Raw genomic sequence first — 243,817 nt, forward strand, 5'->3', positions numbered from 1 at the left:
CAAATTTTTGGGCTTGCAAAATCCCTCTTTGGCAATAGTTTTTCTTGTGGCATATTCTACTTGGTAATCTTCCATTTGTATAGATCTTAGCTTGTCAACATATTGCTCCTACCATTTGTCATTGACATCTGTCCTTGTGGGAGCCTATGCCTCATCTATTTGGCTTTCCCTAAATCCTATGATCTTTTGCGCAACGTCTTCAGGCTCATTTCATTGTGCTCACTTTGGCAAGCACTTATATGTGTTTGGTTTTCATCCTATCAAACAAGGGTATGATCTCTTCTTTACTTGGTTTCCTTATTGGGAATTCTTGACTTTATGGAAGGACCACAACCATTGGGTCTTTGGTAATCCATCCTTGGCTAAGTATCATTTCGTCCCAGCATCCCTACGGCAATCATTCTTTGACTGCCTACATGCACAATATTTCACCCAAAAAAAGACTCTCTCTCTATCTGTGTGTGTTTGTCCTATCAAACATCTATCCTACTATACTACTCAATGTCATAGTAAACAAATTGCAAACATCCACTATTGCCCTTTTCAAACACCTAGTGAGAGTAGTCCATTAATAACCAACGATCTCCGTCCATATAGTTTGCCTTGTTCCATGGGCAGATGGTTCCTTGGGAATGTAATGCTAGAGCTGTGAAAGGGAAGAAGATGCATCAGTGGGTATTGTAGAGGAGACCAGCTTCCATCTCACAAGAGGGTGAGTAGCTCTCGGTATAACTTTGGGAGGAGGGCAAAGCTCTTTTGGGTCTCACGAGTCACACTAGTAGAAGCCTGTGTGGTTCTAAACTTGAGCTTCATAGCGCCAAGCTTGATGCTTCCTATCCACTATCAATCAAGTGGCAGTTGCCTTGTGGTCCAATGTTAAGAATCTAGGAATTGGTGCCATTTCTCTAGTTGAGTGGTACTATTAGTCAATCCCCATTAAATCCATTGCTAGGATGTGGTTATTGGGCTGTGGTGCATCTTAGCTGTCCAACTATATCACGTGTCCAAGTACTATATGTCCTTGTAGAGTGCTTAAATATTACAATCGTACGTTCCTTACACATAGGATCCCCTCCAAAATATCATGATTTTAATATGAGGGACACTTTATACATACAAATTGAGTGGGTCTTAAGAAGAAATCCAATACCATTTGTCTCATTAAAATCACCAATCAATTAGTACCTCAAGTCATCGAGCCTCGCATCTCTTTTTCTTGCATTCTCCTTGCAATTCCTTATGTCGTAACTTTTGAGTAATGCATGAGGCAATTATCTCCACTAGATTGCACAATCTCCTAGAGTTGTGGTAACGTTTCAACCCAAACTTGGTAAAAAAAGGTGGGAAGATGTACTTCCCCATGTGTTCTAACTCAGCACTTAATTCAAAATCAAGTTCTATGGGGTACTTGGATTTGCTCCATTTTCTCGTGATCACAATTAACTGGATGGACTTGGTGGTTCAAGGTCCCACACGTATCCTCTTCCTAGTAGATAATTGTAATAGATGCAGATTCAATCCATTCTATGATAAATTCAATCACGTCCATGATAATAAACTCTGAGGACTGCAATGGCAAATCATATTTGCATGGGTAAAATGCTTTTGTTAGTTACATCCAATAAAGTGTGTCAAACTGTATGGACACCCATTGATCACCACAAGGATCCCCAAGGTTGTGTGTGTGTGTATGTGTGTGTGTGTGTGTGTGTGTGTGTGTTTCCCACTGACCGCATCCCCGCATGTCTGACACACAATCCAAGTGAGGGCAGCAGTCCACCATCAGAATGGATTGGGTCAGACTACTTCCCTAGATTAAGTCATAAACTAAAACATAAACTTAAATGGATATACCAGTGTTTCATTAATCCTTTCTAACTAGTAAGTGAAAAGCAAGTAAAAGTATCAATCCTCTCTAACCAATCAGTGGAGGGTGGTCGAAGTTCCATAGTCATGGAAGAGTTCTTAGACTAGGAGGTCGGGCACAATCATAGAGTTTATCAAGTGCAAGACGCTCGACCATTTGGTCGAGGCTATCAATCCCAAGTATCAAAATAACATGCTTCTAATGATAATTAACATTTCGAGCTTCTAGATAGATTACCTCTACCATACGGAGACTTCATATGAATATCAAATATGTGAAGAGGAATTGCATCTCTTTGTCAATCTTCCATACCATGGGCAATGGATGTGTCCAATAACTCAATGTTGGTCCAAGCATCACGGCATAGCAACTAAGGAAAGGGGTTGGTCCCATAATCCTCGTGCCACAATTAGGCCTAAAACTTCAATCAGCCAAAATAAGTAAATCCAAGTATAGCCATTAGTCGTAAGATTTTTCTTATCTTACAATGGATATACTAGTGTGTGTTTGTCCTATCAAACATCTATCCTAATGTCAATTATTATACTCACATTTATATCAGTATATTACAAAAAGTACAATGATACTAATGATTAGTCTCCAATAGAGAGTTCAATCTTATTTAGCAGTACTTGGAGAAAATCCGTTGTAGAGTGCTCCTCAAAGTTTCCAACACCGTATCTTCATGCCTTAGATTAAATCAAACCTAATGGAGAGGTATGCCGACTCACCTGCATCCGTCCACAAACATAGCACATTAGAACATGCACACTATGAATTGTGGGATTGCAGGCTTCAATGCCGGCACACAGTTCCATGTCACTCGATCTAGATTAGCATAATCAAATCTTGGCATTTTACTATTCAATTGTAATCAGAGGTGGGCAATTAAAGATATGAAGAAATGTATATAAAATGCTAGTGAAATCCAAGTAATAAATGGGAATCTCAAGTAAACCATAAATTTGGGTACTCCAACCAAGTCCAAGGGAATTCTGAAGGTTAAAAAATTCCAAATATAACCTCAATATACTTATACCTTTCTTCGATCTCCTATTGGCACTTTCCAATTATTAGTATCACAATTAAATTTATGCACACATCAAAGTGCGATGAGGTCCTTGAGAGTGTCAAAATTGAAGGACTGACTCCATGCTACATGGCCTTTTCACCTTTTCACAATTAAAATCATGCTAAATTCTTGACTTCTATTGGTCATTACACTAAGAATGTTTCTTAATTCAGTAGATAGGAAATCACTCCATAATATAACTAATAAGATAAAAGGAGACTCCAATGGTAATTCTCTCCCCAGTCACCTTAAGAGAAGTTCTCAAGAAATGCAACACAATGTAAAAAACACTGTTGGCAAGTTACCGACTCATGATGGCCTTTTCCATCTATTAAAGTCTAAAGTGTAAAGTGTAAAATATCAAAGTATAAAGTGTAAAGTGTAATGCAATACCATCCTAAGGGTAAAATCTTATCCATGGAACTTTACTTCGTATTTCAAGTTACCAACTCATGACAAATAAATGAGAAATGATGGCTTTTTCCATTTAACAATGCTAAGCTAAGGTTCCTAGCTCTCTCTAAGAAATGCATATAAAATGTTAGTGAAATTCAAGTAATAAGTGGGAATCTCAAATAAACCATAAATATGGGTCTTCCAATCAGGTTCAAGGGAATACCCAAGGTCAAAAAGTCTAGATCTAACCTCAGTATACATAACCTTTCCTTGATTTCCTATTTGCCTTTTCCAATTACCAGTATCCCAATTAAATTTATGCACACACCAAAGTGCCAATGGGAACCTCAACATTATATGACTTAAAAATAAAGGAAATAATCGAGACAAGGGTTAGACAATTTGTTTAACATTGGCCCAAGCAATAGCCCAACAAGCAACCTCAGTATACTTATACCTTTCCTCGATCTCTTTTTTGCATTTTCTAATTATTAGTATCACAATAGATTTATGCATATATCATAGTGTGATAAGTTCCTTGAGAAGGTCAAAATTGAAGGACAACCTCCATGTTATATGGCCTTTTCATCATTTCCCATTTAAAATCATGCTATATACTTGACTTCTCTAGATAAAACCCCAATGGAGATCTCATAATGTAAAACATTCCAATAGAAGCACATAAAATCCCAAATTAAAGGCTAATCAAGCCTTGGCCCTTATCTCTATCAAAGGGAATCTATTGTTAGCATTCTCTATTAGAATTCCGATCTCCAGGGCCTATTTGATGCGCCATATGAATGACCATTAGGACATAACGATCAGGTCTTATAGTAAGCTTTCGAGCTTATGCTACATCTGGCAAATAAGCAAGTCTAAATGTAATTGGTGGCTCCAACATTGAATGTAAAAGGACAGAGGACCTCCCACGGGTGAGTTGGATAATCGTTTATAAATGCATGGCTAGCGTTGTGATCAAAGCTCTTGAGCAGAGCTTGAAACATGGCTAACTGTTTCTAAATGCATGGTTAACATAGGCTTACAAAGAATACCAAGTTTATTCCAGGAAGTTCCACAGCATCCTGGTTTAACAATAGCTTTCTGCCCAGTGCTCATAGACCTCGTAGTCAACACCACTACACCACAAAATCTTGAGCTCAACTGAGTGCATGCACTAGTATACAAGGTCTTTCCATAGACATATGAGGCACGGCATCCTCATAACACTGAGAAGAAATGACCAAGTCGAGTTCATAAACATAGCAAAAGGGCACGACTCCCTCTAGAAATGACTAAGTGAACCTCTTCATTTCGGCATGCAAACTCATGCTCATATGCCAATGGCAAAGATAGAAGGATTACCGTGTTGCCAAACAGTGGTGGCTAAGGATGGCTATGACATTTTGACGGGAGGTGATAAAAAAGGTTGCAGAGCTACGTAGAGTAGCTAAAAGACACCACCAACTCTACACATCATGAATCATCGCTAGCTCTACAGGCATCCTTAGTTCCAAAGCTTATAAAACGAGCATGAAAGCAAGAACTATATCTTGAGCGTAATGCTTCTAAGCAAGCCAGCACCAATCTCGAGCAAGTGAAGACACTGGAAAAATACTAAACCGTATTTGCTCCAATTCTACATAACCACTCCAATCAATGAGAAGAAATATTATGTTGCCAGCCTCAATAGTGGTGGTTGAGGATGGCTTTGACAGGAGGTGATAAAGTTGCAGAGCTATGCAAAGTGATTGAAAGACATGTAGTGAGTGGGAAAGTTGCCAAAGCTACTCAGAATATTGGGAAAATAGTTATTGAGGGGGAAAACATGCAGTGAGCAATGGGAAAGCCCTTCATGTGAGCGGCTATCCATCTCGTGATATGCAAACGATCATCTTCAATAAAAAGATAGGAAGATTTTGAGGCACCTGGTTAAAGGCTCGCTATATTACACCAATGAGGACTCTTCTGAGTGCTACAATGGACTTCCGAGAGCATCATTCATATGTTCTTTGAATACAAGAACTTTAGACTCCACGTTCTATCATCAACTCCCTGGCATAGATCTACGTCCATATAGTCTGCCTTGTAGCATGGGCAGATGGTTCCTTGGGAATGTAATGCTAAAGTTGTGAAGGGGAAGAAAACGCATCAGTGGGTATTGTAGAGGAGACTAGCTTCCATCTCACAAGAGGGTGAGCAGCTCTCGGTATAACTTTGGGAGGAGGGCAAAGCTCCTTTGGGTCTCACGAGTGACACTAGTAGAAGCCTATGTGGTTCTAAACTCGAGCTTCGTAGCGCCAAGCTTGATGCTTCCAATTACTATACAATCAAGTGGCAATTGCCTTGTGGTCCAATGTCAAGAATCTAGGAATTGGTGCCATTTGTCCATTTGGGTGGTACTATTAGTCAGTCCCCATTAAACCCATTACTAGGATGTGGTTACTGGGCTGTGGGCATCTTAGATGTCCAACTATATCACGTGTCCAAGTACTATATGTCCTTGATGAGTGCTTAAATATTATAATCATATGTTCCTTACGCGTAGGATCCCCTCACAAATATCATGATTTTAGAATGAGTGACACTATATACATACAAATTGAGTGGGTCTTAAGAAGAAATCCAATACCATTTGTCTCATTAAAATCACTAATCAATTAGTGCCTCAAGTCATTGAGCCTCGCATCTCTTTTTCTTGCATTCTCCTTGCAATTCCTTACGTCGCAGCTTTTGAGTAATGCATGAGGCAGTTATCTCCACCAAATTGCACAATCTCCTAGAGTTGTGGTAACGTTTCAACCCAAACTTGGGAAAAAAAGATGAGAAGATGTACTTCCCCATGTGTTCTAACTCAGCTCTTAATTCAAAATCAAGTTCTATGGGGTACTTGGATTTGCTCCATTTACTCCTGATCACAATTAACTGGATGGACCTAGTGGGTCAAGGTCGCACACATATCCTCTTCCTAATAGATAATTGTAAGTCCATTCTATGATAAATTCAATCACACCCATGATAATAAACTCTAAGGACTGCAATGGCAAATCTTATTTGCATGGGTAAAAAACTTATGTTAGTTACATCCAATAAAGTGTGTCCCCATTGATCACAAGGATCCCCAAGGTTGTGTGTGTGTGTGTGTTACCTAAATCATATCATATCAAGGGATCTACTTCTCCATCAGTCCACAAATTGAAAAGCCCTGGCCAATGCTTTTACAAGACAATGTTTATACTACAATTAATGTTTAAGGATGCAGCAAAGAGAGACACCAAGCAATCAGAACCTCAGATGATTACTCCAGGTGCATTAAAAGTTGAGAATCCGAAAGAGCAGTTTTCTATCAGTTACTCTAATGGTAAAAACCATATGATTGTCTTGATACATTTTTGTAAGTGTGCATAACAGGGTGGGGAACACTATATCTCATCATGAGTTCCCCAAGTGTATTCCTCAAGGTTGCCAACATCCTTTCTCACAATATCATGCTCAAGACTTTATTTGCAAATCCGACGGAGAATAGAACCTCAAATTTGTATGACTTTAAAATACAATCAAATCATGTCACCCTATCTAGATCTAAATCAATCAAATCTTGGCATTCTTGTAATCCAAAGATAATTACAGGTTGGCATAAATAATCAATGTTAGTGTCACTCAAGAAAGGCAAAGAAGTAGTAAATGAAAGTAGATTATCCTTGCCATCTTTCCAAATTAGAGAGTCCAAGATCATCCTAAGTGTAAAGTCATGTTACCAAGTTTGTAAAAGCAACTTTACCAAGTTTTAAAGACAAGCAAGCATATGAATTTTCCATATATTTTGGAAAACACAAGCCTTTAACATGAATTATAAAATCCATACCAATCCCAGATAACTTCATGAATAGAGACAACATATCATCCCCCTATATCAAGGGACAAACATATCATGCCCCCATATCAAGGGACAAACATATCATGCCCCATTAAAAGTGTCCCTCAAAATGAGTGCCCCTTAAGAATCGTGATTGCTCAAAGTTCTAGGTCCAGCTCTCTGGTTAGGAAAATATTTTTAGAAATATTCAATCTTTTAGATGACCAAAAAACCTTAAACTTAAAAGAATATTCAATCTTTGAGAAGGTGCTTCCCATATCCTTAAAGAATCCTCCATATGAAAAGACTTATGACTGAATTCCTATGCTAGCAAACCATATATAACCACAGTGCACTTTGGTTTCCATACCATGCTTGTAGACTATATAACCATGGAGCATAATCCCCTTAATTTCAATAGACCATGGGAAACCATAGGGTATAAAATGGCCATTATCCTAAAAGTACTAATTGTGTAAAAGAAGTACTATTTGCTCGATACCAACATAGTGCCAAGCCGGGGCCTTACTCTCGCTTCAAATTTAGAAGGAAGCTATTGGTAAGTGCATGAGTCATTCAAAGGACAGTCAACAATTTCCACAAGGAGTAGGGAAGGAAACATAAAGAGAAATATATTGCCGCTTCTGGTTAATGTGCTCACGACTGCTATCACCATTGACCTCAGCAATGATAGCCAATCCGTAATGAACATAATGAGTTAGACTACTTGCCATGTTTTATATATAATGCAATGGTTGTTTCCTATCTGTAGGTGGCCGCACAACTAGATGTGGTTCATAGCACCCAATCACGGGTCCAATGGTAACGTCGGTCATGTATAGCAGTCCCACACTAATGAGGTCAAGCTGTAGAAAAGTCTCGACCCTTATAGGTCATGATCGAAATTTCCTCCTGGGCGCAGGCATCCCTATGTCAGGGACACTCAGCCATACTTTCCTAGCTCCCTCAAGCTCTTACAAGTGCAAAACAGAGTTGGCAAGCCTCCCTCAGCCACGAGTGTTCTACTGTGTTCTCGGTGATTGTCGTCCCCGTGAGGTCTCAGTCCCAATGCCTTCTTGGTAGATAGACATGAAAAGAACCTGTTTCGTGAGTAGTGATCTCACAGCTAGGGTGATTAAACTAGATACGACCGTGCATCAGATGGAAAAAGGTGGTTGGGATGAGGGATCGCGTGAAGCTCTATTATCCTCACTTATTAGGCGAGCACCCAAAGCCATCTTCATACAGAAAACTCGATAAGTGCTTGAATCGCTTTCTGCATACATAAAACTCGCTAAGTTCATGAATACAAATCATCTCAGTACATCTATATTTCTCTATGTATTACTTCATTTGAGAGGAGAGAGAGAGAGAGAGAGAGAGAGAGAGAGAGAGAGAGAGAGAGAGAGAGAGAGAGAGAGAGATGGTAATCACAGTGTACTTGAGCTAGTTAACATAACACTAGACGTTGGTGTAGCCTGTGCGATCTTTTGAAGGCCTAAGCTTCACATGCAACCTAATAGAGAGGCTCATAGAGAATTTAGCCCCTCTCTATAGTATGTGGACATCTTTTTCAAGAATAAAAAATATAACAATTCCAATGGAGAGAGGTCCATGGCCTCATATTCCACTTCATATCTGCATATATCCATGGTGGTCCAGTTTCAATATGCATCCTTTTGTATAACATGCCCCCACAACATTGTGTGAACCTATTGGTCCATGTATAGTCCCTAGACTCCTTGTAGCCCACTAGGTAAACCTAGTGGTCCTTGCATGCCCTAGGATCACAACGGTCCCCAAGGGGAGGAGTGGTGTGTGTCCTTTCTAAGACATATGGTGGTCCTTTAGATATGTGGCCACCAATCACAAGGCACACCCTAGGATCACAAGGGTCCTCGAGGGGAGGAGTGTGTGTGTGTGTGTGTGTGTGTGTGTGTGTGTATGTGTTGTGGGGGTTAAAGGTCACTGTGCCTTTACCCCGGTTATGTACAATACTCAAACACATATATAAATGAATGAAAAAGAAGATTAGGGTGGTTCTACACCCACCAAAACTTGTGGCTCTCTCTCTCTCTCTCTCTCTCTCTCTCTCTCTCTCTCTCTCTCTCTCTCTCCTTCTTCCGTTCTTGCTTCCGTTGAGAGCACTCTCAACTGGTATCAGAGCCTGGGTGATCTAGCTGAGCGTGCGTGAATGCTTGGGAGCTCAGCAGCTCTGTGGGAGGAAGGAGAAGCTCTGTGGGAAGCTTTATGGGTGACTTTACTTGCATTCGAGTGTGCAGAGTCCTTGGAGGAACCTTTGGAAAAGTCACTTTGGTTTTGCGAAGTGGTTTTGAGAGCCTGTTAAGAGTTTTCAAAGAAAAAGTCGTTTTTTGAGCTTTTCCCTGTTCCGTTCGATGACAGAGACTCCGTATTGACTTGTAGAGGCAACTATTGCTTGCTTTTGGTGTCCACTTCACTTCAGGAGCTTGGAAACACCTTCATTCTTGAATCTGGGATCATTTCATTGGATTTGTGACTCACTGTGTCAGTTTCTGCGTTTTTTGCCCGGGTGTTGGAACTCAAGTTTGGAGCAACCATTTCCAGATCTGTCAGTTCCGGTGGACTCAGGAGGTCCTAAAACTTCTATGTTGCTCATCATTTCTAGGATATGAATCCACCTGCATATGTTGATGAGGAGACTAGTATACAAGATGTGAATCCACCTGCATATGTTGATAGACAGCAAGCTGTCCATGCACCAAATGTGCAAGAAATGGTACCACCAACTACTCCCATAGGTATCCAATCAAGGGTAGATGATGGATCATCTATTGGTGGAAATGATGAGCCAAATGTGGCTGATATGCAGGTGGGACATCAAGCTGAAATGCCCTTGAGAAGATCATCTAGAGTGTCTAGACCACCTGATAGGTTTGTTCCAGGGGTAGACTATGTGATGCTTACTGATTGCACGGAGCCTTCTTGCTATAGAGAGGCTATGATGCGTGAGGATCAATGCAAGTGGGAGTATGCTATGCAATCAGAGATGAGTTCACTTATGAAGAATAAGACTTGGGACTTGGTTTCTTTGCCACATGGAAAGAAAGCATTGCCATGTAAATGGGTCTACAAAATGAAGGTCACAGGTGATGATGTGCCTAGGTACAAGGCCCGTTTGGTTGCTAAAGGGTTCAAGCAAGAGAAGGGTGTGGACTTTGATGAGATATTCTCTCCGGTTGTGAAGATGACATGCTCTCACACATACAAATCCACACACCCACACATACTTGAGCATCCATTTATACAAAGTCTTCATACTGAGTTTCTGTCGGCACTCCGAAGGTGAAGGGCAAACTCAGCCATGACGAAGGCTGGCACTAAAGCAGAAGTCTAATCATAAAGTAGTCCAAATCTCTTCATTCAAGCTACAACTTCTTGTGAAGTCTAAATGATTTCATTTTAGTCTCTCCCAAATGAGCATCTAACTCTAAATCTAGCTGATAGGGCAACGCACCATTTAAGATAGAAAGAATTATCGCAATACCAATAAACCGCAACTTAAATCAAATTCTTAGTTTTTCATATAGAGAAGATGGGCATCTTTCTAGACAACGTACGCTTTAACTTAGATGCGTGCTTGGACTAGTGGCATCAGAGGATATGGAGCTTATGCAGATGGATGTCAAGACAGCTTTCTTGCATGGGGATTTGCATGAGGAAATTTACATGGTGCAGCCGGAAGGCTTTGAAGAAAAGGGCAAAGAGCATTTAGTTTGCAAGCTGAAGAAGAGTCTCTATGGTCTTAAGCAAGCACCTAGAGAATGGTATCAGAAGTTTGATGCTTTCATTCGGTCCCAAGGTTTTAGAAGGAGTGAAATTGATCACTGCCTCTACACTAAAAGGGATAAGGATAATAGCCTGATAATCTTGGCACTATATGTGGATGATATGCTATTGGCTAGAAATAATACTTATGAGCTAGATGCATTAAAGGCCAAGTTGCATGAGGCCTTTGATATGAAGGATTTAGGACTTGCAGGTCATATTCTTGGTATGCGCATCATGCATGATCGGAGTAGGAAACTCCTTTGGCTTTCACAAAAAGAGTATGTTACAAAAGTATTGCAGCGTTTCAATATGGAGGGGGGGAAGGCAGTGAGTACTCCATTGCCTCCATATGTGAAACTGAGTCATATAGATAGTCCCAAATTAGAACAGGAGAGGGCCATGATGGCCAAGGTCCCTTATGCATCAGCGGTTGGGAGTCTTATATATGCTATGATAGCTACTAGACCAGACATTGCATTTGCAGTGGGAGTTGTTAGCCGGTATATGGCTAATCCAGGAAAGAAGCATTGGGAGGCAATTAACTGTATCATGAGGTACATGAAGGGTACCAAGGAGATGTTCATCTGCTTTGGTAAAGGAGACATGCGTGTACTTGGGTGCACAGATTCAGACTATGCAGGGCATGTGGATAGTAGGAGATCCACTCCTAGTTATGTGTTCACCTTTGCAGGTGGTGCAGTGTCGTGGATGTCTCGCGCACAGAAGTGCATTGCTTTGTCTACCACAAAGGCTGAGTATGTTGCAGCCACAGAGGGTTGCAAGGAGGCTATATGGCTTGATCGGCTAGTGGGAGATTTGGGGATTCATACAGGTGTACCGACATTGCATAGTGATTCCATGAGTGCTATTCAGCTAGCACAAAATCCGGTCTTTCATGCAAAGACCAAACACATTGAGGTCAGGTACCATTTCATCAGGGAGGTACTTGAGGACAAGCGCATAGAGCTTCTCAAGGTTCATACAGATGAAGAAGGGGAAGGGGAAGAGAAGAGGAAAGGGAAGAGAAAGCGGAAACTAAGAAAAGCGTCGACAAATGCACCCATAACCCTGCAGATATGTTGATGAAGAGTCTACCTAGTCAGCGGTTTGAGTATTGTCGTGTATTGATGGGCATTGGATAGTATGCTCACTGGTTGTTCTCCCTTAAAGGCACATTGTCCTTAAAGTGGGAGGTTGTGGGGGTCAAAGGTCACTGTGCCTTTACCCCGGTTATGTACAATACTCAAACACATATATAAATGAATGAAAAAGAAGATTAGGGTGGTTCTGCACCCACCAAAACTTGTGGCAAATCACTCTTCCTATTTTCTAAAAACCCCATAATATCCCATACACAAATAATTCTCACCCCATACCAAGGTATTTATAATTCATACCTATGGTATTTACAATGATCCATTCCACTCATCCTCTCAATCCCATAGAATATCTTAGAAAATAGAAATAAGTGAGAGCTGCTAGGCTATCACTTGATACTCAAACTCTTATCAAACATAGAGAAAAACAATACCAATGCCAAATTAAAAATATCAATTTTTGGCGTCACATCTTTCCCCCCCCAGTAGATCCTCTCTAGTGACAAAGAGAGTCTGCTGGCCCTCAAGGTGGTCAAGCATAGAAGAATTTAAGGTGATGCTCATTGGTGCATCCGGGTATCACCATGCCATCAACATCCTCCCCTCAATATCCTCAAGCTGATAGGTTCCATTGGTGACATTCATGTACATCTTTATGGAGGCATGGCCAAAAGTAACTCATCTCTCTGCTTCTGTTGTGGAGTTAACGCTCAAGGAAACATGCCTTCTTTCATATATTGTTGAACATCTTGTAGTTCTAGCCATCCAGTGTCTACCAAAGAAACCACCCCCGGGTCTTGTACTACAATGGCTTGAGTAGCTAACTCATTTGCCCTTTAATTTTCTTTTCTATTTATATGCATAAACTTGCAAAAATCAAACTGACTACATAGTGCCATAGCCTTTTGATTAAGCTCCTTCAAATGAGGACTTTTTGTCTTGTAATGCCTTTGCATTTGCTTTATAATAAGCTGAGAATCTCCTCTTACTTCCAATTCTTTAACTTGACTTTGAAGACAACCCTCCAAACCAAGAATCAAAGCATTATACTCAGCTGCATTGTTAGTTGTGATACCTGGAAGCTCTTGTCCTCTTGCCCACACCTCTTGACCTTCAGAATTCATCAAGACTATCCCCCTAGCTCCTTGTTGGCGTGAAGGACTAAAAGCCCCATCAAAATACAAAACAAGAGCTATTGGTGGTGTATCCCTTTCATCTTTAATGTTCTCCTTACATTTCTTTTCTTCTTCTAGATCCTCCCGTCCTGTGAGCAAATTTGCCATAGTGGTCCTAGTGGTATGTTCAGTGACAAAAGAGAAAGAGAACTCTTGAAGCTCTGACAACCATTTTGCAACTCTCCCCCCAAGATTAGGCTCGCAAACTAGATATGCTAATATAGAATGAGAGGTAAGCAAGAAAAATGGTCGAGGTAATGAATAGGAGCGAAACTTTCTGACTAAAAGCACCAAAGAGAGAGCTGGCTGCTCCATTTCTTCATACCTTGTTTCCACCTCTGTAAGCTGTCGACTAGCATAATAGATAGGTTGCATTCTACCTGCCTTTACTTTTTGTAGCAATACAGCACCAATTGAATGTAGAGATACACTTGGATTTACATAAAAGTCTTGAGACCAATCAAGGGGCTTCAATATTGGGCCCTTACTCATGGCCTCGTTAAGTTGCTAAAAAGACTCTTATTGCTCCACACCCCATTGGAAAGAAACTCCTTTTCTTGTCAAGAAGTTCATGGGATGCACTATCTTTGTGAAATCATCACAAAAGCGTTGATAATACTTGCTTTTTCCTAGAATTCTGTGAACACCAGTGACACTCTCAGGACTTGGCAATGCCATGATTGCTTGAACCTTGTTAGGATCCATTTGCAGGCCTTCTTTAGACACAATATGCCCCAACAAGACTACTTTTGTTTGAGCCGAATGACACTTGCTAGGATTTAAACACCCTTTTGCTTCATCAATCCTAGCTAAGGCCATCTTTATCTTTTCCATGTGATCTATGCGCCGAGAATATATGCAAAAATCATCCAAAAACACCCTTATGAACTTTCCCAAGTAAGGCTCAAGCACTTGACTCATGAACCTTTGAAATGTAGTTGGTGCATTGGTCAACCCAAAAGGCATCACTCTATAAGCAGAAACTCCCCAAGGTGTGACAAATGATGTTTTCTTTTGATCTTCCTCCCGAATACAAATTTGAAAGTACCCAGAATACGCATCACATACCGAATACATCTCATGCCCTGTTACTTAGTCTAGTATTTCATCTTGGAATGGCAAAGGAAAATGATCCCTCTTAGTGCATGCATTCAAAGGACAAAAGTCCACAAAAACCCGCCACTTATTTCCTTTCTTTGGTGTGACGACTACAGGAGATATCCATTCTGAATCATCAATGGGAAAGATAAATCCTGCCTCAAGTAGTTGTGTTACCTCTTTCTTTAGTGCCTCAGCTTGGATCACCCCCAATCGCTTTAAGCGTTGCACAACTAGCTTGCTTTCTAGCTTCAACTCAATCTTGTGCTCCACAAGAGAAACTGGTCGAACTTGTGAATAGCTTGTTGCAAAGAGACATGGAAAATCATCTAACATATCCAAGTATTGGAGCTTCTCACTCCCTGATAGAGAATCACTAAGAAGCTCTTTATTGCATTGGCGTCGTTTAGTGTGCTCCACATCCTCCACATGAAGTGTCTCTACAGGATCTTCTTGCACCACCATCTTGTTCCTTCCTGACTCATCCCGATCAGAGCACCAAGACAAAGACCAAAGGCCACTCCTTCCACCTCACCCTCTAAGCTGTGTACTCCTCGGAGCAACTGCCCAAAGACTCAACTCTTCTTCACACCAAGCTGCTAGTGCATGAAACAATCCCCAATCTATCATTGTGCTTGCTACCGGCATTGTCAATTCACCAACATATTCAAGAGTGCAAACATAAAGGATATGATCATAATGACCATGCAAATAGCTTAAGCATCACCTTCACAATCTTCTAGTTCTCTTAAATGGGCTGCAATCTCTTCTAACGGAGTTCTTCTAAGCATCTTCTTTATCACATCAGAAAACACATACCTATACTAGGCATAACATGTAATCAAGTACACCCGAGACTTTTTAGTAAGGTGGAATGAATCCAATACCAAACGTACCTAGTGTCTCCACCAAAAGATGTGACATGAAGTTAGGGGTAATAAACTTCACGCACCCCTTCACTTCCTGCTACTTTCGAACTAAGTGATAGAGATATTTATCACTCAGAAAGGGACATTAAAAGGAAGCTTTTATACCAAGAGACCACACCATACTATCCTCCCTTAGATGAGAATGAAGATGGTAACATCCCAAGTGATGTTGTACTCAAGCATAGGGAGAAGGAAAGGATCAGTGGAGGCCATAATCTCAGCAAGCCAGTCTGCGCCAAAGAGAAGAGTGATACGTTGTTGAGAGAAGATCTTGCGGCTGAACATGACATGGACTGATATATATCAAGGAGTTTGAAGGGGATGATTGGGTCAGATGAGTAGGTTCCGGGGAAACATTGCACCTCCTTCATAGATACCTTTATAATTAGCTCAAAACACTCTGCAAACTATCATTAGACACAAAGGCCTATAACTTTCAGTAGAGACATAATCTCAAATATTCAAACCCATATCAAGATGCACCTTGAAATGGGCTTCGCTTTGATATAAGTTTCGTAAGAAACAGAGAAGCGGTCGGAAAGATGTGGGCAGTTTACTAGACGGGGGTGCGGTCGAAAAGATATGGGCAGTTTACTAGATGGGGGTAAAAACTGTCTGAAAAAGAAATAGTCACATAGAGAGTCATATATTTTTGGTTTGACATCTAATACAACAATTGAATACATACAATGATGCTCCTTGAAGAGAGCTTCGCGCTGATATAACTTTCGTCCAAATCAGACCACCAAGCGAGAAGTTATGAGCAAAATACTGACAGGGGACAAACTGTCTTGAAAAACACCTACTCCTTCTACTGGTGCCGACTTGGGACAATACTACCTCCATGCTTAGACTTCATCAATGATCCAAGTCCCATAGAGGTTGCCTACAAGGGAAGGAAGAGCCCCCTTTGTGGCTTGGGAAATAGATAAACCATGTATGTGCAATGAGCAGCCGAATAGACAACACTTCTAAGCACTTTGGAAGACAAAGCAATGGAAAAAGGGAAGAGACTCAAGAGAGAGAAGCTGAAGTGACCTTTAGTACCAATAGAGTGAGAATCCACTCTAATGCAAATCAAAATACTACAAACACAAGGGAGAAGAAGAGGTTTTATACGTACAAGAGGGAGCACAAGCTCCAAGACTACTCATAGAGAGAGAATGAACTAGAGAGAGATGGACTCAAGAGTCTATAGAGAATATCTACACGAGGGAGAGAAGGCTCATGGAAGAGGCTTGAGGAAACTAGAGCTACAGTAACATGAGACCTAATGGTGGAAGAGATGATGAACAAGGGAGAGGAGGGCTCCTTTTATAGAGATTTTGTTACCCTCCTTCACCCATTTACAATTGCTGCCTGTAGATTCCTTTCCCCATCAATCACATAAGCCCGTATGTCACATGTCCTTTTTGGCTACTCTTGCCATGTGTCCCATCAAAAGATGCTCAAGACTCTTAAAATATTAAGAAAGTCAAGAGTCTCCCCACATGGAGCCCATAGGGACCCTCTCTTTTCCATATGTCCACATCCTCCTTATTCCACATAGGAATTCTAGAAGGATTCCTCTTGACTCCACACTCCTCCACATGCCTTCCACACGCTTGGCATGTGATCTCTCTTATATTATTGGAACACATGGACATGAGCCCACCTGTTTATATGGCTCACTCTTCCTATTTTCTAAAAACCCCATAATATCCCATACACAAATAACTCTCACCCCATACCAAGGTATTTATAATTCATACCTATGGTATTTACAATGATCCATTCCACTCATCCTCTCATCTCGTAGAATATCTTAGAAAATAGAAATAAGTGAGGGCCGCTAGGCTATCACTTGATACTCAAACTGTTATCAAACATAGAGAAAAACAATACCAATGCCAAATTAAAAATATCAATTTTTGGCATCACAGTGGTCCAAATAATGTTATGGAAAGTAAGGAAAGGTCTTGCTTGTGGGAATGGGAGAATAATCTAGAGACGCATCCTAGGAAGTGTGTCCCATCTGATGATCAATAAGAATTCAAGATGAGATGCCAACAGTGGAAAAACGCTCCTTTAAAATCGGCCGCTTGGGTGGAATTTAAGTCTTTTTATTCATGGTTCGATGAGGGTCATGTACTTTGAGGATGATAGGAACATGGTTAGCTTGGTGACACTAGCATGCAAGGGTTTTGCATTGGTGTGAATATATGCTTAAGGTAAGTATTGCATGTCTCTTTGCATTGAATGTTTGTGTATAAAGTATGTTTAAAAGCATAAAACCAACAAAGCCAATGTTGTCAGAACAAGAGATCAAGTGGAGTTTGCTATTTCCACAAGAGGGTCATAATCAAGATGCCAAGAATACATTGTCATTGTTTAAGTCTTTCCTTCATGTACATATGAAGATTTGGTCTAGGAGGGCATGTTGATTGTCACATTGCATACAAGCGACTTTATTACATATTCTTACAACATTTGGGGCTAGATTTGGATAAACCTCCATTTTCACACTTGACTACATTGAAAAGTAGGAGCTCTTAGAGTCACTATCACATGTGGACTTAGAATGAGTGTTGGCTTTATTGACTATATGTGTTTTACTCTCTTTTTTGGCAATTTTATTGCAGTTTGCAAGGTAAACTAGTAGCCATGTGGGCTATACAGGTTATGGGTCAATCATTAGCTATCATTTTGAAAATTTATTCTGGTGGAGTTTTAGGAGATGTGTCCAAACTGCATTAACAAAGAAAGAGATCTTGGAGGCACTATCACATGCAGGCTTACAATGAGTGTTGGCATGTTTTATTCTTCTTTTTTTAGGCAATTTTATTTCAGTTTGCAATGTATCAAGTAGCCATGCGGGTTATGGGAGTTAGGGGACCTTCATTTTGACTATATATTTTGGATGGAGTTTTAGGAGATGTGTCCAACTTATAAGAACTAGTTGATGTGCTACAGGATTACTTTGCAATTGCGTATTTTTTAGATTGTGTGTTGTGCAAAATTGTGAGTATATTTGTTTTGAGATACTTCAGCATGTCATTCCTAGTTTCATGGTTCCCATTGTCTTACTTTGTGCTTGATGTTTGGTATTGGGTGTTGGGCCAAATATATTTAACCCTTTCTTTGAGAAAGGGTGGTATGGGTGGATGCCTGCATGATCCAAGACATGGGCAATGGAGGGATTTCTATTGTGAATATATGGTGCAAGTGCTTGTTTATGTACATGTCAAGCTCATAGCTCGAGGCTTTAAGCTCGGAGCTTGAGTGTTTAGGCTCGAAAACGAAAAATGGCAATCCCCATTTCTAGCTACCAATCATTTATCCCCCTCTTGCTTTGCATAAATGTCATATTGCAATCATATTCTTTTTCTTCCTTTCTTGTTCATTTCTCTTCATGTTTCTCCAAATTTCAGTCAAAACAATTCACTAGATTAAGGACATGAAATGTTCTAGTAAAGACATCAAATGTTCTAGTAAAGACAATAATTCATTTGAAATATCATAGGATTACCATGTTGGTAAATAGATTATAAGTGCATACACACTTGTAAGTAGGTACCTCTTTGTACTTAGAACTTATGGAAATATGAATAATAAATTATAAGAGATGATCACAATAGACATAAAAGATGATCACAATAGACTTTTAATTGTTACCCAAAAATGAATTATTATTTGTACATAAGTTTCTAAATTCATGAATCTATAATTTAGGTTAATTTGCTCTAGCTCAATCATGGTGAAATATTTGTAATCATCTTATAATCTCTATCTTACTCCATACATAATCACGAGGTATATTTGTTTGTGTACCAATATCCTCTATATCCCATCATCTATATGTTATAGTTTCAACACTTATTCTATGCAACTTAATGAAAGCAGTTAAATAAATAGAAAGAACAAGGATAGAATATGTATCTAGGAATTCATCCTTCATTGATTGGTCACCATGCTTGTATGCTTCATTGTGTTTACTAAGTTGACAAGAGGAATTGCCCATCATTATCAAAACAATAACATGCATAAGCTGATTTGGGCAGGGAGATTGAGTGTTACATAATGTATATGAGAAGCTCCAAATGAGAATGCAAGAGATATGGGTCTCATGTACACTCCACCTCGTCAACCAATGAATTCAAATATTGAATCTCCCTGTCGTCACTCTTAAGAAACCCAATCAATGTTGCCAGCCTAGCAATTGCTTACAAGAGGAGATCGAGAAATGGCTTTGGCAGCTAGGGCTACAAGACACTCAAGCATATTTTGGAGGCTATGCACCTCAAAGATATCTTGTTTTTCTCTTCCTTGAATAAAATATTAAAAACATTTCATTCCATTGAGTCTCATGAAGATTCAAAACACTTCCATTATTCACCATGAAGCAACGTAGTGATTGCTATCACAGTTCAAGATGCTACATGCTATTCGTCAAAAGATCCTAGAAGTCTAAACTTACACATTTATTGCAAAAAATCCTAGAGAGTGAGCCACATGTGCCAAATGGATGGACTTCTTATACACTCTTATAAATGGAAAAGGACTCGAGGCTGAAGCTTGACATAGAATGTTAAAAGAGCCGAGCTAATGCAATCATGAACACACTTGAGATGCAATATCCATTTCATAAATTAATACATAGGCACCAAAACATAGATCGTGCTTTCTTGTTCTTAGACACGAATCTTAATCACATAGAAGCAAAATTCTTTCAACTTCTATTTACCCAGAGAGAGAAGAAGAGTTGGAAACAAGTGAAGGATAAAGACAGTAGGGGACGTGCTCAACCAATTACTTTGTATATGCATGCACATATACAAATTCATCGATGATGTGCATGCTGTAGATGTTTGCTATACAAATAAGCCATCGTGACTTAAAAGGGCGGTATCACATACCTTTTTCATCCCCTTTTCTTCAAAACATGATATCTTGGTTCTCGGGCCAAAAATGCCCATGACAATTGATCTTTAATTGTACATAAAAGTTGGAAGCTTTGTGATTAAACAATAATGCAAAATGGATTGATGGTATCGTTTCAATTCAAGATGTATACTTATAATAGCATCCAATCTCCATCCAATGGACTTTAAGAAAGCCTTGTACTATATAAATGTGGTATTATGGATAAAATCCTTGTAAGAAGTGAGAGGGACTTAGGTTGCCATTGTTTTGTGAATCACATGGCTTGTAAGAAAAGCGATAAAGTTGTCGACGTTCACTCAAAGTATCGATGCTTATAGAATATACATTCGTTGATAAACAATTGACATTGATGATACTTACAATCACTTGCAAGCGGAAAGGATGAGGGAAAGGTGGGAGCGAAACGACACTTGGAACTACCATGTGAGAGAGCTAAGTAGAATGTACTCATTGGGATGCAATGGAGAATCTAAATGCATACAAACAAGAAGCACTTGGGAACCTAATAAAAACATGAAAGTGAGATTTAAATTACGTAAGACACTATGTCATGTAATGAACAACAAGGAATTGAGGCACATGCTTGAGATACTAGGGTGGCAATAATATATCTTTGTTGTTGGAGGGAAGTTGCTAAAAGTCTTGTCTAATTATTCACTTTGTAAGAACTATATTCACACACACAAAAACTCGCATACCCCTGCCCAAACTTTATTCATTTATTCCATTGGATTGTTGAACTTTTGCATATTCATTTATTCCATTGAATTGTTGAACTTTTGCATGAAAATGACCAGCTACCAGAACTAGGTCTACTCTTCCAAGCTAGTGTTTTCTTATCTTCTCTTTTAGAAATTGCTTAATACACATGGGAAATTTTTAAACGAGTTGACTACTTAAAACTTAGGATCTTCTACAGTAAGCTTGTTTATTTAATGGGTTCAAAGTTTTGAGGCTTCAACCTTAAGGCTTTCATCTTACTCGGGATCCCCTGTCATGCTCTCAAGAGACTTTTGAGGGGTCTAGATCCATGGAATGTGGTTGATCAAGCCCATTGGGTGAGGTTTTTGTCTTGCCCTCACCGAGGAGGGGAAGGGCTTAGTGATGATTTTCTCCTCAAAGGGATTAATGCATTTCGCATGACTTTAGCGTATCTCTCTCTCTCTCCCTCTCCCCCCCCCCCCCCCCCCCTTTCCCCCCTTCCCCTTGTCCCCCTAGTCCCTACCTCCACGCCTACATCTTTTGTGATGTATCTTCAAAAATTTCTCCACCAACCTTTTGGGTAGGCCTTATGAATGACCAAAGTCACTCATTTCTTTCCCTTGTTAATGAATATATATATATATATATATATATAACACGCACACATCCCTTTTTTTCATACCCCTCACACACAGGGACCAATTGCATGTGGCCTACACTGAGAGGGACTCGAGAGTAGGTGATTTTCCCGAGGAGGGAATCGAATGTGGACAGCCAGCTTAGGTGAGCTAGTGCCCGAACTGAGGGAGGTAGTGTGCTCCTATATATATGTCAACGGTCGCGGTCGATGGAAGAGAGATCTCCATCGTCTAATCATAGACCCCTCTCAATCAACATAAGGGTAAAAACGCAATCAGAGCATGGTAAAATCAACTTAAACACAATTATAAAAGGACACATCATCCATTCCCAAAGCAGATAACGACTCGGGACTAAATTACACTTCAACAAGTGGCAAGCATGACACAAGCATCACAATCACGCCAAGTTCACGAGCCTTGGGCCACCATCCCTCGCCACGTGTCCACATCTGCTTGCTCAGCCTCTGCCCGTCTAGTTGTCCCGCTCACTGTCTGGCTACTCCTGCTCTGCTCCGATTTGACCATCGCCTCTACGTGATTGACATGTCGTGCCGCCCGTTAGGTAATCACCTTTAATCACTCTGCTGCCATCATAAAAACTCCTCCCACCGGTACTCGACAGCTGGGAAAAGGCCTTAGTCGCCCTTTCTTGGTCGGGAAGCTGCCAGGAAAGGTGACTCGCGGCCTACCGGCGGCTCATGGCCTTCTCGGGAAAGGGCTCCTAGGGGCCATTCCCTCCAACCATTACTATTAGAACGCAAGGAAGTTGCAATGTTTTTTTTCATAGTGAAGTGTGCATGGAAGCTTTGGAAAGGTAAAGCGTATGCAGAATTCTCGAGGAATCGTTGCCTGCCTGACAAACTCTCGGGAACACCTGTGCAAAGTGCTCACAATAACAACGAGAATCACAACTCTGTGCTTTGTTTTCTCGGCTTTCTCTCGATCAACGCGAGAGAACCCAACTCAGAGAGGTGCTCGCAAATAGCGACATAGAAAGGCAGAGAGAGAGAGAGAGAGAGAGAGAGAGAGAGAGAGAGAGAGGGGGGGGGGGGGGGCAGGGCTGCTTGCTAGCCAAAACCCCAGAGAGCGAGAGAGAGGGTTGCTCGCTGGCAAAAGCTCTCGAGCTCTCGAGCTTGAGCTCGAGAGAGAGAGAGAGAGGAGGGGCTGCTTCCTATTGAAGGGGAGTGTGTGAGAGAGAGGAACTGGAGTGTGTGAGAGAGAGGTACTGCCTTCTGCAAAGATTAGCTCGCCATCACCTTGCAGTCTGTCATCCAGCCTTTCGCCATGGCTGACGCTGAAGATGTTGTGCCCATCTACTCATCGTTGGAGCCCGTGTATGGAGAAGGTCCGCAATTGGAAGAGGCACAGTTCAGATATGATCAATTGAAGTCCAAATTCGTTGAGCTTTATGGGGAACAGCCTCAGCTGTACGCCCGTGCTCCAGGTCCCAACCCGTTTCTACCTTACTTCCCTCTCCTCTCCCTTCTCGATTGAAATCAATCTTGCAGTGTTAAGCTTCCCGAGCATAAAAGGTTAAGCATTTTACAATCCCCTCTTTTACGTAATCGAAATGAGGGCAATGCAGCATGTCAACTACTCGTTACTGTTTTTTCGGCACATTCCCGTTGATTCTGAGAGGTGAGTGAGGGAAACATGGCGTAGATGCCGTCTGTGGGTGGGGGTAATGGCGACAGGAAGCGCGGCGGGAATTTTTTATTTTGAAGCATTAGCAATCATCTTACTTTAACCCTGAAAACAGACAAAATCTTTGCTGATTCTTGGCGTGAATGAGCAGGTCGGGTGAATCTCATCGGTGAGCACATTGATTATGAGGGCTATTCTGTTTTGCCCATGGCTATCCGGCAAGATACTATCGTGGCAATTCGTAAAAGAGAACCCTCGGAAGGACCTCCAGAATTACACATTGCAAACACCCTACCAGAAAAATACGAATCCCTATCCTTCTTAGCAGATCCTTCTCAGGTCATTACAATTGATTCTTTTCTCGTGGGCAAATTTGAAAGTTTGTTCTCTTTAACTCTTGTTGGATATTTTCAATCCTAGTCTGTGAATCCTACATGGAGCCTTCTCATGTCTATGATTGCGATTCGATTTTGTAATTGCACAAACTTTTTGTGATTCTTTTCCATCATTATGCAGTACATTATGGTCTTTCCTAATTTTTGTAGTGCGTCACAAAGCATCGCTGCTTCACCATAAAATATGAGCCATGCTCTCCTAGATTCAGTGGCGCAGCTTCAGGACCACCTTCACATAGGGTCTTGGATACAGAAGAACTATATAAGGATCTATTTATCTGCCCTGATGAATCTGACATGTATCACCTAGGTTCATGTTGCTTGGATCCTCTAATCTGCAGGGATTTCTTTCTGTTCAATCCTGTATGCATACAGTGAAGCTGCTCCTTCCCTTCCTATTTTATTCATGCAACCTAATATTTTGGGTGTGATGCATGTAGTCCATGCCACGAATGGCGGACTGAGTCGAGTTGAATGTATGGATGACCCAGGCGTTTTCTCAGCATTCGTTACTCTTAAACTTAGAAAATCCACCCCACGTTGCTCTTTTAGTTGCTGCTCTTCCAACACATTTTATCAGCTTCAGCTTGTAATAAATAGCCTTTTCTTTATTTATAATTCTCAACTGCCAACATGTACTTCTAGCACCTGTATATTTATCTTGAAAATGCTGATGCCAAATAGTAAATCTATCTTTCCAAAAGACTAGACTCGATTGAAATGACTGCTCAACACAAAACTGATAAATTTTCTGAGGTCTTTTTGTGAGATGAATGTAATCTATACGCCAAATTCATTTATGGAGCTGTTCGCCCTCCCCAATGACATTTTATAGTCAGAAGATTATGCCTCTCAGTCTTAACTTGTCTTTTTGATTTTCTGTGCTCTAAAGGTTTTGCGTACAAGTCAGTGCATAGTTTCATTATGAGATCTCTCTTAGAATAAGGTATATGTTTTCCCACCATTGGGGCTGATGACATCGCTGGGGATGTCATAGTAGCTAGTCCCTGCTATGCGTGATAGAGTTTACAAGTTTCAGTCTTCTGATTATCACAAAATTGAAACTTCGCTATTTGTTGTGTCTTCAAAGGATGAGTCCGGGCATATGCCTGGATTCATCTAGATATATATAAGGCATATGCAAAGGTATCTTTGCTTAACTCATACTCATAATATTTCCAAGATCCCAAACTTTGAGAGTTGATTCAAGCATCTTATCCCAGCTACTTTATCTTATTTTCAGCAAACATGATCATTTTCTCAGGAGAAGTCACAAATCCATTTGAAGCTTGTTTGATAGCTGATTTGTTTTTTATTGCAGGACATCAATGTGAAGCAAATTGTTTGGGCACATTACTTTCTTTGTGGGTATGTGTCAAGGCCATTGTACAAGTATAATCAGATTACTTGCAATTTTGTGGCAAGGAAAATGGTTTTAAAATGATTTACAGCTTAATCAGCGCTTTTGTTATGAAGACGTGCCGGAAAGGTAACATGGAATAAAAGCACATCAGATTTATTAAACGTTTGCTTGCTGGATGACATCAAAAGTAATGGGGTTTTAGCTTCTTCAGTGAGCACAACTCAAAAAGCTCTTGTTTACTACAGTGAGTGAAGGAGAGAGACATAGGAGAAGCATGGTTAGCCTTGCCAATAGTAGTAAGACGGGGATGGAATATCCTCCATCCAACCCTAATAGTGACTGTACATAGAGAGGTGAATTTTGTATGGATGTGGCTGAAATGCTCTCCGGCTTAGGTATGCTTGCATCAGCTGCTGAGGTTGTCTAAATAGCGGCTATTTTGTACAGATACAAAGGGCTTCATGAGTACATGTTACAAAAAGGATTGGAAGCTGGACCTCCTATTGGGTTTGATGTACTAATTGATGGCACTGTTCCCACAGGTCTCTCTCTCTCTCTCTCTCTGTGTCCCACTCTCCTCTCCTCCCCCTCTTATTTCTCTCCTTTCTTCTGTGTGTTTTTTTAACAAAAATAAATTTCAAAATTTGGAGGGCAAATGGTACTTCTTTGATTTTTCATTTTGCTGGCTGCCTACTTCCAAAGAATCTCTCTCTCTCTCTCTCTGATGCATGTATGTACACATGCTTCTTGGAGAAGGTGGGAGAGAATGAGAGGAGAGGAATGCACACACATGCTAACTGTACACTAGATTAACATGAAGAAGGAGATAAATATATACAACTTTACCCTCTTAGGATGAAGGTAGGGTTTTTCCCTACGCTCTTGACAGTACTCTCACGAACAGTGCAATGTAGATCTCTCTTAAATTGCAATGGATAAGCAGAGGGTGTATGTACAAAATACATTTTTTGGATTTTCTGGTGCATGTGAGAAGTTGGGAGAGAGGCGTCCACACACATAGCAACTGTACATATAATATCTGATAGGGCTGCAACTATATCTGACGGGGGTTCCACATAAAATCTGTCAATTCGTGCGTGGATAGGCATCTGCAACCTCCTGTTCGACCATGAAAACAAGAGTGACTGTGGCTGAGTGTGGAAAGCATCATCATGCCATGCATCTCTGCCACTGTACTGAAAAGGGATGGCATCCCAGGCTGCTCTCTCTAGGGAATGGATGCCACCTTCCCTACCTCTTGTTTTGTGTGTGAGCATTTCAACCATGTTGAAATCACCCCTAATGATCCAAGACTCTGCAATGCATGACCAAGAAAGCAGCTCCTTCCATAGAAGGACACGGTCCCCTCTTGAATTAGGGGCATAGAGATTTAAGAAACCAACCTTATGCCCACCAATCAAAAGAATAATCCACTGAGCTCTAGAGGGAACTATAATCCCATGTCCAATCACCAAGGGTAGCACTGAAGGAGAAACAAAAACGCAAGTACCTCCCCTGGTGCCCAAGGCGGGTGACCAAAAAGTATGCCCTGAGAGAAGCTTACCCGACTTGGCACAATCCGTGACATCGAGTTTGTGTTCTTGAATCATGAGAATATTAATGGGGCCTCCAGTAACACCTGGATGAAGTTAGTTACGAATCAGTTGCCTACGGCGGCGGTGAGGTAGACCTCCAAGGCCATGAACGTTCGAACTGACAATCCTCATCAGCGAGTGGTGGCGGCCGGATGAAAACCCCTACCCGACCTAGTAGTGGAGATATCCCTCTCCTGGGAAAAATTCCTCCTATCAAGAGCAGGGAAGTCAACTGGGGAAAGCACTCTCACAGCTACAAAAGGGAAAGCTTTATCCACGGTGATTTGAACAAGGTGCTCCCCAAGGGTAGAGGGTACAAACTCCTCCTCTAACTTAAACTCTGCCATGTCTGCCAGAACTGCAAAATAATTCATGAATGATGCTCTTGGTGCAGGTGTGCAGAGGATCCCCTTACCTCTGTCAAGATAATAACCTTGCCTTTGTTAAGAGGTAGGAGCAAGAGAGAAAGGGGGCTGCTGCTGCTGATGGAGCTTGGCCAAAAAAGTAGCATTAGCCTGGAGTAAGGCACGGGTTTCAGCAACGGCTTGCTCCATAGGAGAAAGTTCCTTCACATGAACATCTGAAGGGACTGGAGCAACCTCATCAGTACAAGGAACTTGGACAAGAATATCTCCTTCTTGTAAGGGAGGGTCTGTGGCACCATCAGTAGCCTCTTGAGGTGGTACTGGCTCAACAACTTTGATTGGCACCCAACGGAGGACGATTGGAACAGGACGTGCTGAAGGTCCTGTTCGCACTGTAAACGAAGGTCCAGGACGAGAGGCTGTAGCCGACGGTCTTGGGCGAGAGGTGAAAGGTCCAGCAGCGCGAGAAGTGGTAGGATGTGCGGTAGATCGTGAAGTAGGTCCAGTCGAGGTGGTGCTACGAGGTGCTACACCTGTGGACCTTTTAGGCCTTTTCTTTTTTCTCTTCCTTGGGCAATCTCTGGCAAAGTGCCTAGGGGTCCTGCAGATCCTACACTGATCCTGTCTCCCAGCGATCTCGACTCTTTGCATGAAGAATGAGCCATTTGGAAACTGGAGCATGAGGTGGTCATCCGTAATGTTAGGGTCAAAGACAATGACCCTAAGACGTGATACCCCTTCCGACCTGACTGCCTCTACTGCCGAAGAAGGCATCACAGGAAGGGGGGGATCTCGGTGACCATCCCGAAAGCGGCTCCAATGGAAGATAAGAGTCGATGTACACCTGAGGGAGGCCAGGGAATCCGAGGAAGAGTAAAAACATCCAGCCATCCTTTTCCACAAGGTCAAAACCCAACGAGAAAGGTGTCAAGAAAATCCTCCTGGAGCTCAATACTAAAGGATTGTCCCTGCTGCATCCGGGGAATAAAAAACAACCTAAAAGAAACCTTGACTAAGCAGACGAACATCTCTGAGGTGCCATGCGAGGTCTCCAGGTAAAGCGGCGAGCATCCAGTCCCTGGCTTGTAATTGGACGGGTAGGACCCATGGATGCGAGCAAAGAGCGATGTCGAGCTCTCCTGCTCTGTATCTTTTCTGAGCTGCTGTAACTCGTCTTTTGAGAATGTGATGGTTTTTGCGGCCGGTGGAAGCGAGCGAGGATTGGTTGAAGGCAGAGCCATCGTCAATCGGGGTGGGAAGGCCGACTTGAACACTGTTGAGCTCCGTCCGACTAAAGAAGCTGTTAGGATAGAGAAGAGGGTGAGGCTGAGAGAGAGGCTAGGAAACAAAGGGGGGGGGGAGCTGAAAGGAGAGGGGGTGAGGGAGGGCGGACTCACATTGGTTGGGCACAGTTGGACAGTGGACCAGCTAGCTTCTTCGGTAGGATCCCTGTGGAAGCAGAGGCGCGGTTGGGAGATATTTCTCTTATTCGTGGGCTGGCTCGCAGATGAGGGAGATAGATAGAGCCATTCTTGAGTCTTGGCAGGTAGGACTTTAGATTTGGTCAACCAGCTAGTGGGCTGGGCAGCTCTCTAGGACCAGGGGACCCTTGCGGATCATTTCTATTGCAGATTCCGTGTCTATTTCTTCAGAGTGGGGCTAGGCGGGCTCCTTCGGTCATTTGATGCAAGCGACCTAGGGATGGATGGGAGCTTGGACTCATTTCACTGGTAGATTGGGCAAGGAGCAGTCCATTGACCCCTCTTAATTTCGGATTAGGATGTACATCGTTAGTGCCTTTGACTTTGGAAGGGCTGTCCTTCATGAGGTTCAGTGGAATCCGGGTGAGTGGTTTTGGCCGTCTAGAGTAGGCCACTTAGAGCGCGTGAGGGAGGTGGCTGTCTTCTCTTATACGACACGTATAGGGCGATGCCTGCTGGCGGAGGTGTTGGCTTGGACTCCTTCGAGAGAGACCATTAGGCGGCATAGGTGGCTTAAGAGTTTAGAGTCAAATATTTTGGGCATGGTTGTGGTCCAATAAGAGACCACAGAATCTGACGGAGGTCTTCCTATCGGCCCATGGATGGAGTAGATGCGCATGGCCGGTGTCTTGGCTGTGTGAGCAAAGTTCTTGAGTCGGTTCCTTACTGCTTTTGGAGATGTCCCAGTGCTACAGAGGGTTTGGTTGGGATCTCTGCGATTGTGGCTTGGCTACAGGATACCATAGGGATTTTACATGGGCCATGGAAGCCTGGTTGACAGAGGGAGGGCATGCTTTCTTCATCGAGAGCACATCCAATTGATCTACATGAGGTGATCCCTCCGACTCAGCATCACGGCGACAGTGGCCAGCATCACTATGCATTGCAGCCTGGTGAGCATCGTGCTCCACCCTTGGCCACTCTGGTCACCATCTAGCAGGATATCATCTACACCCTGCGGTCCACTTGGGAGCCTGGGACGGTTGTCTCTAGAGCAAAGGCCGAACATTTCTAGGCTTGGCTTTCGGGCATATTCTTAACTTTCATGCGGCGAGGAATTTGTTGGTTGTACAGCCTTTCCCCTTGGTTGTCCCCTAGGCAGTGAGCTGGATTCTTTGAAACAGGCTCTTTTCCCTTTCAGCCAGATTTTGGTCTTGTTTCCCATAATCAGTGCTTGAGGGGTAGCTGAGTTGTATGGTGGTTTTTTCACCCATTAATAGAAGTTCTTTTCTTTGGGAAAAAAAAGTGTGTGTATTTAAATCTTTCGCATTGTAATTTATTGTGCACATCAGGAGCATAACATGTTTGTTTTTGGCTATGCTAAATATGTGACATGCATGTCACATGCATATGTGTCATAGATCTCTAGATTTCAAATTCATGCCCTTGAAGGTAACTCAATTTGATAGGCTATTCAGGTTCTGGATTGTCTAGCTCAGCAGCGCTTGTGTGCTCATCAACGATAGCAATAATGGCTACATTGGGCCTGAATTTCCCAAAGGTACATACTTTAGTAAAATCGTTTTTGTAAATGCATTCGAAATCTTAGGATTTGTGTTATGAGTATATAAAATGGATATTGACTCTTCCAGTTTGATGGTTCCTGACGACAGAAAGAAGTAGCTGAATTTACTTGTTCGTGTGAGCGCCACATAGGCACTCAATCAGGTGGCATGGACCAGGTGCCACTTTGCTAATGTGCATACAATCTTGGTTTATGCCTGTGAATCATGTGCGCTATATTGCTAATTGAAAAGAAGTTCAACCTTAAGTTACTCTATTCTGACTTTGTTATACCGATGTAAGGCAACTAAGACATGCTTGTTCACCCATGTTAGGGCTGTTTTTAGCTAGCCTGTCTGTCCATCTTCTTTGGGATCGCAACAGTCACCTTCATCTGCTCTTCTTTCCCCTCCTTCTTTCCTTCTCTCCTGCTGTTTCCGTCTTCCAAGAGGGGGAACCCAGGGGGCAGATTTCTCTTTCACTGGTCTTTTGAGAGGAGCAGCAATGGCAATGGACTTTACCTTGTTGGTAGGAGACAGAGCCAGCCATCATGATAATGCGGGCTCTGACTAGCTCCTTGACATTGGCTGGTGCACAGGAAGCTTCTGTTGTGAGGAAACCTCTCTGTTATTCCTGGGCATTGGCATGGACATGCATATGTCCAGCAACCAAGCTAAGTTGAAGGCTGTCTAGTCTTATGTGTGGGGGGTCACTTGTTTGGTTAAGCACCAGTACATGGCAGTGTTGCTGTCCAGGAGTGTGGTGGCTCATTGAAGACAACGTCAATTTTTGAGTTGGTGTGTGCTTGGCCTATGGCTCCACCGGTTTTTGGGAAAGAGAGTCATTGTTTACAATTTCAAAATCCAGTGGCCCTCCTCTCCTTCGAGCTACGTGCTCGTCTTTTCTCTGGTTTCCCTCTCCTCTCCCTTCTCGCAAGTTTTTGTAGTCTCAGCTTTACTAAGAGTGAATTTTAGTTTAGCCAGTTTCAATGGCACGGTTTTGCCTCCAAGCCTGAGTCGATTGTCCACTTCAGCTGCACCTGGCTGGGAGCTCCCTATCAGCCTCTTGCTGTTCCTTGGGTGCCTTTCTTCTTGAATGGTCCTGTGGGGTTACTTTCATGGGAGGGCCCACTTGGAGACTGATAGTGATGCGTGCCCATGAGTTGGAGGTGCAGTTGTTGGCCGAAGGGATTTTGTTCTGTTATATATTGACACAAGTACACCATTGAAAAAAAAGAAGCATTGATAGGTTAGTGTGGTGGAATCAATCATTGAAGGGACCCTTGAATTTGGAACTTCTTCTGGTTCAATGCTTTTCCTTTTGCTAGGATATAGGTTGTATTCAGTCCTTGTTATGAGCTCTCCCTTTGGTTTGCAAATGAAGATTTCAGCATGCTCTTGGGTCCTTCTTTTCAACATGTTCTCTGGTCCTTTTATTTAAGAAAGTTAAGCCCAGTTTTCGTAATAGGAACTGTTCAACTACAATGGCTCAACATACCTCTCACTGACTGTCTTCCTCACGAAAGAGGATCCTGACTGCTGATCATCATCGTCTTCTAGTGAAGCGCACTGACAGGCACAAAGTGACCAACGCTCTAAGGAATTCCCCATCAAGGTACCTAGCCATGCTAGGCAGACTTAGGCATCGCAACCTAGTGCTACTTGCAACATTGTTTAAATCGACTCACACTTTGCTCGTGTCTCAACATTGCTTGATGATCTACTTGATTATTAGAGTACTTGTTTCTACAACAGCATTTGATGTCGCATCTTGATGATAATCGGAGACATGAACAGACATGACAAAAGTAGCAAGACAAAAGCATAATACGACATGATTCACCACAAGTAGAAAATTGAGCCCATGTGGATTGTAAACTATATCTGGCCTAGAGGCCCTCCTTGACCTTGCTCGTCAATTTAGCACCCTTAGCAACGTAATGAACTATGGGTGTGTGAGCCAGTCAGCTTCATCCAAGAACATTGGTGGACGATTTGTCATCCCGCAAGAAGCAACAAGCCAACCTTTTGCGCCAATGAGGCTAGGGGTGTGTAGAGGGGAAAGGTGGACCATAGTCATTTCTGTGGAGGAGTTGTGAGGGGGGGCACATGGAGAGCAAAGCGATAAGGTAATGGTGAAGGTAAGGTTTGTCGCCATACCTATATGATACAAGGGCTTCCTTTGCAGAGGAGCCATAGCTCCGTGCAACGCGTGTAACTTTCCACCTAAATCTTCTTAAATAAGCAAAAACATATCGAGCGTCACTGAGGTTAGAACTGAGCATGGGCATGGGATGGGTACGGGCAGCACTCTATCTTCACGTTTGCCAAAAAGTGTCCCACCATCCCACTGTGGACTACACCCACTCATTGATGCATATGCTTTATCAGTTCCTTTGGAGGATCTCTTCGGACCTATTAGAATGCATCCTTGATCTTTGGTCCTCGACCATGTAGCTCCTACTCCTCCAAGTCCATGCAGCACTAACCGCCCTATGGCACTATAAGCCCCAATCACGGACATTTGAGCACTAACCATGCAGCATGAACTGCCTATGGCACTCTAAATCCTAATTACAAACGTGTGAGCTTCGTGGTGCAGTTCAGGTACCATCAATAGGTTCACCCATGAAGTCACCGTCTTGTTGACTCCGCAAATGTCATGGTATGATCTATTTGATAGATGATGATTCAACTATCCCCTTAAGAATTTGAGAATAGCTTGGATCTTGCAAAGCCCTTGCCTGAGAGGTCTGTTCCAAGTTGATCTCATACCGGCACCATCGTGTAGCCTGGTCCATGAAACCTTACGCAGTAGATCCCTGTGGCTGGCCCACATATCCCGATTGGAATCAACCTTCAAGGTAATCTTGCAATGGGTGCTGAAAGCATCTACAATGAGGAAACCCGCTCTATATGGAAGGTTTTCATCCTCCATTCTCAATCAACTAAGATATCTTGTACAAACGGCCACCCCAAAGCAATCTATTGAAGGCTCCAATAAAAAAAATCGAGAAAACCTACCTTGGAAACTCAGTTTGATGTTGCTTGCCATTGTTGGCAGCAAGCCTTCCAAAGTACTATCCTCTTCAGTGCCTCTATGTATCTATGTAGCCATGCTCTCGCTGGTGAACTCTAGGTGATCAAGCTTTATCTTTGAATGAGCACCTCCATCTTTGCTGATGGTACTGGCCTTGTACTCATATTTCAAGACTTAGCAACATCTGCGATCCTTCACCACAAAGTCAAGATCTATGCACTGCTCGTCCATGTTTGCCATCGGTCTGCAAACTTTATCTTGGTGAGACTTGGAATCACCACTAAGAAAGTTCCTCTGCTACCGCATTGGCAAGATTTTGTCGTCTTTGATTGGTCCTTCTTGGCTTGGTTAGCCTTCTTCTTCTCGCAATCTTGAGTAAAATTTCCAAGCTTGTCTTTTCTTCTTGCTTTCCTTGTTTGAAGAATTCCCATCATCTTTTGACGAATCCTTGGCATCCTTCTTTTTCAGGGGCTTAATTTTGCCAAGCTTACCTTCTATCACCAACGTTTCGGACTGTTGAGTTTAATGGCATGGCAGGGTGTAGATGACTAGAAAATTATGATCCGTTGTTGCACTGACTACTAGCCAATCAAACACACATGGACGTGGAAGCTCCTTGCCTCTCGGCAAGGACTGGATTGCAGTTTGGAGAAGGTCTTGGTCATAAATCTGTTGGGCTTTGACTAACAAGCTTGGCTCTGAAAGTTACTGGTATCCCTGTTCGATGAACGGGCTCTTATACCATGTCAGAGAATATAAGATCATGCGATCCTGTGCCACACAAGGTCAAAATAATAAAGAGAGCTTGCTTTCTTACAGCAGAAAACTTCCCCGAGATTGAACAACTTAACTTGAAACACAATTTATTCCATGCATCTACATCGACACAAGCTGATGAAGTGCACAGCATGTGGTAAAGCCAAAAGACAATGTATATAGGATGGTCCAAAAAAAGGAGAAGCTTTGTACAAAGATAGGACAAACCCTCTACACCACCATCAAGTAGTGTCGTGCTGTCTTGATGTGGGGATGCTGGATACACGTGTATGCTGTCCTTCTACACCTCCTGGCACCTTCAAAATTGTAGGCTAGGGCAAGCAATGGAAACTCAAGAAATGAGGGAATGAAGACAAAAACGAGCTGCTGTATGAATTGCTGCAAAGCTGAGTGAAAGTACAAGAGAGCCAATAAAACAAAACCCTAGGTCAAAGTGCCCTAACTGGACTAAGAGTCCTAAGTGGTACATGTACTAACCGTAACTAGGCCTACAAGGCACATACCAAGGAATGAGTGGCACCTATGGATAGCTCATAGAATGGCGTACAAAGCTCCCTTCATGGTGTGGGCTGAAGTATCCTGGACACATCTCAGAATACTTGAATATCTAATGTCATGGTTGCACATGTTCATCTTGTAGGGTTATAGCAACCTATGACTGTACAGAGTACAACAGATCAGGTCACAAAAGGTACTAAGTTTGAAGCTTGCCGAAAAGCTTCAAACTTAGGTCGAGGAAGAGCCTTCGTAAAAAGACCTACCAAGTTGTCTTCAGTGGGAACATAAGACAACTGAATATCACCCGCTGATAATCTCTCTCTGACATAGTGATAGTGAACCTCAATATGCTTTGTGCAGGCATGGAGTCTGCTTCTTGCCGAGCCAAGAGATACATGAAGTACCAAGCATGAAACAGTTGCCACTATGTGACATACGGGTTTCCGAACAGCCAGCCCAATCACTATCAGTGAATCTATGCATAACAAGTGAAGAATCAGCATCATAAAGGAGGCCCAAATGTTGAGTGCCTTTGAGATACCTGAAGACACACTTCACGGCCTACCAATGGTGCATAGAGGGGCTGTGCATATATTTGCTCAATTGTGAGACAACATACTGAAGATCGGGTCTAGTATGGCATAAATAAATCAAACAACCAACTGCTTGCTGATAGAGGGTGACATCACATGCACCACTGCCATCCGCATATGAAAGTGAAAATGAGGCTCTAATGGTGTGGATACTAGCTTGCAATCCTCAAACTGAAAATGCTGCAAAAGCTGTCAATATACTTGGATTGTGACATCAAAATACCCCCTTCAGTGCTAGCAAATTGAATGCCCATGTAATAATGCAAAAGACCAAGATCAGACATAGCAAAAGTCTTCTACAAGTCAAGCTTAAAAGCTGCAATTTGCTCAGCGTGTGTCCCAATCACAAGCATGTCATCCACATAGAGGACTAAATCAGCAAATCTGTCTCTCTTACGGATGTAAAGGGTAGCCTCAATAGGGCTGTTCTGAAAGCCAAGTGTAAGCAAATGAGCATGTATCCTGGAATACCAAGCCCGGGGTGCCTGCTTCAATCCATATAGGGCTTTCTTTAAGCGGTATACCTTACTTTCAGAACCTTCAACCTCAAAGCCAAGAGGTTGGGTAACATAGACCTCTTCCTGCAAATGCCCATGAAAAAAATCTGTCTTCATATCAAGCTGATGTACCTCCCAATGAAAATGGGCAGCAAAGGCAATAACAATCCTGATAGTAGTGATGCGGGAAGTGGGGGCAACAGTCTCCTCAAAGTCAATGCCTTGCTGCTGAGTATAGCCCTTAGCAACAAGACGGTCCACTGAACCATCAGCTTTGTATCGGTCCACTGAATTTTCAGCTTTCTGTTCATTCATATAAACCCATTTAGTTCCAATGGCATTCTTGCTAGGAGGCAAGTCACATAACTCCCAAGTGTTATTCTGATCGATAGAATCCAATTCAGCTTGCATAGCCTTCAACCAACATTCATTCCTGAAAGGCATCATCCTTATGGCATAATGGTTCTTCATTGCATGCTGTATCAACCAATGCACAAGCAACATGCTCTTTCCGGACAGCTGCTCTAGTGCTGATAGAGGAGTATCTTGTTTGCTGTCTTTTAATGTGTCAAGGAGCCAACGGGGGACCCTTTTGGCTCTTGCATTTCAGCTCTCTCCTGGTCAAGAGCCGTGTGCACAATATTCTGATCAAGCTGAGGCATATCAGGCTGTAAACGAGACATATCATGCTGCACATGTGGCTGCAAATGACCAATAGATGGAGGAGGAGCAACCTCAGATGTGACATCATCATGGGAGTCTGATGGAAATAAAGGCATCAAGCTGTCAAAGAGATCTGGAGCATCAACAATGGGCTGTTCTTGACAGTCCAGCAAAGGCATAGAGGAAGATTCATCAAACACAACATCCCTACTGACAAAAACCCGCCCGGGCCGGGTAGAGCTTGTAGCCCTTGCTCTGATGGTCTTCAAAATGCCTTTGTGGGACATCTGTTCAAATGTAATTTGCACACATAACGGCATCCAACAATAACCTGTTAGGCAAGTGCTTGCCTTTCAACATACATCTAGCCATCTCCATGACTAATCTATCCTCTCTCTCAGCCACAGGATTCTGCTAAGGGGTGTAAGGCACAAATGATGTATGCCACATGAGGCCAAAAAATTAGCAAATTCCTTTGATATATATTCAACCCCCCTGCCTGTATTAATGCGGGCAATTTTCAGCCCGCTTTCATTCTCTACCAAGGCAATAAAATGCCTGAAGCTTGCAAAAATGTCAATGGGACGTGGTGGTGATGGTGAAGTGTCTAAACTAACTACCACTGAATTTAGCCTAGGGTACCAAGCTAGGGGCCTTAGTTAATGCCCAAAACGTATCTATGATTTCATGTGCAATAAGTGCAACTCCTAGTGCTATTAGAGTGGTTTCAATTTCTAAGGTCATTGGTTTGGTTCAGTGGTCATTCTTTAAAAATTGACCCCCTAGAGATCCTAAAAACTAGGTTCATTGGTTCCCAAGCATTAGGGTCATGGTGTGCCATCTGACTCCCCTAGGGGCATTAAAATCCCACGCCTCATTTTGTACATGTGTCTGTGTGTGGCCTCTTTGCTTGCCCTATGGCACCTAATCTTTCCTTGCCCTGTGGCACCTAGGTGTCACTCGTGGAAGCCCTTGGAAGGCCTTGGTCCTTCCTTTCCCTTGCTGTTTTGAGTCTTCTTATGACACATCCCAGCACTCCTGAAACCTCTGACCTGCAAACAAACACACACAACGTGAGAAACTGAGCAGGCTGCTCACCACCCAACCATGACATCTACGGGATGTGATCCCGAATCAGGAGATGTCCCCTCCGAGCCACGAGCTGAGCTACTGGCATGAACTCCCAATCAGATCCAAACCAACCTGGTGTCCCATACCACCAGGTGGCGCTGTGAAGCCTGGGATCTGCTATTGGGCCTTGGGCTACGCTAAGATGCAGGCACGCGTCCGTGACTCAATTCAGGATCAGACCTAGCACTTGGGAACGAAACTTGCTCCCATCGGCTCCCGGAGAATTGAACCCCTGGGCCCCTTTTATAGACTCGGGCCCCAAGCGCCAAAAATAGCGAAGATCTCTAACTGGTTTGTACCCTTGCCACTCAACCCGAGAATCAAGCTTGCCTAGCTCTAAGCCTCCCCAGGCTACCTGAGCTAGTCTTGTGTACCCAGTACACGTTAGATACCAATCCGTGCACATGACATACTTCCCCTCCTCTAAGAACTCACTCCTGAGTTCGCTAAAAAACCCGGAAATGTTCTTTGGAGGTTTTGTAATGTCTCCCATGTTGCATCCTCCTCAACACGATCCTTCCACTTGATCTTGTATTCCGTGATAGATCGATTACGAATCTTTTTGTCACGAAATTCAAGAATACATTCAGGTTCGTGTGGAATAAAAGTCAAATTGGTAACTTCTATTATCTCGAGGAGAAACAAGTTGATCATCCGCACCCAAGACTTCTTTCAGTCTACTGACATGAAAGACTGGATGTACTTTAACATCAGGAGGCAATTCTAGTCGATATGCAACTGGTCCAATTCTTTTAATGACCTTGAACGGACCACAGTATCTGGGGGATAATTTCGGAACCAAACCAGTACTTAGGCTCTTGGATTCCTTAGGAATTCGTAAATATACCATCGTTCCTTCAGAGAACTCTCTAGGTGAACGATGTCTATTAGCATAAAATCTGTCCCGATCTTTGGCACTTCTAATAGACTCCTTGGCAAACTGCAACATTTCCTGCATGTCTTGCAGGAAGTTCTTAGCAGCATCATTTTGAATCCCTTTTAACCCAACCATAAGTGGTGACTTAGGTTGAAACCCGTACATAAGCATAAAGGGACTGTAACCAGTACTAGAATGCTTTGCACTGTTGTAAGCAAATTCTATCATAGGGAGATAATCCTCCCATGAAGAATGTCTCTTAGATACATATGCCCGAAGCATGTCTTCAACCAACTGGTTAATCTTCTCTGTACTGCCATCGGATTGTGCATGATCTGAGGAACTCATACTTAGAGTAGTTTCTAACTTCTAAAAAACAAGTGTCCAAAAGTTACTTGTAAACTTTGAGTCCCTGTCACTGACTATGTCAGAGGGTAAACCATACAGCTTAAACAAGTGGTCCACAAACTCGTGAGCCAGCTGAACAGCTGAAATAGTTGTTCTAGTAGGTAAGAATCTAGCCATTTTTGTCAAACGGTCGACTATGACCCAAATGGAGTCATGACCCTTGCGCGTTCGAGGCAAACCAGTAATAAAATCCATGGAAATACTTTCCCATTTATTTCCTGGAATCTGTAATGGCTGTAATAGACCCGCGCTTCTAAGGCGTTCTGCCTTAGTAACCTGACAAACCCGGCAACCTACTACATAGTTTTCAATGAATGCACGCATCTTAGGCCAATAAAAGGTATGCTTCACAAGAGACAGAGTCCGATGTATACCCGGATGTCCAGCACTATGAGCATCATGACACTCCCAGAGAATCTTGGATCTAAGGTCGAGAACATCTGGCACACAAATCTTTTCATTCCGGAACAGCAAGCCGTTCCTAATCATCCACTGACCTCCCGCTGCCTGTACCGTAGGTGGCACAATCCCTGAGTCATGGTCAACCATGGAGCTCCCATCCTGGACTCTCTGCCAATAAGAACTGAAATGACTCAGTTGCGTAAAGCCCTCTCAAGGATTGAAATAGGTCTGAGGATATTTCCGTAAATGACATAGCATTTACAAACTTGACTCGACTTGAGGCATCCGCCACACTATTCAACGAACCCTTACGATAACGTATTTCAAAATCAAAGTCTTGCATTAATTTTGCCCATCTAGCTTTCCGTCCCCTCAATTCAGATTCATCACACACATACTTAATTGACTGATGATCAGTCAATACAAGGAACTTTGAACCATACAAGTAGTGTCTCCAAACCTTAAGGGCATACACTACAGCATAAAGTTCCTTTTCTAGTGTGGGCCAACGATATCGGGTGTCGTCTAGCTTCTTACTCTCGAAAGCTACAGGTCTGCCCTCTTGGAATAGAGCTGCCCCAATCGCAAAATCACTCGCATCGGCCTCTAAAACATAAGGCCGGGTAGGATCGGGTAATGCAAGAACGGGTGCTTCCTTGATAGAAAACTTCAAGGTTTCAAAAGCCTTGTTCATTGCATCTTTCCAAGAGATCGGCTGGGTAGACCTGCGTCCACGACCTTTCAATATGTTAGTCAGGGGTGCCGTGATATGTGAATAATCACGCATAGACTTCCGTAGAAATACCGTAAATCCTAGGAAAGAACGAAGTTGTTTCACAGTCTAAGGGATAGGCCATTCTAAAACCTTCTGGATACGATCCAAATCAATGCTAATACCTTCAAAAGAAATCTTGTGTCCTAAGTAAATGATCTCCTTCATAAAGAAGTCACATTTACTCATCTTGGCATAGAGCTTATGCTGTCTTAGAATAACTAAGACAATCCGGAGGTGTCCTATGTGATCCTTAAGCGTTCGGCTATATACCAAGATGTCATCTAAGAACACTACAACAAATTTGCCCAGAAAATCTCGGAACAAATCGTTCATCATTTGCTGGAAGGTGGCAGGAGCATTGGTCAAACCAAAAGGTAATACAAGAAATTCGTAGTGGCCATACCTAGTTCGGAATGCGGTTCTATCTATGTGTTTAGCATAGATACGGATTTGGTGATAACCCGTACGCAAATCAATCTTAGTGAAATACTTCGCTCTGGCCAAACGGTCTATCAGATCATCGGAACGAGGCAGAGGGTATCGATTCTTAATTGTCACTTTATTTAATCGTTTATAATCTATACACATTCTCCATGTAGAATCTTTCTTCTTCCTTAAGAGGACAGGTGCACCCCAAGGTGATTTACTTGGGCGAATATAGCCCATATTCAGGTAATCCTGTAGCTGTGTAGCTAACTCATCCTCCTCAAGCTGGCTCATCCTATAAGGTGGTACACTAATAGGTTGAGCCCCTGGGACTAAGTCTATGCGATGATCTACTGCCCGTTCTGGAGGTAAACCTTCCGGCAGTTGAGCAGGGAATACATCCTTAAAACTATCTAACAACATTCTCAATTCACGGTGTTCAAACACACTTAAATCATTCTTGTTATTTATAGAGACAACAAATGAAGAAAGCGGAATCACACTGATAGACATCATAATGAGAAGTGTTTAATATATTCCGAAGCTGCATTGCAGATACAATAGGTCCCTGAGAAGAGGGAATTTTATCACACTGAATACAAAATTGGGTGTCCTTATCCACAAAAGAAAGGGTATGCTCCGTGCATCCAATCCGAATATTGTGGGTTTTAAACCACTCTATTCCGATTAACAAGTCCACATGCTCCAAGTGCATAACATAGCACGTAAGAGCCCCTGTGTATTCTTGAATCCGGATAGGAAGCGCTTCAATCTTGCGATCCCAAAACTGCTTCACAGCTGGAAGCTGCACCTCATAGGTGTGATCGCTATGTATCGTGGACAGCTCCATCTTCTGCGCAAATTTGTAATTAACAAAGTTGTGAGTGCTGCCCGGGTCAAAGAGAATGTGAACCCTTTGGTCCCTAACTTCTCCATAAACTCGGAAGAGATCATGGGAACCAAACAACGAAGTATTGAAAGTGCAATTACAAGAAAGTGGGCAGGTAATGACATTTACAGAAATACCTGTCATCGAAACTTGGTTCGCTCCCTTGGCTTTGGTACCTGGACCCGCCTGGAGCTTCAGTCCGAGCGCTAACTTTTGATTCTTGCGCTTTGGACATTCATTCTTGGTGTGGCCCCGCTCCTCGCAGTAGAAGCAACGTCCTTCCTTCTTAAGCTTCAAGGTACGAAGGAAACGGGCTCGACCATTCTTTGCCTGAGTCAAGTGTTTCTTGGAGGCGTTGTCTATAGACTTCGTCTCCCCGGTACCAGTCGTAGACTGGAAGAACTTTCGTTTGTTCTTCCCACTCGTGTCGGAAACTGTAGTTGCCTTTGCACCGGCCATGGTATCATCATAAATACGCACGTAATTCATGGCCTCTTGCAACGTTGTACATTTGTTGTTCTTAATCTGCAACTTGTACGAATCTGGCAAACCATCCACAAAGAAACCTAACAAGGTCACTGGATCCATCTTTGTGGCCCTGGTGTGCAGATCTCGAAACCTTTGAAGATAAACTTCAAACGACAAGTTCAGCTTAGACATATCGAGGGCTTTAAGCTTGCCAACGATATCATAGTCGTCCTCCTTCTTCAGGAACTCCTTCCTGAAGACCCCTTCGAAATCTATCCATGTAACCGGCTTAGGTTGGAGTTCCTTCCACCATAACAAAGCCTTCCCTGACATGAAGCCGGCTGCAAGCTGTATTTTCTTCTCATCTGGGTACGGGTGGAACTGGAAGTGTACCTGCCACTTGTGTAACCAAGTGTCAACAACCTCCTTGGTTCGAGACTTCTGATCTTCGGGAAAAGGGTCTGGAGTTAGGCTGTACGGTAGCCTGTCGCAGGTTGTACCAAATCTAGATGGCGCAATCCAATAGATGTGCAAGGAGGTCTTCTTGCGCACACTAGCTGAGGCTATGGCTGAGCTTGGGTCCCTGCCAGACTATATAGGGGATGGTGCAGCTAATCTAGGAAGCCAGGCTTCCCAGAAAAGCTCACCCTCCCAAACTTGGAGGGTGGTGCTTTTTTGAAAAAAGCAACACCTCTAACAGAGTGGCCGCACCCTGCTCCAGCCTCTGGCGCACCTCCCTGCCTGGCCGAAATCCCTTCCAGCCATGGTGCACCTCTCAGCCACTCGCACCAGCGTCACCTACCTCTACGCAGCCCTGACCAGCAAACGAAAACTCCTCGCCTGCCACTCAGCTCTTCTCACGCCTCTCCTACCTTCATCTCCACTCTCTCCTAGCTACGCCTCAACCCTCTCTCACTTATCCCTTCAACAATTCTGAAATCAAGACTCTCCTTCTCCTACCTTTTCCCTACATCCTGACCACATCCGATAACCCATGAACCAACAAGATCTTGTAGCAGCAAATTTCGAAATTAGGGCATACCTGGAGGAAGAAATCGTCCAAAGTTTTCGCATCAGAAGTTCCTACCTCAGGAGTTGGCTCTGATACCAACTGACACATCCCAGCACTCCTAAAACCTCTGACCTGCAAACAAACACACACAACGTGAGAAACTGAGCAGGCTGCTCACCACCCAACCATGACATCTACAGGATGTGATCCCGATTCAGGAGATGTCCCCTCCGAGCCACGAGCTGAGCTACTGGCCCGAACTCCCAATCAGATCCAAACCAGCCTGGTGTCCCATACCACCAGGTGGTGCTGTGAAGCCTGGGATCTGCTACTGGGCCTTGGGCTACGCTAAGATGCAGGCGCGCGTCCGCGACTCAATCCAGGATCAGACCTAGCACCTGGGAACGAAACTTGCTCCCATCGGCTCCCTGAGAACTGAACCCCTGGGCCCCTTTTATAGACTCGGGCCCCAAGCGCCAAAAATAGCGAAGACCTCTAACTGGTTCGTACCCTTGCCACTCAACCCGAGAATCAAGCCTGCCTAGCTCTAAGCCTCCCCAGGCTACCTGAGCTAGTCTTGTGTACCCAGTACACGTCAGATACCAATCCGTGCACATGACATCTTACCTACCAGAGCAGCCTCATTTTGAAGATGGCGGATTTTTGCAGCCTCCCTCTTGTTGGCTGAAGTCAATTTTCGAGCTTTCTTCGCGACAATTCTCCTCCCCTTGATGCTCTTTGTTGCTGGCATGCTTCCTGGACCTGGATGCCTCCATTCTGGGCCACTTTTGGAGCTTTTCTCGTTCTTCACGACAAAAGTCTTCCTTTCTTGATTTTGAAGCCATGTTCTTGGACGCCTCTCTTCCTGCTCCTGCTTGGTGCAAGGCACACTGAAAACGGAGTTGTTGGTGGGCTGGAATCACCATTCTAGTGGTCGCAATTATGGCGGATCTGTTTCAGCTTGCTGAACCCTCTCTTTCTTGATCTTTTCTGGTGCTGGAAGTCACTCATAGGCAGCTCCCTCCTACCAGAGTTTGGTGTTTGCTATTCAACCTACTTCTGGAGCTGTTCTGGGCTGAAACAGGCTCTTTCTGTTGGCTGGATTCTCATCTTCTCTTTCTACTCTATGCTACTGCCATTCTTACTGAGTTTCTGCAAGGTCGGATGCCCTGCCGTTGGCCTGGGAGAGGATTGGGGCACTGGTTGTGATACTCTCTTCCTGGGAGTGCAGTGGCTAGCCTTGGGCTCAGTAATGAATGCATTTCTTGGCATGCTGTCAAGTTGTTCTACTTGTGCTATGTATGACTACTGAAAGGAACCAAGAGAATAGCATTGGGAGTTGGACACTAGCACAGCCACGGGTTGCCATTGTACTGGGTTGCACTTGCGGGTGAGCTCTTGAAGGGAGCCCCTTTGTATTTGAGCGAACCAATAATTAAATAAATACCGCAAGGGGCGCGAAGTGTTGCGGCCAACATGTTGTTGGAGATATCATAGTCAAAGAGTGTGTTAGTGTGTAGTACTAGGTGATCTAGTACTAGTTTATGCGTGTGAGTCTTGTGTGAGTGCCATGTGTCATCATGGGACTTATCCCATATGCACTAGGTGCTAGAGTGTGTGTGAGTAGCCTACATAAGGCTTGTACTTCACTTGTCTTGTCATACTTGATGAATGAATGAGAGCCTTTCATTATGTCTTCATTGGAGCATCATTTCCTCACACCCTAACTCTCTCTCTCTCTCTCTCTCTCTCTCTCTTCACCATGTTTCTAACATGGTATCAGAGCCACTTAGCCCTGCCATAGCTAAATCTGCTCAGCTGTCCTATTTTCACCTCTGCTGCCTTCTCTTTTCTGCTGGCTCATGCCGCATTTGAAGGTCAACCTGGGTAAAACCAAGCTCATGATCTTCAATACATCTCGAGCCATCATGCGTCAGGAGTAGTTCACATTTGATGGGTCACCTTTGGAGATTGTTTCATCATACACTTATCTTGGGGTTATCTTTTCCAGACCCAGCTTCACTATGAGACCCGCGATGCAAGCACGCTTGAGCAAAGGGTATGCTTCATTGGCCAGACTAGAGAGGCAGTGCTTCCGCTCGCACTTTCAGGATCCACGCACCAAGGGGTTGCTTTTTGACTCCTTGGTTCGTCCAGTGGGGATGTACGGCAGTCCTTGTTGGGGACCAGACTTGTCGGATACAGAGTGGGCCCGTGTGGAGCGGCTATAGGTTCTCATGTTGTCACGGATGATTCGTGGTAAGCCATCCGTTCCTCACCAAATCATTCAGGCTGAGTTTGGGTCACCCCCTTTACAGTTAGATGCTACATTTCAGGTCATCACGTATTTGTACCGAGTTAGGGAATATGGGGATTACACCTCGAGGCGTAGCAGGCTACCATGGATAGCTCTATCCTCTTCTATGGTACTTGTAGTAGGAGGGGACTAGAGGTGCTAGTATGCACGTACAGAGAGATGGTTTGAGTAACTGGGGCTCCACATGGATAGACTACCTCCCTTCCAATATAGCATGGATGCTCCGTTTTCTCCCCTTCTATCACACGAGGTCAACCAGGTTATCCGTGAGGATCTACTATAGCTACACACATTTCGGACCTGGTTGGGACCGAGTGAACTCCCAGTGAAGCTTAGCTTCTATCTGTACCAAGTTAGGGAATATGGGGATTACACCTCGGGGTGTAGCAAGCTACCATGGATAGCTCTATCCTCTTCTATGGCACTTGCAGTAGGAGGGGACCAGAGGTGCTGGTATGCACGTACAGAGAGATGGTTTTAGCGATTGGAGCTTCACATGGATAGACTACCTCCCTTCCAGTACAGCATGGATGCTCCGTTTTCTCCCCTCCTATCACACGAGGTCAACCAGGTTATCCGTGAGGATCTACTATAGCTACATACATTTCGGACTTGGTTGGGACCGAGTGAACTCCCAGTGAAGCTTAGCTTCTACAGAGATTACTTCTTACATATCACAGTGGAGGGTTTCATTGACCCACCAAGATACACGCAGATTCACCTACCCCACTCGTTGAGGATCTCTCTTGGGCAGTTTCGGGTCTCTTCACACAGACTTCGCATCGAGAGCGGCAAAGCAGAGCAACTACCCAGGGAGAGGTGCATACGCACATTGTGTGACATGCAAGAGGTTGAGACAGAGGAGGATTTCATCTTCAGGTGTCCTGTTTACTATGAGATCCGAGGGCATTTCCATTGCCTCTTCAGGGATAGTTATGGGATTTTGGCCCGTTTTCTCTCCTACCCAGACCAGTGGTGTTTGGCAGGTTTCATTCATGAGGCACTTAGACACCGCGAGAGGATACTCCGAGCACGGAGACATGAGCATACTTCTTCTCTTCTGATCCCTCTCAGAGCTCTATCACGGAGTTCTTTCAGCTAGATCACATGGACCCCCACGAGACGAGGCCTCGACATGGCCGTGACTCGGAGTCTGTGACTCGATAGCTCAGATAGAGGGTCGACACACAGATCACACTTGGAGACATCCCCTCCTTGTTTAGAGTCGGAGCTCGATCGACGGGGGTCACAGTAGCCCTGGTCAGACACAGAGCTACGACCAAGAGACGTGGCAAGATCGCACCTCTGAGTGGCCGACAACATCCTATTACCGACTTCATGCCTCCACTGCCTCATCCATCCTGATATCTTGCTACTGTCAATGATGATGATGATATTGATGATGATGCTGAGATGGATATATAGTCGACCATCGACATGACTATGTTGTACTTAGGACTTAATACTCCCATTCTGCATTTTTGCATTTTGCATTGGTATGGATGCTCGTTTAGTAGCTCCACTACCACAGCTTGTTGTATCAGGATTTTGAGAGTCTCATAGACCCATCGGTCTTCCGAAGACTTTAATAAACTTTCTTTCTTTCTTTCTTTCACACCCTAACTCTCTGTCTCTCTCCCTTCACCATGTTTCTAACACAGGTGTCACTCTTCATGTTTTTTAGTAGGGGCATTCTAGCCTCCCTTGTCTTAAATGGTTCAATGATGCTATTTAGTGAAGCTATATGCTCTGAGTTTTTCTTGTGGACAATGGCAATGTTTCAAGTTGGCTGTATTTCAGATTTGTGAGATAGTAGAGTCAGTTACACTGCCCTTTGTCGATCAAAGACCGGTTACAAAAAACTTCAGATTTGGATTTCAAGCCAAAAATCCAAGTATATTTGGGGAAGTCATTAATGAAGGTGACAAAATAGTAAAATCCCCCAAGAGCTGCAACCCGCATGGGTTCACAAACATCACTATGAATCAATACAGCTTACGAGAGGCACCAACTCTCCCATCCTCAGGAAATGCAGAGCGGTGCATTTTTCCAAGCAAGCATGCTTCACAGACATGCTTTGAAGGCATATACATTTTAGGAAGATCAACAACCATACCATCCTTATGTAACTTCACTAGAGCCGGACAACCAGAAACTGCAAGGACATACTCCTCCTTTTTCTTTTCAGATGGAATTCTCTTCCTGCACTCAGAAATATCATGCTCAGGTTTCTTGCAATAGTTGCATCTCTTTTTCTTTTTCTTCTCCCTAGGAAGAAGAGGCATCATGGGAGTGACCAGCATGTGTATGAGGGAACTTACCAACTGAAACCTTGCCTTTGTCCTTGTTTTTATGCTGTGTAGCAAAGGCTTGATCACTAACCACAGACGCATTTCCATTTGCACGGCTTTGTTCCTCTTGTAGTAAGAGGGCAACCAGCTGGTCAAAGGAATAATGATTGGCATTGCCACCTGCAACCAATCTCAAAGTAGTAGCATAGCCCTGGTAGTGGTCAGGCAACCCATCAAGGGTATTAGAAACAAGATGAGAATCAGGAACCACCTCATCAGTGTTGGCCAAGTGCTCTTTCAAATCCTTCACATTGGTAAGATAGGCATCCATATTACCCACCCATCAAGCTTTAAATCCTTCAATTGCTTGCAGAGATAGGCAACGCTCGCCTCATTCCGCACCTAATATAAGGATGCAAGCTAACCCCATGCTTGCTTAGCTGTCTTGCATGACCGGATATGAGGGATATTGACCCTTTTCACTATAATAGCAATCGGCATCACGTCCATCCCACTGAATATGCTCCTGAGTAGGAGGCAAAGTACCTGTAGTGGAAGATGCAGCTGCACCAGAAGTAGCATTACCAAAAGCAGCAGGTTGAGTAGGCCTGATTGCCTGAAACAATATTTGACAGATTCTGGCAACCAAAACATGCCCCATCATATAGGCCCACATGGGGTAGTTTGTGCCATAAAGCTTGTCCTCAGCCTCAAGCATCCTAAACAAATCATCCTTACTGCTAGCCGTAGTGCTGAAATGCAAGGCAAAAGCACCAACTGACAATGCAAAAGAGAGGAGGGCAACTTCTTGAAACCAAAAGGCAAATTTCTGCTCAAGCTTCAAAGCTTTCCACTATAAATGCTTCGCTGTCTCAAGGTGTACTTGCTACAAAAAGATTCCCAAAAGCCTACACGAGGCCTTCCAAGGCAACACGGGGCCTTTCCACAATGCCAATGAAGCAAAGAAAGGACTGTTTTGCAGAAAATGAAAGGAATCAATGTAGTGGAGGCTTACCCAACAATGTAGCCTAAAAATGCAGCAAGGAAAATGCTCCAAATGCGAGCACAAGTAATTACCGTTGGAGGAGAGGTGAAATAGACAGCAAATGGCAATGAAGGGTGCCAAGAGAAAGCTGGACATGAGAAATACAGCAAGAGAATGTGCTCCCACAAGGAGGAGAGCTCCTCAAAATGAGTGGAGAAGGATCCAGTGGAGATAATCTCGCAGCCCGAAGCAAGGAATGGAAAATGGGCTAAAGGAGAGGTCTTCGGATGGCAGTAGCAAGCTCCAAAACCCTGGCACGAGCCTCCAAATGAACAAATCAGTTGAGGAGAGGCTTCAAATGCTGGCACAAAGTCCGATGCAGGTCTGTATAGCAGGCGGTTGCCTTATGTACTTCGTACGGCTGCAATAAATGCTCCGTACACCTTTCAAATGCTCTGTACAGGTCCGAAACTGCAATAAGTGCTGGCGCCTGCAGTCCGTACAGCCCGTACAGATGTCCGTACAGTAGCAGCAGACAATAAATGAGTCTATATAGCCACACATGTGAGGCGGCTAAGCTTCAGCAGGGTGAAAATGCTGCAAAAGTAGGTTTTCATGCGATGGAATTGCTTGGAGAGGGCCTCGGGTGTTCACATGTGTGAAGACAGCTTGGGAATGCTGCTAATGGCTGAGGTTAGGGATCCCCAACCTGCTCTGATACCACTGTAGGCTAGGGCAAGGAATGGAAGCTCAAGAAATGAGGTAATGAAAACTAGGCCTACAAGGCACATACCAAGGAATGAGTGGCACCTATGGTTAGCCCATAGAATGGCCTACAAAAATGTTCTCAGCCTGCATGCCTTCAACTATGCTTGGCTGCTGTTCTACTTTTCACCCCTGTTGGTGATCAACAGGCTGTTGCTAGCTGCCTAGAGCCCTCACAATGGCCTCTGAAACCCCCCTCCAAACTGGGCTGACTGGCGCATTAGGGTTGCCAGCCAAAACAGGGCCAACTAAGGCTGACCCCTCCAGACCTTCGAGGCTAGCTGACCAGCTACTTTTCCTGTCCTATGTAAGGGCCTTGTTTGCTGCTCATTTGTGCTGGTCTTTCCCCAGCCCATCGACCAATTGAATTCATGACAAGGGAGTATTCGAATATTAAATGCATGTGCAGCGTCACCACCAGGGAGCAATTGGATAGTAGTGTATGCGAGATTTGAATTATGACACTGAATCTCATGCTACTACAGTCCCAACGACATGATTGTACTAATTCAACAAACAACATTATACTCAATCTGTTAACCTCAATTCTTTCACAATAGAATTGAAAAACACTTGTGATAAGTGCCATTTCGGATGCAAAACTATTATATGCCCAAATGTGCTTCAAAAATGCTAATTCAATTCGCCTACGTACATTTTTTTAAACAGGTGTGCATTCATGAAAAGAATTACAACATCTACCCAAAAGAGAGGGGGGTGTGGGCTTGAGTGCATTGATTTGGGCTGAAAGCTCAACATGCTGCCAGATCATTCTTTGCCAAGATGTTATTGTGTAGAGATGATAATATGGAAACTGAGGTAGACCCTATTGATATAAATTGTTTATCTATTGGAATCAAAGGGTCACCTCCCCACTTGTCAGCACCCATATGAAGAGGACATGGGGGACCATGACAAGAAGCATGGGTTGGGAAAGAATGGAGCTGCCATGTGGGCAGCATAGATCTGTCCCCTTGAATTAATTTTCAGGACATCCACTTGGGCCACCCAGTCTAGCACATATAGCTGTCTTTGGCAAGGGACAGTTGCGAGTCATGCTCGTGGGTCATTTCCAGTTTTATAATCTTTATCATGGTTCAGTGTCTTATGAATTTAATTCCTTTGCAGTGCTTATAGGCTATTTTCATGCCCTCAGATGCTTATGGTTGTAACTCGCCCAACACTGCAATGTCAATAATTATCAATTCCTGTTACCTGGTTATAGTACATGGGAGACTATTACTTCAATCTAAATATTGGCCAGCCTCAAGCGTAATTTCTGCAATTTCTGGATTATTTCAGCATTATGTGTGTATGCCATACAGGTCTCTTTTTTTTTGAGGGGGGAAGGGGGGAATCGGGAAAACATGGTTGGGATATTAAATGTGTCTTATTTTTTGTAACACAAAGAATTGTTTGGTTGTCAGAATGTTTCTGGTGTCTATGATGTTGACGTATTTGGATTGCTTGTAAATCTGTATTTCTTTGCAGGCAATATCTATCATGGCCAAGATTGGTTTTGCAAATTTGATCGATTTCAATCCCATCCGTGCAAGTGATGTTTTACTGCCTAGTGGTGGTACATTTGTTATTGCCCACTCTTTAGCAGAGTCCAAAAAAGCAGTAACAGCGGCAACTAATTACAATAACCGGGTGGTTGAATGCCGATTGGCAGCTGTAAGAGTTCTATATTTCAGCCTTTATTTCTATTTGAAATATGGCTTTATTTCTTGGCTTTCTTGTCTGAAATAGGATATCTTCTTCACTGTGGTGAATTATTTATGAGCATTTATGCTGCCATTAGTGCTATGATGTCAGGATGCCATTAGTACCGCAGTGCAGTAGTTGCACGGAATTCCTACATCATTCAGCCTATGATTCCAAGAAAATGTGTCCCTGTCAATTTTTCAACATGATAGTGCAGTTTGCCTAAAGCTGGTGCAGATAAGAGGTTAAAATAGTTTTAAGCAGTTTGCAAAAGAAGAAAATTTGGTAACTTAAATGCAAGTTTATTGAATACCTCTGAAATAGTTGCAACGCCATGATATGACTTTCTGTACATGGTAATTTATGGCTGCAATGAAATGCGCATATGATCTACATTTTAGCTTGTTGGACTTGTTTTCATGAACAAATCTCATCTAATCATAAGATTGGTGGTGCAATTTGGAAGTGCCACAAAAAAAATAATGTAGAAGCAGCAAATTTTTTAGCAACCTAGTCTAATCATTGTAAGTTTGGGAAACCCTTTATAGGTGCATTCATAAAAGTGCTCACTCTTACGTATGGACATTAGGGTAATTGTTGTCTATTTGAGTCATACGTTCAAATTAAGATCCCAAATCCTTTTTTGTGCAAGGCAAATATTAGAATGAACTTGATAGTAAGTTCTTCCTTCAGGCTGTTAGCAACTTCTTTTAGGTGTTAGTCATTTTCCCTTTAAATTGGCTGGACAAATTTCATACAGATGCTGCGTGTTATGAGTGCTCATTATGGATGGAATGAGTCCCATTTAGGAATGTTACTGAGTCCGTTATAATACAAATGATCTGGTGAGGACATATGAGGGGCTTTGAATGTTTTCCATGTAATCCAGTGTAACTTTAACGGAAATTCTTTTTTAAAACAAAATTGCAGATTGTGCTTGCTGTAAAGCTGGGAATGCCAGAAAGAGAGGCTATTTCAAAAGTGAATACTTTATCTGATGTAGAAGTACTTTGTGTCTCATTTGCTGCAACTCTGGGCTCTTCTGATCCTGTAGTTGCTCTCGAGGTAAACCATATCACACAGGTGTATTCAAGTTCCTCTCTCTGAGAGACCAAGTCACTGATTGCTAAAGCATTACTGGCTTCATGTGGTTGCAGCATTATTTACATGAAGATCCTTACACTGCAGCAGAAATCGAAGGAATATTGTCCAGTTCTCTTTCCTCAATCATGGCGAATTCAGCATCATCTTTGGCAGTCCTTGCTGCTGCAGAGCAGTTTAAGCTCTATCAGGTCAATTGATTTGCAGCGTAAAGTCTTCTATGGTAGGTGTCCTGTTAAGATGCAATTACGGGGCAGCATCCTAATCCTCGGTTCGGATAACCTGCCATCTTCCTGAAAAACTCTGCAGAGGGCTAAGCATGTGTACTCAGAAGCAAGACGTGTGCATCTGTTCCGGGAAGCTGTTCAGATTGGTGGAAGGTTAGATTGGTTTACATGTTTGTTTTGGCAATTTTCTTGTTGCCATGCTACCGAGGGCTTCTCTCGGAAACCTTAGGCCAAGAATTTCCCACACAGAAACTTACTGTTTTTAAATGGCAAACCAGTGAGAACGAAATTCTTGAGAGACTTGGTAACTTAATGAATGACAGCCATACCAGTTGCAATTTGCTTTATGAATGCAGGTAAGGCATCTGTTTATTTTACGTAAAGCTTTTTCTTCTCCTTTTCTATACACAATGTGGCACAATTTGTATAATTTCTTTGACCACCCTGAGTCTGGTTTACATGTTTTAAACAATATTTCAGCTGCCCTGAACTCGAGGAACTGGTTGGAGTTTGCCGGGCCAGTGGAGCTTTTGGAGCACGGTTGACTGGAGCAGGATGGGGAGGTTGTGTGGTCTCTCTAGTCAAAGAAAATGCTGTGCCATCTTTCATCTTGTCGTTGAAGGTCTGCAACTAATTACAGTGTACACACATGCATATACTATAACATAGTTTTCTAACAGATGGTTTATCAATCAGCTAAATGTCTTGATTACAAAAGCAGAATTGACTAGGAGTTGAAGGGTGAGTCGTCTGACACAACTTACTCTCTTGCCTTTGATCAGGAAGCATTTTATAAATCCCGTATTGAGAAAGGAGTGATAAATCGAAACAATCTGGGCCTATATGTATTTGCTTCAAAGCCTTCAAGTGGTGCAGCCATCCTCAAAATGTAATTCCTGGAGGATAGAAAACTAGTAAGACTGGCATATTATCACCTTATAAGCAGCCAGTTACTGGGTCCATTTTACAAAGGATAATGTGAAACTTGGTGTTAGATTACAGCTGTTTATGTATGCAATTCCTTGAGGCTAAATAGATCAGTCTGTTACAGGTCCATTTTGCAAGGAATAATTGGGAAGGTGGTGTAGGAAGTTTTCAAACTTTGCGTTGCAGCCATGTATATATACAAGTCCTGGGATACAAAAGCCCGAATAGAAAAGTTACTTAAATGATGTTTATGAAAAGGGTGATGTACTTTGTGAATTGAATTTATTTTAATATATCAACACCAGATGCTAGCTTTCGCATAATGAAAATAAAAGCCTAAAGTTATCCATCCAATGCAACGAATTTTTGGTTCCTATGTTGCTGCTGTTTCAAGTAACAGTTTTGCTGCATTGCCCTGTCAGCTACCTTTTCTAAGAATTTTTTGCTTGGAAATGCTCGTTTGGGAGAGACTAAAATGAAATGCTATAGTATTCACAAGCAGCTACAGCATCAATAAAGAGAATGTCGGCTACTTTTTGATTGGCCTTGTGGAGTCTCTTTTGCTTTGTTTTAACGTCTTCAATGATGTTTGCTCTTTGTTATGCTCTTACCCTCCTTTCTTGTTTAGTTAGTTGATGCTCTCTGTATTTCGGCTGAGTTTTTTATTTGGACGCGTGTTATTTTTATTGGGTTGCCAAGCTTCTGTTGTTTATTTCCTCCTCATTTCCTTCCCTTTAGTTCCCTGTTGATCTTGTTGTTCTTTGTTGTGGTTTTTTGGGTCCTCCTTGGACCAAGGGCTGCTTATGCAGTTTCTTGCAAGGTTAGTGTGAGGGGGAACTAAGTAGGGATCTCATGGGCACTTGACTGCACGCGTTATTGATGATCTCTCAATTGTGTAGAGCAGCCTCTTTAGGGACCCACTATGCAGTAGCCCCGCTAAGAAAGAGGTGGTTGTGATCAGCACCACCATTTTTGACCTCGGATCATTTGCCCTCAGGCGGGCCTGGTCTTAAACACCACCTCGACTACTGTACTGAAAATTTAGATGCGGCTGCTACAAATTTCGACTCTCATGAGGTATGTTCTTTGACTCTTCCACCAATTTTTTTACTCCTACACATGGAAGAACATATAGAGGTAGATTTGATTTCTTAGCTAGATTGAATTTGAGTAAAATTCATGATGTTGGGAAAGGTCCTAAAAGCTCTCTTCCACCAATTATTTTACTTCTAGACATGTAAGAAAGCCATATAGAGATAGATTTGATTTCTTAGCTAGATTGAATTTGAATGAACTTCATAATGTTGGGGAAGGTCCTATTAGATGGTCTAGTTTTAAACTAAAGTTGATATTGGTTGTTATTACACATTATATAAATAAATACACTACGAGGATTTTCAATAAACTAAGACATCTCCGTTTTGTCATATTGATTCTTGTTAGGTTGAGGTAATGTTTCTAATTTGCATCTACTTGAGGACATCTAGGTATATGCTTCTGCCGTATTAGCGAACATGCAAATTTCACCTTGTGAAGTTTTCGTTCATGTTGCGGCTTTGCGACAATTCTTTCTATCTTAAATGGTGTGTTGCCCTATCAGCTAGATTTAGATGCTCGTTTGGGAGAGACTAAAATGAAATCATTTAGACTTCACAAGCAGTTGTAGCTTGAATGAAGAGATCTTGGACTACTTTTTGATTAGCCTTCTCCTTTAGTGTTAGCCTTCGTCATGGTTGAGTCTGCCCTTCACCTCCGGAGTGTCAACAGAAACTCAGTACGAAGACTTTGTATAAATGGATGCTCAAGTATGTGTGGGTGTGTGTATTTGCATGTGTGCAAGCATATTTTTATACCATGTCTACACCCACTGTTGGGCACTCATGACGTCAGTGGTTGGGAATGTCATAGTAACTAGTGCTTGTTGCGTGATGGAGTTTATGGTTTTTAATCTTATAAGTGACTATCATGAGATTGAAACTGCACTGTGTTGTGTTTTTAGAGGATGAGTTTGGGAATGTTCCTCGATTCATCTAGGTATATACTTGAGGACATGTTTCTACGTTTCTACTTCTAGACTAATGCATACTTCTAGACCAACAAATCATGTTTCTACGTTGCGTCTACTTGTGGACTGATCGATTAACTCTGTAGCAAAGACGTATGCTAGTTGTTTTATGCCTCAAAAGTTTTTGATTTTGAAACATACATTTTTTTTGCAAGTCTTTTGGGTTTATTTGCAACCGAAGTCTTCCTTATCTTTATGCAGCTTGGTAGTTTCATGAAAATCTTAAGGAACCTAGATTAATTGCAGCGGTTTGTAAGACGTCTCTGACTGATGTCTCAAAGTGGTTGAATTATTTCTTCAAGGCCATATTACCAATTGTCCATGAACTTTGGAGAAACTTATTGAGAGAGGTTGATGTTCCAATAGATTTTAAGTTGGATACGGAATGATTTCAGTGGGAGTTATACAAGTCGTAAAGTTTTTCAACTCCTCTCGGAGTGTAGTGTCCAAGTGTACTCCAATCTCTCTTGAAACATTTGATTTTATTGCACTCTTATACTAAGATATATTTGGAAGATTCGAAGTCACGAATAGGAAAGCTTGTTTCACAAGTTTTCAATTATCGATATGAAAGAAATAGATGCAAGTTTTACGAGTTGAAAAAACAGTCTTGCATTTTGATTTTTGTTGGATGAAATCTAGAAAACAAGACCTTGATTTGAAAAAGGAAAGGTGCACAAAAGTTGTAGAGGCTGTTGAAGATGTCCTTTGTTGGTGAACTCGCTTTCTAGACAATTTGTTCGCAACTCTAGGAGACTCCCTATTTGAACATAGCATTGGTATTCCAATGGGCAAGAATTTTGTTGTTTTCTAGCAAACCTCCACCTGTTTACTTAACGAATTTGAGTTTATGTAGCGATTGACATATGTCCAATCGTTCTTCATAAACTTATTTAGGTTAGGAGATTGGTAGATGACTTATTTGTCCTAGGGATTCCAAACTTTAAAGATTCTCTATACAAAGATTCAAACTCTTTTGATGGAGGAATTTATCCTCTAGAGTTTTGTGAACTTCTTTGTATAACTAGTGGAAGCTATTGTAGTTTCTTGGATATTAGCATTACTCAATCTTCTTTAGATTTAGAAGTTGATGTCTATGATAAACGACAACCACCTGAGTATCATATGAATGTCTCAATTGACTCTTTGATATGCTAAGCATGGAGTGATTACTTCCCAATTGTATAGGTTCTCTCATCTTTGCACAAGTAAGTGTGCATTTGTCTCTCAATTTAGTACTTTAATCTTGTTATTTCTCAGAAACGGCTATAATAGAAGAAAAGTAATGAAGAAATTTTGCTTTATAGTTGTTATACCTTTGGAATTTTGGATTTGGGTATGTTTAGGATCCTTGAATATAGAATCAAAATCTAAGTGGGGAGCTTCATAGGTTTTGTTTCTTAGGTTTGTTCTAGTTTTGGACTTCATCTACTCTTAGTTTAGTTTAGTTTAAATATATAAATATGTAAACATAAAAATAAAAATAAATATAATTATATATAATATAATATTTTTCTTATGTCATCTTATTTTATGATTTCTTATTTTTTTATATTTAAAATAAATGAATCGATTTAAAAACAATGATAATGTTTTGTTTGTGCTTGTGTTGGTGTTTCATTTGTTTTCTGATGCATATCTTGGTTAATCTTTGTTTCCATGTGTTAGCATTACTTGTTTCGTGTTTCTTCTTCTTTTTTGGGTTAGGTGGTTGTGGTGGAAATTTAGCCTAATTTGAGTCTCTCTCTCTCTCTCTCTCTCTCTCTCTCTTTCTTCCACCCTCTCTTTGTTTGCTCTCCCCCCTTTCTCTCACCACATTCCTCCCCCCCCCCCAAATCTCTCTCTCTCTCTCTCTCTCTCTCTCTCTCTCTCTCTCAGCCTCGTAGCCCAACCCTCAACCTGCCCACCTCGCCTCTCAGCATCCGTCACATCTGCCTCTCTCTAGGCTCACAATACCAGCCATCCAAACACAACTCCACAGCCACAACTCCATAGTTCCAAAGTTCACAATCAAAGCCTCATCAGGTCAATAGGTTCTAATTTGTAGGTTTGTAGGTCTAATTCGCAAGGTTTGGAGTGCTCAATTCAGTTGGCAATTCTTAGTTGAGTTCAATTTACTCTAGGCTAGACATAGTTACATCACCCTAAGCAAGCCCAAATTGAAACATGCCTCCCAAATTGAAGTCGCTCTCTCGAGCAAGCCCTCATATGCAGCCATGGCAATGTTATCGACATCGACACCCACCCCCTATGCGAAGACGACTTCTTTGAGACAAAGGATCATCTTAGACCCATAGGAGCAAATTCATTATCTGCATCAAGACATCAGAGAGCTCAAGCTTCAGCTTGCAACCCTTGGCAGAAAAGTGCAGTATATGGAGAGGAGTAATGGAAAGTAGGAAATTATTGCAGAGGTCATACACAAATGTAATGCATTCCCACTGGCACTGATACTTGTCTCCACGGTTCACATTTTTATTTTTCTCAATCACTGGCACCGATACTTGTCTCCACGGTTCACATTTTTATTTTTCTCAATTACTCTTAATTTTATCTAAAGTTTCTTACAAACTCCCTTCTTTCCTTTGGTCTTTTACTCGTTCTATAAAAACTTTTAATTGATTAGATTGGATATATTCTCGTCTTATGAAGATATATATTCTCCTTTAATGCTAGCCGTTGTCTCACAAGCTAAGCCTTCCTTTGATCTCTAGAGAAGTGAATATGAAGGTCTTTGTATAAAGGGATTCTCAAGTGTGTGGATTTGTATGTGTGGTCATACTATGGTCCATGCACATTGCTTGGCACTCGATGATGTGAATGGGGATGTCATAGTAGCTAGTCCCTACTATACATGATGCAACTTATGGTCTTAACCTTGTGAGTGATTGCCATGAGATCGAAACTGCACTATTTATTGTGTTTTTAGAGGATTAGCTTGGGCATGTTCTTGGATTCATCTAGGTATATTTTTATGGTCCTTGGGTAGTGTTCAATGGAGCTACTACAAATTTATTGAGCCTCTTAAGGTCTTGCCATTGTAGTGATGTTAGGTAAGGGTTTATAGGGAGTCAATGAAAGAATTTATTGAAAAAATATTTGCATAGACTTGGAAGAGGAATGTCTCAAGGGATCTAGGGAGAGAGTTTTCAAGATTGCTTATGATTTTTCATAATAAAAGAATAGAGAGCCTTGTAGGAAAAAGAAAGACAAAGGACCAAGACAGATATTACATATGCCTCCCAAGCCTAATTAGCATGGATGTTGCACACAAATTTAAGCAAGTCATAGGCCATTTGTACTTCATGAAATTTAGTCCAAGTTGCAATGTTTTTATGAGACTGGTTCTTGTCATTAAAATGGTTGAATTGAAAGAATTGTGGGTCACCCTAGCAGTAAGCAAGTCCAAGGTCCAAGAGGAACAATAATCTGGGGTGATATGATGCACCACCAACTAAGGTTATTGGAATAGTACTAGCAACATATGATACTGTGACATCAATAACATATGATTTGCCATGCTAGATGGTTTGTTATGTTTGATTCCATGTTAATACTAATGTTGCTAGTGTTATTGGTGTTATATTTAATTATTGTACTTTGAGCACAATTATATTGTGATTGATTGATTCGATGATTCATTTAATTGATTTGTTAACAACTAATATAATTGACTGCTTGAGTACATGTGATGGAACTAATGACAACTAATTGAGGTCTCGCACGATGCATAGCATATGGCCATGGGCCATATGCTATGGGCCAGTTTTGCATTTCATTGATATTGTAAACTTTGGGCAATATTTATGATAGAAGACATAAAACACCACCTTGCTTGTTACCCCTTATTCCCGGAGAATCCTTAGGCAGTGAGCTGGTTCTCTAATATAGGCCGGTTCTTCTCTGACAGCCAGGTTTTTCCTCTTTGTGCTTACCATGCTTAGCTCTCTTTGGAAGCTGATTTGTTTAGTGTTTTTCAAGCATTAATAGAAGTTTCCTTTTTCTGGGAAAAGAAGAAGACATAAACTTTTTTTGGATAAAGGAAGCCCAAAGTGGCTTAAGCGACATAGATCCTTTGGATGAAGTGAGCCCAAAGTGGATTTGTAAAAGGTAATCCCTTACTTTGGGAGCTTTTGGATGTCCTATTATTGGCTCTTTGCCTTTAGAATATGCAATTATAGATACTCTAGATGGCAAACAAGAGCCACCATATAGAGGGGGAAGTTTGGACTCCATGCTAAGTCGTTCTCTCTCCCTTGATCTCTTTGTTTATGTTTTCCTTTGTTCTTTGAATTATGATTTTAGTGGCTCATAAATTTGTGGTATGGTTAATCTCTAATTTCCATGATAGAAGTTGCAAACAAGTGAACTCTTGACAATTGATATGTAAACAGAGCCTCATGCAACACACATCATGTTAACATGATCCCAGGGTGCCTATAAAATTTCTTTTAGAATAAATGAAGTTTCTTAAGGCAATGTACTAAGAATTTCAATAACATACCTTAAGACGCTTGTAACAATAATTGAATTTGGAGTTCAATGCTTCATTTAAAATACAAATGAATTTTTAATCATAGCCTCATACTGCACCCATCATGTTGACGTCCCAATGATATGTGGGAGGAGGGTGCCTATGAATTTTCTTTTGGAATAAATGAATTTTCTTAAGGCACTGAACAAAAAAATGCAATAACATATCTTAAGCTGCTTGTAACAATAATTGAATTTTGAATTTCAATGCTTCATTTAAACATTGTAATTTATCTATACATCGGTTATAATATATATATATATATATATTTATAATTATACTTATCCATGAATGCATTATGGTTTAACACACTTAAAACACCAATTATATAACAAAAGAAGTATAGAAAGCATAAAAAATTACAAGCAATGTAATAGCAATGTTTCCATGTCAAGATATGAATTGTGCATAGTTGGTTAGTAGGCCTGTGGTGCTTGCATGGAACAAACAAGCATGAGCAACCTATATTGAAATAGAGGTGGAAAATCAAGCTATTGAACACAACCAACAATGATTACAAGTATGTGGGAGCAACAAAACTGAGCAGGGGTCTTACAACAACTATCTACTAACTTTAAAAAATTTGTTAGCTAGAGTCACTATGCGCATCAATCCTTTATGTTGCTATTGCAATGCTTCTCGCAACTACATTGTGTCTATCATCAGTGACTAAAAATGCATTGTAGTTGCTTCTAGGAACTACATTGTCTCCTGGTGACTTGAAATGAATTTACATTTTTTCCCAAGATGTGTGATTTAGTATTTAAAAAATCATTGCAATGTGATTTAAACTAGTAGAGTCACTTACCAACATAGTTATAATGAGGTTTCTTTAAAACAGATAACAAATCTAGCTATTGGTATTATAGCTTGGACATCTTCTTCTCATCCTTGTCTTCCTCATACATAATACTAGAATAACAAATTCCAAGCTCAATCTAATTGGTAGGACTGCTCTTGAAATATTATAGTCTCATGATCTTGCCCAAGCTTGCATCCTATTTGTATGTTATTCTTTAACAAGTGTCATCAATAAATGTTAATAAACCAATGTTTGACACACAATAACACTTGATGCAACATGAAGCTAGTATTTGGGGAATTGAGAGAGAGAGAGAGAGAGAGAGAGAGAGAGAGAGAGAGCCCAATACACTTAGAGAAAGATAGATGTATCACTTTTATACCTCTTTATATGAAAATCTATCGACACACGTCATTCCATATGCCCTTGAGAGAGAGAGAGAGAGAGAGAGAGCCCAATACACTTAGAGAAAGATAGATGTATCACTTTTATACCTCTTTATATGAAAATCTATCAACATGCGTTATTCCTTATGCCCTTGAAATAAGGCTAGTCTTGTGTTCCGACATTATTCATTAGGAAGTATGAACATGTACATAATACTAAAACAGCAAATTAGGGGATCAATTAAATTATTAGGGTTTCTCTTGAAAGATTACACTCTCATGTTCTTGCCATGTTCAAGCTTGCTTCCTATTTGTGTGTCATTCTTTCTTTTATGGTATGATGAAAGAGGAAGCACAAATATCCATCAATAAATGCCAATCAATCTATATTGTCACACAGTAAGACTTCAAGCCACATAGAACTAATATTTAGGGAAATTGACACACAGAGAGAGAGAGAGAGAACCCAATACACTTAGAGAAAGATACATGTATCACTTTTATACCTCTTTGTATGAAAAACTATCTTTAAAGAATACAAACATAAATTTCGAACAAAAGCAAAAGAAAAGCATGGAATTTACTTTATTCCAGCTATAAGTCCCCCATTAATGAAATAAAGGATTCTTATTTTTTTTAGTGTAGAGTGTTTTTGAAAGAGGGATGGAGGAGGGTGATGCTGATGGTAGCAGGTGGCCGATTGTTAGGGGATCATCTTTGCTACACCCAAGCTCTCAAAGCCTAGTATGGATTCGAGGCAACTAAGGACAAAAATGAGCTCATCGCTGCTCAGCACGAGCACGTCACATCATATAGATTTTTGCACCTAGGAGAGGGTGCTGAGAGGAAAGGGGTATTGCATTTCTCCTTTTTGACAAGGATGTGACACTAGGAGATGATTTTGCTTTCCCTGTTCTTGCAAAGACAAAGCTCAATGTTCTTTCTCCTCTGTCGCTTTTGAAGAAGACACTTTTCCTCCACAATGAAATGGAAGTCCTTAGGGGCACGAGGTAAACAAGGGGGGCATGCTTGCCCTACGTACTCATTATGGCTTAGAAGCAATGGATAACTTCTTCTCCATTCCGTGGGGATTGTATCCTTCTCCTCACCCTACCTATTCAAATGGGCCCATGGCCGAGCAGGCACCGTCATCTCTCGGCATCATAACGGAGGGGATGACTGTTCCATGCATCAACATGCAGACGATAATCCCCTAATAGACGTCACTGATCCAGGCCATTTATGCAAGTGAAAGAAGAACCCCAAGAACTGGCTCAGGACGAAGGGGTTTGAAACAATGATGGAAGAGGTGCAACAGACGAGATCGTAGAAATCCTTGGCAAACTAAGGTCAACAAAGATGTACCCAGAGTACTTTTCAAACTTTTCAAAAAAACACTATAGGTAAGAAGCACTTTGCATGTCTACAGACGCGGGAAGAGTGGGTCACAAGGAAAGAAAAAGAAAGGATGGTCCATATTGATGATGGAAAAGAACCAGTCCACAACTGGACTTTTGCATGAAAGCAAGGGACGAGAAGTGATGGAAGTGAAGATCAGACTGTCAGTGGGGCAAATGATCATGTTTTCATGAGCTTTTCAATTGCGGTGGGAGTTGACCATCTTGTCTCGGCAGTATTAAGCTTCCTTAAAGCTCGTTGATACAGAATAGGAAAAGCTACTAATTTAGTACACGGCCTTTGGCTTGTTCTAAGTTATCGTAAGGCCATGGGAGTTGGTCATACCGCACATATAGATGCAATTTAAGACTGGATCGAGCAAGTCTCGTCGATTCCAGTTGATGGTACAAATAAACAACCTGGTGTTTGTGGTGATATTGAATCCATGGCCTTTGTAGAGGCTTTGTAGCAATTTCAGGTTCGTGTCTGTAGGTCAAGTTGGTAGATGCTTCTCCCATTCAAGACCATCAAATGGTCCAGAAAATTTTCATCTAGAGCATAAGAACCTAGTTCTTGTTCTCGGTATTGTAAGCGAGCAGGTTCCCAGAGGATGCTGCAAGCTCGTAGTTAGAAATTTAGAGGAATTTCGAAGAGGCTGAAGGCACGGTTGCCAAAGATATGAATACCATGCTTTAGCATAACGTGAAAAGTAACAAACTGTCGCTACAGGAGCTCGTGGCTGCAGAACAGGAGCGAGACTTGGTTTTCCACAAGAAGCTGGAGAAGCTGGAGGAGTTTTTGGCTTCTGAAGTAGTGCCAAATGCACCATTATTGAGAATGAGGGAGTCGTCCCCATTTGTTGTTTAACCAGCGCGTTGGTACATGAACCTTCCTATGAGGTTCTATATTTTAAAGCCTAAGGATAGATCTCGGGGTCCAAGCTTTGACTTATGCACTAATGTGTTGGGCCCCTTACCTCGAGAAAGCCACAGTGTTGGGACCCTCACGTCTTCCAAGATCTGGAATGTACATTTTCGGCGATTGCCAACGATCATCCATGCGCATCATTGCCAATGATTCTCCAATTGTTGACAACTCCACGTCAGAGGCATGACAGCGTGAGCTGTACGACCACCGCTCAGACTCAAACCGTGCCAGCAAAGAAGCGTACACGCTCGCTCAGAGACTCAGGGGACCCATTTGGAAGCTCCACCCCTAGAACGTGGCTCCAGGCGCTAAGAAACGCACGGTATGTGTTTTTGCACATAGCCATATATTTTGTTGTGCAATGAACATGTACAACGTATTGACACTTAAGGATAGATTGACGAAGGCCGAACAGCAGGGGATACCGATAGTTTGATGAGGCAACGTTGTAGCAAACCGAATGCCGTTGCTTGTTAATCCCATGCATATATGCGACTTCATCCAAGCTGCTATGGAAGTCTTCCTCGCCCAGTTTGTCAAGTTCAAATCTCTTTCTCTAGAGAATGGTATCCTTGAGCATGGTGAATGCGTCGTTCACCTTGAAGTCTCTGGCGCGGAGGAACTTCAGTAGTATCGCATCGGTCCTTTCATCGCCTTTGGTGTGAAGAATCGGCATACCCTACAAGCTAAGATCTTCGAGTGGGAATGCGTCTTCTTGCACTAAGACCTCCTTTGTGGCCTCCTCCGGCAGGGCGGTAGCTGCAGGAGCTTGAGGAACTATTTCGATGCAGCAGAGCAAAAGCCGTTCTAAACATGTCGGTGTGTTTTACAGAGAGTAGGGGGTGCAAGCTAGTGAGATTAGCATCGAGGAAGCCGTTCTAAACAATTCCCTACGAGCGCGTGTGCTGCTTCTTTCCTCTGGCTCATGCCATGAATGTGTTGGGCTCACCCTTTCAATATAGTGTGTGTTATTTTGTGAGTCTAGCATGCAGCTACAGAGGCGATCCTTTCGATGCTAGGCACCTACCGGTAAACATTGCTTAAACACCAGATGGAACCACTAGAGCAACGATGCACGCATCAACTTAGCAATGCAGCGCAAAGAAAGATAGCCCATAAGGCAAGTTGATGGATTACATCCAAACAACAGCGGCCCATTTTATTACGTTTGCCCGAGAATGTGATTACATTGACCGTTGGCTCGATTACGGTTGCTTTCTCTGATTTTTTTGGTAATACGGTTGCCCGAGAGCGCGATTACTGTAGAAAGCCCAGGTATCTCTACCTCTATATACATATATATCCTTGGCCTTATGTGTATATATTTATCCTTAGATATTATATAGTTACCTAGATATATACTTACATGTATACAGACCTATACATGTATCCTTAGACACCTTTGGCATATGTAGATATATGCCTATATATATAGGTATCCTTAATCATATTTGAGATGCATGTATATATACCAATCATAAATATGTACTCATATGCATGTATTTATATATCTGTAGGTGGATCTATCAAACCGTAGGGATGTAGCACTATATTTCGTGTATACTATTGTCCGTGTTTGTCTTTATGCAAGAGATTATGTCTCTATAATTTACTATAGTACACATGTTTTTCCATTAATGTGGGCCTACTTCTACACAAGTCCTTTTTTGCAAAGTGCATTTGCTTTGTTGTGATGGCTTCCTCCACAATAGTACATGCTACCTTGACCTTGCATGCACCTATGAAGGGACAAGCAAAGGGCAAGTGACGAGTAGATTAGGAGAACCTAGGAGATGATGATAGCTGCTCTCCATGCTGATAGCACAAGCTAAGCGTAGGCGGCAAAGTGCGTCCAAGGTAGAGACTTAATGTACTTGTATGTAGGCAAATAACAATTCAAATTGTTTTTGTGGCCCCATTGAGTCCTTCATGTGCTTGATAGGTCCTTCTAAAAAGGACAGAATTCCAAGTGCGTCACGATGATTTATCGTCAAAAAATTGGTACATGTGTTTATATAGGAGGTGTGGGAAAGAGGTTTGCGGCAAGCAGCCCTTCACTACGCATAGGAAGAAGGCTCATGGTTTGCCTCCCATGCTACCACTTCCTAGCAGTCCCATCCCTAAGGGTGGACATCGTGAAGGGCATGTTATTGATCATCGTCATCAGGATGGCTCCATCTAACATTTGCTAAACGTGGGCAAGAGGTATGATAATGCTCGTAATGCACCACGAGCTAGGGCTAGGGCGTCAGCTAGAGTAGCATGGGAGGGTTTAGTTCATAAAAAGGGCTTGGACAGGGATGGTTGGATAGAGGCAATGGTTGCCAAGAACATGGAGAAATGGGAAGCGGGCAAAGATGATAGATTGAGGGGGCAAGAGGAGCATGTGGAGAGGAGGAAGGATGACATATTTATTGGTCTGGCAAGGGTGGGAAATACCTCCATCTACAATGAGGACACCTCAAAGGAGGAGTGAATAATATGTATTCTGATTGCTTTGTATGGAAATACTTATTTCATGGTTCGAGATTCTCCTTCCATTTTGCCTTCTTTAATGTAGGTATTCAATTCCTAATGTTTGACATACTCATGCATTACTAGTTTCTTTTATTTAAAAACAATTCGTTCATTTATATTTTGCATACTGCTTTTGAAATGCTGAATTGTTCTCAACATAAATAATTGAGTTAAAAGAAGACAGGTTTGTTTGTTTTCATTCAAACTTGCTTGTTTACATTCTTCATATCGATGGAATGCCCCAACCCCTGCCTCTCTTCAATCAACCCATCCCCTACCGTACATGAGTCACACATGTGCCCACAATACGCGATGTGGACACCCTACAGGTCCATATCGTGGAAAACTCATGCATGACTCAAAGTGGATCAATTCCAACACTCGGGTGCATGCACGTGTTTGGGATTGAGCCATAGAACGCTTTGAGAAGAATGCTTTGAAGTATGCACGGGTAAACTTGAGAGACTTAAAGAAGCTCTAGGGAAATGAGACATGCCTGACATATGTAAAGAGTATCATGTTAAAGACATCAAGGCTTGTGTGGATGTCTTCTTGTGCCGTGGCTACATCAATCATGTAGAGTAAAATTGCATAGAAGAGGACGTGGAAGAGGAGGTTCAAAGTGACCCTCCTACTAATGATGATAATGACAGCACAAGTGATAGCAATGCACAGGAGTAAATTTTCTACAAAGCAGTACATTGCGATAATATTTATACTGCATACAGATTTTTGCAAGTTAAAAGCATATCTTCATGGCAATAATGTTAATATGCATGATGGGTAAAATGTCTTCATCGTCTATCTTCATGCCTGTAATGATGATGCATATGATGGGCAAAATGCTGTACTTACAATGTCATAAAGTAAAATGTTGAAATGGTTGCACTAAATGGTGAAATTTTAATGTTACAAGGTCATGTGGAAATGGAGGAAGTGGCAACCTAAGATGCGTGTACAAAGATTAATGAAAGGCTGAAAGCTTATATCATGCTCGATTATTACACGCTTATCGAGTCTCAATACTTTTACATCTATGAGGCTTTATTGGCTTGAGCTTAAGCTTAATTGTCATTATGGCAGGTTACAATGTTTATACATCGTTAAGTTAATGTTTAAGATCTTATAGATTCTCGATACATTATGGAAAGCGTAATGTAAATTTACATGTTTAACATTAAAGGTCACTCCCAATGGGTTTAATGCCGTTCTCGGTCCATTATTATTTTTAGTCATGGTCACTCTTACTTCTTGGAGGTTAAATGCTCTGCTTGGATTGTGTCTATATGACAATACTCCATCAAAGGACTTCATGGTTCCAATGTTGTGTGCATAACCTTGATATATCCGTATGTGTATTTCATCTTTTTCGAGACCGGATTATGGTGTTTGTTCTCACATGTTATTATGGTTGTTGTGCTCTTACAGGCTAGACAACCCCTTATTCGGTGGACCTCCAAGTATGCACCTTCGTTGTCTCAAGCAAAGAGGAAACTGATCTTTACATACTATAGAGGTATCAGCCAAACGGATTCTTCATGCATAGTATCCTCCATGGTGCCGGATGGACTCCCCTACACCACCACGCCTACCCAATAATGGACCTTTTAACAAGGTATAGCAAGGCAAAGGCAAGCAGCGTATTCTAGATGTCCTTGGAGATGAGAAAACCTCTCCCCTCATATTACCATGGGAAGATGAGCCTTGTCGTGGGCCCCCCCTCCAACATGTTGTTCGTCGTGGATGTCTTTTTGTGCAACAACCTCTCGATGGCCCCTTTAATTGGGATAGCTTGCAATGGTTGCCTTTGCTGGACCCACGTGCACAAGGCATGTGAAGATGGGCTCATGCTCTGCTCATGCTCTATATGTGAGGGTCCAAGACTTTATTGTGGGAGAAGGAAACTGGATCGACTATCCCATGATGTTCAAGAGGGCATCTCATCATCTGTTGCCTGACATATCCCAATGAACAGAGCTGAATAGAAGAGACAATGTAAGGCTTTCTATACTAGTACCACTCCATACATGTGTACTTGGTTAATTGTCTATTGTGACTTTGTCTCAGAACTGTGGTTCTATTCTGCAGCTACTGGTGTAGCTTTGGTCCTGATGACTTTCACGATTGTCCGGCTCAAAATATTATGGTTTCTGTAGACCCACCTAAGACTATAGGAAGGGAATAGGCCACGAAAACAAAATGGAACTCACTCCATTGGCTACACTTGCCATTTCTCCATTTGCCAACTTATTCGTTTCAAGACATCGCATCAATCACATACTTCCAGATGGAGCACGTGGACAAAACTTGACACATAGCCCATGGGTTGGGATATGATGGCGTACCTAGGATAAATATGTCATTTGCGCCATGGCTCTCATGGAAAATGAAGGGTTGGGTGCTCACAATGCTTGCCAGGGGTTTCACTCCATAGTAAGTGTGGGACCACCAACACATCAAATATTTCCAAAAGTGTGTGCAAGGAAACCCAAGTGCCCCAGACCAACGAAATGACTTCCTGATGATCCGTGAATACTCAACATTGTGAAGCAGGTGGACTTGACTACTTTCCAACATCACACCAATGAGATTAATGTCAAGATTTGGGCTACAATGAATGCGGAGAACGTGTTCATCTATAGCAAACAAGATGTACATATATGAAGGTTGTTCATATTGGGCATTCAAACAAAATGGAAAATGGACATGTTGAACACATACGGCAATGGGGGCCTCATTGCAATGGATGCAACATTTGGCACAAATCAAGACAAGGTACTTGTCTGCACCACATCTATAGTTTATATGTATGTACATCTTCGATGATTTCTCACTAAGCTATAGGAAATGGCTCATTTTACCTCGCTATTTCGTGTCGTGTAGTTCCATTTATACACATTGATAGTGTTTGACAAGCATCGAAACGGGGTTCCCATTGCATAGGTTATAACTTCCTCAGCTATGAAGGTGGACATTCAAAGTTGGCCTATGGCATTCTGTAATCGCGTCCTTGATCACAATAAGTCATGGGAGCCTAATGCATTCATCGTAGATGATGCCCTCGTCGAGATAGATGCTCTAATGTATGTATGGGTTCATTTGCATGATAGGATCCAAATGCCTCTTTCAATGTCATAACACATACGTCATTATAGGCATATTTTTGGACTGGACATATATCTATGCTTGTGGCACGTCTGGCGTCTGTGGCTAAAGAATTTAGTGAAGATGGTGCATGATTGGCCCACTAGAGTTGACATGTTTAGGAGCCTTGGAGCCATCATGAACTTGCGGGGTTGCTAGGGCAATCAGTGAAGACTCAAGTGGACCATGCGAAGGATTTGGTGGTCGGCTTCATGGTGGAGTTCAAGCACCAGCAGATAGAGTTCATGGCGTATTTTCAAAAGACTTGGTCAAATTTATCCACATAATAGTTTCCCCCCCAGGCAAGGAATGCATAGCATTTCCATGCCTGGGACCCAGGTGGCAAGGGTGGACACTCCTCGCTCCCATACTGGCCCCACTATGTTTTTCATTGGATGTTTAGTTTCTTGAGCTGTCCGTATGGGAACCCATGGTGGGGGGACATGTGCCATCACAAGGTCCCACCTAACCTATGCAGCACGGAGGTAGGGTGGAGGGGGCAAGTTACCGAAGATGGAGGAACTGTCGGTGGGGGAACCCATGGTGGGGGGACATCTGCCACCACAGGTCCCGTCTAACCTATGCAACACACAGGTAGGGTGCAGGGGGCAAGTTGTGGTCTCAAACAAGGTGACCATCAAACCTAAACTTAGAACAAAAGCTCCTTGGAATGTCAGGGGATTTGCAACAATCTAGCCTCTTGCAAATCCACACCGTGCCCCCACAAAGGAGCTTCCGCTCCTCAAACTAAAAGAAACATATGCAAGAGTGGATTTAGATGACCTCAATGCAACTAGCCATATGAAAATCATTATACAAGTTTTTTAATTAAATACCAAGATCACTAAGGGATGTAATTTGACCTAATAAGCCCCAGTAGCTTGTATTAAGGCACGTAAAATCATGGTACGTATGTTGTTTGTGTGCCTGCGAATGTTGTAGCCCTCCCTTGCCTCCGCTGCCATGGTCCAACCTATAAAGAAAATATGGGGAATGACCACATCCAATCTTGGTTAAGGTCCTCTCTCTCTCTCTCTCTCTCTCACTCACTTAAAGACCCTTTAAGCAAAAAAAAAAAGATGACTATGTACATAAGAAAAGAAACTACATGAGTGGTGAAAGACATGATCTATTTACATTTATTGTAGCCTGTAGGTATCAAAAGATATGGAAAGTACTTGGTTGTTTGACTCCAACTTCTGCTATTTTCACATCAGTATTGGCTAATGAGAGGAGACTAGCAACTGGATCAATTCACTATAGCTATACAATTATAGGAAAAGATGAAGCAATTGCATAGATTCTTTGCGAACAATCAGAAGAGCATTGTAGGAATGCAATGCTATAGTTTATTATTCATGGCTTCCCATGTGAAGGTAGCCTCTAGGACCAAAATAAATTATTGGATTATGCATGGTGGTAAGAAGCCATCCACCACAAAGTGTGCGGAATGTGTCAATAGGGTACTTTCTACATTTACATTCAAGGTGATGAGGATGTAGAAGAGCTAGCTGTTACCTACGAAATACAAGTTTTAGTTAGAATACAAGTTTTAGCAACCATTGAGCCTCATAATAACGAACTACTTTGAATTTTAATTGATCTCTAGCTCAAGCCCTCTACAACATTCATTCATTTCATGATTCATTAATAATCAACACTATCAACAATTCACACCAATTCATGCAAGTTCGTTGATCACATAAGTAAGATTTAAGATTACAAAATTTTTCAAGGCTTTAGCACTTATGTAGGACGCTTGTCGGTATCTCCATAAACCCTTTGGCTGGTTGCTTACTCTGTTCTACATTGGTAGGGATAATCTCTTCCAAATTGTAGCTCAAGCATAATCCCCATGCAAATGGATTATTCCATTTTCCCATGCTCCAATCCGCCGAAAACCAAATCTAGACAACTAACCACCTGATTGCAAAGTTGCAAACTCTATTTTTGTGGGAGGAATGAGTTAACTCCAATGGAAAATGCGTTACATACTTCAAACGCCCTCGCTGGAAGGATGGGGCGATCCCACTATAGCAAATAAAAACTGTACAATTGAATTTCAAGTCATTAGTCTAGGTATCCCACTCCTGGATGTGGCTATTTGATATGCTTTTTATGCAGCAGCAGGTGTAGAGCACCCCACTCCATGGGTGCGAATTGCCATGATGCATTGAAAGGATGGGAGTGGGAAATTGTTCTTTTGTACCTGTTTGAAAGTGAGATGGAAGAATGAGAGATGATCCAGAATGCATACCTAAGAGCCTTTTTGAGGGACCGTTCTAGATAGAAATCAAAAGAGAGGTGCAAAGGTAATTGCTACTCTTGGGTGATGTAGTGTTGCTATTGTCTTGCAAACCGTTCAAGGAAGCTTGGAAACAATATACGCAAGAAATCACATATTTGGTTGCATAGCAGTAGCATGTTGCTTGTGCTTGAGCTTTCACAAAGGTTGCTGATAATGCAGACTTAGGCATGATAAGGGATCTGACTCGAGTGGCCTGCACCATGATCGCCATCACTTTCTTGCCCATCTGGGGGTGGAGATGTGGCAGTCTATGTACCTAGGGTTGGATAACTTGACCATCCACTCCACCAAGGTCAACTCGACCTAACCCAGATATCTTATCTACCATGTGTAGAGAGGAGAGCTAACCCTGGTCAAGATGACGGGGAATCTTTGAGCAATCGCATTCATCTTCTTCTTGTCAACTACGTTGTTAAAGGTGTTGCATGTAGCTGGAGCATAGATCTATGCATGGAGGAGGCCGTCGATGCCGTTTGGCATTGGAGCTAGAGTCTCGGTGGTGCTTGTTGGAGGTTCACCTAGTTGCAGGTCGATGGTGCTCATTGGAGGTCCACCTAGTTGCACTGTAGGGAGCCTTTTGATCATTATGATCTTTTCTAAACAATCTATCAAATTCAATCAATGAATCACTTTAATAATTAATTAGTTAATCAATTGTGGGTGGTCTGTGGTCGCAGGTCTTCATCTCTTCTGCCAAGACTCTCTATAAAGATTATTTAGGGTCATTGAACCCTCTTTGCTAAAGACCCAAAGCAAATAGCTTGGACTAGGCAATTGGAGAGGGTTGCTTAGCCTTGCTTGTCTTCATAATCTTGATTAGTATATTTTAAGGGAAAACACCATGCGATAACTCTTTGAAACACTCCCCTTAATGATTACAAAATTCATCTTCAATGGTCCACACAAGAGAAGGAAACAATTTGGCAATTGAAGTAAAATTATTGTAAAAATTATAGACAAGTACAAATACAATTAAAAATAGACTTTCTCAAGGGAAAGAAACTGATTTTTGGTACAAAGACTTTGCGAATACGGAAAAGAATGCTAAGGGTTCTAGTGACAACAATGAGAAAAATGAAGTTAAAAATGCCCTAAAACACATGAAACAAATCCCATAGAACAAACCAGTATGAGTTGTCATAAAAAATCAACCCATGAGATTAACTTAGCATAAGATGGACAACAATTTCAATCCAAGGAACAACAAGGTGTGATTGACAATTAGATCTCAAAATTTGCATGTGATTCCAATCCCCAAGATTACGTTTGAGTGGAGCTTCATAAAATTCGTTAGGAAGCAACCTAATCCAAACCTCTTCAAAGCCCCCTCCAAATTTGGTAGCATCAGTGCTAGCAAACGATGGGGTCCCACCCTTGAGAGGGTACACTTTAGAGAAGTGGAGATTTCCAATTTACCAAGCCACTATCTTTGTTGTAGACAAATGGGCCATTTAGCCCAAAATCACCCTCGTGGTCAGGGTCGGTGGGCTCCTCCCTCCCACCCCCATAGGGCAGGTAGAGTCTGTAGGCCAGGGCCCAACACCCCCTTAGACAGCAGGAGTCTTAGACGCCTTAGGTGACACCTTCAGAGGGAGAGTAGAACTAGGTGGGTAGAAAGAAAAAGAAACAAAGAAAATTGTCTCTAAAGCATTGCAGGCAATGGGCTAAATGCAAGGAGAGAGAGCTGGCCCAGAGGGACCCATGGAGAAGCAGCTATTGTAGAAGCCCTTGGTTAAAGACCCCTCCCCCAGTTATAGGGGCCACTGTTTAACCAGGTGATCGTCCCTTAGTGGAGGTCTAGTGATCGATGCATCAGCAGGCAAGCCTTGGGAGCTCCTAACGTTGCGATGGTAAAAGCTATGAAGCGTAGCCTGACAATAATTGAGGACGAGGGGATCCAAAGCCCCGGCATGCTTGATCAATAAAAGGCCTTTGATCACCCCTATTCCTCCCCATCCCCCCTCGCCCAGACCCCTCTCCCTCTCCACTCCTACCCCCTCCTCCCGAGTTACCCCCACTCCCTCTTCCACCCCTCGCCCCTCCTGCTATGGTCATCCTCACTACCTGCCCCCCTCCCTCCGCCTCCCCCCTACCTCTGCCTCCCCCCCACCTCTGCCTCCCCTCCCCCTCCGTAGCAGCCTCCTCCCCCTCCCACCCCCCCATCGGATCTACCTCGAGTCCCTTGCCAGTAGGCAAGGGCACAACTACGTCCCCTTCCGTTTCCTCATTTCAACATCCTGTCCCCCCCTCTCAGGACCTCCATTTTGGGTGCGATACAGAGGGAAGGGGCTTGTCCTCCCGGTCAACACCTCTCAAACTCCAACCTGGGTCACCCCTTCTGAGGGACATTTGGATATTTTGGCCCATGAATTACCTAGAGATCCTAGACTCTTACCCTCTACCACTAGAGGTGACACCTATGATCTTGCATCCTCGAAAAGGGGGTTTGATCAACGTAGTGGCTCCCGACTGCATCCAATGAACAAAGGTAATTCCAATTTGCCTCCACAAGGCTAGAGAAGTGGACCCCATTGATATTTGATGCTATGATGGGTGATGAGATCTCACGCATGCTGGATGAATGGATGGGTTCACAGGGACTAGATCTTTGGCATGCCACAGTGCTAAAGTGAATTTTCAATTGAGCTTCACATAGAGGAAACCAATTTATGGATTGATAGTAGGGGTTATCAAATTGCCACCTGAGGCAACAATTGATTAAGCACATTGCTTGCCACTCTAGAAGTGTGCTGAGTTGTTCAAAGTGAACGTCTCCTTCATGTTGTAGTGGGCACGGAAGATCGGCATAAAGCCAGTGTCCACCCTAGTACAACATATGGACATGGACTACTCGCCCTCCAAACTCCCTTCAAAGTCACAAAAGGCAACTTTTTAGGAATAGGCACCCACTCCAGGAGAGCCTTGTTTTCTTGCTTCCTTGTCCTCATGAGTTGGGGACCATAGCACGAGTTGGGAACATGCAAGGCTCCACGACCAGCCACAGTACCTGATCCTTCAACAGGAGTTGCAGAGGGTAGTGGTAGGGTGAGCAATGGAGTTCCTTTAAATACAGGAGCACATGTTCTCAGCATCAAACATCAGACGATGCCACCACCTTCTTCTGGTCCTAGAGGTGTGGTCTCTTGGGGTAGGATGGAGGGGAGGGGTCTGCATCTCGCGGTCTCCCAAGCAATGGCCCTAGAGTTCTATGATCAAGGTGAGCTTCTCCCTAAGTGAATAGTTTGGATGGGAGTCAGAATGGGAGAGTCTAGGATTGGGATCTTGAATGTGTATGCCCCAACTTGCAGACAATACCATCCGGCCTTTTGGAGGAGGCTGATAGAGTGTATTCTAAATGTTGACTCTTAGATGGTTGGAGGAAACTTCAATAACCTGGAGTTTGGGGAGGACAAGCAGGGTGGTGCCTCCTTCTCTAAGATACCAGCAACAAAGCAGAGCACATGGGAACAGTTCATCTTCACGATCAGTGGTGGCAGAGACCTGTGGAGAAATCCAAAGTTCCAACAAGATCTCTCCTCTTCTCATTCAGCCAGAGGAGACATGATGGATTGCTTGAGAGGCTATATCACTTCTACGTTGGGGATTGGGCACTTCACAGAGGCAGCCCTACAAGGATTCTAGTAGGCACCACGATGTCAGACCACTCTCCAGTAGTATTATACCTAGAGTAGCCCCGTCATGATCTTCCCCAAAAGTGGGTCCACATTCCAAAGGACCTACTGCATGATGAGGAGATTTGGCAGGTTATTGCAGAGATTTGGCAACATCCAGAGGTAGTACCCTACAAGGGCTCAGCTTCTTGGGTGGTCGATGCGATTCAGAGGAGAAGTGAGGAGTTGCAGCCTCATGCTCCTTACATGGAGGAGGGCTCTTCAGGAATGCAAGTGTGCACTATGATGGAGCTATGATGAGACCTCACCTCCATAGAGAGGCTCATGGAACAAGACCCAAGATCTCAGTGGCTTAGTGATAGATATGAGACTGCTCGCCTTGACCTCTAGGACACGGAGGCTCGGCAGGCTAAGTTTTCCTACCACTCCAACCGATCCCATTGGGTAGAGCAAGGGGATAGGATGATGAAGCAATTTTTTCAAGCCATTGGATGTTGATTGGTCGGCATGTAGTTACAGTGATTATGAGATCTGCAAGGCATTTTGCACACTAATCCACTGGAGGTTCTGGAGTTGACCACTGATTTCTATATCCAAGTCTTTTAGGCAAAGGGGGTGACTTCAACTGCCTTGTGGCCCGTGAGTTAGTTTGGGACCCTGTTCCAACAGTAGTCTCATGGGACTTGTGCAGGAGATTAGAGGAGCCTTTCATGTATGAGGATCTTTAGGAATCCCTTAAGGCCCTTCCAATCTAGAAGTGTCCTATCTTGACTCTAACCTTCTTCTGTAACTTCTGGAAGATCATTTCCACACTTTTCGCTCAACCTGCCAGGAGATCTTTGACACAGGCTCCCTTTCTCAGTGCCTAAGCAAGGGGTGGATTTGTTTGACCCAAAAGGGGGAGATAGGTCAGACATCCAATAGTGCATACCAATCACCCTGCTTGACACTGCATACAAGATCCTTGCTAAGGTCTTGAGCTTGCAGTTGCAGCCTCATCTCACTGGCATCATTCATAATACACACACTAGCTTTTTAATGGATCATAACATCCTGGATAAAATTTTCACATTCTGAGGGGAAGTGGATTGGGCCAAGGAGGAGTCAAAACTTTGGCCATCCTTCTCTTGGACTTTGAGAAGACTTACAATAGGGTGGAGTGGTTTTTCTTAGAGGGCACTATGTAGAGGTTGGGTTTCTTAGACAAATGGGTTAGAGGAATCTCTACGCTTTATGCAGGGAGCTCTAATCAGATGCTTATCGGTGGGCACAAGGGCGAAGCCTTTTTTCTCTCTCTCTCGATTCACCAAGGCTATCCCCTAGCTCCCTTTCTTTTCCTTTTTGTGGTGGAGGCATTGGGCTACTACTTGAGATCACAGGTGGCGGGCCTCATAGGGTTGAGGCTCCCAATCAAACAGGAGGAGGAGCTATTAAATTCATAGTTTGTAGATGACACAACCTTGTATGTAGAGGGCACCACAGTGAGTTATGAGAGTTCGGGGAGCCTCGGGTACATGGATCAATTGGACAAAATCCATCAATTTCTTTACACACTCTAAGGAGACACAAGAGATTCAAGAGTGGGGGAGTGCCTTTGGCTTTCTTGGATATTGCAAGGCTAGATGGCAAGATACCTTGAATGCCAAGTGGGTTTTGATATTATAGTAGAGCAACAGATCTCCCTGGTCCTTGAGAGTGTTTGGAGCAAGCTTCTCTACGGCTAAACTCTCCCTAGTGGGTTGTGCCTTAGTGGAAAACCAAGTCCTTCTGGCCATGGCTTGGTACATTGCCTCCTGCTGGTGCTTTCAGAGAGGGTGCATTGGACAACTCCAATGTTTGGTTTAGAATTTCCTATGGGTAGGATCAGATGGTATGAGGAATACCAAAACTCAGGTTGCTTGGTAGATGGTGATCATGCCATAGGCATTGGGAGGCTTGGGTATCATTGAAATGAAGATGAAAACCATATCTCTCTTGGGCAACTTGGTTGTGTGTGCCCTCACCCCTAGTGCAGAGTCCTGGAAGCTCCTCTTACAGTGAGGGCTTCTCAAGAACACCCTACGCACTTAGGGGTAATGGCAACAATCACACAGATGGATCTTCTCATAGGTCCCCCTTATAGGGAATGGTTCCCCCATGACAAGGATCCTACATAGGGTATGGCAGAGATTAGCAGGTGGACTCATCCGTGCTTAGCCCCATTGTAGAGAGGAGTGCGAGTGTCAACCCCTCATTTGGCACTCAGAGATGAGGGATCAGGATGGATGTATGCTGGGACAACTGACTTACATTGGATGGGCACAGTGGGACAACGGCCAGCTTTCTCCTTTGGTATATGGAGGGGATTACCCATGGAGGCAAAGGCGAGGCTTGGAGCCATAGCGCATATGCAACGAGCAGTGTAGCGAGCGGATGAGGGAGATTGACCTCGCCATCCTTGAGTCTTGGTGGGAGAGTCTCCACATGTGGATGAACAGCATATGTTTGGATCAATTTTCTTGGACTGGGGTCCCCTTGAGGATGATGATCTAGCAAGGCAACAATCAGAATGGTTTCTTTTGTGTAGGGCCTAAAGGCTTACTTTAGGCACTCACTGAGAGAGACCCAGAGATGGACGGGAGTATGGATGGGATTCATTAGCAGATGATCATAGTTGTTGGCCGATTGGGAAAGGAATGGCACATTGATCCTCCCAGCATTCTAGAGCAGGATCCCCCAAGATGGTGCCTTTGGGTTTGGGAAGGTAGGTCTAGTAGGATCCAGGAGAGTGGTTATGGCCTTCCAAGGTTGGCCTCACAGAGCAAGTGGACGAGGTACCCTTCTTTTCCTATACCACACTAATTGACAAGAGGCTTCACATGGACTCTTTTCAACATGGACCCCTTTGATGGAGAGGCATTGGTTGACCCATAGGGTGCCCTGGGAGGTTCATTCCAAGTCTTGGACATGCCTATGGTCCTGTTTGCGGCCGAGGAATATCTCCTACTTCTTATGGCTAGCCTCCCATGGAGGCTTGGCCATAGGCCCATGGTTGGAGAAGACGCGGGTGGAGGGGCAATGTCATAGTTGCTTTGCTAGAATACTAGAGATGATCCCTCACTACCTTTGGAGCTATTACAGGATAGTATGAAAAAAGTGAAAAAAAGGCTCTAACAAAAGTGATACATTCAAACTCATATTATATGTAGTAGGGTAGCATGTAGGCTAGATATATAAATGGCACTACTATGATAGGAGAACATGGAGCACTAAACAGTATACAACACTTTTAAGGATTGAGACCGAGTTGACCGACCACCACCTTAAATCTGTGGCTTCTCAGTGCTAATTGCTTTTGTTGATCCCTATTGAGATAGTCCGGCATTTGTCCAGACTATTGAAGAAAGGAATAAATGATGAAGTTAGGGTAGCATCTATATAAGCAACACATACCCTTGCAATCCCATTGCAAGGTGAGAAAGTCCTTACGTGACTGACGAGTTTTCTTGGCTTGAGAAAGCGAAGGTTTTAGGGAATGAGGACCTTGTATTAGACCCTTAATTGGGGGTTAAGCAATCATGACCATGTGTAACAAGAACATCCATAAAACCATACTTACCCTAGAATGATTAAGGAACACCTGGAATACAAATAGATGGATGTTGATACAATTGGAACACCTTGAATCAAATAGAAGATGATGATACAATTGTCTTTGAATGTTATTGTAGGTTTTGGATGAGCTAAATGGCTTGAACATTGGATTATGGATCCTCTACAATCTTACACTTTTACTCTCACACTCTTACTTGTGGATCCTCAATGGACTTGAGTTCATGCACGATAAAGGCCATCCATTTCACACTTTATTACTATAGGATAGTAATGCCCACCCATACAAGAGAGGGGACTATTGCCCTCCTTGTGTGATGGTGGCCTTGCTAGGGGTTGCATTTTTGTAGGCTACACACACACACACACATGCGTATGCATGCACATACGCACGCACGTATGCACACATGAGCACATGCATGCACATGTGCATGTGTGCATGCACACACGTGTACATGCATGCATGTGCACACGTGCATGCACACTTTTTTTTGGGTGAAACATGCATGCGCGCATGCACATGGCTCGCACGCACGCACACACAAGCTTTGAACACATTTGTGCTAAAAGGGGTACAAAGAGTAAGGTCTTTTAGAGAGAAGGGTGTGTATATATATGCATATATTTTTGGAGTTAGAACTACAAAGAGGGTCGAATCCCTTTGATAAAAGACCTTTGTGCGTGTCCTAATGTGGGGGTTTCTATGGGTTTGCTACTCTTGAATTATGAGAGCTTCAGTATGCCAAACTTGTTGAACACAAAGGAGACTGACTAGAATTTTGTTTTAAAAGTGGTGGCGGTTAACATTTCAAGGGCTCAGGCTTGATGCATGCTTTGTGGTACAACCTCTTTACCTTTTGCTCCTATATGTGTGTTCTATTCCTTTGCCTCATTCTAACTCTTCAAGTGGTTGGGGAGGATAGCATTCATGAATAAGGCTTTTGTATTTTTCTTCGATGATCTTGGTTGTGAAAGTTAATGACAAGATCTATACATCATTATGTATGACAAAGGCAAATTTGGCAAGGAGTTTGTATGGTTTGTTCCACTAATGATTATGTATGGGATAGTTCTTCTTTATCACAGTTTTACTTGCAAGTAGATTGCATACCACTTAACCCATAAAAGGTGCCTCCAAAGTTGTGATTATGGTTTTTCTCAATGTGTATTTTTCAATTGCATACCACTTAACCCATAAAAGGTGCCTCTAAAGTTGATTATGGTTTTTCTCTCACTGTGTATTTTTCACCTATGGTGCTCTTCTTTGTATGCGTAAAGCTTCACTTAGATGGCAACGGCTGGTGGATGGCTTTGTGGACAAGACTAAAATAGTTTCTTGTGTTGTATAGGTGCTTCTTGTGAGTTTAGGCTCTTTATTTACGGTCTAGGCATTGCTTCTATGTTTTGGGCTATCCTTAGGTTTGTGCTTTTGTGTGTAGGTTGTGCTACGTCCATGTTTGGGTTGTCCTTTAGTTTTATGATTTTGTATGTCTAGATTGTGGCCTTTTTTTTCTTTTAATGTTATGATTTATTGCGCATAGGTTGTGTTTACTTGGTGTTCCTTTGTTGATTCCATTGCATCTGTATTTTTTTGGCTTTATGTTAGATGGTGTTGTGATTTATGGGCTGGCTATGCACTTTGTGTGTTTTTTGTGGGGCACTAATCTATATGTTTAGAGTATTAAGATTTTGGTTTGCATTTACAATCATGGATGCAAGAAAGATGATTTGAGTTTCCATCTTTGAAGAAAAGGCATGAATTGCACACCTTCAAAAATAAATGACTATGGGGTATCTATGGATACTTACCAAAAAATTGTTCTAATACAATTCCATCTTTTTTTAGAGAATATACATCCACTATTGTAGTCACACCTCAAACAAATTTGTACTTTGGATCCTAGCAACACCCTTCTAGATCATCCTTGTCTATCTGCACTCCCAAAGGCAATGCTAAACTGACTCAACTGCTGCATGACATCGAGGACAAGTAGGATCAACCCCGAACCTAGATCTCCACAGGTTCATTGCAATCCCTCCATGAATAGAAAGCCAAAAGAAGAGAGTGATATTTCTATTTCTGAGGGATTTCCAGAGCCTTCTCCAAAAAAAATTATGCACCTCTGCATAAATATGAAAACTTGAGCCTCTTAGTAATTTCTTTAGATATAATGTTAACATACATTTTGGGTCCACTGGTCATTGATCTACCACACGTACTCAGAAAGGTGATGGTTTGTAGGAATTAAACTTCAACCTCTTAGCAATTTGTTTAGAAATAATGTTAACCCTAGAATCACCATCTTCTGTTACTCCTAGTATAGTTTATTTCTTAACTTTGATGGTGATCACTGGAACTTCTTCATCAACTATTGGAGCCTCAACAATAGGTATAATAGCTAAATAATCTACATGACAAGAAAAACAAGTATTTTTTTGCAATGGAAAGGTGACCAATGAGGAGCTCTAGAGGGCCTCCAACCGCTACTACTAAGCTGAAATCTCCTGGCATTTTTGACTGTGTAACGAAAGAAGGGGATGCTCTTCTCTCAATGCCCTTGATAAATCCAACCCCACTCCCCTGGGTCCCACTGCAAGAACCTAATGGGAGAACCACCATATAACCAGAGTCTCCAAGACCCAAGTGCCAGGAGAACAGGGTCAGGACTGTGAGTTTGTGCCCCACTCCATGTAACCTACACTCCTTACAGGCTGGAAGGCAACCTCCAAAAGAATATAATCTACAGATATGAGAAGTCTGCCTCCTGACTAAACATCAAAGAAAAGGGTCTTCTCATGTGTATCCCACAAAGCAATAACCTATAAGGGAACACCCATCCCCGTGAAAGCTCCCAACCAAGTGGTCTTTGTGATTGGCATGTCATCTGTATCTATCCACTATGCTGGTATGGCTACCTCTATCTGCTGCATCCTAACTGCACTCCCTTTGAGGTACGCAACTGAAAAGAGTCTTTGATCCTCTGGAAGCTATCTAAAAGCCTTCTAGGCACCTACTGTGGAAGCAGGTCCCCTCTCCCATCTAGACCACTGCATATAATGTGACACTCCTAGTGATCTACCATGCTCATTCAATATAGATTCATTCTACATGACTGGCTTCCTATCTATTTCTTTGCGAGAGGAGGGTGTAACTCTCCGAAGAGTGTCTCTGAAGCTGCCCCCAAGCTTTCAGAATGTAAACCATGAGAGGGAGATCTAAGATGGGCTAAAGTAAAAATTCATATGAAGCTGTCCATTCAATCTTCCTTGTGAGAAGCTGTACAAGACTGAATGCTGCATAGGAAAAAATATTTCCAAGGCTTCTTCATGACCTGGGGATGAGTGGCATGGTTATCTCTTACTGGCCCTCAGGTGTTTTTTGAGGTGCATGACTCAGACTCATCCTTCATTATACAACGACACTCTATGGAGTCATGCTCTCTCCAAGATGTTCCTTTCCTCCTTTCAGAGCTGGTCATGCCTTGATAGACACATCTTGGGAGATTCTAGCTAGCATTGTAGCTTAGCATTTTTGGAGGGCTAGATGTACGGAGGAACTGGAGGGTTCACAGGTTCATTCTTCCCAGTTTATTGCCAATATATGGACTGATACTATCAACACACTGATGGCCATCTGGGTGAGCATGCATGGATCCTCCAGAGTAGATACAACCAGGAGGATTTTTTTTCTAGAGTTTAGAGAGGATCTTCGTTCTTCTCTAAGTCTCCTTCAGGGTTGAGGTAGCATTTTTAGCCTCCACCTTGGAATTTTTGTTAGCTCCTTTTGAGCTGTTTTTCCTCTCATGCATGACATGATGTACTCCCATATTTGAGCTTGCTCTTGCGGCTTTCATTCATACTTAATGAAGTAATATTTTTGGGGAAAAAAAAGTACTTTGGAATGATTTAATTGCTGCTTGGGTTTTATAGCATGGCTTGATCTCGAGCATTGCAACATGTTTCCTTGATCTAAATGCTTCAATTGATGATCTTCTCAAGAATAGGCTAGCCCATATTGTTAGATCGTATTCAGATGAGTAGACTAGTATTTGGAGTTGTTTAGGTCATATTGCATAAGCAACCTGCTCTATCCTTCAAGATAAACTTGCAACATGGACTAGCAAAGCCTCTAAAGATTTGGCATACATATTCTGTAGTTATATTTCTAGTACGGTTTTGATTTCTTGTTTCTTTACCATGAGGAACTTTGGCAAGTCCATAGTAAGAGTAAAAGTTTGATCGATATCTAAAGTTGCATTCATGGATGACTCATATACTTTTCTCCAAAATGCGTGTATTGAAGAACAATACATTTTTTGGAATTCTTATGGTAGGTCATGGTCCTATTTTTTTTTCATATATGTATTTGATTTCACTGCTTAAGATCTTGCAACAAGTAGCCTGATATCTATGCATTTATGCATGTTTGCCTTGAGTTGTGGACTGTGCGGTGTTGTTCTCTTTTACTTTAGCTCCCAATTGTGGGATGTTTTCCTTGAGTTGCCAACTGTGGGGTGTTTTCTTTTGTTACTTTAGCTCCCAACATGGGCCTTTACTAGTAATTGATGTCTCTTTACACAAGAAGTACTTGGCTAATAGCTCTTAGAATGAAGCACTTGGGGGGCATGTTGGTTGCTCACAGCATATAATCCATAGAGACAGTTTATGTACAAGGCTATTGCTAGCTCCTTTAGGCATGGTTCCATTTTTTGCTATTTTTTATGGCACGTATGACATTCTCAGGGATGCATATTTGCAATCACCAAAGGCACAAAAAGAATTACAAGGGTAGATTGTAGCTGAGAAAGAGAAGAAAAAGGTAGGTAATTATGATTTAGTTGCCAATGAGACTTGAAAGAAAAATGATATATAGGGGGGAATTAGGTTCAATGTGCATACTAATCTATGTGCAATAGATAGAGCATGTGCAAAAATTCTCACATACCCACTAGAGGTAGTAAGAAAGCACCTCCAATACAACAAAAAGCTTCAAAGATAAGTCTGATGTATACATTTCAAGCAATACAACAAAAAACTGCAAAAAGATAAGTCTAATGTATACATTTCAAGAAATTTCATATCATGAGTGGTACGGGTGCTCTATTTTTGCAAGACTTATGTATAGTGCTATCCAGATTCTATTAGAGTAAGCAAAGAAGTGACCAAATGTAGTAAGGATAGGAGATTTTTAAGCAATAGGACATGAGATGGAGTATAAAACGTGGCACATGCATCTGGCATATTGGTTGACTAACTAGTCTTTAAGCTAATCAACAAACTAGTTAGTAGTCATTTAGAGAGAGAGAGAGAGAGAGAGAGAGAGAGAGAGAGAGAGAGAGAGAGAGATGGTAATCACAGTGTACTTGAGCTAGTTAACATAACATTAGATGGGAAGTGGCCTTTAGCTAAGTTTAGCTAGTTTAAAGTCAACCTTATTTGCACGTTGGCACCCATTAGAGTATGCACCACGTGGTCTCAACAAGAACATTGATATGTTTTGACTCAAAATGGTTTTTAAAAATAGTATGAAGTCCATTCTTTGAGCTTAAGATCTTAATGGATTCTATTTATCAAGGGCTTTGAAATGAGTACCCATATGGTATAGTTTCAAATTGATCTAGACCCTCCAAAATTCTAAAGGACACTCTTGTTTAAATTTGACCTTCACATTGACGTTAATAAAACAAATGCAATTCTCCTTGATACTTCATCACATTTAAGTATGAAATGATCTTAACAACAAACAAAGTGAGCAACAACAGCTTAGGTGGTTTGGGAATTTGCGCACCTGATCTAGTTGCGTGCATTTGATTCCCTCAGGAAGCCCCCTTGTTGCTTGTCAATGTAGGGCACAGGTAGTTGGGCCCCTTGTAGATGGCCGTGTGTGTGTGGGTGTATGAGTGGGGGAAAAAAATGCTCCTTGATGGCCAATGATTTAAGTACATCGAAAAGTTATTGTAACAAGTAGTAAGAACCCCATGTCATTCATGTTAAATACCACAATGTTTGGTGGAAATGTGGATTTTAGTGCAGAGAGTTTACATTGGTCAAAGGTGTTTGCACATCTATTGGGCCTAGACGTTCTTATTTTATTTGGTCAAAAGTGATTTACATTGTGGGAGTTGTGCTAATGAAACAGGTATGTGCTGTCTTTTCCTATAGTAGTCAGACAATTGGGCATATATTGTCATACATGGTCCATGAATTTCACTTAGTAGTGTGTCTTGAGCTCACACATCATCTCAAACATTGGACTCTTCACGCATATGATTCCAGATGTCATCCGTTATCATTAACTGACATAATGGTTGCTAAGTCGTACAAGGTTTTGCTGCCCCCCCCCCCGCCCTTGGATTGGAGCTTATGTAAATCACATTCGGTCTATGATATGTAATGCATTGTGGTAGTCTAAAAGATTGTAACATCGACTTTGGGTTTGCGAACTAGTTATGCTTAGTATTCTTCCATATGGCAAGATCTTGGCACGTCGACATATTGCTCTTGCTACTTGTCACAGAGAGAGAGAGAGAGAGAGAGAGAGAGAGAGAGAGAGAGTCCATCTTGGGTTGCTAAAGATAGAAACCATAGAGTGTTTAGTCATCCCTGCTAGCCAAGTTTCATTTCTTTCGAGCGTCAATGCGATGATCGTTGTTCGACTACGTAGGAGGCTGCATTATCTTGCATACTTGTACTGTAATGCCATCTTTTGATGTTGTAGTTCATTTTCCCTTTTTGATCACAAAAAAAGAAAAGAAAAGGAAAATGTGGATGTTATGAACCCTCCTCTAAGCCTTTCACAAAATGTTATTAGAATGCCAACGTGGCATTAATTAAGTTTTAACAAAATAACAATAGACAAGCACACTTAGCAGGAAGCTTTGGCGCCAACTGTTTGTGCACTGGAGGGAGGTGGTCGAAAGCCATGGAGAGCGTCCTCAAGGTCTGTTCCCTTCTTCTTTGCAGTGATTGACATGTTACAATCCTCCATGCAGTTCTCGAAACTTCGCGTCTGTGTCCATGCAGCGATTATCTGTCGATCTGGATAAGCCATTGATCGATACACGGGAGACATTCTTTCTATTGATACGTTTTTTGTACGTTGAACTACTCAGTTGCAAGACGTGCGCAGTTTACGTTAGATGATTGTTCAGTTTGCGCACAACCTCTAAGAAGAAGCAATTTACAAGCTGAAAATCCAATGGGATCAACTAAGCGCATGTTTAAAAGCCTAGGCCTCAAGGAACACGCAGCAATGTGATGAATGCAATCCGCTTATAAGTTCCGTTCGATATATTGAAAATCTCTAAATAAACAGAATAAAGTAAACTGACAGTTCTTAACTGGATTTTCCTTGAAGCTCGGGACTATGACATGCTCAGCCTTCAACCAATTCTTCAGATAAGCGGTCTTCATTGCTGGATGTTATACACAACATTCCTTTCAAAAATAGATTAAAGATTTTCTTTTGGAAGTAAACCTGGATGGTGACATAATTGGACCATTAATTGGGCGCTTGGTTCCTAATGTACTCTTCGAGCAAATATTCACGATGTGTATATAGATATTGGAACTGATTGACCTCCAAGCTTTTGGTGCAAAAATTTATGACAAGAGGAGTTTGGAGCTTGTCTTATAGCTTTTTGTTAAGTCACATCTGCTTTGGCTGCCAAGATTCTCTGACAGCACTCTATGCCTGCAATCTTGATTCGACTTATTTTTGTCTAGAAAGGAGACTTCTATCAAGTATGACCAAGTACATCATGAACACGAAGAAACTCATGTGATGAATAAAGCACGCAGAGGGTAATTACACATGATCTTGCTGAAAATGAAAGCGACAAAGTTGCTCAGGTGCATCAAAATTCCAAGAGGGTCCTTTGGATGTGTATGCAAAGAAAAGTTCTCCATGATCCCACTTCGTTTGAAAAGAAATTGTCCTAGGAGTAGCTGTTTAGGAGGAACCCTGAATCCTGCTCCTGGTGGCCGTAAGGGTGTGTGCAATGTCATGCCAAATGATACAAATAGATTGAGCTGAATGAGTATGAGAGCCATCAGGTGCCTCTCTATATTTGGATCTCCAATTTTGTAGGTTGCCAGACTAACGATGATCTCCCATATTGAGTCAATGGAAGAGGAACGACGCTTGAATGGAGTAGGAGGCACCACATCTAGGTGAATAGCCTGTGGGTGAATGCTGAGGGAAATAGGTGTATCCGCTCCCTTACAGGGCACTTGTGGACCTGTACTAGCCATGGAATTGATCCCCAAGTGATAAAGGTATCACCTCCCATGAACCTGCCAAGCAAAAGAGTAGTACCCTGCCATCTCTCTATAACTCGAAATGGAGTGTTGAATGGACTCAATATCTGTGAGGCATCGTTGACATTAGGGGTCCTCCAAATGCTTTTAGGTTCACGGCAATGGCAATACGTTTAGGTTGAAAAGCCAAAAGGACATTGAAACCTATCTATTCTTGTGGATCTCCATAGATGTCTCTAGAAATAAGTTTAGGGGGGGGGGGGGGGGTGATATGAAATATCTTCTAGAGTGCTCTCCTTGCAGGGGACCATTGCATATTCCGAATCGGTGATCTCTTGGCATTCTAGAGTGTGTAATCAAAGATCGGTACTGTCCTCCAAGGGCCGCTGCATTAATTCATCTCTACTCACTTGGTCCCAAGATAAATGCTGAAGGGGACAGCCACCATACAACCGAAGTTGCCGTGATCTACCTTCTACAAGAGAAGGATGGATGAGAGGGGCCATTATCATCAGTGCATCAAAGAACTCAGATAGTGTGGAGAATGGCGTCCTGGATGGGTTTCTGAACAGGTAACATGTCGAACTTTTAACCTTTTGGAACTGTATAAAGAAGTGTGTCCCTTTCCCATATGTGACAAAACTATAGGGGAACACGTATGGTAGAGAAGACAGTAATCAATGAGTACATCTCCCTGTCCTCGTCTATGGAGAACCATCTAACCGGTCAGAGGAATAACTTTGTCAATCTGCATAGTTCGCTTTTGAGCATCTTTAAGCTCACTTGTGATAATCTTCCTCTCAAGTGAGGGCAAGAGTCTGAATGCCCTTGGTACCTATTGCCGATGCTGGTCCTCTATCCCACTAGAACATTGCATGTATCTTGAAAAGCCCAAGGGTGGGCCCAGATTGCATCATTCCACATGGTAGGTTGTTTGTCAACCTCATCTTGAGTCTGGACTTGAGTCGATTTGAACTCTGTCAAAGTGCAGCAAAATATACGAATAGAGACAGAGAGCAGATCTACGAATAGAGAGAGGAGACTAGACATGAGTATACAGGAAAAAATCTGCATGTAGTGTTAAGAACCTCCAAAGGATGTTCACAATTCCCAAGGCAGAACAGTACCTCTGGCGGACTTGTAACTGAGGTTGAACTGCACCTCAAATGACACCAACAGTAGGCTAATACTGCACTTAAATGTCCAAGGCCAGGGCCAAATGGCCCTATACGTAAGAGCGCAAGGGCTGCTGATGTGACTGACCAGGATTGCTGACCTGGCTGACCCAACCGACTTGGTCTGGTCCGTTAACCCAACCTTGGTCAGGTTGTTTGACTTGTCCCTTGTAGAGTCCCAAACCAGTCCGTAATAGGCATCAAGCGAAGCCTCAACTATGGTTTAAACCAGGCCCTAACCAGCCTCAACCACCTGCTAACTGAGTCTCTAACCTTGCATAAACCCCCTCCTAACCTGGAGAAATATAATGAGAAGGATCAAACTACTACACCTCTCTCTGAGCGGGAACACCCACATAGAAGCCCTCTCTCCTTAACTGACAGCCAGGAGATGACAACTCCATACCCAGGGAGTTAGAGTATTTGTAGAGCAATTGAGGAAGCATTGTGTCCTTTGTTGGACCCACCTCCTTGTCAAGTAGCTGTCGTAGCCACACTTCACCAGGATATCCTTCTTCCAAGCTGTCTATGCCTGTAGCACACCTTCTACAGCAAGTCGACTTCTTCCCGAATTGCCCACTCCTTCATAACACCTTTGGCAATGGTTCACCTTCTTCCCGTGCTGTCCACGCCTTAAGAAATCAGCAGTAACTTCCATCTTCCCCTCATGCTCTCCCGGATCAGAATTTACATTAACTCGGGCTCTGATGTTAAATGCACAGTCACCACATGATCAAGACACAGGCGATGGTTTCACCCATGTGCGATGTGGTAAAGGGTGGGTGGGACATGATGGTTCGAATATGGTTGATGACAATATCCCGTCCAAGTTTTGATACCAGCAAACTCCAAACTGTCCACACTTGCAAACGCTTGCCAGCAGCAAACTCTTAACTGTGCACGCCTCAAATGCTCTCCAGGTCTAGGCTTTCAGATGACCTGTTGCTCTAATACCATGTCAAAGTGCAACGTATTATACAAACAGAGATAGAGAGCAGATCTGCAAATAGAGAGAGACAACAAACTGTGACTAGAGAGAGAGTAGACTGCATGTACTATTGATGAGGCTGAACTGCATCTCAAATGACAGGCTGGAACTGCACCTACAATGTTCAAGACCAGGTCCAAATGGCCGCCAAATGGCCGTATATATAGGGGCAGGAGGGCTGCTGACATGGTCGACCCAACCAAATTGGTCTGATCGGTTAACCAGACCTGGTCTGGTCAGTTGACCCGACCCTGGTCAGGTCGATAAATCAGGCCTGGTCGGTTTACTGACCTGGTCTGGTCGGCTAACCCGACCCTGGTCATGGTTCCAAACCAGCCCATAACAGGCATCAAACCAAGCTTCAACTGTGGTCCAAATCAGGCCCTGCTACTGAGTCTCCAACCCTGGCATAAACCCCCTCGTAACCTGCAGAAATACACTGAGAAAGGATCACCACATAGAAGCCCTCTCTTCCTAACTGAAAGAAACGAGATGACTAACTTTTAACAACCTCATGTACAAAGAGTGTAGTGCATCTCTGTCCAAGCAGTTGATGACTCTGCACATGGCTGTGTACTTGTGGGTGAAAAGGCAATGGTACCTCATAGTACCTGGGGCATCTCATCAAAATATGCTCCTTGGTCTCCACCTCGTGTCTCGTAGAGTCCACAAGTGAAAGTACAACACTCATACAGAGTGGACACACACACTTAAGTACAATATGTATATGGGATAACTCCCAAGATGCCACATGGCACTCTCTCACACAAAGACTCATGAACTCGTTCCTAATACACACTAGAACACACTCTTTGACTATGATTTCTCCAATATATATTCGACTTTCGAGTGAACAAAGAGAGATACAAGTCAAGGCAACCTTAAAAGGAATTTCAAAACAAAAAAACATTCTTCAAATTTATTTAAATTCAGTTTCATTGAGAGCATTTTGTGCCGTTTCGTTTATTTCGTTGTTCCAAGGCTTCGATAGGACAAAAAGGGCTTTCATGTGACCATGGTCCCATCTTCATTTCTTCTAGCCATTCGATGCTAGGGGTGGCTGCTTTGATGTGTGATAGAGTCTCTTTGTACATATCCTCCTTGTTGAACCAGCCTTTAGCAAGGCCTTCTATTCTTATCTTCAGTACATTGCTGCGCTTGGCTCCATGGTCCTTAATCTCAACCTGAATGTCAGTTTGTATCCACCTCAGTCAATTCCTTCTTGATTGTTTGCTCTTTGAGGTCTTGGATTGGGCTATCAGAGCTAGTGTCTGTAACCTTAGCTCTTGTACTCTTGCTGTAGATATAACATCTGTTCTTGAGGGCCAATGATTGGCTGGTTAAGGCCCCTTGTTTGGTATGCCTTTGCATATGGAGAGGGTATTGAGGCAGCCATTGTAGAGTATAGGACTTTCTTTGTTGGAGTCGAGGTTACAGGAGATTTTGAGGAGTATGTTTGCTCCATATTGGCATGGTTTTGATTGCACCCCCTAGCTGAAGCTTACCCCGGGGGCTGGGCTGAGGGTTCAGCCCAGCTCAAGGTAGGGGAGATCAAGTGAGGGGAGGGGCTGATGCAAGGCATTGCTGCAAGGGGATGAGGCTGTTGCGAGGGGTTTGTGTTGCTGCTGGGCTGAGTGACGGGGCAGGGGCATACGAGTTGAGCATGGGGGTGAGTGATAGGCTAGGGGGGAGAAGGGATGAAGGGTTGAGCAGGCGGGTGGAGTGACGGGGTAAGCGAGGAGGTGAGCAACGGATTGAGAGACAGGAAGGGGAGCCTTATAGCCTTTAGTCATGAATCTTTTGGTTTGATGGTGTATTGGTGTATTAGAGTGTTGGAAATCGGCTAAACGTTGCCAAATGTTGCCAAGTGGCAGCCAAGGGAGTGCCTAGTATTGGGGGTCCCACATCCCCATCTATCTCCTAGCCATGCTGCCTCCTCAATCACCCAAAAGAGCTGATTGGGATGATTGTGGAGGGTCTCAAATATTGTATATATCCAAGGAATATTCCACCACATATGCTTATAATGTCATGTGTCAACCTCATGCCAAGGTAGCCAATAGCCCGTCTTATTTTTCCATTAAGCACATTGATGCACGAGGGAGTTTGGGCCATGCCATGAGACACCCCGCCCCCCCCCCCTCCAATGTTCCAAACACCGAAATATAGCCTGCTCAACACAAGTTAAATCGATTCCCCACAAAGGTCAACCCACAGTGGTTGTTCAAAGCCGTCGTAAATGCGACCAACCACACAGAGGGCCTGGGCCACCAAAGAATCACATCACAGAAGGCATCGCTTGTCAAAGTTTGGATAGGTAACTGCAATCAAAGCACCCGCGGGCTGCCACTTTCTGCGAGTGTGCAGATTTCGTTGTTCGGTGCACAAAGCAGCTGGCTATTGCCACCTCAGCATACACCCATAGACAGACCGTGCACGTGAATGTGATGGCTGTACATCACTGGAATTAGACTGTGCTGATGTCAATGGGAGTGCACTCGTGCTAAGCTTATCGTCAAATGTGCCTCATGATGAGGGCTTAGCGAGAAATGTGAATGATCAGAAAGTGTGGGCTGATCCATGCTATCATGTGGAACATTTGTGTCCAATGTCTCAAGACCAATGAGGCTCATGTGTGCATCATTAATTGGTACATACCCTGTGGCAATGAATGGTCAAAGTAGGTTCTCGTTCCACTCACGGATCTCATCTGCATCATGATTTGGAGCCACCTCGCACGTGCAGGCGTAGGACTTTCTTTGAATAGGTCCAGCTGCCATCACGAATAGACAGAAGCTCATCAAACAATGTGCTCACAAAGTCTGCAGGGACCACCCGTGCTCTGATACCATGTTGGAAAATCTGCCAAACACTTCCAGATGCTACCAAGTGGCAGCTGAAGGAGCGCCGAGTATGGGGGGTGCCAAACCCCCATCTCCTAGCTGGCTGGGATGGCAGCCAAAGGAGCGCCAAGTATGGGGGGTGCCATACTCCCATCTCCTGGCTGGCTGGGATGATTGAGGAGGCTCTCAAATCCAGTATATATCAAAGGGATATTCCACCACATATTTGCTTATGGGACTAAGTCCCCAATATCAATGCCATGTGTCAACTTGTGTGCCAAGGGAGCCACTAGCCCCTTTTATTTTTCCATTAAGCACGTTGATGCCACTAGGGACTCTGGGCCACACCAAGGCCCCAAAGGCCTATATTTCCAACATAGAGTAGCCTATCTCTACAGTCCTAAAGTATGAATGATTCTCTTTTCCAAGTTTGCACAATATGTTTTTCAATTTAGTGTCTCATTATGGCCTTTGGGGATCGATGATTGCAGTGAAACATGGTTAGACGTGGCATTTTCTTTTAAGTTATCCCAATTTTTAAGGCAAGACAAGGCGTCTGAAGCTTACGCGTGCTCAACTCTAATGCAGCACAAGACACATTAAAGCTACAACTAACATCAGGCACAATTATTTATGCTCGCATGGGGAGCTCTGTTTCTCTCTAGACCAAGCTTGAGGTGACCATTTCAACGAACATGGCTTGATGTGATTGGTGCAGTAAAAAGTCCTTATTTACTTTGAGAAAATATATTAGGCCTTAATTCGCATCCTCTGCTTTAACACAGCTGGCTAAGTGAAATACAGGTTTTCTGAAGCTGCTAAGATGTTGTTTGCACATAAACGCTTGCATCTTGTTGCTGAGCTCTCATTAGCAGACCCATTAAGTGGTCATTAGCCTCATGGCGTGACATATTTTGGTTTTCTTGTAATGGTAGGGATTGATGTTTTTTTTCTTTTTGAATACAGGAATACTTTGGATTTGCAAGCTTCCGACCATTCCAAAAAGAGATCATAAACAAGATCCTGCAAGGGCAAGATTGTCTGGTGGTCATGGCTACAGGAAGTGGGAAATCATTATGGTATGGTTTTGAGATTTGCAAGTGTTTTTTAAATTGAAGCAATGAGGACTAATTCTGATCAGCCTTCTTTCTGAAATGATTGAATATGCTCTTCATTTCTGGATCTCTGACAAAATACTCCATACGAAGTCATTGGTTAAATTGCATGCCTGTGTATATCCTAGTGATTGTTGGCGCATATGTATACAAGGATCACACCTACGATTGACAGCTGATGAAGTTGGTAGGAATGTCATTGTTCCTTGTCTCTACTATGCATGATAGAGTTGATGGTTTCCAACCTTGTTGGTGACTTTCACAAGGTTGAAAGTGCAGTTTTCTTTCTACTTGATAACTGGAATGTTCTGGTATTCATTTAAATACTTATGGTAAAAGTTATTGGCTGCCAAAGTAAACCAATTGCTGACCATTTTGGATCTGTAATATAAACGTGACTTTCCATTGACTTTTTGTGATGTCAAAGTTATGCTTTCCACATCCTTTTTATCACGGGTTTTGTTGGGAATCTTTCGCATGATTTTGAGCCGATTTTGTGGCTTTGAGGAATGCCTGGCTTTTGCACAATCGAAGTTCGGTGTCTTCATGTGTCTGTGAGTGGACATACTGCTTTTCTTCATGATTGGAAGAGAATTCTTTCATATGCAAAATGGACAGGTGCTTCCTCTCATCATGGCAATTCTTTTCGATTGGAAAGCATCCATTGGAGCAAGGTGTTTGCATCGCCTCTCGCTTTACAGGCACCTATCAAAGCATATAATCTCATGAAATTGGGCATAAGATTTGTTGGTGATGTTGTGGATCAACAAGGCTATACACTTTCATTTCCACAAGCTTGCAGGACATTCTCCTTGGGCCTGCATCATAGATCCATTTGGAGAACACTTTCAACTATGTTGCAGCCATTTGTTCCGGTTCCTCCACTGTTTGCACATGACAGATTAATGGACTGGAATTTGACTTCCATACCTCCTGCTACACATACACTCTCGATACACAATCTGACTTCCTCGAAGGTTTACAGATTTCTTCTTCCACAGCCATGGATTGACAAGCATGCCAACACTCTTTGGAATTTGGATAGGCCTTTATCTTGGTGGCAATCCCGTCTCATGAAAATCTGGAAAACCAAATTGCCATTGAAACAGAGGCTTTTCTTTTGGAGATGTATAGTGGGAGCCTTTTCCATTGGGGTGAAATTGGCAGCTCGCCGCATTGCTTCTCCTTTCTGCCCCCGTTGCTCTCATCCCCGCGAGACAGTTCCTCACTTATTATGGTTTTGCCCGCACTCTCGCACATTGATCACTCATGTTTCTCATTTACTGCGGCTTCGGTTCCCTTCTATCAGATTTGGGAAACTTTTCTGGATGTTTGGATGCTGCTCATCTCAGATGTCTCCATTACTCCTTTTCTTTCATTGGACTCGCTTTTGGGTATTATGGACCATCTGGACACAGAGACTACATTCTAGGATGGGTCAACAGTTTCCTCAGGCATATATTTTCTTCAGAATGTCCCTTAAGCAGTCTTTACATGACAGTCTTGCTGCAAGGGATTTGGATGCTACTTGCCTTGAAGTGTTCTCTACTTGTTTTTGAGTTCTTCTATCGGGCTCTCTTTCGGAGTTCTATGCTAGTGTGTGGGAGACTTCCCATATTGTAAATTCATGAGCTTATAAATACAATGGATTTTACCAAAAAAAAGAGTGTCCTGCTCATTATAAATGGGAATTATAGTAATCCATTTCTTTTCAAAAAGTGCATTTGCTTGCAAATATGTTTCTGGGAATTGTTGGAGTTTGAATATCTGCTTGTTTAATGTTTGTAGTTATCAATTGCCACCTTTGATATCAAAAAAAGTTGCAGTGGTGATTAGTCCCCTCATCAGTCTGATGCAGGACCAGGTATGAAAGGCTGTGCTTAGCATGGCCAAATTATTTTTGCTTCAAAAGGTACATAATATGTTCAATAGTTTGCTTTGCTCCTCCCACTTATATTTTATTCCTTTGGGGGGGTTTTAAACTAAGCCTCAGCATGCACATCACAGCTAAGGTGGAAGACGATGCAAACAGAATTTATTTGTATTTTCCCTTCCTCACTGGGTTTTGGATATTTATGTTTTTTTGCAGGTACTGGGATTGAAGGAACGTGGCATCAAAGCTGAATATTTGAGCAGTGCCCAAACTGACAGCTCTGTGGTCTCCAAGGCTATGGCAGGAGAATATAGCCTATTATTTGTGACACCTGAAAAAGCTCTTTTATTGCCTAATAGGTGATTTCGGTTGCATTCGACTTTGTCTAAAGTGCAAACATGAAGCATTGAAGAAATTAAATGATTAAACCCGCAGTCTGGAGTGAGATGATTTTATTCCTAAGGCCTGTATGTTCATGAGGTTGGGTCCCTGATTGTTTCTGGCTCCTTTGTTGTCTCTGCATAATTAGACAGACATCAGCAGCTAAAGCAAAGTGGACAGGAAGAAGTCTTTCTTGTGGTTGTAAATTGAAGTCACATCTGATGCAAACTCCAGCGAAATGGGGGGTGATGGTTTAAAACGTCTGCTTTTCAGCTTTAGTAGGCCAAGGATAGCTCACAGGTCTGTCAAGTCTAGGCAGACAGGCCTAGCTGAAGCAAAGTGGTTCCTAAGCAACTCTCAAACTCTTGCTCCACTCAACAATTTCGCTGAGGCCAAGCAGCTGCTAAGGCCTTGATATCTGACAATGTGGCAATGTCTCAGTGATCAAGCCTCTGCCACCAACCGAAGTCAGAGTCAAAGAGCTCCAAAGAGCTCCATAGCTGACCTGAAGTGGAGAAATAAACTCAGGGTCCCATGACTCCAAACTAAGTCAATGTGACTGCACAAAGTGGCAAAGAGAGGGGCAAAGGGGCATCCCTGATTCGTGAATTTAGAAAGTTGAAGTGCTAACCTTGTGATCCATACTTGACCACTCTCTTACTGTATATAAAGCCTAAATACTGATCATATTGACTGCTGGCTGGATCCAAATCTGCTCACTGTGCTCTTTAGATAGTACCAACTGACTCGATCATTAGCCCTTTTTAGGGTAAGAGAATAGCAATCTGCCTATGATGCTCTTGGGTCCAATGGATGGACTGTTGAATAAGTCAATATAAGACACTCTTGGCGACCGATGATATCTGTCATGAAAGGTTCAGGGGCAAGGATATTTGGATTAGCATGATTGGTCTTCAGTTAGTCAATATGATTTGTTAAGAAATGGATTAATTGTTATGGTCTCAATCTCCCAATCATATTAATTTGGCAGAGTGGTACGTTGTACAAATGTAGGTCTGGTGAACAACCCGTAAGTTATTAAAGTTGTGTTCCCTTGTATTTGGGATAGATTGTGCATGTAGATTATCTTATGTGTGTTGTTTCTCACCTCCTCTTCCTCTCTTATAATTTACCATGTGGAGTTACGAGTACAAGAGAGCGTGATACTGTACCAGTGTTGAGCTCCATAGTGCTGCTTGTTGACTGCTAAGTCTATGAGTTGTATAGTGAGGAAGAACTTGGCAAAGCTCAAGAGACAGGCCTTGAGATCTGGCTGAGTCAAAAGTAGAGAGTGAAGAGAGGAACTCAAAAAGATTTCTTGCAGCTTTTGTGGGTGGAGTAGACCCATTGCAGGGAGAGTAGTTAACAAGCTGGTGTAATATCTCTATGAGTTGTTAGACAAGAACTTGGAGAAAGAACATATTCATAGTGCAAATGAGAGGATAATACTGCTGCAGCCTGCTCCCCATCATGCTCTTCTCCCTTTTTCTTCCTAGCCTAGTCGCCTTCACCTTCAGCCCTGCCCTTAGCCTCTCAGCCTTCTTGCTTCCCTCCCTCCCTCACCTGCTCCAGGACCTGCCAAAGAAGCTGCTTCATTCATGGGTTTGTTCCAGACACAAGCTTTCTCAGTTTGTGACTGGCTGTGCTCCAGGTTTTGTGTTGCTCCATAGTGCGATTCTGTTCCAGCACCTGCTGCTCCAAAACGCGATTGCCTCCCAAGGCTCTGCGCCAGGAAAGCTACATTTCAAGGTCATACAGCTCTGCTGTACTTCCACCTAGGAAGGCTGAGGAGTCATGTCGCTCATAAAAGACCTGAGGCCGCAAAGAGAGAGCCAAGCAACTGAGCCCCAAGTCATGAAGAAGGGGGAATGGACAAAAATAATGAGCATCCTTGCTATCCCCCTCCAAATAATCCTCCTATAAGCAATGCTGAACTGACTCTGCAGCAGAAGAGCAGCGAGCACAAGTAGGGTCGGCCCCGAACTTGGATCTCCACAGGTTCATTGCAATCCCACCATGAATAGAAAGCCAAAAGAAAAGAGTGATTTTTCTATTCCTGAGGGATTTCAAAGTCTCTTTCAAAAGCTTCTGTATGTCAACAGAAATCTCAAACCCCTCCCAATGGGGAGCTCTGGATGGCCTCCAACCTCTACAACTCAGCTGAAATCTTCTGGTATTACTAACAGTGTAACGAACGAAGGCAGCTCCTCTCTCGGTGTCCTTCGTCGATCCGGCTCCCACTGCAAGAACTCTATGGGAACACCCCCATAAAACCATAATCCAAGCACCCAAGCTAATAAGATGCGGGTGAGGATCTATGTGCCACTCTGAGTCTAAACCATGATCCACAAGACCAACAATCTTGACAGGCTGAAAAGCAGCCTCTAATAAAACATCATGTGAGGATCTAGACAACCTGCCTCTTGCAAGAACATAAAAAACCAAGGCATCCTCGTCTACACCAAGAAAGCAATAACCTGTAAAGGAATGCCTGCTCTCGTGAAAGTGCCCTATCATCTTTGTCCATCCAATCCAATTGAATGGATGCATTAGTCTGTCGAATTCCACCTGCACTCTTTCTGACATTGCTTACTAACTGACCTTTACGGTCCTCTGGAAGATTTTAAAAAGCTTTTCAAGGTCCCACAGTAGAGGCAGGGCTTCTCTCCCACCTAGACCACTGCACATAGTGAGAGATACCAAGTGGTCTGCCATGCTCATCAAGTATGCTATTGTTCCACATGACAGGATGCCTATCGATCTCTTCACGAGTGGAAGGGAGAGCTCTCTGAAGAGCACTCCTGAAGTTGACCCAAGCCTTTAGGATAGCAACCATAAGAGGGGAGGAAGGGGACATGAGGTGGGCTGAAGTAAAAAACTCTCCATCCAGTTTCCTTCCGAAGTTAGGGGACAAGATCATGTGCTACGAATGAAGAAGTCTTTCCACGGCTCTTACCTAGGCATAAGTCCCCTCACCACCATCTTGTAGAGCAAAGCCCTGCACTCTAAATCTGGATCAATGATGTTGAGATCCCCTTTCCGTCTGGGGAGAATCAAGGTCCCCCAAGCCACCCTGGCTATAATATCTATTGTGCCATCAAGTCCACTCCATAGAAAGTTCGTTACAGGTCTCTGGAGCTGAGTGATACAATCCCTACAACCCGTACTAGCAAGAGCATACAAACCAAGCCGTGGCCAATAAATCCTGGTTAACCCATGAAATAAAGACTAGCAGAGGTGATGAGGCCTCTTCCTCTCAATTGCCTCCACTGAAAATGAAGTAGCCCCGGACGAAAGAAAGGAATTAAAGCCACAACTCTAGAGGCAAGGTCAAGCTTGGCCGAACTCCAAAAGAGGAGCTTTTTCCTTATGCTCTCCAACGCAGGAGCAAATTGTTGTGATGGAGAGATGGGTGATACCCATACCGACTTGGCATCCCAGATACCTGATTGGAATACCCTGTGACTCCGTGTGAAGGCAATGTCATTTCCCTAATCTGGGGTGTCCTCGTCTCACTGATCCAAAAGCCAATGCCAATTGAAATGTGCTCCTACAATAGTACATAATACATCCAAGGCTGTCCTGAAAGAGTTGAGCGTTTGTGGCGTGGCATCCAAAAAAACTGCCAGCCCATTGTCTTGAAGCTCTTCATCTCTTCAGAGGGGAAGTCTCTGCTAAAAAAAATCAGTTTGAGATCTACTGTAGATACTCATAGCTTCCACCACAAAAAAAGAGAAAAAAGAGCTAGAGGGCATCCCTGGTGGGCTGATCTAGAAACCTCAAACCTCTCTCCCTGGACTCCACCAATAAGCCCCTGGTTGTGGGCTGATCTGTATATAGAGGAAAGCCCTCTAACCCAAGCATCTGTGAATCCAAAGCAAAGAAGGGTGCCCTCCAAAAAGCCCCAGTCTACCCTGTCATAAGCTTTCTCAAAGTCCAAGTGTAGAATGGCGGCCTCTAGCCGCTCCACATAGCCCACTCAGAAGCTTCTCAAATGAGAGGATATTGTCAAAGATGCTTCTGCCATGCTCTAAGCCCGTTTGCATATCGTGGATAAGATCTAGAAGTAAGGGTTGCAACTGCAAACTGATTGCTTTAGCCAGTATTTTGTAAAAATTGCCCAAAAGAGTAATAGGTCTCCATTGAGTCCCTAAATTTCTGCTTACCCCCTTTGAAATACGATAAATGAGACCATCTGTAAGTGAGTCTGGCATCTCACCAGAGTCCCAAATGCCCTGCAGGGCAGAGGCAATGTGATCCCCAATCATATCCCAAAGAGTGGAATATATCTTCGTATGTGATGAGTTTCGAGTATGTTCCTAGATGCATTTATGAAGAATTGGCTCTGCAATTTGAAAGATTGCAGAAACAGTACAGATGTGTGTGAGAAAGCTAGGCTGCAAATAGAAACATGAATGCCATGGACAAGGGGGCATCCTAATGTATTGAGTTGCTGCTTGCTTTGTAGCTTTGTGAGAGTAAGATAAACATGTCACCGCTAGGGTTTCGATAAGCCAATATTCTCTGTACTACTTTATCGTGAAATAACATAAACATCCTTTCTGTCTTATAGAGACCCATAGCACCACATGAACTTATCCCTGCTGTTGTCATCTTATTGAACAGCTCGCAGATTCTGGCATTTGCACTCCATATTAATATCTTATGATTAAGTTTGGCTAGCACACAATTGCATTTCCATTTTGTAGGCAATGAGATTCAAAATTTTCCCACCTATAATTCAAGAGTAGGTGACCTTGCACTCTGCCTCTTGCCTTTTATTATTTTGACATGGTTTCTTTATTGTAATTGCAGTTTTTGGTCAGCCTTGGCACAGAGAGGTATCTCATTATGTGCTGTGGATGAAGCGCACTGCATTTCTGAATGGGGACATGATTTTAGGTTAGTTTGTGTATGTGGCTCAGAATAAGATGTCTCATTTTTTTCAGCTAGTTGATTTGGGTTTTGATTTGAAGGGTTGCAATGGTTTAAAAAAAGGGGATTGATTTTGTCTACAGTATAGATTGGCATTGTTTTGTCCTCTATTTCTCTCTTTTAAGTGGGCGAAAAAACATGTTGCAGCTCTGTTAAGTTTGACTCATTATCCCTATGCCAACCTCTTTTTTCTTTTCGAAATGGCGCATTAAAGGCCTAGCTGTTTCAGATCTCTTACTCGGATGCATTGTGTTTTTCATGTGCAACTCAGAATCAAGTACCAAGAGCTTCATTCATTACGTCATGTTCTTCCAAATGTGGCTTTTGTTGCTTTGACTGCTACAGCTACACAGAGGTGAGCTTTTTTGCATGTTTCTAGGGAAACGGGCCTTGCATATAGAGTGTAAAAAGCTTTGTGCATAGTATAGGCATTGACAGCAGATAATTAGGAGCTTGGACTTGAATACATGATACTAGGTTTTTCATTTTGCCAAAAGCATTCTAAAGAACCAGCTATTCCTGTTTATATCTATTGACACTATTGTTTTCTTCAAGTTCAATGTTGATTGCTTGTCTCTCTCTCGCAGGTTTTCTGAAGGTTGATACAAAACTGTGCGTAAAACTTACTCATATTTATTCATATCTGCTGAAAAACATAGGGTAGTTGCTTGCTATAGGCCAACTCCCTTGCACAGCAGAAGATTTACCCTGAGGTAACAAGACACTAGTAGAAAGACACAATTCAACTGCGTGTGCTTCCTGAACAACAAAGAAAGCAACACATCTGAAAGAGACCTCAGATGTACAGCCAAAATGGAAATATACATAAAGGTAGATACCAAATACAAAACTGCCAACAGATGCGGTAACAGGTTCAGTAAACAATCTCTGAGGTAAGGTACCAAATCTGGCTCCTATTGCTGCACCCTATAAAGTGGAGAATTCCTCTTCTGCCATATGCCTCTGTGTAGGCTTCACTAGCTGCTCGGGGTAGAGCATTCCTGCAAAGCTCTGCTCTAGGGTTCATCATAGACAAAGCTCCCTTCCCAATGGACTTCATTATGCTCTCATACAGGGTATAGGTTTGCAACGAGGTATGCTCCGGAATGCTAGGACTTTTGCTCCTGCAAGAACTCGTCCCCCCCCCCCCCCCCCCCCCGCCCCCCCCGCCCCTCTTTTCCAAATCTGGCCAATGGGCCACTCTGTAGGCCTAACAGACCAGGGTCAGGCCGACCTATCTATAGGAAGCTGACACAGAACGGTCAGCCGTCCTGCTGCTCCAGCTTCCTGGCCTATATAAGCCCTTCATGCCGGCTTTAAATCATGAGCAAGGCTATCCTTGGATGGCAACGGGCTTTGATGCCATGTTAGAAAACATATGGTAGTTTAAGAGAGAAACAGAGATCTGAAAGAGAACTCGGATGTACAGCCAAAATGGAATATATATAAAGGTAGATAGATACCAAGTACAAAAACGGCCAACAGATGTACCAACACCTTCAGTAAATTGACTCTGACAAAAGGTACTAAATCTAGTTCCAATTGCTGCACCCTCTGAATTGGACGACTCCTGTTCTGCCACTCGTCTCCGTGTAGACTTCAGTAGCTGCTCGAAGGTAGATCACTCTTGTAAAGTTCTGCTCTAGTGTTCACTGCAGACGAAGCTCCCTCCAACGCACATTTCTATACTCTCCTACAGGGTGTAGGTGTTAGAGATCACCTCTCAGTAACCCCACCTGTGAGCCCCCAAATGAGGAGGACAAATGGGAAGTAGATCTGAAAGTTAGGCAGGTTGGGCAGGGGTGGTGGGCAACTGCTCCAGTCCTCAAACAGAGGTGACTGCCAGCAAATTAGGGTTGCAGATTCCAACCAGTAGGAGCTGGAGATCCGGAGCAGTCATAGAGATGAGTGGAGTATACTGAGGAAGGTAAGATTCTTAAACATACTAAATGTTTTAGATATGTATTTTTAGTCAGCCTAAGTGCTTAGGCTTTTCTGTTTATAAGGAGATATGTGGCTATTTGAGTAAGATTGCAGAAAAGAAGGTCACCTCCTAGGCTTTTGGATCACATATTCACCTTGTAAGGTTTCCTTTTCAAACATCTGGTGGTAAGTTTCATTTATGCATAATTTCACCTCAAACTAGGTGTCTTGTTACAAGCTGGCAGCCAAGATCTTAATGCTATACATTGGGATTGGCATCAAAGTATCAAACACATTTGTTTTCAAAACCCAGCAATACATGCTTTCTCATTGCATCTGTTCTCAAAGGCATGGTGAAAGTGTGGCGCCATCTGCTAACTGGATGTGTTCTCAAAGGCATGGTGATGACATCAACCTGCCTCTATTCGTTTATCTGTAAGTCTATGCCATCGGTGATTGGAAGTAGCCTCAAGGAACACTTCAAGACCTAAGTTTTCAGATGTATCAGTTCCTTAACCTGATTACCCCCATGAAAGAGTGTTGATTGAGTGTCCTGAATATCAACCAATTTCACCTCTAAGCTACTTTGCTGACAAAAATTATTCCAGGAGATGCATTGATTTCTGTCTTTTCAAAGCATGAGAATATAGCGCATTATCTGCATATAGCTCATCTATCCATTGTCCAAATAAAGGGGGAGAGAGTGGGCTGCCTTAACTTTAATCTCGCTGGTGGACCCTTTTTCCATCTAATACGGCGACACATTTCCTTCTGTCGTGGCCACCCCTGGTGTGCTCCTGACTTTTCCATTTTCATCATAGATAGAGTTTGAGGAGGACACATTTGAAAGCCTTCATGAAGTCACCAAGCAACAATAGAGGTTATCTCCCACAGTTGGGTTCCTCCCATCAGGAAACATAGTTACCAGCTGATGCAAAAATCAGCTTGCTGATTGAACTTGGTCATTATCGAACAATTATAATTGTGATGGATTTGCTGAAGTGGTGTTTGTTTCCTTCTTTATGGAGTGTGGCTTGATGTAGTTTTTAGTGCATCTACCTCTTCTCTCATGCATGAATGGGTTGAACATAAGTCTCCCTGAATCTCAAAGAACAGAAACAGAAAGGCCCTGCCACCGAAGCCAGGTCGAAGAGTCCTAGGGCAAGAATGAATCTGCGAGCCGACAATACGGTGAACCGATGAAAACTGAGTCATGCTCATAAGCTGTCTAGCAATCTCGTTGTCAAGTAACTCAGCTGACCAGCTTTCGCTCCCCCGAGATCGAAAGCTACCTGCGGAGAAACGAAGAACGTGCCCCTCTCTGGAGAGAGTAACAGATCCCAAGTACTCCTCTACCTCCTCTGACCGTCGGCAAAACACAAGTAGAAGTTCCAATCAAGTGAGGGAGTCTGTGATAACCCCTCGAGCCAAAAAGGGCCAAAACTCAACTGGCAGATCTCTGTCAACCATCCTGGGGTCAGGTCTAGGAGTCAGAAGAGCTGAAAAGGGCTGAGCCGTACTTACTCTGCTCCTGGAATAGGTGAGAGGGAGAGGAAGAAACTGTGACGAGGTGCCTGTCCGCGTGGGTGACTGATACTCTCGCTCGATCTCATCTACTAGGATCTCCCAATCCTCACGCCTGTCTGGGTACTGAGCAAAATCTGTGACCGCACTTGCAAAAGATCTGGATAAACCAGGAGTGAAAAGCTGCGAGGGCGAGGCTGTACTGGGAGGGGTGTCTAAAAGGACGGTTCACATAGCAACAAAGGAAGGTACTGTGCGACGGGGCTGTGAAAGGGGTCTCGAGGGAACCTCGTACAGGCGCATGAGATCCTGGGACGGGCTTTGACTCTGACCTGTGTCGTAAAAAACTACTCTCTCAATGGACTGCTGGGGAGAGGCATCCATCACAGTGACTGCAGCCTGAGCAGTTTCCTGCTGAATAACTGTCTCCATAACCAATATTTGAACCTCCGGGGTAGTAGTGTCTAGAGTCATGAAATCCTGAGCTACTGTCTCCTGCACAGTGTGAAGACCTGCTTGTGGATGATCCTCCGCATCTCCCCTTTCCGGGGTCTCCTGCACATGTGTCTCGACTCCTTGAGCTACCGTCTCCTGCACAGTGTCAAGACCTGCCTGCGGATGATCCTCTGCATCTCCCCTTTTCGGGGTCTCCTGCACACGTGTCTTGACTCCCTCAGCTATCGTCTCCTGCACAGTGTCAAGACTTGCCTGTGGATGGTCCTCTACATCTCCCCTTTCTGGGGTCTCCTGCACATGTGTCTCAACTCTCTGCCATCTGTGAGCTCGTACTTGGGGCTGCTCGTACTGCTGGCTCTCTCTCTGTCTCCGTCTCCTCCGAGCTCTCCGTGAAAGCTGTTCCACTGGAGGCACCTCCAGGTCCTCTGAGTTCAGTGGAGGCTCCCCCAGAGGAGGTTCCTCTCGTTCTGTTGAATGAGTCGAAGCAGGCTCAGAGACCCCTGGAGGTTGAACTGAAGGCTCTGGGTCACTCAAAGGATGAGAAGGATCCGGAGTCTCTGATCGAGGCCGACGACTAGGGCAATCCCTAATAAAGTGACCTCTCTTCCGACAGAAAAGACACTGATCAGGAAGCCCCTCGTACAAAACCCTCTACTGCATTTGTACCCCATCTCTCGTGGAGTACGAAATCAAAGTAGGCAAAGGTCGAGGAGGGGGGAACTCTGAAGTGAGTCTGACCCTTGTAACACCTGTACCAGCAAGTGACTGAGCATAGGAAAGTCTAGCACCTGATGGGATGACTGTACCTGCCACGCTAGCCATATGCTCCACAGCTCTGCGACAAGAGCTGACCTCATCAGGAAGTCCAGGGAAAAGCATCCAAAAAGAGACCTGGCGCGGTCCCAGGGAAGTAGTACTGAAGTGCTTCCACCAAGGCCACAAATGGATGACTCTGCGCTGAAACTGAATCGGTGAGCTCATAAGTACTCTTTGAGCCTGCTCTGCAGACTGAAGGCCAAAAGAAAAGTACCCTCTGCCAAGCAATCGGAAAACCATAACTGAGACACCCAATGAGGCCATGCTGGTGTACACCCAATCACGTAACTGTTGGCCTCTACCGGGTAGAAAGCCAATGATGTGCGTCAAACGAAAACCCTCCTCTGCTACCTCAATCATCTGCACAATGTCAGGAGGAAAAGAAACTGTGACTTCAATCTCCTCAGGTTCGGCGACGGGAGTGGCATTAGTGTCCTCCATTGTCTCAGCTTGCGCTGTCCTGAGGAGAGGAGCTACCTCTGCTGAAAATACCCACCAAGAACTCGCAACCAACCTCTAGAATCCCAAAAAACCCCTGGTTAAAGAAAGCCCCAAACTTCAGCCTGCGTGGAATGAAAACAGGCCGCTCAATGCTGAAGCAGAAAGCTCCGCCAATGTCTGGGAGCAGCCCAGGAACTCAGCTCCCCGGAACACGAGCAGAACAGCCCCGGAGAGGGCCCTGAAGCAGCCCAGCCTGAAGCGCAAGGGAGGGGCAGACAACAGCTACTGTTGGCCTAAAGGGTGGCCTAGATGGTAGCCTGAAGGGGCGCGACCAGCAGCAGCCAGCAGGACCAGCAGGGTGCGACCAGCAGGACCAGTAGGGGGGGGGGCCACAACGTGAGCGGGCTGAAGGGGGGGCACGACCACCAGGAACGACCTGCAGCAACCAGGCGCAGCAGCAGGCTGAAGGGGGGCGCAACACGAGCTGAAGGGGTGGGCGACCTGAGGGCGCTGCCAAGGGACCCTGCGCGGCCAAGGCAGCAGGGGCGAAGCCAAGGGAGAAGGGCGCGGGGGGCAGGGCGCTGCCAAGGGACCCTGCGCGGCCAAGTCAGCAAGGCGCTGCCAAGGGAGCAGGGCGCGGCCAAGGTGCAGGGTGCTGCCAAGGGCTGAGTGATGGTGACGGGCGATGGTGGGCAGCAGTAGGCGGGAGCTCCTCCAATCGACGAAGAAAGGCGTTGGCTCACCCTTTTCTGTTCATAGCATCCTGCAGTTGGGCCTTGAAGAAGCCTCTGAAACACCTATCCAGGCCAGCAACCCATGCTCCTTGAAACAATCATCACCAACCTTGATAGGATTCATGCAGCAAGCATTGATGGCCTCTGCAAAATGAGACTTTTTGAAACCGGTGATAAGCAAAAAGAAGGGGAAATACCTGGAAAATATTCAAAACTCACTTCATAGTAGAAGGTATAGCCAGGAATACCAATGGGATCAGTCAACCGGCGTGGAAGCTCAATGTGAAAGAGCTAGATGCACTGCCTCCATAGCAGGTATCCAAGACATAAGATTCGTGACATACTCCCACAAGAAGTGACAAAGAAAAAACAGAGTATCACACAGACTCACAGGAAAACTTCCCCCAAATCCCAAAACCTTCATGCCAAGCCTCTACTGAAGGGCAAGTATCAGGTGGTTCAGTACTAGACAATACTTTGCCAGCTTCCCTCTTAGCCATCTTCTTGTTGGGATTCACTACATGCCGCCATTCCTTCTTCAACCTGAGACACAAACTGATAATCTGTCCAAAGGTAATATCTGGCTTCCTCTTAGAAAGGTCCTCAACCAAGTCATATTCTCTCTGCTCCTTATCAATTGGATAATCCATTCTCTCTGCTCCTTACCAATTGGATAATCCCAAGTCTTATATTTTCTTCTTGGCTTCGTGGTCCTTTTAGGCTTCTTCCTTTGGTAAATTGTTACATCCTCAGTGTCCTTATCTTTCATTACACTCGACCTTGCTTCTTGATCTCAACTCCTCTTCCCCAAAGGCATGACTGTCACTTCCTCTTCATTATCTACTTCCAACCCAAGCATACTCACAACTTTCCCCTTACCCTTCTCTTCAGCAATAAACTTCACAGGTAACCGGCCTTCAGTTTCCTAAAGGGCAGTAGACCATAACTATCATTGCATATTCATTATTCACAGCCACATTGCATCATTTCCAGCCACTTAACTTCAAACAATTCCACTTAGCAACAATTTGACAAATAACCGGATGGAGGCTAGAGTGCCCCTGCTCAATGAAACCAAGTACAAGACACCACACTGGCCCAAACACTTGGCGCCCCTTCCGGTATTTATTTATTGCTTTAAGAAAGAGATTTGTACATACAACAAGGGATCACCCTTGAGCTCTGCCCCATGACCAACTGTAAGGTGTCCAAGCATTCCACAAAGCATCCAACTTGCTCAACAAGTCTAGCAAACCCACAACCCATTGACCGGCCTCTCAGGGTGACCAAGCATCAACTCAAATCTCAGACTGAACAAGTGACCACAATACAGGAAAAAAATCCACACACTGCCCCCTTTGACTCCAATCTGGTTACACCCTTTGTGATTGGGTGCCTATTCACTGCTTGAATGGCTAAGAGGGGCTTCCAACAACAAATGGAGCAACAACAAGCTTCCAAAATGACTAAATGCAATCAACATGAAAGGGATAGCGACAAGAGAACTCAAACCAGCTTCAACTGACTTCAATCCAGCTCCGAATGGTTCCCAATCAGCTCCAAGGTGCTCCAATCCAATCCAGAACATCTCCAGGGGCAGCTGATCCAACAAGCAAGACGTAGCAAGAGGAGTTGGCAGCTAGGAAAGAGAAAGAAAGAGAGAGAAGGGTTGGAAAGAGAGAGAGAGTGCAGGAGGGTCACGGGCAAGAGAGGAAGAGCATACAGCCAGCCATGGAAAGGCCTCGTAGTGCATGCATTCACTGAAACCAGTAACGAAAACACCTTGAAATGGATGTAGATCAGTGTACAGCAACAAGAATGCCTCAAAATCAGTGTCCACCGGTCCGTATGGTAGTAGTTTCACCTCGAGATGCATGCAGGAGAAAAACAGCCATACATCAGCGTGGAAGAACTGTACACCAGCATTGGGAAAGCGTGCAATCAATGGAGCAACTGCTTGGGATGCGTGAGCAACAGCAAGGAGAGAGCAAGGATGCACCTCGAAATGCGTGAGTGAGAGCATTTTTCCATGTCCCAAAAATCACGTACCTTTTTCCTTGGAAGGAGAGGAAGAGGGTAGGTGTGCATGAGGGGCTGCCACGTGGCCCCCTCATTAATTCTCTAACCCCACAAAACCAATGGAACATTGGTTTGACCCTCACACTTAAATCCTAACCCTTCTAACCAAATGAACATTGGTTTCCTTAGGCCTAACTTTAGGATCCCTCTAAACCTTGCCTTGCCTCTAGCAAGTAGGCCTAGTTTGTGCACCTAGGCACTTCTGGGAAGAGTCGCTTCCCTTGAGCTAGTCGCCTAAGCCAAAGTTAGTCACGGTTCATAAATTCACGTCCCCGTGACATCGCAACTCCACTTAACTGGCCTAGATCCTTTACTTCCACACTTTGATCATTAACTCGATTATTCAAACCCGGTGGCAGTGGATAAATGTCCCCACCCATATGAGGTGGTTTATTACAATGCGAACTATAATGCTCCCATTCACTACAATTGAAACATTGCACATTAGGAGCATAAACCCCTCGTCCACGGCCTACCAGCAAAGAAGCCGAAGCACTAGATGAAGGCAAACCACTTGCTCCTCTTCCACCAAGAGTCCTACCCTACCTGCCATCAAATTGAGGCTGAGATTTTTCATGAGTTCGGACATCTCATGAATCTCCTCTTTTATGGATTCCTCATTTTTAGGCTCTATCTTAGATGGTTCATCCATCACGGGGAGGGTGACTTACGATCTAGCCTGTATCACATGCATTTCGTAGTTCAACTGAGCCAACCTCTTTTGTTTTATCTCCTTTTTCCTGGCTTCTCTCAAAATATCTTCATAGGTGGGCAACTCCTTGCACTCCACCTTTATCCAGATTTTAGGCTTCAATCTTGCAACGAAACGATCCTTCTTGATCACTCGAAGTGGGGCCTCCAGCAACAAGCCTGATTGCCACTTATTCCACATCACCATTGGGAAAGCGTGCAATCAATGGAAGAGCTGCTTGGGATGCGTGAGCAGCCGCAAGGAGAGAGCAAGGATGCACCTCGAAATGCGTGAGTGAGAGCATTTTTCCAAGTCCCAAAAATCATGTACCTTTTTTCTTGAAAGGAGAGGAAGAGGGTAGGTGTGCATGAGGGGCTGCTGGTGTGTGTGTATGTAGTTGTTGAAAAATTGTGTGTGTGTGTGTGTGTGTCTCCATGCGGATAGGCGAAAGGAGGATATTTGCAGGATCAAGAAAGATGATGGCACCTGGACCACTTCCAAATCAGACTTGGAATTGCAATGTTCTAGTCATTTCCAGCATCTCCTTTCTTCTCAGCCTGATCATTTGACGCAAGTAAATGCAGCCAGGTCTCAATTCCTTATGCATGTTCAGCCCATATTATCTCGGGAACAGGCCCATGCATTGGAGTAGCCTTTTATGCTTAGTGAACTGGAAGATGCTTTGAGTCATCTACGCAAAAGCAGCTCCCCTGGTTGGGATGGACTGACTGTTGAATTCTTCCGTGCATTTTGGGGTGATCTCAAGAACACTCTCCTTCTAATGATCAATCATGCTTGGGCAGAACAATCTCTTCCTCCATCCTGGAAACATGGCCTAGTAAAATTGATTCCCAAAAAAAGGTTGTGTGAGACGATGGCTGATTGGCGGCCTATATCTCTCATGCCTGTCATTTACAAACTCATTGCTAAAATGATTGTCCTCAGGGTTCGCTTTCTCTTGCAAGCAGGACTTCATCCTAGGCAGTATGGGTTTGTCCCCAGAAGGCAGATCACTGACAATATCTCCAATGCCTTGCTTGCGATTGAGTATGCCAAATATTCTAAACAAGATGTTCTCATTCTGCAAGTAGACATTGCGAAAGCTTTTGATACTGTCCATTGGGATTTCATCTCTCAAACTATGCAAAAATTGGGATTTGGCCCTCGGCTCGTCCACATCATTTACTGGCTTTATTCTCACGCCACGACACAGTGCTTGCTTGGTGGTGGGTTGTCAAGAACCTGGACTATGACTCGCTCAGTGAGACAGGGTTGCCCTCTTAGTTCCTTACTGTATGCCATTGCTACCCATCCGTTACTCTTGCATATGGACTATCTGGCAGATACAGGACAGCTTCATGGCTTGCAAATTCCAGGGGCACAGTCATTTCTTGCACAGGCCTATGCTGATGATTCATACTTCATGCCAAGGAATTCTCAAAGTGATCTTTCTCGTTTGATGCATACACTGAATGATTTTGGCATAGCTGCTGGACTGCATATCAATTTTCACAAATCAAAACTTCTAGCTTTGAAAGAAGCTGATTGGCATGCACTTTTTTGGCCAGGTCACATTATCTCTTCCCTTACTATTGTCAGACATCTAGGATACCCCATTGGCTGGAATATTACTCCGCAACAACAGCTCAAATGGGTGCTCAAAAGATCAACAAGAAGCTGGAATACTGGCATTTGTCCACTTGGCCTCTACATGTTCGACTCCGGATAGTACAGTCCATCATTATGGCATATGTGCAATTTTATTTGCCTCTTCTTCCTTGGTCTTTCAAGCATTTGGCTTCCTATATGTCCCAAGCTATGGAGATATTTTGGAAAAGCAAATCTCATAAAAAAGCTTTGCGACTACTACCTATGCAGTCTATTTGTTCACCCAAGACTCATGGGGGGCTGAATATTCTCAATCTCCAGGTTCATATGTTGGCAAGAAAGAGCACTATGATTGCTGATTTTTTTCAGCAAAAACAACCATGGGCTATTATGTTAGCAGCTATGTGTGGAAACATGGCTTCCCATGCATATGGGCATTGGATTACAGATCACTGGGAAGCAGTTTTGTCTTCCTTTCAGGGGAAAATTCCTGGTTGCCCTGTTTCTACTGCTTTTATTCATGATTGGAAGAGAATTCTTTCATATGCAAAATGGACAGGTGCTTCCTCTCATCATGGTAATTCTTTTCGATTGGAAAGCATCCATTGGAGCAAGGTGTTTGCATCGCCTCTCGCTTTACAGGCACCTATCAAAGCATACAATCTCATGAAATTGGGCATAAGATTTGTTGGTGATGTTGTGGATCAACAAGGCTATATACTTTCATTTCCACAAGCTTGCAGGACATTCTCCTTGGGTCTGCATCATAGATCCATTTGGAGAACACTTTCAACTATGTTGCAGCCATTTGTTCCGGTTCCTCCACTGTTTGCACAGGACAGATTAATGGACTGGAATTTGACTTCCATACCTCCTGTTACCCATACGCTCTCAATACACAATCTGACCTCCTCGAAGGTTTACAGATTTCTTCTTCCACAGCCATGGATTGACAAGCATGCCAACACTCTTTGGAATTTGGATAGGCCTTTATCTTGGTGGCAATCCCGACTCATGAAAATCTGGAAAGCCAAATTGCCATTGAAACAGAGGCTTTTCTTTTGGAGATGTATAGTGGGAGCCTTTTCCATTGGGGTGAAATTGGCAGCACGCCGCATTGCTTCTCCTTTCTGCCCCCGTTGCTTTCATCCCCGCGAGACAGTTCCTCACCTATTATGGTTTTGCCCGCACTCTCGCACATTGATCACTCATGTCTCTCATTTACTGCGGCTTCGGTTCCCTTCTATCAGATTTGGGAAACTTTTCTGGATGTTTGGATGCCTCTCATCTCAGATGTCTCCATTACTCCTTTTCTTTCACTGGACTCGCTTTTGGGTATTATGGACCATTTGGACACAGAGACTGCATTCTAGGATGGGTCAACAGTTTCCTCAGGCATATATTTTCTTCAGAATGTCCCTCAAGCAATCCTTACATGACAGTCTTGCTGCAAGGGATTTGGATGCTACTAGCCTTGACGTGTTCTCTACTTGTTTTTGAGTTCTTCTATTGGGCTCTCTTTCGGAGTTCATTGCTAGTGTGTGGGAGACTTCCCATATTGTAAATTTATGAGGATATAAATACAATGGATTTTACCAAAAAAAAGTGTGTGTGTGTGTGTGAGAGAGAGAGAGAGAGAGAGAGAGAGAGAGAGGACATCTGCTTATGGCCATTGGACTACTGATCATTGGGAGGTTGTCATTGGGAGATTTGTAGGGAAGATACGCGGCTGTCCTTTCTCTACTGCTCTGATACTTGACTGTACTTTCTAAGGTCAAATGGGCTCCCGATAATTGCTCGGGTACAAACTCAATAAGGAAAGAAAGTATCCATTGGAGTGCCATCTTTGACATTCCACTTGCTTTACAGGAACCTGTTCGGGCATATAATCTCATGAAATTGGGAATTAGATACATCAATGATGTGGTAGATGATCAGGGCTATGTCTTATCTTTTCCTCAGGCCAGTGCTTCCTATGCATTGGGAATGCATCATAGGTCGATATGGAAGAAAATTGCTGATTTGTTACATTCTCTTCTACCTGTTCCTCCTGTGGCTGGCACAGACAGGCTTATGGATTGGCAATTGCAACCCTCTGCTACATGCTCTCATCCTGTTCCTCTGCCTGCCTCGACCTCCATCAAAGTCTACAGGCTTCTTCAGCCTGCTCCATGGATTCAGCAATACGCTAATACTCTGTGGCATATCAGGAAGCCCCTCTCTTGGTGGAGGAAGAATCTTTGGATATTATGGAAGTGTAAAATGCCTTTGAAACAAAGACTTTTTATTTGGAGATGTATGACCGGCACATTGTCAGTGGGACTCACACTTGCCAAACGTCACATTGCACCATCCACATGTTTACGACGTCAGGCTCCTTCAGAGACTGTCCCTCATTTGCTTTGGCACTGCCCGTGTTCTAGGAATCTCCTTGGGAGAATTTCAGATCATCTTTGGCTCCATTTCCCGAGCCACAGATTTGGGAAACAATTTTGGATATTTGGCAGACTTATGAGGTCTCTGTCTCAATACTCACTATTTCTCTCATGGGTGAGATATTGGGCTCTTTGGACAATTTGGAGTGAGCATAATTTGGCATACTTGGGTCGGCAGATTCACGCGTCATATGAATCTTTCCGAGCCTCATTGCGGCAATCCTTATATGATGCCTGCCATGAGGGTGATATACATGCTTCTTGCATAGAGCTTTTCTTTTTATGTTTCTGATCTTTGGGATACTCTCCATTTTGAAAACTTCTCATCTTGTGAATTTATGAGAATATAAATACACTGCACTGGATTTTACTAAAAAAAAAGTGTGTTTAGTTGCAGTGTGTGTGTGTGTGTGTGTGTGTGAGAGGTGTGTGTGTGTGTGTGAGAGAGAGGTGTGTGTGTGTGTGAAGGAGCGATGGAGACCTCCTCCTCTGCCCTGCCAGCCTCGTCTTCCTCCCCGTTTTCGTCCGTCCAGTCACCCTCGCCATCCCTGCTGTCTACCTTGCCTTCTGTACAGCTGCTGTCAGCTGTACGGCCTTCCGTATAATTTTTGTGCAGCCTGCTGTCCCCCGTACAGCTCCCGTGCTCCCTGCACCTCCCCGTACAGCCTTTCGTGCTTGTTGTACGACCATCCGTACATGCTGTATGATCGACCGTACAGCCTGTACGATCAACTGCGTAGTCTCCTTCCTCCTCTTTTGTTTTCTCTGCCTCAGCGCCTCCTTTTGCCTCTGCTCCTCCTACTCATGTTTTTCTTCGACGGAAGCATGGTGGTTTATCTGCCTCACCTTTGATCAAATCGGCAAAGCTGGATGTTTCCGATGGCCCTTCTTCTTCCCTCCAGCTGGATCTTCTTCGTCAATTGTGCTCTGCCTCTGTCACAGAAGTTCCTTCATCGAGTTTCCCGCTTGTTTGTTCCTTGGATTCTGCCCTTTTGGTTTCTGGTCTTCGAAAGGCTCAACAATTTGGAGTCTGCCTCTGTTTCATGGGTAGGGTTTTACTTCAGCTCAACTTCGTCATTGGGCTGATGTTGCAGTGGGTCTGGATTGTATTTCTTCCTTTGTCTTCCTGGACAAAGGATTTTACTATGCCCATTGCTCTTCGACTGAGGTGGTAGAGCGCCTTGTCAGTCATGCTGGTGTTCTTGGGGCTGGTTTCTTCGCTTATGTCATGCCCTGGGATCCACTTTTCGATCCTTCTGCAACACTCACTGTCCGGTTTGGATTACTCTCAAAGCGCTACCTGTGCCTCTTCTTCAGCATCTTCTAACTCTTGCAGCTTTTTTGGGAAGGCCTCTTCATGTTCCGAGACAGGAGTTCTTGCAAGCCTCCCGTGATGTTCGTCTTTGCATTTTGTGGGATATGACGCAGCTCGTGCCATCTACTCTGGATCTTGATTTGGGATTTGCCCATCCGAAATCAGGCTCCATTTTGCATCTTTTTCCACTGCATATTATCGGTGCCGACAGGTTGGTAATTTTGCACGTGCTTCCGCTTCTACATCCAGGCCCATTCCTCCTGCTCCTTCTTCAGCTGTCAAGGTTACTCTCCCTTCTCCTCCGGTTTTTGCTATGGCTTCTTTGGCGAAGCCCTCTACTGCTTCGAAGCACTATTGGAGGAAGGTTGATAAATCACAGGCAAATCTTCCTCTCGCTGAAGAAGCTTAGGATTGCACCCTTGTTGAGCACCATCAGTTTCCTTCTACTCAGGATATGGATGTACCCCTTGCCGAGGGCATTTTACAGGATGATATGCATGCTCTCTCTCAGGATGCTGCCCCTGCTCTTACTCAGATTGATCCTCAGAATGAAGCTCAAATGCTAAAACCCTGCTTTATCAGATGGAGCTTTTTTGTCGGAAGATACGGATGTTGATTTAGCTTCTCCACCTTTGCTGCCTGTGCCAGAGTTTTCTTCTGTCCGGGATGCAGAATTACCTTTTTTACTGGAATCTTTTCATCCCATGTTACAACAGGTTTTTGACCCTCCGATTCAAAAATTTCGGGTACCAGCCTATATCAAGAAGAATCACAAGGGCAAAAAACAGCTTGTTTTCATTGATGGTGTGGTTTCTTCACTGCATCAGTTTTTACAGAGCAAGAATTTGAAGCTGGAGGATGCCGTGTTTGATCCTCCTCCAGCTTGATATGTCACTTTTTACTTGGCTACCTCATGACTTTTGCTATGCGGTTTTACTTGTTAAACTTTTTCCTTGTACTTATTGGTGGGTTTTAACCTCTTTTGAGGTTTCCCACACAGAAATATAAAGATTTCACTAAAAAAAAAGTGTGTGTGTAGTTGCTTCAAATGGGAATGCTTCTTCCCCTTCACTTCATGCTATTCAACTTTCAACAAAAGGACCAAAAACTCCAATTGATGGATGGCAAAGTCCAAGAAAAGTTAATTCTGTTCGACGACCTCCACCCCCTCGCATTTGGAATGGTGCATCTTCTAGTGGAAATTCTCCAGAGGTCAACTTAGGAATTGGAATCACATGGGCTGCAGTGACAGCTAGTAGAACCCTCTTCCCTGAAGAAGAGGTTGCTGCATTGCTGTCCAATCCGCAAGTGGATGTTTCTTCTCAGGGAAGAGGCCCTGACCTTGAGGTAGAAATGTAGGGTTGACATCCTGAAGGTTGCTGCTGTACATAACTGTTTTTTCCTATAAATATTTGTAAATATGCTTGCTCATATCAAATGCCTTACCTTAAATGTTCAGGGGATGTGCGACAGTAGGAAATGGAAATATGTGTGGTTGTATATCAATCGATTTCAGCCTGATATATTGGCATTACAAGAACACAATCACCATGTCTACGCAGGAAAGACAGGACATTACTGCGGCTATGATATCTTTTATGTTGGGGAGCACTCTTTCTCAGGTGTAGTCATTCTGATTAAGCATGAGCTTCAGCCAGTTATTGCTTTAAATGACAATTAAGGTAGATGGATTATTCTTCAATGCATCATTCAAGGCGAGGTGTTTGAATTTGCTTTCGTATATGCACCTCAATCTTCTCGGGATAGAAGTGCAATTTGGGATGCCATGCATCGATATCCATGGAGATATCATGCCTTTATATGTAGGGATTTCAATAATGCTCCGCAACAGGGTGACAATACATTAGGAAATACATATGATCATATGTTAACCTCTGAAAGGCATGCATGGTCTCAATTACTGATTCATCTTGATTTGGTTGATCTTTGGAAGGAATTGCAGCCTTTGTCACTTGGATACACTTTTCATCATAATGCCCTTTCTTCTTACCAGGCACGTCTGGATCGCTGGTATAGCGTAGCCCCGCAACAAAATGATGATTTTACATGCAAAATGTGGGTTGACTATGCCTTTGTGCATTCAGATCATGCACCATTATGGTTGAAGCTATCTTTTCATGATATCCCAGATGATAGACTACCTCAAAGGCGACATCTGATTGTGAACAATAGCTATTTGTAGCATGTTACTTTCAAGGCAATGGTTACTAATGCCTATCAATCTCTGTCTTCTCAGAGCCACTTTGATATTGATAATGCATGGGATTCTTTTGTTTCCAAAATGCAAGTTGTAATTAGAGGTTATGGCAAGTCTTACATGAAGACTATGAGGGAAACTGTTGCTCAGGCTAAATTGACTTGCCAAGACCTCACTAAACTCAGTCACTTTCATCCTTTGTTCTTGCATGAGCAAACAACACTATGCCAAGCTAAACATTGTCTCCAAATCAATGATCACAGGAAACTTGCCAAATGGGAGACCAGAGCAAGACAAAGAGCTTTCACAGATAAAGGTTGTTCTTCCAAACAATTTTTTAAAAGCTTGCATCAGAAGAGATTAAAAACAAACATTTGCAGGGTGCTTATGCCTGATGGTTCATGGACTACATCATGGTCATAGCTTGCTTCTGTTTGTGTACATCATTTCTCTCAGCAGTTTGGTTATGCAGATCCTCCTTCACAGTAGGTTTTGTCTGCAAGAAATTTGCTTTTACAGCAGGGCACTCAGTGGACGTTTTGATGCTTAATGGACACATGCTTTGAGCTCTTGACATCAAGAGGCATGGCCGGCCACCTACTTCCAAGACGCTGTCTTGAGCTTTGGTTGGGACGAATGGGGGTTTGCATATCTATTGGACATGCGCTCGCTTTGGAGGTCTATAAGAGAAGCTTATTGGAGGCTGGGCAGTTTGGACGGGTATCTGGTTAACGATGTCTAGCCTGGGATCCTCAATGCTTATGTATCAACATGCCGCTTGCAGGGCACCCTTGTGGTACCAGCTTACTGATTGTTCGCCAGATGTGAACTCTCAAGTCCTACCAAGAGCCATGTAGGAGTAGCTCATGTTTTACATCAGAGGGTGTGATGCTTGGCGGGAGGCTGACTTTGCTGGAGCCTATGGTAGTCCTTCGGTTGATTGGACAGATTTTATATTGAGATTGGGCCTTACATAGGGGAAAGTCCACAGGGATTTTGGTAGATACGGCGATGTTAGATCATTCCCCCAATTGTCTTGCATTTGGAGCAGCCATGCCAAGGACTCTTGTAGAGGAGAGTGAGGATCCCAGATGCCTTCTATCTGGAGGAGGAGGTGTATCAAGCCATATCACAGGTTTGGATAGTGGAGGATACTGACCCACATGATAGTTTGGCCACGTGGACAATGGATGCCATTGAATGGAGCAGTGTAGATTTGCAGGTCCGATATCTAAGGCATAAACATGCTCTTCATGAGAGGGAGAGCGTTCCTTAGGACAGATTTGGCCTCCACCATCAAGAGGTTCAGGAAGAAGGAGCTCAATCATTAGTGACTCTCAGATAGATATGAGTGTGTCCGATTGGCCTTGCAGGAGATGGAGGCCAGATGGGCTGAGTACCTGTATCATTCTTATCGTGCCCATTGGGTCTAGCAGGGAGATAAGATGACACGATAGTTCTTCTAGACCAGAGGCTTGCGCTCACAGCAGGGACAGAGCTCCAAAGATTGTGACATGAGATGGGACAACTCCATTCCTATCCCTAGGAGCTCTTAGAGATGACCACCTCCTTCTATCACCATCTCTTCCAGGTAGAGGAGGAGACTGTCATAGGTATCTGCCAGCCCATGGGCATGACTATCTACATGGCATTCACGCAGCCCACAACAGGGAGTGCCCACAACAGGCTCTAGGGGCAGGGAAGAACCAGCAGCAAAGGACATTGCAAAAGACCAGGCAGAAGGGGGTTATTTTAAGCGTCCCGAGCCAATCTGTGGGCTTATAGACTGAGCCAGTCTGTGGTTTTACAGATTCAGTCTGTGGAAGGAGCTTTCCCTAAAACCTATGTAAGGAGCCCTTCCCTGCTTATTTCCTCAAAATGTTGAGGCAGTCTCAGCAGCCCTCAGCCTCAGCCTCAGCCCTCAAGCTTTCAGCAGATCTAGGAGGCCCAGGTCCAGCAGGGCTTTGAGCATCAGTTAGGATAGGAAGAAGAGGAGCAGTGTGCCTCTCTCCATCTCCATTCTACAAAAAGTGACTGCCTCTTCATCTACTGTTGTATTCTCAGCATTTTAGCAACAGTTGTATCTCACCCCATTGACAAACAGTAATGAACAGTAGATACTCTTTACGGAGGGGGGAACCGTTGCAACCCAAGCCTGCACAGATGCAAGCACATTAGTTTGTGTGCCTTTCATTTCAGTACATGCTTTCACACTGCCCTTGTATGTCCTTGTCACTCTTTCAGACTGTGCCAAGGTCATGTATCCTGCCCTTGTCCAAGAAAGTGTGCCAATAAGAGGTGACCGGGGTTCGTGTCGTGTTTGCAGATACTCGGGATATCCCTACCTCACGTGGATCAATACCTGGGAATAAAAATAGAATCATCTCAATAATCAAGGAGTAGACCTGATGCGTACCTGTCCTCGAGTATACCTGATGCGTACCTGTCCTCGCATTGAAGTCCTCAACAAGGAGGACTTCTCCTTGGGTCGAGAAATCTATGATGTATTGATGTAGGGCTGCGTATGGTGAAGTCTTAGCCTCCTCACAAAGATCTCCAGCAAAGTGAGTCTTGTGGGGGAAATTGCATATTATGATGAAGAGGTCTAGGTGAGACGTGCATCAGATTTGAATCCAAAGAAACCTAGAATGTGTATCATGCCTCTCGATAGAGATCATTTGAGTGAGATGGTCTGCATAGTACCGCCAATCCTCCCAATCCATGTACTCCACTTGCTTGCTAAGGGGGGGAGAGAGAGAGAGAGAGAGAGAGAGAAAGAATGTAAGTCATATCAATGTCTCCAGGAGGCCTTGTGGGCCTATGAGACAAAAATACAATCAGCAAAAGAGCTTGTACAAGCCACTGTGGGCTGAAGCGAAGGGCTTGCTACGGCCCTTGCTCGGTGCTAAGCGAAGCTAATAACCTCAAAACAATCTCAAAATCTAAATAGACTCAAGTAGGTAGTGCTAATGCTCCAAACACATATCCGAGGGACATGGTAGCTCTTTGATGAGACATGACGATGTCGCATATCTGCAACTGTCGTGCTATCTCGTGATGTGGCAGGGGGCGTGGTCTCCTCGATCTCTGTATCTGATGGACCATATCGAGGGTGACACCTCGGGTCGGGTAGTCTCGTCTGAGTGGAGTGACCTCTATCGTGCACACTCTAGTCATCCTTTGTGTCGCAAGCTCTGTTGCTCTGCACGTCTCTTCTTGCTGATCCATGCTGCCCTCATGTTGGCTATCTCCTATGTTGTTTCAATGTGTCGTGAAGTTGACTCGAATGCATAGAAGTCGGTGACGTGTCTCTGTGCTCGATCAGTCCCCTGTGGTGCCATTGCCTCCTGCTGTCTAATTTGTCTATCATCTCCATCAAAAAGAGTCCAATGCAGCTGGTCATGGAAATGGATCAGCCGGGAGAGTGGTCTGAAACCATTCCCTTCTTGAAAGAAGCAATGGTATCGTCCTCGGATCTCCATATAGGTAGGGCAAATGCACGGGAAGTGTTCCTCTATCTCCACCGCTGCTAATGTGCATAGTCTGCAAATCCACTACTCTCGAGGTGTGCCTGCAGCCGTCCTTGCCTCAATCCTCAGCAGTCAGCTGATGAGACGAGACCCGCATCTGTCACACACACAGAGAGAGAGAGAGAGAGAGAGAGAGAGAGAGAGAGAGAGAGAGAGATGATATGGTTGTATTAAAGTCCTCTTGAGACCCTTCAGGATCTATGGGACTGGTGATCACTATTAACAAATAGTGATCTTTTACATCCGGTGAAAGAAAATACTTTAGACTTGCTATGCAGTTAGTACTTGTTCAGCTTGTGTGCTAGTCCAAGTGCCTTGTTCAAGTGTTCCAAAACTTCTTTTAGATAACTTCCTAGCGTTGTAGCTGGCTGCTTCATAGTTTTTTCAGGTTTCCTTTGTTGGCATGATATCTTTCTTTGATGTGTGCATATCCATCAGAAGCATGCCTTTCTTCCCAACGTTGGGTTCTTTGTTTATCAGTCATAGACAGTCTTCTGCCTTCAGGGATTAGATGATGCTCATTTTCCACCTCCCTTGTGGGGCAGATTTCGCATATTCTTTCACCCTAGGTTTTGCGCACCTTCCCTTCTCCAACTCTATATCATTTGAGCTGGTTCTCATTAGATGCCTTTAAAACATTGGGATGTGTTCTCCACGGTTATTTTTCATCCCATAGCTTTCCATTGGAATAATATCTTGTTTGTAGAACTGCATTTTTGACCTTGGGGCTTGCCATAATTTTTGTAGCATCTTGTGTGCCACTAACTCCTTGATTTTATTTTATTTTGGCAAAAAAGTATTTCCATATTAAGTATGAAAGAAAACTGCAGGAGCAAGCTCAATGCGGGAGTACATCATGCCATGCATGAGAAAAACCAAAACTCAAAAAGAGCTAGGAAGTAACTACTAACTAGGGTTGAGGCTGAAAATGCCACCTCAACCCCAAAGCAGAATCAGAGAAGAAAGCCGATCCCCTCCATACGCTGAAAAATATGTCCCTCCTAGCAGAGACTGCTCTCGATGACCCTTGTATGCTCTCCTAGATGGCCATCCCTGATCTTACATGCATCATCTGGTATATCAGCAGCTGTTAAACCCCATAATTCCATCCATTTCATTCCATTTCGGTGCCATGTAGTGGTTTGTGAGCTTCCAATGTCTTGTGAGGTATCCTGCTGGCATCCATCTTTTGATCTTTGTTGCGGTAAGCCATGAATTGGCATAATGTCTTTTCTTTAAGAGGTGTCATACATGTCTTAGCCAATAGGACGAGGTAGGGTGTGTGAGCCTTAAGACCCAATTCCCCCATGAAAAGGAAAGAAAGAAAGTCATATTAATGTCCGCAGGAGACCTCCCGGGTCTATGGGACAAAGTACAAAATGTAAAAAAGACTTATAACATCTGGATATGCCAGAGGGTTGAGGAGTGCACATGGCATCCCAGCTCGATTATTATATCACACCGATACATACTTGGACTATAAAACTAATAGAAGTGGCCTTCATAACATCAGTTTAAGATTGAGAGTCTTCAGGTTTAGACTTGAAATCCCTAATTAACGTTGTTCATCTCGATATACAGCCCATTTTTCAGCTTTACGTGCATCCTTCATTTTGGTGAGCTCGACACCCCTCTGTTTGAGCTGGGTTAAGGTGAGTTCCTTAGAGATCCAAATCCTTATGCCCTTCAACTTGTTTGTTTGTCGAAGAATCTTAATTCTCCCCACTCTCTCCTTGAAAAACACTTGTACTTGCATTCCTATTTGGGAGACACAGCTAATATCATTATGATCCCACTCTACTTGTGGTATTTCCTTCTTGAGACATGCAATCCTCTCGTCTGCTGTGTAATCCTGTTCTTCATTAAAAAGGCCAAGGCAATCCTTGGGCAGCCCTCCAATGCGTAGTATCTTCTTATTATGTGCTATAGCCTGCTGCTCTTTTACTTCTGTGTATAGACCTGCTTTGTTAAGTTTGATGTCCACAACAATGGCCATCTCTTCCTTGGCTGAACTCACTTGAGTGTTGATCATTTACTTGACCTTGGAGACAAGAGTTGGTGCTGGTGGAAATGTGCTGAACTTCTCCATAGCTTCTGCAATAATTTCCTGCTTGCCTTTGTTCTCCATCTCGTTCACCTTTCTGGTAAGAGCTGGATCTAACAGCCTGAGCTCTTTGATTTCATGCAACTAACAGCCTGAGAGAAAGAGAGGGAGAGAGAGAGATTAACGTTTGCACAAAGTGCAGAACACACCAAAAGGGAGAAGAACTCATCCAAGCCACAAAGGGCTGGAGCAAAGGGCGCGCTAAGGCCCTTGCTGAGTACTATGCTGAAATGAAAATAAAAACTCAGTAGCTCAAGCAAAATCAAGTTCAAAATATATCATGTGCCATCTGAAGTAGTGGAGCTGGAACTTGTTAGAACATGAAGTCAAAGTGAGTGTTTCTAGTGTGTTTTATTGAGTTCTAGAGTAGTACTAGACTACTTTATATCCTAGTGTGCCACATGTCACCATGGGACTTATCCCATATACCTATGACACCTAGAGTGTGTGTGCCTATTCTATAAAGGCATTGTACTTGTCTAGTCTTAATATATCAGTCAACATCAAGCTATCTATTCATGTGAGTACTTTGGTTATCATTGCTTTGCACTTGTCTCTTCATTTTCAGCTTTTCCATTTCATTTCCATAGGCTTCATTCTAGTAGTCCCTCACATTTCCTTCATGGGGGGATGTTAGAACATGAAGTCAAAGTTAGTGTTTCTAGTGTGTTTTATTGAGTTCTAGAGTAGTATTAGACTACTTTATATCCTAGTGTGCCACATGTCACTATGGGACTTGTCCCATATACATATGACACCTAGAGTGTGTGCCTATTCTATAAAGGCATTGTACTTGTCTAGTCTTAATATATCAGTCAACATCAAGCTATCTATTTAGGTTAGTACTTTGGTTATCATTGCTTTACACTTGTCTCTTCATTTCCAGCTTTTCCATTTCCTTTCCGTTCCGTTCCTGTGCCTTCAGAATTTAGAATCCGAAACCCGGCACCGTGGTGGCCCGTCTATGAGCGGTGAAGATGTCTTGGATCTGCGTCTGCCGGGATGTCTCATGCTGTGGTAGGGGAGGGGAATGTGGTCTCCTTGATCTCTGAACCCGTTGAGCTATGTTCAGAGTGACCCCTCATCTTGGGCAGTCTCCTTTGAGGAAAGATGTACTAGGCCTGATCTCAATCGAGGGTGCTCTTGTTGCTCTCCGTGTTGCAGGTGGTCTCTGTACCCCTCTTAGAAATCCAAACTGTCCGCATATCGGCAAGCTCCTCCTCCTCCATCCCACCGTGTCTTGGAGTTGACTCAAAAACATAGAAATCTATGACTCGTCGCTATGTCTGGTCAAACTCTGCATCTTGTAGTCTGATCAACTCCTGTTGCTCTCTCATGGTCACTCTGAAATAGAGAGATTGCTGTCATGGGAAGCTCCAAGGATGCCAAAGACTTTATCAAGTTGTTGGAAGAATAACAGATACAAACTAGGCAACCTTGGAACGTGCAGCTTGACATGATATGCAAGTACACTTTTAACATGCACTGAAAAATCCTGCCATAGTGTGGCCAATGCTGAAGGCTAGGATGGCTTGAAGCCACTTCTAATCTGTTCTTGCAAGGGACATAGGCTTAGGATCCATCCGCCAGTTTACTCTTGAGAATGTATGGGAGATGCTTGCTGTATGGACTGTAAATTCTCACTTTGATAGGCAGGATTGAAGCTGCTTCCATGGAGCCTCTTCGTCCTGAACCCAGGGACAAGGCAGAAGCACAACCAGGTGCAAAAGGACTGCAGGCAGGAAGAGAGAGGAGAAAGTCCACAACAGAGAATGAGGAAAGACGGCAGTGGGGGAGGGGGCAAGCAGGAGGAGGGAGCTTGAGGATGAATAAAGGGCATGTGCAATAGCCAGCGAGCACTTTAATGGGAGGAAGGGGGTTTGGGTAAGGGAATATGAACATCAGCAGGCTTGGGAAGGGAGCTGTGCAGGTGAGATGCTAGCAAGTGTGGAGATAAAGAAGCTTGGGGAACAAGGACCTGATTGTGGCCATTCTCACTAGGCTTTGACTAACTTTTATGTACTTGCATGACAATTGGAAGAGACTTCATTGTTGAGCGAAGGTAGCATGGCCCACTAGGGTTGGCTACGACTGATCTGGCTGTAGCTGACATGATACGTACCTTCTAAGGAGAGAGAGAGGCATGTGCGGTTCGTGAGCAAATTACTACTAAACAATGTTGACGTTGCAGACTCATACCTTGCTTGGCATTGTGCAAACCTTGCATGGTATCTGGGGCGACGCATGCAAGGTCTTGGTTTTTGTGGACATTGGATCATATATGCTTTTTGGGCCTTGGTCTTGGAGAATTTATTTGGAACTATTAATAACACTCTGCATTGTGAGGACCAGCTCGCATATCTTCTCTTTTTGGTTGGATTTAGCCATGGTTCTGTGGATCCTTGTACCTTTGTTTTGGGTGGATATATCCTTTTGTTGCAAAAGAAAAGGCCTTATAAGGGCTCTATATAATCAGCTTGCAGTCCAACATTCAAGGTCATACAGCAAAATAATGTAGGAATATTTGTAGATCAACAGAAATTTCACCTGTACTTTGCTCCTCACATGTAAATAATTGAGGTGCAAACGTTATGGAAAAATAAATAAAATATCATGATGTAGTCCTTTCTGGTACAGAAAGATGCTTTGGATCTCATCCCTGCTACATCTTTGAGAGATTTATCTATAAAAAATATCATGTGCTCTTTTTATTGAGCAAATAAGTTGTATATGAACCATGTCCTGTACTACAGAGGGTATTCCATTGAGAAGTTTTTTTGCAGGGTGCGAGATGACATACGAAAGTCATTACAGCTGAGAAATGCTTTTGAGGTGGTGTCAACTTTTGATCGTCCAAACATCTTTTATGGTGTGAAAAACATCAATCGAACCCATGCTTTTAGGGAGGAGCTTGCTCATGATGTCATGAAAGACTGTAAATCAGGAGGCTCTACCATCATTTACTGCACTACTATTAAAGACGTAGAAGAGGTAATCTCTTGACTCGTGGTTTTTCTGGTTCATATTTACAAAAATTTTTCTGATCATAAAAAATGAAGTGTCACCTGGATGGTAGTATGGAGGATGCACAAGCACAAATGCATTTTGAGTCTCTCTTTAATTGTGTTGGAAATCAGAGTCCTAGTGTGAGTGTCCTAGAGTCCTAGGGTGAGATTGTCTTAAAGTTGTGCGGGTATGAAGAGTCCTTGGGCTACTTGTGCAAGTTGACCAAGTCCAGTGCAGATTAGATTCTATTCTGTGTGAATCACATGTAAGATAAGGAAATATTCCTCCAGTGACCTCACCTATGATGTAAAGTGTGAGGCTGCCCAGCCTATAAATGAGGCTCATTGTAGTTGTTTTACATCTAAATCTATCACACCTACTTGTGCCTCATTCTCCGTGTCCCACCATGTGATTGCTGGCTCTCTCTTCCACACCATGTAGGAATCAGAGCATGGTGCTTTCGAACCTCAAGCCCCCGAAGGAGTTTCTCATTTGTGCCTGTTGCCTTCAGTGTGCATTACCGCCCTTCTTTCAAGATCAGAGTAGGTTCGGATCCTCCATGCAACTCCTTCAACATGGTTCATCACTGCTGCGATAGTTCCCTGAAGCTGTAGAAAAGTTTTTCTCAGCAAGCTTCAAACGTTATCAGCAGCTCTACTGCAACTGTCTATTAGTTGCCAGAAGTCTGTTTGTGGATTTGTCGTTGCACATCTCAAAACAAATCTCAAAACAATGCGGCTTTTGAAGGCTTGGTTTGCCAGGTGCCTCTTTTCAGCTATTTTGTTGCCCGTGTTTCCCAGGAGATGCTCTGTTGCCCCTTTTTTCCAGTCTTTTGCCAGCAAGGACTTTATACATTCTTCGTCATTTACCAGTACGATTGTTTATGAGGATGCTGTCTAGTCGAACGGTTTCTAGAGGGGTGATGGTCTGAAGGACTTTTGGTGCCAAATATTCACAGTTCATTGCCTATTGTTTACTCCAATGACTGAAGGCTGTATTTGCTGTTGCTGAAGGCTCTGTTAGTCACTGCTTCTATATGCTGCTGTTCAACTATTACAGTGGCCGATTATCGGTCGACTGAGGAGTATTTGTTTGTGAGCTAGAAGGCTGCTGCTTTGCTGGGGATCTGGTTGAAGGAGGAGTTCTATTATTTGCTAGGAGAACTGGTTATTTTTTGCAGCTGTTAATCGATGCAATCCTTTGTGTCTCCTCTATTCCACCGTGACAAAGACGATGGGTTATTTTTCTTGCTTGTTGTTTCAAATATTTTTTGTTAAGGTTTCTAAGAACCCCTCGTTGGCTGACATGTGGCATTTCTGGGATAAGGCTTTATCACAACGTGTTTGCTGCTCCAGTTTGACATGTAGTTCTTCACTTTCACTTTGTTATGACAAACTGAGATCTCTCTATTGTAATCAGTTTATTATTCTTCTTTTGTAACTCAATATGGGTGCACTTGCTCCATTGATTGAGAAATTTTCGAGAACCAACTTTTCGACTTGGCAAACAAAAATCAGGTTGCTTCTTATGCGAGTAGGAACCTGGAATGTGGCAAATGGCAAGGAAAAGAAGCCGAAGTTGGATGACAAAAAGATCCTTTATTAGAAGAACCAGAATAATAAGGTTTTGGCAATCATTGGCCTAGGGCTTGCCGACAACCTAATCCACCATGTGGATCTCGACAAGACAATAAGTGAAGTTTGGACTAAGCTGGAAAATTTATTTGGAAATAGGATCAATTCAAACGATTTCCTAAAGAGAAACTTTTTGATTTGAAGATGAAGGAAGGAGAAATCACTGACTGAACACCTGAGGAATCTAGGAATATTCTTCAACAACTGGCTGCCCAAAAAGCCACAATTGGAGAAGATGACGAGGTGGCAGTTTTGCTCTCTAGTATTGAAGGTATCTCCAAATACCATGAGGTATTGGTAGTACTCAGGGTTGGCTTCAATATGGGATACGGTGATATGGTGGCTATCGAGGACCACCGTGTTACAAAGAAGTCAGAGTTTCACTGGAAAAACATTCTTCTCAAAGAATAAATCAAGGAAGAATGGAAAGACACAAAGTGTACTTATTGCAAGAAGCTCAAACATATAGAGGATTGATGCTTCAAAAAAATGGCAAAAGAACAGTCAAAGGAGCATGCTAACTTGGTCACACAAGAGACTAATGTGAAGACGAAGAAGAAGCTGGACCCTCTACTATACCTGAGGAGAAAGCTCTCACTGCAGCCATCTCGGGTTTATCTCTTTCAGAAGAAAGAAAGAAAGAAAGAAAGAAAGTGTATTATTGTCCACTAAAGGCCAAAATGGGCCCATGGGACATCAAGAACTCTGCATACAAGATAGCACAAAATCAACGTGCCACAAAGAAGAGGCATCGTCGAATATCATCTAAGTGCTACGCAATACAATGCAAGTGAAAGTACATAATGTCAAATCTGAGCCTAAATACAAAGTAAACTAGATGCAAGGAAACCGCCCCTGGGTGCAAAATGGGGGGATGAGTACAATATGCCAATGCAAAGATACAAGTCCAGGTGTCACGGAGTCTGAGAACCAAAATAATACTGGAAATCCTGTCCATCGACTCTGCCTTCTGCTATGAGAGTACAAATCTGAGCAAAGGTGAGGTGAGCGGCTGGTGGGGCGAGATCTCCATGAGTAAGTCTCCTCCGAAAAGCTGCCATCATCCTGGATCGTCTGGAGATGAAGCGACGAGTACGTCCCCTATGTAACAAGATCCTGCGGCGTCTACAAACCATCTCATATGTACATCCACAGGGTGGAGGCATGTGTCTTGTGTGAGCTCTGACCTCCTCGTGCTCCTCCTGGTCTCTGTCCTCTGGTATAGCGTGTGCCTGAGCTCTATCAGGCTGGGCTCTATCACGCTTCGGTCTGTGCTGATGGTCTCTGAGGTAGTCTCGTCGAAGCATAGTGGCCTCCCTGACATAAAGAGCTAGGCAATGCTGATCCTCGTAGTCCATCACTCGTGAGAGAGGTCCAAAGCCATCCGTGAAGAGACAGTGGAATCTACCTCTGAGCTCATAATATAGCGGGCATCTGCAAATGAAGTGCTCCTCTGACTCCACCTCTCCCATGGTGCAACAAGGGCAGATCCTGGTCTCTCGGCCTGGTCGCCGTCCATCCTCCATGCGTCGCATCCTACCAGCCTCTATCTCGAGCTGATGCGAAGAGACTCTAAGCTGGCCAAGGGCAATCCTCAGTGAGTGGGAGAGAGAAAGCATAGGCTTTCTAGAGTTGCAGAGGTGCTGGGCAGGCATCTGCACGCTCGTGGGAGGTGGCAACCTACGGGTGCTCTGACTGCAGTTCCTGTTTGGACTTCAGTGACCGTTTTTTTGAGTTTGTAGCTGCCCTTGAGATTGTTGGCAGCCCTTGAACCCTCTTACGGGTTACTCTGTGTGGTGGGGTCGATTCAATGTGCTGACTCTTGAAACCAGTGGTTGGGTTACCTTTGTGGGGAGTCAATCTAATGTGTCTTCTGGTGTCTGGACCATGGGGGGGTGTTGGAAGTATATGTGTCATCCAAAACCCCCACGTGGTGCCTTGGTTGATGGAATAAAAAAGGGAGCTAAAAGACCCTTGGTACACAAGTAGGGTACGTGGCATTGGTGAATATATATATCCCATATACAAATGTGTATTCAAGTGGGTCTTGTATAAATGAAAGGTGAAGACCCTCCTCAGTCATCCCAGCCGGCTCTTTTGGATGACCGAGGAGGCAGCGTGGCTAGGAGGCGGGGTGTGGGACCCCCATACTCCGCGCTTCTTTGGCTGCCATGTGGCAGCATCTAGCAGTGGTGGGCAGATTTTCTAACAAGTTTTGTTTGGATGGTTGTCCTATATCAAGCCTGGCCAACTCCAGGATGTTTGCGTCTCTCTCCGTAGACGTATGAGCTGGCCATGCATCTATGCTTAGGCTTGAGCATTTGGTCATATGTTTGAACTTTCAGCCATGAGGGTCCTTAGTTTAACCTCTGAACCATGCTCAGACTTTAGCCTCTGAGATTTTATGGGATGAACAGTCTGGATGTTGCCATCATTGTCACTCACCCTAGCTTCGAAGGGGGTTTTGTTGGAAACCGGAGTTCTAGTGTGAGTTTCCTAGAGTTCTAGAGTGAGATTCTCCTAAAGTTGTGTGGTTGTGAAGAGTCCTTGGGCCACTTGTGCAAGTGGACCAAGTCTTGTCTAGATTAAATTCTAGTGTGTGACATCACATGTGAGGTCAGGAGATATTCCTCTAGTTACCTCACTTGTGATGTAGAGTGTGAGGCTGCCCAGCCTATAAAGGAGGCTCATTGTACTGGTTTTACATTTGAGTCTATCACATCTACTTGTGCCTCATTCTCTGTGTTGCATCATGTGATTGCTGGCACTCTCTCCCACTCCATGTATTCCTACAAAACGTGTGTTGATGTCACATTTATTAGAACATATGCCCATGAAATGGTCTACACCCATCAATGGGCACTGATAGGATGCTGTGCATGGTATAGTGGTGGTCCTATGCATGCTATAGTGCTGGTGTTGACGTGAAGGAACGGTATTTTTTCCACTCAGCTTTTTGCTCAGATAGATAGCATTTCAAGAGATCTAGCTCTGACTAGGGGTGAAAAGAAGAAGAAAAATCCAACTTTGTCCCCACGTTGTCAAATAATGCTCTCGAAAACAAGGTGGTCATCCAGGCGTCTTGATCAATTACTATTGATTTGGGAGGCCCATGGTGCTTGAAGATCTTTGCCATCAATAGCTTTGCCGTGTGGTCCACTTTGAGGGCCTTCTTGATAGGAATGAAGTGAGCTTGCTTGCTGAACATGTCAATAATAGTCCAAATCCCATCATTTCTGTTCTTCGATCTAGTAGATATAAGATGAAATCCGGGCATGCAACGAAGCTGCGTGAGTGAGAGAGATGAAGGGAAGATAGAAATCTGAGATATGGAGCTTGAGAGATCTATATGGAAGCTGAGAGAGATGGAGCTAACAAGAGCTGTGAAAAGAGTTGAAAATTGTAAAAGAAAGCTGCTGAAACAGCAACCCCAAACCTCTACTGTGAGCTGGGCTATGGTGCTGCGTGGACACCTTCCGGGATCACCCTTAGGGACTGCTGAACTTATGGCTGTCTTGCAGGTGGATTTTGGAAGGGATGAGGCTGCACCAGGATGGAAACTGAGGGGAGCTGGATGAGAAGTGAGGGCAGCAAGCCCCCCTTTAAATAGGGGGCTGTGGGGCTTGTAGGGCTGAGCCAACCAGCCAGAAATTGGCCGACCAGGCAGTCGGCTGGTTGGGCTCACATCCCCACCCCTTTGATGCCTAGGGAGGGGTGTAGGGCAGTCCTTCCCCAGCCCATTTTCCCTTGCTGGGGAACTCCTTGGTCCAGCTCTTTGGGGGCCCTTTTGGGCTCCTAACCTAGGATGAGACCTAGACCTAGCTAAAATTCTAAGACGGAAACACTAACGTACTGTTCTCCATTGGGTACTACTAAACGATGACTTGATTTCTGACATGACCTAAGGTTGAGACACTAAACTACGTAGCTCTTGTCTGACTGTCCCTGGACAAGGGCTTACAATGGGGTCATGGCATACGACAAAATATCCTATCATAGGAACTATGTGCACTTTGTCGATGAAGCTAGTTGTCACCTTGCACCCAAGTGCAGGGGTGCATGTGACATTCCCTCCTTAACTTGGCCGCAACTGCATGGCCTCCAAATAGTTCGCCAATATTTGTGGAACTCCTAGAAGAAACCTTCGTCTAGTCTCACAGCTTCATGGGTTCCTCGATCTTGAAACTTCATGTAGAGTTCTTGGATCCGGTGTCCTAACCTATGCTTCCATTTGTGGAGGAGAATCTGCTCTGGCTCAATGACTTCTTCCTCATCGATCACCTTGGGCTGCTGCTCATCGTTGATTTCGCTGAGTGCTGGGCCATATATATGACTTCAACCACGCCACATGAAAGATATTATGCATCGTCCAACTGTCTGGTAACTGCAGCCTCCTAGAGACATCGTTGATCTTCTTAATGATGGGGAATGGCTCGAAACTAATGAAGGATAAGCTAGGGCATTGCTTGCTCACATGTTTTAGTCTTTGCTTTATAATCCTTAGATAAACCCAATACCCTCTTTATAATTGACATCTTGGCGGGACTTATTGGCTTGGCGTGTGTACATTGCTTTGTGCTTTGGCGAGGCGATCTCGGTGATCTCGGCCATGGATTGTGTAGTTTTATTGGCTTCGAGAGATGGGGATATCATCTTGGTGAGTAGTAAAGAGAATCTCTTGTCAAAAGTGGCTTCATAAGGGGTACTCCTAATACTTGAAGAATAGGTATCATTCAATGTGGCCTATACTCATGGAAGGTATTGCTCCCACTTGGACTGCGCATCATGATAATACAATTTTAGTACATCAAAAGACAATTGATTATATCTCTCGGATTGCCCGTCGGTTTGCGGATGAAAAGCACTGGACATCTGGAGCTTGGTGCCAAAGTTTTCGAACAGAGCCCTACATAGATGTGATGTCATGTGGTAATGGTCCATGGCAATCCTCCAATCCGGTACCAATACTTAATAAATAAGCGGGCTACGTCTTCTGTGCTGACCGTCTGCTTGCACTGAATGAGCATACAAAATTTTCTAAAATGATAAACAATGGTTAGACATTGAGTGTTTCACGTACCTACAGGTGCGGGTACGGGTCCCATAAAATCCATCCTGATGTCTTGGAAAGGACCTTCGAGGATCGGTAAGGGCTGAAGCAATCTTGCTGCCTTCTGGTGGGACACTTCTACCTTTTAGCAGATTTGGCATCTCTACACATAACTATATACATCTTCCGCATTTTGGGCCAATACAAATATCTCTCTAGTTTCCCCAATGTACTACTAATGCCTCTATGGCCGCTTGTGAGGGCATCATGACACCAGACTCTGCGGAGTCTACGTACTATGTTTTCATAGAGTCAAGGTCTTTCCCTTGAATCTCGAGTACTGTGGCCTTTTCTATTGTCTGAATGGAGGCTTAGAGCGTTGGCGATGGGGTTATTCTTTCCAGGACATATTCAATCATTGCCCCGCATTGTTGAAAGATCTGACTCCATCGGGATTGCCGATCGCTCCGCTAGGAGCTGGGCATTGTTTGCAACTACTTTAAGACTTGGTGGTCTGTCTTGACTGTGAAGGTCCGTCCATACATGAACGGGTTTCAGTGTTTTAATGCTTGGATGACGTTGATAAAACAAAAGATAATCTTCAGACTGGAAGATATTGAGGCCGGGGCAATCATGGAAGCAGAATTGCAGTGTGTTATGGCTCCAAGTGACATTAGCTTAGCACACCATCCAGAGCATGGATCCAAAATTACAAGAAACATGCCAGGCACAAACTCATTGAAATCTTTCCCAGACACAAAGTAGAATGCCCACGAACCACCAATCCCAAAAACAAAAAGCAATCTCAAGATAACGAACACCCACAAGCACCTTCTGACAGCACAAGAAACATCAAAATATAGGAAATGAACCCACAGCTCATTGGGAAAAGTCTCTCTATATCTGCATCAGGAACCAACCACGTACAGCTTCACAGATGTCTTCTTTTCTCAGACCAAATTGCACATGGAGCCAGCAAGAAAACTCTTCTAATGACCTACACAAGTCACCAATCAAGCTTTCTCGTCAACTCAGCAACCCACCAATCACGTGGTCGTAGGTAGATCCATAGACAAATCAGCCCCTGTATTAAACTGCCTCTGCCTTATCGCCATCCAGTCACTTCAGAAGAGCAACCAAGGAGAATCTCAAACCAACTCTCAAATCTAGTAATTTAGCCAGCAACTTGACAATCTCTTGACTCAACACAATTCAATCAATCATTTGGCATACTGATCATTCTCATGCCACACCAACGGATGAAATACACCAGCAGCAAGTCGTTCTTCTCTCTTACTATCATGAAAACATAGTCAATTAGAGAATGACGTAGGAGCACCTTTCAATTCAACAGCAAGAACATTTTACCTTCGATCGTGAAACCATTGTTGTGAACTAGCCCATCACTCAAGCCTTCTTCTCAGGAAATATCCCACGATCAAATCAGCAAATGATCACAACAACAAGAACGTATCGCAAAGAAGTCGTTCAGTTCCCTTAGAACGAATCACAATCAGCAACTGGCCTTTCATTACCCTCACGATGAGTCTAGCTCCCTTAGAACACCATTGTTGAAGAAGACTAGGACGTCATGCTGAACTGCGTTTCTTTGCAACCATACTTCTTCCTTCTCCCATCGCACGTCTCGATTTCTACGATGTTAGCCTCTCTCTCATTTGCATGCCAACCCCCTTCTTTAGACAACCATAGATCCATCACCCTTTTGGAAACTCTAGCAATCTTCCACCACGTAACATGGCAGCTCCCCACTTCCTTTGAGCGTTGCACGTGATCACGTAGCCAGCTTGCACATCCATGTAAAACTCCGACATTTGCTGGCCACCTCATCTCATGAATTAAACCACTCTCTTTCCCTTTCCCAAAAAACATACACCAAGGCAAAAAATGCCCCACATTCACATTCCCTTCAAGCCAGCACTTACCCACAATCTATCACATATAATGAACCCATCCTTGACACACGGGATACGCATATGAGCCCCAACAAATGGAAACCACTCAAAACAAAGGAAACCCAAGACACAAGGTAATAAAAGAACATATATCAAGTCACACACAAAAAACTCCGTCACACATTGGATACCACAAATGCTCTGGATATGGATGTACCCACACCCACACTGCTTCTCATCATTTTCCATGTGCCCTTGCAAAAAAACATTTTGAAATTTATCTTGAAATATATACAGCCATTCATCATAGTTCCAGAGGTAGTCTCTGGTATCCCATAACCCAGACCAAAACATAAAAGTGCATATCTATGTGTCTAGCCTTTATTATGTACAGTGCACAAGAGCTTACTACATTTTCGACCTATCATATTTTAGAATCCCATAGGATAGAATAGATGCATCTTGCAAGAGGTGTGAGAGCACAATGAAAGAAAGATGATAGTTCTCTATTATGATTGTGAGAGAGAGGTCTCTCTCTTATAGAAAGGGGGAGAAGGTAATACCTTCCCTACATAGTGGCAATCAGCTCCTACATCAGTGGGAATCAATCCCTACATTAGTGGGATTGCCTTTGTCTTACATCATCACTTAGGTCACACACTAGACACATCATAGCACTTGATGTGCCTTTACAACACACACAAACACACATGTGACTCCCCTAGATGCACACATGCACCATAGAGCAAGCCCTTGATCATACTTACCCCAACAAACCCCCCCTCAAGGGGTTGCCTCTTGAAGTATCAAGGATACATCTAGTCTCATAGTTTCTCAAGCCATCTCATGGTGGTCAAGGATTAATCTATGGCTAGGATCTCATGCTAGCAAGGGTTCCGAAGGGTGTGAAATTCACAGAAATGGGATAGTCAAAACACATATCACATGGCCTACATCATATGGTGACCAGAGGTGATTTACATAACATTTTTTTTTTGGAGTACTACTCCAGGCAGAGAACCTCAAAATTTGACCAAGTGATGATAAACAAAAAAGACAAAGTGCCTAAAAAGCATAGTCTTCATCATGTGGAGACTCATCAAATGAAAGTAGATTGGCAGTTTTTGACTTTGTAGTTTCTTCCTTTTTGGCATTACAATACTTTTCATGGTGATTGTTTTTGCCACAATGTTTGCAAGGATTGATCTTGAAGCAATCTTTTGAGAGGTGATTAGTCTTCCCACAATGTCTGCAAGGTGAAAGCTTGCCCTTTTGAGTTTTTATGGCATAGGCTGTGTCATTGCCTCTCTGGTAGGCTGTGTCATTGCCTCTCCGGAGTTCCATGTGCCTTTCTTCTTCTTGAAGAGCAGTAATAAGACCTTCAAGAGTAGGATTAGGAAGATTTTTCAGAGTGGTAACAACATGATCATAATCTTCAAGCATACTTTTGAGCAATATTGCCATTGCATCATCTGTAGTGATTGGAGAGTTGATAGAAGCAAGTTGAGTCATGAGACTCCCCATGTAATTGACATGGGCAGCCAAGGGAGTGCCACAAGCCATCTTCAATTCAAAGAAAGCAAATTTAAGTGACAATTTTGAGATGTGAGAGCTAGCACCAAAAATAATGTCAAGCTTCTGCCAAGCTTCAGAAGGAGATTCTAAATCAGAGATATGATGGATATAGTATCTCCTAAGCCAAGAGCAATGATGCCATAGGCTTTCTCCTCTCTAGCAGGATCTCTTGCCGGGGCGTGTCGGAGCTGAGGATTCTTCAGCATTAGAGGCTGTTGAAGAAGAAGTTGAAGCAGGTTTGACAAGCCCCCAGAGGTTTTCCCTCATCAATGCAAACTTAATCTTCATCTGCCATGTGTGAAAGCCTTTACCATTGAACTTATCCATATTCAAGATGGTAGCCATGAGAGGGTCTAACCCAAAATGGGCAATGTCTACTCTCTTACAAGGCTAGAAAGAGTTGACGAGCTTCAAAATACAAGCATTTAGAGTAGCAAAGACTTGTAACCAAATTCCATACTACAAATCAATGATGCTTTCACTTACGTGCTTCATAGAGGTGGCTAAATGAAAGTATTCCAAGCAAATCCAGGTGTAGCAACTTAAAGCAAAGCTGTAGCCATAGTCGTACTGAAGCTATTCAACACTTTAAAACATCAGAAATGCTAAAGTAGCATCTAATGTAGCATCAAACTCACAACCTTGTCAAAACTGTTCAAAACAGAGGCCTGAACTTGGAGGGTGCAATTCTCACAGCTCATAGCTCTATTCAAGGGGATTTTTATGCAGGAAGAAAGGCCTTATACCTGAGAAGAGCTACTAGCAAGGAGGGGCGCAATGTTGCGCCAGGTCGCCATAGCCAGCAACTTGAAAGTTGACTGGTTTTTTTGCTGTTTTTCCCTCCCTGGTGGACCATTTCCCTTCAAATCTGGACAGGAGCTAGCTCATACTGTTGTGCAAGCTTGGCTCAAAGGAATTTTGGAATGGCTGCTCCAGCAAGTCGCATTGCAAGAAAAGGTGTTAGGATGAAAACGACTGTTGCGCAGTTTTGTGGGCAGCATTCTCTAATTCCTCTGAAGTGGAAGTTCGCCATATGAAGGGTCTCTCCAGCAAGAAGGACCCTGGGAATGGTTGCTTGTAGGTGGTGAACTCAGCTCTCAAAGATTTGGGGAAGAAGGAGGAAAATGGAGAAGATGAGAAACTAGTAGTTTATGCTAAAGATAGCATCTAACGCTAGGCTAGGCTAGATCTAGAACCTAAAGCTCTGATACCATTTGTAGAATCCCGTAGGATAGAATAGATGCATCTTGCAAGAGGTGTGAGAGCACAATGAAAGAAAGATGATAGTTCTCTATTATGATTGTGAGAGAGAGGACTCTCTTTTATAGAAAGGGGGAGAAGGTAATACCTTCCCTACATAGTGGCAATCAGCCCCTACATAGTGGGAATCAATCCCTACATCAGTGGGATTGCCTTTGTCTTACATCATCACTTAGGTCACACACTAGACACATCATAGCACTTGGTGTGCCTTTACAACACACACAAACACACATGTGACTCCCCTAGATGCACACATGCACCATAGAGCAAGCCCTTGATCATACTTACCCCAACACATATTTACCCACACCCAAGACTGCAGACATTCATGTCTTTCAGCTCTGAGCCGAACATGTGCTTCAATTCAAATGAAACATTTTCATCCATAAGACTTTTTGTTTTGTCTGCTACCATCACCATTGGTCCACACGAGCTTACTTGCTTGATCTTGACAACATATTTCTCCAATCTTAAACCATTAACCGGATTCTTATGCATCTTGCCATCCAAGTCTTCAAGCTGATATGAGCCATTGGAGTACCTCTTTAACACACGGTACGGTCCTTTCCACTTGGTCACAAACCTTGTCTTGAAACCAGCTTACTACAATAACGGAGAACTAAATCCCCTTCCTTGATCTTTTTATCCTTGTATTTCAGATTTACCTTTTGCTGCTTTTTCTCCTCAGGCACTGCATGGTGTTCTACAGCTTTCTGCCTATCCAACTGAGCTTCATGCATGTCAAGCAATCGATTCTGATAAGCTGTACTTGGCTTTTCTTCCATCTTCATCAGCAGCTGGAGAGCTGGAATCTCTACCTCTAGTGGCAATAGTGTTTCCTTCCCATAAATTAAAGGAAAAGGTGAAAACTGAGTTCCCTCTTTTACTGCAATCCTGTATGCCCACAAAGCTGAAGGTAAAGCCAGATCCCAACTCTTCTCATTAGTCCTCATCATCTTAGCCATGATATTTGAAACTTCACCATTAAAATGCTCATTCATAGCATTACATTGGGGGTAATAAGGAGTAGCATATCTGTGCTTGATTTTCAGTTTATCACAGAGCAAATCCATCAACACTCCTAAAGCCAGGTCCCTTGTCAGACACCAATTCTAAGGGCACGCCATAATGACAACAGATATCCTCATACACAAACTTGCAAACTGATTTTGCATTTACTGCTCGTACCGCTTTAGCTTCAGCCCATCTAGACAAATAATCAACAGCTGTGAGTAGGTAACAGTTCCCTCTCGCAGTCATTGGTAGTGGACCAACAGCATCGATCAAAAATATTAAAAGCAATCACTACATTTCTTCGTTTTGGATGCAAGATCCTTTTTCCCATGTGTTGATACTGAAAACAAGACATACACCAATGTCTTATATCTGTCTGTAAGGAAGGCCAAACATAGCCTTCTGTCAAAATCTTCCTTAACATGATCTTAAATGCAAAATGACCACCACAGATGCCTTCATGATTTGCTTCTAGTATATGCTGGATCTCCTCACGCCAAGGTACTCTTCTGAGTATCATGTCAGCTCCTTTCATGAATAAAACATCACCAATCAAACAATAAGGTTGACTTGTCTTCACGAACCTATATCTCTTTTTTTGGGAACTTCTTCAGGAACTTTTCCAGACAACAAAAACTTTTCCACCAAAGCCAAGAATTCTCTACCCCTATAAAGAGGTTCCTGTACTTTCACTGCTTGTATATGTGGCTCAGCCAACCCTTGGGCAGCATTATGAGCCTCCAAGTTTAGACTCCTCTCTACATGATGCAAGCTCCAGGCCTCAAGCTGTCTCAACTGCTTCCTAATGACATTCAGCCAACTCCTTAAATGCAAATGCTTTGTCTCCCAGACTCCCAAGATTTGCTTGACAACTATTAAGGCATCACCCTTGATCATTAATCTCTTGATTCCCATACTGATACATACCTTCAAGCCTTCATATAATGCTGCATATTCAGCTTCATTATTACTGCATGCTTTAAGCTGAATACCCAATTTTTGAATCTGGATCATGCACAACAACAACTCTTGAGGCTTTATTCAAGCTCTTCTTAAAAGACCCATCAAAAAACAGGGTATATGCATTATCTAATGGCTGCTCTTCCTGTGAGAGATTGGAGAGAGAGAGAGAGCAAGAGAGTGAGAGCTTGAGAGCTGAGTTGCAATAGAAGAGTGTAAAGAGTACAACTCAAAGAGTGAGAGATAAGGTTTTGTCCTAGTGACAAACCTTAGTAGTCACTAACCATAGTTAGTGAACTAACTGCGGTTAGGGGGGAAAACCTCTTAAAGAGGGAAAAGTGTCCCTAACTAGCTTATTAAATTACATTGGTCACTACTGAATTATATCTATAATTCTAACACCCCTTTGTAGTGCCAATGTCATGTACAAGGCTGATCAATCACCAAACGGATATAATTTCAGGGCACTGCGAAATGCCTTAAACTTTTCACGTGGTAGTGCTTTGGTGAAAATATCTGCAACGTTGTCATGTGTGGACACAAAGATCATATTGATCTCTCCTGCATGCAACTTCTCTCTGACGTAGTGATAGTGAACCTCAATGTCCTTCTGCGAGCATGAAACACTGGATTCTTTGCCACTGCAATGGCACTCTGACTATCAGTGAGAATTGGAGAAGGACCCTCCAAAGACAGATGAAGATCAGCAAATAGACGTCGCAGCCAAACACATTCAACTGTTGCTGTGAAAGCTGCCCTGTACTCAGCTTCACATGATAGGTAGCCACTGTAGATTGTTTCTTGCTCAGCCAGGAAATGCAAGATTTACCCAAAAAGAAACAATTGCCACTAGTGGACTGCCTAGTGTCATAATCACCAGCCCAATCTGAATCACTGTAGGCATGCATCTGCAAGTCACCCCCCTGGGAAATAGCAAGCCAAAAGACTTCGTGCCCTGCAAATAACGGAAGATGCGCTTAACTGCCTACCAATGCATAGTTTTTGGGCTGTGCATGTACCTGCTCACCTGAGATACTGCAAATTGAATATCAGGTCTAGTGTTGTAGAGATATATGAGGCATCCAACGGCCTGACTGTAAAGTGTGGCATCAACTAATTCTCCTGCATCATGCATTGTGAGTTTCAGCCCCGGCTCCATGGGAGTGGCTATGGGCTTACAATCATGCATGTTAAATCTGTCCAAGAGTTTCTGCACATACTTGGACTGAGACATAACAGTGCCACGTGTCTCATGAGAGAATTGGATCCCCAAATAAAAGTGAAGCAACCCCAAATCTGACATGTCAAAGTTGGTCTGCAAATCAGCTTTGAAATCTACAATTTTGTCTTCATTGGACCCTGTGAGCAATAAGTCATCGACATAAAGAAGAATGACTAAAATTTCCCCCATCCATCTTGATGTAGAGGGTGCTCTCAGTAGGACTATTGTGCAGCCCCTTGCTGGTCAAAAAGGCATGAATCTTGGCATACCATGCACGAGGGGCCTGTTTCAGCCCATACAAAGCTTTGTGTAGCTTGCATACCTGAAGTGCATTTGCTGTAATTTCAAAGCCTGGAGGTTGTTTGATATACACCTCTTCCAGCAAGTCTCCATTTAAGAAGGCTGTTTTTATGTCCAACTGATGAACATTCCACTCAAAATGTGCAGCCATTGCAATAATTGATCTGATGGTGGTCATCCGGCATGTAGGAGCGAATGTCTCCTCATAATCTATGCCCTTTTTCTGAGCATAGCCTTTAGCAACCAGCCTTGCCTTGTATCTGTCAATGGAGCCATCTGGCTTCCGTTTGACCTTGAAAACCCATCGTGTGCCAATGGCATGTTTACCTGGTGGCAAGTCGACAACATCCCAAGTCTGATTTTTTTCAATGGACTGCAACTCATCGTGCATGGCATTCATCCAATGCACATTGTCCTTTGCCTCTTCGAATGTGGTAGGCTCCTCCTCATCAAGAAGAGTACTTGCATATGCTGATTCCACTGAATTAGCACCTTCCATGTGCCTTGCTGCACTGCGAGTCCTGCCAGGTAACGGAGCATCAATTTTACTCTCCCTGAGAGTCTGTAACAGCCAGTTTGGGACTGTTTTTGCTGCATGTATGTCTGCAATTTCTTGCTGCACCACCTGTTCCACTGCCTGTGGAGGTGGCAAGACATCCTGTGGTGGAACTAAAGCATCGGGAGGTGGCTGTAAATTCTGATTTGCATCAGAAATATCAGCAGGGGAACCCAAGGCAATGGGTAGCAACCCCTCAAAGACATCCTCTGAAGAAGAAGGCATTTGAAATTCAGCCTGAGTGTGAGCTGAATTTTCTGCAAATATCACATCTCTACTGACAATGATCTTGCGTGTAGCAGGATTGTAGAGACGGTACCCCTTGCTTTTTGCACTGTACCCAACAAATATGCACTTAATGGCTTTATCTGACAACTTGTGCCTAAATTCAACTGGCACATGAGCATAAGCAAGGCATCCAAAGACTCGGAAATGATCCACTGAAGGCTTTCTCCCATTCCAGACCTCATAGGGAGTTTTTGTTTTTAAAGCCTTAGTGGGAGCCCGATTCAAAATGTAATTGGCACACATCAGACCCTCAAGCCAGAATTTGTGAGGCATGTGTTTGCTTTTTAGCATACATCTGTCCATCTCCATGAGAGTTCTATTTTTCCTCTCAGCTTTGCCATTTTGCTGAGGGGTCAGCCTCACTGTGAGCTGATGCACAATACCCTTGTTTTTCAGAAAAGCATCAAAATTTGCAGACAAGTATTCCCCACCTCTATCTGTGCGCAATGTCTGTATCTTGAGTCCGGTTTCATTTTCAACCATGGCTGAAAAGTGTTTAAACACCATGAACACTTCTGATTTGCGCTTCAGCCCAAAGACCCAAGTGAAATTGGAGTAATCATCAATAAAGGTAACGAAGTAGAGATGACCACCCAATGATGGAGTCCTCATGGGACCACAGACATCACTGTGTATAAGCTGTAGTTTGCGGATAGCTTTAACTGAACCATCCTTTTTGAAGGGGAATCTATGCATCTTGCCTAAAATGCACCCTTCACAGGCATGTGGAGGAGGTATCTCAAGAGGTGGCAATGCATCAACCATAGAATGCTTCTAAAGTGTCATCAAGCTGTTGTAATGCATGTGGCCATATCGGGCATGCCATAATTCTGCATTTTGCATGGCAGCAGTAGGGGTAGAAACTGCAAGAGCATGGGCTGCTCTTTTCTCAAAAAGATCAAGCTGAAAAAGCCCACGCAGCATAGTACCAGATAATCTTAAGCATAATCATCTTCCCTGTCTCAGACAGCACATTTGTCATCCTCAAAGATGACTTGAAATCCAGCTCTGTTAAGAGTGGACACTGAAAGAAGATTTGTGGTGATACCAGGCACATATAAGACATCTGAAAGTCTGAAAATTGAGCCATCAATGGCAGTAAGCTCAACATCTCTTGTGCCACGTACTGAATATGATGAGTTATTGGCACAAGTGACTTTGTTACCAATGGGAGGTGGATGCAAGGAAGTAAAAAGACACTTCCTAGAAGTGATATGCTTGGATGCACCGCTGTCAAAATACCAAGTGTTCAGTGTTTCATTGACACTGAAAGCAGATGCATCCGTAGAAGAGTCATAACTGCAAGTAAAAAATGCATATGTATCATCATTACAAGTGGCTGTACTATCTCGAGCATCTGGAGCAGCCAGCCTAGAATCTGAAATGCAAGATAAAAAGGCATAATCCTGTCCATTAAAGTTGGCTGTAGCATCCCCACTGTCAGATGCATGAGGAGCTGAATCTGAAACAGCCATACCGGAGCTGTTTTTCTTCTATTTTGCAAGCCTTTTCCTGCATTCTGCAATGTGATGACCTGGCTTTTTGCAGTAGTGACAAAAACCCTTCTTCTTGGGCTTACTTGCATCATTTTTAGCCTTTTGTGAAGGCTGTCCTGACCCACTGGAAGGCTGATTTACTGATGTCTTTGCCTGTCCCTTTGTTTTTTATTTAAACTTTGAGAGCATAGCTTGTTCACCTGCACGTGAAGCCAAGTTTTTCCTGGTCTGCTCTTCTTGAAGCAGAAGTCCTATCAACTCATGAAAAGTGAGAGGATTTGCACCCCCCCCTCAATGATAAGTTCAGCGAGGTATGAAAGCTGAGATAAGACTCAGGAAGAGAATTCATAGTGGTAGTAATCATCTCTGAATCAAGAATAATCTCATCTATGTTTAATAATTGCTCTCTGAGATCCTATAGCTTTGTGAGGTGGACTGACATGGAGTCACCCTCTTCCATATGTGTATTACTTAACTCTCTTTTCAAGAAAGATACCCTTGCATCATTCTGGGCTGCATACATGCTTTCTAAAATATCCCACGTTGCCTTCGAGGTCTTACACGACCGGATATGCGGAATAATAAATCTTTTCGCTGAAAGAGAGATGCATGACAAAGCTAAGGCGTCCCGTGAATTCCATCTCTTCTACTCTTGAGTAGTGGCTATAGCTGCACCAACAACTTGTTCTGCAGCTGCACCCTGTGCACGACCTCTTCCACCTCCTTGTTGAGGAGGGGTATTAGGTGCCATATCTGTTGGTCGGATCTCACCCCCATTCACATAATCCCATAAATTGCGAGAAATCAGAATATTGCGTACCATAAAACTCCAGAGGGAGTAGTTGGTACCATCCAACTTGTCTTCCTGTGAAAGACCACCGAACTGAAAGTCATTCTGATTTTGCTGGGCCATATCTGAGAAAGAGATTTAAGCAGATACAAAACTGAATTCCCTTACTGGGAATGAAATGCACAACTCTTAAAAAACACAGCCAAGCACTGGCTGTAAATGCAACTCAGATTTCTGTACTTGCACTGTCAAGGTGGATCTAAGGCTAAGGGCCTAATGCAAAGAATGTGCCTAGGGGCAAAGGATTTAATGCATCCCAAGAAAGGGGTGAAATGTTGCATTAGGAAGGCCCTATATGGATGACATGTGGCATCTAGAACTATCTAGGGAGATGGGGCTTGTTGAAGCTAGAGAGAGAAGAGAATAGGGATTTTCACGTATGTTGGATTTGGAATTCTATGTCTGCTTGAAAGCTTCAACAAGGTTGGCTGGGTGGATTAACTCCGGTGCTGCTCCCGTGATCTGCAGTAGGAAATAGTAGATTGTGTTTAACATTTGGTATCAGAGCCCAAGGATAGGACTTAGAGAGGGGACGGATTTCGAGCAGTGGTCATCCAGCACTGCCACCACGAAGTAGGACGAACGGGATCGACGCTGATCTACGACGAGATTGGAGGGGGCTACCTGTGACGACGGACAGCAGGCCTGGAGCGTAGGTGGCGAGTCGACTGCTGGTAACCTGCGACATGTTCCACGAATTAAGATAGGGGGATCACGAAATACAACGGAAGGGGGGGCTGTTGGTGCTCCCGTAACTACAACGGAAGGGGGGGCGTAACAGGAACTCGTGAATGAGGGAGACCCTTCGACGTTGATAGTCCGTGACTGACGCCAAATCAACGGAGAACCCAATGGAAGGTACTAAGAGCGTAGAGCGATTAGGCTACTGCTGACCTGTGACGGACGGACGAACACGAACAAATAGAGATACATATCGAGGTGTTCCAACGTGCAGCGTAGAGGTGACACAGATAGGCGTGGAGCGCTAGTCGACAGACAGCTACCCACGTATTCCGGAATTGGCCAGCAAGCGCATAAGCTGTGACTGCCCTATAACCATAGTTAGATTGGCTGGCCTATAACCATAGTTCAGCTCAAACGGACTGAACCCAGTAGATGAATGTTTTCCTATCATTGTAGGCAAACTCTAACAATGGCAACCACTTGTCCCACGTATGTTGCCTCAATGACACATATGCTCTCAGCATATCCTCTAAAGTTTGGTTGACTCTCTCCGTCTGACCATCCGTCTCAGGATGATCCCCACTACTCATTCCTAACTCAGTCCTCAGTGTCTCAAATACCGCTGTCCAAAAATGACCGGTAAATCTAACATCTCTGTCTGACACTATGGATCTAGGCAATCCATGCAGACGAAATATATGTTTAATGAACAAATCCGCCACTTGCGGGGCACTAACAGACTCTCTAGTCGGAATGAAGTGAGCCATCTTGGTTAGACGATCAACCACCACAAGGATAGAATTATACCCTTCTTGTGTTGCAGGTAGCCCTACAATAAAATCCATGGAAATGCTCTCCCACTTAGTGGTATTTCCAAGGGCTGTAAAAGTCCGGGTGGCTTCAACCGCTTGGCCTTACTTACCTGACACGAGAAACACCGTGTCACATACTCATGAATATGCTTTTTCATCTTTGGCCAAAAGAAATCTCGCTTCACGAGATCATATGTCTTCTCGACACCTGGATGTCCCGCACACGGGCTATCATGGCATTGTCGAATGACTCTCTGCTTGAGATCATTCTGACCAGGTACTACAACCTTGCCATTTCTAACTAGCATACCATCCCTTATGGTATATCTTGCATAAGTTTGGCCTTTTCTGGATGCCAGGTCATCCATTTCATTTTCCCCGGGTTTTAACACGAGCCTTAGGCCATAAGCTCTGGACAAACTCGTCCACCTTTTGAGTTTCTCTGATCTCGGTCATTAGAGCACTCTCTAATACCGTGAAACTCAGGTTGTGCATAATGCGAGACAACGCATCAGCCACCTTATTATCTTTTCCTCTTCGGTACCGAATCGTTAGATTAAACTCCTGCATGAGCTCTGCCCACCTAGCTTGGCGGCCCCTCAAGTCAGGCTGTTTACAAAAATGTTTCAGAGTATCATGGTCTACATCCACATAAAACTCTGAACCATACAAATAATGCCTCCATGTTTTCAAAGCATGGATCATTGCATACAACTCCAATTCATGAGTTGGCCAATTCCTTTGAGAGGGAGAAAGCTTCTTGCTTTCAAAGGCTACTGGCCTTCCCTCTTGAAGGAGGACTGCTCCTACCGCAATGCCACTTGCATCGGTTTCTAGGAACAACGGTTTCTGGGGATCAACTATTTTTAACACCGGTCCTGTGACCACAGCTTGTTTTATGGTGTTAAAACTTTCCTGTTGATTCTGTCCCCAAACAAAAGGTACTTTATCTGAGGTCAGATCAGTCAATGGCGATACTATTCCGGAATATCCTTTGATATGCCTTCTATAAAACTGGACAAATCCCAAGAATGATCGCAACGCGGTTAGACTCTGAGGGATTGGCCAAGTTAGTATCGCAGCCACTTTCTTCGGATCCATTTCTACCCCCTGTGGAGTAATTATGAACCCTAAATACTCAAGCCTAACCATACACAGTATAGTTTTCTTTTTATTCACATAAAGACTGGCTTTCCTCAAAGTACTGAACACTATCCTTAAGTGTTCACGATGTTCAGTAACACTCTTACTGAATATTAGGATATCGTCTATGAAATGTACTACGAACTTTCCGATATACGGACGTAGTAAATCGTTCATAAGCATGACGAAGGTCGCTGGAGCATTGGTAAGTCCGAAGGGCATTACCAAAAACTCATAATGACCAAACCTGCTCCTGAAAGCGGTTTTATGCACATCCTCGGCTCTAATCCGGATCTGATGATAGCTGCACTTAAGGTCTATCTTGCTGAAAATCACGGCTCCATGTAATGCATCTAGCAAATCATCAATCCGAGCCATCGGATACCTGTGCTTAACAGTGATATTATTCAATGCTCTGTAATCTATACAGAGGCGAAACGTATCATCCTTTTTTCTCTTTAATATCACTGGCGAAGCAAAAGGTGAGAAACTTGGTTGAATTTGCCCCAACTCGAGGTATTCTTCCAATTGTCTACGCACCTCCGCCTCTTCAGTAAAACTCATTCTATAGGGAGGTCTATTTACAGGTTCTGCCCCCGGGATTAGTTCAATTTTATGTTGAACTTTCCGCTCTGGAGGTAACCCATAAGGTAGTTCATCCCTGAAACATTCATAGAACTCCTCTGTTATAAGATTAGCTAGCTTGGCCATCTCACCAAAGTGCTCCCTGGTCTAAATCTGTATGAGGGAATGTGTCGCAGCTCCACATCATAATTCGAGTCGCCAAAGCCTGTTCTTTGATCGAAATGATAAGTCTCTGCCTCACGATCCGATCTCAGCTTACGAGCTGCCTGCGTTGCGTTGGAGGGCTTTGACCGCAAGGGCGCCAGGGAAGCAGGTCGACAACTTCTACCAACGACCAACGAACAACAAACAGCTATCGAAGACCTGAGCGTCGATCAAAACTCTCCGTTGAACCCACGAACCACCTCGCATCTCGTGTCTGCGCTGTGGTCCTTCGACGACCGCTCGTGTCACTCTGCGCTCCACTGCGTCACCAGACACCGTCGCAACTCCCCGAGTGTCCGTCGTCACGGTACCCCCGTTCTAGTCTTGCTGTAGTCGCCCTATGCTATTCGTTAAACGCACGCATAAACCTTCCGTTGAGGTAGTCCAGCGCCCCGCCGGTTCGTAGGCCCGTCAATACGTTACGGGAACCCCACATCATCTCGCAGGCCCATGAGCTCGACCTTCCTTCAGTACGTCACCCGTCCCTTGCTCTCTCAACCTGGCTCTATGAACTCTGATCGAAATATGTCTCAATCCACGCTCACGTTGGACTCAATCCACGCTCACGCAGGTCTCAATCCACGCTCACGTTGGACTTCTCGTCCAAACCCACAGATCCCTTCTCGTCCTCTAACCTAGGCTCTGATACCAATTGTCAGACACTCTCTATTTTTCTCTCTTCTAAGATCACGGGAGTAGCACCATTTATTTCCTCCCAGCCATCTTTTGCTAAAGCTCACGAGCCAGACAGAGATCTACGTTCCAAAATCACATGAATCATTCTCTTCTCTTCTCTCTCTAGCCTCAGCAAACCCCAATTCCCTAGATAGATCTAGATGCCACATGCCATCTATATAGGGCCTTCCTAATGCAACATTTCACCCCTCTCTTGGGATGCATTTAATTCCTTGCCCCTAGGCACAATCTTAGCACTAGGCCCTTGGTCTTAGATCTATCTAGTCTGGTGCTATCAGCCCTCACCTAGGACCTTGACATTAAATCCCTCCCGATCATTTACATGAAGCGCAAACACATATATTACAGAGATAGATCCTTTAAGGGAAATGTCGACTGATTCTTCCGAGGTCATGCTACCTCGGCTAGAGCGTAACAATCCACTATCTGAGAGGGGTTTAAAAGAGAGTTCAGGAAACACTTCTTACCTCTCGACGAAGCATCCCGAGCTTGGGATCAATATAGGAACCTTCGTCAGAGAAATTTATCGGTGGCAGAATACACTGATAAGTTTTGAGAGAGTGTAATGAAGGTTGATGAACCCCTGCCTCAATCAATCCAAGTGAAAGATTTCATATTTGGATTGAATGATCGAATAAAAATGGAAGTTCGGGCTAAGTACGCGAACACGTTAGATGATGCAATAGCTATAGTCCTGAACTATGAAGACGCCAAGGGCAGCAGGCCAAGTGGGTTTGCACAGGTCGGAACCCAGTATGGGTATCCGAAGAAATCTGGGTTTAAGAAGAAATGGATTAGCAGAGGGAGTGGTTCTCAGCCGAGTGGTCAAGCCAAGCAGGCGAAACCGGCTGAAACTCCTAAACCAAGTACCACCATTGGAGTGAAGAGGAAAGTAACCCCAATGCCAGCCCGGGCTTGGTCTAAGTCTCCCTTAAACCCAGAGAAACAAAGGGAAAAAGCGAGGAGAGAAGGCTTATGTTTTGGTTGCCTTCAGCCTCATCAGTGGAAGGATTGTCCACGTAACAAAGATCGTCGGATGGCTGAGATGGTGATCTCAGAATGCGACGTGGAGATGGAGGGAAGTCCCAGAGCGGAAGAGATGCAGATTCAGCTAGCGGGAAAAAGGAGCCTAAGTCTAGAGGCACATCGAGCATGAACTTTGCATATAGCATCTTTGGAAAGAAGAGTGGCATGGCTCTGCTATGAGGCTTCTCTGATTTGATCATGCAATGAATATAATATGCATTCTCCTGCATAGCTTGGTGGCAACAATTTTTGATGGGCCACCATCCATGTGAGGCATCGCCACAATCCCACACTACTACTATGTTGTCGTTTGAGACCACGGCGTTGATGCGATCATACTTCCAACCATTCTGAGAGGTTAGTACCTTGTTTGTTATGTGTGTCTGTTGCTAAGCTAGTGACGAGTGCACCTGATAACATCCTATCTAAGCCCGTAGCAACGGGGTATACAGCCTTTAATGATACGGAGTTAATTAAAATGAAAGGGGACGTGGCCAATCATGATGTCATTGTGTTGTTTGACTCGGCGTCACTCACAATGTGATTAACTCCAAGCTCGTGAAGAGGCTGAAATTAAAGACAAGTCCATCTGACTATGCGTATACAGTCAGGATGGCAGATGGAAGTTCAACTAAAGTATGGGACCAAAGGGTTACCCAGTTGGAGCTTCGGATTCAGGACTATGCTGAGAAGCTTGATTTTGAAATGACTAAGCTTGCTCATGCAGATCTAGCCCTAGGTATGGCGTGGCATTCTAGGAAGAATCCAGCCATTGATTGGAAAAAGCACGTATATCAATTCAAGATGAATGATGTGCTTTATGTCTTGCGAGGTGAGAAAGATATACCTCAGGGACCGTTGGTTTCCGTGATGGAAATCTGAAAAGCTCAAGAAGAGTTTTTATTCCTTTGCACAGCATCGGTAGAGCCGGTTGATGATTCTTCGGCTAGCACTGGAGCTTTCAAGCTCTACGTCCTTTTTGAGCTACTGCAACTCATCTTTAGAAAAAATGACTTGTCTTGCGGCCGCTGAGGATTGTCTGAATGGGAATCCATTCGTCAATTGAGGCGGAAAGGCCAATTCGAACATGATAAAGCTCCATCCGAACCACAAAAGCTGCTGTTGTTGCGAGAGAGGTTGAGCAGGAGATAGGGAGAGAGGCTGAGGGGAAGCAAGGGGGAAGAAAGAGGGGGGAGGAGTAGAGGTAGAGGGGAGAGATAGAGAGACTAAGGGGAGGTAGAGAGGAGTGGAGGTAGAGAGGAAGGGGATAGGAGAAGGAGGAGGGGAGGGGTAGAGGAGGTGGGAGAGGGAGAGGTGGTGGGCTAGAGGAGGTGGGAGGGAGAGGGGGCCAGGGGAGGGGAGGTGGAGGAGAGTGAGAGGGGGTGCAAGGTAATGTTTCCTTACAATATAATGGAACGTCTAAAGCTTCACCCAAGACATTTTTTGAAAGATCATAGTGGTAGGGAGAGAAGCAAGCTAACACTATGAATGGAAAGGAAATACAACAAGCATAATGGAATGAAATGGAAAGAAAATGAAAGCAATGGATAAGTACTCACATGATACCAAAGAGCTTGATGTTGACTGATGTAATAGACAATAGACAAGTACAACACTATATAGCGTGACACTAGACTCTAGAAAGCCATAGTGTATATGGGATAACTCCCAATATGACACGTGGCATGTCTAGGACTCACTAGACTATAAAACACACCTAGAACACTCATTTTAGACTCACTTTGGCTTCATATTCGAACACCCCCCCATGAAGGCAAGGTGAGAGACCACTGGAATGGAACCAGGAACAGAACATGACAATGACAGTCATCAAGCTGTGCACCCCATGTAACTAAGAGGCTAAAATCTGAGCGTGTTCAGAGGTTAATCTAAGTACTCTCATGGCTTGAGACTCAACATGCTCAAAGGCTCATGTTATAGCATGGCTATATGACCAGCTCATAGGTCTAGACCAACATCTTGGAACTCGGCTAGGCCTGATAACGAGACCTATCAAAGCCAATACATATGGCTCTCATAGTACATCCCTCCTTGGCTTCATAATAGGACATGTTAGGAAGCCACACACCAAAATATGAAAACCAATAGATCTTTTTAGGAGGACCATCCAAGGCAAAGGACCTTTAGACTCAATGAAAACCAAACACTGGATACATATCATTTTAGGGGGACTACCCAGGGCAGAGGATTCCAAAATACATCAAGCTGTAGGAATAATAGATTAGAAACAAAAGTCCCGATCATCAGGTACATAGACCTCTGAATATAGAGAGAGATCTTTGATGTCGGCAGTAAGAGCATGAGTTGGTGTCGAAGCATCATCTTCTTCTTCGTCTTCACTTGTTGCAGCCCCAACCAAGTTGACATGATCCTTGTGTTGTTGCTTGGCAAACTTCTTGAAGCAACGATCCTTGGTGTGACCGAGCTTCCCATAGTGATTGCATTTGAAAGGCTTGAATTTGCCTTTGCCTTTACCCTTGGAGTATAGTATAGTGGAGTCCGAAGATTCTGCATACCGTTTGTCATGATCAATAACCATAGCAACCATATTATGATAACCCATTTGTGTCACACGCAATGCTGGTATGATCTCCCGGTACTTAGAATTTTCCTCAATGCTTGAGAGGAGCACAACTTGATCATCTTCCCCTACAGGGGCCGCTAGACTAGCAAGTTGAGTGACAAGGGATTCCATATGATTCTAGTGAGCAAGAAGAGAGTCTTCATGCTTCATTTGCAGCTTGAAGAATTCATGTCTGAGGAATACCTTTGAGTTGATGATTTTGTTGCCGAACAATTCTTCAAACTTATCCCATAAGTCGTGAGCAGTGGAATTAAAATCAGAATGATGAATAATGTCATCACCCAACCCCAAACTAATGAGAGAAAGAGCTTTGTCATTCAGATTCTCCCACCGTGTAATTTTCTTTTCATCTGATTGTGGCTTTTTCTCCTTGCCACGCACAACATTCCACACTCCATCTTTCATAAGTACAAGATGCATCTTTGTTTGCCATGTAGGGAAATTCTTACCATTAAACTTCTCGAACGAAATGGTAGTTGATTTGAAAGACTCCATGGCTGGAAAAGAGTAGAAATGCAAGTGTAACTATGGAAATATCACCTTGATAAGTTCATCATGAGTTGGAGCAAGTCTGGAACTTCTTCATGGCAAACAGAAGTAGAAGGACAGCAGCTCCAAGAGAATGACGGGCAGAATATGGGCACCAACTTGCGGGCAGCAGCTCCAAGAGAATGTCAGGCAAAAGAAGCAAATGGCAGGCTGGAGCAGAGGTCAACAATGAAGAGGATGGACAGCTCCACGTTGAGCTGGCTGCATCATGCTTGGGCTGTCAAATCATTGAGCTCTAGAATAAAATTTGCACGTATTGCAAGGGCTGTAACTTTTCACAGAAAACTCGGATTGCAATGATGTAAAAACGAAATTTGTAGTACTCAAGGTCCTCTATAACTTTGCGGAAGACACAAAGCCGTGATTCTGCTTCTAGATCCGGATAGAAGCGTCACATCGTCCGCATGTCACAGAAAGATGTAGCTGAAGGAAGGAGAAGAGAGGTGGCAGATCATGGCGTGGATAAGAGAGCTCAAGGAAGGAGAGAAGAGGGCAGCCTTCCAAGGAAGAGGAGGTAGAGTAGCTTCATTGGCCTCCCTCACCTCAACCTCTTGGAAGGGAAAGGGAAAGGAAAGGGAAAGAGAGAGCAAGGCTAGGAACATGGCTCTGATACCACATGAAAGATCATAGTGGTAGGGAGAGAAGCAAGCTAACACTAGGAATGGAAAGGAAAGATAACAAGCATAATGGAATGAAATGGAAAGAAAATGAAAGCAATTGACAAGTACTCATATGATACCAAAGAGCTTGATGTTGACTGATGTAATAGACAATAGACAAGTACAACACTATATAGTGTGACACTAGACTCTAGAAAGCCATAGTGTATATGGGATAGCTCCCAATATGACACGTGGCATGTCTAGGACTCACTAGACTATAAAACACACCTAGAACACTCATTTTAGACTCACTTTGGCTTCATATTCCAACTTTTTTGTTTGATTAAACTTTGATAATCCGTGGTTGGCAACCGTGGATAAACATGCACTAATTGACCAGCATAGAATAAAGAGGATTTTTCCAAAAACATATGCTTGTAGTGAGTTTCTGTGACAATAACCTCATGGCATCTCCTTTCTACATGTAACAACCACGTACAAAGAAGCCCCCAAGAGAGATTTATGCCATTGCCCCTGCAGGAGCCAAGGGCATACGATTTGGAGGGTTGTTAGATATTAATAAGATGCCAATCGCAATTAAGCTTAGAGTGCTTGGGGTATCATTTACAATTTGCTACGTTTGGGTGCTTACATCCGATTTTAGGGGTTGAGCTCTAGCTGGAATTTGTTGTTCACTCTTGCTTGTTTCCAGTCTGCTTGCCTTCATTCAGTTGTTGTCTTCTACTGCTGGTACCTTTCTAGAGCCAGTTTTGTCCTTGTGGATCTTGTCTTGTTTAGTAGAGTCTCTTCAACATCTTTGTGATGCACTGGCCATAAGGTGGAATTTCCTACCGTCCTCCATCGAGTGACTTGGAGAGTCTAACTTAGTGTTGACCATGTGGAACCCCCATTTAACGGTTTGGGAGGGAACCTTGTCCATCATTTAGGACAAACGTAGTTTCGTTTGCTGTCTTAGTGCACCATTATATTGACAGATATAATTTTGATTATTGTTTAAAGGGATAAATTTACTGCTATGGTGTGATAGGTAACCCAGGCATTGGTTCAAGCAGGAGCAGATGCTCGCAGTTACCATGGAAAAATGGTGCAAAAGGATCGTGAAGCAGCTCACAGGTCCAACTGGTTCTTTTCCAAACCTCTATAAGGATCTTTAGAATGTTGGACTGGTTCCTTTGTAGTGTGATTGAACGACTTGTGGTTTGTTGTATTCAACATCTTCATGGGGATCAGGTTCAGGATTAGGTATCTCTGGAGCAGAATTAGAGGGTCTGTGTTGTACAGGTCATGTGAACTTCTGATTTCTTTTATAGCCTGCCAAACCTAACATCTATTGTTCGTTCTGAATGGAAGCTATATAAAAAAATCTATGGGAAATGCCATATTAAATGCCTGCATTAGAGATCAAGCTCAAAATTGGATGCTTTATCTTTGATGCTTTGTGGATGAAGTATCCCTGGAATGCTAAGTTAGCGTGTACTTTGTACACCTCATGTGAACCTCTGACTAAAGCCTGCCAAACCAAAGGCCTCAACAACGGATTGTGTTCTTAACGCGAATGATATCAGAGAGTGCTGGCGTGGTTGATGAGAATAGGGTCAAATGAACTTGGGAAAACATATCAGACCAGGAATGGTGCTTGAAATTGAGATTGTGTAGTGGGCCGTTGCTCTTCTCTGAAATGTTGTTTAGGAAATGCGATTACTGGGTGCTAATAAATGCCTTCTTCAATAGGGCTGCAATCAATGGACAAGTTGAAACCTATATATAGCCAAAGAGAGTGCTTTACATTATCATAGCCAATTTAGCATAAAATTTGGAATTCCACCTACCCTTGAAGGGGATTCCCTCTTGGCAATTTCACATGAAAAACAAATTTAAAAAATCTGAAGGTGTGGACCTTGTGCAAGACTTTTGCAATAGGTTCCCTGCTTTGATAAAATCGTGTCTAATGCAGGTAGGATCATCGGAGTTTTCATCTTTAGAATAAATAATGCATTATATGAAGTCTCATGCTGTAGACTTTTGTTTTGTGATCGTAGAATAGATGTGAATGTTGAATTCTTGTTATTTTGTACTGTGTACAGAGCATTTGCACGAGACGAATTGCAAATTATAGTTGCCACAGTTGCCTTTGGCATGGGTATAGACAAACCAGATATACGACGGGTCATACACTATGGCTGTCCCGGAAGCTTAGAAGCTTATTATCAGGAGAGTGGCAGGTGTGGAAGGGATGGCTTACCTTCGGTGTGTTGGCTTTATTATACTCGTGCTGATTTTATGAAAGCCGACTTCTACACAGCTGAGACCAAGACGGTCTGTTCGCTTCCTGATTTGTTTCAGTCATTGTGTGTATGTGGTTTTCAGCGGTTAGCTTCGGAATAATGAAACAGAGACTTATAGCTGCAATTAGGCAGGCCATTTGTTGATGACTCCTTTGTAATGCATGTGTTTATATTGTGGATAAGATGGGCAAAGTTTCGAGTACGTTACCTATGTACAGCTGTGCTACAAGAGCAATAAAGGATCGAAATTATCTGTTTGTGTCATATTCCTTTAAGGGTCTGTGATAATCTTTGTTCTGTCTCTGTTTCAGGGCAAGCATCTACAAAAAATTTTGCTTGCCCTGATGATGACTGACATGCTATGAGTAGGAAGCTCGTCGGAAGGTGGTGCTTGATGTCTACCAGGCTGCTGAACAGTACTGTAAAACCTCTACATGCAGAAGGAAATTCATACTTGAGTACTTTGGGGAGAATGATACATCTGAAAATTGTGGTCAGTAATACCTGTATCATTCAATATGTTTGTCATTATGGTTATGATAATTCAGACCGACTTGCCATTTGCAATAGCTGTAAAGTTTTGGCTTGTGGGCAGCTATTACTGTGTGATCTTAAATATGATTTTTGGGTCTTTTGGACAGGAAAGTGTGACAACTGTACCAGGTCACATGACACCCATCAGAGGGACATGTCAGAAGATGTGCACTTACTTCTGTCTGCTATTAATCTTTGTGGGGGCCGATTTGGTATAACTATGCCCATTGATGTCCTCCGTGGGTCTCATGTAAGTCTTTGGAATGAAGCCATGCCACTCAATATTGACATTGGTTGTTTTCCACTGTTGATATGGATGACTTTATGATTAAGTGATTCTTCCATGGCTGACTTTTTAGTTCGTTATGGGCCCACTTAATTCTCAGAGATTCAGTCAAACCGTTTGATGCATACATGTGTCTGCATTTTTCATGTGAATCATAATGCTCTGTTGAATGTGCATGCTGTTGCAATTCCACAATTCTATACATGTTCTTAATCACGGTATCGCACAGAATTTTCGTTCTTCGCAGTTAGATCCATTAATCAGCAGACATTCCAACTATGGAACTTGGCCTCTGCACATAATCTTACATGACAATATACTGCTCTCTAAACAGTACCGCCCAGCTGCAGATTCCCTTCAAGAGCTTGCTTCTCTCTACCTATGTTCATCCTTCTGTGAGGTCTTATCTTAAGACCTCCTTCCAAGTTGAGCTCTTTGTGGAACCCTCCCCCCATGCCTAGTGCTTGCCACTTGGCTTATGCCTTTGGTGCCACTACCTTTGTATTTATGTATTAATGCTTAAGCCTAGGATTAACCCTAGACCCCATCCGTCTAAGCGCCATTAATGCAAGCACTATTGAGCCATCCTTGTTATGGAAATTACATTTCTTACATCACTTACTAGGGATATTATAGTCATGTCAACTATGGCAAAGTATACCATCGGACGGCACTAGATGCGACGGGGCTTCTTAGTGGACACATTGCGTGGTTAGTTGGGGACACCTAAGTGGACTTGTGTTTTGCCATGCTAGATGATTGATAATGTGTGTGATTCCATGTTAATACTGTTGTTGCTATTTGATTGGTGTTGTCTTTGTTTATTGTACAATGAGCACAATTATATTGGGATTAATTGATTCGGTGATTCTATCACCTGACTGTTAGTCTTAAATACAGGTGATGGAACTAATGATGAGGTTTGGAGATATTGCGAGGGTATGGATTGAGGTGTCGTACGGTGCATGTTATGTAGCCATAGGCCAGTTTTTGTATTACATCGATATTATATGCCATGGGAAGTATTTTTTGTGAGAGGACATTATCAGTTTTGGTTGAATTAAGCCTAAAGAGGAGAGAGGAGGGATGATTTTGGCTCCTTATGCTGTAATTGAAAGATCTCAAACACTCCAGATGAGGAAGTTTGAGCCCACTCGTCTAGGGGGGAGATTGTATCATGTCTTCTTGTGCTTTTGATTCGTTCTCAATTCTTCAAGTGGTGCTTTATGTGAGAGAATTCTTGACTTTTGATTACAATGGTATCAGAGCATGGCTACGCTTTAGGCCTATAGGGAGGGAGAAGAAAAGTCACCTTGTTAACTATGTGACTAGAAGTGAATTGGAGAAAGAGCTCTATCAAAGAATAAAGGCTTCTCCATTTGTTGGCCAAACTGACTAACATACTCTATCCCCAGAGTGCGGCTCCCGCTCCTTGGCTGCTCCCGCTGTCCGCCCTGCCTCTGTCTCCTCTCCGCCCCTGCCTCGCGGCTGTCCTTCTGCCTCCGCCTCTGCCCCGCTTATCTTTGCCTCCTCCCCGACATCCCTTGCCTCCGCCTCCTCTCCGCCCTTCCGCCGTTCTCCCTCGCCTCCGCCTCCTCTCCGCCTTCACCCGGCCTTCCCTCCCGACTCCACCTCCTTCTCGGTCCCCGCCTCCCCGCCTCCTTCCCGCCTTCACCCCCCTTTCCGCCTCCATCTCCACCCTTTCTTCCTCCCCGTCCCCCTCGGTGCTTCCTCCCCCGCCTCCTTCTTCCCGCCCTCTTTGCTCCCCTTTCGCGACTCCCCCCCGTTGCTTTCTCTGTCTCGCCTCTTCACGCTGGCCCCTCATCGCTTTTCTTCACCTCCTCCTCCCCGCCTTTTCCATTCCCCCTCGCCCCACCTTCTCCTCCTCCACCTCTTTCTTTCCTTCCTCTCCTTCACTCGCAGCAGAAGCATTTGTGTTTGTTAGGAGGAAGAAGATCTTGGTGGTGACCTTTGGTCTAGCCAGAGGGGCTCTATGGCAGCACCCTCAAATCCCATAGCCTTTAAGGTCCTTTCTCCAGCTGACAAACAATAGGTACTGCAAGCAGTTCAGTCCCTCTAGGACAAGGCTATTGTGGACCTCACACCCACAAGGAGGTGCGAGAGTGGATCCGGGCGAGCTTGGCACTGGAGGGTGACCACATTTAGAAGGTCACCATATATGGAAGAGGCGTCTTCCTCATCCAGTTGAGCTCCCCCGTTACTGCCTTGGCACTTGTGGAGTAGAGCCCCATCCTCCTTGGCCCGCATTTGGTGTATCTCTTTTCTTGGTACCATGGCTTTACAATGGAGGACATGGACATGACACACCATGTTCCCCGTTTTTCGGTTACGCTCCGCTTCCCAAGGCTCCCAAAGGAGTATCGAGCCATCCTCCCCTCCATTGGTCGGGCATTTGGCAGCATGCTCGAGTCTCCTCCTGATTCAGCGGCATCAGTGGTAGCAGATGATGGGGTCCCCAGGATCAGACTGGTGGTTGAGAGCCTAGAGTTGATTCTCCTAGAGACCCTTGAAGGGGTACACTTCGCTAGCAAGTGGAGATTTCAGGGTTACCAAGCCAGTGTCTTCATTGCAGACAGATGGGTCACCTAGCCAGAGATTGCCCTTGTGGCTAAGGCAAAGCGCCTCCCCCCCACCCCCGCAGAGCATGTAGAGTCAGTAGGCCAGAGCCCAACACTCCTAAGACAGGAGCAACAACAGTTTTAGACCCCTTGGGTGATTCCCTCAGAAGGGGAGTGGACCTAGGTTAAAAAGAAAAAGAAACAAGGCAAACAGGCCCACAAGCGTCGCAAGGAGAGGGCTAGACATAGAGAGAGAGACAAGGTTTTTTGAGAGGCACCTGAGGAGGAGGAGCAACAGGAGCCCTTACGTGGAGACCCACCTCCCCTAGCGAAAGGGGCCACTGCTTAGCCAGATGTTCCTCCCGTATTGGAGGTTCAGCGTCCGCATTCACCCTTGCATCAACAGTGAGCCCCAGGCGCTCCTGATATTGTGATGGCGGAAGCTGCAGACGTTAGCCCGACAATGGCTGAGGAGGAGTGGATCTAGAGCCCCGGGGAGCTTGATCAGCAAGGGCGTGTGGTCGCCCCTACTCCCCCTTGTCCCCCTTCCCCTTCCCCTCCCCCTCTAGATCCCTCTTCCTCTCCCTCTCCACTTCCCCCTTCCCTCCTGGATTTCACTTGCCCCCTCCCCCCCCCCTTGCCCCTCTTGCTATGGCCTCCCTCCCTCCTTCCTCCTCTCTCCCCCTCCGCCTGCCTCTCCGCCTTCTTAGCAGGTTCTTCAGCCTCCCTCCCCTTCCTTGCCTTGACACCCCTGCCAGCAGGCAAGGGTAAGACGACGTCCCCTTTTGCTTTCTCACCACAGCATCCGGTCGATTGGGGGAGGGAGCCAGAGGGAAGGGGCTCGTCCTCCCTCAGCAGCTCCCAATCTCCAGCCTGGGCATCCCTTACTGCAGACTTCCGGAGATTGGGACGTTGGAATTCTTTGGAGATTCCGGACTCTTACCCTTCACCGCTGAAGGTAACGCTTGTGGTCTTGCAGCCCTAGAAAGGGGGTTCGATCAGCGTAGTGGGCTCCCAGACACACCTTGTTGGAGATTCCAGTTTGCCTCCAAAGGGTTGGAGAAGTGGTTCCTAGTGGTATTGGATGCTATTATGGGAGATTAGATTTCACGCATGATGGACGAGTGGATGGGGCCACAGGGACTGAACCTTTGGCACACCCACGGTGCGGAGGTGAGCTTTGAGTTGTGCTTCACGCGAGAGAAGCCGATGTGTGGTTTGGTGGTAGGAGTTATCAAATTGCCGCTTGAGGCAAAGGTTGATCAGGCATACTACTGGTCCCTTTAGAAGTGTGCGGAGTTGTTCGGGGTGGAAGTCTCCTTCATGATGAAGTGGGCACTGAAGATTGGCATTGAGCCGGTATCCACCCTAGTACATCAACGTATAGACATAGACTACTCGCCCTCCAAACCCTCGGCAAAGTCACATAAGGCAATCTTTTTGGAATAGGCACCCACTCATAGGAGAGCCTTGTTTTATGCATCCCCGTCCTCATGAGTTGGAACATAGTGAGTTGGAATGTGCACGGGCTTCACGACTATGCTCGTAGTCAACTGGAGTACCCGATACTCCAGCAGGAGTTACAGAGGGCAGCGGTAGGGAGGACAGTGGACATCCTTTTGATTTAGGAGAGCAATGTTTGCAGCATCAGACATCAAACGGCGACACCACCTTCTCCCAGGGAGAGGTCCGAAGGTGTGGTTCCTTGCAGTAGGACGGAGTGGAGGGGTCTGCATCTCGGTCTTACAGACAGTGGCTCCAGAGGTCTATGTTCAGCCCAGGATGGGCAGTTTGGATGGGAGAGTCCAGGATTGGGATCCTGAACGTGTATGCCCCAGTGTGCAGACAGCACCGTCTGGCCTTTTGGAGGAGGCTGTCAGAGCATCTTCCTGGATGTAGACTTCTAGATTGTTGGAGGGGACTTCAACAACTTGAGTTTGGGGAAGACAAGTAGGGCGGCGCCTCCTTCTTTGAGATGCCAGCAGCAAAGCGGAGCACCTGAGAGCAGTTCGTCTTCATGATTAGTGGTAGAGACCCAGGCTGAGCTCTCCTATCACTGTACTTGGGCCCGGTGGGTACAGCTCGGGGACAGGATGACGAAGCAGTTTTTTCATACCACTAGGCCCCGATTGGCAGGCATGCAGTGGCAGGGTCTTCGAGATCCGTAGGGCATCATGCACACTGACCCGTAGGAGATTTTAGACCTGACCACAGGTTTTTACAGCCAGCTCTTTCAGACAGAGAGGATGATTCCAGCTGGTCTTGTGGCCCGGGAGGTAGTTTGGGATCACGTTCTGACAGTTGTCTCCCAAGATTTATGTAGCAGTATGGAGGAGCCTCTCATGGATGAGGAGCTTTGGGAAGCCCTCAAGGCTCTCCCAACCTAGAAGTGTCCTGGCGAGGATGGCTTGACTCTGGCCTTCTTTCGGAACTTCTGGGAGATGATCTCCACCCCTTTTTTTTTTGCAAAAAAGAGACTTCTACTAAGTAAGAAAGAAACTCGCTAGAGCAAGCTCTGTGCACTTCTATCAAGTAAGAAAGAAACTCGCTAGAGCAAGCTCTGTGCGGAAATATAACATGCTAAGCATGTAATAAAAAACACCTCAGAGGAATGAGGTAGAAAGAAACCAAGGCTGAGGCTGAAAATGCCAACTCAACCCTGTAGAAGTCTCAGCAAAGAAGGGAGAGTCTCTCCAATCTCCGAGAAAAGTAACTCTCCTGGAGGAGGCTGCTCGAGATGATCCCTACATGGTCGCCCAAATGGCCATCAGAGTGTGTATCGTATCTGTCCAAGTACTGGCCAAGATGTGAGAAGGGTGAACCTGAGAACCCTCCAAAGCCTCAGTGCATCTGCCTCTCCAAATGTGCCATGCTGCAATGCTAGCTAAGGCCTCCCATGGAGAGTCGACTGAGGAATGAGCAGCCCTGAAGAGAGTGGCTGGAACATCCTCTAGAGAGCACGACTCCACAAGGTGTCGTCAGACATGAAGAGCCGAAGAGGAGTTAAAAAGACCTGGGGCCCTGAAAGAGTAAGCCAAGCCACTGATCCCCAGGTCATATAGAAAGATAGGCAAACAAAAGTGCTGAAAAGTCTTGCAATCCCCTTCCATATGATTCTCGCCTGTCTGCAATCCCAAAGGCAGTGCTGTATTGTCTCCAAAGTAGAAAGGCAACGAGGGCAAGAAGGGTCAGCTCCGAACCTGGATCTCCATTGGTTTACTGCTATCCCACCATGAATAGAAAGCCAAAAGAAGAGAATGATTTTTCTATTCCGGTGGGATTTCCAGAGCCTCTGCCAAAAAAATTTCTGAAAGTCAGCAAAAATCTGAAAGTTCTCCCAATGATGGGCTCTGGTAGGCCTCCAACCCCTACAACAGAGCTGGAATTTCCTGGCATTACTAGCCGTGTAACGAAAGAAGGGGATGCCCTTCTCTCGATGCCCTTCATCTATCCATTCCCATGGCCCAGGGTCCCACTGCAAAAACTTAATTGAGACACCTCCATAGAGCCACAGCCTCCATGAGCCTAGGGCGATGAGAAGCGGGTCAAGATCCAAGTACCACTGTGAAAGAGAGCCATGCTCCATGAAGCCCACTATCCTGACTGGCTGAAACGGTACCTCCAACAAGATATCGTGTGTGGATCTGGACAGCCTGCCCCCCGAAGAAACATCAAAGACTAAGGCATCCTCATGTGTGTCATGAAAAGCAATCACCTGTAAGGGAACTCCCAATCTGGAAAATGCCCCCATCCAGGTGGAGCAAGTAATAGACATGTCATCTGTGTCCACCCAATCCAAGGGCAAGCCTGCATCAATCTGTCGGACTCTCCTTGCACTCTCTTTGAGATTAAGAACCATCTGGACCTGTCGGTCTGCAGGAAGCTTCCTGAAGGCTTCCCATGCTCCCACAGTAGATGCAAGGCCCCTCTCCCATCTTGGCCACTGCATGTAAGGAGAAGCTCCAAGTGGTCTGCCATGCTCATCCAAAATCCTGTCATTCCACATGATAGGCTGCCTTTCAATCTCTTCACGGGTGGATGGGGAAATCCTGCGAAGAGTACTCCTGAAGCTGGCCCATGCTTTCAGGATAGCAACCATAAGAGGGGAAGAGGGAGATCTGAGGTGGGGGTTGTGGTGAAAACCCATCTGGTATTGTGTCCCCAATGTTCTCCTGAAGTGGGCATGCAAGACTGTATGCATCTGATAAAGAAATCCTTCTAAGGCTCTTGCCTTGGCATAAGTCCTCTCACAACGACCTTGTAGAGTAAAGCTCTGCACTGTAGATCCGGGTCGATGATATTCAAACCCCCTTCTCTTGAAGGAAGAATCAAGGTCTTCCAAGCCCCCCTGGCTGTAACATCAGATGTGCCATCTAGACCACTCCATAAAAAGTTTCGTAGAGGCCTCTTAAGCTGAGTGATACAATCCCTAGAGTGGCACCAACAAGAGCATACAAACCATGCTGTGGCTAGAAGAACCTGGTTAACCACCACCACCCTGGAAGCCAAGTCAAGTTTGGCTAAGCTCCAGAAAAGGAGCCTTCTTCTGATGCTCTCCAACACCGGAGCAAGCTGTTGTGAAGGAGAGATGCCCACCCCAACCTGGCAGCCCAAATATCTGACGGAGATGCCCCTCTGTACCCAAGTGAAGCCAAAATCATTACCCCAATCCGGGGTGTCATCATTGCAAATCCAAAAACCATTGGATTTATGCCAATTAATGTGTGCACCTGCAGGTCTGCAAAATAAATCCAAGGCTGTCCGGAAGGAAGTGAGCATCCTGGGGGAGGCATCCAAAAAAACAGCCGTGTCATCTGCCAACTCACTATCCAGGAGCTCTTCTTCCCGGCGGATAGGAAGCCTCAGCCCATAAATATCAGCTTGAGATCGAATGTAGATACTCATAGCTTCCGCCACAAACAGAAAAAGAAAAGGGGCAAGAGGACATCCTTGGCGGACTGATCTGGAAATCTGAAACCTGTCCCCTCTTACCCCCCCAATGAGCACCTGGCTATGGGCTGACTTGTAGAGAGAGGATACTCCTCTAATCCATGCATCTGAAAAACCAAAGCGAGATAGAGTACCCTCTAAAAAATCCGAGTCTACTCTGTCGTAAGCTTTCTTAAAGTCCAAGAGTAGAATGGCCAATCTCTGGCGGCTCTGCATGGCCCATTCTGAGGCCTCCCAAAATGAGAAAATATTATAAAATACTTCTGCCATGCACAAACCTTGTCTGCGTGTCATGAATCAAATCTGGAAGAAAAACATGTACCCGCAGACTGATGGCTTTCGCCAGAATCTTGTAAAGGGTGCCCAATAGAGTGATGGGTCTCCATTGAGACACAAGATTCCTATTACTCCCCTTTGGGATGAGATGAATGAGACCATCTGTAAGTGAGTCCGGCATCTCACCAGAGTCCCACACTCCCTGCAGGGCTATGTAATGTAATCACCAATCTGCTCCCAAAAAGTAATAAAAAAGGAAGGAGTAAGTCCATCCGAACCTGGGCACTTGCCCTTGTGAAGGGCAAGTAATGCAGTCTTGAATTCTGCATTGGTGAAAGGTGCATCCAAAGAAACATACATCTCATCCTTCACCAATACAGGGATACACTGCCAAATAACCTCTCTAGCATCATCTATAGCCTATGTGCCCGGATCTGCAGTAAGAAGGGATGCAAAAAAATCTGAAGCTACACGCATGACAACACCAGGATCTGATTGTAACACCCCGTCTGAGTCAACAAGCTGCGAGACACTATCTCTACTATGTTTGGGCCCATGAGTAGAGAAAAAGTGTTTGTTGACCCTGCCACCCATCTGAATCCAAAAGCATTCCCGAGCATGAAAGGCATATTCTGCTCTCTGATCCAACAATGTCTATATATGAGCCCTTACTGCAGCAAGGCGCTCCTAAATTCAAACATCTGTGGGCCTCTTCTGCTCTTTCCTCTGAAGGGACGCTAACTGCTGGCGTATACTAATCTCGTATACTAATCTCACGTCTCCTGGAATCAGCGACTGTATGATAAAAATCACTAATTCCGGATAAGGCTGTAGCTACCTGAGATGGGTGGACAGCTCCACCCTGTATGTGAGAAACCCAAATCTGTAAAATATCCTCCGTGAGGCTCTCCTCTGCAAAAAAGCATCCGGAATCCTGACACTGGCAAAGCGTCCTCTCCGATAAGGCTCAAGAATCTGCAACACCACTGGAAAATGATCTGAGGTGGAAACCCCATTAGAAATGCATACAGATTCTCCTCTGTTAAGTGCCCAATCGTCTACATAAAATCTGTGAATACATGCATGGATGGGCATGTGTATTCTCCTGTTCGACCAAGAGTACAGGAGTGACTGTGGCATAACATGAAAGGCATCATCCAACCAAGTGTCCCTGCCACTGTACTGAAAGAGAGGCATCCCTTTTTGTCTGAAGGCAACTCAACCATGTTAAAGTCACCACCAATGATCCAAGAATCTGCAATGGGGGCCCAAGAGAGTAACTCCTTCCAAAAGGAGATCCGCTCCCCTCTGTTGTTGGGAGCATAAAGATTGAGAAGACCAATCTTACGCCCTTCAATCAAAATAATGATCCATTGAGCTCTAGAGGGGGAGATAATACCATGACCAGCAACCAAGGGGAGAAAAGAAGGGAAACTGAAATGCAAGTACCTCCCTTTGTGCTCATAGCAGGCGACTAGAAGGTTTGTCCTGAAAGCAGTTTGCCAGACTTAGTGCAATCACTGGCATCCAACTTGTGTTCCTAGATAAAAAGGATATCAATAGCATCTCCAGTGACACCTGGATGAAGCTGATTCCGGATCAGCTGACTATGGCGACGGTGTGGAACTCCGCCTAGGCCTTGTATGTTCCAACTGACTATCCTCATCGACAGGAGGATGCTGAATGGAAAGGCTTACCCAACCTAGTAGAGGAGACCAGCTTCCCCTGGGCCGAAACACTCCTGTTGAGGGCAAGAAACTCAATAGGTGAAAGAATCCCCACACCTGCTGAAGGGGAGGCCCTATCAAAAGGAGTCTCAATGACCGGGACCCCTAAGGTGGAGGGCACAAACTCCTCATCCATGAAAGTAGCCGAATCTGCCGTGCCGAAAAAGAGTTCCTGATAAACAAGTCTGGCTGAGGAGTGCGAAGAAGACCTGCACTCGTGGAAGATGGAGGAGAAGGACTTGCCAGGCCTCTATCAGCAGAACTGGAGCTGGGGGCTGAGGAGGCCTGTGGATGGGTTGAAGAGGAATCTGGAGTCCTCATCTGTGCCTGCACTTTCTTTGTTGTCCTGACTGTGGCAGGAACAGTCTGCGGGGAAGAAGTACCTGTAGCCCCCTCGTGGTCAGAAACCAAGGTGACTGGGGCTGGTGCCTCTGAAGGCCCCTCCTGATGTGGAGCTGTAGTGTCTGGGGCTGCAGCAACATCCACCTCTGGAGTTTGGAAGGCGTCTGTCTGAACAGGATCAAAGGTCTCCTGCTGAGGTAAGGGAGCCCCTCTGATAGCTCTCCACCGTGGTACTGGGTGTGCTACGGGCATTGGGCGCCCTGCTGCCCTTGGTAGTCCTGGGGTGCGCGAAGCTGAGTGCCCTGTTGCTCCTGGTGGTCCTGGATTGCGTGGTACAGGGTGCTGGGGAGGTGCAGTCGGGGTAGTACGTGAAGGAGCTGCACCAGAAGACCTCTTGGGTCTTTTTCTCTTCATTGGGCAGTCTCTAGCAAAGTGCCCAAGGGTCATGGAAAACCTGCACTGGTCCTGTCTACCTGAAATCTCGACACTCTATCGAAAGAGAGCCGTTTGGACGCTGAAGCATGATGTGGTCATCTGAGATGTTAGGGTTAGAGACAATGACCCTAACACCAGGCAGCAGTGACTGCCTCTGCCGAGGAAGAAGGCATGCCAGGAAGGGGGGGGATCTCAGTGACCACTCCGAATGTGGCTCCGATAGTGGCAAGCAGTCGATGGTAGACCTGAGGAAGACTAGGAAATCTAATGAATAGTGATGTGACTTGCCTGTCCTTCTCAACCGGATCGAAGCCCAAGGTGTAGGGTAAAAGAAAGATCCTCCTCGAACCCAAAGCCAGGGGATTAGCTTTGAGAACAAGGGTTGTGGACTCGTGGGAGTCGAAAACCACTTGGAAGAATCCACGTCCCAGAAGTCGAATATCCTTGAGGTGTGGGGCGAGATCTCCTGGTAATGCCACCAGCATCCAGTCTCTAGCCTGTGATCTGGAAGGGTGTGACCCAAAGATGCGGGCAGAAAGTGATGTGGAGCCCTCTAATTCCACATCTTTCTTGAGCTGCTTCAACTCGTCTTCTGAAAAAATGACAGTTCTCGTGGCCGGTGGAAGTGGACGGAGATTGGCTGAATGGGGATCCATTCGCCAATCGATGTGAAAAGGCTGATTCCAACACTGAAAAAAGCTATGTCCGTGAAACTACTGCCCAGGACGCCTTGGAACACGGGCGCAGGAAGGAGGAGAAAGAGAGGGTAGGAGAGAGGGGAAGGGAAGGAGAGGAAAGACTGAGGGGGGGAGACGGAGGTAGACTGAAGGGGGAGGCGAAGGGGAGCTGAGCTAGGAAGGAAGGGGGCCGGGAGGGAGAGGGTGGTCGGGGATTTTTTTTCCCTTCTCTCTTTTTTTTTTTTTTTTTTGTGGTAAGGGGGGTTAGGAGGGAGGGAGGGGGCTGGCGGGGAGGGAAAGGGAGGGCGGGGGAGAGGAATGAAGGGGGGGGGAGAGGAAAGGAGGGCAGGTTAGGAGGGGGGGGAGAGTGGGTTAGGAGGGGGGGGGGAGAGAGCAGCGGGGGGGGAGAGGGATGGCGGGGGAGGAGAAGGGGGCGGGGGGGCTGGCAGGTGGGAGAGAGGGAGGGCGGGGAGGGGCAGGGAGTGGCGGGGGTGAAGGAGGGGGGTGGGGAGGCTGTCGGGTGGGGAAGAGGGGGGGCAGGGAGGGAGAGGTAGGGGGCAGCGGGGAGGGAGAGGTAGGGGGCAGCGGGGGGGGGAGAGGGAGGGGGAGGGAGGAGGAAGGAGAGAGGGAGGGTGAGGGCGAGAGGGGAGGGAGAGGAGGAGCAACGAGGGGGGGGGGAGGGGGGGCAGCGACGGTGAGGGAGAGGGACAGGGGGCTGGCTGAGAGAGGGAAAGGGGGAGGGCAGTAGCTCACTCTCCAACCCTTTTGGACTAGCTTGCTAGGAGATTTTTGACACGGGCTCCCTCCCTCAATCCCTGAGCAGGGGGTGGATTTGCTTGATCGTGAAAGGGGGAGATAAGTCAGATATCCGGCAGTGGAGACCGATCACTTTGCTTGATACTGCATACAAGATCCTCGCCAAGGTCTTGAGTTTGCAGTTACGGCTCCATCTTACTAACATCATTCACGATACACAAACCAAGTTCGTCTAGGAGTGCAGCGTCCTTAACAACATCTTCACGTTTTGGGAGGCAATGGATTGCTCCAGGGAGGAGTCACAGCTGCTGACCATCCTCCTCTTGGATTTTGAGGCGGCCTACGACAGGGTGGAGTAGTCCTTCCTAGAGGTTTCTCAGATAGATGGGTTAGAGGAGTTTTTGTGCTTTATGCGGGGAGCTCTAGCCAGATGCTTATCGGAGGACACATGAGTGAGGCCTTTCCTCTCTCTCGCTTGGTCCACCAAGGCTGCCCACTCGCTCCCTTCCTCTTCTTGTTTGTGGCGGAGCCTTTGGGCTATTACTTGAGAGCACAGGTGACAGGCCTCACAGGGTTGAGGCTCCCAATCAGGCAAGAGGAGGAGCTGCTAGACTCTGAGTTTGCAGATGACACGGCCTTGTATGTAGAGGGCACCACAACGAGTTTGGAGAGAATCATGGCAGCCTTGGCTATCTACTGTGAGGCCTTTGGTGCGTGGATCAACTGGACAAAGTCCATAGGTTTCTTCATAGGCTCTGAGGAGACACAGGAGATTGGTGAGTGGGGGAGCGACTTTGGCTTCAGATGGATATCGCGGGGCCAGACACCGAGATACCTCGGATGCCAAGTTGGTATTGACATTACAGCAGAGCAGAAGGTTGCCCCGGTCCTTGAGAGTGTTCGGTGCAAGCTTCTCTATTGGAGCTTGGCCAAACTTTCCCTAGCAGGTCTTGCCTTAGTGGCAAACCAGGTCCTTCTTGCCACGGTCTGGTATATCGCCTCCTGTTGGTGTTTTCACAGAGGGTGCATTGGGCAGCTCCAACGGTTGGTTCGGATCTTCCTTTGGGCAGGTTCAAATGGCACGAGGAATACTATAGCTCGGGTCACTTGGCAGACGGTGATCATGCCGCAGGCGCACTGGGAGGCTTGGGTATCATTGATCCGGAGATGGAGAGCAGAGCTCTCTTGGGCAAGTTGGTTGTTCGCTGCCTCACCCCAGGTGTAGAGCCTTGGAAGCTCCTCTTACAACAAGGGCTTCTTAGGAACACCCCACGCACTTGGGGGCAATGGCAGCTTTCACACAAATGGATCTTCTTAGAGGCCCCCCTTAACGGGGAAGGGTTCCCTCTTGATGAGGAGCCTCCATTGGGTCTAGCAGAGACTAGCAGGGGGCCTCATTCGTGCTCAGACCAGATGTAGAGAGGAGTTTGGCACCCTTGGAGGGGCATATGCTCGAGTCGCGGACTCACATTGGTTGGGCACAGTGGGACAGTGGATTGGTCGGGTCCTTTGGCAGATGGAGCAGATTACCCATGGAGACAGAGGCGAGGCTTGGCGCTATCACGCATCTGCGAGGGGCAGGGCAGCAGATGAGAGAGATTGACCTAGCCATCCCTGAGTCCTGGTGGGAGGGACTTTGCGTATGGATGGACAGCAGATGGTCAGGCCAGTTTTCTTGGACCGGTGTCTCCTTGAGGATGATGATGCAACGAGGTAGCACGCAGTCCGGTTTTTTCCGTGTAGGACCTAGAGGCCTACTCCAAGCACTCACTGAGAGTGACCCCGAGATGGATGGGAGTCTTGATGGGATTCATTGGCAGATGATCAGAGTGGTGGGACGTTTGGGGAAAGAGTGGCAGATCGACCCTTCCAGTATCTTGGAGCAGGATGCCCCCAGATGGCGCCTCTGGCTTTGGGAGGGTAGACCCTTGAGGGAGGTCCAGTGGGATCCGGGAGAGTGGTTCTAGCCCTCTAGGGACGGCCTTGCCGAGCAGGTGGATGAGGTGCCCTTCTTTTCCTACACCACACGGATTGGTAGGAGGCTTCAGATGGACTCTTTGATGTGGACCCCTTCGAGGGAGAGACAGTGGCTCAGAGAGTGCCCTGAGATGTCCATTCCAGGTTTTGGACGCGGTTATGGTCCAGTTTGCAGCCGAGAAAGATATCTCCCCAGCTTACCGGATACAGGGTCAGAGCATTCAGAGGATAGAGCTCCATGAGGCAGTCCCTCTTAATAGCTTGGCTCCTCCTTCCCCTCCGGAGGACAATGTATGGGAGGTAGTAGCCAATATCACTGCGTGGAACATTTGGGTGGCTCGTTGCAGTCTGGTGATGGGTGAGCATTCGGCTCCACCCTCGGCTACCTTGGTCACCATCTGGCAAGATAGAGCGTGGGACCCCAGGCTCTAGGGCAACTATCGCGAGGCGTGCTCGATTCTGTAAGGCTTGGCCTGCAGGGGTTTTTTACATTTTCACTCTGCGAGGGATTTGCTAGTTGTATAGTCCCCCCAGTTGGCTGCTAGCCCTAGTACCAGAGATCCCCTAGGCAATGAGCTGGGTTTCTCTAGAACAGGCTGGTTTTTTCTTTCAGCCGCTTGTCAGGGTTGTAAGTCATGTGGAGCAGTCACCGATGTTTTTGGCTTCATGATGGTATCTAGACCCTAACCCGGATCACATTTGCTTGGGTGCATGAAGGATTGGCTCTATAGAGATATCTCCATGAAGTATTTGTAGTCGGAAAACCCTGGGGAGTGGGAGTGGAATGATGCAGGGCATGGAGAGAAGAGCCGCCTCTTCTTTCAAGATGCACTTCACACCTTGTGTGAGACACATATAATAGTACAAAGCATTTAAGTACTTGTTTTATTCCTTTTATGCTTATGTTCAGATTCCAACTGAAGTCACAAGTCATGCTTGGATACAAGGGAATCAAGAATGATGCTGCAAGAACTTTTCTGCAAGAAATGTTGCAATATGCCAAGGAACCTATTAGATTTACCCAAGATTGGGACTGATTTTTGTCTAATAGACATCGTTCACCTAGACAGTTCTCTGAAGGTACAATGGTATATTTACATGTTCCCAAGGAGTTCAAGACTTTGAGTATTAGTACGGTTAAGAAAATTTCCCCTAGATACTGTGGTCCATTCCGGATTCTCCGATGGATTGGACAAGCTGCATATGAACTAGAGTTGCCTCCTGATGTAAGAGTGCATCCAGTTTTTCATGTCAGTTGACTTAGAATTATTGGGTGCTGGGGATCAGCTTGTTACTCGAGAAATATTGAGGTTGAAGTTAATCTTCATACCTAACGAACCTGCAAGTATTCTTGGTTTTTGTGAAATACCCATCCGCAATTGGACCATCACTGAATACAAGATCAAGTGAGAGGATTGTGTTTCACATGGGAGACATGAACTAACCTTCAAAGTGTCTTGAAGGTCAACCTTGGTAAAACCAAGGTCGAGTGGCCATGCATAGAGAGCAATTCACCTTGGATGGGTAGCCCACGGAGGTGGTTGCATCCTACACATGCCTAGGGTTCTTTACTCGAGCCCGATCTTATGATGCAACCATCATTAGAGGCCCAATTGAGCAGGAGGTACGTCGCATTGGCCATACTCGAGTGACAGTGCTTTCACTCTCACTTCCAAGACCTGGACCAAGACTCTTCTCTTTGACACAGACTATGCATGCATTGGGCTTTGGATAGAAATTGCAGCATGTTATTTATTGGCTCTACGGTGACAGTAAAGCTGCTTGCATACTGTTTGTGTTGAGAGTTCACGCTCAACATCATGTGATCATGTGTGCATAGCACCATCACGTGATCATATGTGCATAGCACTAACCTTATAGAGTGCTATAAAGGAAAGGGTTAGATCCCCTAACCCTAACTTTAAATGGGTTTGTATATATTCTATTTTTTCAACTAAATCTAGTGTACACTTAGTCATTTGTGGTGTGCTCTCTAGCTGTGCCCTCTCTCCTCATCTCCACTCTTCTCCTCTCCCCTCTTCATATTTTGTCATGGTATCAGAGCTTCCTTGCCTTCTGCTGAGGCATTGCGATCCGTATGAGAGAGTGTGAGAGAGATGGAGAGATTGAGAGTTTGTGTTCATTCTTTCACTTCCATTGAGTGATAGAATTTCCGTCCATGTGAGAGAGATTTCTGTTCTTTCTGTGAGAAAGAGAGGAGTCTATCCCCTTGTGAGAGATATTCGAAGAGGAAGAGAGGTTGTGAAAACCACAAGAAGAGAGAGACCTTTTCAAGACTCTACAGCAAGCGGGTTCAACGAATGGCTCAACAAGCATCTTTGATTTGAGGAGTTCTTAGTGAAAGGTTCGGTTCTCTTCTACATCTACTCATTGGTTTGGTTCTTTGAGAGAGGGTGCTTACCTTCTTCATGAAGGTTTTGTGAGGTCGCAAAGAAGAAGGTTCTGTGAGGTCGCAGACTCAAAAGCCTCTATCTACTAGCCGGCTACACACCTATTGCCTCCTACGCGATGCATCAGCTGCTCTAACAGCCTTGGCCACACTCCAACCTCTGCAAACTCAAGCCAGCCCACTGCTTAGACTCAACGAGCTTCTGCCAGGCGACCTCCAGCGTCCAGTTCCTCCGCAGCCAAGGCACTATCTATAGCCACGCTCCATAGGCGACCAAGCGGCTGCCCAGTGATCGGCTCTTTCAGACCTCCAACGATAGCTTTGCAAACTCCAACTGGGCGACAAAATCTCTGCAATGACACACAATGCGGGCCTATGGCTGACTCCATGCTCCTGCCTCTCCAAGGATCCGCCTCTCTATCGACCTTCATACGGGCTCTGCAGACTCTCTGAGACGTAAGCTTAGCCAGTCGCTTAACTAAGGGAGGGTTGCTGTCTGCTGCTTCACGGTCTACCTCATCGCCTGGCTCCTTCACCGACCAAGCAAGGTCGCTGGACTGCGCAACTCGATAGAAGCACCGCCAACCGAACATGTGCTAGCAAGAGGCGAAGGTTCAAACGACCAGCTACTCGGACGACTAGCAGCAGCTTGCAAAGAGCGCCTTCAGAAAACTCCCACGGGCCACCACTCAGCCGTCCTCATGAAGTTCCTGCGAGCTTCTTCACAACCTCAGAAAAGGCTCCAGGTCGACCGGCATAGCCGTCGGCTCACCATTCTCCATGATCGTGACTGTCTTGCCACTGCGACGTCTCCTGGTCGTCACCATCGCTCTACACAGAAGAGCCTGTGGTTAGCTGCGGTTTAATCAGTGGTCATATTTAACCATGGTCAGTGGCTCTAACCATGGTCGGGCTCAATTAAGCTAACCGTGGTTAGCTGCGGTTTAATTAGTGGTCATATTTAACCATGGTTCAATTCACCATGTGTTAGGAGGGTTGGTTAATTTTCTGCCACATGGCATCCTTATCCCTAAGTGCCACGTCGCCTTGCTGACATCAGCACCTACCACCTCAGCCGTCCAGTCAGCAGTGACCTCTGCAGGCACACACAGTGCTCCACAGTCACTTCATGTGACCACTCCTGCCACCTTAGCACAGGGCTCCACTGGCACACCTCTTGCTAGGCACAGTGCCACATAATCACTGCATGTGACTCACAGTGACACATCATCATTGAGCACATTTGCACTCCTTTTGCCCCTCCACCTAGATCAAGTCATATCTCTTGATCTTGGAAGAATTTGAGAGTGCTCCAAAAAGAAAAGTCGCTCGTTTTTTTGTGCTCTACGCGCTCGTCACATCACGCGCACATTTCGGCACAAGTTACACTCACATTTTAGCCTCACCGACAAAACCACTTCCTTCACGCACATTTGCCTCTACATCGATGCATCTGAACCAGCACTTCAAAAGAACAAAAGAAAAGGAATTATTTGCTGTTCTTTCATCGATCGACGGTTGGTTTAGATCTAGATCAGAGTAGACTAGATCGCCATAGAGGGGACGCTTTGAATTTCCTCAAGTTACCAATCTAAGCCATGCCCGAAATCCCCAACTAGTACCTACTTGGAGTCAGTCCATACGCTCACATACGGTTTCACATCATTACATTACCTGAAACCTTACGTTCATCAGTTCAGTGAGCAGACTTCAGAGTCAACCTCTGTACTGCTGATAGCTACACCTACTACTGCAGCTGTGAGGGTACTCCCTCTTGCTAGGCCTATAATTGGTATGGTAGACTTCTGAGACGCCCTCTCCTACTGAGCATTGAGGTCAATGGGGATGGAAACTAAGCCCACAAGTCCCAAACACTCCTAATGAGAAGGTGCAATATGAGTCCTCTCGATTGAAGCTGATGTGATGAATTGAGCTCCAAGGGTGGAAGCCCCATAGGAACAGGCCATAGCTGATGAAGAGGTCTGATGGGTGGAAGATCCATCACACCTATTTGTTGCATCTAGGGTGTCGCCTTGGGGGGAAGTCCCAAGAGAACTAACTGTGGGAACTAGACAATCCCTTCGGGTGGGAACTAGACAATCCCTTCGGGTGGTGGACCCAAGAGGCTCATCCATGGCAATTGATGATGGGTTTGAGATGTCTCCAAGTATGGAAGACCCATCACTCATAGCTGTGAAAACCATCTGCTTCCTTGCTAAAGCCAATCTAGCTGACTGAGCTCCTTGGGTGAAAGACCTAGAGGAACTTCCTAGACATGATAAAGTTGTTGGATGACTAAAAGACCCATCTGATGTTACTGCACGAATTGAATGATCCCGTCGAGTGGGAACCCCAAGAGAATAATCTGCTGAAGCCGGATGATTCTGAAGACCCAATAGGCTCATCATTTGGGCATGCTGACTGAGTTGAGCTGACCCCAGGGATGGAATACCCTTGAGAGCTGACTGTGGAGATGGCTGCACTACCCCCATCGATGGAAGACCTTGAGGCACTGCATGTAGCTACTATGGAAACTAAATGGTCCCCTTGACTGGTAGACCCAAGGGAAACCACTATTTGAGCTACTGCAGAATAGTCCACTAAACTATGCTTGGAGATGGAAGACTCTTGAGTAGATAAAGGACTGCCTGTTGATGAAGAACTGTATGTGGGTACTTCTGTGGCCCACTCCACAAGAAATTCCTTATAGGCCTTTTGGGTTGAGTATGATACATTGCCTAGAGTGGCTCCAAACTAACCAAATAAACCAAGCTGTGGCCAGCAGTAGCTAGTTAACAACTATCACCATGGAAGTGAGGTCAAGTCTAGCTGAACTCCAAAGGAGGAGTTTTCTCCTAATACTCTCCAATATAAGAGCTATCTACGGTGAAGGAGAAATACCCATGCCGACCTAGCAGCCCAAGTATTTGGCAGAGACACCCCTCTGAATCCAAGTAAAGCCGAAATTGGCTCCCCAATCTGCGTGTCCTCATCGTCATTACTCCAGAAGCCATTGCATTTATTCCAATTGATGTGTGCACCTGTTGTAGAATGAAATAAATCCAAGTCTGTCCTAAAAGAAGTGAGAGTCTAGGAGTGGTATCCAAAAAGACAACATAGTCATGAGCAAGCTCACTGTCCAAGATCTCCTCATCTTGGCTTAGGGAAAGTCTCAGCCAATAATGTCTGTTTAAGATCTCAAAGAGATGCTCATGAATTCAGCCACAAATAAGTACAGGAAAGCAGCAAGTGAACATCCTTGTCAGACGGCTCTGGAAATTTACATTCTCTCTCCCTTGTCCCCCTTGATTAGCATGTGGCTTTGGGCTGATTTGTACAATGGAGAAACCCTTTTGATCCAAGCATATGAAAAGCCAAAGCGTGAAAGGCACCCTCCAAGAAACCCCAATGTGCTCTGTCATAAGCTAACCCCTTTGATCCAAGCATCTGAAAAGACAAAGTGTGAAGGGCACCCTCCAAGAAACCCCAATCTACTCTGTCATAAGCTTTCTCAAAATCCAAGAGTAGAATGGCTAACCCTTGGCCACTTTGAATAGCCCATTTCGAAGCCTCCCAAAAGGAAAATTACTATCAAAATTGCTTTGGCCAAAGCACAAAGCCCGTGTGCATATCATGATCTGGAACAAAGGATTGCTAAAACACAAATTGATAGCTTTTCCCATGATCTTATAGAAGCTAGCCAAAAGAGGGATTGGCCTCCATTGGGAGACTGAATTTCTACACCCCCCCCTTCAGGATAAAATGAATGAGACCCTATGTATGTGAATCAGGCATAGCACTAGAGTCCCAAACGCTTTGCAAGGCTCAGGTAACATGTTTCCCAATCATGTCCCAAAAAGCAATGAAAAACAAGGGTGTCAACCCATCTGAGCATAGGGACTTGTCCTTATGAAGAGCAATGCAGTCCTAAACTCCAGATTGGTGAAAGGTGCATTATGTAAGATTCTGATATTTGGTTTCACCAATGCCAGAATAGTCTGCCAAACTTTATGTCTAGCATCACCTTTGGCTGGCATGTTAGGATTTGTAGAAAGAAGGGAGGCATAAGAATCAGTAGATATACAAAAGGTGGCATCAAGATTAGTGTTAGAATATGCAGCCAAGTTGAGTCAATTTGGTATGTTCTAGTGTGAGTTTTAGTCTAGTATGTCCTATGGATCTCACGTGTCACATTGGGAGTTATCCCATATGCATAGGTGTTCATATGTGTGTGTGTGTGTGCTCTTATATAGAGACGATGGCTGATTGGCGGCCTATATCCCTCATGCCTGTCATTTACAAACTCATTGCTAAAATGATTGTCCTCAGGGTTCGCTTCCTCTTGCAAGCAGGACTTCATCCTAGGCAGTATGGGTTTGTCCCCAGAAGGCAGATCACTGACAATATCTCCAATGCCTTGCTTGCGATTGAGTATGCCAAATATTCTAAACAAGATGTTCTCATTCTGCAAGTAGACATTGCGAAAGCTTTTGATACTGTCCATTGGGATTTCATCTCTCAAACTATGCAAAAATTGGGATTTGGCTTTCGGCTTGTCCACATCATTTACTGGCTTTATTCTCATGCCACTGCACAGTGCTTGCTTGGTGGTGGGTTGTCAAGAACCTGGACTATGACTCGCTCAGTGAGACAGGGTTGCCCTCTTAGTTCCTTACTGTATGCCATTGCTACCCATCCGTTACTCTTGCATATGGACTATCTGGCAGATACAGGACAGCTTCATGGTTTGCAAATTCCAGGGGCACAGTCTTTTCTTGCACAGGCTTATGCTGATGATTCATTCTTCATGTCAAGGAATTCTCAAAGTGATCTTTCTCGTTTGATGCATACACTGAATGATTTTGGCATAGCTGCTGGACTGCATATCAATTTTCAGAAATCAAAACTTCTAGCTTTGAAAGAAGCTGATTGGCATGCACTGTTTTGGCCAGGCCACATTATCTCTTCCCTTACTATTGTCAGACATCTCGGATACCCCATTGGCTGGAATATTACTCCGCAACAACAGCTCAAATGGGTGCTTCAAAAGATCAACAAGAAGCTGGAATACTGGCATTTGTCCACTTGGCCTCTACATGTTCGACTCCGGATAGTACAGTCCATCATTATGGCATATGTGCAATTTTATTTGCCTCTTCTTCCTTGGTCTTTCAAGCATTTGGCCTCTTATATGTCCCAAGCTATGGAGATATTTTGGAAAAGCAAATCTCTTAAAAAAGCTTTGCGACTACTACCTATGCAGTCTATTTGTTCACCCAAGACTCATGGGGGGCTGAATATTCTCAATCTCCAGGTTCATATGTTGGCAAGAAAGAGCACTATGATTGCTGATTTTTTTCAGCAAAAACAACCATGGGCTATTATGTTAGCAGCTATGTGTGGAAACATGGCTTCCCATGCATATGGGCATTGGATTACAGATCACTGGGAAGCAGTTTTATCTACCTTTCAGGGAAAAATTCCTGGTTGCCCTGTTTCTACTGCTTTTCTTCATGATTGGAAGAGAATTCTTTCATATGCAGAATGGATAGGTGCTTCCTCTCATCATGGCAATTCTTTTCGATTGGAAAGCATCCATTGGAGCAAGGTGTTTGCATCGCCTCTCGCTTTACAGGCACCTATCAAAGCATATAATCTCATGAAATTGGGCATAAGATTTGTTGGTGATGTTGTGGATCAACAAGGCTATACACTTTCATTTCCACAAGCTTGCAGGACATTCTCCTTGGGTCTGCATCATAGATCCATTTGGAGAACACTTTCAACTATGTTGCAGCCATTTGTTCCGGTTCCTCCACTGTTTGCACAGGACAGATTAATGGACTGGAATTTGACTTCCATACCTCCTGCTACACATACACTCTCGATACACAATCTGACTTCCTCGAAGGTTTACAGATTTCTTCTTCCACAGCCATGGATTGACAAGCATGCCAACACTCTTTGGAATTTGGATAGGCCTTTATCTTGGTGGCAATCCCGTCTCATGAAAATCTGGAAAACCAAATTGCCATTGAAACAGAGGCTTTTCTTTTGGAGATGTATAGTGGGAGCCTTTTCCATTGGGGTGAAATTGGCAACTCGCCACATTGCTTCTCCTTTCTGCCCCCGTTGCTCTCATCCCCGCGAGACAGTTCCTCACTTATTATGGTTTTGCCCGCACTCTCGCACATTGATCACTCATGTTTCTCATTTACTGCGGCTTCGGTTCCCTTCTATCAGATTTGGGAAACTTTTCTGGATGTTTGGATGCTGCTCATCTCAGATGTCTCCATTACTCCTTTTCTTTCATTGGACTCGCTTTTGGGTATTATGGACCATCTGGACACAGAGACTGCATTCTAGGATGGGTCAACAGTTTCCTCAGGCATATATTTTCTTCAGAATGTCCCTTAAGCAGTCTTTACATGACAGTCTTGCTGCAAGGGATTTGGATGCTACTTGCCTTGAAGTGTTCTCTACTTGTTTTTGAGTTCTTCTATCGGGCTCTCTTTCGGAGTTCTTTGCTAGTGTGTGGGAGACTTCCCATATTGTAAATTCATGAGCATATAAATACAATGGATTTTACCAAAAAAAAAAAAGTGTGTGCTCTTATATATGTGTGTCGAGATCGTGTGTTCTTAGCCTGAGAAGAGACATAAGTATCCTTAGGAAGCATATCAGCAGGCATAGCATCTGGAGGCATTTTGTGCAGGACTAGCGGGCATTGTGAAGCCATGTGTCCAAACTTTTTACATTCAAAGCAGGCTCCTGCAAATAAACCCCATTTCAGCTTGTAAAATGCACTGCCCATTGCAACATTGTTTACCGTAACAGAATATGAGTGTGGAGTGGGATTATCTGTATTCCACAAAATATGCAAAATCTATTCGAGTTGCCATTCGGTCATGGTGGACAACACACACACACACACACACACACTTTTTTTTAAGTGAAAGCTTTGATCGATTATATTACAAGAATAGTCACCTAAGAAAAGAGGCGCTAGAAAATATATCAACTGAAGATCTCAGTATAAGCCAAATATACATCTGCAGGCAATCAAAGAAAGATTGCTACAGAGAACACTTAAAGAAAGCAAACAAAGAAAAATTGGGATCACTAAAGACTTTACAATTGCGGTATGTCCATAAATTCCAAAGTGCTCAATAGCGAGCTCAAACAAAGAAAATATGAAACTACGGTCTCTGTGGATGAAAACCAAAGAGCTAGAAAAATTTCCCAAAGAGAACAGTCGGCAATCTTGCTCGTAGTCTCTGTCGAAGAGAATCTAGAAATTGTCGAGAAGACGGGCAATGCCAGAATAAATGAGGCACAGTCTCCTGAGAAATCAGACAGTGATGACATAAAGCAGGAGCAATGTGCCTACGGGCCAACAACTGTCCAGATGGAAATTTTCCCAGAATCACTCGCCATGAAAGAACTTATTGCCGAAGTGGAACCTTGTATGCCCAAAGTTCCCGGAGTCTTTTCGTCCACCACTTGGCTGGCCGATGCATTTGCCAAAGAGAATTACCCCTTTCTGAAACTCAGGGTTGACGCAAAAGGATTTTGTATAATGCAGGCACAGTAATCTGAGATAGCCTCAAAGGACGAGAGGAGGACCCAAGAGAAGTCAATGTCCAATCCTCTAATCGATCCTGGAGTTCCAAAGGGGGAATTGGAACCAAAGGTGAAAGTATACAAGATTTGCTACCACAAAGTACGATAATGAGAACCCAAATCATACTGTATGGTTGCCAGAGAAAAGGGAAGAATAGAGCCATCATCATGAATAACATCAGCAACAGTATTGATCCCTTTAAAAGAAATAAAGTAAGAACGGCGAGGTTCCTGTTAAGCAAGCGGAGGCTGAAAAACTTTGGACCAGTGAATGCTTTCAGCCCGCAAAGAATTACTCATCAGAGACTGTCGACCATGCCATTCCAGGTGAGACAGAATATGCTTCTAGTCAAGAAGCAAGTTGGAGACCATAGGGCAGCCATGCAAAGCGCCATCGATGTACCCAAACAAGAAATCCCACCGAGCAAGAGTACTAATATGTGTGATGAGAGATTGAATCATGAGAGCCTAGGGCTAATCACCTTTCAAAAATTGCAACAACATTTTTCCCCTGCAAGCAAGGATGTGCACCTGGATATTAGTGATATTCAAATCTCCATGCATCTTAGGGGAACAAATTTGATGCACCGAAAGCAGTATGAGACTTTTTTGGCCATGTTTGGAACGCCAAAAGGTCTCCATAATGACAGACATAAAGAAATCAAGATCTGCCTTGGTGAACATGATCAAAGGCAAATAAAATTGAATGTACGCCACAAGCATGGACTGCACTATTTGGAGGCAAACATGTTAAGGCTAGGTTGCCAATTTTCAATATTCAAGCTTTTTTCGGAGCTTTATTAGAACCCAATCAATTTGTTGTCGACGAGTAAGTCCCTAGCCCAAAGGATAACCAAGGTGTTGAACTAACTGAGTAGGTGGGATGATCTCCCTTGGCCATAAGAGACTGTGCCAGTCTTTAAGATGCAAAGGGAGCAGCTTAGACTTTTGAAAGTTAACATGAAGGACAGCTGCCAAACCATAAACTGAAAGGGCTTGCATCAAAGCAGAAAGATCAGGCGCAGTATTTCTTGGAGTAAAGAAAGAGTCATCAGCATAGGCCTGAGCAACCATGCTGCGATTATCATCTAGTTCCAAACCATGGAGAGAATCTGTAGCCACTAGATGATCAATGTATTGCAACATAGGATGAGTAGCAATAGCATACAGTAAGGCACTAAGGGGACAGCCTTGTTAGAACAAATTAATGAAGGTATACCTATGTTTGTGTGTGTGTGCTTGTGTGTCCATGTGTGTGACCACCTGTGTGGTGAGTGTGCCTGTAGTAGGTGTGATTGATGATGTGTCAATCAATAGGTGTGAGTGTGGAAGGTTCCAGTGGATGATTGAGAGATTCATGGAGAGATCAGTGGAGTGATTTGTGGATCTGGGATGCTCTCTCTTGAGCTCACATGCAATGTATCACTGGCCTATATATTGGAACTTCCTCTCATGAATAAAGTACTCTTTCTCCTTCATTGTTGATCTCATCATGACTTCTTTTCAGTTCCTTCATTTGGTATCAGAGCCACGTCCTCCTTGAGCTCCTAGCCTCCATTTTTTGCCATGTCATCACTCCTACCACCTCCTTTCTCATTCACTAGTTTGCCCTCTTCTCATCCAAAATTGCAAGAGCTTGTTCTCTCTTTACATGCAACTATTCCCTGAACCCTCTGAGCTGTAAAAGCACCTTCCTAGGGCGCACTCCCACCTCAAAGCATTTTGCAAGATTTTGCCCCTGCTGCCCGTGCCGACAGCTTCTTCACTTGGCGAATTTCTGCAAATTTCTTCCTGTAGACTCAACCATTTGCAAAACCCTCTTAGGGGAGGCTGGGCGGCGTTATGAGCTAGCTGCTGATGAAGTTTGAGTGCATTTGGTCCAAAGAAGAAGGAGAAGAGGCAGAAAAACCAGTCGGAATCGGCAACACTCCCACAGACAATGCCATGTGAAAATGTGCCTCTTCTTCATGCTGGACACTTTCCACAGTAAGGGCTTCCATTCCACCAAAAAGCCCTTTGTTTGCTGCTCTAGAAGTCTTCAATTGAGGCCTCCAACTTCAAACTGTTTAATTTGGGAAAAACAGTCAAATATATGGTCAAAGGTCAAAATTCTGAAGGGACAAGGTCGTCAAAAGTTTCCTTGTTCATCATTTTTCACTTTTGCTTTTGGTCATCTGCTCATATAATGTCTTCTAGCATCGATTCAAGATTGATCTTTGGGTTGCTGTCCAATTTGACTATGTTTGACTATGTCTATGTTTGGATGATGAGCTTCATTGACAACAATGATGTAGCCTATTTGATGCTTGAAGGTGACTCAGTGATGAATGTAGTTTCTATCATGATAGTTGAAGGCTATTTGCACTTGGATGGTCATATTTTGCCTTACATTCATGTATCATCTTATGAGTCATATGAGCCTTACGTTTGTACAAGAGTAGACACTACCCTTGCAATGACAAGTGGTAAGACCCTCTTCATATTCAATCTATTTGAAGGTGTATGGGATGCAAGAAAGATCAAAGAGCAAAGGAGTTACAAGATTGGCTACACCAAGAACCTCTCCAATGACAATGAACCTCACACTATGGTAGCTTGGAAGAGAAGAAGGAAAAGGACACGACATGCCATCAAAGGGGGGAATTTCCCCACATCTTCAAATTAGGAATATTTTTGTGTGTGTGGTCAATAAGGGTTCTCTGCCTTGGGATGTCCCCTTAAAAATATTTAAGGATTGCTAGTCATTTTGTCAAGAAACCTCCAAGAGAGATTGTAAACCCGGGACCAAAATTGGAGTGAGATCATGTTGGAGCTAGGGTCTCCAAATGAGTCTACTGCCAATGTAACTTAGAGTGAGTCTAGGTCAGGATCATGTGTGTTGCTACCAGAGGTGGGCAAGCCATGAAGTTTCCCATAGACTACTGCTAGGGGTCAAGGTCATCAATTTGTGGGGGGGTGTTAGAACAAATTGATGAAGGTATACCTATGTTTTTGTGTGTGTGCTTGTGTGTCCATGTGTGTGACCACCTGTGTGGTGAGTGTGCCTGTAGTAGGTGTGATTGATGATGTGTCAGTCAGTAGGTGTGAGTGTGGAAGGTTCTAGTGGATGATTGAGAGATTTATGGAGAGATCAGTGGAGTGATTTGTGGATCTGGGATGCTCTCTCTTGAGCTCACATATAATGTATCACTGGCCTATATATTGGAACTTCCTCTTATGAATAAAGTACTCTTTCTTCTTCATTGTTGATCTCATCATGACTTCTTTTTAGTTCCTTCAAGCCTTGATGAACCAAACTATGAAGAGTCCATTCTTTAGAGATGTCTCCAGAAAGAATACAAGCAACATTGCTATCCCTGTAGAGCCAATAAATAACTTGCTGCATTTTTATTCCAAAGCCCAAGGCTCGCATTGTTTGCGAGATGAACTCCCATTGAACTGTGTTAAAAGCTTTGGCAATGCCAATCTGTAAGAGCAAAACATCCTGCTGCGTGTACTTGGCATATTCAATCCCAACATAAGCATTGGCAATATTGTCCATGATATGCCTACAAGGAACAAAGCCATATTGAGAAGGATGCAGCCCATCATGCAGATACCCTTTGATATGGTTAACAAGCATTTTAGCTATGATCTTGTAAACGATTGGCATGAGCATGATTGGTCTCCAATCAGTGATAAAATCAGAAATCTACTTCTTAGGAAGGAGCTTTACCGGTCCCTTTTTCCATGACAAGGGCATTTGCTGATTTTCCCAAGCTGAATTAGCCATTTGCAGCAGAGGGTATTTGAGGCTATCCCAGAAAGCAAGAAAGAATTCAATAGTGAGGCCATCCCACCCTGGAGATTTCCATCTACCACAGGATTTAACTGCATCTGACAATTCCCTTTCAGTGAAGGGAAGTTCCAGCTCCAAAGCCTGAGCTTGAGAAAGAATTGGATGGACATGTTGTAAAAGAAGCTGACGTGCAAACAAAGTCTCAAGAGATGGAAAGTCCACATGCCCAAAATGGGAGGAGAAGTGCTGCACACAAAAATTATCAAGTTCAGAGCGAGATGAAGACCAAGAACCATGAGGCATCTGGACACGACAAATATTTACAGCCTGTCTTTTGTAATGCAAGCTTTTGAAGAATTGCTTCGAAGAGCAGCTTTTATCCAAAAAGGTCCTTTGTCAAGATCGGGTTTCCCATTTAGCAAGCTTTCTTCGATCATTTGATTGGAGACAAAATTTGGCCTGACATAAGTGCATGATTTCATGAGAAGACAAAGGCCGAAGGTGACTATGCTTAGTCAGACTCTGGCAATTGAGTTTAGCATGCACAACAGTCTCCTGTGTGGCTCGCATAAATGATTTACCATAATCCCGAATCACAGCTTGCATTCGAGCAACAAAAGCCTGACATGCATAATCCAAATAAAAAAGCATCTGAGAAGAGAGAGGCTGAATAGCATAAGAAACCATAGCTTTAAAATCAGCATGTTCCAAATAACTGTTATTCACCAACAAAAGCCTTCTGCAAGGGAATCTGTCATCAAGAAAGTCATGCATGGAGAGCCTCAACCAAAGAGGTGCATGATCAGAATACGTGAAGGCATGATCAACGCAAAGTTGACAAGTAAAGGCATCACCACACTGCGGATCAACCTGATACCATCTGTCCAGGTGTGCCTGATAGGAAGATTGAGCATTGTGTTGAAAGGTATAGCCCAGGAGTGTGGGCTGTAATTCCTTCCATAGGTCCACCAAACGCAGCTGAACCAAAAAGTCAGACCATGCCTGTTGTTCAGAAGCCAACATATGAGTGTGGCACGAAGTATTATCTCCCGGTTGTGGAGCATTTTTGAAATCACCACAAATGAATGCATAGTGTCTCCACGGATAATTATGCATGGCATCCCAAATCAACGCTCGACCGTTGGAAGAGTGAGGGGCATAAACCAATGCAAATTTAAATATTTCTCCTTTAACCAGGCATTGCATAATAATCCATCTACCATGGCAATCATTGAGAGCCACAACGGGCTGAAATCATGCCTCACCAAAAAAGCCACTCTTGAGAAAGAGTGCTCTCCAGCATAGAAAATATCATAACCAGCAAAATGTCCTATGTGACCAACATACATGTGCTGATTATGTTCTTGTAGAGCCACTATGTCTGGCTGTAATTGTCTGATATACATCCATACAAGTTTCCACTTTCTACCATCACACAAACCGTGTACATTGAGTGTAACGCATTTGATGTGGTCAAGCATATTTACAGATATAGGACAAGTATGTACAGCAAACAAACAAACTGACTATGTCTGCATCTCTACCTCTAGATCAGGGCCTCTGCCTTGAGAAGAAGAAAGATTGCTGCAGAGAACGCCTAAAAAAGCCAAACAGAGAGAAAGTAGGATTACCAAAGACTTTACAATTCCTATATGTCCATAAAGTCCATAGTGCACAGTAGCGAACCCAAACGAAGAAAAGATGAAACTCCGGTCTGGATGGATGAAACCCAAATAGCCAGAAGAACTTCCCAAACGGAACATATGGGAATCTCGCTCGTAGGCACTGTCGAAGCAGATCAAAAAACTCATGAGAGCACGGACAATGCCAAAACAAGTGAGGCACAGTCTCCGAAGAAGCTGAACATCTGTGGCAAAGTGCAGGAGCAATGTGTCGATGAGCTAATAGCTGTCCAAATGGAAACACTCCCAAAAGAACTCGCCAAAAGAAAACATGTTGCCGAAGCGATACTTTATAGGCCCGAAGTTGCTGTAATCTTTTCCTCCACCACTTGGCTGGGCGATGCATTCGCCAAACAGAATCACCTCTCTCTGAAGCCCAAGGTTGAGGCAAAAGGATTTTATACAATGCAAGCACAGTAATCTGAGATAGCCTCAAAGGACTAGAAGAGGAACCTGGAGAAGTCAAAGTCCAATCTTCTAGCTGGTCCTGGAGTTCCAAAGGAGGAATCGGAACAAAAGGCGAAACCATAGAAGTAATTTATTGCCACGAAGGACGATAATGAGAGCCCAATCCATATCTGGTGGCTACCAGAGAAAAAGGGAGCACAGTACCAGCATCATCTATAACATTAGCAACCGAGGTGATGCCTTTAAACGAGACAAAGTAGGAACGTCGAGGTTTCTGTAAAGCCAAGGGATCCAAATCCGACAGATATTGGTAGCCTGTCTTTTGTAGTGTAAGCTCTTAAAAAATTGATTGGAAGAGCAACCTCTATTCAAAAAATCCCGTTGTCTGGATCGGGTTTCCCATTTAGAAGGCTTTCTGGGATCATTGGATTGAAGAGAGAATTGAATACCCGAAAGGACGCCCAAGGACTGCCTTCCGTGCTTAATACCCGAAACCCGTGCAATGAGATCGGCCAGCTGCACAATTGCACCTCCTATTGCAACTCATGCGCCCATCCATGCAACGGACGAGCCACTCTTCAATCAGCAACCTTAACAACCTTAGGTAAGGCCACCGTTCAACTATGTAGAACTGAGGCTCCCAAAAACCTTAAATAGTTATGATCACATGTAGGCAGCCTACCTAATTATGATCATTGCCATATAAAGTGATGCTTATCCTTAATCAAACTGTGCTTATGGATTTCAAAGAGCTTGTCTTGCCTGGGGGTGTGTGTTCATCTACTGGTCTCTACCTCTAGGTCATGGAAGCTGACTCCACATTTGCAAATAGTTGTCTCTTTACATGGAGATATTGTCCTTGAGGTATTGTTTCTCTTGTACATGGGGTTGATATCTTTCATGTAAAACTCCATTTCCGCCTAACATCCTCTCCACAAAGTGTCCACCACTTTTTGCTGCACGAAGTCTCTTTGGCCCCCTTCCTTCTTAGGTAAGTCTTGGCTTGAGATGTCCACCTTTCAACCAGTCATGTGCCTTGCTAATGTATGCAAAACCTTGAAGACCACAATACGTATGAAGAGCCCTAAGATAATTTGTCTACTCCTATGTAAATGAAAGAAACAAAACAAAAAGTCATCTATAGTTATTGGCTGAAGGCTCCTATATAGAGGCTGATGTGCACATTACCTTTTTTTAATTTGCTGTTGCTAGTGGAGTTTGGTCCTACAAAGAGGGAGGACGAACTACTAAGAGTTTCTCTGTATAGCTTGTCTTTGTTAATTTGCTTAAAGGTATGTTGCGTAACCTATGAGATTTTGCTTTCACCTCTCAAGTAGGATGTTTAAAAGAATAAGCTTTGTACTGCATAATGTTGTGTTTTTAGAGGATGAGTTGTTTGGGCATGCTCCTGGACTCATCTAGGTATATACTTCTGCCGTATTAGCAGACATGCAAATTTCACCGTGTGAAGTTCTCGTCCATATTGTGGCTTGCTGGTTTTGCGACAACTCTTTCTATCTTAATTGGTGCGGTGTCCTATCAGCTACATTTAGATGCTCATCTGGGAGAGACTAAAATGAAATCGTTTAGTCTTCACAAGCAGTTGTTGCTTAGCCTTCTCCTTTAGTGCTAGCCTTCGTCATGGCTGAGTTCGCCCTTCACCTTCGGAGTGCCGACATAAACTTAGCAGACTTTGTATAAATGGAGGCTCAACTAGGTGTGGGTGTGTGGATTTGTATATGTGAGAGCATATGTCTATACTATGGTCTACACCCACTGTTGGGCGCTGATGATGTCAGTGGGGATGTCATAGTAGCTAGCCTTGCTGTGCGTGATGGAGTTTATGGTTTTCAACCTTATGAGTGACTATGATGAGATTGAAACTGCACTATGTTGTGTTTTTAGAGGATGAATTTGGGCATGTTCTTGGACTCATCTAGGTATAAGCTTTGTATTGTGGAAATGAATAAGTAACATTACTTTGGCATGTTTTGGTAGACCATCTCATTTTTTAATGGAAAAGTTTACAGTCCAAGAAGGTGCGAGACAACGGTTTTGATCAACTACCATTATATGGACTGGGTGGTAGTAGGACAGCAAACTGGTGGAAGTCTCTTGGGGATCAGCTGCTTACTAAAGGTATACCTGTTGTATTTCCTTTCTCTATGTCACTGTTGGTCCAAGATAGTAAGGAGGACAAAAATTATGAAATTTGTGTTTTGGACAGGTTACCTTGTTGAGACCAGGCGTGATATCTATAGGTTTGTAAGGTAAGTTTCTCAGAACCTTTCACTGCTGGGAGGGAGGGCACGAAGGCCACTCAGTTGCTATTGTTCTTGTTCCTCACGACAAGAAGAAAAATATACTTTCCAAAAGTGTGGCAAAGCTAAAGCTTATGTGACTTACAATGTCCTCACGTCTACTTGTCTCAATGGATGTTCAATTTCAACAGCGTTGGATCTTTGGGTAAAAGGTTTCTTCAAGCTAATGCTAGACAAAAAGTCCCAGTTCTCTTAACTCCAACTCAAGAAATGATTGAAGAAGAGCATAAGAAAGGTGGTACTGATCTTAAAACAGTCCCAGAACATGTGCCTGAGATGACCTCAAAATCTCGGATGCACACATTGTCAGAGGTATGCATCTATAAGAAACTATTCTACCAGAATGTGAGCTAGGAACAGCAGACTAATAGAAACATTGTGTCTAGTTGTCTTTAATTTTTCTCAATATAGGTATGATGCACTTATGAACGGACAACTAAATTTGAGGGAACTTTGTTGGATCCTTTGTTTTGCAGTTGGAAGCCAAGTTCTGTGATTCCTTATTGAAAGAAAGAGCAAATTTAGCCAAGCAGAATTCCACTGCTCCGTAAGCATCTCTTTTAAATTTCATTCATGCTGAAAGTATGCTAAATAAACTCATTTCACAATGCCTGAATAAAGCCACATTTTCTTCTATTTGTAAATGTCTCTACCATGAAGACCTTCTGTAACTGATAATACTCTGAATTGACTCCCTGCCTTGACAAGTTAGGGTATAATTTTGACAGCTGTCTGTTGAGCCTACTATGGTAATTCAAGACAGAAATGTGCAAGTACAGTATTTCATTAAATACTCTGTGTAACAATTTTAGGCTGAATCCAAGCATCTATAAGGGAGAGATAAAGTTCCCTTGTTCATCTCTGGCATTTCTAAGATATAGTGGGCTTTTTTCTCATTTGGGAAACGGAAGAAGGCACCTTTTTTATTAATTGTAAAAAAAAACGAAGTCCACTTTGTATTGAATTTTAAGAGACCTACCCAAACTCAGAGTGTCTGCCTTTTTAGATGGCTCTGAAAATTCTAGACTTTATTACAGGAGGGTACCCTTGGTGGAGACTCGGCTTCCTACGGTGGTTGCAGGAGAGACATGTGGAGGAAAGAAGGTTGCAGTTGAAAGGAACAGAGAGACAACAGCAAAGAATTTCACCATGCTTGGATCACCCCCATTTGCCAACAGGCACTATCTAGTGTGGAGCATGAGCTGCAGGCCTGATATTAAGAATTGGTTATTGGGGGAGTTGGATCAGTGTGCAGCCTGCTGATGGGCCGATGAATTCCTCTTCTGATATCTCTATAGGCGGTGCTCTCAATAGAATATGAACTTCATAAGAAGCTCGCTAGGTGCTAACCAGGTCTTGTACGTGTAAAGCTGTACGAGATCCTCCCGAATAACCTGGTTTGCTTTGTGATACGTCAGCCAAATGAAGGGGGCCTCGAGAGTAGACTGAAAAGGCAGCAATTTGTCTATGTGAAGTCCAAGATTCGGAAACCATCTGCATGTCTGGGCATATCAACATGGCTGATCACCCTCACCTGCTAATGTCATGGACATGAATGAGACGAGCCATGGTAACCTACGACGGCCCGGGCTTGTAGGACTAGAATCCTTAACTCGATGGAGGTATGTTATTACCTAGACTGATGCATCAACCTGAAATGGGACGAGACCCGGAACTCAGCCAAGATGATTTGGTGTGGGATTGATGACTTACTACGAATCATCTGTGACAGTAATAGAACCTGAGCCTCTCCACCGGAGCCCTATCCACCTGTGATAGATCGGGGCCCCAATGTGGGTTACTATACATACCAGTTGGGCAGACCAAGCATTAAAGAGAAGAGACTTGGCCCAAGAGTCTTAAAATGAGAGTGGAGACTTGGCCCAAGAGTCTCAAAGAGAAGAGACATGATGTAGAAGCCTAACAATGTTAGTGACAATGGACAACCCTGTTTGACCCTTGATTGTACTCTTTACCTCCTCTGCCCATCCTATAGCCGCACGAACCTCTATCATAACGTCAAGTTCAAGCAAGCCAGACTTAGAAAGATCAAAGAAAAAGAAAAGGTGTACCCAAAGTTGTCTCCTAGATACTAAGGCCATTCCAAATTAGTGAGCCCATGAATGAAGTCGCATATCAACTAGAGCTACTAGAGAATTTGAAGATTCACAATGTTTTTCACATGAGTCTCTTAAAGAAGTAACAAGGACCAGAACCTTAGAACCAGTTCAAGAAGAGCTGCCAGAAGTGGAGGGGATCCTCTAACTAGAACAGATCGTATATGACACAAAGAAGAAGGGACCCGGAGACAAGGTTACCCGTAGGTACCTTGTCAAGTTCAAGACTATTTGGTACTCGATGCTAAGTGGGTAAATGGGTTGTTCTTTTTGGAGTATCCTCAAGTTTGACAATTTTATCAAGAAGCTTTTTAGTTGAAGGCGACTGATTAGAAGCCGAGGGAATGTCACCAATTGGTGTGCTATTAGATTGACTTCGGTCAAAGAAAGTTAACTTTGGTTAACTAGAATAAGTTATATTTACCTTGCTTTGCATTGGTAAAAGAGAACTGTGGGGATGCCCACAAGGGACTAGGATCAGTCCAAGAACTAGAATGCATGCATTTGGCTAATTTCTAATGGGTTAAAGTGTTGGATATTATTTATGCAAAGTGCAAGACTTTGGAGAGTGCTAAATTCCCCCACTTTTTAGGGGCAAAGCACAAGACAAGTGGCACCCCCAATTAAAGGAGGGCCCACTTGAGCTAAAAGCATCAAAGGTGTCCCACTCTATGGAGGAAAGCGCCTACTTTTGGGGAAATCCCAAGATTTTGGAGAAAGCTCGACTTTGTAGAGAAAAGCATCTATTCAGGCAAGAAAGCTGGCCCCGATTTTAGAAAGCACATGCTTTCGAGCCGGCTGGCCTAGTATATTAAATAAGGGCCTCTAGGCTCCCTGTTGTATTGAGAATGGTATTAAGCCTCATGCTCCCTTTGCAAGTTGCGAGCTAGTTGTACAAAGTTATCCTATTGCAATGAAGTCCTTCGCAGCCACCCCTTCCTCCATTGCAATTTCAGCTCCAGCACTTCCATGAAGTTTCCTAAGCTGTCCCGAAGTTCTCCAATCCCCAGAAGTGGCAAATATTGAAGTGTGATTTGCTCTTGGTGCTGCGAATTGTTTTTGGTTGCTGCCATTTGGTTTTCAGCCACCTGTTCTTGAGGATTTGAAGTGCGAATTAACTAGAAGGGTTGTGGTTTGCTTATTGGAATCTTTGTTCGAGGTTCAGTAAAGGTTTCAGCTATTGCCTCATCCAATGTCTTCGCATACTTGGCATGAGCTTCAAACTTAATTCTGTCATTCAGTCCAAATAAATAATCTTTTAATAGAAGTCTTTCATTTGAAGAAAATACAAAGATATAATCTTTTATTTGCACTATGGAGGAAGAGGTTCGAATAATTTCATGACTATTTTATAAACATATTATTGTACTAGGAGTGTACTACGAGATCAGAGGTCGCTACCGCTGTCTCTTCAAAGACGGCTCCGGGCTCCTTTCCAGATTCTTCGCCTACCCAGATCAGAGATGTCTCGCGGCATTCATTCACGAGGGGGTCCGACACAGAGAGTACTTACTCAAGCGTCGGGCTTGGCCACACCATCAGACACCTCTCAGAGTAGGATCACAGAGTTCTTCCCATCGAGTGACATTGATCGCCCAGTGTCTAGCGGCAGACGTGACAGAGACCCCAACCCTACAATCGCAACACGACACACGAGACATCGAGGGGACACACAGATCACTCTGGGGGACCTCCCATCATTGTTTAGACTTGGGATATGCCCCACGGGAGTCACGGTAGCTCTGGTCTTACGTCGAGCCTCTTCCAGGAGACTGAGACGCACGGGGTCCCTTGATGGACGCTAACGTCCCATCACCGGCTATGCACCAGCTAGGGCAACATGACATACGGAGGATTCCACTCCGCTCCAGTTTTTTTTCTTTTCATTGTCATACCCAGATGTATTTAATTATGTATGATTAGACTTAGGATTCAACATGGGTGATGATGCTCGTTTTAGTAGCTCCACCCTTATTGTGATTTGTATCAGGTTTTCTTTTAGTCTCATAGACCCATCGGTCTTTCGAAGAATCTAGTAAAATTTCTTTCTTTCTTTCTTTCTATTGACAAACTCTTTTGACGAAGATACCTATTTGAACGCGCTTCCTTAGGAGGCAGGGAATGCTTTCTAAACTCTCTTTGAACCCTTCCCAAGTAGTGTATGCAATTTCATATCTTTGCTGTTTTATCCACCATCTATATACTACCTTAGTAAAAAAATGTGTCGCCTTGCAAATTTTCTTGATGTTATGCCTGATTTCATGAATGGTGAATGCCTCTTCCCATTTGTGTAAACAACCTTCAACGACATCAAAACTATGGTTTGCCATCCGACCAAAATACTTTTGGTCTATAATTTGCAATATTCATCACCTTAACCTTTTTAGGCTCGACCGTATGCACGCTAGACATTGGCTTCATTGGAGCCTTATCTTTCTCCTCTCTAGATCGTGTCGTAGAGATCACTTGAACCATCCTTCTTAACTCTAAGTGCCCTCTGCCCTAGATTAGCATGTAGTTGTTAATTCACAATTTGTTATAAGGCATCCTCTACAATAGCAATCCTACATAATGGCCATAGGCTGGCCATTCTACTCTTGGACTTTGAGAAAGCTTAGGACATGGTACACTGGGGATTTTTGGAGGGCACACTCACTCGCTTTGGTTTCTCAGATGCATGGATTAGAAGGGTGTCATCCCTCTACAGATCATCCCACGGCCACGTTCTTATTGGTGGAGTCAGGGGGGATAGGTTTGAGATTACCAAATCAGTCCGCCAAGGATGTCCTTTAGCCCCCTTTCTATTCTTATTTTGTGGCTGAAGCTATGAGATATTACATTAGAGCTCAAGCTGATATTGTAGGGCTCAGGCTTCCTTTAGGATAGGAGGATGAGCTCTTAGACAGTGAGTTGGTAGATGATACGGATGTTTTTTTGGATGCCACTCCATAGACACTGACATCATTTAGGACGGCATTGGATTTGTTTTGCATTGCTACAGGTGCACACATTAATTGGAACAAATCCAATGGCTTTTGGATCAGTGTGATGAGCACACTCCAGACTGGGGGAATGGCATAGGGTTCACTTGGATTCAAAGGGGTGTTTCCGTCAGATATTTGGGATGTCAGGTTGAGGTGGGCATCTCTCCAGCACAACAGTTTGCTCCAGTGTTGGAGAGTATTAGAAGGAAACTCATCTTTTGGAGTTCTACGAGACTTGACCTTGCATCCAGAGTTGTGGTTGTGAACCAGGTATTATTGGCTACTACTTGGTTTGTTTGCTCTTGTTGGTGTAGGTCTAGAGGTTGTATTGTTCAGCTCATGAGACCTATCAGGAACTTCCTATGGAGCGGTTTAGATGGCACCTCGGATGTTGTAGCTAGGGTGGCTTGGGAGACCCTCATTCTCCCCACTGGAGAAGGAGGTCTCAATATTATTAACCCGAACTTGTAGTGCATAGCCTTGCTCTGTAAGTTTGTAGTACGTGGATTGATGCCTGCACAAGAGCCCTGGAAAGATTTCTTCTCACGCAGCATTCAATCTTGTACTCCATCTCATGGGGGAGATTGGATGGATAGCATCAGATGAATCTTTACTTCAGTCCATCTCAAATCTCCACCTTCCCCTCTCATAGCTGCTATTCTGAAAGCTTGGGGCAGCTTCAGAAACACTCTTCGCAGAGTTCCACCGACCTCTCGTGAAGAAATTCACAGGCAGCCAGTCATGTGGAATGACTCGATATTGGATGACCATGGCAAGCCACTTGGAGTGTCACACTATATGCAGTGGTCTAGATGGGAGAGGGGACCCACTTCTATAGTAGGCGCATGGCAGGCCTTTAGGAGACTTCTAGAGTATGAGAGACTTTTAGCAGTTGGCCGCCTCAAAGGGAGTGCAGTCAGGATACAACAAATGGAGGCAGCCATTCCGGCAAAGTGGATAGACACAGATGACATGCCGATCACAGAGTCCACTTGGTGGGGAGCCTTCTCCGGGCATTCCTTTACAAATTATTGTCTTGTAGGATGCACATGAGGATGTTGAAATATGAAGCCAAAGTGAGTCAAAAATGTGTGTTCTAGTGTGTTCTAGTGTGAGTTCTAGTCTAATGTGTCCTAAGAATGCCACGTGTCATATTGGGAGTTATCCCATATGCATAGGTGTTCATATGTGTGTGTGCGCTCTTATATAAGAGCTGTACTTGTCTAGTGTCAAATCAATGAAGTATCAAGCTACAAGCTCTTTCGTCTACATGTGAGTACTCTCATTTTTGTTCATTGCTCTAGTCATTTCATTTCCATTTCAGCATGTCTCCTTTTGAGTATCACTTCCTTTCTCCCTAGCCTACCCTCTCTCTCTCCCTCTTTCCACCATGTTCCTTCATGTGGTATGAGAGCCTCCCTTCCTACCTTCCCCTTCTTCTTGCTCTATCTAGAGGATGAGAGAAGTCCGCAAATGGAAGCTCCCCTCTCCTCTAAGGTAAAGCCTCCCTTCCCTTAGCCTCGCCATGGTTCCTTGCCATCAAGTACTCCGGTGTCCTAGTGATTGCTTTTGGTCCTCGTTTGTGATTTCAGCTCCACTCCCGCATCAGTTCGTGGTTTTCCCTTAGCATTGACAGACATTCCTTGTCAGTTGGTCGCCAAAAACTTATTTTGGAGTAGTCCAGCGGCTGTTTTTTGACCTTTTGAGGTCTGATTTTGACGTTCATAAACATTTTGGCACTGCCCAAACATAAACGACCCTGTCCCACACCATTTCGAGGGGAAAAAATTTTTAATTTTCAGTCTGTACAGCTGTCCATACATCCGTACGAACCTCTGTAGGCGGATGCACGACAGTGCCAAGAGTCCGTACAACTTGTGAGAAGGCGATTCCGAGCAGTTTTAGGTTACTTTTTGGCATTTTTTGCTCAGATTTGGACTCCCGTGACCTCCACCAGTGATTTGAGCTTCCCAAGCTTACCCACAAGTCATTTTGACTGTACGGACACTCTGGTACATTGACTTAAGGCTTCCGACAGCGGGGAATACTCTTTTCACAGCTCGTCATCTTCGACATTGTAGTCAAATATAATTTCTCTGATCTCTGTACACTTCGGTGACTGCTTCGATTGGTGCGCCATCTCTGCTACTCATCGCCTCTTCTGTGCATTTGGTGACTCTCCAATTGGCACATTGAGAGTCATGACGTGATCTCCCTTGGTAGCTGCTCCTATGGCCTTCATTGACACATCATTCGAGGGCATCCTTGCTTGGTTCTTCAGCGACATACCTCTTTGCATCAGGATGTGCACACTCTTGTGCGGTAGCTACTTCGGGCTCATGGGTTCTCTGCCCTTGCTATGCATAAAATGAATGAAATCTTTTATATATTTTTATATATGTTTGAGTTAAAGGTTCTCTCCCTTGAGTAGTCCCTCTAAAAAGAATGTTTGAAGAGTTAATAAAGGTCCTTTGCCTTGGATTGTCCTCCTAAAATGATGTATTTCTTTTATGGTGTGTGATTCCATGTTTCTAGTTGGTCCTTGGAGTCAAGAGGTGGATGTACTGTGGGAGCCATGTATTGGCATTGATCAGGCTTGGCATATGAGTTCCAGGATGTTGGTGCATTGGTCTCCTATACCTCTAAGTTGATCATGCATCCATGCATGATGAGACCTTGAGCCATGCTAGATGAGCTTTCTATGTTATGCTTACTAGCCTCTGAGCCATGCTTACTTGCCTCTGAGATTGTGTGGGAGCCATGTCTAGCTCTAGACCAACATGCACAGTTTTTTATGACAGTCATTGTCATGTTCTGTTCTTGGTTCCATTCCAGTAGTCTCTCACCTTGCCTTCATGGAGGGGTGTTGGAATATGAAGCCAAAGTGAGTTTAAAAATGTATTTTCTAGTGTGAGTTCTAGTCTAGTGTGTCCTATGGATGCCACATGTCATATTGGGAGTTATCCCATATGCATAGGTGTTCATATGTGTGTGTGTGCTCTTATATAAGAGCTGTACTTGTCTAGAGTTAAATCAATCAAGTATCAAGCTACAAGCTCTTTGGTCTACACGTGAGTACTCTCATTTTTGTTTGTTGCTCTAGTCATATCATTTCCATTTCATTATGTCTCCTTTTGAGTATCACTTCCTCTCTCCCTAGCCTATCCTCTCTCTCTCCCTCTTTCCACCATGTTCCTTCAAAGAATACCGTAGTCTTTGATGTTCAGTTGGAAGGCAGACTTACCAGATCTTATGATGATATTCTTTTGGAGGTTGCCTTTCAGCTTGTCAGGATTGCAGGTATCATGGAGTGGGGCACGGACTGATAGTGGTATCTTGACCCCGATCCCCTTCTCCTTGCGCTGGGGTCTTGGAGACTCTGGTGGTATGGTGGTTCACCTATCAGGTTCTTACAGTGGGACCTAGGGGAGTGGGAATGGTTTGATGAGGGGCACCGAGAGAAGAGCATCCCCTTCTTTCATTATACAATAAAAAATGCTCGGAGATTTCAGCTTAGTAGTAGTGGTTGGAGACCCTCCAGAGCCCTTCATTGGAAGAGTTTTTAGATTTTCGTAATTTTACGAAAAAACTTTCGGCGTAGGCTCTGGAAATCCCTGAAGAATAGAAAGATCACTCTTTTCTTTTGGCTTTCTATTCATGAAGGGATTGCAGTGAACTTGTGGAGATCCAGGTTCGGGGCTGACCCTACTTGTCCTTGTTGCCACAGTGCAGTTGAGTTAGTACAGCATTGCCTTTGGGAGTGCAGATAGACGAGGACGATTTGGAAAGGTGTTGCTAGGATTTTCAGTACCTTTCATACAGCACCTTTCTATGTGACGTGGGGTTCAGTAGCATGGTTATCTCTTACTGGCCATCAGGTGTTCTTCGAGGGACATGATCCAGATCCAGCTCTCATTGTACAACGACACTCAATGGAGTCTTGTTCCCTTGAGGATGTTTACTTCACTCCTTTCAAACTTGCTCATGCCTTAGTAGACACATCATGGAAGATTCTAGCTAGCATTGCAACTTGGCATTTTTGGAGAGCCAGGTGTACAGAGGTGATGGAGGGTACCCAGGTTCACCCTTCCCAGGCTATGGCCAATATTTGGACCGACACAGTACACACTCTGATCGCCATCTGGGCGAGCATGCAGGGGTCCTCTGGAGCAACCACTACCAGGAGAGTTACTTTTTTCAGAGTTTGGAGAGAATCTCCTTTCTTCTCTAAGTCTCCCTCAGGGTTGAGGTGGCATTTTCAGCCTCCGCCTTGGTTTTTTATTAGCTCCTTTTGAGCTGTTTTTTCCTCATGCATAGCATGATGTATTTCCGCATTTGAGCTTGCTCGCGCGGTTTTCGTTCATACTTAATGAAGTAATTTTCTTGGGGGGGGGGGGAAAAAAGCAATCCTACCAGACACTATATGGGCCATGGTCGTGACACTTGCTGTGTCAACCGGAATCCTGATTCTATAGGACCCACCAGTGAGGTTTAGCGTTTAAGTGCTTTTGTGCAGGTTTTAGGTTGCTTTATTTCCACATCATAGCATCCTTTTTTATTGTAGAGTTGCATCTAGGTCCGTTCGATAACCAGGTTGCCAGAGCTCAGCCTCAGTTTTATGTATTCTATAGTTACTCCTCGACTCAATCTTGTAACCTGTATGGTGTATTTATAGTTTTGATTAGGAGTGATGTGCCGTTGATCTCTGCACAAGGTGCTTTTGCTACATCCGCACTGTAAAACTACTCGAGATAATTGCTAATGTGAATCATCTTATACAATCGCCGCAATCGATCAATCGCTCATCTGGCTCAAATCACCTTATGATTCCCCTTGTTGTTGTCAATGCCTATAGTACTAGATTGCTACCAAGAAGCATTACACCCTGGCTAACTCTCGACTGGTCTCAAGCCTTATGGAATCCAACTATTGCTAAATGTAGCTTGCCGTTCCACTTTGTTTACCAGTGCACCGCTCCACGCTCGTCCACCATAATAATATATAATTAAAATACAAAACCAATTAACGTGCCAGCCTGAGTCCCAATATCATTCGTTCAAATAGCAATCCTCAAACGACAAGCTGCTATTAAGTCACAGTAGCCTGATGCCTAGCGAACAGCTTATCATCAAAATGGATTTTGGAGTGGAGCGCCATCCCAACTTTGAAATTGGCACACTAGGTTTCATTCTAGATTTCGTGTAAAAGGCCATTGCACAGAGAGAGAGAGAAAGAAAGAAAGAAAGAAAGAAATTTTATTAAAGGTCCACGGAAGGCCATACATGGCCTATGGGACACAAAATCATCCGAAAGGAAAATACATCATCAACGATGCGCCAACTAGGTGGCCTCATCGTAATACCGCTAAGATGCCAAAAATGGCTACAAAAATCCTAGATACAAAATGAAATGAAATAGAGTACCAAAATTGCCTAGATACAAAATGTAAAATATGAAATATGAGGAACATCGTCTTCCCTAAGGGGTCTGTGATCCAAAGAAATGATGGAAGTCATGGCCATCGACCATGCCTCCTGCCATGAGTGTGAAGATCTGGGCAAGTGTCAAATGGGCTGCTGGCGGTGCCAAGTCTCCATGGAGCAATCTCCTCCGAAAATCTGCCATCATCCTCCGTCGTCTAGAAATAAAGCGACGGGTACGGCCTCTGTGTAAGATCATCCTGCGGTGCTGCCGGATCATGTCATATGTACATCCTCGGGGTGGAACCATCGGTGCTCTCTGGCAAGATGGGCTATCTCTGTGCTCATGGTCCTGCGCCTCGTCCTGCTCCTCATGAATAACCAGGTCTCTGGCAGGGATGCGACGGTGCTCTCTGAGGAATCTCTCTCTATATCTGGTGATCTCCCTGATGAACAACGCTAAGCAATACTGATCCTCATACTCCATAATCCGAGAGAGAGGTCCAAATCCGTGCCCAAATAAACAGTGAAATCTGCCACGGATCTCATAATATAAAGGGCATCTGCAAACAAAGTGCTCCTCAGTCTCCACCTCCCCCATAGTGCAACAAGGTTATGTTCTTTGTTATGTTCTTCAATTTGCAGTAGTAGTTAATTATCTATACCAATGGTGAAGACGAAGGGAACTACAAGGAGGAAAGACATTGGTCCACCGATAGCAAAAATGGTTGCAGCCTCATCTAAAGGTGGAGCTGCTCATTCAAGGAAAGGGAAACCTATGTAGTATGCATCTTCTCAAACAAGCAAGAATGAGGAGGTTCAAATAGAAGGTCACAATATTGAGAGAGATAAAAGAAGCTTAGAAAACCATGGGATTTAAGCACCTTTCTAGAGGCTAGTTAAGAAAGTTTGCGACGACTGGAGCCTTGGCTTAAGGTGTAGAGAACAACAATATGGGTACTTCTAGAGGCTGGTCAAGGGAGTTTGCGATGACTAGATCCTTGCCTTATTGCTAAGGTGCGCTATCAATCGTGGGAAGTATCTCACATAATCCTGCAATCATCGTCCAATGCAAAACCTTCCTTATGCTTGGCTATTGCGAAGAATCAACTCAACCACTAGAATGCGTTGCAACTTGTGAACGATCGATTTACTTGTGAGTATGTAGGGGACTTCACGATAGGATGAGGGCTATTTTCCTTAGGGAATGGAGGGGCTCCCCTTTGTTTCTCGGAGTCCACAACAAGGTTGAGATGGAATTACCAGCCTTAGCCTTGGTTTCTTTCTTGTTTGCTATGAGAAGCTTTGTGGAGGCCCCTTCTAGGATACTGTTTTTCATGCTTGCATGATATATTTTCGCCTTAAGCTTGCTCGTGTTACAAAATGGAGTCAACTTGAGTGACTTTTAGTGTGTTCTAGAGTAGTACTATACTACTTTATATCCTTGAGTGCCACGTGTCACTATGAAACTTATCCCATATACATTTGACACTTAGAGTGTGTGTGCCTATCCTATAAAGGCATTGTACTTTCATTGTTATAATTATCAAGCCTTAATGTCTTTCTTGATCATGTAAGTATTTTGCTTGGTTGCATATTTCTTTCATTATTTCATTTCCTTATGCCATCGACTTCACCAGCACGAGGAAAGACATTCAAGCCATTTAAGTGCACTTATTGTAACAAGCTCGGTCATACGGAGGACAGATGTTACCAGAAGCTTGCTCAACAACAATCGAAGGATCATGCCAGTTGGATGGCATCTGCCACTAGTGATGATGCAGATGAAGATGACCCGCCGACACAGGATCATGCTCGTACAATCTGTCTCCCGCATCTAGAGAATGATGGAGATCATGATTTTGCTTTCTAAAGCATAATATATTTGGGTACTCTGCCCTGGGGGTGTTTCCCAAAAATGAATGCAATAAATCATGTGTGTTGAGTCAATAAAGGTCCTCTGCCTTGGATAGTCCTCCTAAAACGATGTATTTCCTTTATATTTTTGGTGTGTAGTTCCATGTTCCTCATTAGTCTTTGGAGCCAGGTGGGGATGTATTGTGGGAGCCATGTGTCTTTTTGGCTTTGATAGGTCTATTTGTTGGTGCATTGGTCTCCTAGACCTCTGAGTTGATCATGCATCCATGCATGATGAGCCTCTGAGCCATGCTAGATGAGATTTCTATTTTATGCTCACTAGCCTCTGAGCCATGCTCACTTGCCTCTGAGATTGTGTGGGAGCCATGTCTAGTTCTAGACGGCATGCACAATTTTGATGACCATCATTGTCATGTTCTGTTCTTGGTTCCATTCCAATAGTCCCTCACCTTTCCTCCATGGGGGGGTGTTAGGAAATGGAGTCAATTTGAGTGACTTTTAGTGTGTTCTAGAGTAGTACTATACTACTTTATATCCTAGAGTGCCACGTGTCACTATGGGACTTATCCCATATACATTTGACACTTAGAGTGTGTGTGCCTATCCTATAAAGGCATTGTACTTTCATTGTTATAATTATCAATCCTTATGCCTTTCTTGATCATGTAAGTACTTTTCTTGGTTGTATATTTCTTTCATTATTTCATTTCCTTTATGCTTTTCTAGTCTTGCTTTTCCTTTCCATTCCATTCCATGTCTTGCATCTTCATCTTGTGGGTTTTTTCATACTTAATAAAAGTCCTTTCTCGAAAAAAGAAAGAATCACTACACTCAAGCAGCACACCCGTGACAGCTCTGATACCAGATGATAGGCTGCTACGACTATGATGTGCTTTTGGCAAACATCACTGGCACATTAATTATCCTCCCAACCAATCTCTATAGGCAGATCTCAACAATACCATTTCAATTATCGTTTCTTCTTTGAGCTGTAAATCCCCAAATTTCCTAGGGAGATCTAGATGCCACATGCCACATTTCTAAGGCCCATTTTTGATGCATTCTTTTAACCCCTTCTTGGGATACACATTAATCCACTTGCACCTAGGCACATTTCATAATTAGATGCACCAGGGCCTTTGGCCTGAGATCTATCTAGTCAATGTCATGACCCTCATCGACAACCTTGGCATTATAACCTTTTTGACCATATAGATAAATTTCAACACAAAGTACTTAATAAATGTTGGTCCTTTAAAGGTTAATGTCGACTGACCCTTACGAGGTCATGCTATCTCAGCTAGAGCATAACAGTAGGGGTTTTCTTGGGCGGCCTCTACTAAGAGGACCATCTTTCTTAGGGAGGGGAGAGGCTTTTCTTTTTTCGTTGGAGTCCACCACAGGTTTGAGGTGTCTTTTTCAGCCCTAAACTTGGAGCTTTACTGACTCTTCTTGATGAGCATGTTTGACCCAATCAGGGTATTTTGTTTTCCATGCTATGCATGATGTACTCTGGCCACCATGAGCATTTGCTCCTGGGGCTTTCACTCTACTTGATAGAAGTCTTTTCATTTAAATGATAGTAGATCCCTTAGGTGAATGCCAATGATCAATGAATTAAGGTTACTTAATGCAATATTGACTTTGTAGAATCCTTAAAAGAGAATTGTGAGCATGATTCTCCTTATTGCGAAATATGGAAAGTAGTTAAAGAAAGGGGTTTAATTTGTCAAGAGGCTTTCACTAACGAGTTACATGGAAATTGTGACACACCAAAGGTTAGTGAAGAGAATTTAGATGGAAGAACTCTAGCATGGAAGAGGATTATTTACTCTACAAGGATAGAGTAGGTGTTTTGCATAAAAATGAGTGCCAACTCTTTATTTAGGCGTCATTTATGAATGTCATGATAGTCCAAGCACAGAACACATAGAAGTCTTATGTATTTCTAGAAGGGCAAATTTTTTTCTTGGAATGAGTAGCACTTCTAAGGCTATATGTATTAAAATGCAAAACATGCCAGATTATAAAGCTGCATGCCTAAAGATAGGCAGATTATTACATCCTTTAGACATTCCATATCGCAAATGAGAAAGTCTTTCTACCAATTTTATTCGATGATACCAAGGGGCCCAGTTTAGTGTGGGTGATTGAGATCAGTTGCCTAAAATGAGTCTGTTTATTGCAGCCAAAGCAAAAGCTGAAAACTCTTGAATGAGCTCAACTATTTGTGAGCTCGGTTATATGAGCTACGAAGCCATATTGTTATTGACTTGGATGGTAGATTTATATGTTATTTTTGGAGGCTTATTTCAAGAGATTAAGTACTAAATAACAATACGATTCCCGTATTGTTATTGACCGGGATGGCAGACGTATCTGTTATTTCTAGAGATGTATTTTAAGAGATTATGTACGACTTAAATTCGAGTACTACAAATCTTTTACAAAATGATGGCCCAATTGAAAGGGTAAAATAGGTAAAAGAGGATATGCTAGTAGCATATGCAAGAAAAAGATAAAGTAATATGATAGAGTATTTACCTACCTTAGGATATGCATATAACAAGGTTAAATATTCTATAATAGGTTTTAGTTCAATCATGGTAATGCACGGATTTCAGCCTAGAGCATTAGTCATAGTGGGGCCTGAAAAGGAGAAGGTCTAGGCAGCTTAATATTGTGTCATATTTATGGATCAAGTGCTTAAAATAGCTAAAGATAGCATAAAGGTATCCGAATAGAGTAAGAAGTGATGCCCATCCACACAATAAAAAGGTGGAATTTGCAAAAGGCAAGATCCTCTATCTAAAGTGCCAAAATATCTTTAGAAACCCTTGAAATAGATAATTGTCCTAAGTCGTCTTCGAGGTATTGTGAACCATTCATGAAACTCAAGGAAATTGGAGAGCCTGCTTACAAATTGGCTCTACCAAATGGATGCAAAAGTAATTGCAGTTTTCTTGTTTGTAGATTATAGAAAATTGGGTGATGATGATGCCTTGGTAGGTGAAGAAGTTGAATTATGTTCTAGGTGAACTTATTGAACTATCTTCTTTACTATGTGAACTAGAAAGAAATTATATTGAAAAATAAGAAAGAACACAAGACATATAGTTTATCTAGAGTTTGTTTCAGTAAAAAGTGCGTGCAACCTATTGTATACTTACAGCTCTTTCAAATGTAGAACAGCTTATTAAATGTGTCCTGTCATTATCTAGGTTAGTCATAGTTTTTCGACTAAGCTATCCTTGTTGCATACACACCTTAGCATAGATTGTCAGGTGATTTACGAAGAAACCATACTTTCAGGATGTATTCTCTTATAAAGCTCCATGCTCCCCCCCCCTCCCCCGCCCCTCATTTGCAGAATACGAAACTACTTTATCCAGAATCTTCATCTTGTTTTGTTTTGTTTTGAACGTAGGTATACAATTTGTAGTGAGAGAACCATTCAAACTCTTGCTATGGTTCGCCCATCAAGTAGAGCACGACTTCTCAATGTTGATGGTGTCAATCAGGTACAAATTTAAATCAGGCTTAAAAGTATGGCCATTTTTTAGCAGTGCTTTGATTAGGTTCAAAGTTATGGTCATCTTTTGCCTTTCTATTGGCCTGCTAAGCATCTTGTAAAATATGTAAGCAATTCACTTTCCTTGATTTGACATACTGCTAAAGGACATAAGGGAGTGTGTGGCTTGGATGTTGTATTCTGTTTCTCAATAGGGAGCACATTTGATATGAAGGTGGTTTTTCTCGCAAGTGGTGTGCCCCCCAAAACTATAATCAATATGCATCCTTAACCCATTACTTGGGAGGCAATAAAAGAATATTCTTTTTACATGGATTAGACAATAAGAAAATAGTCTTTTTACAGAACCTTAATCCATGAGCACAATTATTCATCTTAAATCAAAACAGAAAAACAACTTAATTTCCATGAATGAAGAACACATCTAAATAGAATACGTTTTAGAAATTGAATGTTCAAATAACAATAAATGAACAATAAATACTAGAAAGGGAACCATATGGGCTTATGTGCGATTTTCTGCAAACCAACGTCTGCAAGCTCGTCTGCAAGCCTGCTCTGGTTTCTATCCACTGCCCAGTCCCTGGTCGCCTGCGGATGTTCTGTCCTACGGAGAGCTGCCTCTGCTTGCTGAGTGCGGGGGTCTCTGATATGCACGTGCAAACTAGACATCTTTATCGAGGTCTGTGAACCGTTGCTACCAAGGAAAGTAGCAAAACTACGCTCTGATACCACTGTAACCCAAACCAGATAAAATTCACAATTCACTTTGGCACCGTGGGGGGTACACACAGATGATATGCCTCTCACTTGCTCCACTTGGACAGGTGCTTTTACAAGAGGGGGTCTTCCTCTTCAGGTTTTGGCCTTTCGAGATGCACATGGGGATGCCTTGGTTTTTGATGTGCATGATGGTGGCAGATTGTTCAGGTCCACAGAGCACATCTTGCTTGAGTCTACCTTTCAGCCTATCAGGGTTGTAGGTCTTTTGGTACAGGGATTAGATTCAGAGTGGTTCCTTGACCCAGACCCCCGGCTTCTCTCCGTTGGATCTTGGAGACTTTGGCTCTACGGGGGAGTTCCCATTAGGCATTTGCAGTGGGACCCTGGAGAGTGGGAGTGGATTGACGCAAGGATCGAGAGAAGAGCATCCCCTTCTTTAGCTACACGGTCAGTAATGCCAAGAGATTCCAGCTCAGTAGTAGAGGTTGGAGAGCTTCCAGAGTTCCTCATTGGGAGGCATTTGATATCACTGCAGATTCGTAGAGGTGCTTCTGAAGGAGACTCTGGAATTCCCACAGGAATAGAAAGATCACTCTTTTCTTTTGGCTTTCTATCCATGGTGGGATTGCAGTGAACCTTTGGAGATTCAGATTCATAGCCGACCCTACTTGCCCTCATTGCCTCTCTGCTTTGGAGACGATTCAGCATTGCTTGTGGGATTGTAGACAAGCGAGGATGATTTGGATGGGGGTAGCCACGATTTTCAGTCACTTTGTGCACTCCCCATTCTTTATGACATGGGGCTCAGTGGCTTGGCTTTCTCTTACTGGGCCTCAGGTCTTTTATGAGAGACATGACTCTTCTTGGGCCATTTCGATTCGACGTCATCAGGTTGAGTCATGTTCTTTGGATGTGGTATCACACCTTCCTTTTGCAGCTGTACGTGCCTTTGTGGATACCTCTTAATATTGGCGAGCATAGCAGCGTGGCATGTCTGGAGAGCGAGTTGCACAGAGGCATTGGAGGGAACTCAGGTTCATCCCTCACACACATTGGCTAGTATCTGGACAGACACCATACATACTTTGATGGCCGTATGGACGAGTATGCAAGGAGACTCCCGTGCAGCGTCAGCTAGGAGGGTTTCTTTCTTCAGGGAATGGAAGGATTCTCCTTTCTTCTCTGAGACTCTTACAGGGTTGAGGTGGCACTTTTAGCCTCAGCCTTGGTTGTTTCCCACATCATTTTGTTGGTTTCATGATGTATTCCGCTTTGAGCTTGCTCTCGTGGGTTTTTTCTCTTAATAGAAATCTCTTTCTTTGAAAATAAAAAACCTATAATCTAATACACATGTGAGGACTCAAACTTGCATCCTCAAGATTTTATTGTCCACATTGGACTACATCTAATGTCTAGACATCAATGATCATAATCAAACTCTCCCTCACATCAATGATCATAATCAAACTCTCCCTCTGCTCATAGTATGATCACTGAGCTTTTCCGGCTAGACTGTATAGATCAGCAAGACTCACAGAGGCAGCGACCACGGGGACCCGAACTAGAGCCAGAGACACACTAGACTCGCTAGCGCACTAAAGCACAGATCATGCTAGGAGACCTTATCTTCATGCTTACTATGACTGTGGCACTTGTTCGCCGCAGAGCTATAGCCGAGAGACCCGCAAGAGCAAGCTCAATGTAGGAGTACATCATGCCATGCATGAGAGAAATCAAAGCTCAAAAAGAGCTAGCAAATAACCAGGGTTGAGTTTGAACATGCCATGTCAACCCTGAAGCAAGAAAGAAGATCCCCTCCATACTCTGAAAAAATTGTTCCACCTAGCAGAGGCCGCTCTCGATGACCCCTGCATGCTCGCCCAGATGGTCATCAAGGTATGTATAGTATCACTCCAAATACTTGCCAATATCTGAGAGGGGTGAATTTGGGATCCATCCAATGCCTTTGTACATCTGGCTCTCCAAATATGCCATGCTGCAATACTAGCCAAAATCTCCCATAAAGTGTCTACAAACATGTGCAGCTCTGAAAGGAGTGAATGAGACATCCGGGAGAGAACATAATTGTATTACATGTCGTCAAACAGAAAAAGCCCATCTGAATCATGTCCCTCGAAGAAGACCTAAGGCCCCGTAAGAGATAGCCAAGCAACTGAGCCCCAGGTCATGAAGAAGGGTGATGTATGGAAAGTGCATAAGATCCTAGTAACATCCTTCTAGATCGTCCTCCTCTGTTTGCAGCCCCAAAGGCAATGCTGAATTGACTCAACTGTAGAATGCCAATGAGGACATGTAGGGTCAGCCCCATACCTGGACCTCCACAAGTTCACTGCAATCCATCTGTGAATAGAAAGCCAAAAGAATAGAGTGATTTTTCTATTCCTGAGGGATTTCCGGAGTCTCCTCCAAAAGTTTTTCTGCACATCTGTAGAAATGTGAAAGCCATCCCTATGAGGAGATCTAGAGGGCCTCCAACCTCTACAACTAAGCTGAAATCTTATGGCATTTCTAACCGTGTAACGAAGGAAGGGGATGCTCTTCTCTCAGTTCCCTTCATCAATCCACTCCCACTCCCCAGGGTCCCACTACAAAGATTTGATGGGGACACCTCCACAGAGCCAAAGTCTCCATAAACCCAGGGCCAGAAGAATAGGGTCGGGATCCAGGTACCACGGTGAATCTGTACCATGCTCTGTACAGCCTACATTCCTGACCAGTTGGAAGGGAAACCCTTGAAGGATATCATCAGAAAACATATGTAGCCTCCAAACGGAACATCAAAAACTAGGGCATCCTCATGTGCATCCCTCAAAGCAATAACCTGAATAGGTATACCCATCCTAGTGAAAGCACCGAACCAAGTGGAATCCGTGATAGGCATAGCATTTGTATTCATCCACTCCATAGGAATGTTTGCATCAATCTGCAGAATCCTCCTTGCACTCCCTCTGAGATGACCAATTGATAAAGCTTTCTGAAAGCTTTCCAAGATCCCACAGTGGATGCTGGGTCCTGCTCCCATCTGGACCACTGCATGTAATGGAAACTGCCTAGTGATGTGCCTCATCAAGTATGCTTTCATTCCACATAATGGCGTGCCTGTCAATTTCTTCATGAGAGAGGGGGGAACTCTCTGAAGTTTACTTCTAAAGCTATCCCAAGCTTTCATAATTGCAGCCATAAGAGATGAAGAGGAAGATTTGAGCTAGGCTGAAGTAAAGATCCATCTATTGTTGTCCATCTAGTCTCCTCCCGAGGTGGGAGTATAAGATTGTATGCTGCATATGAAAAAATCCTTCCATGGCCCGTGTCCAGGCATCAATCTCTCATCACCATCTTACAAAGCAAAGCCCTGCACTGCAAGTCTGGGTCAATGATATTGAGACCTTCCCCAGTGGGGAGGATCAGGGTCTCCCAAGCCACCTGGCTATGGCATCCGCCGTCCCATCTAGTCCACTCCACAAAAAGGTTTCTTACATATCTCTTAAGCTGACTAATACTATCCCTGGATCGGCACCAGCAAGAAAAAACAAACCAAGCAATGGCCAGTAACACCTGGTTGACCACCACGACCCTGACCCTAGATGCCATGTCTAGTTTGGCCGAACTCCAAAAGAGGAGTTTCCTCCTTATGCTCTCTAACACGAGAGAAATTTGCTGTGCAGAAGAGATGCCCATACCTAATGAGCATCCCAAATACCTGAGACATCCCTTTGAATCAAAGTGAAACCAATATCAGCTCCCCACTCTGGAGTGTCCTCATCGTTGATCCAAAAGCCATTGGATTTGTGCCAGTTTACATGTGCCCTTGTTGCCATGCAAAACAAATCCAAGGCTATCCTGAAAGATGTGAGCGTATGTGGTGTGGCATATCTTAAAAACCGTGTCATCTACCAGCTCATTGTCGAAAAGCTCATCTCCTTGCCTCAATGGAAGTCTCAGCCGAGCAATATCAACTTGAGATCTAATATAGATACTCATAGCTTTAGCCACCCAAAGAAAAAAAAAGGGGGCTAAAGGGCATCCCTGATGGACTTATCTAGAGATTTGAAACCTGTCTCCCTTGACTCCTCCAATAAGTACTTGGCTGTGGGCTGATATGTAAAGAGCGGAGACCCCTCTAATCCAAGCATCTGTGAATCCGAAACGAAGAAGGGTTCCCTGGAGAAAGCCCCAATCCACCCTGTCATAGGCTTTCTCGAAGTCCAGGCGTAGAATGGCTAGCCTTTTGCCATTGTGCATGGCCCACTCAGAAGCCTCCCAAAATGAGAAGATGTTATCAAATATGCTTCTGCCATGTACAAAGCCCGTTTGTGAATCATGAATGAGATTTGGAAGTATGGCTGCAAATGTAGGCTGATTGCTTTCACCAAAATCTTGTATAGAGTGCTCAATAGAGTGATAGATCTTAATTGAGACACTAGGTTCTTGCAACTCCCTTTTGGAAAAGATGAATGAGACCCTTTGTGAGTGAGTCAGGCATCTCAGTGGAGTTCCAAATGCCTTACAGTGCTGAGGTAATGTGATCCCCAATCTGATCCCAAAAATCAATAAAAAAAGAGGGAGCAAGTCCATCTGAACCTGGACATTTGGCCTTTGTGGATGGCAGTTCGAGCAGTCTTAAATTCTATGTTGGTGAAAGGTGCATCAAGTGCGACTCTCATATCAGGTGTTTCACCAACATAGGTATACACTGCCAAATAGCATCCCTAACATCATCTCTGGCCTATGTGTCTGCATCTGTTGTAAGAAGGGAGATATAAAAATCTGTAGCAATATGCATGACAGCTTCAGGATCTGTCTGTAGAACACCGTCTAAGTCAAGAAGCTGTGAAACACTTTCTCTACTATGTCTAGGGCCAAGAGTAGAGAAGAAGTGTTTATTGACTTCACCTCCAATCTGAGTCCAGGATGACTCTCTGGCATGAAAGGCATACTCTGCACTTCAAGAGGGGGTTCTTGTGTTTTTTTAGATCTTAGACTTTCTCAATCTACCATAGGAGTAGAGGTTGATATATATGATAAACGTGAACGACCTGAATATAGTGGTTTACACATTATAAAAATGGCTCACATTGACTTAAACATTTTTGATTTGGCAAAATATGGAGTCATTTCTTCCCAATTCCATAGATTTTTGCACCTTTGTACAACTAAGGAGTTTTTTATCACTCAATGTAGTAATTTGATCACTTTACTATTACACGAGGTATAATCCAAGGAAAATAATGAAAAAAGTTCGCACAATCTTAGATATGAAGTCTTTTATCTATGGTGTATCGGCCTTAGGTATGTTTAGAATGATTGAACATAAGCTGAAAACAAAAAGCGGGGAGCTGAATAACCCGTTTCAAAAGAGAGTTTGTTTGAGTATGCTTGTGCTTTCTAAGTTAGAAATGTAATTTTGCCTCTTTGTAGAAATGATACATAAGTGTAAAGGGCCATTTAGCTTTTTATGTTTTAAATAAGAGAGAGAGAAAGAGAGAGAGAGAGAGAGAGAGAGAGATTCGTTTTGGAAGATTTTGTTTCTTGACTTGCTTGTTTATCTTTGCTTGTCACCTGCTTCCTTTCTTCTTTATTTCTTGTTTTCTTTCTCTTTTGTTTATTTGACGTATTTTAGTAAGCACTAGGTTTGCCCAAGAGACTCCGCGGGTCTTTAGAAACCCAGTATAACTGCTTATGCTTGGGCACTGATGATGACATAAGTGTTGCTATGCTTGCTAAGTATGTCTTCCTTTTGTTTTTCATAAAAGTTTTTGTTTACCTCTTTTTTCTTCTCTTTCATTTTCTCTTTTATTTTCTGTGTAGATTTTTCAGCTTTAGAACAACAAAAAATCTAAATTTGTTTGATTGGACTTATTCTAGTCTTTGCTCTTTGATCTAACAATGTCTGGTAATGAGCCTTGCTGTAGCAAGGCGCTCCTGAATCCAAGCATCTGTAGGCTATTTCTGCTCTTCCCTCTGAAGGGCTGCCAATTGTTGGTGAATACTAACCTCTCGCCTGAGACTCTCACATCTCCTGGTACGAGCAAGAGTGATAGAAGTTGCTAATATCAGTTAGGGCTGTAGCCACTTGTGACGGGTGAGGCTGTCCACCCTGAATGTGAGAATCCCAAATCTGCAAAACAGCCTGGTGAGGCCCTCCTCTGCCTAAAAGGCATATGGAATCTTGATATCGGCAAATTGGCCTCTCGACCAATGCTCTGAAACCATCAAAACAACCGGAAAGTGGTCTGAAGTGGACATCCCAGTGCTAATGTATACCTGACCCACCTATATTTAGAGCCCTACCATCAACTTAAAAAATTTATCAATCCGTGCATGAAAAGGCATCTACACCCTCCTATTCGACCAAAAACAGGAGAGATTGTGACTCAGTGTGAAAAGCATCATCATACCAAACATCTCTGCCACTGAACAGAAACAAGAAGGCATCCCAAGCTGCTCTCTCCAAACAATGAATGCCACCTTCTCTACCCGGCATGCCACCATGTTGAAATCACCTCCAATAATCCAAGACTCTGCAATGGAAGCCCAAGAGCATTTCCTTCCATAGAAGGACACGATTCCCTCTAATGTTGGGGGCATACAAGTTCCAGAGAGCTCTAGAGGGAATAATAACCCCGTGTCCAACCACCAAGGGGAGCATAGAAGAAGAAACATAAATGCAAGTACCTTCCTTAGTACCCAAAGTAGGCGACAAAAACATGTGTCCTAAAAGCAACTTGCCTGACTTAGCACAATCTCTGGCATCCAGTTTGTGTTCTTGCAGAAAGAGTATGTCTATAGGGCCCTTGGTGACACCTGGATGAAGCTGGTTACATATTAGCTGCCTACGGCGACAATGTGGCACACCACCTGATGAGAGGAGGTCAGGTGAAAAACCTTACCCAGCTTTGCTCACTAATATGGGCGTAAATCTTACATGTGAGGCAGCTTGGAGCGCGGGCAAGGCAGAGGCACCGACGAGGCCATTGATAATGCTCCGGACTGCTATGGAGACCAGCCATAGATTTGGTCCCCCAAATAAGATATTGGTAACATTTGACTGACTAGTTCCCATGTAGAACCCCAATGACCTATGGCTCTCATGCAAAAAATTATGCTAGATTGTATGCAGTCTCTCATAGAGGTGTCACGGTGTACTTCTCTACGTGATCTTCTCATCTCAGACATCTCTGTAGCTAGACCCCCTCCTCTCCTCCATTTTCTCCTTAATCATCTTCTTTCTCTTCTAAGTTCCTAAGGGGTGACTATGGATCCAAAACCTCTTTCGCTCTTTTTGATTCTAGGTCTTAGTTCAAGGTATGGATTTCAACCTTGTCTATAGGCTAAGCCAAAGTTGCTGACATAATTCTTGTCGACTTGGACCCTAGGGTTACATGTAGATGCCACGAAAATGTCCACCTGCATTGAAGATTATGGTGATATTCCTGAAGCATGGAAAAGCCAGCCAATTGGGAGCATCTGAAAGCCCCACCTATCCATATTGAGGCTTCATGTTTTTTGTTCACAAGAAAGGAGTGGATATTGTTTCCCTTCCACTTTCAAGAAAGGATCATATTATGGATAAGCTCATCATTGGTTGGGTGCAAGAGGATAACAAATGAATTATATAAGAAGCAAGGGCCAAGCATGAGCTTATTTTTGCCTTAGGAATCCCTCGGGTCGGCAGACTTTTAAGCTTTGTCCACATGGATGTAGTTTTTTCATAGTTGCAAAGTGCCTTTTTATGCCATTGATGAACCTAATTGCTTAAAGGTTGGGGTTGCTGCCTTGATTCTAATGATTTGGTCCTAGAGTGTAGGTGTATTGCTAATGATGCCTCTTGCACAGCCGTGCAGAGATATGGATTATCATCTGTCAAATCCCGATCAGAGGATATTACAGTGGAAGGATTTAAAGAAGCCTTGAGCTCTAAGGCCGCCTTCACACCCCACCTTCCTCCCCATGAGTTTGATAGTAGTGAAGTTGGATTGTGAATGGGTTTTTATAACTATGCCAATCAATAGGATCAAAAGTAGATACTTGAGGAGCTCCAATGGACCATTGTTGGCAGCCCATTGGACATTCTCATGTGACAAGATTGTTCTTAGTGGTAGACATCCATTGGAGTGGGGGCCTCTTCCCTAGGTATGGTTCGGAGATCTTGTCTCTAACAATGTGTCGTCAATGGGAGGGTGCATAGTTGGTGTCTGAGCTATTTAGAGACCATGAAAAGTTGGTTGGAACCCTATTTAGAGACAATGAGTCTCCTGAGGCCATAAAGGGGGTCCTACAAATGCAAAGTGCCTGAATGAGGATGGCCTCTCTCTTTAATTTAGATAGTTTGAGGCCTAAATGATACCCTTATTTGTCATGCTTACCAAGAGATAGTTGATCTTGGATTGATACCACCTTCCCTCTCTTGCGATCGGACATGCCTTATTGCCAAAGGGTTAGATAGAGCTGACATTAAGCAATCACAGCTATTAATCTGTCATGCTCACCAAGAGATATTTGATCTCAGATGCCAATTTCCCTGTCTTTGCGGTTGGATATGCCTCATCCCCAAAGAGGTAGATGGAGGTGACATAAGGCAGGGATGGCTAATCACCCTTCTAGTTATAACCAAGAAGACCTTTGCCAAGGTCTGTAGTCTTTGTTTGCACCATCTTCCCAACATTATTCGTGACACAAAGATGGGGTTTGTACTAGAGCAAGGCATCCTTGACAATATCTGGGTCTATCAAGAATTGTAGCCTCAGAAGGCTTAGGAAAGGTGGATTGTGCTTCTCTAGGGGCACTATGAGAAAGTGATCCTCAACTCGGTGGATCAAAGTTGTTGCTGTTCTTTATGCAGGCAACTCCATCCTTGTTGCCCACACAGTGGAGGCCTTTTCTCTTTTACACTAAGTACGGCAAGGGTGCTTGCTGGCCCCTTTTTTGTTGCTCTTTGTTGAAGATGTGGACTACTTCATCGTAGGAGGCAGGGTTTGTAGGGATGTGCCTTCCGATCCAGTAGTAGTTATTGGATTGAGAGTTTGTAGATGATACATGCTTGTTTGTGGAGGGATCATTGGCTACTTGCCTCGAGAGGGTATGTTGCCTTTTGGATAGGTAGTATACCATCGGGGGCCACGATCAATTGGCATAAGCCAGTACATTTTCACATTGTGACAGAGGGATCTCCCATTTGGGGTGGGACTTTGACTTCTTATGGATCTGCCGAGGCCAAACTGCATGCTATTTAGGGTGCCAGGTTGGATGGATATTGCCGTTGAGTAGCAGATAGCTCCAATCCTTGAGAATGTTTGTTGCAAGATACTATATTGGAGTTAATCCAGTCTTTCCTCGGCAGGTTGAGTGTTGGTGGTTAACTGGGTGTCGGCCACAGCTTGGTACATTGTCGCTCACTGGTGGTACTACTGAGGATGCATGGGACAGCTTAGATGTCTAGTCCATATCTTCTTATGGCAGAATTAAATGGTACACGGGAAACCAAAGCTAGGGGGCTTGGCGGACGGTTATGGTTCCACACTTGTCTTTCTTTCTTTTCTTTTTTGTTTCCTCCTCTTTGCAGGGGGGTGAGATGGATGGGAGTGAAATATTTGATGGAGCAGGTTAATAAAGGAGGAGCTAAGTTTTAAATTCTGCGAAAGAGAAATTACCTCTTTTATGTCATTGTGAAAGTTGTGAACTTACTACAGATTGTCTGTTGGGACTAGATTTGCTTTGGCAAGTGATTTTCAATAAAAATATTATTTTTTGGCAAGTGATTTTCAGCAAAAAGATTATTTTTTGAAATTTGAGAGCATGCAGGGAGAAGAAATAATTTGTTTTCTTTTCACCATTTCTGTATGGGGAGGTATTATCTGCGTTACTTTATATGACTATGTACTTACTCCCAAGGAATAGCTGAAACTTCGAATCGTGGATTTATGGGAAATAGGCTGAATAAAAATAAGGTGGGGCTAAATATCAGTACGCCCCTACAAATGGAGTGCAGGGTCTTGTGTTCAATGACATAGTTTGTGGAGTATGCTCTTACCAAGAGACTACATCCCATAAGTTCTGAGCAGAACTTGAATTCTTGATATATCATATAACAAATGCCCTTGCTGGTGCACAGTGATGGATGTGACCTTGTAAGAATGGATGCTGTGGCTTTTTGTAAGCTTCAGAGCACGTGCTGTGTTATAGTTTGGAAATATGTGGTTTTATCCTTTGAAGTAAAGCTGGAAGACTCTAGTATATGGCTCTGCTCTTTAAAATTCTTTAATTCTCAAATAATGTAATTGGTTGGTGTACCTGTCTTAATCTACTTGCCGTTGTGTGTAACCATGAGCTCCTTTCAGTGGCTTGTCAACAAACATGGTGACGAGATTCTTGCTGCAATTCAAAGGATATCAGCAGAATTTGGGCTATCCTTAGATGGCGTGGAAAGATTAGACCCGCATGATACCTCAATTGTATCATATCAAGGCTCTGATATCAAGGCCACTCCCGCCAAGGTTGAGGCATGGAAAATGTGGCAAGAAAAGGGTCTGGCCATTTCAGAAATTGCGGTGTGTACCTGTGAATTTAACCCCAAGGAAATTCATCTTTTGTTGCTCTGTATTTGTAAGTAATATGCACAATATTTGACAGTACACATGCAGTTCATGACAGGTGATGTCTAATGATTCACATTATTAGGTTGATTCAAAGAAATATTTCTTTTTAATGCAAAAAGAAATCTGTGTTCCTGTAAAATCTCATCAATTGACTGGTCCCTCTTTCAATTCACAATGATCATAATTGTCTGACAGTGCTCTAGTGCCTCTTTTATAGAATCTACCTGATCGTCCAAAACCAATCAAAGAAGAAACTGTTGCAGAGTACATCATGGAGTGCTGCAGATTAGGGTATAAATTGGACTGGAAACGTTTCAGTGATGAAACTGGATTTTCCAAAGTTGTAAAAGAAGTGCAAGCAGGTGTTGAGCGTGTGGGTGCTAAGGGCAAATTGAAACCGATAAAGGAACAAGTACCTGACCATGTGAGTGTGGATCCATTTTTTGTCATCTTTTCTCCTAGAATGTGCTTGTTGTTATAACTCACCTTGATACTTACTGTATTCTGGAAAATGTTAAAGGGACAAATTGAGGCCGCGAGCGTAGTACTCAAGACTAACCCCTTGGCGCTTGGTTCCAGTAGAGGTTTTGTTTCACCCTTCACGTGGGGTTTGATCATGCAGAGGAGGACAGACAGGTCACTTCTCTCTTTATCAGATTTTCCGGTCTTCCATAGGTTTATCACCTACTTCTTGCCACGATTTGAGCCACTTTTGGTTTGTTCACAAAGATCTACCCCCCGGCTCGCTGTCTTCCACAGTGCAGGCGATAAGGTTTGATGGGTACCTATAGTGAGGGTCATCATGTGGACCCTAACATTATAGATGACCGTGTTTGCTACAACATCTGGATGGTTCTCTTCTCCGAGAGAGAGTCAAGATAGCTGGCAGCCTGAACCTGTGCAAGATTCGCATAACCTTTAGGCATTTTGCTAGAAATGGCCCAAAGAAGAAGAAAGGACCCAAGAAGTCTTCTCATGCAGCCCTTCCTCGTAGTGCTCATTCGGCATTCCTACACGTTTAGCACCAGCGTCATGTCCCACTCGTCCAGCACCACTTGCCCCCGTTGGGGTTACCATCCTTCTATGACCTTCAAATCATCAGGGATGTTCTCATGCCTTGGATCCCACTCCGGTTGGGACTAATGATATCCCAAGTCTAGTTGTGAGTAGTCATGCCCCTCCCCTATTCAAGCTGTGGCCAGTAATGCCCCAGACCTAGCCTCAGATGGGACTAGAGAGAGGATGCTCAGATGACCTTCAAATCATCAGGGATGTTCTCTTGCCTTGGATCCCACTCCAGTTGGGACTAATGATATTTCAAGTCTAGTTGCGGGTATTGATGCCCCTCCCCTGTTCAGGCGGTGGCCAATGATGCCCCAGACCTAGCCTCGGATGGAACTAGAGAGAGGATATTCCTTCATATCCTACTCAAGGTCCCGGTCTTACGTCCGAGCAGCCACTTTCAGACCCTGCCTCTTTCTCTCCTGCTCTCGTGGTGAGATGCCCATCCAAGCGCTGATTGACAAAATTTATGTTGATGATTTGGGCATTAGACAAAGGTGGCTTGGTATGTGTTGCACCAGAGGTTTCCACCTCAGATCATCTCCGGTGATTCTAATGAGCCTCATGCAAGGTAGTGCTCTGCCAGTATCAGGATCCCAGATGCCTTGTATGCAGAGGAGGCCCTCACAGAGGATGTTTTGCAGATTCGGGTATCTCACTTGTAGGGTGGAGTGTCACTCCTTCATATGTGGTAGCAATCCTCTTTGGTGCTAGTGTTTGGGGACGGGACCGTGTTACCTCAGCCATGTATTTGGGACTCTGGTACTATGCCTGATTCACTTACAAGGGTTTATTCATTACTTTTCGGGGCATGATGAGGGACCATTTTACCTCAGCCCTATAGGATATCATAGCATTGGTGAAACTAGACATGAGAGTTTCGCAGGATATCCTAGCATTGGTGAAACTAGACACAAGAGTCTTACTTGATGCACTTTCACCAATCAGAAATTTAGGACTGTAGTTCTCGCCCTTCACAAGGACAAATGTTCAAGTTCAGATTGGTGGACACCTTTTTTTATTGCTTTTTGGGACATGATGGACCATGTTACCTCAGCTGTGTATTTGGGACTCTGGTACTCTGTCTGATTCACTTACAAGGGTTCATTCATTACTTTTTGGGGCATGATTGGGGACCATTTTACCTCAGCCCTGTAGGGCATTTGGGACTCTAGTACTATGCATGATTCACTTAGAGAGGGCTCATCCATCTTAATCCCAAAAGAAGGTTGCAGAAGTTTGATCTATTGGGCCCATCAATCTTTTGGGAGCCTTTTATAAGGTTGGACACGTCGACCGATCAGTCTATGTTCGCAGCTCCTTCTTCCAAATCTCACTCATGATACATAGGTGGGCTTCGTGTGTGGCCAAAGCATTTTTGATAATATCTTCTCATTCTTGGAGGCTTCACATTGGGCTATGTAAAGCGGCCAGCGGCTTGTCATTCTACTCCTAGATTTTGAGAATGTTGGTTTCCTATTTATATAGATTGGCCCACAGCCAAGTTCTTATCAGAGGAGACAAGGGAGAGAGGTTTCAGATTTCTAGATCAGTTCACCAGGGATGCCCTCTTGTCCCCTTCTTGTATTTATTTGTGGTTGAAGTAACGATCATATTTTGAGATCTCAGGTAGACATGATTGGGTTGAGACTTCCCCTAAGACAGAATGAGGAGCTCTATGATAGTGAGTTGGCTGATAATACTGCTGTTTTTTTGTGATGCCACTCCAAGGAATCTCTTTTCTTTCAAGGCAGCATTGGACTCATTTTGCTTTGCAGCAGATGCACATATTAATTGGAATAAAACGAGTGGCTTTTGGATTAGTGATAAGGGAAGTAGGCCGGTCTTTACCTTGGCCCATAGGCTCCCTCCTTACCTTTTATGACTGCTATTCTAAAAGCTTGGGCCATGTTCATGAATACTCTTCGGAGAGTTTCCCCTTTCTTTCGGGAAGAAATTGATAGGTAGCATGTCATGTGGAATGACAGAATACTTGATGATCATGGCAGACCACTTGGTACTACTCATTATATACGCTGTCTAGATGGGAGAGAAGCCAGGAAGGAATTCAAAATCCTTCCAGAGGATTGTAGATAGAGCAGCTCTAGACAAGATGAAACAGTTGCATATTGGAGGGACATGTACCACAATTCGGAGCACGAACACCGTGCTAGCTTGGTAAGTCTATTTGATAATGGTGAGAAGCAGGCTGACCATATAGCTGAATTGGAGGGTAGAGTGACCCTCTTGCTGAATTAGAGCTTCGAACGAATCGAACAGGTCAAAACACAGCTGTAGTAGTTTGATGCAACCATTGCCGAAAGTGAGCAGTGTAGAGTGGTCCACTTAGTAAGTCACCTCAGAGGAAGTGCAGGGAAAATTCAGCATATTGCTGCAAACATACCCTTGGATTGGGTTCATGTAGGTGACAGGCCTCACTTTTGGTCTACTTGGCTTGGGGCCTTCACAAGATTAGGGATCCCACTTCAAGTCATAGGACTATGACTATTACATGGGGTTCCTCGGTCTTTGACGTTCATTTCAAGGGATAAGTTGTTTAGGTCTATACATGATATCCTTATGGATATTGCATTTCAGCCTGCCAAGGTTGTAGGTCATGTGGAGTAGTGTTTTTTGGCTTCGGGATGATCTACTCGCTAGATGGCAGCCGATGTGCTGCCTATGTGGCAGCCTCTTATCTCTCAATATTCTCCTTAGAGTTCCTGCACATACCCTTGGGTGCATGGAGGATTTGGTCTAGGGAGGTGTCCCCATAAAGTATTTGCAACTTGGACTCTAGGAAGTGGAAATGGATTGAGGCAAGGCACCTAGAGAAGAGCCTCTCCTTCTTTTTACATGGTCAATAATGCCAGGTAGTTTAAGCTCAGGCTTCGAGGCTGGAACTCTTCATTGTGAGAATTTTCAAATTTATGTTGACTTGTAGAAATCCTTTTGAAAGAGACTCTGGAAATCCCTTAGGGATATAAAAATTTCTCTTTTCTTTTGGCTTTCTATTCATAAAGGCATCGTAGTGGAGGTCCATGTTCAGTGTAGAGTCTATTTGTATCGGTTGCCTTTTTGCTTAGGAGTCTATTCAGCATTGCTTACGGGAGTGCAAACAGGCAAGGATCATGTGGAAGGGGATTACTAGTTTTTTTAGCATCTTTATTTGTTCTCTCTTCTTCATGACATGGGGCTCTCTGGCGTGGCTTTCCTTTTCAAGGCCTCAAGTGTTTTATGAAAGACATGACTCTTCTTGGACTCTCTCTATTCGACGACATTGAGTCATGCTCTCTAGATGAGGCTCTTGGTTCTCCTTACAGACGTGCATATGCCTCTGTGGATACTTCCTGGGAGATTTTGGAGAGCATATCAGCATGGCATATTTGGAGATCCAGATGGACAAAGGCTTTGGATGGTTTCGAGGTCGACCTTGCACACACATTGGCCAGTATTTGGACAAATATTGTACACAACTGAGTGGCCATTTAGGGGAGCATGCAAGGGTCTTCCGGGGCAGCTTCTACCAAGAAGAGCATTGTTTTCCTCAGGAAGTGGAGTGGCTCCCCATTCTTCTCGGAGTCCGCCGCAAGGTTAAGGTGACACTTTTAGTCTCAACCTTGGATTTTTTGTAGCTCTTGTACAAGACCTTCCCATGAGCTTTGCTCTTGGAGTTTCGTTCATACTTAAGAGGAGCCTTCCTTGTCAAGGTGTGGAGTTGTGGCATCGTCTTCCTTGTCACATAATCGGCGAGCGTCATGGGGGGGATTGTAGCAAAGCACTAAGATATGTCAACTGATGGCTGCTGGTGTCTAAATCTTCATTGTCAAAGTGCGGAGTTGTGGCATGGTCTTCCTTGTCAATTAATAGGCAAGCGTTGCGGGAGGGATTGTACCAAAGCACTAAGATATGTCAATTGATGGCTGTTGGTGTCTAAATTAAAGTATTAGTTGGCTGAGCCTTATATCGAAAGGAGCATTCAGAGTCGAGAAATTAAAAGATCCATTGCAGTATCCGTGAAAAAAGAATTCACTACCTGTTATCATGAAGTCCTTTGGATATGTGCATAGAGAAAGGAGAAAGAAGAAAAGGTTAGGTTTGCAAGCCTCTAGGGTCTATGAGGCAAAAAAAGCAAGGAGGATCTCATTCCTAGTACTGTTAGAAATAATAATCTCTAAGGCAGTGGCACACCTGTTTTGAAGCTGGTTGACCTGTTTCATGTCTGTTTTTTCACACATTGCAGCAGGTTAAGTCTTTCTGATGGCTTCTAGAGCTGCTCTAGACCTAGTCGACCATCTTTTGCCAAAAAAATTGCTGCAGCAGCTGATTGTGATTAGGCCGATTCCGGTTTAGGCCTTTGGTTTCATTCCCGACATGCCCCATGCCTTGGCTTATGTTTCTTACATCCAAAAACATTTTCCTTAACCCGCCTTTTCTTTTCTTCATCAGTCGTGGAAGGAAATGGCATCCATCCGAGACATGATTGGCCATTTACATTATGTACAAGGGCCATTCCCTTTCCCGTATCGAAGGGTTTATAAGTATACGACTTTCTTCAGCTATTTCAGCCTAGTTTAGTGAGGTCTCTAACAGTGGTTGGGTTAAACATTCAAATCTCATGCATGGTTTATTGACTAAGTAGAGGAGGGTCTGGTGATCAACAAAGAAAACAAACTTGTTTGCCAACAAGTAATGCCTAAATTTTTTGACTGCATATACCATGGCCAAGCCTTCACGTTCCATCTTCTTCCCATTTGGACCTACTAACCTTAGCCTATCACCCATGCACCTATCATTTAATGCACTTTAATGCACCCTCCCTTTCCTATTACCCTTAGGACCTAGACTCGTGGGTGCTCATCTTTATTAATGAAATAAATGTTACATGTCCAAATTTGGTAACAATACCAATTTGTGTCCATCATAAATACAAACACATGCCTCACCATCAAATTGGCACATAATGTTTTGATTGTTCTAATGTCTATTAATTACAAAATAGTCGTTTCTCTTATCATGACAATGCCTCACCTCAGTTTTCCTCGTTTATAAACCCTTACTGCTCAGCCAGCCATCATTACCCTCTCAGATTCCATGGACTCCACATTCCAGTTATCCCCTCGCCACTGTCAGTCCCCTGCCCCCCCCTCCCCCCCTTGCGCGCATGCGCGACACCCCCCCATGTCCCCACCCTCCATCACTCAGCCCCCGTTCAGGCCTGATCCATACTCGTTCTTCAGGCTTACACAATCTCATCTAATGCCTAGAAACAGCTCATCATGGAGCTTCACCGCCTCCGCGCATGAGAGGTGGACCATGGTCAAGAGATATTACAAGTCCATAAGGAGGTGGCAGTTGTAGCGACAGTCGTGGCAAGAGGGCCAGCATCGGAGGTACTAGGGGCATAGATAGGCATCATATAGTCGGCTATCGTAGAGACTCCTAGATGGGCCGATGTCACGAAACAAGAGCATGCAAAGGCCACCGTTTCAGCCACCATTTTGGGGTAGTAGCAAAGATCCAATAGGTGACTTACCCTAGGAGTCTAGGAGCATGGGATTGAGGGGCCTTGGAGTATAGGACGGGACCCCAACCAAGAGCAGCCCATCATCATTCACTCCAGGGGACACTCCAAGTCGCCTCACCGCAATACATAGATGATCAAGCCTACGGGATACCGTGAGATCTACTTGGATGAGCACCTTACATCTCTACAGGTAGAGGAGAGGCATACTCTCATACAGCAGTGGGATATCGCCCGCAAGGAGGGGAAGTGGGTAATAGATTGAGAGGGGCGGCTCTTGATAAGCCCTCGATAGGCATTTGGTGGCTCCCCCTACATAGGGGGGTGGGGTCTTTGAGGTTCAGAATACCGAGACCTTAACTTGACCTGTTTAGATGGTCCCTTATGGTAAGATCTAGGGAATTTCTTGGAGTCCTACACAAGTCGAGACATAGCTTTTTTCACAGACACCAGAGCCGAAAGTGCCCTTTGCCAGTAGGCAGTGGATACACATGGGAGGCAGCATACCGGGATGAGACTAGGGAGATAAGAGGAGTGCGAGGATTGGGATGAGTGGAAGCACTATACAGATCATCCCTCGGGATGGTGGTCTTAGTCAACTAACAAGGCAAAGTCTGAAGATATGTGTGAAGTCCATGGCACTAATGTAAATGCACGTCTCTTTCCATGGATGATGCTGATATACACTTTGTGCAGAGATGCTAAGATAAACTAGAGGGAAGAAGTGGAATTGGCAAGAATCAATTAGGCTATTGTAGACCTATTATGGTCAATTTGGTGATGGCCAAGTTGTTTAAAAACCAACATGAAGGGAAAATCAGCCACGGGGCTGAAGATTTAGAAGAGATCCAAAGGACAAGCTGGTTTTTTGTAAAGCACACTATACCACGTATCAATCGGTGACTCTACGTCCTCTATAATGTGTATGCACGTGTGCTTGTGTCTGTGCCTGTGCCTGTGCCTGTGCCTATGTCTGTGTTTTTGTGCCTTTTGAAGAAGAAGAGCTCTATCCTAGCAACTTGTGCTATCTGTTTGTAAGGTTTGTAACCAGCATGGGAGCCAGTCATGGGCATTTGGCGTTTGGTCTTGGAAACAAATATCTCTGATTTTCTGAGAGGAACCAGCATTGTCCAGTTGAATGTAGCACTTTGAGGAGGGAGTGGAGTATCTAAACTAAGCATGGTGAGCTCATTCTGACAGGCAAACGCTAAAAGTGATGACGCAGGTGCCATCTTTGTGAGCTGCCGATGGACTTGCATATAATAAAGCTTGTCTCTGGTCACTGATGAACAATTGACCCATGGCAATTCATAGACTGGAAGAGAAGGGAGCATTGAAGTTCAGTAAGTCATTTTGTTGGAAACCATGTATGTCACCAATGCTCAAGACAGACCTCTTCCAATTCTCGTGTAATGATGCCTCTGGACATGGTACCTTCTCTTTTGCGTTTGGGGACAGCATGTTAAAATGCACTCCATCAATCCATAGTGTGGTTGATGACAACTAGTAGGTTTCTTGTCATCAAAGCCCCAAATGGAGCATGTTCTCTTGGAAGATTGGGCTGTATACGGAAAAGTAATCAGCTCAACCTTCTAGGCTGAATAAACACATACACACTACTTTGCTCTCAACGAAAACACCATCATAGAGAATATCAAAGCTCTCTCTATGAGGGGATTATGATGTAAATTGTACTATTTGCAAGATTTAAGAATGTTCTGCCTAGTAAACATAAACGTTTGGAAAGAAAAAGAAAATCAGTGGAGATGTGGGACATAAGGTGGCTAGATATCTGTTCTTCAAAAGATGTGGCTTAGAGGGACCATCTCAAAGTAGGGCTGACATGTTTTAGAATGTAATGGATATTCTAGACACTAAACTTTTTGCTGGCTGGTAGGAGCAATGGACTTTCCTGAAAAGGAATGGTAGAATCTTGGACCACCATCTTAGAAAGTGCGGGAAGGACGGACTGGCTTTTGATGTCATAAAGAGAAATTAAAAAGGATGATAGATATAACAAAACTTTAGCATCTAACGGAGGGAAGCTAGGTCCATTGATGTCATTAAACAGGTCCTCCGTTTATCCAACTGCTTAGCTCATGAACGTGCAGGATAAGGGGAGCTTCTCACAAATAACCATCCCTTGGAGAAATTGGTCACCACTTTTTAGAGATTCCTTTCACAGCTTCTTGCAGTAAATGGGTTTGTACCCTCTCTCTTATAAAAAGATAGAGAGAGAGAGAGAGAGAGAGAGAGAGAGAGAGAGAGAGAAAGAGAGATGATATGATTGTATTAACATCCTCGTGAGACCCTTCAGTATCTATGGGACAGTGATCACTATCAACATTGAAAGAAAATAGCATAAATAAAAGCATAAATGTGCTATACAGTGAGTACTTGTTGTGCTAGCTTGTGTGCTAGACCAAGTACTTTGTTGCGATATTCTAAAATTTCCTTTATGTAGTTGCCTAGCTCTTTGGCTGGCCACTCCAGTAGGGATTTCAGGTTGCTTCTATTGCCCCTATAACATTCTCTGATTTGCGCATATGCTTGACATGTTAGGAGTACATGCTGCTCATTTTCTACTTCTCCTGCGGGGCAGATTTTACATACTCTTTCCTCTCTTGGTACCCTGGTTCTTGCCCATCTTCCCCTCTCCACCTCGAGATCATGTGAGCTAGTTCTGATTTTACAGATTAAATGTCTTTTAAATATTGATATGTCTTCCCCCAGGTATTTCTGCATTCCATAGCTGTCCATCAGATTGATTTCCTGCTTATAAAACTGCATTTTTGCTCCTGGTTCTTGCCATAGCTTCTGTAGCATTCTCTGCATCACTAACTCCCTGATTTCACATGCATCTTCAGGGATGTCAGCAGCGGTTATACCCCATAATTCCATCCATTTCAGCCCCTCTTTGTGCCATCCAGCGATTCGCGTAGCTTCCATTGTTTTGTGTGGTATCCTATTGGCGTCCATCTTTCCAACTTTGTTGAGGTATGCCATGAATTGGCACAATGCCTCTCCTTCGAGAGGTATCATACATGTCTCAGCCAACAAGATGGGGTACGGTGTTTGTGCCTTCACCCCTAACTCCCCTATGAGAAATCGTTTATGCAAAGTCTTTATTCATTTCCAATAGGCCCTGGAGACCCCAGGTGCCCAGGCTGGACACCTGTAAAGGACCACTGTTTGTATGAGCATGGTATACAAAAACTTTCTCATTTCTAAATTCCACAAGTGTGCCTTTCTGCACTTGTTTTAGAAGCTATGTAGAGCTTTCAAACCTCCTAGGATTCTTCTTTCCATACATGCATTCTACTTGTAAGTGTCTGCAAATTCCAGCCCCAAATATTTGTATGTAGTGACACTGTCCAGAGGCTCCCCCTCAAAAGTGAAATCAACCTGTTTATTCCGAGTCCCAATCACCATCACTTTTGTCTTGGATATGTTGACTTGCATTCGTGAGTGTGTGCAGAATTTTCCCAGTGTATCCAAATGTGTTTGCATCTCTTTCTTGCTTTTTGCGAAGAAGACTACATCATCTGCGTAAATAAGCAATAAGAGGGCATAGCCTGCAATCTGGACACCTTCGCCGCTGTGTGTTCTCATCCACTCTTCCGATTCATCGATGAACAGACCAAAGAGAATTGGTGAGAGGGGGCAGCCTTGCTTGACTCCTATGTCACTGCTTATGATGAATTTTCCTTCAAAACATGAGCCATCTACAAGTGGTTGTGCTAATTCAGCTAATACTTTCTCATATAACTTGTATGTGGCTTCTCTAATTTCCTGAGGGACTTCGAGCTTTTCCAGTCTTTCCCATAGCTTTTTGCGTGGAATTGTGTCAAATGCTTTCTTAAAGTCTACAAAGCAACAGTAGACTACTTCTTTCTTATTCTTGACCCCCTCCGTTGCAGCCCATATGGCAACCAAGTGGTCTATTGTCAAATGTTTAGGACGAAACCCTGCCTTGGATGGTGCCCTGGCTCCTTGCTCTTCCGCCCATTTGCTGAGTTTTTGCTCAATTATTGTGCCATATAACTTGGCCATTAGGCTACTCACCATGATGGTGCAGTAGTTTTTGGCCACTTTGCTGTCCCTGCTCTTATGGATTGGTATGATCCTGCTAAGCTGCCATTCCTTGGAAAAGCCTTCTTCTAAAGCTCGATTTATGAGTGTAGTGAGCATTTTCTTTGTCTTCTCACCCCCCCATTTCAGCATTTCAGCCACTAGCCCTTGTGTGTCTGGAGCCTTTCCGTTTGAGAGAGAGAGAGAGAGAGAGAGAGAGAGGTTTAATTGTATCTAGCCAGGGGCTTGGTGCCAAGCCACAAGTAGACATGATTGAAGTCCTTCGTAAAAATCATCACTTGAAACACTGGAGACCTTTCATGGCAATTCCGAGTGTCACAGCACCCATAGCTGCAAAGAGTTTATTGCATGAGTGATAGCAGAACTAGATTCTTAGGTAGAATAGTCCTTTCAAACCAGAAAAAGATGGATGAACTTCAGGCATGAAAAGCTACACAATACATCTTCCTATGCATTGTTTCAGGTCGTAGTTCAATCCTTCAAAAAGGTTGGGATGTCCATCCTTGTGCATGTGTGTGTCATAGGGCAATGCAAGTATTGTGAGTATCTGGATACTACATGCTGTGTATGTTTGTGGTGATTATTTGGGAGATATGCCTCTACACCGGATGTTCAGTTCTTCGGTTGGTGTCGTTATTGGGGACTCTGGTTTTTAAATCATGCCCGTAACTCAGTTGTACGGACACTCTTCTGTAAATATTATCATGTCTTCTGTTCCTCCCTGCATCACTCCCTTCAGGACGCGCTTTTCATGGGAGATCTTCCTCCGGCCCTGCTAGAGTGTTCTTCCACTGTTTTTAGTTTTGGACTACTAGCTGCTCTTCATGGGAGCAGCTATGACTGTCCTTTTTCACACCTGTATGTGAAGTAGCTGTTTCACTTTGGGACAGCTATAAATGTACATTCTTCTTAATGAAAGGGTCTTTTACTAAAAAAGTATGTTTGTGAATGCACATATTTTATGTTATATGTGGAAAAGATCGGCATGGGGGAGGGAAAGGATTGTATTGAGTTACTTTTTTAAATGCAATGCTGAAGAGCTTGTGGCCATACAGGTAAGTTATCTGCATATCAAAATATATTTGATGATGGAAGAATTGAGTCTTCCATTCCCTGATATAATCAACAGCAGCACTGAAGCTGACTTGGATCATGACGGCACAGAGATACCCTTACAGACAAATTCAGAGGGTTGCAACTTGTCAATTTGTCAAGATGAACAAAATCCGGAGTCCAATATTGTATCTAATGCTGATATACTTCGAAACCACCATGGATGGATGATCTGGGATCTTCTTCTTTAACAAAGCACAAGAGAGCTCCAATTTGGAAAAATGATACGACTCAAACTGTAGGAATCTGTAAACGCAAACGAAGTGAAGAAGAGGATGATTCTATGGAAAATGGGCCCCGACCTCTGACAGGAGAAGCTTTTATGGATTGGTTAAGGAGTCATGATGGGGTAAGAGACTCTTGAGCTCCACTGTTTTGTCCTGCAGTTTATAGACCGTTCACTCAAGAAAATATTCTTTTTTATATGCTCAGAATTCCCCTACTGAAAAAATGTGCATGCACTCATTTCTCAGGTCACCTTGAGTGCATTGCTTATCTAGCACTTGTTACAATGGTTTTGTGTAGCTGATCTTTGCTTGGAACTAGCATGTTGAAGAATGTGCTGAACCCTTTTGGGAACACAATTGTATGGTGTCCTTTCTCTGTAGATGTCTTAATGTTGGCTCATGTCAATTTGCCTGTTTTGCAGGTCTGCATAAATGACATGTTACTCGCGTTCTCAACCGATACAGACTCCCTAGGATTACTTTTGGCCAAGCTTGAGGAAGATTTTCTGATATATAAGAAGAATGACAAGTACAGCATGATGTGATAGCTAGCTATCGCTTGCTTTTCAAATTTGTAGCATTTTTCCTTCTATGGATTGTTACTTTAACATACTATGCTGAACTCTCCATCAGAGTTTTTGGTATCCATTGCATTGAAAATTGTATATCACATTTGCAATTGTCCCCTCTCTGACTCGAGCAAGTTCTGAGGAATGGATACTATTTCCCATTTCTAATGACAGTCGATATTTCAAACAAAACACACCTAGTCAGAAATTTGTGCCCCTTAGGACATCAAATATCATTAATATGGACTAAGCATAAGGTACATTTTAACAAGTAATATGTTCGGTAATTCACATTTGATGATTGCAACCTGAAATGGCCCTGGAGTCTCTCTCTTTCAGTGCCAAGCTGCATCACACCATTTGTAGGTGAGACCAATAGAGCGAGGCAAAAGGCAACAGAGACAGATTTTGGACATGCTCACAAGGCCGGGATTTCAGTAGGGTTCCCAACTAGGCTTACTTTTGCATTTAAGTGCTCATCCCTGATCCTGGACGGAGCTTGCCTGCCCCATGACTCTAGGCTCAGATCAATGGTGGGAAACAGATGCACATCTCAAGCATGTTTCGTAGACATTAAGGGCCACAGTAGCCCAGTTTGCTCTGTCTGAGATGTATCTTACTACCAGTATTTGTTTCATAGTTTTTCTTTTCATTGAATATCATAGAAGTATAGTCGACACCTACATGGGAAGTATGATCAGTTGTACTTCAAATCTCGGTCTCAAAGGTCTTTTTGGCCATTTTGTAGATTCTAATTAATCTCTTTTTCTTTATTTTTTTAAATAGAGACTTGTCCATTGAGGGTCACTTCAATTAAGAGTAGGTAGAAAGCTCTCGGTTTGACATTATCAACACTGTTACTTATATCTCAAACTAGCATTGGTTTGCTGAAGCTACTTCTCTCTCTCTCAACCTCAACATTAGAGTCTACACCTCCACCATTGCCATCGATTATGAACAGGTTCGTGGCTCCATCTTGGGAGTCCCAAAGCACGGCGTTGAGGACCCATGGGATCCCACTCGGGAATAGGCTCTTATCATCCGATTCAAAGACATTTAGGTTTGCCTTGCAGCACTACATAGGCAGACAGTTGTACGGAACTGCCCCAAATCCATTTGGATGAGGATCTCACGCCCTTGCAAGTTGAGGGAAAGGTGCACCCTCCTACAACAGCGAGACATCACCTGCAAGGTGGGAAAGTTGGCAGTGGTTTGAGATGGGTGACTTTTGATAGGCCCCCCACGGGCATCTAATGTCCTGCATGGGGGGATGGGGTCTATGAGACTCAAAGTACCAAGATTGTTTGGAACTATAATGGTCCTTATGGTCAGATCCACTGAATTCTTGGAATCATACACAAGTCTAGATATAGCTTTATACATAGAGACTCATCGGAGTCTCAAAGTGTCCTTTGCCTTTACTCAATGCTACATATGGGAGACAACATATCACCATGAGACTCGAGACATAGGTGGAGTGCCTGGATCGGGAGGAGTGGCAGTATTGTATAGATCATCTACCGCTAGGATAATCTCTATCAATAGGTGTGACACATTTTAAATTTCTTTGGGCTCGAATTGACTGACCTTGGACAAGACGTGTTTATCGCAATATGCTGTTTCCTCCCCGAGGCCTCACACTTAGCTAGAAATCTTCATGAGGCTGAGACTTCACCGTACACAGTCCTACATTGGGGCATCAAGTTGGGGGAAGTCCTCCTTGTCCGAGACTTCAACACGAGGACGGGTATGCATCAAATATCACTTCTTGGTTTTTGGAATGATTCTATTTTATTGCCAAATATTGATCTAGATGAGGTGCAAATAAGCAAGCCTGAGTCACCTCTTATAGACACCCTTTCTTGGACATGAGTAGGATGCATGACCTTGCCATTCACAATGGTCTCGATAGACAATATACGAGTATCGTCGTCTAGTTCATGGGATGAGGCAAAATTTTATTCACCAAACAAGTAGTAATTAATAAATATTCTGTTTAGTAACAACTCCAAGGACTTCTGATGGAAGTTTCTCAAGCGACAAGTCCCCTCTCCTCTCATATGCACCACACCTTGATACTCTTATGCATGCACACCGTACGACATTTCCCACTAGCCATCACCTAACCTCTCACAATTACCCCGCCCTACCCCTTGTGCTCACCACTGGTGACGTCAAACAACAGCTCTGAAGCCTCATAATGGTCGATCCAAAGATCTTCGTTGGGGCTGCATTGGCCTGTTTGGAGACGTCAAGGCTGGGATTAAACCCAGCATATAGCCCTATATATGGGCAATGGAGATGGGGCAGCACAGCTCAGCAAAGGTGTGCTGGAGATGGGCCATTCATAGGCCAGGAAGGACGGATTAGTCGGCCTGTCAAAGGGCAGTTTGTGCATTGCACATACTGGTCGACAAACTAGTCTGGTTCGTGGGGTCAGTGGATCCACGAGTTGGATAGGCCACACCGGTGAGCAGTTAGCCCTATATATAGTCCTCATTGTGGGGGCAGAAGTAGAGCTATCAGACCTGCATATCAGCCCTTCAGGGGTGCATCCCTAGGCACTAGAGGAGGCAGTAGTGGCAGCAGCATGGTGCAGCAAAGGCACTAGCAACAAGTAGAAGGAGCTCTTATCACATGTGGAGATCTCAATCAATGAGCACAAAGGTGCAGATAAGGTGCTGACAAAGCCATGGTAGGATTCCTCCCTAAGCCAATCAAGATCTTGCTCGAGAGGCATGCAGCAGCAGGAGAGAGCAGGAGGTTTGATAACAGCTTGTGCCTCGGATCTAGCACCAGTGGAGCAACATCCTCTGTCCACATGGTGTAGGTTGTGAGTGCAGTCTGTATCCATATCATGGTCCTATCTGTGAACCTTTCTAGCAAGTACTTGGTTGCTACACATTGCTGTCTACTTCAGTTCTGTGCTTGGAATTATTACCTGCTTGTGTGCACATATTAGGTAGCATCTAGATCTGGGTGTGATCTTGTGGATTCATTTCTTTTCTGCTATCGCAAGCAAGGCCCATTCACAGTTAATCTCTAACACCTAGCCCCTCCCTAGTCAGGTGCAACAGGCTGGCCAACCAGCTTGCATAGTGGCCAACCCACCCACCTGCTCATGGGGCACACATCCGTATATGAAGGGCATACACAAACCTTTATGAGGGCCTAGTATCAACTCTCCTTGATCAAAGATCTTGGAGGGCAAGGATGGACCTACTGAAATACAATGTCCACGATTGTACCTGACAGCAGGAAATAAATGGAGAATTCATTGTCTGAAAGAAGACAGCTTGCCTCTAATTGACTTCGAAAATGTCAGTTTATAAATCATGCCTCAACCATGGCCCTTGAGATCCCTGTCATTGATTATTTTTTAAACAATACAAACTTTGTCCATGAAGGGGAGAGGATAACCTAGGCAGTTTCACCTATCAGTTAGTGTAAATGGACCAATATAAGTATGGATTTTAGCTTAAGGCTGCATTGACATGTTTCCTATGGTGAATAGGATGAGTAAGTCGCTAATGAGTCTCATGTCTGTTTCCATTTCAGTGATATTAAAGAGATCGAATATACGCGGGATTGACGGGTTGATAGCTCATTTCTTGCCTTTATAATGCCTCTAAAATTGAAGAGAGTTCATGGAGCTGCCTCTAAAATTGAAGAGAGTTCATGGAGCTATTGTTGGCCTGAAGGATAGTGAAAGCTACTTGTCTTTTGGAGTTTGAACACGAGGATAATGTAGATCCTTGTGCTGCTGTCATGCATCATATGATAACGAGTGCTCTCATCCCTCAAGCACAAGTGTGTTTAATGCATGGTTGTTCCTTGGCATAGGCTGAAGGCAATTATCCCTTAGATAGCTTTGCCAATGTAATGCACTAATTCCCACATGGGGCATTCTATGGTCTACTTTACCCCTTCAAAGTTGCCCTAGAAATATAGGACTAGCTACATTAGCAATATAGCTGTACAAGAGCTATGCAACGAATTCATGCTATCTTCCAAGTTGCACAAGAAATATAGAACTAGCTATAAAGGCAATATAGTTGCAATACTATCAAAAGCTATGCAAGGGCTCACTCTTTAAGACATGTTGTGCTGGCATGAATTTGGCATATTCTTGTTTGGTGGAGATGGTATTATTGGGTGAACCCAATCTCATGGACACTCATCACTTCTCAACTAGGGATCTAGATGGTGTAGTTATAGAAGTTCTTGAAAGAGTAAAGGAGATAGCTCGGTTTTTACCATGACTTTCGTGGGAGTTATAGTGGATGTCCATGTGGGTATGGTAATAATCTTTGCATTAGTGTATTTGAACTTTCGGGTGAAATATTTAATTTTTTATAATTAGAATACTCGAAAAAAATGACAATGATTTTTTAGAACCATATGCTTTCTCTTTATATAGGAAAATTGAGGATTCTCTGTATCATTTACTAGCTTGTAACTAGAAAGAGTGCAAACTAGAGAAAATGAAACATTTCCTAGATAGTCTATTTAGGGACTTACTACTAAAAATTCCCTATCTAAGAAAAATCACTCTTATCTAGGGAATCAATGACAAACTTCTCTATATAGGAAATCTTCCCATATAGATAATTTTTTTCTATATGGAGAAATTTTTCCTATATAGAGAAGTATACTATATGGAGAAATTTGTCATTGATAAGGAGTGATTTTTCCTACATAGGGATTTTTACTAGTGATTTCTTAGATATGCTACCTAGGAAAGGTTCCATTTTCTCTAGTTTGGACACTTCCTAGTTATGTTTATTAGCACTGTCTTCAGGCAGCGCTCTAGGTACACTTTTGTTAAAAAAGTGTCTCACACACTTTGTTGCCAAGTGACCCCCTTCTATTTTTATTCTTTCTCTCTCCCACACACTCACTCACACACTTTCTTTTTTTCAGAACTCTCTCTCTTTCTCACACACACATACTTTTTTTTAGTGAAATCTTATATTTCTATGTGGGAAACCTCAAAAAGAGGTAAAAACCCACCAAATAAGTACAAGAAAAAAATTTACAAGTAAACCCTCAAAGCAAAAGTCATGAGGCAGCCAAGTAAAAAGTTACATATCAAGCTGGAGGAGGATCAAACACAACATGCTCCAGCTTCAAATTATTGCTCTATAAAAACTGATGCAGTGACAAAACCAGACCATCAATAAAAACCAGCTATTTTTTGTCCTTGTGATTCTTCTTGATATAGGTTGGTACTCGAAATTTATGAAGCACAGGGTCAAAAACCTATTGTAACATGGGATGAAAAGATTCCAGTAAAAAAGGCACTTTTGCATCCCAAGTAAAAAAAGACTCTAGCACAGGCATCAGAGACAAAGGAGCTAGATCAACATCTGTATCCTCCAACGAAAGAGTTGCATCTGATAGTGCAGGACTCGGCATTTCAACTTCACTTCGAGGATCAATCTAAGAAAGAGCATGTGCAGCATCCTATATGATCCCCTCTGAAAGGGGCACATCCATATCTAGAGAGAGGAGGTTGATGATGCTCAATGGGAGTCAGATCCTAAACTTCTTCAGCAAGACAAAGATTAACCTGTGATTTTTCAACCTTCCTCTAGTAATGCTTCGGAGCAGTAAAAGAAGGCTTATCCAGTAAAGTCTTAGTAGAAACCAGAGGAGAAGGAAGAGTAAACTTTACTGTTAAAGGAGCAGCAGGAGGATTGGTCATGGAAGCCGAAGGGCAAGCACGTGCAAAATGACAACCTATCGGCACCGATAACATGTTGTACAAAAAGAGGCAAACAGTTGATGTAATTGTAGCACCTTATTTTGAGGTTGCTATTCAAATAATATAATCAATCAAAGATTTCACCCAAAAAAAAAGAGTGTGTGTGTGTGTGTGTGTGTGTGTGAGCTTTCCAAATGGCAGACAAGGGCTAGAGTTAAGCCTATGCGAGATAAGGGTTGTTCCTCAAAATCTTTTTTTTGAAATCTACATGCATATCGACAAAGTCAATCTATCATGAGAGTCAAAACATCAGATGGTATTTGGACCCAAACTTTATCTCAACTAGAAAAACAATGTTTGAAGCATTTTCAGCTGCTTTTTTCTCAGCCATCTTCTCCTACTCCTCAGGTTGAATTGGCTTGGAGCAAATTTATTGATCTTGTTACTCCTATTGTTTCTTTGCCAAAAGCTTCATTGCTGGAAGTGTCTTTTTCAGATATTGAATTGGATAATGCTCTCAAACATTTGGGCAAACATAAATCCACTGGTTGGGATGGTTTGACGGTTGAATTTTTTGTAGCCTTCCCGAGCTGAATTGAAGGGTCCAATCTTGAAGCTCATTAATGTAGCCTGGCAGCATCAACATCTTCCTTCAGCTTGGAAGCATGGTCTGGTCAAGCTTGTGCCCAAAAAACTCCTATGTGAGACTATGGCTGATTGGAGGCCCATCACTTTGATGCATGTTATATATAAACTTATGCTAAAATGTTGGTTCTTCGGATAAAGGATATTCTTCATAATGGTCTTCATCCCAGGCAATATGGTTTTGTTCCAAGAAGGAATATACATGATAATATCTCCAATACTCTCATCGTAATGAAATATGCCAAATATTTAGATCAAGATGTATTGGTCATGCAGGTGGATGTGGCAAAGGCATTTGATACCGTACAATGGGATTATGTCTCTCAAATCATGACTAGACTTGGTTTTGGGCCAAAGATAGTTAATGTCATTTATTGGCTTTACTCAGATTCCACTGCTCAATGTTTTATAGGGAATCATTTGTCTGAGTCTTGGACTCTGGGACGATCAATTCAATAGGGATGACCTCTTAGTGCTTTGCTCTATGCTATTGCTTCACATCCTTTGCTTCTTTATATGGGATCATCTAGTTGATACTGAACAGCTAGTGGGGCTTCACATTCCTAGCTCGTGGCCTTTCATTGCACAGGCTTATGCAGATGATTCTTTCTTCATGCCAAAAAATTGTCCTTTGGAGCTTCGCTTATTGATAGATACCCTTTCTGATTTTGGGTTGGCAGCTGGTCTAAATATTAATTTTCAGAAATCAAAACTCTTGCCTCTCAAGCATTGTGACTAGCATGCTCTCCTTTGGCCAGGTCAGATTATTCCTTTGGGGAACATAGTAAGACATTTGGGTTATCGAGTTGGCTGGAAAATCAGAAATAAGCAACAAATGTCTTGGGTATTCAACAAAATTCAGGACAAATTAGAATATTAGAAGATCTCCACTTGGCCTTTGCATGTTCGGCTTCGAATTTGTCCAGTCCATTGTTTTAGCTTATGTCCAGTTTTACCTGCCTTTATTACATTGGTCATCTCGAGATCTCTCTTCTTTTATGTCTTAAGCCATGGAGATTTTTTGGAAAACTAAGCTTCATAAAAAAGCTTTGAGATTGCTCAAAATGGACCTGCTTTGCTCTCCAAGAATGCATGGAGGTTTGAATACTTAAAACATCAAATTTCATGTGCTGGCAAGAAAGATCACTATGCTTAGGGTTTTTTTCCAGCAAGAGCAGCCATGGTCTATTATGCTGGCATTTTTGTGTGGCCAGATGCGCACAAATGCTTATGGGCATTGGCTAGTAGATCCATGGGAAGTAGAACTTGGCAAGTTTCAAGGTAAAATACTTGGTTGCCCATTTTCTACTGCCTTGATTTAGGATTGGAAGCAGGTGCTCTCTCACATCAAATGGTCTCCCCATCCTGCCTTTATCGCTTCATCTCTAGGACTAGAAAGCCTTCACTAGAGTGCTGTTTTTTACTCTCCTCTTGCTATACAACAACCAATCAGAGCTTACAATCTCATGAAGTTGGGCATCCGATTCATTGATGATGTGGTAGATACTCAAGGGGATATTCTCTCTTTTTCGGCAGCATGTCAAAAATACAATCTTGGGATGCATCATAGACCCATATGGAAAATTATTGCAGATAAGTAAGCAACAGGCTTCAAGATTGGCATCTTTAGTCTCCAAGCCCAGGTTTATCTTCTTAGCCTTTGCATCTATTGACTTCCATACAGGCTTATCGATTGATTTTACCTCCTCCATGGATTGCTCATCATGCAAATGCTCTTTGGCATCTGAATAAGTCTTTAACTTGGTGGAAAGGAAAATTGAAACTAATATGGAAGTTGCAAATGCAATTAAAGCAGAGACTCTTTTTTTGGAGATGTATTGTTGGTATTTTTCCAATGGGAGTGAAATTGGCCCAAAGAAGGATTGCCTCTTTTCTTTGTCCACGATATCATACTTCTGCAAGTATTCAGTACTTATTGTGGTTTTGTTCAAATTCCAGAGACCTTCTAGACAAGATCTCCTATTTTTTCTCTCTCAGATTTCCAGCACACAGGTTCTCGAGGTTTTTTTGGATGTTTGGTAGATTATCAGCTTCTTTGTCACAATATTCTCTTTTCTTTCATTGGATCAGATACTGGGCCTTATGGACCCTCTGGCTTCAGTGAAATCATGCATTTCTCAATTCATCTCTTCAGCACCCTTATGAGTTCTTCTGGGCCTCATTGCGACAGTCCTTATATGATGCCTTGCATGAGGAAGATTTGGATGTTTCTTGCATTCAGCTTTTCTTTTACTGTTTCTGATGGATAGGGCATTGCCTCCTTTCTTGAGCATTGCCCTGTTGTAAAATGGATGTTTCATAATATAGTGTTTTTAGATTCACAAAAAAAGTGTGTGTGTGTGTGAGAGAGAGAGAGAGAGAGACAGATCTATTGCAACATGAGAGAGTGAGATCTGCACCTATCTTTACTTTCTAAGTTTAAGTTTTAGATCTACTAATGTTTAAATATCATGAGAGAGAGAGAGAGAGAGAGAGAGAGAGTTGCTTTGGAGCTCTTTCATTTCTAGCATTGTGAGATGTACTTAAAATCTTGAAGTTTTAAGTATTTTTAATTTATTAAAAATTTATTTCAAGTAGTCAAAATAATTGAATTAGAACTGTAGTAATAGCTTACTTTATTCCATAGTTTATTGTAGTAGGTCATTTAAAAGAGTTTTCGGTTGTTAGGCTAGTTACAATATCGTTGCAAGATGTGTCTCCCTCATTTCAAACTCTTGCCCTCAATCAGTGCCGGGTTTTCAGGCCTCCTCGATCCCTAATCCTATAGGATTGCCTCCTAAAATCCCCCCTTGCACATCTGCTACAGCATCTATTACCTCTGCTACAAAGGAAATTCCTATAGATGAGGGCTTGCGTGAGGATCCTAAAGACACGGATTTGGTAGCCAATGTCAATTGGAGTATGGAAGAAACGTTTGCCTTAGTCAGAGCTAAAAAATCTCTTGATGTCCAAATGGATAAAGGGACATTGATGGTATCCATTAAAAAGAAGGATGCCAAGTGGGAGTACATATCCAAGCAATGCGAGAAAGAGGAAGTCTTCAAGACCGGCCCTCAGTGCCTCTATTGATGGAATAGGATATGGGGTGCCTTCAAGGCCATTAATGATTATGAGCTGCGAATCCCTTCTAGTAAGAGCTCTTACTGGCAAATGGGACAACATGAGCGACGAGCTGTGAGGTTAGCTCAAAACAAGGATAAGCAACTATATTCCAAAATGGCTGCTACTTTCAGAGGTGAACGGATTGTGGACCCAGGTGATATCCTCATCGATACTTCAACACAAGCTTTAGGTAGGTCTTTCCAAATTTTATTATATTTTTGTATGTCCTTGCTGTCCATCCCCTTAATTTATAATTGGATTTGCAGAAAGGCATGAAAGTTCTAAGAATGCAGATCAGAGCTCTCCCACTCCCCCTCCCAAATGTGACCAAGATGATGATGACTTGTGCTTCACAAGTGGTCATAAAAGGAAGCAGTCAGGCACAGTTTTAGTTGTCAAGAAAGAATTTGAGGAGACGACGAAGCAGTTAATTGGTTTTTTCACTGACGTGGAGGACTCCCAAGCCAAACAGCCAAAAGATATGAGTGAGAAGGCAATATCGGCCCAACAAGACCTTATTGAAATCACACATGAAGAATTTGAAGAGGGTGTGCGTGTCGCTCGAGCACGCTTGGAGGCTGAGCGAGAGAGTAATTAGGCTTTGTTTCAGATAGCTGATACCATCGAGAATTTCTCGTGTTTGTTGCATGTTAAGGATGAAGTTTAGGTTTGGGTTTTGATCTTGCAGCTTATTGTAATGGCCCTTGCTACTTTTTGCTGGCCTTGCCTATTTTTGAGCCGTAGTAATATACTCACGACATAGCACTTTTGAATTTCACCCTTTTGGATGATGTAAACCCCCCCTTACTATTGCAAATAAAATATGCACTGCTTTATGGTCCCACTTGTGCCATGTGGGTTCCCAGTTTCACTGTAAATGAGTTCTCATATTTTCTATAAATGGGTTCTCAGTTTTGCTGAAATTGAGTTCTCAGTTTTGCATAACCAGTGATAACGACGTAATCTAGGGCATTCCATATAGTTTATGTAAATCAATTTGACTCTATATACCAAATAGTTTTTTAAGATTGCTTTTGATTGCAAGTTACTGCAATTTCATATGAATATTTTGATGGTATGATTAAAGTAGGTCAATTAAATATGTTTTTTATGAGATGATTATCATTGTAATTTCTCATGGGCTCTTTATATCATCATTTAACAAGTACTTGAGCATCAAATTCATATATCAATGCATCTTTTTTCCATAGACTTTGAATTTATTAAAGTGTTTTGCAATAGTGTTCGACTTGGGCTGAAATCAGATTGTATTTGATGTTCCATTAGGCAAATGAATTCAAGTTAGTACAATATGACAAATGAATATTTTATGAATATTTGAGTGGCATGACTAAAACACATCAATTATATGTGTTGATTATTAGATGATTGTAATTGTCATGATTACTTGTGCGGTTATTATATCATCCTTTTTTTTTTTTTGCTCTAGTTTATATCATCAACTTTTAAGTACTTAAGCATGAAATGCATATTACTGCAACAGAGACTTTGAAACCTTTCAGCATACCTTATGTAACTTGTCTTTATCACTCAAATAAGTAGATTCATGATTACTTGTGCGGTTTTTATATCATCCTTTTTTTCTTAAATGCTCTAATTTATGTCATCAATTTTTAAGTCTTTAAGCATGAAATGCATATTACTGCAATAGAGACTTTGAAACCTTTCAGCATACCTTATGTAACTTGTCTTTATCATTCAAATAAGTAGATCATTCAAATACCTGATGTTTGACTTATGCTTAGGAAAAATGAAGATACTGTTACGTGGCCTTTAAAAAGGATAAAGAAATAAAAAGGACAGCATGAACCAATACCAAGCTAAGAGATTCCACCACTTGAAGTAGACTACAAGACCGAGACATTTCTACAAACAAACTTTATGTAACCAAGGCTGAAGTTATTTTTCATACATTGCATAATCTATGTGGGATCTTTCGCCTTAATTTACTTATTATTTTGAACAATTTGTAATTCTTAGGCAACATATTGCATAGTTCTTAGATGAAATGCCTCATGCATCCTTGTCATGGTTGTGAGAGCAATAGCAAGCCCTCTTCTCTCAATTATGACGTTCCATAAGTGCATCCATGGAACAAGTTATCATGCAATATTATTTATAGAATTTACTTAATAGATTCCTAGGTTGTGCATTAGGCGAACCACATTACCAGCACTCCTTAGTCCACAGTTTCTTGAATCTCCTTTAATGTGAATTAAAATCGTATTAAATCCTTAAAATAGATTCTTCAACAAGGTATGAACCATTTCACCTAGATTTAGCATCTGTAGCTCAAAATTCTATTTGACTTTTTTAAATTCTGTAAGTTACATTCCTCAACTACTTTGAATCGTATAAACCCCTTAAAATACATTCTTCAACAAGGTATGATCCTCTATATACTAGATTCTTCACCAAGGCCTATTTTAGAAAGATTCTAGAAATAAGGACTATATAATTAGAATAGAATGCTCCGTTATGATTAGAATAGAATGCTAGCTTACACTCACTCAGGATTTGTGTTGAATAGAGGTTGAATATTTAAAAGCTACCTCTTATTACAAGAGAGTATAAATAAACTACTTTGCCAAAGTGTAGGACATTAGCGCATACACGATGTGCACTCAACCGCATAAGGAGTTCTATAAAATTATTGGAGCATGTTTTGTCTCTCCATTCAATATAGCTATACTAGACGAATAACTAAAATTATTTCATATCTTATGCTATATTGAATGAATCATTATGTCTGATGTAAATGTATTTGTTATAAGAGAGTATTGTCCTCATGATTCTTATTGATTTAATATTCTTGTCTTAGGAGAGACTGAAGTGATGGCAATAGAAATGCCACACCAATCTAAAAGAATGGGTGTAAGTTACATTCTTCAACTATTGTGAATCGTATAAACCCCTTAAAATAGCTTCTTCAACAAGGTATAAACGCCTTAAGGTAGATTCTTCACCAAGGCAATAGTCAACCTATTTTAGAAAGATACTAGAAACAAATACTCTAGAAACATATCTACCATAACATGAAGAAATATATGCAAGGTTCATATATGCACCATAACATATCTCAGTTAAAACAAGGAGAAAATATGGAGATTGGTATAGGTACATGAAATCCAAAGATGAAGATTGACATACGAAGATAGAGAACAAAACATCATTGGAAACATGTTGAAGAGATCACTCCAAAATTACAAGTCCATATCTCTTGCCTCATCATGCCCTAAACCATCCACATCTATGTCTTCTATGGGTGCATGTGGGGGACCCCCCTCTCTGCCTTCATTGACATGCAAAGCATCTAAGCCCCCAGTCAAGTAGTCTATAAGGAGGTCTCGTGTGAACTTTCCTATCATCGTACGTGGGTATTTAACCTGGGGTTTACAACCACGTGGTGCACCATACATGGGTGAGTCATCAATGGCAAGGTCTTCGTCCGCACCAAGTATCATGTGCATGATGCAACATGCAACTATATTGCACGCTACGTACTTTGGCATTAGATGGGATATCTTCTTCAAGAGGTAGCGCCACTTCATTTTGAGACATCCAAACGCTCGTTCAACCATAATGCGAGATGAAGACAACAGTTCCACACAGAAGAATTATGGTGATGTCAAGGGATTTGTGGACTTGCTAGCAAAGGTTTGGTTCAATTTTAAATTTGTTTTCCTTCATATGGGTGGTTCTTCAAGGACATAGAGCCAAAATATATAAAATTTTGTAAAGAGATTCCATTACAGATAGCTTCGAAGAAAATCACGAGTTTTGAGATGTTTCCATCACTCTTGGAAACATCAGAAGTGCAGGAAGAGACTTACTGTCTTACTTCTTATTTGTTGGTTACTTCCATAGATAAAATCAACCAATACACTAGCATTTGTTTACAAGAAACTAATACACAATGTTGCAAAGGAAAGATTAGGGAGCAAATACTTCCAATTGATCACCAATCCAGAAATCATTGACCGACTAGTCAGAGAGATTACTCACTTTTATTTACACATCACATACTTGATGGCCATAAGGCCCACAAAGACACATTCTCTTGGATTACTAATGCACACTCATGCATATTTTCAGAGATTGGCTCTCTAATGATTTAGGTCCTACAAGTGTGTTTGGAACCAATTATGAGGGTAGCCAAAGATCTTCAAGATCAGATTTGGAGTAGCACTGGTATTAGTGTGAAGGTTTTTTGGATTGTTAACTCAATTTTGGATGTGAAATTGAACCTAGCTGATAAAATACATTTGGTATATACGGCAAAAATTAGGAAATGTTGTGAGAACATCCCCTTAGGGGAGAGTTTGGCTTGAAAAGCATAATGTCGAAAGTAATTACTTGGGCCTTTGAGAAGCAAGATTGTGATTATTTGTATGTTAATTTGGTCATGAAATTGACTTATGACTAGGGTTCTACAAAGAGCAAACATTGCTTACCCCTCTCCATGGAAAAGCATATTGAAATTAATAACTGGCTTTTTGGAATCATGCACATCCGCTTGGGCCAACAAGTGTTTAAGCAGGTTTTTGGTATTCCACTGGGGTTCTCATGCTCCCTCCGTTGGTGTAACTTGTACCTTTTCTGGTGTGAATTCAAAGCACTATTGAGAATTTGGAAGCTGGACCAATGGGAACTCCTACAAAACTTTAGGAGTATTCAAATTTATGGATAATATCTTTATGGTGAATGTCGACACTTTATTAGCCTTTTTCAACACTAAGCACAATTATGAAAAGTATCCATGGTGAATTTACCCCCTATTTCTAGAAATTAAGGACACCGCAGTGTCCAGAAACATAAGATGTCTAGAAACCACACCACAGTGTCAAGAAACACAAGATGTGAATGGCAACTGATTGGTACAAAGTTAAACTTTCTAAATATATCAATTACTATCACACAAAAAGACAATGGGGTAGTCGTCACTAACATATACGATAAGATGGACTCCCTGACATATTCGATGTGCAAGTACTTATGGGCCTCTAGTAATAGACCTAGGTCTCTCTCGAAAAAGGTGATATTATCACAAGTAATTCCCATTTTGTACAGCGAAAGGAGGACTTCAATGCATTCTTGCAGATCAAGAATCTCATCAATATGTTTGAACAGAATGGATTTAAAAGGGAGAGAAGCCAAGTATTGATAAAGAAGTTTTTGGACCAAAAATTCATGGGATGTACCCTTGACGTGAAGAGGATCTGAAAATGGATTGGTAAGTAATTCCGTTCAGTTATGATGTACGACTCTACTTCCACCCTATTCTTATTTGTTTGAACATTAGGGTAGTAGTTCGACCCACTAATTGAGGGGCAGATTACTGCCCTCAATAAGAGTGTGTCTTGGACTTGTGGGATTGCAATCGAAGGGAAAACACACACACACACACATCCCCTTACCTAGAGAGGTCTTACCTTGCACCTGTTTGACATTGGTGGGGATATGATATAATTATCTTTGAGGAGGATCTAGTATATATAGTTTGATGACATTATACTGGTTGGACTATGGGCCTTCTTGTCTCAGAAGGATAAGATGGATTACTACCCTCACCACTCCTAGTTGAGGGGCAAATTATTGCCCTCAATAAGAGTGTGTCTTGGACTTGTGGGATTGCAGTTGGAACGAACACACACACACACACATTAATAAAGCTAATTCTTTTTTTATCTCTCTCTCTCTCTTTCTCACACACACACACATTAATAAAGCTTTTTTTTTTTAATCTCTCTCTCTCTCTCTCTCTCTCTCTCTCTCTCTCTCTCTCTCTCTCTCTCTCTCTCTCTCTCTCTCTCTCACAGCTTTAGGGACATTTGTATCTAATCTTTTCAAGCACAGAAACTCACCTAGACATAAAGGTAGTTTATCTTATTACCCTCCCCTTTGAGGGAGGAGTCTTTATGTATGTAAGGTTTTGTATTGTTTTAGGCCCCATAGGCCGATTTTTGGTCTTCAGAGGACGATAATATATTGTTCTTCTTCTTCTTCTTCTTCTTCTTCTTCTTCTTCTTCTTCTCTCTCTCTCTCTCTCTCTCTCTCTCTCTCTCTCTCTCTCTCTCTCTCTCACACACACACACACATAGTATGGTGTTCTCTTACACTACACTGACTACACTACTACCACACTCACATATACACTTTATCCTTGTGGCAGCACCTAACCCCCCTTGCTCTAGAACCTGTCAAGAGATGGTGGTTCAATTGTTGCTAATAATAAAAATTTACCCTTCTGTTGTGTTTTTAGCATGATAGCTTAACCTAATTGTTTTCCCTTTCTTTTTTTTGCATTTACAATAAAATTAAATGCATGTATTCCTTCACCCACATTTTTTCTATTTTCTCATATTTTATTATATATTTTTTCTATTTAATATCAATCAACTATACCACAAATATTCACACACACATACACATTTATGAATCACGCACACACCACCACACCATCCCTTGCTTTCTTGATTTTGTGCCTTCTTGGTATTACGTGCATGGGTTGGCCACCACAAAATATAATATTATAAAAATAGACATTACAATATTTACACACACTTAAACCCACAAACATAACCTAAACTATTTGACCTCGTAAAAACCCCTATAATGCCATTGCTTTTACATCTATAAATTACACCTAATATTTTCTTATTAGGCCCTTGGTTGCTCTACTTGGCATTAAAAATATTCTAATTTACCCCCCCCTTTGTACACCTAACTCACCTTCCTAACCCAACCATTGGCTTTCTCTAATTCCCCCTCTAACTCTTTGTACCTAACCATTATAAGGTCCAACAAACCACCTCACCACCACCCCTTCCTTGCATAACGTCCTCCCGTTCTTTAAACGTTACAAATCCTCCCTCTTTATTTACCTAACACTAGGTCCCCTCGCTGCTTACCTTCTTGGCTCTACCCTTAGATTTTCGACTCCTCCTTTCATAACATTACTCTCCGCATGGCCGGACTTTACCTTTAGGTGCTCTTCTTGATGCCATTTTTTGCACACTCTTCAACTACTATTTCCCTTCTCTGTGTTACTCTTTCCCTGCATGACCTATGGTTGCACCTAGCTTGCCTCTACCTCTTTGCTCCAAGATAGTCTTTTTGAGACCCATTGCCTTCTCCGGTATGTCATTCATCTCTCAGGTGGTCTTCTTCGTGAGCTGGCAGGGTGATGGCTTTGTGTACACGTCTCTCTTCTGCTCTTGGTTTATGAGCACAAGCCTTTCTTGGTCTTTGCTACATTTGTCTCTCAGTTCCGTGGCTATTGGTGAGAGGGCTGTCTATAGTGATAGGATATGCTTGGGAGTCAACTCACAAGAGAGAATTAAGGAGAGAGCGGAGTACAAGGCTCTAGGGGGAGGCCGTCCTTTTCAAATCACACTGAGACCACTCATATCTATGGTTAGGAGAGAGGAGCATGCATGACACATGTGGATACAAATTTAGCTTCCAGATGCTCGATCTATCTTCATTGCGGTGTGCTATTTCCATCCAAACGCATCATCCTATGCACAAGAGGTAACTACAGATGGGGACACAGCCCATATGAGACAATCCATGATGCAATCATGGAGTTCTCCAGACAGGGAGACATCCTCCTACAAAAGGATTTCAATGCACGGACATGAAATAGACAGGTGGGCCTACTTCACTTCATAGACGACAGAGATCCACACATAGTCTCGGAGCTAGATGCAGCTGAGCTCAGAATATTGAGGCACTCTGCAAATGCCCTACAAGTGACAAGATATGGGAGCTATCCACAACTTGATCATCTATAATGGTCTTCACAGATAGCCATCCTCTAAAAAACCCACTTGCTTCTTGCATGGTGGTGGGTCTAGTACATTGGACTATCTACTAGGCCCACTAGACTTTGTCTCACGGATACATGACTTCACCATACCCCCCTCCCCCC

At 43.6% G+C, this 243,817-nt stretch overlaps 2 protein-coding genes across 3 annotated transcripts; both read left to right on the forward strand.

Annotated features, from left to right (window-relative positions):
* The first annotated feature begins 22,320 nt into the window (after positions 1-22,320).
* Positions 22,321-53,001, forward strand: GALK (Mevalonate/galactokinase family protein). Of its 2 annotated transcripts, none has more exons than XM_087373093.1 (13): positions 22,321-23,007; positions 23,359-23,546; positions 24,924-24,970; positions 25,413-25,507; positions 29,816-29,907; positions 30,020-30,088; positions 50,214-50,399; positions 51,360-51,494; positions 51,587-51,721; positions 51,840-51,910; positions 52,036-52,113; positions 52,238-52,379; positions 52,540-53,001. In XM_087373093.1, the coding sequence occupies exons 1-13, from the start codon at positions 22,848-22,850 to the stop codon at positions 52,648-52,650; spliced, it is 1,509 nt and encodes a 502-aa protein (XP_087229219.1). In that variant the 5' UTR covers positions 22,321-22,847; the 3' UTR covers positions 52,651-53,001. The 2 variants fall into 2 exon arrangements, with proteins under 2 accessions (XP_087229219.1, XP_087229220.1); XM_087373094.1 differs by having other exon boundaries at positions 22,322-23,007; positions 29,825-29,907; positions 52,540-53,000.
* A 31,847-nt stretch (positions 53,002-84,848) lies between these two features.
* On the forward strand, positions 84,849-226,570 carry LOC147903345 (uncharacterized). The gene is given in 21 exon segments (XM_087372504.1): positions 84,849-84,928; positions 92,220-92,332; positions 94,157-94,232; positions 94,458-94,600; positions 99,438-99,524; positions 99,829-99,912; positions 124,215-124,422; positions 152,513-152,598; positions 153,570-153,801; positions 154,140-154,263; positions 154,412-154,554; positions 186,241-186,349; positions 186,438-186,480; positions 186,663-186,843; positions 187,008-187,078; positions 202,358-202,451; positions 213,544-213,753; positions 214,019-214,225; positions 225,535-225,733; positions 225,736-225,941; positions 226,242-226,570. Coding segments are annotated over 21 exon segments (2,757 nt in total). The 5' UTR covers positions 84,849-84,910; the 3' UTR covers positions 226,365-226,570.
* Positions 226,571-243,817: the final 17,247 nt, after the last annotated feature.

Source organism: Dipteris shenzhenensis, chromosome 3 (assembly GCF_047967505.1).
Source record: "Dipteris shenzhenensis isolate YYH24624 ecotype China chromosome 3, Dip_SZ_1.0, whole genome shotgun sequence".
Lineage (NCBI taxonomy): Eukaryota > Viridiplantae > Streptophyta > Polypodiopsida > Gleicheniales > Dipteridaceae > Dipteris > Dipteris shenzhenensis.

What these genes read in the sequence shown, in the direction of transcription:
- GALK (XM_087373093.1), top strand. Translation starts at nt 22,848, where the DNA reads ATGGCTGACGCTGAAGATGTTGTGCCCATCTACTCATCGTTGGAGCCC. An exon ending in GCTGTACGCCCGTGCTCCAG is followed by an intron (nt 23,008 to 23,358) that starts GTCCCAACCCGT and finishes GTGAATGAGCAG; the next exon opens with GTCGGGTGAATCTCATCGGT. An exon ending in ATCCTGTAGTTGCTCTCGAG is followed by an intron (nt 51,495 to 51,586) that starts GTAAACCATATC and finishes ATGTGGTTGCAG; the next exon opens with CATTATTTACATGAAGATCC.